Source organism: Urocampus carinirostris, chromosome 7 (genome assembly GCF_059441175.1).
Source record: "Urocampus carinirostris isolate Australia breed hairy pipefish chromosome 7, RoL_Ucar_1.0, whole genome shotgun sequence".
NCBI classification, from domain to species: Eukaryota; Metazoa; Chordata; class Actinopteri; order Syngnathiformes; family Syngnathidae; genus Urocampus; species Urocampus carinirostris.
Genome location: NC_142355.1, coordinates 34,885,727 through 35,138,480, shown reverse-complemented (window position 1 = coordinate 35,138,480; position 252,754 = coordinate 34,885,727). Strand labels below are relative to the sequence as shown.

Here is a 252,754-nt window from a genome sequence, read left to right as displayed (position 1 = left end):
TAAATGATAAAAAGGATCCGCCCCTTGACCTCCGAATAACTTTAGCCAATAGTGATCGATTCAGATGATGATTGACACATTGGTTAGCCAATGAAACGCCGGTAAATAAATCCCAGCATACACCGCGTACTACTTGGCGTTAGGGGGAAAATCTAGTCGGCGGGTGCAAGTTAGTTGGAAAACTTTGCAATTTTAAAATTGATCCATAAATAAGGCGCACTGTATTAAAAGGCGCATGGTCAGCTTTTGAAAAAATAAAGGCTTTTAGGTGCGCCTTATAGTGCGGAAAATACGGTAGTTTAAACTGAGACAAGTTATATCAATGTTTAATTCAAAATTTGGGGTGCTCATTATACATGAAGAAATATTGTCATGACCAGCACACAAGTTAGACCCAAATGCATTACGTTTCTCACAAGTTTTATTGAAGGAAAGAGGAAGGGCAGCGTCCACGATCCGGTGTTCGATGGGCGCAGGAAGCAAGTCGCTCTTGTACTCTGATTGTGATCCGAACACGGAAGTGGATCTTCCGTAGCGAGCGATGTTGGTGTTGGGTGCGGAAAAACTGGTCGGTAGCCGGGACTAGGAGAGCAAGGCGTGGTCGGGGTCGGAAACGAGTCGTAAGCCAAAACGGGAGAGTAGACATAGTCGGGGACAAAAAGCCATCGTAAGCCGTGACGGGAGAGCAGACGTGGGCGGGATCAAAACAGGTTGTAGCCGGAGACAGACGGGAGCAAAAACAGGACATGTGGGAGTCAGGGTCGAAAAAAGGCTTGCCTGGTATTCACTGAGGTTCGCAGACGGACTGACAAGAGGGGACGGACAGGACTGGGTTCAAATAGTGACAGGGAGCCAATCAGAACCCGCTGCAGTTAGCGCCAAATGAGCGGGCACAGGTGAGTCACTTCAGTAAACATGACAAATATGGTAAATTGATTGAAGTATTAAAAAAAATACTACAGGTCTTGATGCCCTGAACCTACAAAAAGGGAATCAAAGTGAACATATTTTTCTACGAATGTGACCAAAAATGGCACTTTTTATGCAACAGGAAGAATTTGTTTTTAAAGTGTATGCGTTTTCTTTTATTAAATGCACAATTGTCCCGGTATGAATCGTTTTGATGGCTGTGTGACAGACGGACATTTTGTGTGTTTCGCGTTTCTCCTCGACATTCCTAAAAGTTTGACTTCAGAAAGCAACGGTGGGTCGAAACCTTGCCGTCTACATGTGTTTTTGAAATATTCTTAGACCGAGTCCGTCTGGTTTTTCCCACAAGTCTGACTGTTCCGATTTTTTTTTTTACAGATCCGAGTTTTTTTCTTGTTGTCATCGGATCTTTCCGTACTTGTTTTAGAAAATTGTCGGGAAAAGCATGTGAAAATGGCCTTCTAGTTTTGAAACTTCGAAAGGAAAAGGTGTCGGTTTAAGGGAGGTCCAAAAATGCTGAGTTGTCCTCGTCTGATTTAAACGAAGGGGACGGAGACGTTTTTATTCCATTAAAAGGAAAAACGAAACAAAAAGTGCTGGTTTGGATTTATTGGCAGGTTTTAATATCACAAATCACAATTTTGTCATTTGAGTCATCCATCCATCCATCCATCCATCCATTATCTTCACCGCCTATCCTCAGTAGGCTATCTTCGGGCAGTGGGCAGGGGACACCCTGAACTGGTTGCCAGCCAGAGACGGACAACTCACTCACTCATTCGCACCTAAGGACAATTTGGTTAGGCCAATCAACCTGACATGCATGTTTTTGGAATGTGGGAGGAAACCGGAGTGCCCGGAGGAAACCCAGGCAAGCATGGGGAGAACATGCAAACTCCACACAGGAGGTTCGATTTCATGACCTCAGAACTGTGCCGCACACGCGCTAACCATTGCGTCACCGCGCTGCCCTCATTTGAGTCACGTCATATTTATTTGTGACGCCCTTTATCACAAAAAGTCTCAAAAGGCTCTACCAGGGCCGTAGCCCCCACAAATGCACATAACGCATCAAGTGCCTGGGAGGGCACCAAAAGAAATCAAGGTCGTGGAAAAAAGTGTTAATAATATACGCTAATGTGGTTAAACAATAGAAAAGCAGCAGAAACCAAATTTCCCGGGAAAAAGGTAGAATCTGCTTTGTGCCCAGGCCTCATGGTACCCCCCTCCCCTCCCAGTGGTATGTTCGATTATTCCTTATTCCTGAACACCTGAGCAAACATGGCCTCCAAACGACAACAAGAGTCAAGAAGAAAGGTGATGAAACTCATGCGTCGCTTGCCAGTAGTCAATGTTAAAATAAAAAAGCCCATTATTGTACCGTATTTCCACACCCATTTGGTGCACTGTTTTAAATGGCGCACTCTCCTTGGTTCGAATTCTTTATTTGTCATCTCTTATGGCGCACTAGCCAATTGAATGTGACCGCTCCTGCGCACTGGCCTATTAGATGCGCCTTTAATACCAAAAGAACTGCTTATTAAAAAAAAAATACAATAAAATAAAAACAACGCACCGGGAACAAAACTGAGTTTGATTGTAGTTTACTACAAATTAAAACACCAGAATACAACAAAATTGTTAAAAAGAAAAAGAAAAAAAGAATTTGTGCTAGGGCACCCAAATGGCTAGCAACGGCTAAATACTTAAATATAGCTTCAGTTGTATAAAATATTTTTGTAGGAACGAGAATATTTTATTAAAAATATGGAAAAAGTAAATATGTTACTTGGTTTACATGGAATCCAAATGCCAAATATGATTATATCCATGATAATACTATTTTAATGTTAAGTTCATACTCGGGTAAAAAAAAAAGGGGAGCTAGATAGCTAGCTAAAATAGTACAAGCCATCTAAATAGCCAGACCGAAAGCTAGATGGCTAGCCAGAAAGGAGTCCAAAATTTAGCTTGATAACTAGAAATAAAAGATGAAATGCCAGATTGATAGCATGCAAAAAAAGGAAAAAGCTAGGCAGATAGCTTGCTAAATAGCTAAAAATGTAAGATGATAGCTAGCTATAAAGCTAAAAATATAGCCAGACACCTAGCTAAAAGGGAGTTAGATAGCTAGCTCAAATACTACAAGCCATCTAAATAGCCAGACCGAAAGCTAGATAGCTAGCCAGAAAGGAGGCCAAAATTTAGCTTGATAACTAGCAATAAAAGATGAAATGCTAGCTTGATAGCATACAGAAAAAGGAAAATGCCAGGCAGATAGTTTCTAAATGTCTAAAAATGTAGAATGATAGCTAGCTACAAAGCTAAAAATATAACCAGAAACCTAGTTAAGAAAAACCTGTACACAGTGAAACAGAAATATTTCTTTCTTTTTTCTTTCTTCTCATGTTTCTTTTTGTCTTTTCTTCTTTGGTTTCTTCCTCTGGTTTTCTTTCTTCTTCAGTATTTCTTCTATTTTATTTCTTCCATTTTTTCATTCTGCAGTTTCTTACTTTTTTCTTCAGCTACTGGTTTCTCTTGCTTACTTTGAGCGACTTGTTTCCCCCTTTCTTTTCCTAACTTTGAGCTACCGGTTTCTTTTTTATTCACAATATTTCTTGCTTTTCTTTATTATCTCTCTCTTGCATTTTTCTTTCTTTTTATTACTTTCTTTCTTTTTTACTTTTTCTTATTTCCCCCTTTCCCTTTTATGTCTTTAATCCTTTTATTTTACTGTTTTTCCGATTTTTTTGTATCATCATTTTCTTTTATTTTTGATTCTTTTCTTTCTTTTTGTTTTTTACTTTTCATCTTTCTTTCTTCCTTTCTTTTTTCTTCCTTTCTTTTGTTTGTTTCTTTCACCAGCACTGAGATACTGGTTTCTTTCAGGTTGAGCTACTGGTTTAATTTTGTTTTGTTTACAGTGTGTTACTGGTTTCCTCCATTCGCTCACCGTTGAGCTACTGGTTTATTTCTTTTGCTTGCATCGTGCTACTGGTTTCTCTTGCTTACTTTGAGCGACTGGTTTCCTCCTTTCTTTTCCTAACATTGAGCTCCTGGTTTCCTTCTTTTGCCCGTGTCGAGCTACTGGTTTATTTTAGTTGCCTAGTTTTTTCTTGCCGTCTTTTTCTTACCAGTATTTTCATGAGGAAAACACAATTACAATTTGAGGACCGAATTCGAACGTTTTGATTTTCACGTCGTGAAATCGAGCCGGTATATTCGCAGCCACTTGTCCTCGATGCCAGCTACTCGTTTCAGGTTTTCTCACTTTACGGAATGTAACGCGAGGAGCGGCCATGACGCGCTTTTGCTAGCAGGAGGAAATGTCATCAAGTAAAGGAAATTCCGACTCGCACGTGCAATAGACTCGCGCATTTCCGACAAAACGAGCCGTTTCTTTTCGTTTATTATTATCGCCTGCAAAATCCACCACAAATGGCTTACACGGCATCCTTAAGGAATTCCTATACACAAAAATGGATCGTATAAACCGAAATTAAATTTAGTAGCAACTGGCAGTATTGCAGCATGAGACCAAACTCCAAAATATAATGCATTATTTTTACCTACCACAATGTTTTTTAACCAGTGTTCCATGAGACTGTCATGAAGCGGAAAAGGATCAGGACCCAAATGCGTGATGTTTCTCACATAAGCCTTTTATTTTATGGGAAAAGGCGAGTCATGCACTTTAGGCAGCGGTCTGGTGTGGAATGACAGGAAGCCAGAGGCTGACGAGATCGATACCGAATAGCACGTGCATAGAGCGCTCGTCTTGGGATCAAGAGATCGCATTTCGAATCCCGGCTCCTCCGTGTTACATGTCGAAGTGTCCTTGGGTAAGACACTGAACCCCTGATACCTCCAATAAGCAGGTTAGCGCCTTACATTGCTGCACGGCCGCTGTTGGGAAATGTGAAGCACACTGTAAAGCACTTTGGGAAGTCTTGAATTGAAAAGCGCTATATAAATGCAGCTCATTTCATTTCATATCGGAGAGATGGGGTCGGTACCGGACAGGACGGAATATCGGAATTAAACAGGACAAACTTGTCAAGAACCAGGACAGTAAACAGGAAGCAGAACCCACTCACGTAACGTTACTCACAGTTTATTGGGGAGACGAGGAATGACACACTCGATCCGAGGATCGTTGGTCGCGGAAGTAAATTGATCAAAACGAGGAAGTGGTCAAAATCAAACAAATCGGGGTGAGAACAAAACAGTAGCAAAACACAGGCAAAAACGGAGATTCACTGGGCTTGGCAAAACAAGAGCAAAAAACACAGGCAAAACGGGGATTCACAGGTTTGGCAAAACAAGAACACAAACACAGGCAAAAACGGGGATTCACAGGGCTTGACGTATCACAACAGAATTTAACAGGAGTTTCACAGATGCTCCGACACCAGGTGACTTACAAGACAGCGTTTAAGTAGTCAGGCAGCAATCTGTCAACGCGTTTCAGCTGGTGTCCACGGGAGGGGCCAATTGGGTGCCGTGGCAACCATGACAGCACCTGGCGCCACACGGCAGGTATCAGTTGGGCGCCATGGCAACCGTGACAAAACTAGACAGGAACGAAACTGGAGTTCGATATTAAACAGGACAAAAATAGACGGGAACAATACCGGACAGGAAACACAGGCAGTCAAAACCAACGTCTTGCGGGGCAGAGGTTCGTTGACGGACTGACAAAGGGAGAGTGAGAGCACTGAGCTTAGATAGAAGGGAAGCCAATCTGTCAACGAGCCTCAGCTGGCATCACAAGGGCGGGGCCAATTGGGCGCCATGGCAACCGTGACAGACCTTGGTTCGATTCTATTTGTGCATCTAACCATGCTATCTTTCACTATCCTTGCTTTCAGGTAACTGTCACTTTCATCCAAATCAGTAGGTGGCAGCACATAACTGTAATTTCAAAAATATATATACATATTACTTGCTCCTGAGCTAATACAATAGATTTAATAACTTATCTTGTTTCATAATACCGCACAAAATTAAGTAAGTGAAAATAAGTAAGTAAAAGTCTTGCAAATAAACAAGTACATTTATTAAAACTTGAATAACAGGTTAAAAATGTATTTTAATATTACAAATTCGAGAAAAATTATAAACTAAAATAATATAAACTGTATAACTTCCTGTGCCACACGGCCACAAATGAGAGGAAAAAAATTGAATTTTAGGCAACCTGTCAGAGAACAGACGGTAGACCCAAACGCGTAACATTTCACACAAAGCTTTATTGCTGAAGCGGAGAAGTCAGGCCACGGGAAAACATACGCCCACGATCCGGTGATCGCTGGGCAGGAGAAGCAGGAAGCCCACGAGATTGGAGTGTTGTCAGAGGACAGAAACAAGTCGGGTAGGCGGGACAGGAGATCGGAGCGTGGTCAGTGGACGGAAACAAGTCGGGCAGCCGGGACGGGAGATCGGACAGATGAGAGCCAGAGTCAAAAAGTGCTTGCCTTGCAAGTGCGGAGGATTGCTGACAGACTAACCAGGAGTGAATGAGAGTACTGAGTTTAAATAGGAGGGGAACAAGCAGCAGCTGGAGCCAAACGAGCGGACACAGGTGAGGGCAATGGGCAAATCATGATACAACGTGATTGTTTAAGTTGAAAAAAAAAAACACCTCAAAACTGGTGCTGGGAATTAATTTTCAAATATTTTTAATGGAGGGTAAGCCTTAAAGGGACAGTGCAAAATATTTAGCACCTGCTAGTGGTTAAAAATAACAACATTCATTACAAAAAACAATATGGATTGAAATGATATGTATTTATTTGACATGATATGAGGCTCACCTACAGGGAGCTGACATCTTTGTCTGCCATCTTGTTTCAACAGGTGCCTCATAAAACCTTTTTTTCTGGCTTCTTAAAAACGTTTTTTTCAACTCTTTTTTCGTTTATTTCTTCATCACTTTTGCTGCTGCTGGATCTTAGTGCTACTCACTTCTACTCCATTGCATATGAATAATAACCTACTCTTCTTGTCGGCTGAAAAATAGTCTGTGTAACATAGTGTACTAATCTGTGAAGCCCTTAGAGACTTATTGTGATTAAGGGCTATACAAATAAAAATGACTTGACTTGACTTGACTTCTATTTATTGTCCTTTCTTTTCCTTTTCCTATATTATTTGTTTTTTTTCTGTCCTTCATTCTTTCCTGTTTTTTTCTTATTATTTATTGCTTTTCTTTATTATATCTCTTTTGCATTTTTCTCTTTCTTTCTTTCTTTCTTTCTTTCTTTCTTTCTTTCTTTCTTTCTTTCTTTCTTTCTTTCTTTCTTTCTTTCTTTCTTTCTTTCTTTCTTTCTTTTTTTCTTTCTTTTCCCTTTCCCCTTTTCTTTAAATGTGAAAGACCATTAAAAATTGAAAAGAAAATGTTTGTAACTTTGAGTCTTTGTAGTCTGCAATTTTCCTTGTGCTTCTTAGCACTCGTTTTTGGTTGCATTCCACAATAAAATGACATCCAGTGGTCAAATATTATGTAATGTCTCTTTAAGACTTTTAAATTGAAACTTTGCCTTGGCTGAAAATGACTTGAGAAACACTGCCCTACAGTAATGTAGCATTATAAATAAATCCCAACAATATGACAACTATCAAAAATAATTGAGGCATTTTCAGTTTTACAAATCTAAAGAGTAGCACTTTATCTCTTCAAATACAACACAAAAAGCAAATATTTTTGTAACAGCGAAAAGAAAATGTTACAAGTTTCCACGATCGTTTCCCGTGAGTGCTGGCAATCACTTAGCTAGCATTACCCCTAATTAGACGTCAAGCTAGCTAGTGTACTAAAATCTGTTTTCAAATAATTTACTTTGGGTTTTTAAACATTGTACTCAAAGAGATGCAATGAGCGACTTTTATTAAATATGACAGTAAACTGACGAAATGGAGTTAGAAAATTTGGACCGTGGAGGATGTTAGACAGGAACGAGCTTAGCGTTAGTGTTAGCTAGTAGAATTAGCAAGGATGATGAAACAGGAAGTGGACGGGACATGGATTCAAAAAGTTCTTGGCCAGAGTGCTTTTGTTGCCTTAAAGTACGTTTTTTTAAAATTATGTTTTATTTTTGGAGAGCTATAGAAGCTGAATTAAGTTTTTTTTTAAGTGTTCCCTGCTCTGGTTCCATCAACTCCATTATATGTCTAAAATACATCAGATTTATTACATTAGGTTTGTCTAATGTTTAAAGAGCACTCCAATTATCCTATCAATGTTTTGATCCAATTGTTTATTTTTTTTTTAAATGTTGCACAATGAAACATGTTATGAAGAAAATAAGACCCTTTCACGATGAAAATAAAATAAGTAAGTAGATGGGTTAGGAGATACCCACCATGCGTTGCGACGGCCGCCATTTTGAAAGTGAATGGGAATTAAACAATGGTATTTTTTTCTTTTGTTGAGTTTGTCTCTGTTGCTTGTTTGCTTGATTCTTTTTTCCTTGATTTATTTATTTTTCTTTTTTTTTAATTACTTTTTTATTCTCTCTTTTTATCTTTCTATTATGTTTCCTTCTCATCTTTTTCCCCTTTCTTTCCCCTTTCTTTCTCTTCTCTCTTTTTTTCTTTTGTCTTTCTCTGTCTTTGTTTGTTTGTTTGTTTGTTTGTTTCTTTCTTTCTTTCTTTCTTTCCGTCTGTCTTTGTTTCTCTTTCTCTCTCTCTCTTTCTCTCTCTTTCTTTTTCTCTCTGTCACTCTTTCTCGGTCCTCCATTTTTCCTTTCTTTTTTGACGCTACTGTTTTTTTATTTGTTTCTCTCTTTATTGTTTTTCTTTCTCTTTCTCATTTTTTTCATCTTATTTTCCCTTCTTTCATGTTGAGCTACTGGTTTCTTTCTCCCAACATTTCTTTCTTTTGTGTGGAGCCATTTGTTTCTTTCTCTCCTTCGCGTTGCTTTACTAGTTTCTTAATTAGTTTCTCTCTTTTGCGTTGCGATACTGGTTCCTTCATTTCTTACTCTCCACTTGTTTGTTTCTCTCTCCTCCTCTCTTTCTCTCTTTCTCTTCTTTTGCGCTGAGCTACTGCTTTATTTCATATTCTTTTTCTTATTTTTCTTCCTTTGCATGGAATTAATGATGTCTTTCTTCCTCCATTTTTCCTTTTCCTTTATTTGTTTCCATCTTTGATTTCTTCATGTGCTTGTTTTTTTTGCTCACAAAAGAGGCAGTTTGTTTGTTTGTTTGTTTCTTTATTCTTCCTTTTTGTCTTTCTTCTGGGGTTTTGGGGTTTTTAAGGGTTATTGATCTATCTTCGTTATTCATTATCCATTATCCGTTATCGGTCAGTTCATAATACGCTACAAAGCCTAGGAGCCGGGACACTTACTCTCAGCCAAAAGGCCAAGCTAAGGTCCTAGCCCTAAAGCCTTGCTGCGATCATTGCGAATGCACCGTTCCCTTAGGTACTGCAATACCGGGCCGATGCGTGGAGTGGACAGAGCAAGCTCATATTCCATCTCCGAAATGCAAAAATCAAAGATAGTGACTTCATAGAAAGTACACAATGTCCTTCATTGAAGGACACAGTCCAGCAAGCTCATGTTGACACTTTTAAAAGCTGCGTTAAACCACTGGTTTCATTTTGCCTATATTCTTCCTTTGTTTTTTCTTTTGTTTCTCTGTTTCTTTGTTTATGGCACATGTTTAGCTACTGGTTTCTTTTTCGTCCTTTCTTCCTTTGCACTTGGTTTCTTTTGTCTTTTGCGTTAAGGTACTGGAACAAAGCCAACTGGATTTGACACTTTTTTTCGCAGTTATCCCAAGTGGATGTTGTCCTCTCAACAACCTCTGGGATGACTCGGCAGTCACGTGGACATTCTCTGCATTTCACAAGCAAGCACTTGTTGACAGAAACGTCGACGAGGACGAAAAAAATACACGAGTGCTCACACGCAACGCTCGAATTGTTTCTCCGATCTTTCGGCCATTGTTGATGATGTACTGTAACGCCCCTGTCCGAACTCTTGATTGTTTTGCTTCAGCATGTGCTGGCTCTGAACAGCAACCCAATGTCAGTCAAGTCAAGTCATGTTTATTTGTGACGCCCTTAATCACAAAAAGTCTCAAAGGGCTGCACGGACCATCATTACAATATCCTCTGATCTGAAACCTACGTGAGCGCAAGGGAAATCTCAAAAACCTCCTCAAAAGGAAGATGAAGAAACCTGGAAAGGAAACAGCACATGAGGTTATGTTATTTGAATTGAAGCATAAGGGAGTTTTTGTGCATCTCATGTTTGTTGGCTCCCTCTACCACTAGGAGCAACATTTCCTGTGGTGTCTCTTGGGCAAGTACAGCCTGGTGGCGCCCATCCCTCTCTTGGCCTACATATGTTTCCACCCGATATTGAACTGGGGACCTTTTGCATTTATGATTATAATTCTTAAACTGCCATCATTAGATTTGTAAATTATATACATTTAAAATAAAGACTTTAATTAGGGATACACCCAAATCAAAAATTGGGGCCGAAACCGACAACCGGAAATGTAAAGTCTCTAACCACTACGTTGTCATTTTTTGTACTTTTTATCCTTATAATCTTTTATTTTGATTTAAAGGCCACATATCATTTTTACCCTAGAGTGCCATGTCCAATCTCAGTGCATTAAGTGTTTACTACTTTGTTATCAATAACAACAAACACAATTAAGTTCAATAAGACACTTGGCCGAAAAACTAAAAATTGAACAAGAATAAACACATTTTTCACTTACTTGCGAAAAAAGATATAATGTAAAATTATCAATACCGGTAACTGACAGGCATAATACTTTTTGCTAATGATACATGTTACATTGATTATGTTTTGATAAAACACAAAAGCCATTTAGTTTCTTGTAAATATTTGTCAGACAATAGAGTGACAAAAAAGTAAAACTTTTGAGAGATCTAAAATGCAAATAACACAGGCACTTAGATTGTACTTTTATTTAAGTGGCTCGATAGAATGAAAGGTAAATAGATAAATAATGATATCACATAAATTAGTACATATCCATATTAAATTATGTTTGGGGCATCTTAGCTTTTCAATGGACAGGAGAGTGAATAATGACAATGAAACAGGAGTATGGGTGAATTGCCGATGATAAAGGTGCGGTATTTGGTAGTCGTAGTAAGTGAAGAATATAATAATAATGGTGAATTAGACTCCATGGTTTAGCGCCAGTTAAATCAACTTTGTGGACAAACTGATTGAATTTCTCATAAAGTATGAGTGGTTACAAATTAAAATGTTCAACTGTCAAAATCAGGTCTTTAATGTAAATATGAAAACATTAGTAAAAAAACAGCTAGCGGAAATCGAGAGACGGACGAACTTCTGAAAAAATGTCCTGTTGGCTTAGACTGCGTCTTCCATTTACTTTTTGAATGAAAAATAAACAGCCGCTTTGTGCACCGACTCGCCCCCGAGTGAGAGCTAGCTTGGCGGGGCTCTCCTCACCTTAGACGTGACCTCATCACAACATCTCTTTTAGGTTTTATTTCTTCTTTTGCCCGAAGCCGTAAAAGCACTTTTGCTCATTTCTGGCAAACACATTTTCGGTGCCAAACATTTGCTGCATCCCTACATATAGGTTTTAGTTATTTAAATATAAAAATGTTATAATAAAGTACAACATCATCAACATGCTTAAAATAGCTCAACTTCAACCAGAAACACAATTAGCCCGAAGTTTCGTTAGCAGGAGCAGCAGGGAACACACTTTGCCTTTGGGCTGAAACAATAAAAACAAGCAGCCATTTGGCAGCCCACAAGATTCCTCTACTTTGCTTTGAGGTCACTCTGAGTCTAAGCTGATCCACAAAGGCTGAATTGCTTTTTTTTTTTCTTTGTGCGAGTGCACATCTTGCTAGTTGGCTAACGCACGTACCGTGTCGAAAAAACTGCAAAGACGACAGCCAAACCAAACTTAGTGAAAGTGATGCGTTTTATGTCAGAATGACTTTGGAGTGACCTTTGAAAGGACACACACGTTAGAATCGGGTGAAGTAGTTAGACAATGAAAGCATACATTAAGAATATAGAATATAGAATAGAATATAGCTTTATTGTCATTGTTACAAAATGGGTTGAACATATTGTGACAACGAAATTGGACGTGGCACTCTAGTCTCACGGTGAGGATAAAAGAAAAAAAAGAAGATAAAGGTTATGATTTACACAATATAAAGGAACAAAGAAGACAAAGCTTATAATTTACACAATATCTACACAAGAAATGTGGGCATGTAGGATGTTACATACAGTTTTGGAATTGTATTAGTGCAATATGCATTGCAAAAATAGGCAACATTGTGCAAAGTGAGCATAGGCATGAGTACAATTTTACTTCTGTATGAGGTAGTTTTTTTTTGTGTTAAGGATGGTAATGGCTCTGGGGAAGAAACTATCTCTGAGTCTGTTTGTTTTTGTTTTGTGTGACCTGTAGCATCTGCTGGAAGGCAACAGGTCAAAGAGGTGGTGGCCGGTGTGAGAAAAGTCCTTGATGATGTTTTCTGCTCTGCTGAGGTAGCGAGAGCAGGCAATGTCCTCCAGACTGGGTAGAGAGCAACCAACGATTAAGGGATTAAACGAACATTATGATAATTGGTAAAAAATTGCCTACATTACCATAAGTAGAAACTAAATGTCACTACTTTTATCTTGTCTTTTAAGTAAAAAATTGGCTTAAAAAGAGTAACACCATCTGATATGGAAAACAGAAAAAATATTTTGTTTATTTCAAGAATTTTAATATTGTAAAAGCAAACACTTTTATAGGAATTATTTATTTCCTAAATTGATGACATATCAGACAATTTTGCCCGTTTGTAGTATTGTCAATCCATCCATCCATTATCTGCACCGCTTGTCTTCAGTAGGGTTGCGGGGGTGCTGGAGCCCATCCCAGTTGTCTTCGGGCAGAGGGCAGGGGACACCCTGAACTGGTTGCCAGCCAGTCGCAGGGCACACAGGGACAGACAATTCGCTCACTCATTCACACCTAGGGACAATTTGGACTGGCCAATTAACCTGACATGCATATTTTTGGAATGTGGGAGGAAACCGGAATGCCCGGAGTAAACCTACGCAAGCATGGGGAGAACATGCAAACTCCACACAGGAGGTTCGATCTCATGACTTCAGAACTTTGCCGCACACGTGCTAACCACTGCGCTACGGTGCTGCCCTTGTAGTATTGTATTTGTTTTATTATGTTTCTATATGAATAGATATGAATATATATATATATATATATATATATATATATATATATATATATGTGTGTAATATTAAATTGTTTTTTTTTCTTGTATTAACGATGACATGCATTCGGTACCTAAAATAGGCAAACTTGTAGCCATCTACCAATCAATCCAATTTTGTTGTCCCAGTAGTGTACATTTTCTTATTATGATATAGAAACGGAAACAAAAAGATTCAGATTCAGATCTACTTTATTGTCATTCTAGTACACGTGTATACAGAACGAAATGTCGATACATCTGACCCGCACAATTTCCTTGAATGTACAGATATAAACAAAAGTTGTATTGTATTATGGCTACGTATAGTATTTTACCATAGTGCCGATAGTGCAAGAGGAGTAGCTAAACAGATGTGCAAAATAGGCAGTCAGGTTAACAAGTCAGGTAAACAGTAACATTAACACTGTAACAATAACGCTGTAAGTACAATAGTGCAGAGAGCAAATGTGCAAGGAGTGGCAAGCTATAAAGAACTGCCAGTAGTGCAAAAAGTCAGATTAGCAGCCGTTTAGATTTAGGTTAACTATATGTTAGATTGACCATTTAACAGTCTAATGGCCAGGGGGACTAGACTACTGCGGAACCTGGTGGTCCTGCACCGCACACTGCAGTACCTCTTCCCAGAGTCTAGCAGAGTGAACAGTCCATGATGGGGGTGAGAGGGGTCCCCGATAATGTTCTTAGCATGGGATAGGCAGCGCTTCTGGCCAATGTCCTGAATGGAGGGAAGTGTAGTCCCGATTATTTTCTCTGCTGTCCTCGTTACCCTCCTCACACTACCCCAGTCGGTAGCGCTGCAGCCTCCACACCACACAGAGATACAGCTGGTCAGGATACTCTCTATGGTGCCCCTGTAGAATGCGATGAGGGAAGGTCGGGGCAGGTGGGCTCTCCTCATCCTCCGCAGGAAGTACAGGCGCTGCTGTGCCCTCTTAACCAGTGATGCAGTGTTCACGGACCAGGTGAGTTTGTTTAAATAGTCAAATATTTTTGCATTTACAATATCTTTAAAACCCCAATGTGTAATATTTGACCAATAAACTGTCTGGTATGAGCGAGGGCCAGTGATGCACGGCGCGGGTCCAGAAAAACATGGCGCCTCCCTAAGTGGGGATACATTGGTGTTAAAGTCAAGTCATGCTTCTTTGTATAGCCCTTAATCACAAAGAGTGTCAAATGGCTGCACAGACCATAGATTATTGCAAACCACTATTATTACACCATCCCCTGATCTAAAACCTACATGAGGGCAAGGAAAAACTGAAAAACCTCAACATGAGGAAAATGAAGAAACCTTGATTCGGGACCGCACATGAGGAAATCCCCTTCCAGGATGACCAGGCTGCAATGGATGTTGCAATAACAAATAATACACAAATATTGTCAACATAAAATATAGGTTATTCATATGCTGTAGAATAGAAGTGTGTTTTAAGCCTTGATTTAAACAGTTCCACTGAGGTTGCAGATCGAATCTCAGGGGGAAGAGCATTCCACAGCACTGGGGCCCGGATGGAGAACGCCCTCGAACCTGCGGATATCTTCTAGGCTCTTGGGATCACGACTAGACCAGCATTTTCAAAGCGAAGGCTCCGGACCGGAACATAGGGGGAAATTAAATCTGAAAGATATGTGGGAGCAGGTCCATGCATGATTTTGTATACTACCAACAGAACCTTTAAATCACATCTTAGGGAGCCAATGCAGGTTAGCTAAAATCTGGGTCATGTGATCAAACTTTCTTGTCTTATCTCCGCATCCGACTGAGACAGCATAAGGCAAATTTTAGCAATGTTGCGAAGATGTTAAAGAAACACAAATTTCTCGACCTATGATATTTTATAAAAATAACATTTGTATGCGAGGTAATGTATTTTTGTCTTTTTTTAATTCATTTTTTATGATCAAAAAAATAAAATCAAAACTATACATAAAATGGGCAAAATGATCTTCCATGCAAGATATTTTCCCCCACTTTACGTATTTTTTTCCTTATTTTATGAAAGAAAAACATAAAAAAAAAAGAAACAATAAACTATAAAATAGCTCAGGAGGTAGACCGCTCGTCTTGGGATCAAAAGGTTGCATGTTTGATTCCTGGCTCCATTATGTTATATGTTGAAGTGTACTTGGGCAAGACACTGAATCCCTAATGCTCCCAATTAGCAGGTAGGCGCCTTGCATGGCTGACTCCCTATTGGTGTGTCAGGGTGTGTGTGAATGGGTAAGTGTGAAGCACATTGTAAAGCGCTTTGGGAGGTCTTCATTGACTTGAAAATAATATATAAAATGCAGACCATTTACCATTTAAAATTTAAAATGCACTAATGTTGAAAATATATAATAAAATGTTTGTGCTTTGTGAAAAAGAATCAACTCCACCTACCCTGGGACAGTTAATACTCACATAAGTTTAAAATAGTGCGATTTCCCCTGTCAAAGTAATTAAATTGGGCTTCCTGAGTTGTCATGATTGTTGTCATTGGCATGCCCAGTACAAGAACAGTAGCTTGCATGAGAGAGGACCACCAGCTTAGTGGAGTTTGTCATATTTGAAGCTAAAAATTGTGCCCTTACTGCTGATCCAAGTGTTATTTAGTCATAATGTTTTATATTAAACTGATGTTTTGAAAAGGAAAACGACATGGACATTATGTCTCCCTGAACATTTTTGCTGATTGTCAACTTTTTGGCAAATTTGCCAATGTTTTTCCCCTCTCTCCACTCTATGACTTCATAACGGGAAATGAGTTGTGATGAAAAGCAGCCAATTCCTGAAAGCCCTGGAGCGAATATCCCCAAGGACTTTTACTCCCAAAATAATTTGCTGTGCGTGCATATAATGTGCTCGCTCTGCACAGTAAACATGGCAAAGAGCCACAAACGTTCTCTTTTTCTGCTGCAGGGAGAGATCCAACCCATCAACTGCACGCATAGGAAAGTGACAACCGATTTGAAAAATGTTCCGAGAGGGGTGACGGGGTCCACCCTGGTGATGTCAGATGTTCGGAACATGGAAATGCAAAATGTGAAGAAATCAGAGACGAGGTACATTTGTTGTTCTTGGACACGAGTCCTCGACCAGTGCGGGACGTCGCCCACTCAGTCTTGATTTAATTGTGTCTTTGAAAATTACTCTAGAGAGCAACACCAGAAATTATACAGCGCAATGTACAGAGACCCCTCGCTACTTAGCGCTTCGGTTATCGATGGTTCACTGCTTTTTGGATTTGAGTTCACCTGAAACAAACTTGGAAACATGGCGACAGTTATTTGGCAACTTGTTACATTGAAAATAAATTCATCAATTCAATCGGACTCTTAAGGAAAGTCAGAAGAGCGCAAAGAAATACTGATCACCAGAGGGTGCTCTGTGGATTGTTATCAGGTCCGGGAAGTAACTGAGGCAGGCAAAAAAAATATAACAACGAGGCTGCAGGTTTGGCCTACTGCTATGGCTGGGCTAACAATTCTCTTGTATCTCGCCAACGCTAGTTCCATTATCCATGAAACAAATGACCTGGAGCTACAAGTCGTGGGAAACCACTACATTCAGGACGGTTGTATTTTAATCATGGCAAAGACCTGGCCGAGGTAGAGGTTAGCTGATGTTACCAACAGCTAATCAGCCGCTCAGTAAATCACGTTCTTGCACTGAAAGAGCATCCATTCAACTGCAATTCTGTGTTCTGTTTTATTTGTAGATCAGTAGTTATTTTGTTACAATGGTATACTCTGAATAGGGCAGCACGGCGGCGCAGTGGTTAGCGCTTGTGCGGCACAGTTCATGTCATGGGAACCTGTCGTGGGTTCAAATCCAGCTCCAGACTTCCTGTGTGGAGTTTGTATGTTCTCCCCGTGCTTGCGTGGGTTTCCTCCGGGCACTCCGGTTTCCTCCCACGTTCCAAAAACATGCATTTCAGGTGAATTGGCCGGTCCAAATTGTCCCTAGGTGTGAATGAGCGAGTGAGTTGTCTGTCCCCGTGTGCCCTGCGATTGGCTGGCAACCAGTTCAGGGTGTCCCCTGCCCACTGCCCGGAGATGGCTGGGATGGGCTCCAGCCCCCCCGCGACCCTAATGAGGATAAGCGGTACGGCTGATGAGATGAGATGGTATACTCTCAGTCAGTAAGGACGTCATGTCGAGTTAAGTTTGACCCTTGGGGGCTTTTATGAAGAGGTGACGCTACTTTTCCCGGGGTTCTGGTCCTCATTAAGCACAATCACTGAGGGATTACTGTATAGACCACAGGTGGTAAAACATTTTGAGCCGCAAGCTGCATTGAATCAAAACGTTGAGCAGAAAGAAAAAGGTTGCTTAATAGAAATTTTGTGTATCCGTCAGTACTAAGTTGATCCTATACCTTGGCAATGCACGGAAACAAATATATATCTATCTAAAATGTATTTTCACATATCTTATAATTTGTATAAATATGCAAGGAGCCATCTATATGTATTTGTATTGTATTTTCTATTTCTTTATGAAATAGCCCATGTCATCAAATTGTTTTTGAAATACTCAGAATTGCCTTAATTTTCAGCAGTGAAATCTTTAATATGCATTAAAAAGTCAATGCAAACGTGTTTACTTCCAAAATTCAAAATACATATATTGCAAATTTACATGATTTGAATCTACACAGGGCATCACAAAATGTTTTATGAAAAATATATTTTTATGGAGGAGGGGGGGGCTACTAAAGGACACTGGGGAAAGAAGTTGCACAGTTACATCAACAATATTTTTTGGGGGATTTGTAGTACTTTTTGAAAAAGTTTATTAACTTTTTGTTCAGTGAGCCTGATCAAAAAGACTGGGGGACAGTATGGGGCCTACGGGCTGCCCACCCCCTCTTTACATATGAATGTCAAAATGTGTGTAAGATTCGCAGGAGCCACACAAAGTCCTTATGAGAAGTTTTCGGTAGGTGTGCCCTGACTGGCTTTATAACATTGCATAAGCCAGGAATTAAATTACTTTTTTTATGGAGTTAGGGACCACTAAGTTATACTGAGTACAAGAGAAACACCAAACAATTGGTTTTACTTTTTAGTACTTGATTTGTTCAGCGGATCGGGTTAAAAAGCCTGGTTGGTCATACTTGTATTTTCTTCACCTCTGAGTCATATTTTCCCTTGACCCATGCGATTTGATTGAATAAAAAAAACATTGTTTTCTAAAGTTTTTGTTTCTGGGTTTCAGCGTCTTTCCATTGATACCCGTTTGATGCCACCGTCTTCCAAAGACAGACTGGAGGACCTCGCACCTGACTCTAATCAGGAGAGAAGTTTTTAAGGACTGTGCCAACAGCAGAAGGTGTCTGATTGTTTCTTGCCTTTTTGATGTTCCGGTTTGCCTATGTTTCTTGACCCCTTTATAGCTGTCTTTGATTGATCCTGGACTTCCTGAATTTAGCCAGCCGTGGGGTTTTTTCAGACTCTGTTTTACGTTTATCGTCCTCTCCCTTGCATGTCCGGGCAACTTTTTGTTAATTACATCTGCCCCGATAACTTTTTGTCACTCAGGCTCAGCGTTTTGCAAATAGGATAAGTGTCTAAAATATCAACTGTTATTGTCTATGTATCCATTTTTGAATTGGTATTATAGTTTTGATTTTTGATACGGAACTTGGACTGACTTTAAACGATCCAGTGCCATACAAATCAAGGCTAGCATAGCGGCTGGTTAGCACGACAGTGTTATTTTTCGCCTTTTAAGACAAAACGACGGCCCCAATCAACCTTCTGCGGACGTAATCCAGATGTTGGCAGTTTTCGGCCGCCGGGCGTTCCTGTTGTCACGTTTATTATTTTTACCTTGCGGCTGGAAAAATCATGATTGGTCACACGAACAGCTAAAGTTACTGTATGAGAGAACATGTACAAATGTCTTATAAATCCTTCCATGTGAGTGGAGGGTAGCGTGTTAATGTTCACGTAACGATTTGTAGCATGCTGGGAGCGTACTTGAAGGGGAAATCATTAAAAATAAACTTTATGATTCTGTAACGATATATTTTATGGCTACAGAGGCTGTAAAATATCATATTGGTTAATAAATATGCTCCTTTGCAGATGGACACAATTCAATAAGAAAGAAATAAACAGTCAAAATAGGGAACAATTGCAAATAAATTAATGATTTGAATAGATTAATAATATATAGTTGGGGATAAGATCTTGCCCCAAGTGGAGGGGTTCAAGTATCTTGGGGTCTTGTTCACAAGTGAGGGTAAGATGGAACGAGAGATCGACAGACGGGTCGGTGCAGCGTCTGCCGTCATTCGGACATTGTGCCAGTCCGTCGTGGTGAAGAGGGAGCTGAGCAGAAAGGCAAAGCTCTCGATCTACCGGTCGATCTTTGTTCCTACCCTCACGTATGTTCACGAACTGTGGGTTATGACCGAAAGAACACGATCCCGGATTTAAGTGGCCGAAATGAGTTTCCCCCGCAGGGTGTCTGGATTCTCCCTTAGAGATAAGTTGAGAAGCTCAGTCATCCGGGGGGACTCTGTGTAGAGACACTGCTCCTCCGCATTGAGAGGAGCCAGTTGAGGTGGCTCTGATAAGGATGCCTCCTGGACGCCTCCCTCGGGAGGTGTTCTGGGCATGTCCCACCGGCGGGAGGCCCCGAGGGCGACCCAGGACACGCTGGAGAGACTATGTCTCTGGGCTGGCCTGGGAACGCCTCGGGATCCCCTCGGATGAGCTGAAGGAGGTGGCTGGGGATAGGGACGTCTGGGCTTCCCTTTTAAGACAGCTGCCCCCCGCGACCCGACCCCGGATAAGCGGAAGACAATGGATGGATGGATGGATGGATGTATCTTATATTCAACTATAGTCCTCTCCTCCTTCCTGATTATTTGCACATCAGTAAGACTGTCCACGCTAGGTGATGCGACGATAGTTCTACCCCTGATGCGTTGCAACACCTTTTGATTGGAGTCATGACATGAACCAACTCAGCAATTCCGACCCCTAATGATGAGTGTCAAGCTTAATCAATTTATTAAAATTTCTATTATTACATCTGTCACGGTCGCCATGGCTACCAGTCTGCCGCGCCCCCGAACTCAGCTGCAGCAGATCAGCTGATTGCTGGTCTGCTATTTAAGGCTGGATTTTGGGTTTGGCGGGCGCTGGCTCATTACACATTCCCCGGTCTGCTATGCCTTGTCCTGTTTTAGTTTTTTAAAACATTTTCCGTCTGTTAAGCCCTGTCCTGTACCGTTCTGTTCTGATTGTAAGAATGTTTTTGTTTGTCTTGTCCTTGACTTTTGGACAACTTTTATTTTGTTAAATAAAACTTATGGATCGTCACGCAATTGAGTTCTCCCTTCCTGCCTCCTGCCTCCGTTCCGGTCCGGTCACCCCTTCCCTCCACCTCGCCACGTGACAGAATGAGCCAGCCACGACAAGAACTCAGCGAACGATCCCAGCGCGATTTGGGTAGACCTGGAGAACGCAGCTTGGCAAGCGCCCACTGAGTCCGACTTCGACTCCCTGCCCGTTCGAACCACGGCCCCGCCCGTCGTGGCCATTGCTGTGCCTCGAATGGGGTCCCGGGAGGAATTGACGCCTGCCTGTTCGACTCTCATGCCTGCCTACCCGACTCCCGTGCCGATTGCCTGCTATTCAGTCTCCCCTGCGTGCCAGTCCGACTCCGACTCCCCTGCGTGCCAGTCCGACTCCGACTCCGCTGCCTGCCGGGCCGACTCCGACTCCGCTGCCTGCCGGGCCGACTCCGACTCCGCTGCCTGCCGGGCCGACTCCGCTGCCTGCCAGTCCGACTCCGCTGCCTGCCAGTCCGACTCCGCTGCCTGCCAGTCCGACTCTGCTGCTCCTGTTTTGCCGGTTCTGATTTTGACTCTCTCCTGTTTTGCCGGTCCTGATTTTGACTCTCTCCTGTTTTGCCGGTCCTGATTTTGACTCTCTCCTGTTTTTGCCAATTTTGTCTGTCCTCTGTGTTTGCCGGTTCTGAATCTCTGTCTGTCCTCTGTGTTTGCCGGTTCTGATTCCCTGTCTGTCCTCTGTGTTTGCCGGTTCTGATTCCCTGTCTGTCCTCTGTGTTTGCCGGTTCTGATTCCCTGTCTGTCCTCTGTGTTTGCCGGTTCTGATTCCCTGTCTGTCCTCTGTGTTTGCCGGTTCTGATTCCCTGTCTGTCCTCGTGTTCGCCGGTTCTGATTCTCTGTCTGTCCTCGTGTTTGCTGGTCCAGTTTGCCTGCCGGCCCCCCCCAACCCTGCCGAGCGTCGAACCATTCCGGGGCGTGAGGTAGTATTTTATTTTATTTTTCCTTTTTTGGGGACCTCAGGAGCTGTCCCTTAAAGGGGGGGGCTCTGTCACGGTCGCCATGGCTACCAGTCTGCCGCGCCCCCGAACTCAGCTGCAGCAGATCAGCTGATTGCTGGTCTGCTATTTAAGGCTGGATTTTGGGTTTGGCGGGCGCTGGCTCATTACACATTCCCCGGTCTGCTATGCCTTGTCCTGTTTTAGTTTTTTAAAACATTTTCCGTCTGTTAAGCCCTGTCCTGTTGAGTTCGTGCCGGAGAAACTCTGTACCGTTCTGTTCTGATTGTAAGAATGTTTTTGTTTGTCTTGTCCCTGACTTTTGGACAACTTTTATTTTGTTAAATAAAACTTATGGATCGTCACGCAATTGAGTTCTCCCTTCCTGCCTCCTGCCTCCGTTCTGGTCCGGTCACCCCACTCCACTCCACCACGCCTCGTGACAACACCATATTTTACGGACTATAAGGGGCACCTTTAAAAATGAAAATTGGCCAGAAATTTGAAAGTGCGCCTTATTAACCAATTCACATTATTTATAGGAAAATATGCAAATGAATTTGGAAATGCATAGTTACAAATAAATGACACTGCAACTGTTCTGCCTTTGACAAAGATATAGAGTCGTCTTTGAGTGACCTCCTGTGGTTAACAAGTTCATTGTTTGTTGCTAAAATTAATTTTAGTGGTGAAACCAGATGATGATATATGTCCTATGAATTAAAATAAATATATGAATGCATTTATTTGTTTTTTATGCAACCCTCGCTTTTACTGTGCTTTTAATTCCATGCGCCTTATAGTCCAGTGCGCCTTATATATGAAAAATATATCACAAACAACTATTTTAGGGAGATGCGCCTTATAATCCGATGCACCTTGCGGCAAATATGGTACATTTTTTGGGGTTAAAAAATAAATGTGGGCAAATAATAAGAATAATAATAAGAAAAATCATATGTACTCATCCATTATGTTTCAATTTTGAGTTTGTAGTAAGAATTATTTTCAGCTAGTGAGCGGGGACAATATTGTTCAGTAAAAACAAATACCCATTGAAGAGAGCCAAAAATAATCAGAAATAATTGATTAAAAAATAAAAGAAGGGAAAAATGCCAAATAAACTAATATTTATTATGAACCAATAAATTGCTAATCATAATTATATAATGAAATAAGATATGACTACTTATTGTTTAATATTATTACCTATACAAAATAAATATGGACAAATTAAACAAATACTTGATACGTAGTTATTAAAATATAAGTCTGTCATAGAGATTTTTTAAGGACTAATGAGTCTGAAAAACCTGATTCCCCTCCCAAAAATATTTTAGATTAAAAAAAAAAACGGGTCATAAAAATGAATGTTTCAAAAAGAATAATGATTGCCAATGATTTCATACTATACTATACTATGACTAATATTACACTAATTGATATTATACTAATGCTGTATGATATTAACCATATTCTAATGAATGAATAAGACTGTTTTCGATAAATACAGGTAAAAAAAATACAGGATATACTTAAATGAGAATTGACCTTTATTGAGCCTTTTTTGTTTAATTTTGAGTTAATTTAAGTCTAAGGCTTAGTGTGTAATATGCATTTTGAAACAATGACTACTATTTTTCCTTTTTGAATCCCCATGTTGCGACAGACTGACTCAAAAGTAATGTTAAAAATGCCACGAGGGTGCACATTTTTTACGGTTGATTTTTTTGCAGCAATGAACATTTTCTTCTTCTTATTATTACACAATGCACAGGCCATCCCTCAGCAAGTTGACAGCTGGAACAAGACACGAGGAAGTTATCATGAGTCCTCGCCTCGTTCATCACATGAAAGCTTAACCTAAACAGGCCTCCACAAAAACAAACAAGAGCATCTAATGTTTACGGTGCTCATCTTTCATCTCCAGAATAAACTGAACCGGACACAATGTTGTCCTTGTTGAGGAGGTTTATTGCCTAAATGTTACATTAGCCCTATTAGCATTTGTATTTATTATAGATAATAAGAATGAGTGATGTTTTTCTAAGTCAAGACATATATGCCATTCAGTATAGGACCACGTTTTTACTGTTTAGAAGTGACATATTTTCACGTAATCATATGCACTTTGAGACGCTGCATTTGTGTAACTGTTACATTAAAAGAGAGGATCACCGCCCGTGGATTAAAGAGCAGCAGATGAGCCAAACTAAATTTGTGTTTCTAGCTAATCAGGGTGGAGAATGGTCAACTGCAGCCAGTACCTCATCCATCTATTATCTGCACTGCTTATCCTCAGTGGGTTAACGCGAATGCTGGAGCCCATCCGAGCTATCTTCGAGCAGTGGGCAGGGGACATCCAAAACTGGTGGCCTGCCAGTCACAGGACACACAGAGACAGACCACACACTCGGTCATTCACACCTAGGGACAATTTGAACTGGCCAATTAAACTGACATGCATGTTTTTGGAATGTGGGAGGAAACCGGAGTGCTTGGGGGAAACCCACTTAAGCACGGGGAGAGCATGCATACTCTGCACGGGGAGGCTGCAGTAGCTGGAATTGAACTCTGGACCCAGATTAAGATACTAATTGCTAAGACCAATCATTGCAGTTCATGGACTCCCTTCATTGAGAACTACATCGCCAGCACACTATTGACTTATTTGGTGAGTTTGTACTTTCATCTTCTTGGAACGCAAATTGACATGAAAACGTTACAATAGCAACCTGACTGTGTTGCACTCAATTTAACCTGCTTTCTTGCAAGCGACTTGAGGCTAAACTCAGTCAAGAAAATAGACATGTCAATTTTTTCCACTTGGGCAGTGTACCAGAACATATCCCCTCCACACCCTTTACACCTTTAACCTAATTTCATGCCTACAAATAAAATATGGCGGGCCACATTTGTCCCGCAAACCTTGAGTTTGCTCTAACCTCCTCAACACACTTATTGTCATTGTAGATGTAGACAAAAACAGACTCGCATGAATACAATCGGATTTTGCATGATTTTTTATTTTATCTATCTATCTATCTATCTATCTATCTATCTATCTATCTATCTATCTATCTATCTATCTATCTATCTATCTATCTATCTATCTATCTATCTATCTATCTATCTATCTATCTATCTATCTATCTATCTATCTATCTATCTATCTATCTATCTATCTATCTATCTATCTATCTATCTATCTATCTATCTATTTATCTATCTTGGTCGTATCCCTCAAGAGGCGTGACCGACAGCAAGACGAACACATAAATTGACAAAGAAAATAAAATGGAAAAAAAATAGCAAAAAAAAAAAACACACAAAAATTTTTGGACCATGGCCAACCCAATTGCCCAAACACCCAAACAAGTTAGGCACCTCGGCACCCAAGTTGGTCATGCTTTCGTCCCTCCAGATGAAACGGGACACCAGAAAGCGGCCATGTCACTCGGGTCAGGGTGACACAACACACTCTATTGTTCAACAGCAGGGCCCGACAGCTTTCACTGGTTTACCCCTGCCACATCATACGGATGCCCAGCCCATCCTTAAGAACGCGTCCACAATTCCACTATCGTTTCACAACACCTCTCCACACCTTTCTATCACCAACAAGAGATCTAGCTTCCATTATATCTTTCCTGCAGTGCACTCATAACACCATCCATCCACATCAATCACGGCATTCCTGTTGGTCTCCTTCCATTGACTTCTGCTCTGTAGATCCTCTTCAACATTCGCTCCTCATCCATCATCTCCATGTGTCCAAACCAAACAAGTACTCTCTTATCCACACGCTTGCTCAGTTCCTCGACTACTCCAGTTCTGTCTCTCACAATTTCATTTCTCAATCTATCCAATCTTGTCACTCCCAACATAGTCCTCAAACACTTCATCTCAAAAACATTCAATTTCCTTCTTAAATCTGCGTTCAGGCTCCAAGTCTCTGCACCATACAACACAGTCGGCACAATCACACTCTCACACAGTCCCCTCTTAACATCCATACTCATACTCTTGTTGTTCATCACTCTCCTCAGAGCAAGTAAAACCTTGCTTCCTTGATTCACTATGTGCAATACCTCGCACTCCATTATTTATATATATTATTTATATAACAGCATGCAGTTAAATAAGTTATCATATCGGTTTCTAAGAAGCAGGGTTTTAAATGATTATCAATAGGAAAAATCAGTTCTCATGCATCCCTGCAAATCTGCACCGTCCCTCCTTACATAGATTCGGGACAATTAACAATGACTTATCTCACCTCCAGCTGCTGAGACAAGTGTGCGAGCTTGTGCGAGCATGTGAGAGCGTTGCTCTCTCTGAATAGGCTTTTCTTTGCCGGTTTGTGTGCGTCCTTATGTTGACCTCCTGACCACAACATATGGCCCTCTTAACAGCTGCATGTGAGAATGCTCACTTGGTTTCCTTAGTTTTGTTCATTTTTTTTCAAACTTGTAATAGATCAAAATGCAATTTATTTCATGAGCACAATTAATAAGCACAATTACTTTTTTTAGGCTATTTCTTCATTTAGATTTCTACCACTTGTCAGCAAACATAGCGAATATTATGTTTCCTTTTATATTTTTTGTAGTTGTATTATATATTTTTTGGTGTTTCCATAGTGCAGTGGTTAGCACGTTTGCCTGACATGTGAAAGTTCCCCCGTTCAAGACCAGGTGAAAAAATATGGTTGGCCTGGAGAGGGATGGGTGCCACCAGGCTGTACTTGTCCAAGACACACCACAAGAATAGGGTTAAGGGATCCAACCAAACAAAATAATAATAATAATAAATAAAAGTTCAAGGGAGAACAGTTTAATAATCATATTTTTTTCTCATTTTCAAGTTCTGCTAATTTTGATCGCAGTTTCTTATTGTTTTTTCTTACGATTTTATTTTTTTATTGTTTTATTTTACTTTTTATTTTGACAACAGGGACATCATACTTCAAAGTGATTTTTTAAGTTTTTATTATTTAAGTTCTCCGGGGTAATTTTCTTATTATTTTATATTCCATCTTTTATTTTACCTATTATTTTTTATATTAATATTATTATGTAAAGACGTTTATTCTAAAAAATGTAAAGTTATTCATTTATATGGTATTTATTATAATATCCCTCCATCAACTATCTGCACCGCTTATCCTCAGGAGGGTCGCGGGGGTGCTGGAGCCCATCCTAGCTATCTTCGGGCAGTGGGCAGGGGACACCCTCAACAGGTTGCCAGCCAGTCGCAGGGCTTATAATATGTTATTATGAAAACAAAAAGGAACAATATTTAAAGTGAAAGACTTTCTGATAACAAGGCAATAATATTTTAGAAATGTTTAATGTTTTTTAACATTTAAATTCTTTAGGTTATTTTATTTTTTACTATTTTACCTGCAATGTTTTTACTATTAAATGTATATTAAATATTATTGTTAGATTAAATAAAAATGAAATATATTACTTAAAAAGTAAAAAACAAAACAACATTTTTTTCATTTTTTACAAATTGAGAATTTCAGTGTAATTTTAAAACTGGCTAAGGGTTACAGTTCTGTAAGAAGAAAATGCTGTGTTCATATATACATACACACACATACATATATACATATATATATATATATATATATATATATATATATATATATATATATATATATATATTAGAAATATATATTTATATTTATATGAGAAATAGATATACTGTAGATATTTATATGAGAAATAGATATTTAATTATGACCTTTATTATTTTATTTTGGTTTTTGACACACCAAAAATGGCAGCATCATCAAGTGTTATCTTAAAGAAGGGCGCCACTTCCATTTCCTGCAGAGATAAAATAATGATAATAAAGTCCAACATAGGGTGCCCTCATTTTCTCATTTGAAACCTCACTGAAACCTGGCTTCAATCTTCTTTTAAGTAACAACCGGTTGCCTTTGTTATGAGCTGGCAACATGTTTTTTTGTTGAGATGAACTCACGCCTGTTGCTAATTTATAAACAACTTGTGATGGTTTTCCTAGTCCACTTTGAGGAAACGACTATTTATCCCGCTGGCATCTCAGGAATGGCTCCACCTCTTCCCGCTCTGGAGTTGTTTTCCCATTTATATTTTAAAAGACTCGAGAACATTTTGCATACTTGAAACTTGCATAAGACGACAGGTAATCATCCCTCTTTCCCCAAAACACATGTTGTCCATTATTTCATGACTTGTAGTTGTCCTTAGGAAAGAATGTGATCGCGAGTTGTTGTTTACACCCCAAAAAATTGTTAACACGTTTTCAAAGTCTTATTAAAGCTCAAACAAGTATGTAATATGAGGGGCTGAAAGGTCAGATGCCAGGAATTTGACAAATACAATTACCAAAACAAACATGGGAGTAAACAATCATGACAAGCACAAGTCCTGGATTTTGGATTCCTTCCCACTCTTAAAAAAGCATGCAGCAAGCGACATCACTTGCATAATCTCAGTGATGACGTAGGGCTCGCATCTGCCTGCTTGCACGCATTGTATATTGCTGCCACCTGGTGGTCATGTTAGCGAGTAGCATCCGTACGCATGTACTCTACGTTTTCAAATGACTGCATACTGTACTGAACTGTTTACTGCACTGTAACGCGCACCTAGTAACCCCAGAAATGATCTGACATTCAAACGTGCGCCTTACATTAGAGTGCGCTTTATATAAAATAAATTCAGTAAATACAATTGGAAACCGAACATTTAAAAGTTGTGATGAAGGTTTTTGTGTTCTCTAATGTAATTTAAGACAAAAATAAAGTCAAGCAATCTGGATTCATGTTAAGTTTAAACTTTGTAATGTATACTGTCAATCCATCAGTAAGACTTGAAGTACAGTACCTGATAGGATCCAATATTTAGCTTTGACTCGTTTGTTTTATCAATGTATTGTCTTGATAGCTCTCATAGCAGAGCTGTGATACGTTTATAGTAGACACTCAAAAATAAGGAGGGAAGACTTCAACGGATTTTGAAATTGCAAGGAGGACTGGGAGAGAAACCTTCAGATAAGATAATTCCATTTCTGTTCTGAGACATCTTTTTATTAAATCTTTAAGGTTACAATAAGCAGATCAGCCCTAAAGAATGTGGAATCAAAGAACAGCAATTGGCCGGGAGTGACAATGAGGCCAAGAGTGCACAACAGTCAAAATAACAAACAATAATAGTCTAAATAAGGAACTGGAAGCCTAAGGAATCTCATTTGCAGATGTCTAATATTAAAAAAAGGAATACACGTATCAATTCATTACTCATCAGCTAATATATTGCAAGTCGTTTATTGTTTAGCTATTGCTGATTATGGCAAAAACTCAAAGATGCCATTTTAAAACTTTACAATATCATGTAAAACATACCAATTAACAGTAAGCCATAATAAGCAATATTCAAATAATGAAACGCTTGGCTGTATTTTACTACATTTGTAATGAAAGACAGTAGGACATTTTTTGTTGCATTATCACAATGTTCTCATTTTATAAGGCAGTCCTGTAAATACTAAGTCAATCACTTCTAAATTAATCCTTTTTTTGTGTTGAAACCAGATTTTTTAATGTTTATGTTCCATGAAATAAGCATTTTTTTCTGCAGTTTTCTATGCAGCCCCAGCTCTTACAATAGTGTTATTTTAAAGTGCTTTATAGTCCAGTGTGGTTCATACATGACCATATTTCATAATCTACTATCTTTTAGAGTTAGCTTTAATCCAGTGCACCTTATAGTCTGAGAAATATGGTATATTTTATTTTTGTTATCTATTATTATTTCAACTTTTGATACCTGCTCGTACACATAATTCAAATAACGTAATGGAACAAATCATTAAACAGAGCCTTTGTTGCATCACGATTTTTATTTAAATGAGTGTAATGGAATCCTTTAGATAGACGCTTGTTCCGAAAGCTAAACGTAAGAGCACAGAATGATGAAGAGCAATGAAAGAAATAAATAATGAATACAGGATGTAAAGAAAAAGCAGCAGCAAGCTATCGAAGAGGGCGCTTCGTCCTCATTAAATGTCATTTAATTAGAATATAGCGAGACACAGAGACAGAACAGTTACACACTCGCTCACACACACATAACGGGAAAAATGAGGAGTAAAAGAACTTAAACATATCTCAGGAAATCAGAAGTGCCGGTGAGCACATCATTTCCTGAGCTCTGTGCCAAATGGAGAAAAAAATCGAATGTAACAATGATTTAGATGTCAAGACATTTCATCACATAGTCAAAAAAGTTTTCACGCGACAGAAAAAGTGACAAAAAGTGATGATTTTTGGTTAGTGGAGGGATGATTTAAAGTCTTGTTCAGACATGGGGAAGCTTTTACCCATTTATGAACTCATTTTTATGTTATACTACTTTTTAAGTGTCTTAAATATTTGGGGTATTTAATAACAGTTACAGTACACCCACGATTACGGCGTTCCCGTCTGATTACATGTTTACTTTAAATTGTGGAATAAGATGTTTTTTCAGCTTTTCTTCACGGCACTTCCCCCACTTTAAGACATTAACTGTGGAGTGTTTGTGCGTATGACAAGTTACCTCTCTAAGATGCCTGTCCACTATTGGTCAACGCCATTCAAAATGCTGGTCTGCTATTGGTTTGTGTCACGTCATCATGTAAATGCCGATATGCTAATCGCTGAACTACAACCCACAATGCCTTTTTCATTCAGTTCAGAATCTCTTGTGCTTTTTTAGGACTGAGTCGGCACTACAATACTGTATTTCTTTTTACTGTATCCCTGGGTTATGGGTCTAAAGGCTTGTAGTGATGATAAAGGGAAGGCAAAAACCATCAAAAAAGTAGTACTTTCTATTTTCTCTTTTGTTATTTTAGGGGTTATTTTACGGTTTGGAACACATTAGCTAATTACCATAGATTTATATCCCCCACTAAACTGCTATTTCACTCTGTGATTCCCACCTCAGCACGGATTCATGTCGTATCCCTGGGGTCTACTGTACTTCTTTATTAACCATCTAATCAAAACTTCCAGCTAGAACACATGTGGTCCAGAAAAACCCTAGGGACCCTTGGTCAAGTCCTGTGTCACCTTCTAATCTCTAGTCAACGACCACCAACCAGAGAGGAACAAGAAAGTAAAAAAAAACAAACAAAGACATTTTCTCAGTACAAGACTATATTTAGCTTACATGCAGAATGGAATGCTTCAAATGCGCAGAAAAACCCGACCAAACCGTCGTCCATTTTCGACAGCCTCCCCCCCAAACCGGGCAGCTCCTGTGGAATTTCAAACTGGGTCCGTCCATATCCGTCTGGTTAGTACCAGACTTTCTGTCTGCTTTGTGCCGCCAGTCCACCAGACTTGGGAAGGCTCACCAGAGCTTTGTAAGCAGAAGTGGTAAGTCCTTGGAGCTAAGTTCAAGTTCAAGTCTTTTGTTCCTGTGGTATTAAACTTTTTGCCATAAAACGACGAGCTGCTGAAATGATTGGAGAACTGATTTTAGTCCTGAGTCATAGTTGGGGGAGGAAAAACTAAATCAAGAAAGCAAAGAAGAGGCAAAAGGCAGTTTGATATCTTTTGGCCAACACAGCATATCATAACTCTTCAGTTAGTGTTTTCAAAGCTCTCAAATCCGGGTGCAGAAGGTAAAAACTCTGCTTTAGTTCTGCTTTTACACAACCGGAAGGTCACTATTGTGTTTAACTGCTGGGGTTGCTGCAACCTGATTCTAAACCACTTGTATTTGAGACATGAACACAACCACAATGTATATCAAATTTGAACTTGATCACATATACAGCAGACCCCCTGGAAAGGCTATGCCCACTTTACGATGTTTTCTCTTTACACCGTGAAGTACGATGTTTTACAACATTTTCACCACTTTACAATGTCAACAACAGTCCTGTACACGTTTATTACACACAGGTGGTTTTTTTTAAAGACTATTTTGTTATTTTTATGGGGTGTTTGTTTTATCCGCGGTACTAGGGATTCGGAACACATTAGCTACACATTACCAGAAGATTTCCATACCCTGCTGTACAACAATTACACTTTGCGATCCCACCTCAGAACTGATAAATGTCGCATCCTGAGGGTCTATTGTACTTTGCCAGATCACCCAATTCATTAGGGTTCAAGAAATCCTTAAAACACTTGTGAAAATAAAAGATTTCTGCAGAAACTTTACCCTACTTTATGAAAACTGAACAAGCGATGTGAGCCCTAGTCCTAAAAGTGGTGGGGCACACCAAAAATATTTTTTTTATTTGCAAACACAGAGTATGTTTATGTCGTTTGTGCCCTTTGAGAGAAAGGAATGATCAAATAAATATACAAAGCAGTCCAAGATAAGAAACTGCCTCTCGCCTTGAAAACAACTATTCAGTGTTTTGTTGCCTGAGAATAAATCCACAGTTGAGAATGCGACCGACAAAGAACCAAAATCCATCAAACTGCTGCGGCAGGAAGTCTTTAATACTGAGAAGACCTGGATGAAGCGATGCTCCAATTATTTGAGGATCCACCTCTTGCTCTGCTTTCAAAGTCTCAAACCCAGTACTGGTTCTTTTTCAAGGCGGGCGTTGTCCGACAGTCTTGCACCAGTTCGGGGTCTGCCTCTTTGGGATCCATGTTGGACATGGGGATGTTATTTGCCGGGTCGGTTTTCCGGAAGGTTTCCGTGCCAGCCACCTCACCGTTTTTGGGCTTGGCGGCGGCCGCCGTCTGGACGTTGTGCTTGCCTGTCTTGTTTTTACGGATAAGGTAGTATGCCAAGAGGGCTGCCAGGAGCAGGAGAATGAGAATGACGAGGATAGGGATAAGGATAGACCAGATGTTGTTGCGTCGAGAAACCACAGGGTTCCTGTGGGAGCCGCTATCAGAGGGTGAGGTTGTGAGGCCTTGATCGTGGTTGGCTTTCCATCGAGGGCTTTCGGAGGTTGGGTACGCACCCTTGTCCATCTTTTTCTTGTTTGGGACATCTGACGGGACCCTCAGCAGAGTGGCAGGGTAGACCCCAGAGGCATTATAACGTCCAGTTTGAAATGAAAGGACACACTCAGCTGGGGGAACCCCGTGGGCTTTGAGTAAGAAGTGAGCCTCGTCCTGAGTAATTCCACCTTGGGACCCAGAGGAACTTTCGGGGATTTCTACGGCAACCCGGCCTTCGTCCAGGTCCTGCTGGCTGAATGAGTCCACCGTCTGGCCTGCACCAGGGCCCCCAGACCTGACGAATCGAGCACTTCGTGGCTGTCTGATGACCGTGAATGTGGGAGAAGTCCTGGTCTTGTTTGCCAGCGCCGTTGCATCCAAAAGCTTCCTGTCGAGTTGAACGAGCGAGTCTTCGGGGAGAAGAGGATCCTGAGCGATCTTGGCCAAGGGCTGGACGGTGATGTTGAGGACGGATGACACGTTAGCCGCCCGACTCCGAGCGACAAAAGCGACGCTGTCACGAGGCGAGGTGGACTTGACAAAGCGAACGCTGACTCTACCTTCTTTGATCTGTTTCTGGGTAAATGCAGATGTGGGCTGCCGGTCCACCATGACTGCTGCATACTTGGGGACACTTGTGATCTTATAAAGGACGTCTTCCTCGACAGGACCTCCGGTTGTCGCTCTTAGCATCTCCTCTGTCACCAGGGTCTCGTCGTCACCCTGCTTCACCTTGATCTCTGGGGCTTTGTCCAAAATAAGGGTACGAGCTAGGACTCCAATGTGAAGAGTTTGTGGCTCCGTTTGATATTCCCCATCCGACACAATGAATTCTACAAAGCCGTCTGAGAGGCTGCCATCACTGTGAAAGCCCACCTGCTCACTGTTGATCATCTCTTGTGTGAACTCAGAGAGGATGTCCATCGTTTGGGCGTCAACTAAATTACCATTTCTCGGTGCCTTGGTGACCTTGAAATGAACTTCATCTGGTGGGCTGTCTTCATCATGCGTGTTGAGATGATTTTGGGTCACGATGGTCATAGATCCTTGCAGAACTTCCAGGAGCTGGTCAATAGTGACCAGCTCAGGCGGCTCGGATCCACGTCGTTTGACAGAGATGTTAAAGATTTCCTCCAGAACTACAGAATCAGACGTAACGCCATCAGCCCTTGGCCTCAGACGGGCCCTGAAGGAAAAACTATCAAAGGAAGCCACAGAATCGTCGTGAAGGTATTCCAGCTCTTTGCGAGTCACATCTCTCTGTGTGAAGTAGGGAGCATCTCTGGGAAGGTCCCGCCCGCCAAGGGTGATACGTCCATGGTCAGGTAAACGTTTGATCTCAAATACCACGTCCACACTCTCCGGCTCAGGAAGTTTGGCCTGGAGGTTGGAAGCGTCAAATATGGATTGGTCGATGGTTTTCCTCTGGCCTTGCACGATGTCCAGGCCTGAGTGGAAACAGTGAGGAGGGCATTATCAACGACATACAAGATCCAACAATGATTACAATTTTATTACAATTGGTTACTATCCCTTGCTATATATTAAACTTTGAGATCCCCACCTCAGAAAAGATTGTCTGGTCTTTGTAAAACAGTCTTTGAGTCATACTGGCACAACAACAGAAAACCTAGGGATTCACCTTTGTTCCTCCACATCTGGGAAGAGATGTTGCTATGAGTCGCATAGTAGGAGACCGTGATGGGTAGAACGTGTCGGACATCTGGGGCAGGCTGGGAAGAAAGGATGAGCTCCAAAGAATCCCTCACCACCCAGAAAGGCTTTTCAGGCATCTGGTGCTCATAGAAGACTGCTCCAGACTCCAGCTGAGGACAACAGGGGGCATGATTTTAAGACGAATATTGTGAAGGTAACTTAAAAATAATCTCTATGAGCTACATTAATTTTCTGTACTCTGTGTTTTGGTGATTCCAGTGAAATTTTACTCTTTGAGGTCACAAATAGATCTTAGGTGTACAGAGGGGCACCTGCAGCTTCCCCGCCTTTGTCCAATCATTGTTAGTACCTCTACATGGTTTCCTACTGCTCTCTATGTCTGTCCTGATTTTTCATTGCCTGGTAATTTCGGTATGTTCTGGTTTTGCCATCATGGCACTCCCGTTAGTTTCAATGTTTGGGTGTATGTACTATGTCGTCCTTTCTTCAGGTTGTGTTTCGTTTAAGTTAAAGTGTTTTACTCATGATTTTACAACTCTGTCATCTCCTAAGTTGAGCTTTGTTTAGTGACGAGATGTGTCATTGAGCAATATCAGATCAGTGCCAGTTGATACCTGCAAGAGTCGGTTAAGAGAGAAAACAATTGTTTTGTTTTGGCATCGGCACTGGCCTTTTAGTAGGAAAATGATTGTTAGCTTCTTGTGTCTATGCACTTTTGACCTGCTACATCCATTGTCTGTAATTCATCGATAGCAGGAGTATTATGTAAATAAAACCTTCCAAGAGACTGTTCCACATTTCCACCTCGTATTTTGGATAACCAACATTCATACTACCCGAAAACAAAACAACATGTGGAGGAAGTCCTTCCTCAACATTAGTGTCCAAACATGTTTTGCATTGTCTTGATTCTTGTTTTTGTTCAGATAGTTTGTTAGTGTTCCAACAAATCCTAAGTTTTTTTCTTTTATGGTTTTGTCAGTTACATTATATTTCATGTTTTCATCGTCATGGCACTCTCGATGTTCTGTCCACGTCTAGGGATGTTTCCAGTGCCTTTCATGTTTTGTTCTATTAGAGCTGTGTTGGAACATCATTTGTTGTTGTATCCACACATGAGTAGCTTCACTGCATTCTTTTATTTCATGTTTTGCCCAGTTAGAACCAGTTCCTCCATATCATTCATCTTCTTCTTTCATGTTTATTTCATTTCGATCTAGTTAGTGTTTCAACATGATGTAGCAGGGCTGTAAAATCAATCCCGTGTTAGTTATTTTCATGTATTTGAATTGTAAAGATGCTAGGAAGCTTTTCATTTTCTGTCAATAAATTATTTTATAAAATCTTATATAATGTGTCTTCATGCCAGAACCTGAGTTCTGTAAGCAGAGAATATTTTTCCGAGTTGTTTTGGAAAGCTCATCTGACATTTTTTCACCGATGCCTTCTTTTAACTGAAGGCTGAAAAGACTAAAATTGGCACCCCGCATCTTAACACTGAACATCGGAATGCGGCGGTTTTGGTTTATTTGTCCGAGGTCGACATATCCTGTCTCATGCTGACACACTTTCATGTAAAAATATTAGGTCAAACACGCTGGAGAACTCAAATAATCAAAAAGAGACCAGCAAATCAATATATTTTTCTATCTTCTTGCTTTCCTTTGTCTAGGCGTGGAGCTCCTAATCACCCACTGAGCTCAAAATCATAACAAAAAGATCATAAAACACAAAAATGAATTCCCCAATATTTGGATTTTGATTAGTTTCCCAACCAAATGGGATAACATTTTGATTTGCTTGGCTAGCTAAGAGCACTAATTCAATGGAGTCGTCCTTTGATTGCTGAAATAGACTTGTCTTTTAAAAGACGCTGTAAATGGACAAAATGGCCACTAGACAACACTTCAACGCTCTTAACAATTGGCAATTCTATCTGGTGATAGCTGTTTTTCTGTCTTTTGTTAATAGACTTTTGAACATAAGGCTCAAATCGTGTAATACAAATAAACGTTTTTCCTATTAACGACTAAAATCCAAAGTAGCAACTTCCTTTTTTTTTTTTTTGCACATCAGTTAAAAAGTGAAAATCTACCATGTCATGGACAGGGTCTTCTTCCACTGATTAAATAGGTTGTACCCGACATATCAGATATTAGTAATAAATCTGACATTGTAAACAATACTGTTTTTAGGAAAAGTGTAATAAAAATTAGTGATTACAAATAAAAATGCTGATGCTACAATTCCAGTTCCTTGAGTAAAGCCAAGCCTAATTATAGAAAATATATGAAATATATTTAATAAAATGCGTGCTTCACACGTAATCAGCCATTTATCTTTTTATCAGTAGGTTTTTTTACAATTGAATTAGCGTAGCATGCAAACAATGACAGAAGGGGAGGAATAAGTAACTGAACCCTCTAAGTTTTGAAGAGGAATTCAAATCAATTTTCACTTATAAACAAAATACTCGTATGTTATATTATTATGTATGAAATTAAAACGTTGGGGAATCTAATGTTTTTTACTTTGTTTCACACCTTTTTGCATAACTTTTTCAAATTATTATTATTTTTTTCATTTACAAATATACTTTTGAAAAAAGAAAACAAACAATAACAAAATTTAAAGTGAAGCAAAAAACACGCATGTTTTGATTCAATTCTTATGAAAAGGATATGCACCTGTTTTTCTTTCTATTTTTGAATTTTTCGAGGGGTTTAAGGGGCTGGATGAAATTTGGAACCTTTTTACTCACCGCCGCCATCTCCTGGCTCGTGTCATCATTGAGACTTCTGTCACTCTCTAGACTTACACTCCACCCCAGCCCCCAAATCTCCTACCTCATGTGTTCCACCCCAAACAGCTTTGCTAAAAGTAAAATAAAAGCATATAGGTGCCGTGGAAAATACAGCATAAGGGCTTTTTAAACTCCGACATTAGAGAAAATATTGAAATTTCAACTTTCTCCAAGGACACCTTAAACATTGCATGCCAGCTTTAACTTTTGAGGTATTTGAACATGGTCACCTGTGATTGGCTAAATCGTCTGATCTCCTCCATTTGGTTGTTGTCGTTGGCCAGAATGAGTCTCCCCAGACGAGGAGAATGGACCAGCGAATAGCTGATCTCGTTCCCGTCCTCATTGGTCATGGCACCCAGATTTTCGCTGGTGATTGGCTGCCTCGTTCCTGCAGATGCACAAATTAACTTTGGATGGTGTTGTTTTTGTGCAGGAGCAAATTACTTATTCCAAGCTGCGAGCTACTATGTTTATACTGACTAGTATAAAGGATTATATCGTGGTATGCATTCCCTAAACAACCTAGGTTATTACCATGTTGTTACTATGTTATTACTGTTTCATAACTAGGTTATTATTAGTAGGGGGGGGGGGGGGTGCTCAACCCAGGAAAAATGGGCAATTTTATATAATTGATTAGAATTTATTTTCACATCATCAACACATATTATGTAAGATTAATGAATAATAATCAAATGTGACTGAAACAGATATGCGATATACAGTTGTCAAAGTTAAACAACTATCATGATAAATGCTAATTATAGAGAAATATGCATTATATCATTCGAAATAGCCCTCGATCTGTGGTTCAATATAAACCAATCCCATTTTTTATGACATTAAAAAAACAAAATGGAAACACAATATTAATTGAACACTTAGAAAATTCAAATGCAAATACTAAAATAAGATAAGTAAACATAATAAATAAACAACAATTAAACATTATCCATAAATACCAATGGGAAAAATGCTAAATATGAAGTCAAGGTTCCGAGCATTTATGCTCCTTGTCAGAATCTCGTTTTGTTTTCTCTGGAAGTCCTAGCACAACTTGGTTGTGTCTCCTATTTACCTCTTCATAATGGGTGCGAGGCACCGGAGAGCCCAGCAATTACTGATCGCATGGCCAAAGATTTGAAGCATTTCTGTTCTGCTTTATAAAATATTTTGATTTTGAAAAGTATAGTAGCACAACTTGGTCACATCTCCTCTCTACCGTTTTATAATGTGCGCGAGGCACCAGAAAGCTAGGCAATAATCCGCCGCATGGCTCGGGATGCACACTGCCTGTTGTGATTCTGAGTTTTGCATTACTCTTGGAATGTGTTTTTTTGTCACCACCCCCTGCATGTATTTATTTGACAGCTGCCCAAACCAGTTCACAACAGTGTCTTAATGCATCATTATCTGTCTTTTTTGATTTATTATAGCTATTTATGTGTACAGCACAAATAAGAATACGTTATAGAGTCTACCTTTCTCAACCAAGGCATGTGTGCCATTCAGTATTAGAGCACTTCTATAATGTGGTGTAAAGTGACATATTTCCGCATACTGAACACACTCCTAATCTTATGCACCTTCTGCAACATCTTTCTGTCAGTGTTATGGTGCTGAAAAGTACAAGGACATGAACGCCTTACCTGGAAACACCATGAGCTCCTCTTGCGTTACCATGGTGATGGTGAGTGGCCTGGCTGTGACCACAAACCTATAGAGCGGAGTGGTATGTTCGCCGTCAGTCACCGTAAAACTGAAACCGCCGGACTCCTCCCCTGAAAATGCACAAAAGTAGAGTTTAGAATAGGGTTGAAGTGATGAGTCGACGATGTCGACAAAAATCAATGATAGCGATAGTTGACTATTGCTCCCAGACACATTTTTCCAACAGAGCGAGGCCTCTTTACATGAGGATAATCTCTGCTGACTGTTGCTCATGCGCAACAGCGTCTCTGTCTCAAACGTTAAATTACAAAAATAACATCTCAACATCAAATAGGTGTACCAAAAAGCTAAAACCTGGATGCATTAAACAAAAAGTATACTTGTCCGTGGTAATTGTAATTTGGCAAAGCAGATCTTGTGTATCATGGCAGTAACTCAGTGATGCATGAACTTTGAAAGAGGAAGAGTCAGATGGTTGAATGAGTCTAACTCGCCATGGTAAGATTCAAGTAACATTCAAGCCAATGATTTGCATTGTACATTTTATACGCACATATTTCACTATACAAGAGAAATTGAGCTTTATGAAAGACTGTGTCTGACAAATGTATTTGAAATTACCGTATTACCGTAATTACAGAAGAACAAACGTCAGTTGTTTTAAACATTGAAAACAACAAACGTCAGTTGATAAAACAATTATGTATGCATGTATGTATAGGCAGCACGGCGGCACAGTGGTTAGCGCGTGTGCGACACAGTTCTGAGGTTAGAGATCGAACCTCCTGTGTGGAGTTTGCATGTTCTCCCCGTGCTTGCGTGGGTTTCCTCTGGGCACTCCGGTTTCCTCCCACATTCAAAAGACTTGCATGTCAGGTTAATTGGCCGGTCAAAATTGTCCTCAGGGGTGAATGAGCGAGCGAATTGTCTGTCTCTCTGTGCCCTGCGACTGGCTGGCAATCAGTCCCCTGTCCACTGCCCAAAGATAGCTGGGATGGGCTCCAGCACCCCCGAAACCCTACTGAGGATAAGGGCTGCAGATAATGGATGGATGGATATATATGTATATACATAGTCAATATTAGGGGATCCCCGCATAACACATGAACTATAAATTGACATTTAAAATTTTTCCACACTGAATACATTAAAGTCAAACACCATCACAAAATCCCTGAAAATGCAAAAAATAGTATAAATTAATAATATGAACTCTTCAGTGTATAAATAAATGATAAAATGCAAAAAAAAACAACCCAAAAAACAAACAAAAAAACTTTTTACAATACTAAATTTAGGCACAAATCTTCTGAAGAACAAGCAAAAAAAGTAAAACAAAAACAAACAGTGAATGGACTCAAAGCAATCAATATCATTAAATTGAGTCCAAATTTGGACATTTTTCTGCTTTTTATTCATACAGTCCTTTTTTTGTTTTCCGTATTGAACTCCATTATTACCCAACACCTATAGAGCCGTTTCCGTGCTAGTAAACAAGTGCGACGTAGCCAAGCTTCGCTTGCATTGTTAAAGCAGAATGGCGGAATTCATGTCAGTTTATAGCAGCCTATGACACAAAAAGTCAAGTCAAGTCATTTTTATTTATATAGCCCTTAATCACAAAGAGTCTCAAAGGGCTCCACAGGTTATTGCACAGACTATTATTTCAGACAATTATTCCACCATCCCCTGATCTGGAAACAACATGAGGGCAAGAAAAAACTCAAAAACCTCAACATGAGGAAAATGAAGAAACCTTGAGAAGGGACCGCACATGTGGTATGCCCCTTTCAGGATTACCAGACAGATGTTGCAATCACAAATAATACAGAGATATTGTCCAAGAAAAGTATAGGTTATTCATATGCTATAGAGTAGAAAAGAAACATCCTAGATAGGAACATATGAAAGTGGCACAAAGTATGCCCTAGCAGCAAGATTGAGACTTTAGTCATGTAGTCAACAACAACAAAAAATTATTTTGATCGCTGATGGATTTCTTCCTTTGAAGGTACTGGACTAATTTAAAAAATTGGCCTTGAAAGTGCATGAAAAGTGCTTGGATTTGGCCATGAAAAAGTGTACGAATTTATTTGCCCGTCACAAAAAATAGATGGAGGTTTATTTATGGATGTATGTCTCTACTTTGCCTAATTTGTTTTAGCATTTTTATTTAATTTTTGTACAAATCCACAGTATGTTCAACAAACAATTTATTTTTCATTTGACCCACTTTTCTAGTGTTATCATTCTCCACATAATCAAATTAACTTCCTAATAAACGTATTCATTATCCAATTTTTTGACTCATTGTCGGTGACTAGTCGACAATTAAAATAGTCTGTAGTTTCAGCCCTACTTTTAGCACGGAATCACGTGGGAGGTCGCGAGGCTCAGCTGTGTGCGAGTAGGTACCCTCGTGAATGAAGATGATCTCTCCGTTGTCGATTTGAGCCTGCGTGAAATTGACGGCGGCCTCTTCGGGGAAGTCCTTGAAGGCGAGCATCCCCCCGGAGGGCGACTCCACCGTGTAGTGAACTTCCTCGGCTGGAGTGTCCGCATCTTCCGTTTTCAGCATGCTGGACGTGATGTCGGCCTCCTCGCCGTTGAGGACCTGCCGGGATAACCCAATTAAAATGATTTAAGTTCCACCCAAACGTTTCATGTTTGAACTGTTGCCCTCAGGTAGACTATTCAGGACATACAAGTCTAGAATGTACTGCATATACAGTATCGTGAAGAAATAATTGCCCCCTTCCGGAATTCAGTATTTTTTGCTTATTCACTCACAAAGGGTTCAGATCATCAGACCAATTTCAATCATCACACAGAGACAACCCAAGGAAATACCAAATGCTGTTTTGAAATGTTGACTAAGGCACAAAAAAATCTAGGCCTATCTGTCCCTATGTAAAAAAATGAATTGCACCCCTGTCTATCAGTCTGGAAAATCATTTCCTGTAGGCTGTAGGGCTCCAGTGAACCACTGTCAGAGCCATTATCCACAAATTGAGAACGCTGGGAACACTAGCAAACCTTCCCAGGAATTGTCAACTAACTAAGATTACTCTAAGAGTTCAGCGATGGCCGATCCAGGAGGTTACAAAAGAACCTAAAAAAAATCCAAGCAACTGGCTTCAGTTAAGGTCAGTGTTCATGACTCCGTGATTAGAAAGACATTGGCCAAAAACGGCATCCATGGAAGAGTCCCCAGGCGAAAACCACTGCTTTCACAAAAGAACACATTCGTCTCACACTTGCCAAAAAGCATCTTGATTATCCTCAAGACTTCTGTGGACTGATAAGTCAAAAATTGAACTTTTTGGAAGGTCAACAGCCTGCTACGTCTGGCGTAAAAAACGACCTCAGTATTTGACTAAAATAACATGATGTCTACAGTAAAGCATTGTGGTGGCAGTGTGATGGTCTGGGGCTGCTATGCTGCCTTAGGACCAGGCCCACTTGCTTTAGTTGACGGAATAATGAATTATGGTGTTTACCAGAAGATCCTATAGGAGAATGTCAGTTTGTGCCCTCAAACTTAGGCGCTCGTGGATCACGCAGCAGGACAACGATCCGAAACACACTTCTGAATGGCTCAAAAAACAAACAAAATTAAAGTTCTGGAGCAGCCAAGTCAAACTCCCAATTTAAATTGAATTGCTGGGGTGTGACCTTAAACGGCATTTACTGCTAGACAACCTTCCAATATGGCAGATTTAAAACAATTTGGCTGAGAAGAGTGGGCCTAAATTCCTCCGCAGTGTTTTTGATTTATGTTATTACCAATGTTGGCCCAACTCGCCATTAGGTTCAGGGGGCAGTTTTTCCCATATAAGGCCAGATAGGTTTAGATTTTATTTGCCTTAATAAATGGAATCAACATTTCAAAAATGCATTTTCTACTTCCTTGGGTTGTCTCTGTGTGATATTAAAATTAGTTTTGATGCTTTGAAATCTTTGTGAGTGACACATGTGCAAAAACACAGAATTCAGGGAAGAGGGCAAATACTTTTACATAGCACTGTATAATAAAAAACAGTTTCTACCGGAAGGCAATGTTTTCCATTTGATATTGCAAAATAAATCGCTAGTTACCATGTTTGGACGGAAATTTTCACATTATTACATTTTAATTTAAAGAGTAGTTTTTATTTTATTTTAACTATTTTTATCCTATTACCTTTAACTTATTATTTTCATCTCATCTCATTAGCTGCACCGCTTATCCTCAGTAGGGTCGCGGGGGTGCTGGAGCCCATCCCAGCAATCATTGGGCAGTGGGCAGGGGACACCCTGAACTGGTTGCCAGCCAATCGCAGGGCACACGGGGACAGACAATTTTATTTTATTTTATTTTGGAAATGCATCATAAGCAGGTTAGCGCCTTACATGGCTGCACGTCCGCTATTGGGAAATGTGAAGCACAATGTAAAGCGCTTTGGGAAGTCTTGACTTGAAAAACGGTATATAAATGCAGATCATTTCATTTAGTTTAATTTCCAATGTTGGACCACCAGGCTGATACCTTTCTATTTCATTGGGCATTCAACATGTAACGATGACAATAAATAATATTTTCATGTTTTATACAGGCTTATTTTTTTTCGGTTATGGTAACGATAAAAACTTTAAATGCAAACTTAAATACGTTTTCATTTTTTTATTCAATAAGAATTTTTTCTGCATTTTAAAATACAATACATCATCATTATTGTTATTTTATTGGTGATAAATGTATTTTACCCAATTGAAATGTTAACCTTTAATAACAAGAAAAACAATTCATTTGGTTGATCTGCACTGAATAAATATTAATTAATCGAACAAATACATCATTTTTATCATTAACAAATAAAATAAAAAAATAGACCGAATAAATGTGTTTCCAAAAATGACATAAACTTTTAAATTATATTATAAAAAGCGCAATTTGTCTGTTTTGAACTGAATACATATTGCATTTTTAAATAATTACATCACCATCTTTGTAATTTGTCCCAATATGAAAAGCCCAGGAGAATGTGTTTACAAAATCTAGATTTCAATGTTAGATTTAATCAATGTTATTACATTTTAAATAATTCAGTTTGATTTGTACTGAATAGATATTTGCAATTTTAAAATGGTACACTAATATTATTTCCAATATAAAATAAATCAAATCGACCAAGGAAATGTATTTTTCCTAGTGTTAAAAATGAATACATCCATTAGGTTGGTTTGCACTGTATTTTCCTAAGTTCAGATTTAAACTTGAACATTAAAAATGATTACAAAAAATACACCATGGGTCAGCATTCTTATTTTCAATATAAATCAGAAGCTTTGAATTTATAATATTTTTTAATACAAATAATACAAAAGTGACCAAAATGATGTATTTTCCTATTGTAGCTGTTACTTTTTTACTTTTTTGTTTTATGATAACAAAATCACTACTACTTCGAGTACAAATGAAAACATAACGGTATTATTTATATTTAAAATGTAATAATGGTTGAAAAATTAATTACAAAAATATAGTGCTACCGTTTTTGATAAGAACAATAAAATGTAATGTATTAAAACACAGTAAGTATAAATTGTAAAAGTTTATTAAAACCAGTCAAATGTAAACCAAAAGACCCCAATGTATATTTATGCTAACTCGTACATTCAGAGTCGACGCAAAGAAATAAGTAGTTTCGGATTTTGTCGCTAGATGGCGACAAAGAACCGCTCCAATTGTGACACAAGCACGCGGCGAGCAGGTGCTTTTTGCAAAAACGGATCAACGGCTTTTCAATGCAAACTTATAAACGGAATAAAAGCAATGAGTTGGCACAAAAAGGATATATTTCCTTCTTGCGTGGTGTTATTTTTGCAGCAGACTTTTAAGTCCCCCAAAACAACTCCAACATATTTGAAAATACGCCTTCTATTACTAATCGAACTGAGTGTTCGTCAAAATCGATTACAAGATTGAATAATTGAATAAATGCTTAATTAATGAATGACTTGATGCATAATTCATTCGATTGCCTGTAATTATTCATAAAATGCGTGTATTTAATTATTTCTATTCAATATATTTATTTTACCTGCTCAAGTTGGATGGGCAGGGACTAATGACCCATACTTGCCACGTTTAGTCCAATCAATTGCAGAAAAATAGATCGATGCACAATATAGGTATTCTTGAGAGCCAAGTATAGTGTATTATATATGAATGGTAGTCACTCCCTTTACATATCACTCTTATTTATTATTATTATTATTATTATGCAGACTGGAAACCAAAATTTAGCATGTTTTGTTTGCTTGTCTTAATGGACTAAAACCATTTCGGCACATATTATGTCAGAATTGTCTTATTCCATTTATACCACAGTGTATAGCTTGTGAGTAATTAATTAAAATACTCTGAACCGATTTATAAACCATAAAAATCTAGAAATGATGAGAAGCTCATATGTATATTTCTTGGTTCACAGTTATAATTACTGATAATTGATAATAATACTAATAACAATGCACATATGACAAGGTCCTATTCCCGTCTGCTATTGGTCGATTCACGCGATTACAGAGAATTCAGCCAATAGCCTAACTCCCACAAAGCCTTTCTGTCTCTTGATCAAGATTGGAATCTCATGTACTCCGTAAAGACTGAGTCAGCCATGCAACACAGTATTATTTGTACCATATACCAGATACAAAAATCGCTCGCTACCTTCTCTAAGTTGCATGGTCTTAACCAGTCAACGATTGAGACTATTATTTAAAATATGGAGGCGATTAATGTAGTAAAGTCGTCTAAGGGCATGGCTCTTTTAGCAAGTGAATGTTTTAAAAGCAGGTGTAATTTTATACCACTGTTTCCACCCACTAACTCCACTGTACCAGCTGAAGTCATCTCACACCAAAGGTAAACAAAATGTCCTTTTTCCTTTTCAGGTATAGGTATTTATAATGCAAATTTATCGTATACACATACATTACACATTAGTAGGACTTACAATTTTCCTATTTTAATGTTTTATCTTAGGTTTGGAACGCATTCGCCATGCATTACCATAGGTTTCCATCCCACGCTTTGTAGAAATGTCAACGTTTGATAGTCGTATCCAGGAGGGGGTTTACTGTTTATTTGATTTTGTTTTGCTGTCTCCAAATATGATCGAAGGAGGAAATTCCAATTTTGAAGCGGCAACAATCGGCCAGGTGACATTTTACCGCCAGATAGGTGAAAGTAGATAAAAGTCACTAGCTTGAACGCTTTTTGCAGAAGATTACCTCGAGGCCGGTGTTGCGCGTGACTTTTGGAGGCTCATCGTTGACGGGCCTGACGATCACGGAAACGGTGACAGGAAGACTTCGCCGGTCGATCTCGTAAGCCGAAGCGGAGACGGTGAAACTGTCCTCGACGCTCTCGCTGCTGTCGTGAACGTAGAAGACGTGGCCGAGTTTGATCTGGCGGAATGGAAATGCACTCAGACGTTGCGCCGCTGTCATTTTTATGATTATTTTCACAGTCAGGGAACAGGGGGGATTGCGGAGTGCTTCAAAGGTTTTTATTTGTACGGGAGTTTGATTTTTTTCTGTTCTTATGGGAAGGTGTCACCTCAGGTGACAGTGTCAGGATTTGCCACAACAGGGCACCAACCTGGAGGGAGTGGCTCAAGAGCGCCCACCGGCGCTTAATCAAACCTGCACTTCCTTTAAAGCTCTTTATATTTCCCGTTGTCAGGTTTAGTTTGGTTTTTGTTTTGTTTTCTGCACTGCAGCCTTGAGTTAAGCACGTGGGCCATAGGTTGCGACCATCCGGAGCATGAGACCAAGTCTCTCCGCAACAACAAGTAAGAGGACGGTTTTAGATTTAACACCATGTTTTCTGGTTCTTGGGAGTAAGCGTTTTTTTTCTGTACAAGGGAATCTCCCCAAATCAACTAGCATTATAGCGGAAACTTTCAGTAACTTTTAGCATTCGAAAACTCCCATAATCTCCGGCACTTTCCCCCCTCATTTTATTCTATCATTGATTCTCTGTGTAATGAATTGTGTGTACTATTTCAAATGGCATGGTTCATTGAATCCATTTTCTTGCGATTAGTAATTCATATCAGAACTTAAAGAACTCAAAGTAATAACTTATATATATATATATATATATATATATATATATATATATATATATATATATATATATATATATATATATATATATATATATATATATAAAATCAGTGTAGGAAATTTCTAGCATCCTTCAGAGAAAAAAAATACTTATAGTGGAGCACAAGCAGCACATAGAGGCAAATTAATTTACCTGTACTGATTGCAGTAAATAATATTTAAAGCTCGAAAAATCCCTACAACAGTTTTTAGGTCTACTGAACACAGAACATCTCTATAAAGGTATTCCCAAATAGGATAACCTAATTGTCTCTATACTTTGTTTTTCTTGCATCCAATGGGAATCACCAGTTGAAGTGTACGTAATGCACATTGGAAGCTACCACTTCTGATTTATTCATTCTATCTTACCATTGGCTCATATAACCTCAATGAACTGTTGTCAAGAACACAATCGCACAATCGCATGTGTCTACAGGCCGGCGTCCCAGAAAAGAGCTTGGAACTGTTCAACTTCTGGATAACAGTCAACAAATACAGTTGGCGCTGCAGCGGCTCAATGTGGAGTTCATTTGCGGCAATACAAGTAAAGAGGGAGAATAATGAGCTTCGTCTTTCAATGGTAACCGACTTGCTCCAACCTCCCGTTATTTTTTCATGTTGTGTGTGAGTTCTGTGAGCAATTCTCGCCTTTGTTCGAGCAGCAGCCGAATGGTTTCTGTGCGCTCTATTAAAAAATGCTCGCCGCCGGTTTATTTTGGCCACGGGCGCTCAAAAACCGGAGTCAGTTTTTCCAGAATGGAGCCACCAAAACGATGCAGAGAGGCTGGATGCGGAGGCGATCGAGATATCCGGCTGATGAGCGGAACCATGTGGGAACACTTTCCCGGGTTTTTTTTTCTCCATCGTGTTTCCTTAATACTTTCTGGAAAGTGGCGGGACACGCAACAAAACACAACTTGTGTTCACTGGTAACTGGGGTAAAGTTCTGTGACTCCATAAAGGGACTGTGTGTGACGATACGCCACTAGAGGTCATGGTAGTTAAGGATGGAGCTGTGCGAACAGAGAAGACAAACTACGGAAGCCCGGAGGATACCACCTGGCAAAATTAGGAAGCCTTCCAGATTCCCTCCTAGAAGCAAGGGTGAATTTCAACCAGTGAGAGAACATGAAAACTGCTGTTAATCCCCACCCGATGATGTCAAAAGACTGAGCCACCTGGATACAACCGCAGTGGCTGTAAAGAGGCAATTAATGGAGTTGGTCAGAGCCAGTTTAGGAGGCTAAGTTAAGCGTCGAGCAGGAGAAGCTGCTAAAATGATTAAACAGTTTTGGGAGGCAAGATACACTGAAGGAGGTAGCAAGCTTTAATTATAAGCAGAGTTCCAGTGGATCCTTGAAAAGTCTTAAAACTCATCAGAAATCCTTATTCTAACAAACATAAGTGGCTAGGGAAGGAAACTGCAAAAGAATAGTCTAATACAACCAAAATGCCTGAATCATGCAACTCAGCATTTGGTATCATGTGCAGTTGTAGATGGGGTTACTCTAACACAAGCTTTATTTCCATGGTTCAGCCAACAAAAACACATCAAGCCATACCCTGCAGCCACTTGGATAACATGAGTAGCTAGAGAAAGAAACAGTTAAACGAAAAGTGAAAAATGCCGGAATCACCTAACTTAGTAATGTTAGGTTGCATGAGTTACCGTAGAAGGTGAGTAACATTGAATGACAAAGCAGGACTAGCTAACAAAAACACATAGCCTGCAACCGAATTGCAAACATGATTGGCTAGAGAAAGAAACAATGAAAAAAAAAGCCTGAATGACAGGTCTTGGTGACAATCACTTGCAGGGCTCAGCTTTGAATTTTAAGTATCCGTTAAGTTATCAAAGTACTTCTGGGGAAAAGCTAGCTTTGTAAAATCGTAATTCAGGATTCCGTAGTAGTAAAATGGTGACCAAACAAGTCAGTTTCTTCAAGTTTTGAAGATCATTACACATTTTTAAACCTAAAATCAGGTTTATGAGAGAGTATGTGTGTTTTTGCTCATTATTCGGACTAGGGTTGCTATATAATACACACTGGAGCTTGAAGGACAAACACATTTGGATACATTGAGATGTTCTAAAAACCTAATGTGACTTTTCTTGGCATTGGAGCTCAGTATTGCCTTACCTCTTCCCACGTGAAATAAGTCAGCTCGTCTCCGTCCTGGAAACGGATCTCCCCGTGCTTGGGCGGCTCGTCCACCACAAATTCGATGTTGAAGGACTTGTAGAAAGGATGCGTGATGTTGATGACTTGGTCGTTTAGGACCCTGCTAAATCCTTCCTTGACTGTGAAATTCAGGGACTGGACCGGGATGATTCGGGGCACGATGTTGACGCTGAGGCGCAGGTCCTCTACTGTGGTGAAACCGTTGCTGACCTCTACGGTGAAGGTGTCGACTCCCTGTCAAGATAAAGTAACTTGTTTTTTGGAAAGAAAACCTCCATAAATTCCCGACTACAAGCCGCTACTTTTTGACTACATTTTGATAACTGCTGCTTTAGATATAAAGTGTCTCTTTTCCATATGCGTTTTAAATACAAAACACAGTGGTGTAGTCTGGAAATATTTATGATGCCCTTCAAGAGGAATTCGTCCATGTTTTTGCCAACATCATTCATATTAATTCATATTAAACATAACGGGCAAAAAATTCAATATTTACAACGTACGCACGATATTTCAACTTTCGCGCACAAACCGGTTGTCAAAATTAAACAGCAGTGGAAGTTATCAATCATAATCGCTACACTTCTTTTTCCGTATCATCAGAGTCATTTTTAGGTCACTTAAGTTTTATTTAATACTCGAGGAACAATGATAAGCAAATGTAATTTGGTTAATTGGCAACGGCCATATACAACAACACTTAAAGACTCATCTGCGTTGCAATCTGGCACTATTCTTTACAGTATGGTTGCTCTGGCACTGTCATTCTTGTATTTTTACCAAATTTTCAGGATTACACTTCAAACATAAAAAACATAAATTTGAATGTGCCCCTCATAATCTTGTGTGCCTTATAGAGCGGAAAATACAGTAAATATGTCTTTGTAATCGCCATCTTGAATGGTGACGTGAGCCGAAATCACGTGACATAAACAACTCCTGAGCAGAACTGCGTGAGGTGTGTGTTGGGCACAGCACGGTTGTTGTTCTGTATCCAAAAGCGTCAATGCCAAAATCTCCAAAATGGTTGGCACCAGGTGTGCCTCAGGTTTAAAATGTGAGAGAAGTACTTAAATGAGTTAATTTTTTGGGCTGTTAAAGCCTGCAGCTTCAAATCGGGTTAGGCTTGGGCAAAGAGAAAATTAAGTTTTGTTCTTAAATTTGTGCTTGCCGCTTCTAATCAGGTGTGCTCTGCAGTCTGAAATTTACAGTAAATCAGGAGGGTTGAAGACCACACCTGGATGGATGCGGACACGTAGAGGATGCGTCCGTGATCTATGTCTTCCTGCGTGAACGAGTGAATGTAGTCTAGGACTGGAGAGTCTGTTCCATCCGTGCTGTTGGACAGTTTGACCACATGACCAAGACGAGGTGGTTCTTTGATGGTGAACACCATTTCTGTCGGCAGGATATCTGCTTGCTCCACCTAAACAAAGACAAGATGGAATAAAACATTGTAATCCCTCGATTCACGTAGTTAATGGGCCAGGACCCACCAGGATATGTGAAATTCGGGCCCACAATCGCAGCAATAGTCTATTGGGGATAACGGATCGTGGCCAAAATAATGCAGTCCTTTTTACATACTACATACTAGCCTGCCTATGATTTTCCGAGTTGTGTTGAAGACTCAAATGATTATTTGGTTTGTTTATGTGTGTTTATTTAAGTCAGGCAAGCATGTGACAGAACTATCTTTATCTTGGATAATATATGAGCCTTTTTGATGGGATTCGGGCGGCTTTTATCAATCGGCTGACTCAAGCCATGCCTTGTCTAATCTGCATCGCTACCACATGAAAGCTAGACCATATGTGACGGGTTTATTTACTAATTTGCAGTCTATTAGTACTGGAAAACGAAGCATTGCCTGTCCCGTGGGGACTTTCCTGAAACTCACTGTAATTTGTAAGACGGGCCTGCTAATGGGATTCCAATCATCCGTCGAGTCTGAACACATTCCTTTTTTACAGTATGTAATTTGACTTTCAAACTGTAGTATTCCCTTGCAGGTTTTGCAGTGAATTTTGTGTCCTCTCTACCACGCAGTTTGTTTTCTATAAATAGCTTTCACAGATAGACAGATACCACGCAAATACACAGTGTAAAACTAAAAAGGAACACGGTAGTTTTACTATGACTTCCATGGTATGTCTGTGCTCAACCCCAAAACTGATTTGACTAGTCAGGATTCATTGTGACAATACTAACAAATAAAAAAATAAAACATTTCCAATGAAGCCTAAATGAAGCACAGTGCAATCAAAGCTCTCTTTTAAACACAATATAATAAATGTGACTCTGATTATAAAAACAAGTACTCTGTGAACAGTCCTCTCCTACTTCACAGAAATTCATTTTATATGAGTGGTTATAGAACACATTAACCTAAAACAAATCAATGGAATACTGTAAAACACAATTCCATCTCCAGTGGGAACAGAATACTGATAAAATTTGTCAAAAGAACCGCTTCCCTCAATGTTTATTCTTGCTAGAGGTAAACTATTGACTCAGTTTGTGGAAGAGTTTCCGACATCACTGTGAAATGCAAAGTAGTGCGATATGAAATATAGTGAAAGGGCGCCATGAATGCTAAACAGGCTCGGGGCTCCGGGGAGCCGATTAAAAACCCCACCAAGTCGGATGACCATAAATCTGTAAATGTGTGACATGACACGGGCTAAGTCCGTGTCCCAATTTCTCCCACAAGTGTTAATGAAGTGGAAACAGCTTTTTTTTCGCGACCTGTATGATTGTCAGAAAATGCTAACCCAACTCCAATTTGAATACAAAAGCTAAATGAATAATTGTAGTAATGAATAGGTTTTACTGTACTGGACCAGTAAAACTGGTCCAAGGTTAACTCAAGCTTGTGTTGGTTTATTTGTGGTACACATAACCCCGATCGTGGCATTTTTACCTTGACAAAATCTGAGTTGATGACAGTGTGCTCGCCTTCGTAGGAAATGATGAGTGCGTTGGTTACCACTTCAGGTTCCGATAGGTAGCCTTGTTTGAATATTTTGATTCTGAACGTGCCCTCCTCAGAAACTTCTCTTGCTTGCACCATGAAACTGAAAGCATCCTTAGACTTCAGGCTCTCGTAATTATGTTCATAGGAAACCACACCCTTTCGTAGGTCCTCTTGGGTGAACTCTCGAGCCTCGATCCCGCTTACGATAATCCGGCCGTCGCTGGGGGGTGATGTCACCTGAAACTTGATCTGGCTTTCGTCCCTGATGTCCATGTTGGACTCGGCGCTCAATAAAGTAGTGTTGAGAGTCTTGGTGCCTCCGTGGTCGATGACTATGACTGTATTATTGACCAATCTTAGGTAAGGTTCGCCAGCTTCAATCTGCAGTAGAGCGGTGGTCTTATGGAAGCCGTCAGAAACTTGTAGCGGGAAGCGTTCCTGGTCTGCTCCTTGGTGCACGAAGAGTACCCTTTTATCTCGCAGGTCATCTTGGGTAAAGCGGAAGAGGGATTGTGAAGGATTCTGTGCGGCGACAATATTGCCAGAGAGGATACCCTCGCGAGCGAAGACAATCTGGGAATCGTTGAAACCCAAATCATCATCCTCAAACCTTATATCATCAGTCGTTAGAAGGCGTTGTCCATTGCGGACGACGTTGAAAACCTTATCCACAACCTGTACCGGCGTGTGTTCATTCTGGCTTTGTATTGATATCCTGAAAACGTCTCGGATGGTTTCCTGAACTCCAAACCTATCCGCTGCCTGATCGAACACTGTGAAGTGTATCTCATCCTTATCCGTCCTGGATCCGTCATGCTGGTATATGAGTCTATCCAGTAGAAGGTCCTCATTGCTGAACACCCGTATTGCTCCGTCAAATCGAGGCTGCCCTGGAGGAGAGTCCCTTATGAGTCGCCCGTGGTTTGGTCCTTCATCGACTTGGTACATAAAATTGGAAGAGCCTACAGATTCCACCCAAAGATAGTTTTTGTTCAGAACCTTTTCACTGCCGTGTAGGACAGTTAGTACCTCGTTGGTCAGAACGGGAGCATCGGAATCGTCAAGGATGCTGATTGGGAATGTGTATAAAGGAGAATACTGATCTTCCGCAAAGACTCTAAACTGGAACTCATCCGTACTGGCAACAGTTCTTTGCATTAGAACCTTGTAGCTGATGTAATTGTCCAGGATATCTCTCTGGGTGAAGGTCTCACCTTCATTTAATTCTACGTCCAGTATCTGGAGACTTCCCAGTTTTGGAGGGTGAACGAGAATGTATATAATGCTTTCTGGGTCGGGGTTCCTTCCTTTTACTTCAGCTTGAAGCTCAGTGTGTCCAATAACTACCTCTTCATTAGCCCGCATCTCTATCGGCACCAGGGTAGAGAGTTTTACCGGAGAAGGCATTATTTGCACCAGGAACGTGAGGTTCTTGAGAGAGATTTTCCCTAAGTGTGTGTCAAACTGAATGCGTTCAACGACAACGTCCTCTTGGTCACTGGAGTCTGTGCTAAGGTATCTCAGGCGGTTTTGATCCAGATCGGACTGATGAAATGTCGTGATCGGTTTTAGTATCTCATCACTCGTCATGATGTTCAGTTCCCCGTATATGAGCGATCGCGTGACGTTATAGAGAACGTCTCCGTTGCGGGGATGAGTGAGGACCGCTAAGTTTTGGAAGCTGATAGAAGCGTTAGCGCCTTGGGTCAGGAGAAGGCCTGTATTTGTAACAATGGTCATATGCGGCTGTGTTAAAGCTAGCTTGAAAGTTGCAGAGTGGCTCACAGACCGGGCATCTGTTATCTCTAGGGTGATTGCATTTCCTTCGCCCCCTCTGTGCACGTAATAGATATGGCCTTCCTTTAGATCCCTGCACGTAAACTTTGTGATGCTTTGTCCTGGTTCCTGACTTTTTTCAAGATAACCGTTGTCAACTGACAGTTCTGTCTTCACCCTCACCACCAAACTGTCACAGCGGGTGTCGGAATCAGGCATGTTGATAAGATCAGGGCTCAAACTGGTCCTGCCGTTCTCTGTAATGCTGATTTCTCCTCCACTCAGTATTGGAATGTCTCCGACGGGAATGATTTCAACCGGTAGAACGTAACTTTGAGGGTTTTTAAGACATTCAGGTATGTAGGCGTTACTGCTCGCTACCACCTCCAGGTGAATCCGATCGGCGTGTCTTTCGTGTCCGTCGTGCATGTACTTGATTTTCTGGTTAATCACGTCCAAAAGAGTAAATTTCTGTGTTCGTTTTGTGTTGATATTCATGTCAAGCAGTCCGTACCAGGGGTCGGTCTTAAGGGAAAAGACGATCTGGGAGTGACGCATACCTGCCGCACTGAGGTCGAATGTAGGGCTCAGGTGGTTCAGGTCAAGAAAAACCTCGCCGCCTTCCGGAACGTGTATAGTTTTTACATCGAGGAGCTTGGTGACATTTTTGAATGGTGCTGGTGTGTCATCAGTTGGGTAGCAATGCTGTTGGGTAGTTTCAATATCGACGTACTGAGTGCGAGGCGGCGGGGATGTTGTCGTCTCCACATCATAATAACTGGAATAGTCGTAGTCCTCTCCCTCGCATTTGACGTGAACATCTTTGGTCACCAGTGCATCCTGCAAGCTTCTGTCTTTCTGATTGACTTTGATTTCTCCAAAGCAACCAATAAATGACTCCGCGGTCATTTCTTCCTCTGCTCGGTTTAAGGAGTTACTCTCACGAAAGACATCCTTCATTTTAGCCTGAATGCCTCCAAGATATAAATTCCCTACCAAGTCTAATTTGTGAGTAGAGTCGAGAGGGAGGGAAACAATTTGACTGTCTATGTTGATTTCAAATGAGTCCTGGCTGACTTGGACCTTAACTCTATGCCACTGATCATCATCTAGCTGCACTTCATTGTTCTCAAGCACCTCCATGCCCTTGCCATAGTCCAGCGCCCCTTTAAGGAAGCCTTTCACAACACCGATCGCAATAAAGTCCGTCTCTCTTCCGGGGTGGAATGCAAGAAGGGCATCCTCAATAGTAGTTTTCATGAGGAATTCTAAAACTCTTGGCGCTCCACTGGCTCCGCTCCAGGTAGGAAAGGAGACAAAAGAATCCGGAGTGCTGAAACTGGTGGCTTCTCCGTCACCTGCTTCAAACTCACTGCTACATGATTCCTTTGTGTCATGGCATTGTTTGAAGAGCGTGCCGAGGATGTCGAATTCGTGAGACTCAAATTTGACGTTGGTCATGCAGCCACGAAAAGGCGGGATGGCGTTGCTAAGGTAGGGGGTGTCAAGATCTCCGGTTCCACCCAGCCAAATGCCTTGGTCAATGTTTAGTTCCTCCCCGTCATCGTTAATAGGTAAGTATGTGGAGAACAGCTCGTCAATTGTCATGGTGAGCTTGGCGTCCTGCAGCTGGAGGGAAACTTTGTGTTCCAGAAGGTTGTTCAGCTGAAGACCTTGCGTCGATGACAGGATCACTTCGCCCGCGCCCATGTTCATCCGAGCCTATGGGAAAATAATAATCAAAATTTGTGTAAATAACAAGCAATGTCTAACACTACACAACCAGTACAGTAAACCCCAGGGTCACAGCCTTAAGGCCTTTTTAAATTCACAGTATGGAGTAAAAAATGTTTTGGTCCCCTTTTACGAGATCAGCAACAAAATATTTTGCATGCCCAAAAAACATTTTGCGATTTTTGTGCAGATGATGAGTTATGTTTTAAAGATATCCCTCTGCTATTGGTCCACAATATAGGTATTGCTGGTCTGTTATTAGTTTGTGTCATGGCATTAAAAAATGCATATATACCATTTTCTGAACTCCCTCCCACAATGCCTCTCTATTCATAAGGGTGTTACAATCCTGGAAAGTGGAAGTTTTAAAACCACTTTCATTTTTCATCGCCCTTCTTCTCCCCCTCTGCATTCACACCCTACTCCACTCGACCAGCTTAAGTTATGTCTTAAAATAAATCACAGGCATTTAATTCATTATTCTTAAAATAAGGCCTTAATTGGCATTAAGATGTCTTAAATCCAACTTTTGAAAGTCTTAAAAATGTGAACACATTAATGAGAATTATTTCTCTTTGAACTTTAAATATTTACTAAATAAAACGTCCTTGTTCATGTATCATGATATATATGATCATAAATGTAGCAGGAGAGGTGTTTGCCAGTTCTTAATGAGGATCCATTTTTTACTAGACTTTAATTTCGTTTCAAAAGGCATTTAAAAAGTCTTAAAAAGTCTTTCAATTCGCCTTAAGATGTAGGAACCCTATATACTATTTTAATCTGGGTTACTTGGTATTGGAAACCAATAATCCCAAGGTTTCTATCCCCAGCTACACGACAATTTAACTTTGCGATCGCCACCTCAGAACAAATTCATGTGGTATCCCTTGGGCCTACCGTACTCAGTGAAAGCAATACTTAAATTTGCATACAGCTTAAGAAAATTCCTTTCTCTGAGGCATCCAGTCACCTGTATTTTCCCGTTGAGAAGCTCTATGAACAAGTAGTCATCCATTCCGGCAGCCAGGAGCAGGAGGCCACTTCTCCGACTTGTCTTGATCTGCAGTGTCACATGGAAGCTGGATACATCTTGGAAGGTTTGGATACTGCAGAAGCTGTCCCCAAAGTAGGACTCTGTGAAGATGATAAAAAAGGTGTTCAGTGAAGTATGTGGCTACTTGTTTTCTCAACAGAAGCTTTAGTACTTCAAGTTTTTGATTAATCATAACCCTGTCTGAGGACAAACATTCTGGAAATGTTAACAACATTTTGCTCTAAGGGCCATCAGCAAATTCAGGAAGCCATGGAGGAAGTCAATTATTTCCTGTTACACGGCCAAGATTACCCCGAATCAATGCCAAAAACAACCAATTCCGCAAACTGGGTTTCCCCTACACTTTTGCAAGATAAATTGAGTGGGGGGCTTTCAACCAGGCACTCCCAGGGACATGCTCAAGATGATTTGGAAATAATGAAAAGTTAGCAACTGTCAGGATTCAGGATCTCATCTTCCCTGGGAGGAAGCCAACCTGGAGGGAGCTGTGAAACATCTGCAGGATCATTGCTTTGCCCTGGAATTTGTTTCTCCGTTCTTGCCATCACCCGCCTCTCTTATACTCTACTGTCTCCGGACTGCTGTATTACTTGTGTTTATGGACTCTTAATTATGTTTTTGTTGATTATCCCTCCCTCCAACTACTTAACACATTCTGTTGTCCCTGTTCGCTCAAGTCAATTGTTGTCTGCGCTTGGGTCTGCATTCACCAATTGCAACAGTCAACTTTCCTAATAGGCCAATTCCATAAAATCAGTACTTGCCAGACTCAGTGTAAACAAAGGGCTGGTGTGTGTAAATGTTTGCTTTTGTCCTAGCCTGCCCTCCTAGTATAAAAGTAATTGTCGGCTATTTTGAGAGCAGTTTTGTTCAATCATAAATCTTGGTTGTGTACCTCACACTTCCTGGAGTAATTCTCAGCAGAACTTCTTAACTCCAGTGTTAGTTTTACCTATCTGACAAACTGGAAGTTCAGCTAACATTCATAGGAAAAAAAAACTTTTTTTCAATTCATTGTCATTGATCACAAGATAGTGCACATTATGTATGAGATTAGACGTGGCACTCCAGGACCGAGAGGTCATCTCTTCAAGGTAGTGCATGTAGACTGGTCAAGTTTAGGGAGGTGAATGCTCTGGGTGTCACGATTGCCATTGCGCCCAATTGGCCCTGCCCGTGTGGCGCCAGCTGCAGCTGGTTGACAGATTGGCTCCCTGTCAGTATTTAAACTCTGTTCTATCAGTCCTCTTTTTCGGTCGGTGTGCGAATCTCTCTTTTTACACGGCAAGCCCTTTTTCGACTCCGACTCATTCCTGTTCCGTTTTTTGCTCCTGTTTGTCTCCCGCTACGACCGTTTTTGTTTTCGACCACGTCTGCTCCCCCCTCCCGTCTTACGACTCGTTTCCGACCCCGACCACGTCTTGCTCTCCCAGTCCCGGCTAACGACCAGTTTTCTGCCCTTGACACCGCCATTGCTCACCACAGAAGTCCCACTTCCGCGTTCGGAGCGACCTGCTTCCCGCGTTCAGCAATCCCAGGATCGTGGGCGCAACTCTTTCTCTTTCTTTTAATAAAACTTGTGAGAAACGTTAAGCGAGTGGGTCCTGTTTCTGTTCTGGTCCTGACACTGGCGTAGAAACTGTTTAAGGGTTAGGGTTAATAGAGTCCAAGTCCTTGTTTTAAGGGACTTGTAGCGTCAGTCAAAGAGGAGGTAGTGGCGGGGGTGAGAACGTTATTGATAATGGTGTCGGCAATGTCCCAAAGACTGAGCAGAGGACAGCAAATGATTGGGTGGGTGGGTGTACAGTCAGAGGTTTAGAGGGTGAAAAACACGGGATTTGTACACATCCTTGGGGGAAACATTGCCCATATTCTCAAAATAGAAAACCACGTAGCATATTCACAGTAACTCTATCTTTTTTAAGCAACCTGGTTTCTTACTGGTCGGATTCATCCATGCCAGCTCATTTCTTCCCGGGTTCTGTGGCCATCGAAGCCTTCCACAATCTAAAAATCCATGGCCAATTTGTTGGGTATGCAACATGAAAGGGTTTTACCATCTTGGTCAAGAAAGCAACAAACTCCCTCCAGAAACCTAAAGCTATAATTATGTTTCGTAACTTCTCTTCCAACCCTGGTGCCAACTATAACATCGGTCGCATTTGTACTTTTTGGTTCCTCCCCCTCGGAATGAACCCAACCTCAAACATAAACCGGGTCAGTCAGTCGCACTTGCTGTCAGCAAAGACGGAAGCGAAATCCTTCGCGGTCACGCCGCAGCTTGCCAGATTTGGCTAAGAAGCATCTGTTGGCGCTAGCGAGGCGGCGTGAAGCCGAGTCGGCATCGCGCTCAACGCGCCCTCCCTCATTGGTTGTCGCGCAGAAGCAAGCTCAAGTGCCCGAGGAAGATGAATAGTGTCGCCTCCTTAAAGTAAATACGGCAACATGTGTTGAAACTCCATTGACGGTTTCTTTTGATTGTTTTAGATCATCTCTGGGACTTTATCTATTGTGGTGACGTCCAAGACCTGGATTAAGTGCTCTTTTTTGTTCATGCATTAGAAAATATGAACACCATAGATATTGCAAACAGTGCATATGAATAAGGGGGTGTTCATTATGGAAAAATAGGTCACTTATGCATATTATGCAAGTTCTCAAGTACTGAATGGCATTAATGCAACTGCTAGCTGCATTAGCAAATATGCATAGCATAACGTTTGGCTCCCGATCAGTACTTGTACCCACTCCTGTCTGTCCCCTTTTGTCAGTCCGTCTGTGAACCTCAGTTAACAACGCAAGCCTTTTTCGACCTTGACTCCCATCTGTCCCGTTTTTTGCTCCTGTCTGTTCCCCGGTTTCAACACGTTTTTGATCCTGACCACGTCTACTCTCCCTTTGCGGCTTTCGACCTCATTTTGTCCTCGACCACGTCTACTCTCCTTTCCTGGCTTACGACTCGCTTCCGACCCCGACCACGTTTTTGCTCTCCTGTTTCTGCTACTAACCCGTTTTTTTCGTTCCCGACACCGCCATCGCTCGCCACAGAAGATTCACTTCCCCGTGCAGAGCGACCTGCTTTACGCGTGCAGCAATCACCAGATCGTGGGCGCAACCCTTAAAACCCTTAAAACCCAATAAAACTTGTGAGAAACGCAACACAAGTGGGTCCTATCTCCGTTCTGGTCATGACATAGAAGTGCTCCAATACTAAATGGCACTCACGTATTGGCTCTATCTCTCTCACTCTCTTTCTTTCTCTCTCTCTCCCTTTCTTTTCTCTCTCTCTCTTTCTCTTTCTTGCTTTCTTTCCCACTTTATTCCTCTCCCAGTTGCCTTCTCGCTTGCTCTCTTGCTTATTTTTTTGCTTTCTCTTTCTTTTTCTTCCTCGCTTCCTTTCCCACGTTCCTGCTTTCTTTCCTGCTTTCTCAAAATAAAAGATTATTTTGTCTGTTTTTCTTTCTCTCCTTTGTTTTTCTCTCCTCTCTCTCCCCCACTCTTTCTTTTTCTCATCTCTCTCTTGCTCTTGCTCTTTATTTCTCTTTTTCGCTCTTTCCCCTCTCTTCTCTCTCTCATTCTCCTCTCTCCCTTCCCTATTTCCCCCTCTTTCTCTTAGTTTCTTCCTCTTTTTCCTTTTTGATCTTTTTCTATCTTCCCCTTTCTATTGTGTACCTCTTGATCTATCTCTCTGCCTCTTTTGGACTCTTTTTCTTACTCCTTTTTTTCCTGTTTTGTCTTTCTCCACCTCTCTCTTACTATCTGTCTCTGTCTATTTGATCTACTAGTCCTGCCCCTGCTAGAGTGCTTTTCCTCCCACGTGGCCCCCGATCTCAAACGAGTTCGACACCCGCGATGTATACTATCGTCCTTGCCTCTGAAGGTGACGACACAAGACAAGCGATACCAGAGTCACCTGAGAAAAATCCAAACATCTGCAAATGCCAAAATGATAATAATTGTTCATCGACACGATCCACGCCGAGACAAGCCGCCTGAAAATTTCCTTCCCGTGACGCGAAAAAGGCGAAGGTCCTCCACAAGAGCGATGTCGGCTAATTGCACCGAAGCCCGAGGCTGACACCGCAACCAAGACAGAGCTTAGATTTTTTTCTCTTCCGGGCATCAAGATTCGAAAAAAAAAAACCTCGACGAGATTTTCTGGGATTGTTCGCCGAAGGTGCGAGCCACGCCGAGACAATTGCGCCCGGGGATTTTCCGGTTGAAATTCATCTCGCTCGCCTCCGCGAAGAAGCGCTCATTTCGCCGCCTTGGGCACAATAGATCCGTCCTGGAATTCATTAGCCGTCTCTCGCTAAGTCCAGGAAGAGCCGCGTTCGGCTTTGCCAACGCTATCCGGATAAATGACCCGCCTCCTTTGAGTCTCGGGCCTTCTGGAAGGGATTTTCATGCCAACGCTTCAGAGGATTTAGATCTGATCTGGCGTTTGATAGGAAATCTGGATGTCCATAAACTACTCAATCAGGGGTCACCAACATTTCTGAAGATGAGCCTTCCTTTTTAGTTACTGATTAGAAACAAGGCCTCCCAGTTCCATATACATTTCTAAAACTTATCATGTTATGATTATGCTATAACTATGTCATGACCAGTGTTGGTCATGTTACTTTAAAATGTAATCAATTAAAGTTACTTACCAGTAACCGAGTTAGTAACTTAACTAGGTCCCAGTGAAAGTAACTATTACCGTGACTCTAAAAATAACTTGTTGTATGTCAAAGGATGTGCGGCACAGTACTGAGGTCGTGAGATCAAACCTTCCTGTGTGGAGTTTGCATGTTCTCCCCGTGCTTGCGTGGGTTTCCTCCGGGCACTCCGGTTTCCTCCCAAATTCCAAAAACATGCATGTCAGGCTAATTGACCGGTCCAAATCTTCCCTAGGTATGAATGAGCGAGCGAAAATTGTGCGTCTCTGTGTGCCCTGCGACTGTCTGGCAACCAGTTCAGGGTGTCCTCTGCCCACTGCCCAAAGACGGCTGGGATGGGCTCCAGCACCCCCGTAACCCTACTGCGGATAAACGGTGCAGATAATGGATGGATGGATGTCAAAGGATTTGACTTTTTCTGAGCAGCATTCAAGTCATTTGAATAGAAAAGGACAGACAGGTAGTTGTGTTATAGAACCTTGTCATTTTTATTGCACCTGACCAACATCAGATTTATCCTACACTTGAACTGCAACAAAAATAGCCAGTAAACAATACAATAAAAAAATCACCAAACATTATAGTAAGTAAGTAAGTAAGTAAGTTTAATAATTAAATCTAACAACCTGAGGCAACTGGTCAAGTAGACATATGCAACTGAACTTCAAGTATTTGGTTTAGAACCAAAGTCAGCTGTAAAACAACAGGAAGGGAGTTTTACTCTATAGCAGCGGCGTCAAATTGGCGGCCTGCTGACCGGATCAGGCACACTAAGGGATTAAATCCGGCCCACGAGACAATGCTGAGGGAAACGCAAGAGAAAAACGAGCTGCAGGTTGAAATATGTCCACTTGATGTTGCCAAATCCAGGTGCCTCTCATAAAGACGGTGTAGTTGTATTTCTTTTCTCCCTCCCTCTTCCTATCCTTACTTTTTTCTTTCACTATCTCTCTCTTTTACTCTATGTCTCTCTTTTTCTCTTTCTATGTTCCTCTTTGTCTCTTTCTCTTTCTATGTCTTTTTACATTCTTTTGCTCTCTCCTCCTTTTTTCCTTTTCTCTCTCTCTCCCTTGCTTTCCCCTTGTCTCTTTCTCCCCTTTTCTGTTTCACTTCTTCTCTTTTCTCTCCTTCTCTTTTTCTATTTCTCTTTGAATTTCTTTCTTTCTTTCTCTCTCTGTCTTCCCCCCTCTCTCACTCTTTCTCTTTTTATCTATGTATTTGTTGTTTGTTTCTCTTTCTCCCTTTCTCTCTTTCTTTGTCCCACCCAGTATCTTTTTCTCTCCCTTTCTTTATCTTATTTCTTTCTCTCTCGTTTTATTTCCCTCTAATCTACTGGTCCGGCCCCCGAGCGAATGTTTGTTCTATCATGAGGCCCCCGAGTAAAAATGAGTTTGATACCCATGCTGGAGAGAATTAATATCAATCTCAAGTCAAGCAACTGCTCAAGTAGACCTATGGTACTGTACCTCAAGCATTTGGTTCAAAAACAAAATGTCTGTAAAACAATATGAATGGAGTTTCACTCAATAGTATAAATCTCAGTCTCAAGCCAGGTAACTGCTCAAGTAGACATATGCTACTGGACCTTGAGTTTCACACAACAAAAGCATACAGTTCAACAATATGAAGTTTGTTTAACACTGCAGTGTAAAAGAGCTACGTTTTTCGTGACTGATTAGCATAAAAAGCTACCTGTTTGGTATGCATTTCTTAAATAACACCTCATCGTGTTATTGTTGTGTGATTACAATTTGTCATTATTCAAATTAGAGTTAGAATAGTTTAACGATAGGCTCATTTGCTCCCCGAACCACTTCTTGTGGGTCAAGTGGACTTCTGGTCCGAGGCCAGCGCAGATGGCGTTAATTTGATGCACTGAGAGGAAACGGGGTCTTCCGATGTTTTTTTACGTGTCGGCTCATGAATGAGCCTTCTTGTTTTCTATCTTCCTCTTCCCCGACGCTCTCTTCTTTTTGTTGTCGCTGTCTTAACACGTGTCCGGAAAAAGGGAGATGAACTGGGGACTCGGACACTTGGAAATTCACATTTTTGCTGGGGACAGCAAACGGTTATATGTCTTCCTTTCATGTTTTGTTGTTGTTGTCATTTCTTCGGACTATGCATTATAAGTACTGCAAGGCTTCCCAATTATTGTCAAACAATTTCTCAAAACAAAAACATTTAAAATAGAAAAACAAATGAGGAAGCCACATAAACCAGAAAGAAAAGGAAGATAAAACAAAATATGTAAATGTCTTCCTTTCATGTTTTGTTTGGTAACAGCTAGTAAGTGTGCCGCATTATATTTTATGGTCTTGTCGTCATGGCACTTTTGTTGTTGTTCTGTTCTGTTAGAGTTGGTTGGCGTTGGAACATTATGTAGCAGTATCCACGCGTGAATATGTTCACTTTATTCTCTTGATTTTGTGTTTCGTTCAGTAAGAATCAGCTGGTGTTCCGACCTATCCTAAATAGTTATCCTTTCCTGTTCTGTTCAGTTACAGGTCGTCAGTGTGCCTTGAGCACACATTTGCCATGGTAACAATGTCCAGGATCCATACAACGCCCCACTCATACTTAATCTTATAAATAGTGGTGGTTATGTTTCTCATTTGTTTCCTTAGCCGGGTTTGTGGCAGAGGGCACAAGGGCTTCTGGGTAATTACACGAGGGATAGGGGGTTATTAAGAAAAATGTGCACGCAGGAGTCCTGACGAGTAGAATACTCAATCTCTAACAGGATTTGCAAACCCGGAGACAGATTTTGAAATGCGGTACATAGCGATCGATCGTCGGGAAGGGAATGCGTAAATCCAAGGTTTTACAAAGTTTTGAGTTGAAATCTGAATGACCAAATATTTGATTCTTTTATGTTTAGTGAGTTGTTTGAAACCGCTATTGTTATTGTTATCTGCTCTTTGTAAATAAAGTTTTGCTCAGTACTTTAGTGTCACTAGCCTTTTAAACCTGGACAATCTAGCGAACGTCGCTGTGTCCACTGATTCAGGCATCTGACACTTGTAATCAGTTTTTCACTGTTTCCTTCTCTAGCCACTCACATGTAGTCATTTGGCAGCTATTTCTGGCTGTTCTGTGTAAATATAGTTTGCTTGCCTTCTACATACGGACGTACAAGTTAAAGGCAAGCCCGTCATACACCATCTACCATATTTTCAACTCTTTCCTTCTCTAGCTACTCATGTATGCCACTTGGTCGCAGTTTATGGCTCACCGCTAGTCACGTTTGCTATTATTTACTGCTACCGCTTAGTCATTCAGTGTTTCTCACCTGTAACAGCTGGTCAAGCAAGCAAATAACACTCAAAAATGTGTCATTTGCTATATATATTTTCCACTGTTTCCTTCTTTATTCACTCCCATTAATCAATGCGAGCCACTCTTGTTGTTGTCAGCTGTTCTTACTTAGTCCCTCAGTATTGCTCGCCTTCCACAGCAAGCAAACACCGCTGAATCCCATCTTCCACTTCTTCCTCACTGTTTCTTTCTTGAGCCACTTGGCAAGGCACTTTGGTAACCATTAGCTTCTCTAGCTTCCTTTTTCAGTATCACTTGCCTTCCACAGCTGAAGGTCGCCGAGTTCCATGATTTGGGGTTCCTGCGCTTGACAGTCCTTTATTAACGCTTTTAGTAGCTTTGTCCACTAGGTGCTAAAGGTCATCTAACCACATACATCAGCTCTTACCAACTCTTGTAATTGACTCTCTTCAGCTGCTCCGGGTGTATCCAGATCGTTTTATTGGTCTTTTGTCATCATTTACCAGCTTTCGTATTAGGTTTCTGGCTTCTATCTATCCTTGCTGTAAGTAGGCTACATAATTTTGCTAACTGGTATCCTTCAGGTTACAGTAGTGTGTCTTCTTCCAATGCAAACAACCTCAACCGACAATTTTTTACTCACTCTCACATAAAAAGTTCAATTCTTTGAAATTGAGCAACAGGTCCGCACGCTCAAGCGGGTCGGAAAGTTCTGGCCGAAAGGACGGCCACAACTCTGCATATCATGACAGCGCTACTTAATATGGAGCAACTCATTCCGCCAGCAACTTTTTTACAAGTCGCCGGGGACGCCATTTTACGGGCTGGAAGAAGCCATTCCTCACAGCTGCCTGAAAGCCAACTCAGCATTGCTCGGGACACCTTTTCACAACCCCGAACCGCCTCGGCGTGCTCGTGTCACGCCACGGCAAAGACCGGGGGAGGCCCGATCTGAAAAGACGGCCACGCAACGGGGGAACTGCACTTAAGAGACCTCGGGCTTTCTGTCTTCTGAAAAACCGGGGGCGCATGACGGCACAAGCCAAAAATTATGGCCGCTCAGATTGAAAGGAAGGTTTAAAGAAATGAATGCGTTAAGACGGGAGGAGAGAGTGAGCGCAGAACATGGAGAAAGAATCCCTCCTGTTTAGGCTTTGTGCTCTTTGGAGGCTCACTCTCCACAGAGATGGAGAGGGGGGCGTTCCACTTACACCAAAGGAGGGGGGATTTTGTTTTCGCAACTGCCTTGATTTAAAAAAAAAATATTATACAGTGGAATCTTTTTCATCGGTGGAGCTCTGCGATGTTCCCTGCGAGTGACACTTAAGGACAAATCAGGAGAAGCTAGCAATAGCAGTCAGCGGTAAGCTTAGCCTACAGCCAACCGGTAAGCACGAATGGCTAGAGAAGAGAACTGTGAAAAAAATAGTGGATGATGCCAAAATCCCCGGACTCCATGACATTTCTTTGCTGAGGGACACTCGAAGAAGAAGCAGAAACAGCTAACAATAACAATGACCATAACCTGCAGTGGCTAACATAATAAACTAGAGAAAGAACTGTGGGAAAAAAGTGAAAGAAGTCTGAATCGCAGGATTCTGTGACATACACGACCAGGTGTAGAAAGCAAGTGGAGCAAGGACTAAGCAAGCTTTATTTACACGGAGCAGCATACAATAACAATAGCGGCTAACAGTGAGCCATAGCCTGCAGCAAAGGTGTTATAATGAGTGGCTAGAGAAGGAAATACTGAAAAAACAAAGTTAACGATACAAGCTCTAATCTACATGGATTAGCTAACAAGAGCAAAAGTACCTAGCGGCGAGCCATAGCTTGCAGCCAACTTGCTAACATGTGTGGCTAAAGAAGTAAACAGTGGAAGATGCAATGTTTTTCTACACAGAGTACCTAACAGTAATGGCGGCCAGTAGCGAGCCATTGCCTGCCACCAAGTGGCCAACATGAGTGGGTAGAGAAGGAAATATTAGAAAAAAAGTAAATGATTCAAGATTTAATCTACATGGATTAGGTAGCAAAAGTAGTTAGCAGTGAGCCACAGCTTGCAGCAAAGTGGCTAATATGAGTGGCTAAAGAAGTAAACAGTGAAATAAAAAAGTGGAAGATTCTATCTTTATTTACTCAGAGTAGCTAACAGTAATAGCGGCTAGTAGCGAGCCATAAGCTGCAGCAAAAGGGGCTATCATGAGTGGTTGGAGAAGGAAATTTTGAAAAAACAAAGTTAACGATACAAGCTTTAATCTCCATGGATTAGCTAGCAAAAGCATACGTAGCTAGCGGCGAGCCATAGCTTGCAACCAAGTGGCTAATATAAGTGGCTAAAGAAGTAAACAGTGGAAAAAAGGAGAAGGAGTAGCTGACAGTAATAGTGGTTAGTATCGGGCCATTGCCTGCAGCCAAGTGGCTAACATGAGTTAAGGTTAATGATGCAATTTCAAATCTACATGGATTAGCTAACAAGAGCAAAAGTACCTAGAGGTGAGCTATAGCTTGCATCCAAGTGGCTAATATAAGTGGCAGAGGAAATAAACTGTGGTATAAAAAAGTGCAAGATGCTATCTTTATTTACATGGAGTAGTACACAGTAATAGCGGCAAGTAGCAAGCCATAGGCTGCAGCAAAGGGGCAAAAATGAGTGGCTGGAGAAGAAAAAAGTGAAAAAATATGCCGTAAGAGGCCGTTATGTGCAAAATGCACCACCAGGACACCTTACCTTGGCAAAATGGTCGCTTGGGCTTAAAGTTGTGTAATATGATAACAAATAATCATGATTATGAGAGTATTTTTACACCACTAGGCGTCACTCTATGAAACACAATCGGGCTTTAGGATGGTTGAATCTTTGAGGACCATGTTATTTTTGTTGAGAAGTATTGAAGTTATATTTATTCAACTAAAAGCGTGTGCCTGGTTTTCGAAAGGAAGGTCAAATCAAAAGCTACGAATCAGAAATTTTCATGCTGTGTTAAAGGAAAATGATTTGCTACATACATTTATCTTGGGCAAATAAACCAAAATATATATACTTACAGTGGTTTGCGAAACGATTTGGCCTCTTTGAACTTTGTGACCTTTTGCCACATTTCAGACTTCAAACATAAAGATATAAAACTGTCATTTCTGGTGAAGCATCAACAATACGTGGGACACAATCATGAAGTGGAACACACTTTATTGGATATTTTAAACTTTTTTAACAAATAAAAAATGAAAAAGTGGGTGTGCAAAATGATTCAGCTCCAGTGAGTAAATACTTTATAGCGCCACCTTTTCCTGTAATTACAGCTGCAAGTCACTTGGGGTATGTTTCTATCAGTTTTGCACACGAGAAACTGAAAATTTAGGGGGACGGCCCGGTCTTGGTAGATTTGCAGTGGTTCCATTTCAATATTATTGCTTGCACAGTGCTCCTTGGGATGCTTAAAACTTGGGAAATCTTTTTGTATCCAAATCCAGCTTTAAACTTCTCCACAACAGTATCTCGGACCTGCCTGCCTGGTGTGCTCCTCGTTCTTCATGATGCTCTCTGCTCTTTAAACAGACCTCTGAGACTATCACAGTGGAGGTTCATTTTAACAGAGACTTGATTACACACAGGTAGATTCCATTTATCATCGTTAGTCATTTAGATCAACATTAAATCGTCACTGAACTTCTGGTCAGAGTTTGCTGCACTGAAAGTAAAGGGGCTGAATCATTTTGCACACCCACTTTTTCGTTTTTTTATTTGTTAAAAAAAGTTTCAAATATCCAATAAAGTGTGTTCCACTTCATGATTGTGTCCCACTTTTTGTTGATGCTTCACAAGAAATCAGGGCGGCAGTAGCTCAGGAGGTAGAGCGCACGTCTTGGGATCAAGGGATCCCAGTTCGAATCCCGGCTCCTCCGTGTTATATGTCGAAGTGTCCTTGGGTAAGACACTGAACCCCTAATACCCCCAATAAGCAGGTTAGCGCCTTACATGGCTGCTAGGCCGCTATTGGGAAATGTGGAGCACATTGTAAAGCGCTTTGGGAAGTCATTGACTTGAAAAGCGCTATATAAAATGCAGATCATTTCATTTCATTTTATATCTTTGTTTGAAATCTGAAATGTTGCAAAAGGTCAGAAAGTTCAAGGGGGCCAAATAGTTTCACAAGCCATTGTCTTTGTGGCTATATCACTCATATAAATGGTAAAAAAAAATATGAATTGTGATTTCTATATTTTCTTTTTAGTTTATCTCTCTCACAGTGGACCTGCAACTACTATTAAATTTTCAGACCCCTCCATGATTTCTAAATGGGAGAAAACAGCAAAATAGCAGGGTGTTCAAATACTTATTTTCTTCACTGTATATATATATATATATATATATATATATATATATATATATATATATATATATATATATATATATATATATATATATCTCATCTCATCTCATCAGCTACACCGCTCATCCTCATCAGGGTCGCGGGGGGCTGGAGCCCATCTCAGCCATCTCCGGGCATTGGGCAGGGGACACCCTGAACTGGTTGCCAGCCAATCGCAGGGCACACGGGGACAGACAACCCATTCGCTCATTCACACCTAGGGACAATTTGGACCGGCCAATTCACCTGAAATGTATGTTTTTGGAACGTGGGAGGAAACCGGAGTGCCCGGTGGAAACCCACGCAAGCACGGGGAGAACATACAAACTCCGCACAGGAAGTCTGGAGCTGGATTTGAACCCACGACAGGTTCCCATGACATGAACTGTGCCGCACAAGCGCTAACCACCAGTTTTTGTTCCTGTCTAGTTTGTCCTGTTTATTTTCAATAGCCTGTTTCATTATCTATCTATGTATATATATATATATATATATATATATATATATATATATATATATATATATATATATATATATATATATATATATATATATACTGTATATATAGACTGCTGAAGTGCCTTGATACAAATTCCGTGAAACAAAAATAAAGACAAATTCAAACTCCCCTGCAAAGAAGACGTCATGTCTCATCGATATCACGCAGCCAGCAAACACATTTCCGCTCGAGTGCCATGTTCACATGGTGCCACGACAAAGAAAACGCTGTGCGCGTACCAAAACTCACGACGCGTCCGCCTAAAAAAAAGCCCAAATAAGGCACGCGGTCCCGCTCGCATCACATTAGGTCATCGCGCTCTGCGCTAAAAAGACGGAGGGTGATCTCATTCGCCATAACGACATAGTAAAACAAACAAGTGTGAACAGAAGCATTGTGGCCGGTCCCTGGACTCTTTCACTTGATGACTAAGCAGTGCACACGGTAAGCCCGTGTAAACTGCAGAAACTGTGGAAACCGCCGCCGTCCCACTTGGGTGGGTCTCATTAGAAGACTCAACCTTGATCCCGCTCCAACGTTGCATAAGAATCGCTCTGACATATTGAGGTTGTTCCGAGTCTTTACCCAGATTTGGAGGACAACAAAACTTTGTGGAATCGTCTGAGGAAAATAAAGATCAAATACAGGGATGCACGGTATCAGGTTTTTTTTCATACCGATGCTTTTACCTGATGAAATCCTTCTTCTAAACACTCCCTGGCGAGAACATCTCCAAAACACACCCCCTCCCTCGCTGCTCCAACAAAATATTGGCAAGGCACGTAGTTAACACGAATACAAGTAAATATATTTGTCAATTACACAAATGCCCAAATAGATATATGAATACTACGAAGAGGATGAGAATGTTGTTTTCCATTTTTTTACGATTCTCAAGAGACGGAATAAAAAGAAGAGAAAAAGGACAGTTGATGTTTTGACTAAGATGAAAGTGAAAGAAGTAATAAAGAAAAACATGTGCTGACTGAACGGACTTAAAAGAAGGTGGAGGTCATAAAGTTTGAACAGGAAAGAGAAGCGATGTTTTTTGTTTTTTCAAGGGAGCTGTCGTTTATTTGATCTGCTAATGTTTGTTTCGTAACGCAAAAAAAAAAAAATAATAAAAAAAAAAAAGGGAGATAGACGCTCCCCTACTTACAACCATTCGACTTACGTAACACAGTAGATAGGAAAATCTTTTTCGGGATGTTTTCCCAGTACAGGACAGTACTGTAGTGCTTCTTTCCACCACTACTGCCGTGTGGCGCTGTGAGGGCTCACCCAGCGTCAAGAAGAAAAATCCGGCTTCCTCTTCCCAGTTTTTGTGTAAATATTCTATACTGTATCTCCAGCACGCTAAGAACTTTGACATTTTTATTGTGTAATATCTCGTGCATCCATTTAATGTCATGGTTGCCATGGCACCCAATTGGCACCGCCCTTGTGGCACTAGCTGAGGCTCATTGACAGATTTGCTTCCCGTCTATTTAAGCTCAGTGCTCTAATTTTTTCTTTATCGGTCCGTCAACAAATTTCTGCCCCGCAAGACGTGGGTTTTGACCCGGTCCTGTTCTTGTTGGTATTTTCTGTCCGGTATTGTTCCCGTTTATTTTGTCCTGTTTATTTCGGTTTCCAGTTTTGTTTCCGTCTATTTTTGTCCTGTTTATTATTTTCTCCAGTTTTTGTTCCTGTCTAGTTTGTCCTGTTTATTTTCAATAGCCTGTTTCATTATCTATCTTGTCCGTCCCGCCCTGTCCGTTATCGACCCCACCCGTCCGATATCAACTAGGGCAATTGGTATCAATCTCCTCGGCCTCTGGCTTCCTATCATTTCACGTCAGACTGCTGCCTAACGTGCATGATTCCCCATTTCCCGTAAAATAAAAGGCTTGTGTGAGTAAGGTCACGCGTTTGGGTCCTGATCCTGTTCTGGTTCTTGACATCTAATACAGTAAGACCTCGGTTATCGCGGTAAATGGGGACCAAAACCACCCGCAATAAGTGAAAATCCGCGAAGTAGTGGCGCACCTTCAAAAAGAAAAAAAAAATTTTTTTTCAACCATTACAGACCGCAAAGCTCTGAAGTCGCGAACGTCTAACCGTGAAGTAGCGAGGTCCCACTGTATATTTGTTGTAAAGTGTAAGGAAGAGGCGAGCCGTTTCTTTTGAAATGAAAGTAGAATAAGAAAGCTTGATGCGGTTGAGATAATAGTTGGATCGCCTTTTTTTGGCCACTTTCTACCACAGAGGAGGAAGTCGCCTAACTGTTGAAGCCCATCGTTCGTAAGTAGGGCGGCGTCTGTATACTGCATCTCCAGTGCTTAGAACTTTGACATTTTTATTGTTTAATATCTCGTGCAGCCATTCAATATGGTTGGTGTAAAGTGTAAAGAAATTAAAGTGGAATAAGAAAACTTGATGCGGTTGAGAAAACGGTTCGATGGCTGTTTTCGGCCACGTTTTAACACGGAGGAGGACCTCTTGAAGCGCATCTTCTAAGAGTAAGTTAAACCTTACTATATCTTTATAGAGCATATTTTTTATGAAATGTTATTTTTTATTTGGTACAAAACAATACAGGTTACTTATATAAACCTTAAAGATACAAAATATAGCACTGCAGCAACTTACGAGCAAATTCAACTTACGAACAATCGTCCGGAAGCCGTCTTGGCTTGATTAAGCTTTGGCCTCCGTCCATTTTTCACCTGAAGTGCACCCCTTCCACCTTGACAGAGCTTTGTAATTTAGTGTCATTAAAAAGGTTTTTATTATCCTTCGGGGTTTCGTTTAACAGCGGATAAAAAAAAAGAATGAAATAGTCTCTTGTTCTATTTCCGAGTTAATCGTTGCTTTGAGGAAATGAAATGGCGCTCCTTTGAGTTTCTTAGAAATGCAATGTCGACACTGAATTGCGGCGGGAAGTGGATTGTTGCCACGGGACTGATTGGTGGAGATAATGGTAAGGGTTTTTACCGCATTAATACTCGTCAAACTTGAGTGGCTTTAAAACATTTTTTTTTTTTCCTCCGGTGAAATCGAATTGGGGATATATGTGAAAATAATGCCCCTACCTTAAGTTATTCATTGTTGGCACCCACTGGAAATAAATACATTTAATCTTTTGCTTATAGTAGCTTCTCTCGCAAGTCACTTATACCAGCTCTTAGCAACTATAACTAGTTGCTCTTTCCAGTTCTCCTTCCTTTTTCTCTATTCATCTCTCCCTCTCTCTCTCTCTCTCTCTCTCTCTCTCTCTCTCTCTTTTATCTTCCCTATTTCCTTCTCTCTCTTTTCTTCTCTCTCTCTCCCTTCTCTTTCTCTTTCTCACTCTGTCCATCTCCCTCTCTCTTTCCCTATCTTTCTTTCTTTTTCTCTTCTCTCTCTCCTTCTCTTTATTCTTCTCTCTCTCTCACTCTCTCTCTCTCCCTCTCTCTCTCTCTCTTTTTCTCTCTTTCTTTATATCTGTCCTTGTCTTTAACCTATCTCTCTCTGTCCCCTTCTCTCCTTTCTTATTTCTCGTTCTTTCCTTCTCTCTCTCCCTCTCTGTCTCCTTCTCTCATATCTCTCTTTCTTTCCTTCTCTCTTATATCTTTCCTTCCTTCTCTCTCTCCTTCTTTCTCTCTCTCTCTTTCTCTCTCTCTTTCAGTCCCTCTCACTTTCTTTCCTTCTCTCCTCTCTATATAAAATATTTTTTCTCAGTTCATTTTTGTGTTTAAGATTTTATTTTTGTATTTTTTATATTTTCTATTAATTTTACTATATTTCTATTTTGTGATTTATTTTGCTAATTTTCAAAATTTGGAAAATATATATAAAAAAGATTTAAAATGAGAAAAATAATAGAAATATCAATAATACTAACTGTAAATATTAATAAATGAATATATTCTAATGAAATACTAAATATTTTTACTTATTGGAAACAGTTCAATATTTTTTTTGTGTTATTTTTTCTTATTTTTTTGTAAAATAAAAATGAGTAAAATATCCAGTGATAATAAGAATACAACAACAACAATAACAATTACAACAAAGTAAATTAATAAAATATCAATTATAACAAAATAATAATAATTATTATTATTCAAATATATCATTTATATAAATGAAACAATAAAAGTAAATAAACATATTAGTAAATAATTAAAAAATATAAGAGTAGCAATAAAATATAAATAAAAACAATATTGAGAACAATGATAACATAATGAATAAAAATAATAGTTAATATCAATAATGTCAATCCTAACAAAATAAATAATCTTAATTTTATTTCACAAAAGTTTTCCTTGGGGATTTTCGTCAGTGCTGTTAAAACACATGTTTGATCACTGTAGCCGTCAAAGAAGTCCAAATAAATCTTACAGCTCTGTGGTGCCAACATATGTTTCCACCCGGTTTCAGACTGGTGACCTTTTACGTGTGCAAATGTGCTAACCACTGCACTACAGAAACATTTGAGGTACCTGGAGTTTTGAGCTGATTACTGTAGCGTTTGTTCTAGCTTTAATATTGAAAATTATTGGGATTGAGACAAATTATTCTCTTCCGCAATCAGTAAACGAATTGCTCCACCATAAATCTTTTTTTTCTCTGAAGGATGCTATAATTTCCTACACTGATTAAAAAATATATGGTATTACTTTGAGTTCTTTGAGTTCTGATATGAATTAATAATCCCAAGAAAATGTATTCAATGAACCAGGCCGATTGAAATAGGACACACAATTTATCAACACAGATAATTAATGATAGGAAAAAAGGGGGGAAGAGGGAAAGCACCGGAGATTATGGGAGGTTTTGATTGGCGAAAGTCTGGTAGTTACTAGCGCAACAAGAAAGTTTCCTGCTATAATGCTCGTCGATTTGGGGAGATTACCTCGCACAGAAAAAAAAAACGCTCATCCCCACGAACCGGCAAATACAAAAAAATACAACAGATATTGAATATTATCAACACTACATCTCAGATTTCTTAAACAAAGTTTAGCAGATATATCATCTCTGTTCACACTCAGTAGCTAATTGAATGCCACCGTTGTTTTCCTTCTTTTTATATATTTTATTAAATATATTTTCGGTAGCTAATATTTGATTCCAAGTTATTGTCAATTCTGACAGATTTTCTAGAAGCGGTGTATGGATAAAGTCTCACTCGGCCAATACGGTAAAATTAACTGTGGCCTCTTTCTGTCAATCATTCTAATTAATTCAATTATCCTCAGCTATCATCCGACATATCTTTTTTTACGTGACTGGAATAGTTTGGATTGACAGGTCTAGCATTATCACGTATCTCCTGAAATGATTTCCTTTTTTTTCTTGCTTCTTTCTTTATTTCTTCCTGTATCAATAACTTTCTTTAACTTTGGATGCCGGAGTGGCATTCGGGAGTGCAGGAACACGTCACTCGACTGCTAATTGCCGTTGGGACATTGGAGAGGGGAAAAAGACTTGATGCTAAATCGGATGTAGCTGCCGTAAATTATTCGATCTGGATGTTAGCTCTGGGAAATTAGCAATGGGAAACTTCCATGTTATGTACAATGGAAAAAAATCATGCTTCAGATTGGGTTTTTCTTGGACTCGGGCGGAAAAAAAGGACCTGTTGCTGAATTACCCCTCTATGCTGTAAATTGTTCGATCTGAATGTCAGCTCTGGGAAAATTGTGTGAAACTTTCATGTTATGTACAGTACACAAATGCTCAAGCTTGGGTTTTACATAGAATCACAGCAGGAAGAAAATATCTGTTGCTAAATTGCATTTCCCTTCCATAAACCATTCGATGTGAAGGTTAGATCTGTGAATCAGAGTGGGAAACTTACATGTTATGTACAATAGACAGATGCAGACTCAGGAATGGGTTTTGCTTGGACAGGGAGGCCCTGTTACTAAATTTCACATCAGTGCCATAAATACTTATATCTTAATGTCAGCTATGGGAAAAGAAGAGTGGGAAGGTTTCATGTTATGTGCAGTATTTAAATGTGCACTCAAGATTAGGTTCTGCTTGGACTCTGAGACAGGAAAAAACTGCACATCACTGCCATAAATTGTTCATTCTGGATGTCAGTTCTGGGAATTGAAGAATGGGAAATTTTCATGTTATGTGCAGTACGCACATCCACTTTCAAGATTGAGTTTTGTTTGAACTTTGAGCTCTAAAAAAGGGCGTGTTCCTAAATTGCACATCCCTGTCGTAATCTATTTGATCTGGGGATCATGTCTTGGAATTGAAGAGTGGGGAACTTTCATGTCATGTACAGTATACAAATGCATGCACAAGATTGGGTTTACATGGACTAAGAACAAGGAGAAAAATCACATTGCTAAATTGCACGTCACTGCTGTAAATTCCTTTATCTGGATGTCAGCTCTGGAAAATGAAGAGTGGAAAACTTCTATGTTAAGTGCAGTAGACGAATGCATATTTAAGATTAGGTTCTGTTTGACTCTTAAGACAAGAAAAAACAGCATATCAGTGCCATAAATTGGTCAAACTGGATATAAGTTCTGGGAATTGTAGAATGGAAAACTTCCATGTTGCGTTCAGTAAGCTCAAGATTGGGTTTCGCTCGGACTGTTTTGTTGAAGGAACCCCAGGTTTTTCCCAGACAAACCTCATAAATTAACCGTTCCCGTTTACAGAATCTCCCGTCAGGATTCTCATCGTCTTTGTTGTTGTTGAAAATATTTGAAAGTCTTGCCTCGACTCCCGTGCCAAAACGGTGCCTCTTTCGGCCCTCCAGCACGCTCGATATATTTTTCTACTATACATTAAACTTTACGAGCTGGGGTGCTTCAAACTTTCTCTGAAAGTTTAGCCGAAGATTCCATAATCTCAAGAAAAACGGTCAGCGTCAGATGGACTATTGTTTTCTTTCTTTTGGAATGAGTTTCACCTGGGAACTTCAGAGCTTGTTTGTCTCTCATGCCAAGAAATGTGAACTGTTCATCTCCTTTTAGATTTCCAGCTGTGATTGGTTGAATATTGGGTCAGGGTTAGTGGTTTGAACAAGGTGCGAGGGTTAGGGGTTAACATTGGAATTATGAGTAAGGGTTAAGGGATGAGTGTTTGTGGGAGGCATCAAGTTCTAAAGAATATTTTATACTGCACAGTCCAGAGTGCTGTTCTACCCACCAAAAAGTGAACTGCACACTTGGGTCCGCGATCCATTATTCCCGATCGCATATCGCTACAAGCGAGGGATGGCAGAGCGCACTTTTATTGGGTGCGGCAGCTCTTTTTTGCCATTATTTCTGCCTAAAATGAACTACACTGGTGCGTCCGCGATCCATTATCCCCAATCTTGTAATGCTGTGGGCCGGGACTGGCAAAAGACACTTTTGTGTAGAGGCCTGACGTTTTCTCCTGGCTAAAATTTGATGTGTGGTTATTGCCGTAATCTATTATCCCCGGTCAACTATTGCTGCAATCACGGGCTTGCAGAGCGCATTATCTTTTTCTGTTCGGGCCGCTGAAGTGAGCCATTTCAGCCCACCTAGAATTTAGTACAATATTTTGACTACTTTCAAATGTATTTACATACAAAAGTTTCGGGTTACGAAGTACCTGAACGGGAATATATTGCCTCTAGTTATAAAGGCGTTTCAGGATACAAAGTACAAAAATAGAGAACAGTACGTTCTGCCATTGGCCACTGCCAGAATTCTACCTGGCACCTAGTTTATATCCTGGCATGCTCTTCGTGTCCCCCTCCCACTCCGATATGGTACCCAAACCAAGAGCTATCATTCACAATGGACCATACAAAAGACATGGAGGGAAGTGGACAAGAAGAAAAGAAGAGGAAGATACTTTTTCTGGCCATCGATACATAGGAAAAGATAACAAAATACGAAAACACACACCACCATCCAACAAGAATTCAGAGACGACAAGGAGGAGGATGCAGCCATCATTCCTTCGCCCAAATTAAATAAATGTTGACAAAATTCCATGAAATCTCAGAATTTGTGGAAAGGAATCACCCAGAAAAAGTTTTGACAGGTCGGCCTTTTTCTCATTAAAATGACGGATTGTCAAACGCTGGCAAAAGCCGACATCAATGGATCAGTCTTTCATGATATGCTTCTGGTTTTATGTTTATTGTACGGTAATCTAATTTTAATATGTATTTGTTCATGTTCTGATGCTTTTATTTATTTAAAAAACATATCATACTTTTGTTGGGCTTGGAACGGATCAGCGCATTTCCATTCAAAAGATGTCTCTACTTACAAATATTTTGGATTACTTCTCCCCTACTCCCAGAACAAATTAAATTTGTAAGTAGAGGTACCACTGTATGTCATGATTACCGATGTGAATCAGCTGTGCCCGCTCCTTTGGCGCCAAATGCCTCAGACTCTGATTGGCTCCCTGTCCCTATTTAAACCCACTCCTTTCTGTCCCCTTTTGTCAGTCCGTGTGCGAACCTCAGTTCACACTAGGCAAGCCTTTTTTCGAACCCTGACTGCAACCTGATTTTTGCTCCTGTCTTTCCCCCGGCTTCGACCCGTTTTTGATCATGATCACGTCTACTCTCCCGTCCTGGCATTTGACCTTTTTTGTTGACTGACGTCGACTCTCCTTTCCTGGCTAATACTTGCTTCCGACCCTGACCACGTTTTTGCTTTCCTGTCCCGGCTACTGACCCGTTTTCCGTTCCCGACACCGCCATCGCTCGCCATAGAAGTCCCACTTCCCCGTTCAGAGCGACCTTCTTCCGACACCCAGCGATTAGCGTGGGGGCAACCCCTTCTCTTCCTTCGATAAAACTTTTGAGAAACGTATGCAATTGGTCCCTGTTTCCGTTCTGGTCCTGACACTGTAACTGTCTATGACCTGGATGAGGGAAGGATTTAGAGAAAATACATGAAGCAACAGAGGAAAAAAAATAAAAAAACACACACACAGATTTGTTTGTTCTGAGTCAATTCCAATGGACTGTGTTTTCTTGACCTTTCATCTCCCTAACCACAAAGTTCCAAAATTTGAAAATGCTGCAAAGCATCCTGAACCGGAACGATACCGCCAACCGAACCACATCTTTCAAAGTAAAACCCCAATTCAAGTCAGCATATCATTTCCAGGGCGATCGGGCTCAACCCGGATTCCGACGTCATAGTTTCCAATGAGCTCACCCGACAGGGACCCCTTTTCTGTAAATCAGAAAGCTTTGCATTGACACAGAAGCCTCTGTGCCCCCCCACCCCCCAAAAACACACATCTGATTCCTAGCAGGAAAAGTCAACGTGTGTTCTAGATCAGAGCCTCGCGTTTGCCGCCCCCGTAACGAGAACCAGCCGACTGACCCGGTCCAGACGGATCCCCCATGTTCCCCCTTTGCCCTCCTCACATCCAAAACCTCACCCCTTTTCTCTAGAGACAGCTCATAGTTACTTTGACTTCTGAATTAAGGGCCAGACAAATGCGTTATCCAGATGCCGAGCTCATTCTTTTTTGCAAAACTGCGCTGGAATCCAGAAGCAAGAGCTACAGACGTGAACAATCAGACTCGGTTCTGCACAGAAAGGGGACCCCCAAGATACGGCATCCCTGCCCTACAACATATTCACGATATGATATTGACACTGTTTGATACAAATATCTAAAATAGCAACTTAGCTAGATGTCTTGCTAAATAGCTAAAATGTAGCTTAATAGGTAGCTAGAAAGGCAAACATGTAAAAAACAAATGGAAGCTAGATTCCTAGCTAAAACAGTAAAACACCATTTAAATAGCCTGATAGAAAGCTAAAATCAAAGCTAGATAGCTAGCTAGAAAGGAAGCCAAAATTTAGCTTGATAACTAGCAAAAAAGGGGGAAATGTCTGCTAAATAGAATGCAAAAATTGTAAAAAGCTAACTTGATAGCTTGCTAAAGAGCTAAAAAGGTAGCCTGATAGTTAGCTAGAAAGGTAAACAGGTAAAAAACTAAATAGGAGCTAGACGCTAGCTACAAGAGTAAAACACAATTTAAATAGCCGGATAGAAAGCTAATATCAAAGCTAGGTCGCTGGTTCGCACCTCGGCCGAGTCATACCTAAGACTTATAACATTGGTAAAATGGCGGCGCCCTCTGTTGGCTGCGGCTGCATCGGCTCGCTACAACGGGTCAGGTGTATCGACATTTCGTTCTGTGTACATTGTTACAAAGAATGACAATACAAAGGAAATTATTATTATTATTACTCGAAAGGAAGCCAAAATTTAGCTTGATAACTAGCAAAAAGGGGAAAATGCTAGATAGAAAGCAAAAAAATGTAAAAAGCCAACTCGATAGCTTGCTAAATAGCTTGGAAGGTAGGACCATAGCTAGTTACAAAATTTAAACAGAAGCCAGATGGCTTGCTAAAAAAAAAGCAATTATTTCTGCTAATTTACTTCATAAAACACATAAATTGGAAAATCAGTTTCTTGAAGTTCCTGTAAAATAAATCAATAAAAATATGAATGAATACATGTTTAATACATGAATATATTCTCATTCTATTCTCTTTGATTAATTACTTAAAAATAATTATCAGTACTTAAATATATTTAATATATCATGAACTTGAAATTTCTTTTTTTTAAATTTCAGAAATAACAACTTATCCTAATATTACTATGTTACAACCAACAAAAAATATTTTCCTTGAAATTCACAATGACCCAGCACAGGTGAGCTATTCATAACTGCCCTCAGGGGGCACCCTGGTGCCCGCTGGCACTGTGTTGGAGACCCCTGGTCTACACTATGGTCTGCTATTGGTTTGCTTCAGCGGATCATAAAAATACAGATATGCTTTGGCCGAACTCCCTCCCACTACGCCCTTTTCCTCTCTTCATTCAGTTCAGAATTACAAGATGTATGTTATTTGTCATTAACATAAAGTGCCTATGAAGATTGTGTAACAGTTTATGTGAGTTTACGATACAGAACTGTATTTCTTACTGTATTTATTTACTATGAATCCTAATGCTTGCAATGATGCTAAAGGAAGAAGCAAAAACATCATAACTATGGAAAGAAAAGCTTGAAATTATAAAAAATACAAAGAAGGCACATGAATGGCTGCCCTCGCTTAATTGCTATGCCGTAACCAAACAACAATTGTGAGAATTACAGAGATCAGGGTTAATTAAAATAACGAGAATAATCATATATGGAAGTTTTCCAATCAGTTTTAATTTGAAAAGCCCGTGCCCCCCCTGCATCCACCTGTTACTCCATTGTACCAGCTCAACTCATGTTACATCAAAGGTAAATACAACTTAATTGTTCCTTTTCATGTACATTTATAATGTAATTACACTTTTAGAATTATAGGTTTATTCTTTAGTAGACACTCAAAATGTGGAGAGAAGACTTCAATGTCTTCAGATCTTCCAAGGAGAACAGAAGAGAAATGTAAAAGAAGTCCTGCGAATGCTGAATTCCAAATCTGTTCTAAAAAACTTCCCCTTTCATCTGTATTTAATCTCCTAAAAATCGCCCTGAATAGTGTGGGGGGTCAAAGAACAGCAAAATTATTGGACGATGTTCACGTTGCTGTAAACTGCGCATAGCAGTCAAATTAACAAGCGACAATGAGGAATACTAGTCTCAATAATTAATTGGCATCTATGCAATTTCCTTCGCAGCTGTCCAATAGTAAAAACAGAAGTACATTGTAATTATTATATACTAGTTTGTTATTACTGTATGATATATATACCTAGGGTACCAGGAGGTTATGACTAGTTAACATAGGTTGCTATTCCCAGCTATACAGTAATTTCACCTTGCAGTCCATACATCGGAAGGGATTAATGTTGTATCCTGGGGGTGTACTGCAAAAACCTTTGCATCAAAGTCATATGGACTCCGGCTGGTGGCTGAGTCAGGGAAACCCTCACCCCGCCCCACCCAGATATGAGTCCAAGTTTCATTTTGGGACACCGTCCCAGTACCGACTGCCAACTCACATAGTGTACGCCAATAAACCGCATATAAAATACAACAAAATGGAAATATGTAGCGGGCATATTTTCCTTCATCTAGCTCAACCTACTTTTTAAGAGCTGTCTGTACTCAACGTTTGCGTTTGAATCTCTATAAAACTCAAAAGCGGGTTATTCTGTAAAATTGGCACCAACATTTTTCATGTACTTACTAAAATAATTCAACTGTGCTAAAAAGAATCAGTTATACTCCTCTCAGATTGAGGCAGTGTTGTGTAACAATTAGATTATTAGCGGGTCACAATGATTACAGACAAAAATGGCGTCATATTATTGGCTTAATTGGAAAGAAAAAACCCATAATTTGTCACTAGATTCTACATAGAAAAATTCAACCATTTGAAATTACTTGTTAGAGAAATTCTAAGCATTTATGTTCCTCATTAGAATATATTTAGATTTTCTATAAAATGAATAGCTGTCGAAACCGGGACAGACGGTGGACCCAGACGCGTAATGTTTTCAAGCCAGCTTTATTTTACGGGAACGGGGCAGTCATGCGCGGGCACACAAATGCCAGAGATTCGGCGATCACTGGGCAGAAGAGATCGAAACGGGATAGGACAGACGGGATCGATACTGGATACTGGATACAGCAGCAAGATACCGGACAGGGCGGGACAGACGGGATCGATACTGTATACTGGATACACGAGCAAGATACCGGACAGGACTGGACAGACCGGATCGATACTGGATACTGGATACAACAGCAAGATACCGGACAGGGTGGGACAGTCAGGATCAATACCGGATACTGGAGCAAGATACCAGACAGGACGGGACAGACGGGATCGATACCGGATACTGGAGACTAGGGCAAGATTCCGGACAGGATGAGACAGGTGGGATCAATACCGGACACACGAGCAAGATATCGGACGGGGCAAGACAGACCGGATCGATCCTGGATACTGGATACAACAGCAAGATACCGGACAGGACGGGACAGGCACGATCGATACCGGATACTGGAGCAAGATACCAGACAGGACGGGACAGACGGGATCGATACTGGATACATTAGCAAGATACCGGACAGGGCAAGACGGACAGAATCGATACCGCATACTGGAGCAAGATACCGGACAGGATGAGACGAGCGGGATCGATACTGGATACTGGATATATGAGCAGGATACCAGACAGAGTAAAAGTACAAGTCTTGCAAGAGCAGAGGTTTGTTGACGGACTGACAAGGGGTGAATGAGAGCACTGAGTTTAAATAGGAGGGAAGCCAATCAGGCAACGAGCAGCAGCTGGCGCCAAACGGGCGGGCCCAAGTGAGGGCAATGTGCAACCGTGACAATAGCTACACTTGGTCGTTTCTCTACCTCTGTTGTGTGAACGAGGCACCTGAGAGCTCTCCCATCACTAGGTTTTAAGCATTTATGTTCTTCACTAAAATATATTTTGATTTTCAATGGAAGAGGAAGCTCAATTTGGTTGCGTCTCTTCTTTGCCTTTTTATAATGTGTGCAAGGCACCGACCGGAGTGCTTGCTCATCACCACGTTATAAGTACTTATGTACCTCATTAGAATGTATTTCAATATCCTATTAAAGTAGTAACACAACTTGGTTGTGTCTCCTCTCTATCAATTTCGTATCTGTGCGAGGCATCAGACAGCTCACCCATCATTACATTTTAAGCATTTATGTTCCTCAATAAAATAGATTTGGATTTTTAATAGAATTAGTAGCACAACTTGGACGTGTCACGTCACTACCTCTCTGTCGTGCAAACGAGACACTGGATAGCACGCCCATAATCATGTTCCAAGCATTCATGTTCCTCAGTAGAAAATATTTTTATTTTCTGTAGAAAAAGTTGCACAACTTGGACGTGTCTGGTCTCTATCTCTTCATAATGTAGGTGAGGCACTGGAGAGCTTCTATGTCACGAGGCGTGGTGGCGTGGAAGAGGACCGGACCAGAACGGAGGCAGGAGGCATGAAGGGAGAACTCAAATGCGTTGACGATCCATAAGTTTTATTTTACAAAATAAAAGTCGCCCAATACTCCGGGGCAAAACAGAACAACACAGAGTTCCTCCGGCACGAACTCAACAGGACATGGCATAACAGACTAAAACATGACAAGGCATAACAGACTAAAACAGGACAAGCATAACAGACCGGGATTGTGTATAAGAGTAATGAACCCGCCACGGCAGAGCCCACAATGCAGCCTTAAATACAGACCCACAATTAGTGGAACTGCTTTCAGCTGTTGCCCAGAGGGCGGGGCAGACTGGTCACCAAGGCGACCGTGACATTCTAAGCATTTATGTTCCTTATTAGAATACATTTTGATTTTGTATAAAAAGTAATGACACAACTTGGCTGTGTCTCCTCTCTACCAATTTCTAATTTGCGCGAGGCATCGGACAGCTCACCCATCAGGAACCAAGGAGCGAGCCCATCATCAGGTTAAAAACATTGATGTTCCTTACTAGAATGTATTTTGATTTTCTTTAGACATACTAGAATTACTTAGTCTTGTCCCCTCTCTACCTCTTCATAATTTTGGCAAAGCACTGGAGAGCTTCTGAGCATTTATCTTCCTCATTGAAATGTATTTTGATAACACAACTTGGTCGTGTCTCCTCTCTACCTCTATACAGACACTGAGGATCTTGCCCATCATCAGGTTCTAAGCATTTATATTCCTTATTAAAATAAAATTTAATTTTCTTTAGACATACTGGCATAACTTGGTCTTTTCTCCTCTTTACCTCTTCATAATTCGGGCAAGGCACTGGAGAGCTTCTAAGCATTTATGTTCCTCATTAGAATATATTTTCTATAAAAAGTAATAACACACCTTAGTCTTGTCTCCTCTCTACCTCTTCATAATTTGGACGAGGCACTGGAGAGCTTCTAAGCATTTATGTTTCTAATTAGAATATATTTTCTATAAAAAGTAATAACACACTTGGTCCTGTCTCCTCTCTACCTATATACAGACACTGGAGAGGTTGGCCACGTGGTTGATTTGAACTGATTTTTTGGGGGTTGTTCTAAAAAAATGACCCAAACTGTGTGTATTATTATTATTTTTTCCAGAGTGTTCATGCACAGAAAAAAACTAAAAAATATTGAGTGTATTGGGTCAAATTAACCATTATTGAGCCGAACTTTAATTTTTTAACCCAACTGTTTTTAGAGTGTATTTTCACATAATGGACTTACCCATAATCACTAGTATTCGTCCTCGCCCATTCCTGGTATAAATAAACTCATACTCATTCTTGGTAACTGTGCAAAAGCTGTATGATATTTTCCGACACTGACACCGATTGGTTCCATTTTTCCTTATAAGGGAAACAAATTAAGCAGCCCAGATAAAAAGAGGAGCCTCTCGTAACGCCTACTGTTTCAGTTCCAGAGGTAATTATACGTTTACTGACTATTGAAGCTTCTTGCACACTCATGCGCACCAAGATTTTCCAAAAAGCAGCGCTCCTCGCTCATTTTTTCCACTCAACGGTGCCATCCGTTACGTGAAATTTTTCTATTCCTGTGCATGGATTTTAAAGTTCGGCCAACAATGGTCTTTCTCTCCTGGCCTGACAACCAATTTGACTTTCTTTCTAATAGCGAGCTTAATTCTAGGTGCACTCGGGACTGAACCCGGCCGCGGTCACGCCGGTTCTAAAATAGCTGCGGAACTGGGTGTGGGAGTCGAGCTTCAGCTACTGCGCCCACCTCTCCGTCCAAAGGTGCCATTTGAGACGGGGAAGAGCACTGGGGGGCAGGAATTTCATCACAGATGGGAAAAATTTGTTTCAGAGATACAGAGAAGAAAGAATCCCTGCAATTCAGATAAGTTATCGGAGATCACATAGCAGACCTTGGGATTTTTAAGACTGTCCCTACATTATTTTGATTAATACAGTAGACCTTAGATATACGTGTTTTACGGTGTGGAATCAAATGTTCTTACTGACCCACTATACGTCATCAATAATGTATTATTGATAGTTACCCAAAATATAAACTTTGTTTTTTCTGCTCATGAAAAGTGTCATGATCACTGATGTGCCCGCTCATTCTGCGCCACCTGCCGCGGGTTCTGATTGGCTCCCTGTCGCTATTTGAACTCAGTCCTGTCATTCCCCTGTTGTTAGTCCGTCTGCAAACCTCTGTTTTTACAAGGCAAGCCTTTTTTCGACCCTGACCCCCGCCTGTCCCGTTTTGGCTCCCGTTTGTCTACGGCTACGACCCGTTTTGATCCCGACAATGTCTGCTCTACCGTCCCGACTTACGACCCGTTTTTGATCCCGACCACGTCTGCTCTCACATCCCAGGTTACTACCCGTTTCTGACCCCGACCACGTTTTTGCTCCCCATGTCCCAGCTATGGACCTGTTTTTCCGTCTTTGACACCGCCATCGCTCGCTACGGAAGATCCACTTCCGTGTTTGGGTCACAATCCGAGTACGAGAGCGACTTGCTTCCCGCGCCTAGCGAACCCCGGATCGCAGCCCTTCCTCTTTCCTTTAATAAAACTTGTGGGAAACGTAACGTAATTGGGTCCTGTTTCTGTTCTGGTCTTGACAGAAAGTTCCGTCTCTAAAATTCCTGTCATCTATTGGGGGTTGGTCCGCAATTGGCTGAGCTCCCTCCCACCATGCCTTTCTCTTCATTTAGTACAGAATCTCACATATATATTCGCAAGTGGGCGATGCAAAACTGTATTATTGTACTTTTTAATTTGCTATGGGCCCATGCATTGCTTTGTTGCTAAAGGGAGAAGCAAAACATAACCATGGAAACAATCTAGTTCCCCAGTGAATAATGATGACATCATTGCACTCTAACATTCACCTATGCTGCTTTTTATGGTACAATGGTCCCTTTATTGTGTACTTTGGGTTATTTGTAGTTCTTGGGTTTTACGGTTACACAATACATATATTGTGAGGAGTTTGTATTGTCTTTCAATTACTGGATTACAAAGACTTATTGGTCTTTTTGAAAATGACATATCCTCTGAATCTAAAATACAAAAAAAAACACCTGAGCAAAATGACCGTAACAGACAATAATTGGGACTCGTAAAAATATAAGAAAGCAATTAAAGCCAGGAAATGTTTAAAGGCAGGACAATTTCCCGCTTATGGAAGTTTTAAAACCAGTTTTTGTTTTAATGCAGCTTCTCCTACCTCCTCTGCATCCGCCAGCTACTTCACTTGACCAGCTTAAGTCACATTTCACTAAAAATAAATCAAATGTTTTTTTTTTCATGTGTATTTATTAAATGATATATTCCTAGGCACGTATATTGCCCATAAGTAGTACTAGTTATATACTATTTTGTTATTTATATGTCTTACCTGACCAGTTCAGGATGTCCCCTGCCCATTGCCCGAAGACGGCTGGGATAGGCTCCAGCACCCCCGCGACCCTACTGAGAATAAGCGGTGCAGATAATGGGGTCAGGGGTTCAGAACCCTTTATCTAATTAGCATCAGTTTTTATTCCTGCTTTACGACAAATTCACTTTGCGATTCACACTTCAGAACAGATTACGGTCTTTTATTGCTGATTTGCTGTACAGGTTATATCAAATTTACTACCTGGTCGACTTAGGTCCACCTGTAATTAGAATCATGACCAGCAGGTGTTTTTTTTGTCAAGGGATTGGTCATTGTTTTTAATTCAATGTCTAAAATAGCTACATGTAGCACCCAGGCAACACATCCAGCCAGCACAATCATCAACCACTACTCTCACTAAGGAGATTTAGTCTGTGCAGCAAACTGCTGATTTCCCAGTCTGAAGATGGATCCATCCATTATCCGCACCCCTTATCCTCAGTAGGGTCGCGAAGGTGCTGGAGCTCATCCCAGATATCTTCGGGCAGTGGGCAGGGGACACCCTCAACTGGTTGCCAGCCAGTGGCAGGGCACATAGGCACAGACAATTCACTCGTTCATTCACACCTAGGCACAATTTGGTTAGGCCAATCAACCTGACATGCATGTTTTTGGAATGTGGGAGGAAACCCCACACAAGCACAGGGAGAACATGCAAACCCCACACAGGAGGTTTGACTGAAGATGGATATCGCTTTGTAATTTCCACAAAACATATAAGATCGACATTTCAAGAATCACGCTTGGATCATTTTGAAGGATTTTGGTGCAGCAGTTAGCGTCAATGAGCAGAGATCAGGACAAAGTAGGCCAAAGTACTTCAGACTCTGAAGCCGAAATCTTAGATAAACCAGAGCAACAGCGTTTCAACAAGTCCACCTAATTGGTTCTGCCATTTTCTCCGTCTTCTGTGAAGACTCTGCAATTTGGGACAAGAAGATTGAGGCTTTTTCATGAAATGCCATTGTCATTTACTCTCACGAAGCACCAGACAATACAAAGTTAGATCTAACCTACAAACTGTGAGAGAGCACTAACGTCCTTACCGCGAGAGTTCAAAGGTCTGTGTGAGGAAAGCCAAAACAAAGCCTCTGGAAGGAATTGGACGGATATCATCAATACTCGGGTAAGCGTGACCTTCAAAAAACTCCTGGGCACTGTAAGAGACCAAAGAAACTTTGGCCTTTTTATTTACAGCCTCTCCTCTCATACTACCTCACAAAACAGCAGATACCTCTGTTTATTACGATACACAACAAATCCGATCTCATATTTTTATTTTAATATACAGTGAAGACTGTATATATCCACAATGTTTTGCTAATATTGTATAAAGAGTCTTTTCTCACTACAGAATATGTACCTGTTATGCATGAGTGTGATCTTGCTATATCTCTCCTGATTGGTCATTGCCGTCATGCCTTACGTCAGGGAAATTCTGTATTTTGTGGTCTCAACATCATGGCACACATTTGTTGTCCTATAAGATTGTGAATATATGTGTCTTTCATGTTTGTGTTCCACCATTACGTCTCATGGTCTCATCATCTTAGCACTCATTATCGTTCTATCCACATATCTCCTGCGCCGTCCTCTTTTCACGTTTTGTTCTGTTAGTTAGCTAATGTCACAACATTTTCTTCATATAGAGCTAGTGTTGCAGCATATTCTGGGGTGTCTTCCTTTCATGTTTTGTTCAGTCAGAGCTAGTTAGTGTTCCACCATTACGTCTTGTGGTCTCATCATCTCAGCACTCTTATTATTGTTCTATCCACATGTGAGTATATGTCCTGCGCTGTCCTCCTTTCACGTTTTGTTCTGTTAATTAGCTAGTGTCACAACATTTTGTTGATATAGAGCCAGTTAGTGCCACAGCATATTCTTTGTTGTCTTCCTTTTATGTTTTGTTTAGTTAAACGTTAGTTAGTGTTCCACCTCTACGTCTCATGGTCTCATCATCTTAGCACTCTCATTATTGTTCTATCCACATGTGAGTATATGTCCTGCGCTGTCCTCCTTTCACGTTTGGTTCTGTTAGCTAATGACAGAACATTTTTTTGATATAGGGCTAATGTCGCAACATATTCTGGGTTGTCTTTATTTCTTGTTTTGTTTAGTTAAAGCTAGTTAGTGTTCCACCTTTAGGTCTCATGGTCTCATCATCTTAGCACTCTCATTGTTGTTCTATCCACTTGTGAGTATATGTCCTGCGCTGTCCTTCTTTCACGTTTTGTTCTGTTAATCAGCTAGTGTCACAACATTTTGTTGATATAGAGCCAGTTTGTGTCACAGCATATTCTTTGTTGTCTTCCTTTTATGTTTTGTTTAGTTAAACGTTAGTTAGTGTTCCACCTTTATGTCTCGTGATCTCGTCATCTTAGCACTCTCATTATTGTTCTATCCACATGTGAGTACCGGTATATGTCCTGCGCTGTCCTGCTTTTGCGTTTTGTTTTGTTAGTTAGCTAGTGTCACAACATTCTCTTGTTATAGAACTAGTGTCCCAACATATTCTGGGGTGTCTTCTTTTCATGTTTCGTACAGTTAGTTATTTAGTGTTTCATTACATCTCATGATTTCATCATCCTAGCACTTCTCATCGTTATTCTATCCACATGTGAGTACATATCCTGTGCTGTTCTCCTTTCACTTTTTGTCCTGTTAGTTAGCTAGTGTCATATTTTGTTGTTATAGAGCTCGTTGGCGTCGCAACATATTCTGTGTTGTCTTTCTTTCATGATTTTGTTCAGTTAGAGGTAGTGTTCCAATATATCCAGTGTTGCCTTAAATTCTCATTTTGTTCAGTGAGTTAGATAGTCTCCAAGCATATCATTTGTTGCTTTCTGTAATGTTGCGTTCACTTACCACTCGCGTATGCATTATATTTGATGGTGTTACTGTCATGGCACTCTCTTTTTGTTGTTTTCCTTTCATATTTTGTTCTTGTTAATATTTTTGGTGTTGTAACATGATGTTTTTTTTCTAACCATTCGTTAATATTTTCCCTGTATCATCTGCCGTTAATATTTGGTTCAGCTAGAGCCATTTGGTGTTCTAAACTATCTCGCATCTTCTCTCTTATAAGTTTTGTCCGGTTAGAGCAACTTTGAAGATACAACATTGTTTCAGGGTCTTTTCGTCTTGGCACTTCTGTTATTATTATATCCATATGTGAGTAGATACATATCCCTCATGTTACGTTTATGGTTCTTTTTTCAGTTAGAGTTATAGCTCCAACATATTCTGTGTTTCTGTTTTTGTTCAGTTACTGCTACTTATTGTGCTTGCATTATATTTCATGGTCTCATTGTCATGGCACTCTTGTTTTTCTCTCCACGCTTGAGAATGTTTTTGTGGCATCTTGTTTCATGTTTTGTTCTGTTAGACAATGTTGTTGTTGGCAGATTTGATCATTTTTCTATCCAGTAAGTTTTTTCCTTACTTCCTCTTTTTTTTGCATTTTGCTTGGTGAGGATCAGTTAGCGTTGCATTAGATCCTGCATCTTCTCCCTTTTATGTTTTGTTCATTTAGATCTAGTTAGTGTTTTAACATTATGTAGCAGAGACGAGTCGTCAAGCCCGTGTTAGAGTAGCTTTGATGCCTTCTGAAGATCAGGATAAACTTTGTTGTTCTGTTTCTGTCCATTAGCCAATACAGATTCCTTTTCTGTAAACAAAACCTTTCTTTAGGTCTACATATATACCGCCAGGTCGGAACCTGGCTCTATACTCGGCTATTGACAAGATCCAGCCCACAGAAGCCCTCATGCTGAAACTCAATGGGAGCTCATCAATAGAGCCCGGCAACCCGACATCGGCCTAAGGAAAAAGTAAAGGAACGTCTATTTCATTCAGCGCCGGAGGTGAGGGAACCACTCAGCCGTGCTCTCTACTATACTTAGGAATCAAACAAAGCCCGGCGCGAAAGTCGATGCTCCACCTCAGACAAGCCAACGGGGACAATCGCTGCTAACTTGTGGTCAACAAATAAATGAAAACAAAAACTCACGAGGCCAAACTTTTTCCCATCAAGGCCGAAAGTAAAAACGTTGGTCCTTCGCCCGTCACATAAGCTTAACTAAACACAACTTGCCATAAAGTGGACACACACTGTTCAGCCAACCCAGATAAATAATAAATAGGACAGGATAAATACTTTCATGGCAATAAATACATGAGAACAAACACACACTGTGTACTTTGTATGGAAATATGTAAATGCTACGCTATGTATATATTTTAAAGGCTGCCTCTGGTGGCTAAGTAAAAGTGTGTCACCAAATTGCTCTCGGACATCGAGTAATAAATAGAATAGAATCCCTGCAGGGCCAAACGTCCTTTTTCTCACCCTTGTCTTCTTCACTTTTTATTTACAGTTCGTGTCATACTTTTCGTGTTCCAGATTTTTCACGATTCCAGTTCATGATACTTTTTTCATTAGTTTTTTTTTTTTGGTTGATTTTTTATTTCAATTTCAACTGTTTCAAAACTGTTGCCAACTAAGTTTGCTTTAGAGCATCTTGAGGACTCTCAGAAGCCTGGGGAAGTAATAAAGCTAGGTAATTAGCAAGCTTTAGCGTCACAAATGTATACAAATGAATCAATCCTTAGCTTTCATTCCAAAACAATATGATTGCTCTATCATTTCAGCTGTTTTCTCTTTTGTGCCTAGTAATTCATGCTTTAACCAGTGTCTGAAACTTGTGACAAAAAAGTTAGCGGATACCAGGGCAGACAACTCTGAAAAGTTGCCTACCCAGCCATAAAGTTGCCTGCCCCATTTTTCACAACTTGAAACGCAATAAGACGACTTATCACAAAAAAAAACAAAAAACATTGTATGATTGATAATCAGAATAGAAAACAGAACAACATTTTGAAATTAAATTTATTATAAATCATTTTCATTCACGATGTTTGCATTGTGTCGTCTGCTACAAGCCACGTGAACTCCTATTTCAACGATGCTTCTAATGTACGTTTACGCTTTGTAGCGTCGTACATTTTGTCAGCTTCTTTTGAATATTTCTTCTGGGGCTGAGGTTTTGGCTTGATTCCTAACCACTTATCCATATTTCTCGTGTTCTCCTGTGCGTCTATATGCAAATGCACGACTTTATAACACTCGGGAAAGTCCAGAAGCACGAAGTTATATCAGGCTTCTGATTGGCTGCAAATTGCCAAACAAACCGAAATTCCGAAATTTCCAAACCAAACGGGTGTTTCTAAATCGGAATAAAGGAAACTTTTGATTTGATTTTTTTTTTTAATATTATTTTTTTGGGAAAAAGTTTTGTAATTTGTACGCCCGACATAAAAGATGCACGCCCCCGGCGTTCGGGCAGACGTTATTTCAGACACTGCTTTAACGCCGGTTTTAGCACTTTGAGGCAAGTTGCTTTTGCCAATTCCGGCAATTTTTTTGCAGGGGTGGGATGTCGAGCCTCTATAGAGGATCTTTGACAAATGAGGCCTTTGGTATACTGTACTTTGCCTGTGTTTTTCTGTAAAGGAACCTTTATTAAATCCTTTTGTTTTAATATAATCTTATTTCTACAATTTTCAGATCCATTTATTCGGTTAAACTGAAACTTGAAATAAATATAGTCAGCTCTCCTTTGTTCTGATGGTGTTTTATTTGCTATAGTTGTTTTCTATTAAGAAAAAAAACATTTTCAATATTACAAAAGACAAAATATTGGAAAAACAACCAAATGGGAAAAATAGAGGAAAAAAAAGGCAATTTTTAAAAATCTTTCTGTTGTCCATTGTAGACCACCAAGAAGACCGCAAAATATGTTTGTCACAACCAGAATAGAAGGAGGACCCAGATGCGTAACGTATCACAAGTTTATAGAGGAAAGGCAGTGCCCGCAATCTGGTGCTCGCTGGACGCAGGAAGCAAGCCGCTCACAGAATTGGAATGCGAATGCGGAAGTGAATCTTCCGGAGCGGGAGATCGTAGTTTAGTAGATGGAAAAACAGGTCGTTACCCGGGACGGGAGAGCAGAACGTGGTCGGGGTCAAAAAACAAGTCGTTAGTCGGGACGGGAGATCAAAACATGGTCAGGGTCAAAAAACGGGTCGTAGCCGGAGACAAACGGGGAAATCAGGAACGGACGAGTGAAAAACCGGACCGATGGGAGTCAGGGTAAAAAATGATCGCCTTGTGGAAACAGGTTCGCTGACGGACTGACAACAGCCGAGTGGAAGGACTAAGCTTTAAAAGGATGGGGAACCAATCAGCAGCTGGCGCCAAACGAGCGGGCACAGGTGAAAGGTAATCATTCATCATGACAATGTTTACATAGAGTATTCATAAATATAATAATTATAGCATGAATTAAAATATTATTAATGTTTTTTATTTATAGTAAACTAAATAATGTCATCTTCCCAGTAAAATAAAGAAACAGAAAAAAAAGTGGAATAAATGCCTGATAATCTACCCATTTTTTAGAAGTAAAGAAATATAGACAACCACAAAAAGGGGGGAAATTGCATAAATTAAACATTTTTGTTAAAGTAAAATAACGTAATGTATTTTTTGTAAAAAAATAAATTATAATGATAAAAATAATTAATAGATAAATCACAAACCAAAATTTAAGTATTCCAGAAAAAGTAAGCTAATGTTTATTTTTGCAGTTTTGTGGCATGAATTTTTTTCAGCTGCTCATTTGCACCAACTGCCGCGGTTTCTGATTGGCTCCCTGTCAGGATTTGAACCCAGTCCTGTCCGTTCCCTGTTGTCAGTCCGTCTGCAAACCTCGGGGAACACTAAGCAAGCCTTTTTCAACCTTGACTCCCACCTGTCCCGTTTTTTGCTCCCGTCTGTCTCCGGCTTCGACCTGTTTTGATACTCACCATGTCTGCTCTCCCGTCTGGGCTTACGACCTCTTTTTGTTTCCGACTACGTCTTCTCTCCCGTTCTGGCTTACGACATGCTTCTGACCCCGACCACGCCTTGCTCCCCCAGTCCCGGCTACCGACCCGTTTTTTCCGTACCTGACACCGCCATCGCTCGCTATGGAAGATCCACTTCCGCGTTCGGAGCACCATCCGAGTACAAGGGCGACTTGCTTCCCGCGTCCAGCGAACACCGGATCGTGGGCGCAGCCTTTTCTCTTTCCTCTAATAAAACTTGTGAGAAACGTAGCGCAATTGGGTCCTGTTTCTGTTCTGGTCCTGACATAATCTGTAATGAAACTACAAAATATTTCATACAATTTTTTTCTCCAAAGTGTGGCCCCCAGATGATCAAATTCTGTGTTCCTCTTTTAAAACAAGAATACGCCCCTCGAGATAAAACCCAACTTTTTCCAACTTTCCTCATTTACAAGAATCCAAAGCTTGTGGACAGAACATGTTCAAATAAACTTCAGCTACTTTAAATTCACTTTCACAGAGGAGGCTAGAGCAAAGGAGACACTTTAATCTTGTTGGGGGGGAAAAAAAGGAAACAACCTTGAGTCATGAAGCCAAGGTGATAATCCCATTTTGAGTGGAGGTTTTGGGTCGGGCGGAGATTTATTCAGGATTCTGAGAGGTTTTCTTCGCTCTTGGTTTGACCTCCTGGTGCCCACCTGCTTTTCTGAATGTTGACAGCCATTTGTCAGATCAAGTGAATCTGGGTTGCATTTCTTCATGAAAAATTGCTATCTATTATTCTGGGATTTGAAGAAGAAAGGGTTACTTAACGTGACAGTGTGTAATAATTCACCACAAGAGGTTGTAGTCTATAATGGAACTGAAGAGTGTGCATTGGAGGAAGACACACAACGAAAGCCGAATGGATACTGTTAATCAGAATTCATTGGTGTCTTCTCTCCTTATTTTTAGTGTCTGTTAAACTATAAACTTAATGGATACTACTTTTCTGAATCCTACTTCTAGATTTACCTGTGTGAGAAAGGAAGAATTTCAGCCAGTGACAGGAGATGAAAACAAAATTTAACATCACCAAAAAACGAAAGAGCTGGATACATCCGGTGCAGCTGAGAAGAGCCAATAGCTGGAGTTGGTCAAAGCTGGTGTAAGTGGCTAACTTCAGTATTTAGCGGGATGAGCTACTTAAAATGCCAGAAAATATATCAATAGCAAAGCATCAGGACCTCGAGTCAAGAAACTCAGCTTAAGAGATGGTCAGTGCTGGTGCAAGCCACTAAAAAGGCCAGTCATCAGAATTTGTCAATCGCAAAACTAAGCAATGTTCGCTCTGGAAGGTCATTGAAGGACAAAACAGGCTTTATTTACATAAAGCCACTACCCAACGCCTGTGGAACTCACCAACCTTCTTTTACATTAGCATCAGTGGAAAACGAGTGACAAACAATAACAATAGCAAAGCCCACAGCCAAGCAGCTAAAATGAGTGGGTAGAGAAGGAAACAGAAAAAAAAAACATTCCAAAATGCCCGAATCACAGAACTTAGCCAGGTCTGCTCGCTTGACCAGTTGAACGAGGCAAGTGCCACTGAAAAACTTAAGCAGTAGCAGCTAACAATAGCAACAGCTGCTTGCAGGGGAGAGTAGCAAGAGAAGGAAAATCTGGAATAAAAGGAAAGATGCCTGCATGACAGGACTTGGAGACAATCACATGAAGGGCTAAGTTGTGAGGGGTGTGTATCGGTTATGTGCTAAAACTAGAATAAAATACATTTGACAATTTTGGTCATTCAGGATTCCGTAATTGTAAGATGGTGACCAAACGTCAGTTTCTTCAAAGGATGTGCACAGTTTTGACATATCATTTCAAATTTCTAAACCTCGAATAAAGTTGATAAGATGTGTCTTTGCTCTTTATTTAAATCAAGTATTTTATTTATGTGATTAGGGTGTTTTCCACCACTAGAGGCCGCTGTATAACACATACTGGCACTTTAATTAATCGGTTTTGGGTTTTTTTCTATTCAGGTTCCGCCACAGTCATGTAAATTACATCAAGGTACTAAAACCCGCAAACTGCACTCGTTATACAATACATTTTTTGAAGACCTTTTAAGGTAAAAATGTATTCGCAGAAAAATCCCGGTATGACAAACTTGTATTTATTCATTTTGTTTTGGGTTTTGAGTGGTTTTAAGCAGTCTTATTAGACAAGATGATGACAAACAGGCACAGGGCCTGTCTTGTGTTAGACACAGCTGGAGGGAACATAATACAGACACAAGAGCTTCGGTAAACATAAAAAGTAGCACTGCAGAGACGAGAGCTTTACTTTATCAAAAGATCATTCCCTTTTTAAAAAAAATAATAATTATAATGACAAGATAACCCTTATGAGCACTATAACACTGACATATGCATATTGAAGGAAGGGCATACGATTCTGCGTGGGTTTATGTGAAAATATGTCACTTCTAAACATACAACTGCTCCAACAAATGTCACACATGCCTCGTCTGAGAGGATAAACGACCAAATTCTGCTACTACTTCTATGGAAAGTTAAAATGTTTTTTAATTACGTAGAGGTAGAAAGGAGGCACGACCAAATTGTTCTACCACTTCTGTAAAAAGTTAAAATATACTTAAATTACATAAAGGTAGAGAGGAGGCACGACCAAGTTGTGCTGTTACTTCCATAGAAAATCAAAATATATCGTAAGTATGGAGAGGTACAGAGGAGAAACGACCAAATTGTTCTACCAATTCTGTAGAAAGTCAAAATTTACTTAAATTACATAAAGGTAGAGAGGAGGCACGACCAATTTGTGCTGTTACTTCCATAGAAAATCAAAATCTATCGTAAGTATGGAGAGGTAGAGAGGAGAAACAACCAAAATGTGCTACCACTTCTGTAGAGAGTCAAAATATATTTAAATTACATAAAGGTAGAGAGGAGGCACGATCAAGTTGTGCTGCTACTTCCATAGAAAGTCAAAATATATTCTAAGTATGGAGAGGTAGAAAAGAGAAACGGCCAAATTGTTCTACCAATTCTGTAGAAAGTCAAAATTTACTTAAATTACATAAAGGTAGAGAGGAGGCACGACCAAGTTGTGCTGGTACTTTTATAGAAAATCAAAATATATCGTAAGTATGGAGAGGTAGAGAGGAGAAACGACCAAAGTATGCTACCAATTCTGTAGAAAGTCAAAATATATTTGAATTACACAAAGGTAGAGAGAAGGCACGACCAAGTTGTGCTGCTACTTCCTTAGAAAATCAAAATATATCGTAAGTAGGGAGAGGTACAGAAGATAAACGACCAAATTGTGCTCCCACTTTTGTAGAAAGTCAGAATCTATTGTAATTACGTAGAGATAGGGAGGAGGTACAACCAAGTCCTGCTGCTACTTCTGTAGAAAGTCAGAATGCATTCTAAAGTATGAATCAGCTAAGCGAACACAAGACTAAATTGCACTACTAATTATTTTTGAAAATCAAAATATTTTCTAATTACAGAGAGGTAAAAAAGAGATGTAAGCACACTGTGGTCCAACTTTCTTAGAAAATCAAAATCCATTCTAATTACATTGCGGTTAAGGGGAGATACGACCAAATTGTGGTCCAACTTTTTTAGATGATAAAAATATGTTCTAAAGACGGACAGGTAGAGAGGAGAAACAACTAAATTGGCCTACCACAACCAAGATGTGGAACTACTTCTATAGAAAATCCAAATATTCTTAAATTATGGGGAGATCGAGAGGAGACACAATCAAGTAGCGCTACTACTTCAATAGGATATTAAAGTCTTGTCTAATTTTGGAGAGTAAGTGAGGAGACACGACATAGTTGTGAGACTACTTCAATCAAAAAATCAAAACTTAGTCTATTTACATAGTGGTAGAGAGAGGACACGACCGTGTTGTGCTACTACTTCCATAAAAAAGGAAAATATGTTCTAAATATCAAGAGGTCGAGAGGACACACGACCAAAGGATATCTACTTCTATAGAAAAACATGTTTTTTTGAGGAACTTAAATCACCTTTCTAACAAGTAGTTCTGGCAGATTTAATAGTTTGAAGTAATATCAAGTGACTCATTATCTGGCTTTTCTTTGGTTATCTGTTTGATGAATATAATGTATTCTTCGTTTTTCAATTGAGAAAATCACCAAAGTTAAATGGTCAAAATGTAGAGTGTAATCCATCCATCCATTATCTGCACCGCTTATCCTCAGTAGGGTCGCGGGGGTGCTGGAGCCCCTCTCAGCTGTCCTCGGGCAGTGGGCAGGGGACAACCTTTAACTGGTTGCCAGCCAGTCGCAGGGCACACAGGGACACTCGCTCGCTCATTCACACCTAGGGACAATTTAGACCGGCTAATCAACCTGACTTGCATGTTTTTTGACTGTGGGAGAAAACCCATGCAAGCACGGGGAGAACATGCAAACTCCACACAGGAGGTTCGGTCTCATGACCTCAGAAATGTGCCGCATACATGCTAACCACTGCTCCGCCGTGCTACCCATGTAGAGTGTCATAAGTCTCAAATTGTTTTTCCATGGTCAATTGTGACGTATAGCACTCGGAGTTTCCATCGATGACGTGCGTGTCATTAAAGCTACAAATAGCCGCCGTTGTGTATGTATCCCAGACAAACAAGACTGTGCATTTGTTGCTCAGGTGGTCGTTTCAGCTCCGTCACATTTTTTCCTTCCGTCTGTGAGTCACGAGAAGCCAGGGTGTGGCCCCGGACACAAACGCTTCTCAGTTCCACTCTCGTTTTTCGCCGTTTTTTGTCAGATATGTTAACGTGGCGTGAAATGTTGCTAATGTGAATTGAGAATTGACGCAACATGACTCGCGTCGCGCCTCGTGCTTACTGTCGTTAAAAGTGAAGAGCGCGGAGCATGTGGCGCGAGACGGCATGCCAGCATTCGCCTGGTTTCAAGAAGAACAAATGACGCTATTGTCACTTCGAAATGCCTCTGACGATACTTTCTTAGCTGGCGTACAAAACGAAAAGTTTTGTAACTATCAGTCCTTGCTTTTGACTTTTGTTACACAGTATTCGCTCAATTCTTTTGCCATTAATTCGGTCCATAATTAATTATATGAAGTAAATATCCGTAGGAACTCCTAGCAATCTAGCTCTCTGTCTAGCCAGCTAACTCGCTAGCCTTATCCTAGTTGTAGTTTTATCGAGCCCCTTTTTGATATAGAGCTAGTTCTACCTAGTTTTAGGTCTATCAAGCCCTAGTTTTATTATTAACTAGCCCTAGTTTTTGTTTTCTCTAGTTGTAGCCCTAGATTTATGTCTATCTAAGCTAGTTCTTGCTACGTACAATATTGATGAGAAACAAGAATAAATGAATCAGAAATTCTGACAGTTAGTGCAAAAAAACCCTGACAAATAACTTCAAATTAAGGGTTCTAAAGATGTGTGATACGTTTTAACTGCTTCAATCAATGAAACATTTGTAAAAACCTTTCGCAACAAAAAAAAACTATACATTCACTGACTACCACAAGAGGGCACCCTAGTATTGCACATCAAGTTTTTGAAAATATTGTGCTATGTTATGTTTCGTAAGCACCAGAAATTTGACTTTTTTTTTTACACGGGTGATCAAAGTTTTAATAAGCGAGCATTCTTTATTTTAGCAACATTGTGTCACGGTTGCCATGGCGCCCAATTGGCCCCGCCCGTGTGGTGCCAGCAGCGGCTCGTTGACAGTTTGGCTTCCCTTCTATTTAAGCTCAGTGCTCTCACTCACCCTTTGTCAATCCGTCAACGAACCTCTGCACCCGCGAGACGTGGGTTTTGACTCGGTCCGGTTTCCTGCCTGCATTTCCGGTCCGGTATTGTTCCCGTCTATTTTTGTCCTGTTTACTATTATCTCCAGTTATCGGTCCGGTCTATTTTTGTCCTGTTTATTATTCCCGTCTAGTTTGTTCTGTTTAATTTCGATATCCTGTTTTGATATCAATCCTGTCCGTCACGTCCTGTCCCGTATCGACCCCATCTGTCCCATATCTGCTCGGACAATTAGTATCGATCTCGTCGGCCTCTGGCTTCCTGTCAATCCACGCCAGACCGCTGCCTAACGTGCATGACTCCCCAATTCCCGTGAAATAAAAGGCTTGTGTGAGGAACGTCATGCATTTGGGTCCTGATCCTGTTCCGGTTCTTGACACATTGTCTACTTCGATCCTCGCTAAAAACTAGCTGGTTTTCCAGTGCCAAAAACTAGCACTGTATTCTTTTACAATTTTGGCCAAGTATGGCTTCAACTCCGTAGCGATTTATCATCAGTTTGAACTGCATTTAAAAGAGGTTTTAACTCATCTGTTTTCTCCAGTATAAATATTTACTTCATTTATTTATTTCAGTCGTATTTGTTGCGCTGACCTAAAACTGCCTTTCATATTTTTTTGCATGGAAGTGCAGCTCTAACACCCTCCCCTCCCACGCGAAAGCCGCTTACTTTTTTGATGAATCTAATCCCGATTTAATTACTGAATATGAGCAGATTTGATGACATTGCTGTTTTCACCTTCTTGCGCGCTGTTGCGAGCTGAGAGCAACAACGGGAAAGTTTCTGTCTGATTTATTGAAATGAACTATGGATAATATTCTAAAATCCTTGCGAGAATTAGCAAGAACAATATTGTAAATACTGCAACTTTCATGGTTAGTAGTGACACAGTAGTAGGTTCAAACCTTGTGGATTTACTGTAAACATTGCTTTATAAATCGCAAATTTCTGACTCAAACGATGAATTTTACTATAAACTTGATGAATTCACGGTAGTAATAATATTTAAAAGTCGGAATTGTCAGGAAACGGAACAGAATCAGGACCCAAATGCGTGACGTTTCTTACACAAGCTTTTATTTGACGGGAAATGGGGAGTCATGCACGTTATGCAGCGGTCTAGCGTGGAAAGACAGGAAGCCAGACACCGCCGAGATCGATATTCATTGCCCGAACAGATATCGGACAGATCGGGTCGATAGCGGACAGGACGGGACAGGCAAGGTTCATAATGAACCAGGATATCGAAATCACCTTAAACTCCGGTTTTTACAGTCAAAACTCTTCGGTTTCTGTTTTGTGATAAACATGATGTCTTCCGGGGTGGCTTAGTGGTTATTGCGTTCGCGGCACAGTTCCGAGGTCATGGGATAAAATCCAGCGACCAGCCTTCCTGTATGGAGTTTGCATGTTCTCCCTGTGCTTGCGTGGGTTAGCACTCCGGTTTCCAAAATATGCATGGCAGGTTAATTGGCCGGTCAGATGGTAGGTAATCTACCTCATTTGGAGAATTTTTTTTTAACACCGTTAGGAAAAGATATAAAAAACAAAATAATTTTGATTATTTTATGTAGAAATTATCTTATTTTATTAGAAAAAAAAACAAACAATGTGTAATAACTAAATTTTTTTTGCCAATCAGTTAAGAAACATTATAAAATAGATGCCCAGATTTACACTAATAATAGATGGATAAAACTGTGGGATATACTAATTATAAATGAATAGAAGTGTTGCATTTTGGCCGTAGGGGTAGAAAATATAATACAAATATCCTGGACAAATCAAATGACACACAACCAGTCTGCATTGATCGTTCATCAATGTAGTACAAGTCCCACAGTGCTTTGGGACATAAAGCTATCTCATATGATGTAAAATGCACATGCAGATTACTCGAATGATTTTATAGTCAAACAAATTGGTATTTAATCCCAAAAATTCATTGTCAATCAAAGTTGAAAATATTTCAGACTCCAGATTTAGTCTAGACCAGTGTTTCTCAACTGGTAAGTCAAGACCCGAAAGTGGGTTGCGTCTCTTCTTTGGCAAAATAATGCTTGGAAGAAGAAAAAAAAAACGGTGGGTTAATTAAACTCCTCAACAGTAGATGGTGATAATTCCCTGATCAAACTATTGTACCTCGGTGCTTCTGAAGGACCACATCTCATTTAATTGTAATATTGTTGGTTTTATTTCCTTTTCCTATTCATAAAAATGGGTCCCAAAAAAGTTAGTGATAGGGGGAGGAAAAGTTGAAAAGGGCCGGTACAAATTGTCCCTAGGTGTAAATGGGCGAGTGAGTTGTCTGTCTCTGTGTCCCCTGCGACTGGCTGGCAACCGGTTCAGGGTGTCCCCTGCCCACTGCCTAACGTTGGCTGGGATGGGCTCCAGCACCCCCGCGACCCTACTGAGGATAAGCGGTAGACCATTGTGATACATACATAGCTTCTGTTTTACACAAAGTCTGGTCCCTGTAGAACCAGACCTACTTCAGTAACCCAAACAAACAGCAACACCGAGTTGCTATTTCAGCTGGCCACCGTCAAAGGAGCTTTTGTGTAGACACAGCTCTACCGCGCTTCGAGTACAGCGAAGAAAAAGGCGACGTAAATGCGTTTTCAGTCAAGTAAGTTCCTTGTGGAGGTCCTGGTCTACACTCAAGGATTGGGTTTGGTTTCCAGTGGCGTCACTCGCCCTCATGAGACCTTAATAACGCGTTTGACTTTCTTAAGGCTTGTGATGTGGCAACCATAACTGTCGGAAAGAAGCGGCGGTGCGGTAAAAGCACGTGTTGGCTTTTTTTCAGAGGGACGCGCCCACGGAAGCACACCCGCTTATTCGCTTTGGTTATTTGCGACGCTTCTGGATCGGCACAAATAGAATTGCCGTCATCTTCTTCGGATTTCGCGGTCTCGATCTACTTTTGATTATATTTACTTCAATGAGAGCTGCCGACGGGAGAGGTGCGGTCTGACGAGTACAGCAGACAACGGAGATGCAGCGGGTGTTATGGACAGACCAGTGTCTGAAATAACGTCTGCCCGGACGTGAATCTTTTACATCGGGCGTACAACTTACAAAACGTCTACGCTCGGGTGGCCAAAAATTATATAAAAAACAAAAAATCAAATGTTTGATTTATTCCGATTTCGAAATCTTCGTTTGGTTTGCAAATTTCTGTTCGTTTGGCAATTTGCAAACTCGGCAGCCAATCAGGAGCCCGCGTGCTTCCGGACTCTCCCGAGCGTTGTAAGGGTGTCCATTTGCATATCATTTTCCAAAGTAGACACACAGAGAACACAAGCGAAATGGAGAAGTGGTTAGGAATCAAGCCAAAACCTGAGCCCCAGAAGAAAGATTCAAAAGAAGCTAACAAAATTAATGACGCTACAAAACGTAAACATACATTTAAAGCATCTCGGAAAGAGGAGTTCTTGTGGCTTGTAACAGACGACCCAACAAGGTCAAACATTGCATGAATGAAGATGAGTCAATATAGGTACATACTGATGGCGGATGGAAAACAGCGATGTCATATACATGCAATGAATGTTATAAGTAGATTTCTAATAAACTAATTTTAAAGTCTTGTTCTGTTTTATATTCTGATTATCAATTCTTAACATTTTGCAACAATGTTTTTTGTTTTGTTTTTGCGATTAGTCGTTTTATTGTGTTTCAATTTGGGAATAACGGGGCAGGCAACTTTAAGGCTGTTGTCCGGTAACTTTTTGTCACGAGTTTCAGAGACTGGACAGACGCTTGATTCGTTTAAAATCCCGAAATTTGACCGAATGAATGAAAACTTAATTCGAACATCAAAATAAAAACAGAACAAAACAATAACTCAACAACAAAATAATGTTACATAATATGTTAGAAAATGGGTAGTAAGAAGCAAATGCTTATATTCCTTACCCCTTCATCTTCCCCATTAAATACACCAATGATATAACAACAATTGTAATAATATTAATAATAACAGTTATGATATAACAATAGCAACAATAACACAAAGTTAACAATAGTTCTAGACGCACTATTCCCAACCTCTCATATCACTCATAGTCCATTTTCTTCATCTCTGTATTCCTAGTAATGATTTTTTGTATGTAAATTAGAACAAGTGAATAGTTGGACATTGTTTGATCTCGTCTTGTAAATTGTTCCAAAGTTTGATTGCGCACACAGACACACACATACTTTTCCTGGTGGTTCTCACCTTTGGGATTATGAATTTACTACAGCCCCTTAAGTTATAATTTCCTTCTTTCCGAATGAATAATTTATGGATGTTTTCTGGCACTATGTTTTTGTTGACCTTAAATAGCAATTGTGCAGCGAAAACTTTACTAAATCATCTAATTTTAATAATTTGGATTGCAAGAATAACATATTAGTATGATCTCGATATCCTACCCTGTGTATGGTTCTACAGGGTAGGATATTGAGATCATTGAAATTTGTTATTTTCGGTGCCGATTATGTAACGTCCAATGCGTTTGATCTTTGTTTTTGTTTATTGGTATTTTGGGAGTTGATGCCAGGCGTCACATTAGTCCTTCTCGTGACTGCACTCAAAACATCAGCGTGTCATAAACTTATTTCATTTTATGCCCTAAAGCACAAGGAACATATTTGTATCTTTTGTTTTAATTTGAAAGATTAAGACCCTTTGGTTTTCCACACCGAATAAATCAAACATTTTCGGCACATTTTTATCCTCTTAAGATAATGTATTGAAAAAAAAAAACTGAAAAAACTTACGTAATATAAGGATCAATGTCTTATCCAACTGATGTTAGATAATCTAATTTATTTTCAGAAATATTTCCTATTTTCTATTTGAAAAAAGTGCTTAAAACACACAAAAAAACCAATATAATTTTGCTCATTCTAAATAAAAGTCTCCCATATCTAATATCAATCCTGTCTGTCCCGTCCTGTTTGGTATTGACCCCATCAGTCCGGTATCTGCTCGTGTATCTGGTATCGATCCTGTCTGTCCCGTCCTGTTTGGTATCTGCTCGGGTATCTGGTATAAATCCTGTCCGTCTCGTCTTGTCTGATATCTTTCTCCAGTCTCATGTATCTGATATCAATCCTGTATGTCCTGTCCTGTCCGGTATCGACCCCATCTGTCCGGTATCTGCTCGTCTAACTGGTATCGATCTCGTCAGCCTCTGGCTTCCTGTCGTTCCGCGCCAGACTTCTGCCTTACTTCTTCCGCCAAGCGATCGCCGAATCACTAGAGTTTGTGTTAACATGTATGAATGCCCCATTCCCTTAAAATAAAACGTATGTGAGAAACGTTATGCAACTAGGTCCTCCTCCTGTTCTGGTTCTGACAACATAATTAAATGTATAGCTAACTCCTTATTAGAATTTTGAATTTCTTTTGGTATGTTATATATTTAAGCTTTTATTGAGTTTCACTTTTATGCGACGTAGGCTTCTATGCGCGTATATACGGTACTTGAAGTCATTTCGGTTTTGTTGGTTAGTTTGTTTTTTGAAAAACAAAGATGAGGCTATTCCTCTGTCTCTGCTTTAGATGCACGAATTGAATAGAGAAGTGGAAATGTTTTCTTCTTTCCTGTCATTAGTGTGGAATAGCGGGTCCTGAAGTCAGACCAGTTGAGAAACAGTGGTCTAGACAACGTTAATATTGCCGGAGCATGATGATTGTTGGAAGGCAAAACCGAAAGAACACTGAGTTCTTTGAGAAGACCCCAACTATTTTCACGACCAATTGACCTCACACAACATTTTGGCAACGACATCTAAGACCCTCAATAACAATGCCCTTTTTTTTTTTAAATTCCCTGATTTTTTCTTTTTTTCTGGATTCGTGTCACCGCTAGCTTATCCAGATGATTTGATTTCCATCGGCCATTTTCTTGAAACATCTGAACGCCAGCTGGCTGGTACCAATCGCCTCGGGCCAGATTATGAAGAACCCCGCTACGTTTGGCAGCCTTCATTAGGCGCCGCAAATATTAGATACGTATACGAGTCGCTTGAGCTAGCCTGTGGAATTTGCCGGAGCTCATTGAAATTCTGAAAAACAAACGCAAATATATTCACAACTAAGGGCCGGGATGCATTTACATCCCATTCCCAAGGGGGAATTATAAGCAGTTTTTTTGAACGTGTGCTGCGTTAAATGGGTGTTATAAGCCCGTCATCGTATGCGGGATACGTTACGCATCACAACCGACACGTGTCTCGGTTACAACTGTCAGAAACTAAGCTTGTCTACGTTATGAACACGTGTGCCACACAACTCTCATTTGTTTTCACAATCCTGACCTCGTTGAGTTCTAAAATGACTGAAGTTTGGCTAACGCTACCGTTCCAAGCTTTGTTAGCTTTGTTGTTTTTACAAGCTCTCGTCAGCAAGGGTAGTAAAACGGGAATCAGAAGGACGGTTCCAGGTGTTAAGAACTGCAAATAATGTAGACTAGAATTTATCTTGGACATATCAAGCTATTCAATGTAGCTTAGCTAAATAGAACATTTGCATATATAATGGTTCATGGTAGCCTAACTTAATTGAATCTTTGACTTTTATAACTGTCTAATGTAGCCAAGTTAAAACAGAACTTAGACATTTATGTATTTTTATTGAAGCCCATATGAAAGGGATCTTTGATTACTATACCCATTTTTGTAGCCTAGCTAATTTGTATCTTAGGCATCTTTATCAGTCTATTGTAGCCTAGTTGAAATGTATATTTGACGTCTACAATTATCTATGGAGGCCTGGCTGTAATGGATCGATCATGTCAATGGCTGTCTATGTTTCCCTAGCTAAAAACATATTTGTCGTCCATGGCAGGCTAGTTAAAATGGAACTTATAGTTGTCTAATATTGCCTAGCTAAAATGGGTCTTTGACATATAGCTGTCTATGGCAGTGAATGAGTAATTCAATATATGAAAGTGTTGGTCTTAGATTCCAACCCAGTTTTTTTTAGGAACTACTTGTTGGAAAGACATCTAAAAAAGACGTCTTTTAGATGATTTGAAGACATTAGTTTCTGGTACCATGTTTTAACCAAATCAGATAATAAGAAGGGACAGCGATTTAGACTAAATATGGTCCACATTGGACATGCTTACACAACCCAATTATAGTAGTCGATTTTTGTACTAAATCCAGTGTAGACCCCACCAGACCCAATTCAACCCCAATTCTTAAGTTCCGAAAGATATCCAGTGCCGGAGGGATTGAAAACAGTCTGTTCTTTTTCCAACCAGGCTTTGCTTTTTTTTCTGCGTCACTCGCGGCAACGGCATTTGTGAGCAAGATCGGGCGTGGCAGGGTGTGGCGGTGCCGCACATGGTCCCTTCTCTTGCATTTGCCAATAAAAGCTTTGACTGTGCGCGGCTGCCATGTTCTTCACTCTGTTATTTATGGTATGTCCCTGTCACTCCTTCTCACTTTTTCCCATTGGTGCTGAGGATCTTCCCGTTTTTTATTTTTATTATTTTAACTTTGCAGTTCTTCCGCTCCTGCATGAACTCAATATCAGTTGTAGTAGTTATGGTTAGAGCCCTATACCTAGATACGGTTCAAAACAATAGTTTAACTTATAAACTGCTAGTTTTGAATAAATGAGGTATTTAACGGTCTATGCCAGTCTAGCAAAAATAGATCTATGACGTCTATGGCCATCTTAATTAGTCTAAAATGGATGTCTGAAGTGTATGGTAGACTAGCTAAAATCTCTCTTTGGCATCTATGGTAGCCTAAGTACAATTGATGTTTGACATCAATATGGCAGCCTATCTAAAATGGATCTTTGATGTCTATAGCCATCTTTTGTTTGGGTAGCAAATTGGATCTTTAACATCTATGGCAGGCTAGCTAAAATGAATCTTTGACATATATGGTAGCCTAGCTAGAATTGATGTTTGATGACAACAGCCTACCCACAAATCTAATGTAGTGTAGCTATAATGTATTTTCAACATCAATGGCAGGCTAATTAAAATGTACCTTTGACATCTAAAACAGTCTAATATAAACGAGCTAAAATTGATTCCTGACATCTACATCTGTCTATTGTAGCCTGACAATTATGGGTATTTGATGTCTATAACTGTCTATGACAGTGCAGCTAAACTGGATATTTGATGTATGTACAGCATCTGTCTATGTTTGCCTATCTTTGACATGTTCGGTAGCATAATTAATGGATCTTCGCTATCTATGGTAGACTTGCTAAAATGGATCTTTGAAGCCCATAGTTGAGTCTATTATAACCCAGCTAGAATGGCTTTATGACGTCTAAAACAGTTAAAGCCAGCAGTCTAGTCAAAACGGATGTTTGACGTCCACTGCGGTCAATGGTATCCTAGTTCAAATAAATCTTTGACGTCGATAGCCATTTATAGTAGCCGAACTAAAAGGGATTTTTGACGTGAAGCCTAACTACAATAGATCTTTGACGTCTATAGTCGTCTAATGTAGCTTGGCTAACATGGATCTTTCTGTCGGGAAAGCGTAGCTATAATGTATTTTTAACGTATATACAGTGGCTGTCTATAGCAGTGAATGAGTTACTAAGTGACTCAAACGAAAAATGCGACCGTTCTTTCTTGAGTATCCTTGAATGACTTTTCATTTCTCCTTTTTGTATGTCACTGAATCTTGAATTACTCAGATGAATTATTGCTGTTGGTCTCAGAGTTACAAAACAACTCTGACTCCCTCATCATAAACGTGAATCTATGTCATTTTTGCTAGAACTCAGAAAACTGTAGTCAAATATACCTCTTCCAAAATAGCAATGCTCAGGAAAAAGAAATTGTATATGTGCGACTGAAGCATACTAGCTTTATACATAGCAGCCTGAAAAATGCATGGACAATAACTCCGTTGTCATCGTTTCCAGTGCCAACATTTTTCCCCCCTTCTGGAGGTTTACATGCTCACAACGCACTAGCAAAACCAGATGACACATTTTTTTCCTCTTCTCACACAATGGACAGAAGGGAACTGTTCTCTCTCTTTTTTAAAATTTCTAAACGCATAGCTGGTCTGTCAAGTTATACACTAAAGGTTCTCTTAATATTATACAAAATCATACATGGGCTTGCTCCCTCATATCTTTCAGATCTGATTTCCCCCTATGTTCCGGTTTTGAAAAGTTTTGAAAGCGCTGATCTACTGGTGACCCCAAAAGCCAAGAAGTGTTCTGCTGGTTCGAGAGCGTTCTCCATCTGGGCACCGGTGCTGTGGAATGCTCTCCCCCCTGAGATCCGATCTGCAACCTCAGTGGAAATGTTTCAATCTAAGCTTAAAACACACTTTTACTCTATAGCATATGAATAACCTATACTTTTTGTGGACAATATCTCTGTATTATTTGTGATTGCAATATCCTTTGCTGTCTGGTAATCCTGAAAGGGGGATGCTACATGTGCAATCTCTTCTCAAGGTTTCTTCATTTTCCTCATGTTGAGGTTTTTGAGTTTTTCCTTGCCCTCATGTTGGTTCCAGATAAGGGGATGATGTAATAATAGTCTGAAAATAGTCTGTGTAATAACCTGTGCAGCCCTTTGAGACTCTTTGTGATTAAGGGCTATACAAATAAAAATGACTTGACTTGACACTCCCAAAAAGGTAAAATTGTCATGGTTGCCATGGCGCCCTATTGGCCCCGCTTGTGTGGCGCCAGCTGCAGCTTGTTGACTGATAGATAGATAGATAGATAGATAGATATATACTTTATTCATCCCCGTAGGGAAATTCACACTTCCAGCAGTCTACCCCGTTGTTTATTAACAGATTAACATGATGCCCGAGGGTGCTTGTAGCGGAGTGGATGACGTCACGCCAGTCCAAAAGTTCGACATTCCTGCGGCAGATGGAAATCTTTTCTTTGTGAAAATCCTGGGATACACCACCTCGTGCAAGTCCGCCTCCTCTCCGATTCCCCCCGGCTTTCATGTCTCTGTTTAGCGACGTTGAAGCCGGATTTCTCCAGGTGGCTCCGGGTGGCTACACGTTAGCGTCCGGAATGCTAAACGTGAGCCACGTTTCCGCAAAACACAGCAACTGCGCTCCCTGTGCGCTTCGATGTTTTCAAAAAGCACTCGATGATCTTATTTGGTCGTGAGTTCGCATTTACCATGATTACGGATGGTACCGAAGACTTATAACGCCGCTAGCCGCTTCGCTAGCTTCGGCTTTTCTTCCACCATGGGCCCCTTCATCACGCCGGCACGAGAATTCCTCAGGGCAAGGAGTTGAAATACACGCATTTCTTGTGCGTTAAAACCCATGTCCATAGGATAGAAGTAATCCATAGTGTAGTTGTCAAAACGGGAAGAAAAAACACCGAAGATAGGAGCAGACAATAAAACAATTGGGCAGCTGCTGGAAAAGGCAGCCGCTCTTGGCAGCGCCGCTTTGACTGATTGGCTTTCTCATTATTTAAAACCTGTCCTGTCAATTTCCGGTTGTCGGTCCGTCAGCGAATCTCTGTTTTTACACGTCAAGTCATTTTTCGCCTTTCCCGTTTTTTTGCTCCCGTTTGTCTCCCGCTACGATCTGTTTTGATCTTGACCACGTGTGCTCTCACGTCCCGAATAACAATCTCCTCTCCTGGGTTTCGACTTGTTTCCGATCCCGACCACGTTTTTGCTCTTCTATCTATCTATCTATAAAAGTAATCAGGTGCACCTTAAACTCCTGTTTTTACTGTCAAAAAACTGGGCTACTGACCCGTTTTTTTTCGTTCCCGACACCGCCATTGCTCGCCACGGAGGTCCCACTTCCGCGTTCAGAGCGACCTGCTTCCCGCGTCCAGCAACCCCCGGATTGTGGGCGCAACCCTTTCCCTTTCGTCTAATAAAACTGAGAAATGTTACGCGGGTGGATCCCGTGTCGTTCTGGTCCTGACAAAAATAACCCAATTTAGGTCAATATTTGACAGTAGTACACGGTTGTTTTTTGGTTGGAAAGTATTGCAGACTTTATTTATCTCGCTCCCTTTTTTTTCTCTTTCTCTCTTTTCTTCTCTCTTGCTCTCTCTCCCTCTTTTACTCTTTTGCTCTCTTTTTGCTCCCTCTTTGCTCTCTCTTTGCCCTCTCTTTGCTCTCTCTTTGCTCTTTCTTTGCTCTCTCTTTGCTCTCTCTCTCTTTTTCTATCTCTTGCTTTATTTATCTCGCTCCCTTTCTTTCTCTTTCTCTCTCTCCTTTTCTCTCTCTCATATGTTTGTATATATATATATATATATATATATATATATATATATATATATATATATATACATATACATAATCATATTGGTAATTGACCTACTTTGAAATTCTATGTTACTTTAAATTACATGGGTATATGAGCACAGAATTTAGTTTCATTGACAATAAGGCAATCTATTCTATTCTATTCTATTCTATTCTAATCTGTGTGGTCCCTTCTCAAGGTGTCTTCATTTTCCTCATGTTGTTTTGGAGATTTTCCTTGCCCTCATTTAGATTCCAGATCAGGGATGGTGTAATAGTAGTCTATACTCTGTTGAACCTGTTGTATTCCATTCTATTTTCACATAATTAATATATATATATATATATATATATATATATATATATATATATATATATATATATATATATATATATATATATATATATATATATATATATATATATATATATATATATATATATATATATATATGTGCAATATTTATGACATACCAGTAATTGGATTATACAATTTTTAAAATTTGTTTCTGAAAAAAACATGCCGTTCAAAAAAAGGTTATCAGTCTCCAGAAGCAGGATTTTATCGGTTATCGGTCGCAGCAGGAAAAAAAAACCCAAGTATGATCTTTGTATTCACACAGTATTCGAGCAGGAAGCGTCCCTACCACCTCGTCAGTGATCAAGAGTTCCGCAAAAACTCCTGAAATGAGTCTTAAATCTCTCATAAATCCTTTTAACGCCATCATTAAGAAGGAATTAAAATGGAAAAGAATCTCCGCAGTAACCACTAACATGCTGACCAGGCTTTCCTTCCACGCCTTTTTTTGTGGTTTCGCTCCTAAAAGACGACAGATAAACGAGAATGACTTGAACAGTTTTGCGTCGAGGGAAGTTTATGGACAAAGCGGATTTGGGGTGAAGTCACAATGCGGCAACGGCGGACGCTTTTGGGCAGCTGTTCTCCATTTTCCTTCCCACTGGAAGCGCCTGAGAAGATAATTCAGCTTTTTTGGCAGCGACTCGTCTTGGCCGCAAACTCAGGAATGTTGCGTCCATGTCCGGTCCCTAACTTTGGTTTTCGGCTTTTGTGTCCCTATGCCGATTTACATTGAGTCATGTTTGGTCCACGTGTGTCGAGGAGTAATAAAATATCGAAAGTCGACAATTTAGATCGGTATGATTTGGATGCTCAAAAACAAACGATCGAACCCACAAAATGGTAGAACCGGGACAGTTGTTACTTAAGCTTGACAGGATTTATGGTAGCCGAGCTAATATAGCTCTTTGACAAGTATAGGCCTCTATGGTAGGCTAGTTTAATTGGATTTCTGACATCTACAATAGCCTGGCTAATGGATCTTTGACATCGATAGCTGTGGCTATAATAGTCTAGTTAGAATGGAATTTTGATGTCAATAGTCAGCTATTGATGTCTAGCTAAAATGGATGCTTGAGATTCGTGGTAGCTTAGGTAAAATGGATATTTAATATCCATAGATGCGTCTATAATAGTTTAGTTAGAATGGAATTTTGACGCTTATAGTCAGCTATGGCAGTCTAGCCAAAATCGCTCTTTGACAGCTATAGGCATCTTTACAGCCTAGCTGAAATGGATTTCTAACATCTACAGTAGCCTAGTTATAATTGATCTTTGACATCTATAGCTGTGTCTCTAATAGCTTAGGTAGAATGGAATTTTGACATCTATAGTCAGCTATGGCAGTCTAGCTGAAATAGATCTATGGTAGTCTAGCAAAAGGTTTATAGCCATCTACGGTAGCCTAGATAAAAAAAAATTCTGTTGTCTGAAGCTATCTATGGCAGTCCAGCCTACATCGATTTCTGACATCTACAATAGCCTAGCTAAAATTGATCTTTGACGTCTATAGCTGGGTCCATGATAGTCAAGGTAGAATGGAATTTTGACGTCTGTAGTCGGCTATTGAAGTCTAGCTAAAAGGGATCATTTACATTTATGGTAGCATACTTAATGGATCTTTGACAACTATGGTAGCTTAGGCTAGAGACGTCGGCCAGGTTTCTTTCAATAGTCTATCAAAGTTGTCTATTTGGAACTAAATGTTAACCTTGTATTTGACTAATAGTTAAATCAAATAAAAATGTTTATCATTTCTAACAGATCTTTGCAATCTTTGGCATTATAGTTAATGGATCCTTAACCTTTATATAGCTTAACTAAATGGATATTTGATGTCTATTGCTGTGTCTATGATAATCTAATTAGAATGGAATTTTGACATCTAGTCGGTTACGACAGTCTCGCAAAAATTGATCTTTGACATTTATGGGAGAATCGTTAATCGATTTTTGACATTCATGGTAGCCTAGCCACAGCTGTGAATATAATTGTCTTTTTTGAATAGAATTATAACATCTATAGCCATCTATGGTAGCATTGCTAGGGAGCATCTTTTGCAGGTATGGTAGTTTAGCTAAAATGAATCACCGATGTCTATGGTAGCCTAGCTAGAACGCATCTTTTACAACTATAGGATTCTAATGTAGCCTAGTAAACATAAATATTTGGCATCTATAGCCATTAATGAAAGACTAGCTAAAACCAATCTTTGACGTTTTCTACAGCAGTCTAACGTAGCCTAGTTAAAATGTATTTTCGACATCAATCTATGGAAACCTAGCTAAATGGCAGTGAATTCGATTATAAGTGGTTCATGTTTATTCGCCAGCTGTTCTTATTTTCCCTACCCACAATACTAAACCATTAACCTGGCAAAAACATTCTCAAAAATTTCCAGCATCTTTACAACCATAACCAAAAAATGGATTAGGTGTCCTGTCCTTGTTCAGTTAGAGGTATTTTCCCAACATATTATGTGTTCTCTTCCTTTCATTTTCTGTTCGGTTAGAGCTAGATTGTGTCTCAGCATTATATTTAATGGTCTCATGACCATGGTGCTCTCGTTTTGTCCTGTTTTGTTCAGTTAGAGGTAGTTGGTGTTCCGACGTATCCTGTGTCTTTTTACTTTCAAGTTTTGTTCATATACACATAGTAGGTGTTTCAACACTGTGTAGAAGGGATATGTAATAGAGCCCGTGTTAGAATGGTTTTGATGTCTTTGAATTCTGAAGTGAACTTCGTTATTTGGTTTCTGTACATTATATGATACCTATTCCCTAGCAGTCAACAAGGGCTAACTATATGTCATCCAAACCGTTTTAAAGTAGTCAATTTGGACACTCAAGCATACAAAAATAACATTAAATTAGCACCGACGGTCCTTAATTACTTTGAAAGTCACTCCCATCATTTTTTATAGAACTCAGTGTCAGTCGTAAGTGTCACAACAGGAATGGAATCAGGACCCAAATGTATAGCGTTAACCACAAGTTTATTGATAGAAAGAGTAAAGGCGGCGCCCACGATCTGGTGCTCGCTGGACGCGGGGAAGCAAGCCGCTCAGACAATCGGATCGTGATCGAATATGGAAGTGGTTCTTCCTTAGCAGGAGATGGCGGTGTCAAGGACGGAAAAAACAGGTCGTAAGCCGGGACGGTAGAGCAGACGTGGTCGGAATGAAAAACAGGTCGGAGCCGGAGACAAACGGGGAGATCAGGAACGCATGGGTGAAAAACGGGTGCAAAAAACGGGACAGGCGGGAGTCAGGGTCAAAATGTTTGCCTTGTAACAACAGAGGTAGCTGACGGACTGACAACCGGTCAGTGACAGGACGGGGCTTAAAAAAGGACAGGGAACCAATCAGGTAGCCCGCAGCGGCTGGCGCTAATTGAGCGGGCACAGGTGAGGCTAATCAGTAATCATGACAGTAAGTGACTATAAAGAAAATAAGAGAAATTAAGGGACCAGCTTCAAAGGTAGAAAAGTGCAGCAGCGCTCTTGTTACTAGTGGTAGAAATGCAGTAGTGCATCCCTACCTAATTGGCTCAATTAAGATGCTTTTTTAGGGTAAGGGTTAACACTGCCTATTGTAGCGGATGTTCAATTACACTTTTCGCCTATCCAAGTTTCTCGTCAAAAAAAGAAGTAAATATTCATTGCACACGACTCAAATATTTATATTGCGACGCTTTAGCTCCATATCGAAGAAAATGGAGATTTCTCTCAGCAAAGTCATTCCAATACCACGAACCGAAACAGGATTTCAAGATCGCCGATTGCGCCGACGGAATTCGCCGTTATCTCCAGTCGTTTTCCTGGAGGGGAAAATGATTGTTTGTCTGAAGTTTGTAGGGACGCCTTTGATTGAATCTAATCCTAGATAATCCCGGTTTAGGCTAACGTTTGCTTCGCAATCCAGGTAGGGACGCTCACACCCGTCCTCCTTCTCGTTGGACATGCATAAAACATACGAAGAAGGACGTCACCGGCGAGAATTCTCGCCCGGGTCAATAAATGAAGACTATAGATTTGCGTTGATGTGACTCAAACGAGCAGCTCGCCGAGAAACACGGAGAAATATTCATACATTATGCAAACTCGCAGGAAGAAACAGGGAAGGTCAAACGTAATCGTGTTGAAAGGTTTGATTTTTGTACCGCACGGGAATCGAAATAACACGGCACGGTGATTCGATCGTCGTTAAATGTACAGTGGAAATTGTAAATCACCTTGTTAGATGTCAAGTGCATGAATAAATTATGCACGGTTATTGTTCTATTGGTAAGAGGGAGCCTATGCTAACTGAAGGACCTGCTAATTCATGGATTTCTCATAAAGGCTACACAAAAGGAATATGATAAACTATATTATTAACTCATCTGCAGGCATAGATTTCTCTAAACATCAGATCTTCTTTTCAGCGAGGCTGCCATAGACTGCTATGTACAGTGAAGAAAAATCCGTATTTGAAAACCCTGCTATTTTGCTATTTCTCCCACTTAGAAATCATGAAAGGGTCTGAAATTTTCATTGAAGGTGCATGTCCACAGTGAGAGAAATAAACTAAAAAGAAAAATCCAGAAATCATAATGCATGTTTTTTTAAAGATTAATTTGTGTGATATAGCTGCAAATAAGTATTTGAACACCAGAGAAAATGTTAATGTTTGGTACAATAGCCTTTGTTTGCGATTACAGAGGTCAAACGTTTCCTTTAGTTTTTCACCAGGTTTGCACACACTGCAGGAGATCTTCTCTAGATCACTCAGTTTTCTGGGCTGTCACTAAGAAACACACAGTTTGAGCTCCTTCCAAAGATTTTCGATTGGGTTCAGGTCTGGAGACTGGCTAGGCCATGCTACCTTGATATGCTTCTTACAAAGCCACTCCTTTAATGAAGTGCACTGGTCCTATCCCATGTGCAGAAAAACACCCCCAAAGAATGATGCTACCACCCCCATGCTTTACTGTGGGGGATGGTGTTCTTCGCATTCTGGCATCTGGTTTCCCCACTAAAATTACTGTTAGCAAAAAAAAAAAAAAACATGTTAAATACAAGTGGGCAATGGAAGACCATTCCATGTTTTTCAAAGGCAGAACAGTTACACGAGGCAGTGTTTTTTAATTTTAACGACGTATTTCCTATTTTATCTGCTGTGCATTACGATATACAGTATAAGGTGACCTGGATTACGTGCATGTTCCAATTCCCGGGCAATATGGGGTTTTTAGTAGTGCCTTATTATATGGATAATAGGTACATTTACATAAGTATATAGCTAGTTTTCTTTTTTTGTGTGAGTCAAAACTCTTTATGTCATCGAAGTGTGAAATATTCATTGTGTGTTGCACAAGGAGTTTGTTGTATGCAGCTAACCTTAGCTCCCCTGTGCAGCTGTTAGCTACCGAACATAATTTCCTTTACTCTATTTCAGGCCATGACGGCATTTGCCCGTTTTACGCAGGGAGAACTCAAACGGGACTACTGTACATTACCTACGTAATACCGGGCCCGTATCGCCTTTCCTAACCTTTGCAAATTGAACTCCGTTCTTAAATAGTTTTGGGTTCTCTTCCCGTCAAGGGAAGTCGAGTCACATTTATTGTATAGCCTTTAATCACAAAGAAAAGACAGTCCACGATTGCAACATCCCCTGATCAAAAACCGAGATCGGCAAGGAAACACTCAAAACCTCAGCACGAGGAAAATAAAAAACCTTGAGAAGGGTCCTTACAAGTGTTAACCCCGCTTCCAGGATGACCAGGCTGCAATACATTTAGCATTGGGTAACAGTACACAAAACCTAGTGCAATGTCAGGACCAGAACGGAGATAGGACGCACTTTCATTACATTTCTCTCAGTTTTATTGGAATAAAGGAAAGGGTTGCCCCCACGATCCGGTGATCGCTGGGCGCGGGAAGCAGGTCACTCTGAACGCGGAAGTGGGGCTTCCGTGGCGAGCAATGGCTGTGTTGGGAACGGAAAAACGGGTCAGTAGCCGGGACAGGAGAGCAAAAACTTGGTCGGGGTCGTAAGCAATTGTAAGCCGGGAGAGGAGAGTAGCCGTGGTCGGGGACAAAAAAGGTCGAAATCTGGGACGGGAGAGTAGACGTGGTCAGGATAAAAAAACGGGTCGAAGCCAGGGGACAGACAGGAGCAAAACACAGGTTGGAGTCAGGGTCAGAAAAAGGCTTGCCTAGTGTGAAGTGAGGTTCGCAGACGGTTTGACAACAGGGAACAGAAAAGAGTGGGCACAGGTGAAGCATATCGGTAATTATGACAATGAACATCAATAAAATAAAACAATAGGTAATATGTTAAATTTGTCCAGAAAGTGCATGAACCTTGGCCCATACTTACTGAGAGTACTTAATGATATAGTGTATTTTCTGGACTATAAGGCTCATCTAAAAGCCGAATTTTGGTAGATATTCGAAGTTCTAGTCGACTTCAATGAGTACGCATAGTACAAAAAAGAAAAATCAGAATAAGTCCCATTATTCCGTTTTATTCCAGCCATACTTTGTGAATCCCATGAAATTTGCTATACCACAACTCAGACTGACTTTGAAGGTGTCTAAAATGTAGTCAACTTCATAGAGTATTAAGAAGAACTACGCTAGTACCGACATCACAATGTCAAATATTTCACATTCTTTGATCCAGTAGACTGAATAATACGCTAAATACAATTGGTCAGGCATAATCACAATGGAATGCTACTACAATCAGTAACTGTTTACGATAGAATCCATCAAATTTAGTTGGTTTATGTTTTTTTTTTAATTTTCTGACCTTTTTTCATGCAACCCCAGCTCTTAAAGTAGTTTTATTATCATGGTCCTTATATACGAATACATATATTAACAACTTGCTTCATTATTATATAAGATATGTCAAAGATAAGCCATTTTTTTTCACTAGCTTCTTCTACAACAAAAACTAGTATTTTCTTCCTCTATTTGTAAAGTTAGTATATATATATATATATATATATATATATATATATATATATATATATATATATATATATATATATATATATATATATATATATATATATATATATATATATATATATATATATATATATATATGTTAGTATAATGTATATGACACAGAAAACTGGCAACAATTTTTACACTATTAAATAGTTCATTCTACAACGAAAACTAGCATTTTCCATTGGTAAAGCTAGTGTTATTATCTGGAAGCTAGCAATGTCCAAAAACTAGCTTTTCTTGTGCTAAAAACTAGCTTCATTGTCATGAATGATGCTTAAATTTATCCACAGCTTTTACAAAATTTTGGTACACTGTAAACTAGCGTAGTTGTCTTAGATTGGTAAGGATAGTAGCCTCATCGGCAAGCTAGCAATGTCCAAAAACTACCTTTACTTGTACTGAAGAACTACTTTTATTGTCATATATAATGCAGAAAACTAGCTGTCACATATACAGTAAAAACTAGCTTCTTCCACAATGAAATCTAGCATTGTCGTCCTCTATTGGTAAATTTAGTGTTATCTTATGAGAGCTAGCATTACTAGCTTCTCTGTCATATATGATACAGAAAGCTAGCGACCACTTTGACAGTAAACGAGCTTCTTCTACCAACAAAATTTGCATTGTCTTCTATTGGTAAAGCTAGTGCCATTATCCGCAAGCTACTGTTTCCAAAAACTAGCCCTTATTATACTGAAAACTAGTTTCCTTGCCATATATAAAACGCAAAAAAAACAAACTAGCCACCACTTTTACAGTGATAATTAGTTTCTTATTTGAAGAAAACTACCATAGGCTTCTTCCATGGTCTAGCTAGCGGTATATTCTGCAACCTAGCATTACTAGGGTCTCTGTCATACATGATACCGAAAACTAGCGACCACTTTGACAGTAAACGAGATTCTTCTACAAGAAAATCTAGCATTGACTTCTATTGGTAAAGCTAGTGCCATTTTTTGCAAGCTACCGTTTCCAAAAACTAGCATTTATTATACTAAATAACTATCTTCCTTGCTATATATGACACAAAAAACAAACTAGCCACCACTTTTACCGTCATAATTAGTTTCTTCTTCGTCCAGCGAGCACCAGATCGCGGGCGCCACCCTTCCTCTTTCTATCAATAAAACTACCATTGTCTTGTATTGGTAAAGCTAGCGTCATCAACTGCTAAGCATGAAATTAGTGCCATTGTCTTTCATAAATAAAATTAACATAGCTGTTTTTAAATGATCAAAACAAACTCAACAAAATGAGTTTTTCTCTTACTGCTCTGTCTTAGACGTAAATTTCCACTTTATTGAATAAATCGGAATCCAAATACTGTTCCTTTGTATATCGAGTACTTCCTGTACTTCTTTCAAGAAAAGACTTTATCCGATGAAATAGCTGGTAGTCCGTCGGGCTACCGTTAACGCTAACCTTTTCCACATGTCGTCGGACAAGACACGCCTGTTAGCCAGTTAGCATTTTATGACCGCGTGGAACAAAAAAACGAACAGTTGGCCGCCACGTGACAAAGCGGCCTAGGGACAAAAAGCTAACAGTCCGCCGCCACATGACGAAGCGGCCTAGCCTCATGTCGGTGACTCATCCAGCCCGAGGGTCTGGAGGGAGTCCCCGCGTTCTCAGACGGAATCCTGCAGTCTTTATTTTAAGACGTGACTCATTTTCACATGCGAGCATAGAAACCGGATGCAAACATGTTAAGTGGGACATGCTAACGATGTACATGTAGAATTTCACCGTACGATAGGCTTCTCTCGTGGCAATCTTATTCGTTTTGTATGTATTCTGCAGAGGAGCAGAAGGGAAAACAATCAAAAGTCAACTCCAGATGTCGGAGAAATTGTGTTCCAAAAATGGCCGACCGTGACTCTGTTTCCTGTGAGTCATGTCATATTTTTCCCTGCCTTTATTTAAAACTCAAGTTTAGGATTCGCAATTTAGAATTGTCTTTATTGTCATCGATATCAACATAGTGAATGTCATTTACAATGAGATTAGATGTGGCGCTCTAAGATAAACATAGAAGAAAAGACAAAACAGAAAGTTAAAAATATAGGCAAATATTTACAGGGTAGTCATGAAAATGCCCAAAATAAATTGGATGAAGCTTCGTAAAGACTTAACGAGTTAGTGTAATGTTTCCTTTACTTAATAATAATAATAATAATTTCCTTTGTATTGTCATTCTTTGTAACAATGTACACAGAACGAAATGTCGATACATCTGACCCGTTGTAGCGAGTCGATGCAGCCGCAGCCAGAGGGCGCCGCCATTATACCAATTAGGTATGTCTCGGTCGAGGCGCGAACCAGCGACCTCCCAGTCTCAAAGCGGGCACACTACCATCTAGGCTACTGAGCTGGTTGCAATAGAGTACTGTATTTTCTGTATCATATTTTTAGATACGGCTTTCAAGGTTTGCAGAGATGCTAAAAGGAGAAGTAAATATGTGAAAACGCCTTCCCCTCCCTCTGCATCCACCTGCTACTCCCTTCAACCAGCTCAAGTCACGTCACACCAACAATAAAGATTAATGTAATCTTTCCTTTACTTGCAATAGAATACTGTATTTTCTGTATCATATTTTTTCGATATGGCTTGCAGAGATGCTAAAAGTAGAAGTAAATATGTGATAACTATGGAAACCAAGCTTGCAATTATCAAGAAATGCGAAGAATGGGAATGGCTACCCTCGCAAATTTCCATGACAATACTGTATTTTTTTGTACCTTATTTATTATATATGGGTCCCAAGGATTGCAATAATGTTAATGGGAGAAGCAAAAATATGATAAAGATGGAAATGAAGCTAGATAATAAAGAATTGAGAAGAAGGCAAACAGTTCCCTCGCTAAGAATGGACAAAATCAATCAATGATACGAGCAATCCTTATAAAGGGTGTGAAAACAGATTTTTAATTTGAATCTGTTGTCTCATTCCCCCTCAGCATTCACCCTCTACTCCACTCGACCAGCTCAAGTCACGTAACCACAAACATGATCAAAGGTCATTTTTCATGTATATAGGATTTTAATGTTTTTCCCGGGGGTACTGAGGGATCAGTATGTCTTTATTTCCGCCGTTTCCTTCCCTCTTTGCATCCACCCGCTAAAGCTACTGTACCAGCTCAAGTCACATCTATGGGTATGAAAATCCTCGCAGTCAGTTTATTATTTGAATCCACTGTTTTCTCCCTCTGCATCCACCTGCTATTCCCTTCAACCACCTTAAGTCATGTCACTCCAACGATAAAAAAAAAATGTAATGTTTCCTTTACATGTTTATTTATTTATGATGTTATTTAATCATATGCTCTCATATTGCACCTAAGTAATACTTACTTTTTGTTATTTTAATATTTTATATAGGAAACCGGGGGTTTGTAATGTATTAGCTAAATAATGTAGGTTTCCTATTCCCCTCCACACGGCAATTTAACTTTACAACTCCCACCTCAGAACGCATTCATGTCTTATCGAGGGGGTCTACTGTTATTTACATAATTATGCACTTCCGCCTTGACTCATATAATTGAGAAGTGGAAATTCTGTCTGGAAGAGGTCCAGATGATATATTTTTACATTAATGTCCTTAAAGGTACAGTGTGTAATATTTTTATGGTGTTGTGCAACCAGTGCTAAATGCACAAGAAAGAAGACAAACTTCGGAGACTCAAAGTGATCAAAGCACTATTATTTTCCCTCAGTTTTTTGTCTAGCCTTTCACAAACGATTATAAAAGACAAATGGGAAAAAAGCAAATAATATGAAGAAGACACAAGGGGAAAGAGAGAAAAACATGAAACTTTTAAAGAAAATTAGAGGAAAAGAAAAGCGGGAAGAAAAAAAAGCTGAAAACCAGCACTAAAACGCACAAGCAAAAATGCAAACTACAGAGACTCAAAATGACCAAAACATAATATTATTCTTACCGTTATTTATTTGCCTACCTTTCACTAACAACAAAAAGTGAAAACTGAAAAAAAGAAAGGTAAATGAAGCGGAGATCGGGGAAAGAGAGAAAACATGAAAAAAAAATTAAAAAGAGGAAGAAAGGAAAAAAAGAAGAAAATCCAAAAATGAGTGCTAAAAACCACAAGGAAGAATACAAACTACGGAGACTCAAAGTGGGCAAAACAGCCTATTATTTCCCCTCACTTTTTGCCTCGCTTTAAGTGAACAAAGAAATAAAGGCAAACCACAATAGGAAAGATAGGGAAGAAGAAAAAAGCAAAAGGGAGAAAAACATGAAAAAAACAAAAAGAAGAAGAAAAAATAAATTTAAAAAAAGGAAAGAAAAAAAAGAGGAAAATAAAATAGGAAGAAAAAAGCTGAAAACGAGAACTAAAACGCACAAGCAAAACTACAAACTACAGAAACTCAAAGTGAGCAAAACTCAATATTATTTTCACCGTTAATTTTTTGCCTATGCTTCCACTAGCAACAATAAGTGAAAAATGAAAAAAAAGGGAAATAAATGAAGCGGAGATCGGGGAAAGTCACTTTTTGCCTAGCTTTACGTGAACAAAGAAATAAAGGCAAACGAAAAAAAAAGATAGGGAAGAAGAAAAAAAGCAAAAGAGAGAAAAACATGAAAAAAACTAAAAGAAGAAGAAAAAAATAAATTAAAAAAAAAGAAATAAAATAAATAAAATTAGGAAAAGGGAAAAAAGATACAAACATAAAAAAGGAGAAAAAGCGGGAAAAATTAGTAAAAGAAAGAAAAATAGGTAAATATAGAAAAAGAAGAGAAGAAATTAAAAATAACAAAGATAATACTTTAAATGAGACCAAATGATCTTATAGTAGACCATGTTTTTACTTCATTCTTTATAGGTTTTTTGTGTGTGTCAAAAAATAAACGAAATCAAATTAAGTTTTCTTTCACAAGCAGGAGGCAATTAGAAAACCTCACTGTTCCTTTAATTTAACCTTCAAATTCTAACCCAAGATGAGGTCCACAAATGACATTTCGATGACACAAAACGCCGATACCGGATTCACGGTCACGAGATGAGACAGTAGCGAGGTTGGCATTCCGAACATAATTCTTTTTTATTTTTTTCATTTTTATCATTTTCATTTATTTCCCGTGATAAAAACAACAGAACTGAATCCTCTTTGTTCATTTTTTGGGGAAAAAAATAAAGAAATAAATAAACGGAGAGGCGCAGAAGGCTGTATCGGAACATCTGGTCATGCATAATTCCTTCTTATTGAAAACTTGGCAGTTGTGTGATAATGAGAATGATATTTTTTTCTGGCGTTTCCATTTTGGATGCGGGGACCACGGAATCAAACGCACCCTCGGAAAAACAAAACAAAACAAAAAAACCTTATCTGAAATAAACACGCCAATTGACTTTGCTGCCGATGTGAGAGGCAAAAATAAAGGATTAAAATATCTGAAAATGAGATATTTGAACAATATAGGTTGTAACAAATACAACTAAAATAAAATATATAAACAATTATAAAATAGAAATATAAAAACGATAAAATATGACGACGTATACAATATAGAATATAAAACCTAAAATAAAAACAACAAAAGAGAGAAAAAAAAGACAATATAATAAAAACAAAACAAATGTATAAAAATTAAAACAACAAAACAGAATAAAACAAAAATACAGGTATTACAAATATATACTAAAATATAAAACGTAAAAACAGTCAAAAAAAGACAAAGAGAGAAATTTTTGTCACGGTTGCCATGACCCCCAATTGGCTCTGCTCGTGTGTCATGATTGCCATGGCGCCCAATTGGCCCCGCCCGTGTGGTGCCAGCTGGACCTTGTTGACGGATTGGCTACCTGTAAGTATTTAAACTCTGTCCTGTCTGTCCCTTTTGTCGGTCTGTCTGCAAGTCTCCGTTTTTACACGGTAAGCCCTTTTTTACCTGTCCTGTGTTCTTGCTCTTGTTTTTCTCTCGCTACGATCTGTTTTGATCTCAACCACGTCTGTCCTCCTCTCCTGGTTTTTGACTTGTTTCCGATCCCGACCACGTTTTTGCACTCTATCCCTGCTACTGACCCGTTTTTTTCCATTCCCGACACCGCCATCGCTCGCCACGGAAATCCCACTTACGCGTTCAGAGCGACCTGCTTCCCACGTCCAGCGATCACGGGCGTACCCACTACCTTTCTTCTAATAAAACTTACGCGAGTGGGTCCTGTCCTGGTCCAGACCATTTTTTTCAGTGTAAATACAAATTTGACGACAAAATCATTAAAAAAAAAATTAATTTTTTTTTTTAAAAAATGTTATAAATATACCAAAATATAAAAAATAAAAATATACTAAAGACAAAAAAAAACAAAATTAAAACAAAAAAGATGATTAAGATTAATAAAAAAACGAATAAAATTGAATAATCCACAAGTTGGCTGGCAACCAGTTCAGGGTGTCCCCTGCCCACTGCCCGGAGATGGCTGGGATGGGCTTCGGTTTCCAGTTTTGTTTCCGTCTAATTTTGTTCTGTTTATTATTTTCTCCAGTTTTCGTTCCCGTCTAGTGTCTCCTGTTAATTTTCGATATCCTGATTCTTTATCTATCCTGTCTGTCTCTTCCTGTCCAGTATCGACCCCATCTGTCCAATATCAACTCAGGCAATTAGAATAGGTCTCGTCGGTCTCTGACGCCAGACTGGCTGCCAAATGTGCATGACTCCCCATTTCCCGTAAAATAAAAGGCTTGTGTGAGAACGCTACGTGTTTGGGTCCTGATCCTGTTCTGGTTCCTGACAAATGTAACAATAGCTCAGGAGGTTAAGCGCTCGTCTTGGGATCAAGCTTTAGCAGGTTCAATTTTCGGCTACTCCGTGTTATATGTAGAGATGTCCTTGGTCAAGACACTGAATCCCTAATGCCCCCGATAAGCAGGTTAGCGCCTTGCATGGCTGACGCTGCTATCGGTGTGTGAGTGTGTGTGTGAATGGGTAGGTGTGAAGCTCATTGTAAAGCGCTTTGGGAGGTCTTCAGCGACTTGAAAAGCATTATAGAAATGCAGACCATTTACATTTATAGAAAAATACGAATCTTAAAAAAACATCAAAAAAGAAAATATATTTATATTTTTTTCCCAGCGTAAACTCGAGTTCGGAGTAGTTTGCTTACAACTGGATCGGTGCGAGTCGCTAAGCTCATTCCCTCGGAATTCCCCAGAAATGGCGACTATTCGCCAACTTCTCACCGTCCAGACGTTATAAACACCAGACACCTTATCTGATTGATACCAATTAGAACGTCCAGGGAAAGGCCTCGAAATTCACAGTACACGAGAAGAAAGCGGATTTCTTAGCAAGTCCGCTATCTGAAGGCGTCGGCCCGGTTACGCTATGTGCCCTATCAGTCTTTTATTTATTTGGTTGGTGTCTCGGCCGCCGGTATACCCCTTGTATTTCCGCCAAAAATGAATTCACTTGTGCGACCACAATCCATTATCCTCTGATGACTGTTTGCTGAGAGCGAGTGCAGCGAGAGCAAATCTGTTTCTTGCACTGTCTTGGCCACGATTCATTATCCCCACTCGACTATTGCTGACAGCAAGATCATCTTTAGACGACTTGAAGCGATCTAACAACAACAACAACAACAGCAGGAGCTGAGAGAGAATATTTGTGTCATGCCTGGCAGCACTTTCATATTATTTTGCTGCCTAAAATAATCAGCACTCATACAACCGCAATCCATTATCTCTTCTCCCATACTGCTGCGAGCAGGGACCGGCATAAGGCACTTTAATTAGGAGGCATGCGGCTCTGGCCCGCCTAAAATGAAACGCATGATTGTGGCTACGACCCATTATCCCCGGTTGACTATTGTTAAGAATAGGGGCTAAGAAAAAATGGTGGCCTTGATCCCGTGATCCGTTATTCCCAGTCGACTATTGCTGAGAGCTAGGGCTGAGAGAGTAAACTGAGCTGTGATTCATTATCCCCATGCAACTATTGCTGAGAGCTGGGGCTGAGAGAGTAAATTCAGCTGTGATCTGTTATCTCCAAGAAACTATTGCTGAGGGCAGCAACTGAGAGAGTACATTTAGTTGTGATCCATTATCCTCATGCGACTATTGCTGAGAGCTGGGGCTGAGAAAGTAAATTCAGCTCTGATCCATTATCCCCAGGCAACTATTGCTGAGGGCAGGGGCTGAGAGAGTAAACTCAGGCGAGTTCTGTTATCCCCAGGAGACTATTGCTGAGGGCAGGGGCTGAGAGAGTACATTTAGCTGTGATCAGTTTTCCCCATGCGACTATTGCTGAGAGCTGGGACTGAGAGAGTAAATTCAGCTCTGATCTATTATCCCCAGGAGACTATTGCTCAGGGCAGGAGCTGAGAGAATACCTTCAGCTGTGATCTGTTATCCCCAGGAGACTATTGCTGAGGGCAGGGGCTGAGAGAGCACATTTAGCTGTGATCTATTATCCCCATGCGACTATTGCTGAGAGCTGGGGCTGAGATAGTAAATTCAACTTTGATCCATTATCCCCGGGCAACTATTGCTGAGGGCAGGAGCTGAGAGAGTAAACTCAGGTGAGTTCTGTTATCCCAAGAAGACTATTGCTGAGGGCAGGAGCTGAGAGAGTAAACTCAGCTGTGATCTGTTAGCCCTGGGAGACTATTGATGAGTGCTGGGACTGAGAGAGTTAATTCAGCTGTGATCCATTATCCCCAGGCGACTCTTGCTGAGAGCGGGGACTGGCAGAGCCCATACTCAAAATTGGTTCGGTGTGGACCCCATTAATCTTAATAAACCAGGGATTTCAGCCCCTTTTTATTCATTTTCAAAAAAAGGCAAGTTAAAATACCTTCAAACTCAAAAAAAATATACAATAAAAAGCAACATTTCCTGCCAACGAGGTAACTGTAAATTTAGTTGCATTATACACAGTTAATTATTAGGTATTTTAGTGACCAAAGTGGGTGGAAGTGAAGGACGATCACCCAAAAAAATATAAAAAAATTCACATGCCGTTAAGGTCTTTGCCAAGGCTGTGGAGAAAAACAAGTCGGCCTTGCACCAGGCAATGACAAACATCTGCTTAGAATTTGGATGTCTGTCCCTTTAACCTCCACATATTTTTTTTATCATTGACATTTTGGGTGATAACATCAATAATTCTGCCGTCACACAAAAAAATAATTCAAATGAGGAGCGTGCATAATTAATATTGGTTTCCAGTTTTGTTCCTTTCTAATTTGCCCTGTTTAATTTCAATATCCTGTTTTGATATCAATCCTGTCTGTCACCTTGTTTAATATCAGTTTCCAGTTTTGTTCCCGTCTAGTTTGTCCTGTTTATTTTCGATCTCCTGATTTGATATCAATCCTGTCAATTTGTCCTGTCCTGTCCGGTATTGACTGCATCTGTCCAGTATCTGCTCGTGCAAATGGTATTGATCTCGTCGGCCTCTGGCTTCCGATCATTCCAACCCAGAGTGCTGCCTTACGTGCATTTCCCGTAAAATAATAGACTTGTGTGATAAACGTCACCCATTTGGGTCCTGGTACTGTTCCGGATCATAAGTTAACATTCCCTTATTTAACTACCAAAAATTACATAAAATATGGTTACAGTGGATTTCCGAGATAAGGCGACCTCGCATTATGACATTTTCACTTTAAAGTGTGAAATACAATTTTTTTGCACCTTTTTTTATGGCATTCACCCAACTATAGAACAAAAACGCATGTAATTCAAACTTATTGCATATGGCAAGTTATGCCTGTCTACTATCGGTCAACATAATTTTGGTTTGCACAACTATTTGCTGAACTACTTCTCACAATGGCTTTGTCCCCCACAATTCAAATATATGACTTTGTTGTTTTTATACAATCACTCTACAAAAGTAGATAATTTAACATATGTTTCTGAATATTATGAAAATGCTGATATTCTTTTGGCTAAAGTGCTTCCTGCAATGCCTTTCGCTTCATTCAGTCAATAATCTCATGTGATTCGTAAAGAATGTGCGACCGGGCGATACAATACTGTATTTTTGTTCTGTATTCATTCTCTACGAGTCCCAAGGCAATGCTAAAAGTAGAAGCAAAACATGATTATATGGAAATAAAGCTTGTGATTATCGAGAAATATCAAAGGCGGCTCACAAATCGTTACCATCGCTAAGTAATATGGCTGTATACAATAGAAAATCCTGGCTACAATTAAGAGGGCGATTAAAGTGTCAAGTTCTCATAAGGGCAGGACATCCACCTGCTACTCTACTCAACCAAGTCACACCAAAAGTAAATAAAATGTCATCTCTCCTCTACATGTATATTTATTTATAATATGATTTAATCTTATGTATATTACACATAAGTAGTACTTACTATTCACTATTTTGTTACTTTAATGTTTTTACCTGGGGTTTGTATGCTAGTGGTTTACTGTATTAAGGAAAAATGGGGTAAGATCCTATTTTTTTGCATTGCATTGGCATTTCTTCCAGAAATGTTGATGTAATTATCAAAACCGCTCAACAGAGGCTTCTTTTTTCCCCTCATCTTCCGTAATTATCTCCCGGACCCGATTCCTCCCGAGCCGCGCAAGCTAATGTCGTCCAGATGCACAGCGCTCCCCGATTAGATTTAACCTTTACTTGACAAAATCCGCCCGGCGACCGGCTGTCAGGACGGCGAGACGGAGAGTTCAATCGTTTCTCCGTGTTTACATCCCCCAAATGTCACGCCGGGTGACGTCCGAGCGCCTTAGCAAGACCACCGCATTCTGCGTCCCCCCTTCAATCGGTAGCAGATTTGAAGAAGAAGAAAAAAAAAACAGAACAGGAGCCCAGAGAGTGGTGTCATAACATTTTCCGTTCATTTTCTTGCAGCGCTGCCGCTACCCACAATTTTTTTCCACGGTTTGATGTCCTCGTGTTACTCGTATGTCAAAGGGGGTAAAAGTAGGAGCAGGGAAAAAAAGGGGGAACAGTCCATGTCGTATTCGACCGGCCGAGATCGGGACCCCGATACCGCAAGCACACGCTGCGGCAGTATAGCGGCATTGTGATTTCCTGGGCGGGACGCAACGAGTCAGGGCGCTTGGCAGCAGGCTGCGGTTTTTGTGACAATTACTGCTTTCCTTTAAGTTGGGCGCTAACAAGGTTTGCTGGAATGTGGTTTTACGGACTCAAAATAGAGGAGTGTCGCCGAAAAGGCTGTTCTTTTAAGGATCCAGTGAGAGAGTAAGAGGGTGAGAGAGTGAGAGAGTGAGTGAGTGAGTGAGTGAGTGAGTGAGTGAGTGAGTGAAAGAGTGAGAGAGTGAAAGAGTGAGTGAGAGAGTGAGAGAGCGAGAGAGTGAGAGGGTGAGAGAGTGGGAGAGTAAGAGAGTAAGAGAGTGAGAGAGTGAAAGAATGAGAGAATATGTGTGTGAGTGTGTGTGAGTGAGTGTGAGAGAGTGTGAGAGAGTGTGAAAGAGTGTGAGAGAGTGTGAGAGAGTGTGAAAGAGTGTGAAAGAGTGTGAAAGCGTGTGAAAGCGTGTGAAAGAGTGTGAGGGAAGTGATATATAAAATGAATGGAATAATTGTTTGATAATAGAAAAACATGATGGGATGTTGGATACTAAAAAGGCTTGACAGACTGATGGATGATATAAGCGTATTATGGATGTATAGATAAATGAATGAGTGGGTAACACAAGTATATTATTGATGGATAGAGGGATACCAGAAGGGCTCAATGGATGAATAGGTTAATGAAATATGGATGGATGGATGGATGGGTAATGCAAGATAATAGGTGTACTATTGATGGATGGATGAAGTCAAACAGGGCATTGTGTTGTGGATGGATGGATGGATGGAAGAATAGAAGGATAACAGAAGGGCATTGTGAATGGATGGGTAATGCAAGGTTTTTATGGCTGGATGGATAATAGGTGTACTACTGATGGATGGAAGACAATTAGAAGGGCACTGGGAATTTGTGGATGGATGGATGGATGGGTTGGTGGGCCGGGGTGTTGATGTATGGATGGGTTAGTGTGTGGTGGTGTTGGTGGGTGGATGAATGGGTAATGGATGAAGACAAACAGGACATTGGGGATGGGTGGATGGATGAATAGAAGGATAACAGAATGGCATTGTGAATGGATGGGTAATGCAAGGTTTTTATGGCTGGATGGATAATAGGTGTACTACTGATGGATGGATGGAAGACAAACAGAAGGGCATTGTGGATTTGTGAATGGATGGATGCATGGATAGATGGATGGATGGTCAACAAAAGGTCATTGTGAATGGAGGAATGGCCTAGTAATGCAAAGTTTTTATGGCGGGATGGATTATTGATGAATGGATTGATGGATGAAAGACAAACAGAAGGGCATTTTGCATTCAGGGATGGATGGATGCATGGAAGGATAACAAAAGGGCATTGTGAATGGATACATGGATGGGTAATGTACCGTTTTTATAGATGGTCGAACGGATAACGGAAGTGTAATGCGGACGAACGGAACGATAGCAGAAGGGCATCATGGATCAGAGGATGCATAATAGAAACGTATAATGGATCGTAGGTGGATAATAGATGTGTATAATGAGTGGATGAAATCTACAGATCAATGTCAGATTAAAGAAAGAGCGTGGACGGATGAACCTCTGACGGATACATCCCTCCTTCCGAAATTGGATGGAAGATTTACGGTTCCAAAAGACTGTTGATGACAATTTGACCTTTCTCCTAATAGAACCATAATTGTCCCTCTCTCCAGGTGAATTGTTAGATGGATGGATGATTGAAAGCAGCACCAAAACCTTTCAACTCATAACTGATGATGTCGCCTTAAATGACCCACTTCAAATCCGACAATACTTCAGGAATTGTGTTATTAGTCGTGAAACAACTATGTGCACGGGTTGCTTACAAGCACGTGCATTTCCCTGCGAGTTCCATGTCACCATGACAATGTGGGAATAACTGATAAATAGAGAATCTCCCACGGCTCCGTGGAGCGTCTCCCTGCTGTAGACTAATAAGTTCAATATTTGCTTTGTGATATTGATAAATGGCTGTTATTCTGAGGAAAAGGGGGTGCGTGGACCCCTTGTTCAAACAAACCCGTCTTTTTGAAATGGTTAACTTGTACGTTTATTCAAAAAGGAAAGACACGATTCTAGGCAAGTAAAGGAAATATTTTTGGATGTATTTTCACTTGTTTTTATCGATTTTCAACCCTCAACTCCGTTTATTGTATACAAGCATAATGGCGACTAAAGATATCTGTCTGTTACAGAAAAACAAATTGAAATATCATCGATCTAGAAGGAAAATTGCCAGCCAATGGTGTAGGATTTATGTTAGTAATGTCAGGATTACTCATTGCCCTCACCTGTGTCCGCTCGTTTGGCGCCAGCTGTTGCTTGTTGCCTGATTAATTCCCCACCTATTTATACCAAGTACACCAGTCTCTCCCTGTCAGTCAGTCAGCGAACCTCTGCATATGCAAGGCAAGCACTTTGACTGTGGCTCCCGTCTGTCCCGTTTTTCATCCATATACCACTCGTCCATCCCTGATTTCCCGTTTGTCTCCGGCTATCGACCCGTTTGGTCCTTTTGACCACGGTCTAATCTCCCGCTCTGGCTAATGACTCGCTTTTGACCACCGACCACGCATTTCGTGAGCAGCTTGCTTTCCTCGTCCAGCGTTGGTTTTCCTCTATTTCTCAATAAACTTGTGAGTAAACGTTTCACATCTGGGTCCTCCTCCTGTTCTGGTTCTGACAAATGCATAGGTAGTGAATTTTTTGCGGCGTCATGCTTTGATCCTGAAACATAATCTCTAAGGCAGGGATCACCAACGGTTATGAAACAAAGGGATGAGTGCAAAGTGCATTTCTAAAATAACGTATGCTATTATTATGCTATTACTATGCTATTACTATGTTATTACTGTGCATTGCTATGTTATCACCAGGTTGTAATTATGAGACGTTGGGTTAAATAGTCTCCACAAAAAAATCATACCAATTAGAAATTAAATTTTCAAGGAAATAACAATGACCCATCACTGGTGAGCTTTTTTATAACCAGGCCCACTGGCAGGCTACTCAGCTGTTTTTAGGGAGCTACCTGGTGCTCACGATCACCACTTTGATGATCCCTGCTCAAACTATAGAAAACAATGAATTTTTTTTTCAGAAATAAACCATGACCCATCCCTAGTGACCTATTTTCAGGACTGGTTTGTGGGCTACCCAGCTGTTCAAGGCAGGTCAGCTCTAATCCGGATCGTTTTGGTCACTGGTAGCGGATAAGAACGTCTAATATTGTCGCAATATTCTACAAAGTCTGTCTTGCCGTGAGTAAATAGGTTCCGCGTTGTGTTTCTAAGGTTTATTGATGCTTAATGAGGATAATTCGCAATCATTAATAAGGGGACTAATTGGTAGATATCGACAAGTATGAGGCTGAGACTGTTGATGATGCGCTTACTGTACACTTAAAATTAAAGTTACTGGGTTTTGAGTTATTCCTTGCCCGCATGTTGGTTTAAGATCAGGCGATGGTGTCATTGTAATCCTGCAGTCCTTTGAGACATCTTGTATCGCGGCAAGCACAGAGGGTAGACCTAATTGCGTAACGTTTTCTCACAATTTTATTAAAAGCAAGAGGAAGGGCAGCGCCCGCGATCCGATGCTTGCTGGAGGTGGGAAGCAAGTCGCTCTTGCAATCGGATTGTGATCCGAATACGGAAGTGGATCTTCTGTACCGGGCGATGACGGTGTCAGGGATGGATAAACAGGTCGATAGCCGGGACAGGAGAGCAAAAACGTGATCGGGGTCAGAAACGGGTCGTAAGCCAGGATGGGAGAGCAGACGTGGTCGGGATCCAAACAGGTCGTAGCCGGAGACAAACAAGAGCAAAAACAGGACAGGAGTCAGGGTCGAAAAAGGCTTGCCTTGTATAAACAGAGGTTCGCAGACGGAATGACAACAGGGGATTGACAGGACTGGGTTTAAATAGGGACAAGGAGCCAATCAGATCCTGCAGCAGTTGGGGCCAAATGAGCGGGCACAGGTGATTCACATCGGTAATTATGACATTTTGTAATTAAGGGTGTCACGAATAAATGTGACTTGACTATGACTTTAAATTAACGTACACACAAAAAGTGTTTACAGCACTTTTTGCATGATGGACCGGACGAGCTGATGCTGGTCACGAGCGGTCTCTACTGGTAACTTCTGGCACTGCTCGTAAAGTGGATTTTCTTTCATATAGCGAGCAAGGACTGAAATGTACATGTTTAGAGGCACACGTACAGAGAGGTACCACTACTTTTCAACGCTTAAATGGAGAAAAGATCATTTTTGAATACAAAGGGAATTTTAATGACAGTGAACCACCGCCCCACCCGGCCCCCAGGTGCCCTCCCCCTGCTATTTCCCGCCGTGCATCTTGCACAAACTGTACTTGCCCCGTGGAGGAAGTCGTGCAAAGTCACATTGAAAACAGAAAAAATAGGTACTGAGGCTGACTTGTGCCTGCACACTGTGGAGTCATTGTATAAACCCCCCAGCCCACCCTGTTAAAACTCACACTGCACTCTTACTTTCATCCCCCCCAACTGAACGTGGAAAAGTGGGGCCTGAGGCGTTGGCGCTCCCTCTGAAAGGCCGATTCATACTCTCTATAACACCCATCCAAAGCACAACACCCCCAGACAACACAACCTCATGGCGATTTATTGTCATGCGAGAATAAGACCAGAAAAGGAAGTCCTGCTCTTAGATAAAAATCACAATCTTGACATCTGGAGGGGATCACTGCCAAACCGTGTTGGGACTACTAATGCGTTACAAAAAAACCGCAACGTTTCTCGGTAAAAGAGCACTGCCATATTGCAACTCATCTGCCGTTACTGCCACTACTTTTTAAAAGTAGACCATGAAATGAAACACCCGAAGTTCTTTGACCATTCCTCTTTCGATTCTAAATGCAGTAACATCCAACGCTCAATTCGCTGCATGCAACAAAATAGAAAGGTGGGTGTGTTTGTATTCACCTATACACCTGAATACTGTTACTGTGGTGTATGAGGGCGTGTAATTTCTCCCTACTGCTATTCTGATATTCTCCCTACCATATATACTCTTATCTAAGTGGTATGTACTACTATAAAATACTTAAATCAGGCGATTAGTTTACAAGCACATATTTGGTTGTGTGTCACTAGTAGCTAATGGTAGGCAGAATGTGGGGAAGGGGCGTGGCTTTTACAGGAACGACAAAATCGTTAGTGAGCACAAAATTTATGGTAATAGAGTGCCAAATTTACATTTTTTTTCATAAAATAAGTGTCTTGGCTAAGTCTTAGTTTGTAAGTACTCAAGATTGCACAAGCACAAAGATATGAAAGGTTCACCATTTCCACAGGATGGTGTAAACATATTCTTTTCTTTCTTTTGTAAAAAAACACATCTTTTATGTGGGTATTTTAAGAAGATTTAGACCAGGGGTGTCAAACAGGCGGCCCGCAGATCGAATTAGGCCTTCCAAGGGATTTAATCCGGCCCGCAAGACGACGCTGAGAGAAGCCCAAGAGAAAAACGAGCTGGAGGTTGAAATATGTCCATATGATGTTGACAAAGTCAGGTGCCTCTCACAAATGCTGTACTTGTATTTTTCGCTCTCGCTCTTTCTTTCTCGGTTTCTCCCTTTTTCTTTCACTCTCTATCTCTCTGTCACTCTCTCTGTCTCTTTTTCTCTTTCTTTGTTCCTCTTTGTCTCTTTCTCTCTCTGTGTCTTTTTACCTTATTTTGCTCTCTCTTCCTTTTTTCCTTTTGTCTCTTTCTCTCTCTATCTCTTTTGCTTTCACCTTCTCTCTTTCTCCCCTTCTCTTTACTCTCCTTCTCTCTTTCTATTTCTCTTTCGATTTCTTTATTTCTCTCTTTCTTTCCCCCTCTCTCACTTTCTCTTTTTATCTCTTTTGTTTTTCACTCTCTCTCTCTCTCTTTTTCCCTTTCTCTCTTTTTTGTCCCACCTTCGAAGAATTCCCGCGAAAAAGAATGAATGGGAATCAAGATCTTGAGTAGGCTTTGATACGGAGACTGCATACCGATACAGACAGGAACGGGATCGAGGACATAAGAATACCGATACTGATCAGAATTAGACTACACATACCACCTGAAGATTTTGACATATTTAACATTAAAGGATTGCACATTTTTGGGAATTTATACCCAAATATTGAGTAATATTGACTGCCGATACCACATACCGATACTGTAAGTGAAAAGTAATTATGTTTGATACCACTTTTGTTCGGACCAGGATATAAATCTTGAGTATATACGGGTATTTGTAACTAGTCCATTTCAGAGTAACTTAATCTGGAGGGTAACTCAGTTACTTTTTAAATCTAGTAACTATAGATCCTTTTTTCCAGTAACACTGGTGCCAACGTGGAACGGATGCAGAAGAGGGAGAGGGTTTGGGGAGGGGGTAGTCATTAAGAAAGGTCCTTACCTCCATGGGTGGGGTGAATGAGGCTGAGAAGGGTGAGGATGGCCCCCACCAGGGCAGGTCGCGAGCGTCTCATGTTTTACGTCCTCTCTGCTTTTGCCGGGGCCCGAATGACTTTGGGGGCCCTACTCCAGGATACTGATCCGTGTGAGGGAGGGCGGCCGGGCAGGACTGGGCCGGGCCCTGGGCGGGACCAGAAAAGCGACGCCCTCCCTCCTCCCGGATCTCCAACTCACTCCAGCACATGTTCCGAGCCTGAAAAATGGCTTCCTGTCTCGCCGGCTCAGAGACGGACTTTGCCGAATAGTTTGTTTACGTTAGGATCGGAGGATTCCCGTGAGAAAGAATGAATGGGAATGGGGATTTTGAGTAGTCTTTGACACCGATACCGATACGGACGAGAACCGGGTTGAGGGTCTCGGACAGGGGATCCCTGAAGATTTTAACATTTTTAAAAGAAAAGGATTAAAAGTTGTAATTATTAAAAGCAAAGCTTTTAAGACAAATCTTGAGTAGACATACTGATTCTGATAAGAATTCTAATAGAAATCTTATTCATTTATTTACAGAGACCACAGACTGATACCCAGATTTTGAGTAGTCTTTATTACTGATACTGCAGTACTGATACTGATGAAGACAGGATTATGGATCCCATCCATGGAATATTTGACAATTTTAACATTTTTCATTTAAAAGTGTGAAAAGTAGGTATTTTTATAACAATATTGGTTCAGACTGAAACCCAAATCTTGAGTAGTCTTTAATAATGATGCTAAATGCAGTACTGATACTGATGAAGACAGGAATAGAGATCCCATCCATGGAATATTTGACAATTTTAACATTTTTCTATTAAAAGTAGCGATTTTGGAAACAATATTTGTCAGACCGATACTCAAATCTCGGGTAGTCTTTGATACCAATACAACTGATAAGAAGAGAATTAGAAATATCAGGGTAGAGACATCTTTAAAGATTTTTTAAATAAGTAAAAAAAAAGAAGTGATTTATTTTAAATCACGCTTTTTCAGAGCATTAATGAAATCTTAAGTCGACTTTGATACCAATACCACAGCCCGATACCGATAAAAATGGGAAAAGTTACTAGCCAGGGTATCTTTGAGGATTTTAACATTTTAACAGATCGTAATTTTTAAGATTGATACTTAAGTTTTGGTAGTCATTGATAATGGTAATAAGGTGAGCAGAGATGTAAGCCATGGAATCAGTTTGTTTTCATGGAAATCGTGAAAAGTAGATGATAAATTTAAGTAGTTTTAGATACCATTACCATAAACCAATACAGACAAGAATAGGAAGAGCGACCAGCCATGAATATTTGATTTTTTTTTAACAAATAAGTAAAAAGTAGGTACAGTATTTGTCACGACCAGAACGGAATCAGGACCCAATTGCGTAACGTTTACCACAAGTTTTATTGAAAGAGAGAGGAAGGGCTGCGTCCACGATCCGGTGTTCGCTGAACGCAGGAAGCAAGTCGCTCTAGCACTCGGATTGTGATCCTAATACGGAAGTGGATCTTCCGTAGCGAGCGTTAGCGGTGTCAGGGACGGAAAAACAGGTCGGTAGCTGGGACAGGGAGAGCAAAAACGTGGTCGGGGTCGGAAACAAGTCGTAAGCCAGGACGGGAGAGTAGACGTAGTCTGGATCAAAAATGGGTCGTAAGCTGGGACGGGGGAGCAGACGTGTTCGGGATCAAAACCGGACATAGCCGGAGACAAAAAGGAGCAAAAATGGGACAGGCGGGAGTCGGGGTCAAAAAAGGCTTGCCTCGCATCAACAGAGGTTCGCAGACGGACTGAAAACAGGAGAGTGACAGGACTGGGTTTAAATAGGGACAGGGAGCCAATCAGAGCCCGCAGCGGTTGGCGCCAAAGAGCGGGCACAGGTGATTCACATTGGCGTCTCTCTTGTCCTGCTTGTCATCGGACTCAAGTCTCCAGTGCCTGATATCTTGTCCTGTCTGGTGTAGACCCCATCTGTCCGATGTCTGCTCGTGCAATTGGTATCAATCTTGTCGGCCTGTGGCTTCCTGTCATTCCACGCCAGACTGCTGCCTTACGTCTTCAGCCCAACGATCGCCGAATCACTGGCGTTTGGGTTAAAAATTTCCATTTCCGTAAAATAAAGCTTGTGTGAGAAACGTCACGCATCTGGGTCCTCCTCCTGTTCCGGTTATTGACAGATAGTCCCTGCGATTTCTACGAATTTGTGGTTAAAAGTAGCGGCTGTACGGGAGCACTTGCTTTCTACTTTGGTTTCTCCCGTGCCATGCCTTAACACCTTTAACATAAGATATTGATTATTTTGGTAGCTTTTGTCGTGTCTGACAATAGAAATATCAAACAATGAAGCAACAAATATATTTGATGTGTGTGTGGGGGCGTGGAGGGGGGTTATAAGCAGGTCTCCCTCACCTTCTTTTGTCTTAGTGGGTAATTGAAGCGTCCTGCTGGGAGCGCCGCCCGCCTTCTGCAAGGATAAACCTTTTGCTTTGAATTAAAGAGCAATCAGGTTGCCCAACTCTTCCTTGATCAATGTCGGCTCCTTCATGTTTTTCTTTCTTCTTCTTCTACTAACTAACGTGGTCCCCGAGCTAATTAGGTGTGCTGGGGGGCGTCTAGCTTCACATGGCACATTTTTCCCAGGTAAAACAATCAAACGCGCTCCTTAAATCGAAACTGAAGAGACCCCCTGACGAGAATGACGACTGTACTTTTCACTCCGATGTCGAGATGACACATCCTTTTTTGCTCGTGGAGTGGAGAGGTTTTTCTATTCGGCAGTCAACCGCTCGGGAAATTATTCTCCATGATGATGATTGGCTCTGTGTGGGGCTCGCGGGCCTCAGGTGGCTCCTTAAGAACACCTGAGGACCTGTTATGAAAATTGCTCACCAGTGAAGGATCATGTGATTTCCTTGTGGGTGACTGAGTCTATTTTAAATCTCATTCTAATACATTTCAATCTTGTGATAACATTGTAACGACATAGTAATACTCGAGTTACTTTAGAAATGCTTTTCAAACTGTTAGCCCTTTGTGCTAAGCAGTAGTCTTATTGCTAACTGGCATGATGTTTTAGTGGTTGACTGGGCCTATTTAAACCCCACTTCTAATGACTACAACCTAATCATAATAATAACATAGTACTAAAATGTAATAACAGTGTCTGAAACTCGTGACACAAAGTTAGCGGACACCAGGGCAGACAACTCTGAAAAGTCGCCTGCCCAGCCATAAAGTTGCCTGCCCCATTTTTACCAACTTGAAACGCAATAAGATGACTCATCGAAAAAAAAACCCCATCGTTGCAAAGTATTAAGGATTGATCATCAGAATATATAACAGGACAACACTTTACATTTAAGTTGATTTTAAATGTACTTATAATATGCATTGCATGTATATGACATATCTGTTTTCCATCTGCCATCAGTATGTACCTGTATTGACTCATCTTCATTCATGCAATGTTTGGGTTGCGTCGTCTGCTACAAGCCACGTGAACTCCTCTTTCCACGATGCTTTTAATGTATATTTACGTTTTCTAGCGTCATCAATTTTGTTAGCTTCTTTTGAATCTTTCTTCTGGGGCTGATGTTTTGGCTTGACTCCTAACCACTTATCCATTATTATTGTGTACTCTGTGCATCTACTTCGGAAAATGATATGCAAATGCATGACCTAGGGCTCAGGAAAGTCCGGAAGTACGAAGTTATTCATTGCAGGCTTTAATGGGCTGCTGAGTATGCACATTGCCAAATGAACCGAAATTCCGAAATTTCTAAACCAAACAACATTTCAAAATCGGAATAAAGCAAACGTTTGTAACAAGCTACCATTCCATCCTGTCAAAAAAACCCCCGAAATATATATATTTTTTTCTTGAAAACGTTGTCGGCCACCCGGGTGGAGACGTTGTGAAAGTTGTACGCCCGACGTAAAAGATGCACGCCCCGGGTGTCCGGGCAGACGTTATTTCAGACACTGGTAATAACACATTAGATTAGAAATTAATATAAAAATTATAGCCCCTAGCACTAAAGAATCATTTTGATTTCTGACTGGCATTATTTTGATTTGTAGTCGATTTACCCTATTTTAACTTTATTCTAATAATTCTGACCCGGTAATAACACAGTAATAACAAAGCTGTATCACTTTATTTTCCAAAATTTGTTAAATTGGTAGCCCTTTGCGCTAATCAGAAATTGGATTTATAACTTGCATCACATTTTAGTTGTTTACTGACTAGTTTAACCTTATTTCTAATTAATAAAACCTGGTATTAAAATCCAGTAACTGACTTTCCTGTGCAGGGTTTGCATGTTCTCCTTGTGCTTGCGTGGGTTCCCTCCGGGCACTCCGGTTTCCTCCCACATTCCAAAAACATGCATGCGACTAGCTGGCAACCAGCTGAGGGTGTCCCCGCCCACTGCCTGAATATAGCTGAGATGGTCTCCAGCACCCCCGTGACCCTACTGAGGATATACTGCAGATAATGGATGGATGGATGGTATTGAAATGTTAATAACATAGAGGTAACTTGCTTTTCGAAAAACATCTCAAATTTATTGCCATTTTTCCTAATAGGTAATATAGAACTTCTTAAAATACTTATTTTTACTATTTAAAAACACATATACTGTCATGATTACCAATGTGAATCACCTGTGCCCGCTCCTTTGGCGCCAACTGCCTCGGACTCTGATTGGCTCCCTGTCCCTTTTTAAACCTGGTCCTGTCAATCCCCTGTTGCCTGTCCATCTGCGAACCTCAGTTGCTCACTAAGTAAGCCTTTTTTTACCCTGACTCCCACCTGTTTTTGCCGTCTGTCCCCCAGCTTCGACCCGTTTTTGATCCCGACCACGTCTACTGGGTTAGGGTTAGGGTCCTGGCTTGCGACTTGCTTCAGACCCCGACCACGTTATTCCTCTAGTGTCTCGGCTACTGACCCGTTTTCCATTCCCGACACCGCCATTGCTGACCACGGAAGATCCACTTCCGCGTTCAGAGCGACCTGCTTCCCGCGTCCAGCGATCACCTGATCGTGGGCGCAACCCTTTCTTTCTTCCAAAAAACCTTGTGAGAAACGCAACGCAAATGGGTCCTGTCTCAGTTCTGGTCCTGACACATACACATATCTGTCTGTCTGTCTGTCTGTCTGTCTGTCTGTCCGCCTGTCTACTGTATATATGTATGTATATAAAATTTTTCTCTGGTTATACCAAAGTTCGCCTTGGACAAAGTCAATTCACACATCTGGTATGCTATAGGAGAATCACTTTCTACCGTTTCTAAAAAAATCTCACCACTAAACTGTCCTCCAATTATGAAATGACCCCCCAGTGTAAAAATGCTAAGACGATCCACAGAGCAACACATGGCGGTTGTAATCCGATACTATTTATGGCCGAGCGTGTCTTCTTGATTGCTCCCGCATGGCGTGATGCACGACACGTTCCCACCTCCCCGTGAATTATGTAATATACTGATTCATGTCGAAAATAAGCAGTCATTTTTGTCAAATATGTACTTATACGATTCTTTAAAATCTATTATTAAAAAAAAAAAAAGATAATAATTTTCACAATTTCTATACTTTAAAACATCATACTTGCCCTCTCACAGAAGTATAAATTCTGCCGTCAATACTCGCTGAGGGGGCGGGGCTACGAGGCAGTCCAGGAAAAGCAATCGATCTTAAGGATCAAGCACAGGGCTGAACCATCTACTTTGAATGACTGCAGGAGTCGTCTCATCTCATCATCTCATTAGCTGCACCGCTTCTCAGTAGGGTCGCAGGGGTGCTGGAGCCCATCCCAGCAATCATCGGGCAGTGGGCAGGGGACACCCTGAACTGGTTGCCAGCCAATCCCAGTGCAGGAGTCGTATAATGTTGAATTTAAAACTGATTATGATGACATTTTTAAGTAATAGTTTTGAATATCGTACATACAGTGTTTTCACGACCATAAGGCACATATAAGTCTCAGATTTTCTTCAAACTGTGCGGCATGCCGTACCGTACGGTGCACCCTGTGTGTGATGTAAAGCGACGGACGTAGCTGAGGACACCATGAGGCTGCCGAACACACTGCGGAGCTTAAAGCTCAATTTTCTTTTTTTTGGGGTAAAATCCAATTTTTTGTTATCGTTCACATTTCCAACTAAATGTGACTTGTATGTGATCTCTTGTGACTTAAGTGTCTCTTGTTTGATTGCCATCATATCCCATACGTGACGTCACGCGCAATGCGTCTGTCTGCGGAAGTACTCATGGACGTTTCTCACACAAGCTTTCATTTTACGGGAAATGGACGTCATGCACGTTAACCCAAACGCCAGTGATTCAGCGATCGTTGCGCGGCAGTCTGGCGTGGAATGACAGGAAGCTAAAGGCCGACGAGATCGATACCAATTGCACGAGCAGATATCGGACAGATGGGGTCGATAACCGAATAGGACGGGACAGACAGGATTGATATAAAAAACTGGATATCGATATTAAACGGGACAAAATAGACGGGAACAATACCGGACAGGAAACACAAGCAGGAAGCCGGACAGAGTCAAAACCCACGTCCTGCGGGTGCATTGGTTTGTTGGTGGACTGACAAAGGGTAAGTGAGAGCACTGAGCTTAAATAGGTGGGACGAGCCGCAGCTGGCGCCACACGGGCAGGGCCAATTGGGAGCCATTTGCAACCGTGACAGAATGCTTCCGTGTTTTTGTCCGCGCTGGTGTGTTGATTTCTACGCTATTCGGAAGAACATGGATACCGGACAGCCGCAAGAGAATTGAAGATTCAAGATTCGATGGTTTGCAAGTGGAGGAAGCTGCAAAACGAACTCTGACAATGTTTTTTCCGTGTGTTTTACATTGTACAATACCTAAATAAATCACAACCAAATTCGGTTTTGTGTTAAATACTTCGCCCTTTAAGATGGTTTGCCCTTTGGTTGTGTAAATACGGTAAATAATATTCGATTTTCCTGATTAAATGTTCCTAAAAATGTCATACTTCTTATAAAAGTATCCTATAAGATGATTAAAAAACAAAAGTGTTTCTTATGTCAAATCATTTCATTTCGTAATGACTCCTGCTGTCAATCAAAGCTGAAGAGGCGGAGCCACATGACATTCCAGGAAAACTAATCGAAAGCCCAGACCCAACAAACTGACTTTCATTGACAGCTAGAGGCATTCCTCCCTAAAATAGCATCCTTTTATTAAATAACAATAATAATAATAATAATAAAAACAATGATAACAATAACAATAATAATAAGAATATGTTCTTTTCATTAAAAATATACAAAATATTTACCTCTCATTTAATCAAAGAATAGTATGTATGTAATTTGTAATAATGACGCCTTATGTTGCTCATTTTTTTTTCATTTTTATTATTATAAAATATTTGTATCCTATTTAAGATTTATGTAATTGAAGCTATTTTGTCTTTTTCTCTCATTATTCATTTCAAGTAAAATAATTTATCTGAATTAAGATAAGATTTGTCTCATCTCATTCTCATCTCATTAGCCGTACCGCTTATCCTCATTAGGGTCGCGGGATAAGATTTGTATTTTTTCTTATTTTAAGATTTTTTTTTTTTTTTTTAATTAAAATAACCAAAACTGTGTCAATAAAGATAATCTGTCTTGCTTTAATTTAGGATGGATCATTTTTATGTCACGGTTGCCCATGGCGCCCAATTGGCCCCGCCCGTGTGGCGCCAGCTGCGGCTCGTTGATTGATTGGCGTCCCTCCTATTTAAGCTCAGTGCTCTCACTCACCCTTTGTTAGTCCGCCAACGAACCTCTGCACCCGCAAGACGTGGGCTTTTACTCTGTCCGGTTTCCTGCTTGTGTTTCCTGTCCAGTACGTTCCTGTCTATTTTGACATGTTTAATATCGATCTCCAGTTCCGTTACGGGCTATTTCGTTCTGTTTGATATCGATCTCCATTGTCTGGTAGCGTTCCCGTCTAGTTTGTCCTGTTTAATTTTGATCTCCATTGTCTGCTATCGTTTCCGTCTATCTCGTCCTACTTGTTATTGGACTCCATTCTCCAGTGCCTGATATCAAACTTGTTTGTCCCGTCCTGTCCGGTATCGACCCCATCTGTCCGATATCTGATCGTGCAATTGGTATCGATCTCGTCGGCCTTTGGCTTCCTGTCATTTCACGCAGACTGCTGCCTTACGTCTTCAGCCCAACGATTGCCGAATCACTGGCGTTTGGGTAAACGTGCATGACTGCCCCATTTCCCGTAAAATAAAGCTTGTGTGAGAAACGTCACGCATCTGGGTCCTCCTCCTGTTCCAGTTAATGACATTTTATGTGGGTTAGGAATGTCTGATAAGAAATATTATACAATACAATTAATTAAAATAAATAAAATGTGTCTTACAAATTCTTCCCAAAATTAAAGTATAATTTAGCTTTTTTTAAGGAGTATTCTTGTCATTTTTAATATGTGTAAAATATCTTGAAAAATAAGAAAAATAAGCGTAAGATGTTTTTCCAGTTTATTTGTCACGGTTACTAAGGCGCCCAATTGGCCCCACCTGTGTGGCGCCAGCTGCGGCTCATTGACAGATTGGCTTTCTGTCTGTTTAAGCTCAGTGCTCTCGCTCTTCCTTTGTCAATCCGCAATGAACCTCTGCCCCACAAGACGTGGGTTTTGACTCTGTCCTGTTTTCTGTTGGTATTCCCTGTCCGGTACTGTTCCCTTTTATTTTTTTCCTGTTTGTCCCGTCCTGTCCGGTATCGACCCCGTCTGTCCGATATCTGCTCGGGCAATTGGTATCGATCTCGTCGGCCTCGGGCTTCCTATCATTTCACGCCAGATTGCTGCCTAACGTGCATGACTCCCCATTTCCCGTAAAATAAAAGGCTTGTGTGAGAAACGTTACGAGTTTGGGTCCTGATCCTGTTCTGGTTCTTGACAGTATTTTAATCTAAATTAAAATTATTGATATATAAATATATACTTTTTAATAATATATTGGCAGAAAAAGTTAATTATTCTTTTTCTAGTTTCAAATCATTATTTCTTAATTTTTATGAGTTTTTATGGGTATGAGTTAATTGTTTTTTTGCAGTGCATATTACATAATGTCTTGCCATCTAGCATATTGTTGGCTTTTTTATGACAGGCAGTTTTTATTGATTGCATTTTGGCACTCTGGGCTTCCGTAGTATCCTTGATCCCTGCAAGTGAGACGGCTCGGCTCCAAGTGTTTCATTAAAGCTCGCTAATAACGTCTAACGCGCACGCCGGGATTCCTGTGGAGTCTTTGATCCAAACGGGGAATTGTTTGCAAAGCCCCCCTTTTAAAAAAACACATTAAAGGTCCTTCTCAAAGCCCCCCGGCTTCAACATGTTGAAAACATTTGCCCGTTTTCCGCCGCGTTGCCGTTTTTTGTCCGCCACACCTCATCGGTTCGTCTTCTCTCGAACGGACGCATCTTTGAAGCTTTTTGCACACTTTCACATCTGTGTCGGCGGTGACGTTGCAATGTTTTTACAAAGGAAAGAAAATATCGAGGTAGGCGGGCCCGGTTAGCAAAAAAACGTAAACTTTAGCTCGAGGATTCCAGCTGTGAGACGAGCTGTCTGACAGATGCTGAATCGTCAGACCGTAACATTAACCAGGTCCCGGAAGATTTGGAAGAAATAAACATGACTCTGATCAAATTTTTATTTATCCTGAGGACTGTAATATGCGTTGCCCCCTAACGTACAGTATAATACCAAAATTAAAGTAACAGTGTGTATTGATTCACCACTAGTCAAATCAAGTCAAGTCATGTTTATTTGTGACGCCCTTAATCACAAAGAGTCTCAAAGAGCTGCACAGACCACAGATTATAGCAAAGCACAGACTATTATGACACCATCCCCTGATCTAAAACCTACATGAGGGCAAATAATACACAGATACTGTCAACATAAAACATAGGTCATTCATATGCTATAGAGTAGAAGTGTGTTTTAAGCTTCGATTGAAACACTTCCACTGAGGTTGATGATCGAATATCAGGGGAAGAGCGTTCCACAGCACCGGGGCCCGAATGGATAACGCTCTCGTACCTGCGAATCTCTTCTTGGCTCTTGGGATCATGAGGAGACCAGCGTTTTCAGAGCGAACGTTCCGGACCGGAACATAGGAGCAAGTCCATGCATGATTTTGTATAATACCAACAGAACCTTAAAATCACATGTTAAGCTAACAGGTAGCCAATGCAGGTTAGCTAAAATCGAGGTCATGTGATCAAACTTTCTTGTCTTAGTTAAAAGCCTCGCTGCAGCATTTTGTACCAGCTGAAGGCTCTTGATCTTGGACTTCGGGAGACCAGAGACTAGTGCATTACAGTTATCGAGACGGGAGGTAACAAACGCATGAATTATAATCTCTGCATCCAACTGAGACAGCATAGGGCGAATTTTAGCAATGTTGCGAAGATGGAAAAAAGCTGTTCTAGTAATATTCTTAACGTGTGTTTGAAAGGTCAGATCGGGGTCAAATATGACACCTAAATTTTTAACTGAGTCACTCTGTGTGATGTGACATTTGTCAATGTTCAGAGCAGTGTTTGAGAATAAGTCACGGCATTTAGATGGACCAATAACTAGCATTTCGGTCCTTTCAGAGTAAGGGCGCAAGAAGTTGACTGACATTCTTTTATCTCAGTGAGGCAGGCCTCCAAATTTCCACAATTTAGTGTGGCAGATTCTTCCATCGGAAGACATAGTTGAGTCTGCGTAGCAATGGAAACTGATATGATACATGCGAATTATATCACCTAATGGATGCATGTCAATGCTGAAAAGAAGGGGGCCAAGTACTGAACCCTGCGGAACACCACAGATAACACTAAAGGGCTCAGATGACATTTCACCATATTTAACACAGTGCGTCCTATCTGAGAGGTAGGATCTGAACCATAAGAGGACGGTTCCTAAGAGACCAAACTATTTTCCAACCCTTCTAGTAAGATATTATGGTCCACAGTGTCAAAAGCAGCACTAAGGTCCAGCTGCAGCAAGAGTGATGAAGCGCCGGAGTCCATTGCCAATAGAAGATCATTGGTTACCTTAATCAGTGCAGTCTCAGGAGAGTGGTTAGCCCTGAATCCTGATTGCATAGATTCAAAAAGATTGTTCTTGGATATGAAATCATTCAGCTGCTGTGCCACAACTTTTTCAAGTACTTTAGAAAGAAATGGTAGGTTTGACTAGAGGTCGATGTAATGTAGAATAAAGCTGTGAATTAATTTTGCCACACTAGCGCCATTTTGATTGGTCACGCTGGGTACAACCCTCCCTGGTGTACTATACTCTAAGTTTGGGGTTTCTTTAAAGTGACAGTGTGTCATAATTCCCTGCTAAGGTGTGATGTAGCTTAGAAAAGAGCTGAAGCGTGTGCGTTTGAAGAATACACACTACGGAAGCCTGAAGAATGGATACCACTTGGCAAAATTCAAAGGGCTACTTTGATATTTTCTTGCATGAGCAAGGATGAATTTCAGCTAGCGAAAAGAGATGAGCGGTTGTGTTGATCCCAGCCAGCTGTCATGAACTGAAACTGGATCAGGACCCAAACGCGTGACGTTTCTCACACAAGCCTTTTATTTTAGGGGAAATGGGGAGTCATGCACGTTAGGCAGCAGTTTGGCATGGAATGACAGGAAGGCAGAGACCATCGAAATAAATTCCAATTGCCCGAGCAGATATTGGACGGATGGGGTCAATACCGGACGGGACGGGACAGACAGGATTGATATCGAAATTAAACAGGACAAACTAGATGGGAACGAAACTGGATACCAATATGAAACAACAGGACGGACAGGTTTGACATCAAAACAGGATATGGAAATCAAGTGGACAAACTAGACGGGAACAAAACTGGAAACTGATATTAAACAGGACAAAAATAAACGGGAACAATACCGGACAGGAAATACCAACAGGAAACAGGACCGAGTCAAAACCCAGGTCTTGCGGGGAAGAGATTTGTTGACGAACTGACAAAGGAAGAGAGAGAGCAGCTAGCTTAAATAGACAGAAAGCCAATCTCTCAACGAGACGCAGCTGGCCCCACACGGGCGGGGCCAATTGGGCGCCATGGCAACTCTGCCACCAGCAATGATAGCTGGAGTTTGTAAGAGCAGGTGTTCATTTCTAGCTTTAGCAGCTAGTGGGAAGAACTAACAAATAGGACGTGAATGCTAAATGGCTAGTGGCAGGCCATAGCCACCAGGCTAAAGTGAGTGGCTAGAAAAGGAAACAGTGGACAGAGGGGTAGATAGCAAGTGTCTGAATCATGGTGCGAGGCTGGCTTGCATTAGTAGCAGTGGTATGACACTGAAGGGCAAAGGATAACCAAAGCGGCTTGCGGCAAGACATATCCTAAAGCCAAGTAGCCAACAAGAATGGCTAGAGAAGAAAATAGTGGAAAACAAGTCGAACATGCCTGAATCCTGAGACTTGCTGATGTCCTCTTGCAGGTTTGGAAGACGAGTGACACTAAATAACGAAGCAGAAGCAGCTAACGATAACAATAGTGACGACAAGCGAGCCATAGTCTGCTCTCAAGTTGCTAACATGACGGCCAGAGAAGGAAACGGCGGAGACAAAGTCAAAGAGGCCTGAATCAAGAGATGTTCGCTTGCATTAGCAGCTGTAGAAGGCAAGTCATATTGAAGGACGAAACAGTCGCAGTCACGATAACAAAAGTGGCCAGCATTGAGCCATAAGCTGCATCCAATTGGCTAATAGGAATGAAGAAGTTGATGACTGAACATCCTTTCATTCCCCCACCCCTGACACACTCCTGAATTTGGACATCTAAAATGTAGTCGTCCTTAGCCAATTCAAATTTAGTCCAAAAATAGTCACGGGTCTAAATGTCGCCCTCAAAAGCTCTTTTCAACACCTTTCAAAATACTTGCATCCGAAAATTGCAGGTTATCAAGTACATCAACAGGAAAATATTGTTTCTAGTTACAAAGACGTTTCAGGATACAAAGTCATAATTACAGTATGCGCTGTCATTTGCCGCCCCCCAGAGGTCTACCTTTCAATCCAGCGTGTACGCGTTATTTCAAGCATGTTCTTCGCGTCACCTTTCCGCTTTGTAAACACCTGGCAAACCAGTGCGTATGCATGAATCCCAGCATGCTCTTCATGTACTCTTCCCAGTATGTTCTTCGTGTCCACTTCCCATTCTGTAAACGATCAACTGTATGGTACCGCTACTAAGAGTTATCTTTTCGGTGGACCCCACAAAAGACATGCAGGAAAGTGGACAAGAAGAAAAGAAGAAGAAGAAGGGACTTTTTCTGGCCATCAAAACAAAGCAAGAGATAATAAAGAGGTATGAAAAGTGGAAGCGTTTGAGTGATCTGCAAAAGAATATATCTACGATACCCATGATAATCAAACAACAGCCATTGGATCTGTTTTTTAAGAAAAAAACTGCTGAGGACCTGTAAACAAAGAGGCCGGTTAAAAGGTAAAAAAATACTTTTATTATTTCCTTTATTCTTAGGTTTTTTTACATTATGTGGCCCTCGTTTTATTGTGCAGTAATCTAATTTGAACATGTATTTGTTTCATGTTCTGATGCTCTTTTATGATTCATCAAAAAAATATACTTTTGCGGGGCTTGGAACGATTTAACGCATTCACTTTCAAAAGGTGTCTCTACCTACAAATGTTTCAGGTTACAAAGCTACTCTCAGAAGTGGTACCGCTCTATTTGACAAATACGAAGCAGATTTCATAGGATGCCAGTGTCTTATTTTGCCTATTATTGTCCACTGTTATACGTTGTTTTGACTATTACATCACTGTCACCATTGGCCAATCATGTTATTGCTCTTTGAATCTACTGATCTGTATTTGTAACCCTGAAGATTTGATAAAAAGAGGGGCTCAGAGGATTGTTCTATGATGGGATTGAATCCTCTGAACTGTTGGCTTCTCTCCCTGTTTCCATTGCTGTCTTCTGTCTTTATTTTGAGTGTCTACTAAAGTTTGAACCTAACACTTCAACATATATAGGTTTCAACATATTTTTTTAAGTCTTTTGAGTTCAGTCAACTTGCATGTTCAGTTGCTCTCGTCTCATTGGACCACCAGAACTTTTGACAGACTCCTTGAAGCTGACGACTTGATTAGAACCCCTCAAGCGTGTCTTTGTTTTTCTAACCCTTGTTTTTTTTAGTTTGGGTGAAGTGCAAGCAGGGGTTCTACCCCCAGTTGTCAAGGCGTGAGATAATCACACCACTGTTTTGATAATCAAGCGTTGATGGAGAAGAAGCGCTGTGATAATTAATTAGGAACATTGAGCCATGCAGCGATATAGTCGGGGGTGTCTGCGAAAAAAAAAATAAAGGAGTCATTTCTCAGCACAGCGCCTCCCCTGTAGTACATTTGTCATTAGCATGATTGCACGGGCTGAAGTTCACCCTTCCTCCATTTCGTCTCGGCTGCTTTTTCTCGCCGAGACGAGACGTCAGCTTTGACCCGATTCCTGCTCGAAGGACTTAGGGGATTCCTTTCAAAACAGAAGAAAAAGAGCCAAGGTGATATAATTGGAAGCACATTTGAACGTGTTTGAGATGAATTGGAAGACTTGGACGGACGGTAGCGCTGTTACGTATTCAGGATAGTAAGAAAAAAGTGTTTTACGAGTGAGTTCATTGTAGTTTCTTGACTAAAACGCGATATTTCTTCCCAAACATTTGGACTATTCAGTCAAGTCATTTATTTGTATAGCCCTTAGTCACAGTAAGTCTTAAATGGCTGTACATGTCATGATTACTGATGTGAAGCACCTGTGCCCGCTCTTTTAGCGCCAACTGCCTCGGACTCTGATTGGCTCCATGTCCCTATTCAAACCCACTCCTTTCTGTCACCTGATGTCAGTCCGTCTGCAAACCTCAGTTCACGCTAGGCAAGCTTTTTGACCCTGACTCACTCCTGTTTTGGCTCCCGTCTGTTTTCCGGCTTTGACCCGTTTTCTGATCTCGACCACGTTTTTTGCTCTCCTGACACCGCCATCGCTCGCCACGAAAAGTACCACTTCCGCGTTCAGAGCAACCTGCTCCCCGCGACCAGCGATCACCGGATCGTGTGTGCAATCCTTTTCCTTCTTCCCAATAAAACTAAAAGAAACGTACGCAATTGGGTCCTGTCTCTGTTATGGTCCTGACAGTACAGACTATTAAAACACTATCCCCTGATCTAAAACCTACACGAAGGCATGGGAAAACTCAGAACCTCAGCATGAGGCAATTAGCAAAGTTATAGAAGGGGCCGCACATGGAATACAGCCTACTTACTTTTTTCCGATTATTACTATTCTTATAATATACTATTAATTTTACTAACATATTTACCGTGTCTCTAATAAATGATCAAATTTATTTTAAATGGCAATGGCTACTTACAACCATTCGAGTTCCGAACAACAGAAGATACGAACATTTTTTTTCAGGATGTCGAAACATATCCTGACATTACTGTAAGTTAGATTTTGTATTGTGTGCACCTTTTTCCCAGTAGAGGACAGTGCTGTAGTGCTTCTTTCCCCCGCTACCGGCGTGTGGTGGCGCTGCGAGAGGTCACCCAGCATCCACCCCGAAGAAGAAATCCGGCTTCCTCTTCCTACAAAAGTCAATTCCATTGAAGTTGGGAAAAAGTTTAAAATGTCAGTAAAATTAGAATAGAATGACTTGCAAACCTTTTCTAACCCATATTTAAATGAATACACCACAAAGACAAGATTATCCATGTTCAAACTCATAAACTTTATTTCCATAAGCAAATAATGATAAACTTAGAATTTTATAATTGCAACAAGTGCCAAAGTAGTTGGGAAAGGGGCTTCTTCACCATTGTGTTACATCACCTTTCCTTTTAATAACACTCAATAAACGTTTAGGAAGTGAGGAGACTAGTTGTTGAATCGTTGATAGTGGAATCCTTTCCCATTCTTGCTTTATGTACAGCTTCAGCTGTTCAACAGTCCGGGGTCTCCTTTGTCTTATTCTGCGCTTTATAATGCGCCACACATTTTCAATGGGAGACAGGTCAGGACTGCAGGCAGGCCAGTCAAGCACCCGCACCCTCTTACTACGAAGCCACGCTGTCGTGAGACGTGCAGTGTGTGGCTTGGCATTATCCTGCTGGAAGAAGCAAGGGCGCCCATGGTAAAGATTCTGTTTGGATGGCAACATACTTTGTTCCAAAACCTGAATGTACTTTTCTGCATTAATGGTGCCTTCACAGATGTGCAGGTTACCCATTCCTTGGCCACTCATGCACCCCCATACCATCACAGATGCTGGCTTTTGCACTTTGCGTGCATAACAGTCTGGGTGGTTCTGTTCTTCTTTGGACCGGAGGACACGACGTCCACAATTTCCAAACACAATTTGGAAAACTGACTCATCAGACCACAGAACACTTTTCCACTTTGTATCAGTCCATTTTAGATGGGCTCGGGCCCAGAGAACCCTGCGGCGTTTCTGGATGTTGTTGATGAATGGCTTACGCTTTGCAACATAAAGTTTTAACCCACACTTACGGATATAGCGTCGAACTGTATTGACTGACAGTGGTTTTCCAAAGTGTTCCTGAGCCCATGTGGTGATGTCCTTTACACATTGATGTCGGTTCTTAATGCAGTACCGCTTGAGGGCTCGGAGGTCACGGGCATTCAATAATGGTTTACGGCCATGCCGTTTACGCACAGTGATTTCTCCAGATTCCCTGAACCTTTTCACAATATTATGGACTGTAGATGATGATATCCCTAAATTCCTTGCAATTGTACTTTGAGGAATGTTGTTTTTAAACTGTTCAACAATTTGCTCACGCAGTTGTTCACAAAGAGGTGAACCTCGCCCCATCCTTGCATGTGAATGACTTAGCTTGTTCGGGTCTCCCTTTTTTATACCCAGTAACAACTCTCACCTGTTGCTAATTCATCTGTTCACCTGCAAATAGTTGGTTGATTTCCATTCATCCACTTTCTGAGTAGTTATTGACACCTGTCCCAACTATTTTGGCACGTGTTGCTGTCATCAAATTACAGAGTTGATGATTTTCTCCCAAAACAATAAAGTTTATGAGTGAAGACAATAAATATGTTGTCTTTGCTGTGCATTCATTTAAATATGGGTTGAAAAGAATTTGCAATTTACTTGGATCAATTTTTATTTGCAATTAACACACTTTCCCAACTTCATTGGAATTGAGTTTTGTAGTATCTCCAAAGCGCTAAGAAATTTGACGTTTTTACTGTTTAATGTCTCGTGCATCCATTCGATGTGGTTGGTGTAATAAGGAGGCGAGCCGTTTCTTTTGAAATGAAGGTGGAATAAGAAATCTTGATGCGGTTGAGAAAACGGTTATATCGCGTTTTTCCACCTAACTCTTGAATATGTGACTCAATGCTAAATCTATTCCACCCTGGTCATTCTGGAAGAGGATTACCACTTGTAAGGCACCTTCTCATGGTTTCTTTTTTCCTCACGCTGAGGTTTTGAGTTTTTCCTTGCCCGCATGTTGGTTTAAGATCAGGCGATGGTGTAGTTGTAATCCTGCGCAGTCGTTTAAGACATTTTTTTTGTTTATGGGCTATACAAATAAATGTAGCTTGAAATGTGACTTGAAGCCCATCTTCCAAAAGAGAGTTAAACTTCACTTTTTTTATCTTTATAGAGCATATTATTTTATGAAATGTTTATTTCTTAGTACAAAAAAGGCAGGTTATGTATACAAGCCTTAAACTTACTTATATAAACCTTAAACATACAAAATATAGCACTGAAGCGACTTCAGAACAAATTCAACTTACGAACGATCGTCCGGAAGGTATCTCGTTCGTAAGTAGGCCAGCGTCTGTATACATAGCTAGATAGATCCAGTATATTTTTAATACAGCGTACACAATTTGAAATGGTCAAAAAACGTATAAAATTCCACAAAAACGTAGTTGACAGGTATATACCATAAATTCCGGACTATAAGCCGCTACTTTTTTCCCAAATGTTCAACCCTGCGGCTTATTCAGTGATGCGGCCAGTTTATGTAATTTTTCTAACAGCCGCCAGCAGCGCTCGAGTACAAAAGGTAAGATTTAGACCGGTGGAATATATGCACCGAGGAAGACTGCAGCTTCTTAGCTTGTGCACAAATTAAATTAGTGTACACATATCCTCATCATGCAAATTGCAAATAGAAAGGCACATGACGCAGCTTTCAAGCTAAACGCAATCGAGCAGTCCGATAAAGAAGGAAACAGAGCTACTGCACGTAAACCTTACTTTGCGAGCGTGTTGCTAACGTGTTTTTGAATAAGGGAGCGTGGAATGACGTCTACATGACAAAGCCTCTTTCCCATACTGAAGTAAGATGATTTTGTTGACACCTAATATAAGGAGGAGGATGAGAACGGTTTACCGTGGTTTCTACACGTACGGTATGTTTTTCCTAACAGACCCGTTTACTGTGTTGCGAGCGTGTTGCTAGCAGCGTTTTGCTACCCTTCACAGGCACGGTTTGGGATGAAAGTTATAATATTATTATTAAAGCTTTGAAAACTCTCGGTGTACCGTCTTTCTTTGTAAATATGTGTAACCATGTATTTGCAACTGCATATTTTTGTCATGTATTTATTTTAGAGACTTATTCTGATATGTTTTCCACGGGCAAATCAAAAAGAAGAGGCGAATACAACGGGGGCTGACGGGAAGTGTAGTAAAGGTGAGACGTGTTTGTGGACGCAGCGGACAATAGTGGATATATATTTTTCCCACCCTTACCTTTGGAAATATACATGTTTTTTCCTTGGATTATTTTCAACGGGACCCGAACTCTGCAGGTCTGCACCAAACCTTAAGTACCGGTATCATTTTCCGTTCATTTTGCCGGCTGTGGTTTTTGGACTGTGTACTTCTTATTCAGATACAATCACGGGACTCAAAGTCGGGTTTGGGTTATCTTTGTGATTGTGTTACATGTTTCAATGTGGGCGCATGCGGCTTATATACAGGTGTGGCTTGTGTAAGTACTAAAGTGGTTTTCCTTTTAAAATGTGGTGGGTCCGGCTTATAATCAGGTGCACTCTATAGTTCGGAATTTACGGTACATATGTTTTTTGCTTATTATTGTAATCCATAGTGTTTTTTTAAACAATTTTATTTTGTTCTACGGATTCCCATGTAAAACCCACAGGCACTCTTAAAAGTGTGTAATATTTGAAATTGCTGTGTCGGGAACGGGCCAGTGGTTAGTGTGTGTGCGGCACAGTTCTGAGGTCATGAGTTGGAAGTTTGCATGTTCTCCCCGTGCTTGCGTGGGTGTCCTCCGACCACTCCGGTTTCCTTCCACATTCCAAAAACATGCATGTCAGGTTAATTGGCCGGTCCAAATTGTCCCTAGGTGTGAATGAGCAAACGAGTTGTCTGTCCCTGTGTGCCCTGCGACTGGCTGGCAACCAGTTCAGGGTGTCCCTTGCCCACTGCCCGAAGATGGCTGGGATGGGCTCCAGCACCCCCGCGACCCTACTGAGGATAAGCGCTGCAGATGATGGATGGATGGATGTATCGGGAACAGCAGATGTATATTATTTTAGGACAGCTACAAACCGTGATTTTACATCCTAGTCAAGATCCCGACAAAAACCAAGCCATGAGTCGAACCGGTTGGATCTCGGAGGGTTCGAGATCAATAAATCTTTTTGGAAATCGGTTCACGCGCAGGACAGAGTGTGGTCGCTCCCACAACCCGAATTGGAGAGATAATAAAAGAGCGTTGCGGATCGGCAGTTGTCATTTACTCCGGCTTCGCCTTTCCCGCGGTGTTTTTCTTCTTCCGGCGGTGATTTTTGAGGTGAATTGAATCGGGTTTCGATTTGGTGGCGAGGATAATCGTGGGCTTTTCAATTCGGCGGTCCTTCTCGTCGACGCGTTTGTTTCACGAGAAAAAGGCGGGATGAGTTTCGGGAGCGTTCCGAAAAGAGATTTGTTCGTTCCTAAACAAACGGGCCGCCGTTGCTAGCACTTCCTGTTTTTCCCACAGCAGATTCGGCGATAGGTATGCATGCTGCGATACTGAAAGAAAGCGTAGAGAAGGGGAATAAAAACATCAGAGTAGCTGGAGAAAGTTGGGAGGATTTGGAATGAATTGGAAAGGTTATAAGTGAAAATTTTGTTCTTCTTTGGGTTCTTTTTTTCTTCTAATTTTTCTTGTTTTTTTGGGGTTCTTCTTTAGGTTGATCATTTGATCATTTGATTCTTCTTCTCTTTCTTATTCTTCAGGTTTAGGCTGTTCTTCTTTTTCTCTAGATGATCTTGTTCCTTTTTGGGTTCTTCCTTTTCTTTTAATTCGTCTTTTAAGTTTGATCTTTCTTCTTTTGGGTTTCTTCATCAGGTTTATCATTTGTTTCTTCTTCCCTTTCTTATTCATCAGGTAATGCTGGGCTTCTTTTTCTCTAGGTTGATCTTGTTCCTTTTTGGGTTCTTCCTTTTCTTTTAATTCGTCTTTTAAGTTTGATCTTTCTTCTTTTGGGTTTCTTCATCAGGTTAATCATTTGTTTCTTCTTCCTTTTCTTATTCATCAGGTAATGCTGGGCTTCTTTTTCTCTAGGTTGATCTTGTTCCTTTGCGGGTTCTTCCTTTTCTTCTAATTATTCTTTTATGGTTGATCTTGTTTTTTGGGGTTATGCATTAGGTTAATCATTTGGTTCTTCTTTTTATTATTCATCAGGTTAATGCTGTTCTTCTTTTTCTCTTGGTTGATCTTGTTCCTCTTTGGGTTATTCTTTTCTTCTGATTCATCTATTAAGGTTGATCTTGTTTTTTTGGGGTTCTTCATCAGGTTAGTCATTTGGTTCTTCTTCTTTTTCTTATTCAACAGGTTAATGTTGTTATTCTTTTTCTCTCTGTTGATCATGTTCCTTTTTTGGGTTCTTATTTTTCTTCTGATTCATCTATTAAGTTTGATCTTGTTTTTTGGGGTTCTTCAACAGGTTCATCATTTGGTTCTTCTAATTTTTCATCAGGTTAATGCTGTTCTTCCTTTCGTCTAGGTTGATCTTGTTCTTTTTGGTTTCTTCCTTTTCTTCTAATTATTATTTTAAGGTTGATCTTGTTTTTTGGGGTGCTTCATCAGGTTAATAATGTGGATCTTCTTCATTTTCTTATTCATCAGGTAATGCTGTTCTTATTTTTCTCTAGGTTTATCTTGTTCCTTTGTGGGTCCTTCCTTTTCTTCCAATTATCTTTTTAAGGTTGATCTTGCATTCTGGGCTTCTTCATCAAGTTAATCATTTGGTTCTACTTTTTCTTATTCATCAGGTGCTCTTCTCAGGGTTGGGTAGGGTTACTTTAACTGGATTACTTTCAATTACTTTTGGATTACTCCAATACCAAATATGCTAATAAAAGACAAAATAAACTAAATATGAATAAAATGACTAAATTTTGTGCAGGCTTAAGGAGTAACGGAATACATGGAACGGCAAAAATGATGTTGGCAAGCTGTTTGGATTTTTTTTCATTTTGTTTCTGTCGCATTTTATGTTAGTTTTGCCGGAGATCAAAGAGATCAAAGCCAGGAGAGAAAGCTTACCACGTGTTGTGAGTCATAATTTTATTCATATTTATTTTCTTTTGTCTTTTATTAGCATATTTGGTATTGGAGTAATCCAAAAGTAATTGAAAGTAATCCAGTTAAAGTAACCCTACCCAACCCTGGCTCTTCTATAGGTGAATCTTGTTCTTTGGTATTCTTTTTTTCATATGAATCTTTTAAGGTCAATTTATTTTTCTACTTGATCAGATCAATGCTATTCTTCTCTAAGATCTTCTTTTTTTCCTGAGGTTTATCTTGTTCTTCTTTAAGCTCTTCTTTTTGACCTTGTTCTTTTTTAGTTCTTCCTCAGATAGATCATTTGGTTCTTCTTCCTTTTCTTATTCATCAGGTTAATGCTGTTCTTCCTTGTGCTTTGCTTTTTCTTCAAGTTAATCTTGTAATTCTTTGGGCTCTTCTTCTATTTCTGCAGATTTTTTTTTGAAGTTGATCTTGTTCTCTTTTCGTTCTCCACAATGTAAATTATTGGGTTTTTCATTGGGTTCATGCTGTTCTTCTTTAAATTCTTCTTTTTCTTTAAGTAAATCATGTTTTTGGGCTCCTCTTTTTCTTCAAGTAATATTTTAAGGTTGATTTTGTTCTTTTCGGGTTCTTCATTAGATTATTTATTCTTCCCTTTTCTACAGGTTAATGATATCATTTTTATTTAGGATAATCCTGATGTTCTTTGTGCTTTATTTTTAGATTTTTTTTAAGGTCAATCTTCATCAGTTTAATCTTTGGGTTCTTCTTCCTTTTCTTCTATATCAGGTTAACACTGTTCCTCTTATTCTCTTGTTTCTTCTTTTTCTCCTGGCTAATTTTGATCTTTTGGTTCTTCTTCATAAGGTTACTCTTCTTCTTTGTGCTCTTTTTTTTTTTTTACTTCAGATTGTTTTTTTTAACCAGTTTTTAGGGTTATTATTGTTCATATTCAGGTTTTCACACCGGATTAACCATTGGGTTCTTCTTCTTTTGCTTCTGATCAGGTTAACACGGTTCTTCTTCCAGGCGTTCTTTTTCTTTAGGTGAATTTTGTTCTTCTTCGAGCTCTTCTATTTCTTCAGATTATTTTTTTCGAGGTTAATCGTGTTTTTTTGGGGTTCTCCATCGGATTTATCAATGGGTACTTATTTTTCTTCTTCATCAGGTTAATGTTGTTCGAGATCCGTCCTTCCGCCTGTCTCGACGTCCGCCCGTTCGCCTGCCTTCCCACCGGTCTCGGGATACGCCCGTCCGCCTGTCTCGACGTCCGCCCGTCCGTCTGCCTTCCCACCGGTCTCGAGGTTCGTCCATCCGCCTTTTTTGACGTCCGCCCGTCCGCCTGTCCCGATGTCCGCCTGCCATGCCTGTTTGTCGACCTGTCTGCCTGCCTGATTCACCCGTCCGCACGTTTGATTCGTCTGCTCGCCACTCCGATTCGTCTGCCTGCATTCCGACTCTTCGACTCGCCCGTTCGACTCTCCTGCAACGCCCAATCTGTCTGAGGTTCCCACCTGCTTGCCTGATTCACCCGTCCGCCTGTCTGATTGTTCTACCTACCGGTTCGACTCGTCTGCTCGCCACTCCGATTCGTCTGCCTGCAATTCCGACTTTTCGACTCGCCCGATCGACTCTCCTGCAACGCCCGACCTGTCTGAGTCTGACTCGTCTGCTCGCCGCTCCGATTCGTCCGCTTGCCGCCCCTGCCTCTCACCCTTCCTGCATTTTGGGGGGAAGGAGTGGGGTTGCCCTTTTCGGGAGCGTCGACCCATTCTGGGGGGGCGAGGTATTTGGCTTTTTTTTTGGGACCTCAGGGGCTGTTCCTTGAAGGGGGGGTTCTGTCAGGTTCTGGACGGTTGCCATGGCACCCAGCTGGCATGGCCCCTTGATACCGGCTGACTCGCATTTTCTGATTACTCCTGTGGGTACTTAAACTTGCTCTTTTGCCAGATCGTTGTTGAAAACTTGTTTATGCATGGTTATACTTGTTGTGCTTGTTGGACTTTGTTGCACTTCGGTGTAACATTCTGAGAGATTCCTGCAAATTCTGTTTAATTCTGGAAATGCCTAGTTGTAGTTTTGCCTGTGTTTGACCCGTTTTGTTTTTCGGTCTGGTCCGTTTGTGTTTTGGACAACTTTTCTTTCTCAATTAAAGTGTAAGGAAATCTACGCAAATGAGTTCCTACTTCCTGCTTCCCGATCCGTTTCATGACAGTTGTTCTTTTTCAGGCTCCTATTTTTCTTTAAATTAAACATGTTCTTTGGGTTCTCTTTTATGAGGTTAAATTTTATCTTTGGGTTATTCTTTTTCTCTTTGTTAATCTTGATCTTTGGGTTCTTGTTCATAAGGTTACGTTTGTTCTTTGTGCTATTCCCTTTCTGCTTGAAATTAATAACTTTTGGCCTATTTCTTTGGTCTTACCTTGTTCTTTTTGGGGGTTTTCACCAGATCAATCATTGGGTTTTTCTTCCTTTTCTTCTACATCAGGTTCACACTGTTCTTTTTCAAATGAGAATAAAATCTTTCTGCTTCTCTGTGTTCTAACTCAGGCTACTCAATGTTAGTCGAACTCGCAGTGACCAAAACCGTCCATATTTTTCAAATGGTTCAAGAACAGCATTCAATTTACTTTGGGTGCCTCTTGGATTTAGATTGCAGGCTAAATTTACATGAACGTTAAGGGAGTAAATTAATCTTGTTCTTAGAGTTCTCCTTTATGAAGTTTATCTTATTCTTGGGGCTCTTCTTTTTCTTTAGATTAATTTTAAACTTTGGTTTCTCATTCAAAATGTTAATCGTCTTATTTTTTTTTCCTTTGAGAATAATCTTTATTTTCAATTTCTTGATTCCCATCCTCCTCTTATTCCCTCTTGTCCTTTTGATTCCTCCTTCTCATTCTTGCTGTCACAGTCTTGTACCACGGACAGACTGAGGAGATCATTTCTATCTATCCATCTATCCATCTCTCTATCTATCTATCTATCTATCTATCTATCTATCTATCTATCTATCTATCTATCTATCTATCTATCTATCTATCTATCTATCTATCTATCTATCTATCTATCTATCTATCTATCTATCTATCTATCTATCTATCTATCTATCTATCTATCTATCTATCTATCTATCTATCTATCTATCTATCTATCTATCTATCTATCTATCTATCTATCTATCTATCTATCTATCTATCTATCTATCTATCTATCTATCTATCTATCTATCTATCTATCTATCTATCTATCTATCTATCTATCTATCTATCTATCTATCTATCTATCTATCTATCAATTCCCTTTTCCCCCTCTGTCTTCTGCTTCTCGTTTCAGTGGCTTATCCTAGATGTGCTGCAACAGGTCTACCTGTAACTAGAGCTTTATTTGTGCATTGAATAGACTTTTGGAAACAATTTAGACAAACAATAAACCTGGCGTATTTCACATTATGTCAATAAAAATTATATTGTAGCAGTGGAACAAGAGCATAAAGCAGACAGGGAGGTACAATAAATCCCAGTAGCTCACTGAACAAAATAAAGCTGAACACAACATTGTGGGGTAAGTGGTACGAAGTGAGGTAATTACTGATTATTTTTTAAGAAGCAAAATGAAGTCAGTCTTTCAGAGACCTTGTTTATTGTTAAAATCTTTCAAAATGTCAGCTTCGAATAAAAAACAGATTCAGCTTTCTTCAAGTGAAAGCGGCTTGATTATCATTAATGAAGATTTGGCATTGTTGCTCATTTTGGTTTATTTTACAGATCAAATCAATAATGAAAAGGTGATCTACGTGTTCATCCATCATTTAAATCAATAATTAACTCATCATTTTTCTTTTATTTTGTAATTATTCCCAAGTGTAATCTATATTTGGATAAACAATTTAATACATCCTCGTTGAGCATATGTGGTTGGAAATTTCATGGCCTGGAGAGGAATAGGTGCCACTGCGTTCTACTTGCCCAAGACACACCGCAGAAAATGGTGCCCTTACAACCCTAGTGGTTAAGGGATCCAACCCGTTTTTCAGTTTAGTACTGGTTTATGAGGTTTGTTTTTGTTTGTTTGTTTTTTGTTTATATAGTGTTATGGTAGCAGCTTATCACTTCCAACTTTTTATGCTCTCTCAATCTCAAACACACACGCTTGATTGACGAACTAATGTTACGTTAAGAGCTAATGTTTCAGTCTCTACCTGAAGGTGCTTCCCTAAATAAAGCTATCTACACTTTTTACACTATTGCTAAATCCCAAACACGCTTTCTATCACGGATACAGGCACGTTAGGACAAGTTAGCTGAGCTGCTGCTTTTATGTTATTACCCCTGCTTATCCAATCAGAAGGCATGGGATGGGTAGCAAGGAGAAAGAAGGAGGTGAGGGATACGGGCAAGGGAGAGAGAGTCACGGTTCTTAAACCCAATAATCAACCTGTCGGAAAAAAATTACTTCTTCAACTGACATCCTTGGTATTTCAAAATATCGGTGCCGATTATCGGTCGACCTCCATTAAAAACTGCACATGTAAAACCCAGCTATATTTGTGGCTCTGCAAAATACATGATTCACACCGGATATCTAAAAATTGTCTTTGAAAGTCCTTAAAAAGTGCTTGAATTTCGCCATGAAAAAGACATATTCGAACCCTCAACAGTGATTTACGATGTCATTTTCATTATGATCCCCGACTTATTAGACAATCTGCTTATTTAATTTGGCTTTAAAATCGATTTTATTGCTAAAACCGCGATAGCGACGCTAAAAAATGGACAGTCCTGGAACGTTGTGGGAGCAGGCGGTGAAATCCAGCGATCAGTCAAGCCTGATCCCCCTTGAGCCTTTTGGGGGCTCGGCACTCGGGCCAGTCTTTCACAATGGCCTCAAAAGCCCTGAGGTTGAAGTGTTGCAAGATGGTGAAAGAAATAGAGGCAGAGGAAAAAAATGGAGACAATAGAGGGACTTGAGGTTTGCCGGAGAGAAATAACTCGATTGCAACAGAGTGCTTTATTGGGCAGGGAAGGAACAAACACACTGGCGCAACTGTGACTGGGTGGAAGTTTTTTGTATATAACCTCTTCAAAATACTAATCTTGGAGTCGGTTCTCGGCTTCTACAAATAGATATGAAATGTATAAAGAGAAAGTCAGTATCAGTATAATCAAAAGTTGCTCTAAAGTGCTCGATCCTTACGATCGATTGCTTTTCCTGGGCAGTCCTGTTGCCCCATCTCCTGTGGTTTGAATGACTATCCTTCCGTCAGACGGCATTTTGAAATAAAAACATATTTTCCTTCTCCAGCCACTTGGGTGCAGGCTAAGGCTCGCCGCTAGCCAGCGGCTCCTGCTTCGTGTTGCATTGTCACTCGATTTCCACATTGTCCATTGCAAGTTAATGGATTGTCCATGATTGACCGCAGCTTTTCCAGTGCCCGTCTCTCAGCTACTGTTGTTAGGCTGTCCAGCTCTTTGCCCACAACAGAGCTCGCATTCCTCGCCAGTTTATTGAGACGAGAGGCATCCTTCTTCTTGACGCTGCCTTCCCAACACACTGCCGCATAAAAGAGGGCGCTTGCCACAACTGTCTCATAGAATATTTTCAGGAGCTTTTTGCAGATTTTGAAGGAGGCCAGCCTTTTGAGGAAGTAAAGTCGGCTTTGGCCTTTCCTACATAGAGCTTCTGTGTTGGCAGTCAGGTCCAGTTTGTTGTCCAGCTGCACACCCAGGTAATTGTAGGTCTGGACAAATTCTACACATTCTCCTTTGATGGTTACTAGGTGAGTTTTAGTTCTCCTGAAGTCCACCACCATCTCCTTGGTCTTGGTGGTGTTCAGGTGCAGGTGGTTTGCGTCGTTGTATCGGACAAAGTCCTGAATCAATTTCCTGTACTCCTCCTCCTGCCCATTTCTGATACGTCCCACGATCGCAGTGTCATCGGCAAACTTTTGCACATGGCAGGACTCAGAGTTGTACTTAAAGTCTGATGTATACAGAGTGAATAGGAACGGAGAGAGCACGGTCCCCTGCGGAGATCCTGTGCTGCTAACCACAGTGTCCGATGTACAGCCCCCCTGTTTCACATTCTGGGGTCTGCCTGTCAGGTAGTCCGTAATCCATTCTACAAGGAGTGAGCTAACTCCCATCTCTGTCAGTTTCCTACTCAGTAGCAGAGGCTGTTGCTCATCGCTAACGTTATTGTCGGTTGCTACAGCTTTGACACTTACTGTGTCACTTACTTTTCATCGCTAGCCCTTCATGTGATGCTCGGCCAGCCCCGCTTTTAAGGCATTTTCCACATAGCCCACGGTTTCTTTCCCTAGCCACTCATGTTAGCCACTTGGCTGCAGGTTATGGCACACTGGTAACCGCTATTGTTATTTGGTAGGAAGAAGTATGTGATTGTGGCCCAGTGCTGGGGTTCATTAATCTTCCTTATTTGCCACTGTTTTTTTCTCGAGCCACTCAAGTTACACACTTGGCTGCAGGTATGGCTCAACACTCGCGGCTATTATTATTAATTGCTTCTTTTACTCTTGCAATCTGTTCCTGGTCTTTAAGTAGCCTCTCCCACTAGCTGTTAATGTTAGCCATTTCCACCAGCTCTGACCAACTCCAGATATTGGCTCTTTTCAACCGCTTCGGGTGTATCCCGCTCGCACGGTTTTACTACACACTAACAGTAAATACAAAAAAGATGAAACATTGACATTAGCTACTGTGAATATGCACATATTTTCACATATTATACATCCACCCATTATCTTCACCGCTTATCTTCAGTAGGGTCGCGGGGGTGCTGGAGCCCATCCCAGCCGTCTTTTGGCAGTGGGCAGGGGAACCTTGAACTGGTTTCCAGCTAATCACAGGGCCAATTACCCTGACATGCATGTTTTTGGAATGTGGGAGGAAACCGGAATGCCCAGAGGAAACTCATGCAAGCACAGGGAGAACATACAAACTCCACACAGGGAGGCTGCGGTAGCTGGACTCGGGGGCTAACCACTAAGCTGCCGTGCCACACTATATAGCATTAATTGTCACGGTTGCCATGGCGCCCAATTGGCCCCGCCCGTGTGGCACCAGCTGCGGTTCATTTACTGTCTATTTAAGCTCAGTGCTCTCATGAAATGAGATGAAATGATCTGCATTTATATAGCACTTTTCAAGTCAATGACTTCCCAAAGCGCTTTACAATGTGCTCCACATTTCCCAATAGCGGCCTTGTGTTGCAGCCATGTAAGACGCTAACCTGATTATTGGGGGTATTAGGGGTTCAGTGTCTTACCCAAGGACACTTCGACATGTATCACGGACGAGCCGGGATTCGAACTGGGATCCCTTGATCCCAAGACGAGCGCTCTACCTCCTGAGCTACTGCCCCACACATCATCATTTTTCCTTTCTCAGTCCGACAACGGACTCCTGCCCCGCAAGACGTGGGTTTCGACTCGGTCCTGTTCCTGTTGGTATTTCCTGTCCGGTATTGTTCCCGTTTTTTTGTCCTGTTTAATTTCGGTTTTCAGTTTTGATTTTTAGTTTTGTCCTGTTTATTATTTTCTCCAGGTTTCGTTCCCGATCTAGTTTCTTCTGTTTATTTTCAATACCCTGTTTCATTATCTTTCCTGTCTGTCCCGTCCTGTCCAATATCGACCCCATCTGCCTGGCAGCAACTCGGGCAATTGGTATCGATCTTGTTGGTCTCTGGCTTCCTGTCTTTCCACGCCAGACTGCTGCCTAACGTGCATGACTCCCCATATCCCGTAAAATAAAAGGTTTGTTTATGTAATGTCACACGTTTGGGTCCTGATCCGATTCTGGTTCATGACATTAATATATATGATACATATCATCAATTAATATGTATTATCCTGTGCACTTGATTATTTTTAAATTTTGTTTACTTACACTAAAAAGAGAAACCCTTCAATTTCATTCTACTTATGTAATGACACTAAAGGCCATTCAGCCGTTTATCCATTTCTAGAATGAATGGATTTGAAATCATTGTTATGACACATTTTCTGTTGAAGACATCCAATTTTAATATTGTTTCCATTACTTAGTGGAATATGTAAGTTTTAGCCTTCCATATTGTACAATGAAACATGAAATTCAGTTCAGTTCCCATATCTCAAGGATAACAGGGAGGTGGCACTTGTTCCTCTTACTGGGGGCCACAACGGGAATAATCAAAGAGAAAAAGGAAATGTGATTTGTGGCGTACGTCTTCCAAGCGGGGGAGCTGTTGCGTCGAGCTAGCCGGCCTCTAGCGGTGTAGCTAATGGGGGCGCACGAGGGGCCCTCATTTGCAATCAGGCCAAAGCACTTAACTTGACGGGGGACCCCGAAAGGCTTTTATGTCCTCCCCGAACTTTTTCCCTTTCGGACCGTATAGTCCAGGCTCACGGGCTGCAGCTTTAAGAGCCCAGAGAGCCACTTTTGCCCTTTATAATAATATTATGCTTCTTTATTGAGAGTTTCACTTCATAAAATGACGATTTTGTGGGGAAAAGGGTAGCTTAACCTTTTTTCACATTTCCGTTGATACTCATGAACACTAAAGGGCCCTTCATGCCATGTTTTTGCTAATCATTGAATATAATTTGTACTTAAAAATATAATAATGGTAAATTATAATTATTTTTGATAATAACACCAAATTATGGAGTAAAAAATATATATATTTTTAATTTTTCATCTTTTATCAGTTTAAAAAAAAATCAATGATTTTTAACTTTATACTTTTGTGTATTATTGGGTATATCTATTTCTATAAATGTTTTCCTTTTTTTGTATATAATGGTTGATATAGCGCTTTTCGAGTCACTGAACACGTCCTAAAGCACTTTACAATATGCTTCACACAAATCACACATTTTTGAGCCAACTCGAAATCTGATTGGCTAGGGCTAAACCAACTGATGTTATGCCTCAGGGCCTGCAGCACTGACTGTGAAGGCCTCCAGGCAGATTATTGGCTCTGACAACAAGTAATGGCTAAAAAGGGTTTACATTGAGAAATACATTGTTTTGTTTGCTTTGATAGAAAGAGAGAGAGGGAGAGAGAGAGAGAGAGAGAGAGAGAGAGAGAGAGAGAGAGAGAGAGAGGTAGAAAGAACAAGAAAATAAGGAAAAGAGAACAGGAGTCAAACAGTGAAAGAGAGAGACAGATATAAAGAGAGGGAAAGATGGAAAAAGGTAAAGAAATAAAGTGAAATAAAAAGAAAGAGGGTAAGAGAGTAAGAGAAAGAAAGAAATAGAAATAAGAAAGAAAGAAAGAAAGTCAGAAAGAAAGACACAGAGAGAGAGAAAATAGAGTGACAGAGATCAAGGAAGAAAGAAAATTAGAAAAAAAAGGAAAACAGGGTGAGAGTGAAAGAGACAGAGAGTGAAAGGAGAGGAGCAAGGGATAGTAAGAGATGGAAAATGCGCAAAATTGGCCAATCCGCTGTTCATCGGTGGTATGCCCGCAAAACAGACGCCGGCGACTGTTCCGCTTCCTCATCGCGTCATTTCTGCGTCATTTTCTCGTGTGGACCACAGGTATAAAAGCTCCCGAGCCGGTGTTGTGCCCAAATCCGACTCCTACGCAACACCCACACCGCCTCACCCCCTCGCGTGACTTTTTCATCCACGTTAACAAACGCATTTTGTAGAATACGATCGCACTTTATTGTTTAAATAAACGCGTTATATAGACTAGGATCTCCCAATTGTTATAATGAGCTCGCTTTATAGTTTTAATAGGCGTTTTATATAGAATACGATCGCTTTCGTTGGAAGCGCAGCAGAATGCGCGTTCACGCGAAGGGGGGAGGATTTACCGTTCGATTACGTTCACAACAAAAACAAAGACGGAATGGTTTAAGTTGTAATACATTTCCAACAAATGCAAGACGAAGTGGTTTTGGTTAAATGTTCGCCATTACATTCCCTACAAGTGAGATAAAACGAGGTAAAAATGGTTGTATTAGCGAGGGGATGAAAATCTCGGCACCGGGCTGTAGAAATCATAACCGCACAAAACACAGTCCCGTGAAGATCAAGATTTCAAGCTATGGCATCATTTTTATTTGATTATCTTGAAAAGTAATGTCAAGAAATAATAATGGATTAAGACGAGGTCACTACGCTGACGGGGGCGGGGGGAGTTTAAGTGTTATTGGTCTATCTCCTTTATTCATTATCCATTATCGAACAGTTCATAATACGCTACAAAGCTTAGAAGCCGGGACTCTTACTCTCAGCCAAAAGGCCAAGCTAAGGTCCTAGAATTTAAGCCTTGTTTCGACCATTGCGAATGCACCGAAAGATTTATTCGAAATGAAGAGAAACTACGCTGACGGGGATCCATGTTCACCCCCTTGACGTCACGAGCACAACTGACGTGTGCTCGGCATTCGCGCTGTTTATACGCGGAGAAAGGCGTTTGACTGTCACACGCGTAACACGCTAATTTCACGTAATAACACCGCGATACAGGCGCAGAACATGCTATTACCATGCTCCACCCACGATTACCCGCTGAAATTTCCCGTCCTACCCATGTGTAACCACGCCCTGGCCGCGGCCAGAGCACGTCGGTCCGCGTCATTTCCGCGTCATTCCCTCGTGTTGACCACGTGTGCGGCACGCGGTTTAACACGTGCTCAAACTTTTGAGCAGCTCAAAAGTTTTGAGCGCGGCCAACCACGTGAAAATTTCCGACCGCGAGTAAAGCACTGCTCTATCTCGTCTATATGGCGGTCTCAAAACGTCCTACAGCGTTCAACAGCATCTGCCTCACGTGGTTCAGCCTCAATACGCTCGTGAAAGGCTGTGTACCCGTGCTCTGAAGAATTGAGCAGCGCTAAACAGTTTCGCGCTGCCACCCGCGCGCGAATTTCCGACCTTGAGTTAAGCACCGCTGTATCTCGTCTGAATGGCGATCTCAATGCGCCCAATAGCGTCCGCCTCAAAGGCAGAAATTTCTGGCCGTGATTCAGCCGCAAATGTCTGTGTGACCGGCCCCTAAGGCCCGTTTTTTATCATTTAAAAAAAGAAGAGTGATATTATTATCTATCTATCTAATGCAGTACTGATACTGATGAAGACAGGACTAGAGATCCCATCCATGGAATATTGACAATTTTAACATCTTTCTATTAAAAGTAGCGATTTTTGAAACAATATTTGTCATACCGATACCCAAATCTCGGGTAGTCTTTGATACCAATACAACATACCGATACTGATAAGAAGGGAATTAGAAATATCAGGTAGAGACCTCTTTAAAGATTTTTAAAATAAGTCAAAAAAAAGAAGTGATTTTTTTTAAATAACGCTTTTTCATAGCATTAATGAAATCTTGAGTCGACTTTGATACCAATACCACAGCCCGATACCGATAAAAATGGGAAAAGTTACTAGCCAGGGTATCTTGATTCCTAGAGTATCTATCTATCTATCTATATATCTATATCTATCTATATCTATCTATCTATCTATCTATCTATCTATCTATCTATCTATCTATCTATCTATCTATCTATCTATCTATCTATCTATCTATCTATCTATCTATCTATCTATCTATCTATCTATCTATCTATCTATCTATCTATCTATCTATCTATCTATCTATCTATCTATCTATCTACCTACCTACCTACCTACCTACCTACCTACCTACCTACCTTGGTCATATCCCTCAAGAGGGGTGACTGACAGAAATACACACACATACAATATCAAAGAAAATAAAAGGGAAATAAATAGCAAAGAAAAAAAAACACACACAAAACAAACTCTTTTGTTCAACAGCAGGGCCCGACAGCTTTCACTGGTTAACCAATTATATTTACTTACTATACATAACAGTATGCATATGTTTAAACATAAAAACATATATTAAAATGAGAAAATGTCTTTACCAATTAGGAATATTTTATTGCTGTAATAATAAACAATTCTGAAAAAACTATTATTGTAAAAATGAGCAAAATATCTTAAAATATTGGATTATTTTTGCTATTTTGTGTGAGGACGAGAACGGAAACAGGACCCAATTGCGTTACGTTTCTTTCTTTAGTCTTTATTGGAGGAAAGAGGAAGGGCTGCGCCCACGATCCGGTGTTCGCTTGGCGCGGGAATCAAGTCCTTCTCGTACTCGAATTGTGATCCGAACACGGAAGTGGATCTTCTGTAACGAGCAATGGCGGTGTCAGGGACGGAAAAACGTGTATGTAGCCGGGACTGGGAGAGCAAGGTGTGGTCGGGGTCGGAAGCGAGTCGCAAGCCGGAACGGGAGAGCAGACGTGGTCAGGATCAAAACGGGTCGTAGCTGGAGACAGACAGGAGCAAAAATGGGACAGGTGGGAGTCAGGGTCAAAAAAGGCTTGCCTAGTATTCACTGAGGTTTGCAAACAGACTGACAAAAGGGGACAGACAGGACTAGGTTTAACTACTGACAGGGAGCCAATCAGAACCCGCGGCAGTTGGCGGCAAAAGAGTGGGCACAGCTGAGTCACATGAGTAATCATTGATGACACTTTTGTATTGAAACCTTTTTTATTTTGTTGAAAACTGTTTCTGATTGAACAGTTTGGAGTTTGAGATCTAATTGAGGATTAAAGGAATATTATTTTCCTATAAAAATAAAAAATGTATATATATTATGTCGTGATTACCTAACTGGAGCCACCTGAGGTAATCAGCTGGTGTGCTGGAACGCGATTTCCTGATTGGTGGAAGCTTTCTACATAAGCTGTCAGCGTCCAGAGATGGACGTTCGAGTGTACTCCTCGTTTCCCTGAGTGAGCCTCCAACATCCAAGGTACCACGATCCCTTTGTGTATTCCAAGTCTGATTCTCGTTGCCTGACCCTTGTCTGTTAAAAGTTTACGATCTACTCTTCCGTCCCGGCCACCGACTTACCTGCTACGTTACTCGTCACGCGTTTCACCACGGAGTTGCCATATCGTCCAAAGAGGCTGTCTGCTACCAAGAACCGACGTCCCAAGCCTGCTCCACCGAACCTTGTCCAAATAAATCCTTTAACTGACGCTATTGGATCCGAGTGCTTGTTCTGGTCCCTGACAGAACACTCGAACCAAAAAATGGATCCAGCGTCATTTTTTCCCACCTCCGAGAAATGCGGAAATACCGAGCAGGAATCCGCGCTACAGCGCCTACTACATACCGAAGGCGCGGTACAACAGATCGCCCATGACGTATCCACACTGGTCCGGCAAGTACAACGTCACCAACAATTTTTTGAGCAACAGTGCGAAGCTTCCCCGGCAACACGACCACAAGATCCGGTTCCGCCTCTTTCTGATCAGGTCGGCAGTGTTGAACCACGAGTAGGTTCGCCAGAGAGATTCAATGGAGAGCCCGCCCAGATCCGCCCCTTTCTCATAAATTGCCGATTAATTTTTGATCTACAACCGCGAGCCTTTGTGAACGAAAAGACGAAGGTGGCCTATGTAATAAATCATTTGACTGGCAGAGCCCGCCTTTGGGGAACGGCAGAATACGAACGAGGGGCGACAGCATGCACCTCTTTTAGTTTGCTAAGCCAGGAAATGATTAAAGTATTTGATTCTGGTTCCTCATCAGTCGATGCTGCTCGTTCAATCTTGAACATCCGCCAGGGGAGACGCTCCATTGCCGACTATGCCATTGACTTCCGCACTCTAGCAGCCCAGAGTCACTGGAACGAAGAGGCGCTGGTCGACGCCTACCTCCATAGCTTGTCCGGTTATCTCAAAGACGAATTGGTATCCCACGCTCCTCCGGTAACTCTTGACAACGCTATCGAACTGACCGCCCGGATCGACCGTAGGGTCCAGGCAAGACGCCGAGAGAGAGAAGATCCCAGCCAATCCATCACCAGGCAAAGTCAAGACATGAGTAGGATACCGAACCCCCCAACCACTTCTACCGCACCTCATGAGATGATGGAGGTGGACCGCACCTTTCTCTCCGTCGAAGAGCGCCAGCGAAGGCGTTCCGAACGGTTATGTTTTTACTGCGGCGGCCAGGGACATAGGGTGGTCAATTGCCCGTTAAAAGCCAACGCTCGTCGGATATAGGGGACGTCCGATTGAGCTCGGCTTTAGTATCGTCCCCCAAGACTGATAGACCTGTTCTCCGGGCAAATCTCATTATTTCCGGTTCATCTCAGCCCTTCCATGCCCTGATCGATTCTGGCGCCGAAACAAATATCCTGGATTTGTCACTCGCACACAAGATGGGGATACCTGTTAAAACCCTTCCTAACCCGGTATCAGCTCGGGCTTTGGATGGTCACCTATTAGGCACCGTATCCCAAATAACTGAACCCATAGAACTACAGTTGTCTGGAAATCACAGAGAGAAGATCCGATTTCATTTACTTCACTCCCCTAACCAACCCCTTGTTCTGGGTCATCCTTGGTTGGTGCAACACAACCCCCATTTCGACTGGCGCACTGGGTCGATACTTGAATGGGGCATGGACTGTCACCAAACCTGTCTGCGAGCCGCTCCTTACCCAAATCATCCTGTTTCCACGAGGGCCCCACCCAATTTGTCCAAGGTCCCAGCCTGTTACCACCACCTACGGGAGGTCTTCAGTAAAGCTAAGGCCTCTTCCTTGCCCCCTCATAGACCTTATGACTGCGCGATTGATCTCCTGCCTGGGTCCGCTCCTCCTCGGGGCCGCCTCTACTCCCTGTCCATTCCCGAGAGGAAGGCCATGGAGGAGTACATTTCCGATGCCGTGGCGGCTGGTATCATTCGACCCTCCTCTTCTCCTGCAGGGGCGGGGTTCTTTTTTGTGGGAAAGAAGGACGGGTCACTCCGGCCCTGTATAGATTATCGGGGCCTTAATGAAATCACAGTTAAAAATCGCTATCCCTTGCCTCTGCTTGCCTCTGCATTTGAGCTTCTACAGGGGGCCACGATCTTCACTAAACTTGATCTGCGCAACGCCTACCACTTAGTCCGTATCCGGGAGGGTGATGAGTGGAAGACAGCATTCAACACACCCACCGGTCACTACGAGTACCTGGTAATGCCGTTCGGATTAACCAATGCTCCAGCCGTTTTCCAATCCTTGATAAATGACATTTTACGAGATGTGCTTAATCGTTTTGTTTTTGTGTATCTGGACGATATCTTAATTTTCTCAAAGTCCCTCGATGAACACCGAAAACATGTCCAGCTGGTTCTCCGTCGTCTCCTAGAGAACTCTTTATTTGTCAAAGCAGAGAAGTGCGAGTTTCACGCCAAGACAGTCTCGTTCCTGGGCTACATCGTGGCGGAGGGGACCCTTCAGATGGATCCTGCGAAGGTATCAGCAGTCACCTCTTGGCCTGTCCCTGAGTCTCGGAAAAAACTCCAACAATTCCTTGGTTTTGCCAATTTCTACCGGAGGTTCATCAGGAACTACAGTTCGGTGGCAGCTCCTCTCACGCTTCTTACCAGCCCTAAAGAGCCATTTCGGTGGTCTTCCGAGGCTAATGCAGCTTTCAACCGTCTAAAGACTCATTTCTCTACGGCCCCCATACTCCAGGTGCCTGACCCTGCGCGCCAACTGGTGGTGGAGGTGGACGCCTCAGATGTGGGAGTGGGTGCTGTCCTGTCCCAGCGGTCTGACAAGGACCAGAAGATGCACCCGTGCGCCTTCTTTTCCCGGCGGTTGTCCCCGGCCGAACGCAACTACGACGTGGGGGATCGTGAGTTGTTGGCCGTCAAGCTAGCCCTGGAGGAATGGCGACATTGGTTGGAGGGGGTAACGGTGCCGTTCATAGTTTGGACTGACCACAAGAACTTAGAATATATTAGATCGGCCAAGCGGCTCAATCCTCGCCAGTCACGTTGGGCCCTGTTTTTCACCCGCTTTAACTTTACTCTGTCCTACAGACCCGGATCTCGTAATGTGAAGCCCGACGCGCTCTCCCGGCAATTCCAGAATTCCAATGAAACACCTCAGGATCCCGCAACGGTCCTTCCAGCTTCCCGTATGGTGGCAGCAGTTTCCTGGGATATCGAGTCCCGAGTCAGAGAGGCGTTACCCGATCAGGCGGGCCCCAGCTCCTGTCCCGAGGGTCGACTATTCGTCTCCGAACCCTTACGGTCCGAGGTCCTCCAATGGGGGCACAATTCTCACTTTTCTTGCCATCCGGGGTCGGCTCGGACTCACAGTTTCTTGTCCCGACGCTTCTGGTGGCCTACCATGGCCAAGGACGTTAGGGAATATGTCTCCGCCTGTCAAGTGTGCGCCCAGAACAAAGCATCCCACCAACGTCCGGCCGGTCTGTTACATCCACTTCCGGTTCCCCGCCGCCCATGGTCCCACATCTCCTTGGACTTTGTGACGGGGTTGCCAGTATCCGAGGGGATGACGACTGTACTAACTATCGTGGACCGGTTCAGTAAGATGGTCCATTTCGTGGCACTACCAAAGCTCCCCTCCGCCAAGGAAACTGCATTGATAGTCCAGCAACATGTGTTCCGCCTCCATGGCATTCCTCTGGACATTGTTTCTGACCGGGGTCCCCAATTCTCATCCGTGTTTTGGAAGGAGTTCTGTCGTCTGTTGGGTGCCTCAGTCAGCCTCTCATCGGGGTTCCACCCTCAATCCAATGGTCAGTCTGAGCGAGTGAACCAAGATTTGGAAACGGCACTTCGCTGTATGGTCTCTAGTGAACCGTTGTCTTGGGCTCGGCAATTGGCATGGGTGGAGTATGCTCACAATTCCTTGGTTAGCTCCTCCACTGGAATGTCCCCCTTCCAGTGCGTATATGGGTACCAACCCCCTATGTTCCCTAGTCAAGAAGAGGAAGTAAACTGCCCGTCAGCTACGGCGAACGCACGCCGTTGTCGGCGAACTTGGGCTCGTGCTCGGGCCACACTCCTTCGGGCAAGCAAGGCTCATTCCGTCGGGGCTAATCGACGGAGGAGTCCTGCTCCGAATTACCAGGTGGGCCAGAAGGTGTGGCTTGCATCAGCTGATCTTCCACTGAAGGCTGAGTCGAGGAAACTGGCTCCTCGGTATCTTGGTCCGTTTCCTATAGTAAGAATTATCAACTCCTCAGCAGTCCGTCTCCGTCTACCAAGATCTATGAGAGTGCACCCCACGTTTCATGTCTCCCGAATCAAACCCGTCAGCCAGAGCCCGTTGGCACCCATTCCACCTCCTCCCCCGGCTCCACGCTCCTTGGACGGGGAGCCTATCTATACAGTGCGCCGCCTGCTCCGCTCCCGACGCAGGGGTCGGGGCTTCCAGTACTTGGTCGATTGGGAGGGATATGGTCCGGAGGAGAGATCATGGATTCCCAGCAGGCAGATCCTGGACCGATCTCTTGTGGCAGAATTCCATCGACTGCATCCTGACCAACCAGCGCCACGCCGTGGTCGTCGTCGTAGGTCCGGTGCTGCTACCCTTCCACCGGCGGACCCACCCGCTACCGCCCCTTCAGATGCGGACGAAGGGGTGTCTATTCACTCGGAAGAATTCTGAGGTACTGTGCTGTTTGTTCTCAGTTTACCTGTGGATATTTTTTTTTTTTGTTTGTTTTGTGCGCTGCAAACGGATTTATTATCCGTCCCTGGGGATCGCTGGTGTGATGATGACCTTCTGGGGTTCATCGGACGACCTCTGGGCCCTCCATTTTGGATTATTGGTGATGTATTTTGGATTATTCGTAACTGGCCTGTGACTTTTGTTCCTTGGATTACCGGTGTTTCCATGTGACGTGTTTGGATTATTATTTTTTTTTTTCCCTGGGGGACTTCTGGAGCCGTCCCTTGAGGGGGGGGTTCTGTCGTGATTACCTAACTGGAGCCACCTGAGGTAATCAGCTGGTGTGCTGGAACGCGATTTCCTGATTGGTGGAAGCTTTCTACATAAGCTGTCAGCGTCCAGAGATGGACGTTCGAGTGTACTCCTCGTTTCCCTGAGTGAGCCTCCAACATCCAAGGTACCACGATCCCTTTGTGTATTCCAAGTCTGATTCTCGTTGCCTGACCCTTGTCTGTTAAAAGTTTACGATCTACTCTTCCGTCCCGGCCACCGACTTACCTGCTACGTTACTCGTCACGCGTTTCACCACGGAGTTGCCATATCGTCCAAAGAGGCTGTCTGCTACCAAGAACCGACGTCCCAAGCCTGCTACACCGAACCTTGTCCAAATAAATCCTTTAACTGACGCTATTGGATCCGAGTGCTTGTTCTGGTCCCTGACATATTAAGCCACCCAAATGTGAAAAAATCGTTTTATTTGTCTGATGTTATCTTGCACATGTATTATCATTTATTTCATGTTTTGAAAAAAAAAAAGGATAAATGAGCATACATCAAATTCTGAACAAAAAAAAGTGGAATGTTGCATAAAGCGACTATTTTAAATGAGATGCAAATGCGTTATGTAAAAGAAGTGGGCCGAATTGGCCTAAAGGTTAAATAAGCCAGTTTGGCATCATATGTGAAGAACAGAAGGCGCATGAAACCATTGAGGGTTTTACGTCCCCCCCACCGTAACCTCCGACACTTCCCCGGGCTACGAGCGTGTGGGTTAAGCTAACACTAACACTGGAGTTGGTCAGAGCTGGTGTAAGTGTTGGGATTTGGGGTGGACCCAAGCGCGGGGAAGCGGGAAGCAGGAAGCAAGGTATGGTGCTCAAAAATGATGGTATTTCATCACAAAATCTTAAACAGAGTGTAGCGAACATGGGTGGTAAATCAATTAGTCTGAAAAAAAAGGTTGACCAATTGAATCAAAGAGCTGTGTTTATTCCTTTCAAACACATACGTTTCTAGATCATCGATGAGGAATCCTGGTAGGCTTGAGACCAGGTTTGGAAGAGAGCCACAGGATGCAGAGTGTTGAAGGAGAGGGTGACTGCTGGTGGATTGAAGCTTCTCTGAGGTCACTGACTTTGTCCCACCGGTTTGGCTGCTAGCTTAATTGCCGACCTGGCAAGGTTCTCTGGCTGCTTGTTGAGCTGAGACCTAGTCAGGACCAGCCAAGGTTTTGGTCCAGTTCTGCTTGTCAGGATATGCCCTCTTACTGGCCAACTCAGACTGCCCTTTCTAGTTGTGACGTGTACCAGCTCTGGGTTCTGGTCTCCTGAGCGGGGCGAAACCCCCTGTGGTGGAGTTGTCACGGCAACCTTTGATGCACAAATGCGAGCTAACGCCCCCCCCTCCCCAACTTCACAATCCAGCAGTATCAGTCAGATAACATATATATGTGATTGACCTAAAACACAGTATTCAATTCACATGTCTTGACATTGTTTGATCATTGTCTGACACTGCAAAGCGGAAGTCTTACCAAATGTTTAATACTCTAGAATACAGTAATAACAAACAAATGGTCAAAAAACAACAATGAAACCGTAAGAAACCAAAACAAACCTCATAAACCAGGACTCGTCTGAAAAAACAGTGATGGCATTATGGTTGGTGGGATTTGTATGTGGTAGGGGCACTATTACCTGTGGTGTGTCTGGGGCAAGAACAGCCTGGTGGCGCTTGTTCCTCTCTTCCATTTTCTGAATTTAAAAACGGCAATGAATTCTGACCCAACCCTGAAATTCCAACCCTGTATTGATCCCTGAAGACAAAACCAATCCGAAAGCTCACTTTTTTTCTCCTGATGTGGTTCAGGATGTCCCTTTTCTCGCAACCGTATGAAACCCGCCGCCGGCAACATTGCATGAGGTGTCCTATCGATTGCGTTCACCGGCACGACAGCAACTTGCCTGCGCTTGGACGCACAGAATGCTCATAAAGAAGATGCAAAGCGCCAGATAAGAAAATAAACAGGGCTTTTAATTAGCTCCATCATCGATCTTGCCATTAATTAAAACCCTACCCCGTGACACGCTGCACACAAACAGCACAGAGAGCAATGAGAGAGATTCTGATACTGTTCTAAGATACTACCCTCTACGTGGAGGACTTTTTTTGTCGCCATGAATGAAATCAAATTGAAATAAAACAGGTACGGAATTTGGAACTTTGTTACTCTCTGCTGTCATTTCCTGGCTTGGTTGTCAGAACCAGAACAGGAGGTGGACCCAGATGCGTAACGTTTTCACGCAAGCTTTATTTTACAGGAATTGGGCAGTCATGCGCGTGAACACAAACGCCAGTAATTCGGCGATCGCTGGGCGGAAGTAGTAAGACAAAAGTGGAAGAGAGAGGGAGAGAGTGGAAAAACAAGAATCCAGGGATTGACGAGATCAATACCAGATGAACGAGCCAATGACGGACAGACGGGGTCGATACCGGACAGGATGGGACAGAGAGGATCGATACCAGATACACGAGCAGATACCGGACAGATGGGGTCGATGCCGGACAGGACGGGACAACCAGGATTGATACCAGATACACGAGCAGAGAGCGCACGGACGTGATCGACACCGGACAGGATGGGACAGACAGGATCGATACCAGATACCGGACGGACGGGACAGACAGGATCGATACCGGTTACTTGAGACTGGAGTCAGATATCAGACAGGATGAGACAGACTGGATCGATACCGGACACAGGAGACTGGAGTCAGATATCAAACAGGACGAGAGAGACGGAATCAATACCTGATACTGGAGACTGTAGCAAGATATCAGACAGGAGGAGACAGACGGAATCGATATCAGACACTCTGGACTGGAGTCAGATAGCAAACAGGACGACATAGACGGGACCGATACCTTACATGATAAACAAGCAGGATACCGGACAGAGTCAAAGCACACGTCTAGCGGGTGCAGAGGTTCGTTGACGGACTGACAAGGTGTGAGTGAGAGTACTGAGCTTAAACAGAAGGGAATGAGCTGCAGCTGGCGCCAAACGGGCGGGGCCAAGTGAGGGCAATGGGCAACCATGACATTGGTGCCATCGGTCGGCGCCTTCTTGATGCATGTGCAAGTACTTGCATTTCCTGAATAAACTCTCATTTTTTCATCTTTCTTATAGTCTGGGTTGGAGTTTGAACTCTAGGAATCAAACCTTTTCTTACTTTAACCATTTTCGTGCCACACTGACAAATATAGCTTTTTAAAAAATTTCACCATTCCTCGCACTAATGTGTTCCGCCCCGAACAGCTCTGATCATAGTAAGATGAAAGCATATGGGTGCGGTAGGGAAACAATAATCACATTGGCTCCTTGAACTCAAAAACCACATTTTAAAAGAAAACTGTGGGGTGCCAGCAGCTACCTGCTAGCTCCGTGTACGACTTGAGTAGCCAAAATGACACGTGTTTATTTCTTCATTTATTTCTATCTTTCTTTCTTTTGGCCTTCAGTCTGTTCATTTGTTCTTTTTATGTTTTGTCTCTCATTTTGTTCATTATTTTGATTTTATTTTCTTATTTTTTCTAAGTATTCTTTCTTTAGTTCTTTATTTTTTCTTTATTTGTTCTTTAGTTTTTTCTTTCTTTTATTTTTTGTCGTGATTACCTAACTGGAGCCACCTGAGGTAATCAGCTGGTGTGCTGGAACGCGATTTCCTGATTGGTGGAAGCTTTCTACATAAGCTGTCAGCGTCCAGAGATGGACGTTCGAGTGTACTCCTCGTTTCCCTGAGTGAGCCTCCAACATTCAAGGTACCACGATCCCTTTGTGTATTCCAAGTCTGATTCTCGTTGCCTGACCCTTGTCTGTTAAAAGTTTACGATCTACTCTTCCGTCCCGGCCACCGACTTACCTGCTACGTTACTCGTCACGCGTTTTCACCACGGAGTTGCCATATCGTCCAAAGAGGCTTTCTGCTACCAAGAGCCGACGTCCCAAGCCTGCTCCACCGAACCTTGTCCAAATAAATCCTTTAACTGACGCTATTGGATCCGAGTGCTTGTTCTGGTCCATGACAGAACACTCGAACCAAAAAAAATGGATCCAGCGTCATTTTTTCCCACCTCCGAGAAATGCGGAAATGCCGAGCAGGAATCCGCGCTACAGCGCCTACTACATACCGACGGCGCGGTACAACAGATCGCCCATGACGTATCCACACTGGTCCGGCAAGTACAACGTCACCAACAATTTTTTGAGCAACAGTGCGAAGCTTCCCCGGCAACACGACCACAAGATCCGGTTCCGCCTCTTTCTGATCAGGTCGGCAGTGTTGAACCACGAGTAGGTTCGCCAGAGAGATTCAGTGGAGAGCCCGCCCAGATCCGCCCCTTTCTCATAAATTGCCGATTAATTTTTGATCTACAACCGCGAGCCTTTGTGAACGAAAAGACGAAGGTGGCCTATGTAATAAATCATTTGACTGGCAGAGCCCGCCTTTGGGGAACGGCAGAATACGAACGAGGGGCGACAGCATGCACCTCTTTTAGTTTGCTAAGCCAGGAAATGATTAAAGTATTTGATTCTGGTTCCTCATCAGTCGATGCTGCTCGTTCAATCTTGAACATCCGCCAGGGGAGACGCTCCATTGCCGACTATGCCATTGACTTCCGCACTCTAGCAGCCCAGAGTCACTGGAACGAAGAGGCGCTGGTCGACGCCTACCTCCATAGCTTGTCCGGTTATCTCAAAGACGAATTGGTATCCCACGCTCCTCCGGTAACTCTTGACAACGCTATCGAACTGACCGCCCGGATCGACCGCAGGGTCCAGGCAAGACGCCGAGAGAGAGAAGATCCCAGCCAATCCATCACCAGGCAAAGTCAAGACATGAGTAAGATACCGAACTCCCCAACCACTTCTACCGCACCTCATGAGATGATGGAGGTGGACCGCACCTTTCTCTCCGTCGAAGAGCGCCAGCGAAGGCGTTCCGAACGGTTATGTTTTTACTGCGGCGGCCAGGGACATAGGGTGGTCAATTGCCCGTTAAAAGCCAACGCTCGTCGGATATAGGGGACGTCCGATTGAGCTCGGCTTTAGTATCGTCCCCCAAAACTGATAGACCTGTTCTCCGGGCAAATCTCATTATTTCCGGTTCATCTCAGCCCTTCCATGCCCTGATCGATTCTGGCGCCGAAACAAATATCCTGGATTTGTCACTCGCACACAAGATGGGGATACCTGTTAAAACCCTTCCTAACCCGGTATCAGCTCGGGCTTTGGATGGTCACCTATTAGGCACCGTATCCCAAATAACTGAACCCATAGAACTACAGTTGTCTGGAAATCACAGAGAGAAGATCCGATTTCATTTACTTCACTCCCCTAACCAACCCCTTGTTCTGGGTCATCCTTGGTTGGTGCAACACAACCCCCATTTCGACTGGCGCACTGGGTCGATACTTGAATGGGGCATGGACTGTCACCAAACCTGTCTGCGAGCCGCTCCTTACCCAAATCATCCTGTTTCCACGAGGGCCCCACCCAATCTGTCCAAGGTCCCAGCCTGTTACCACCACCTACGGGAGGTCTTCAGTAAAGCTAAGGCCTCTTCCTTGCCCCCTCATAGACCTTATGACTGCGCGATTGATCTCCTGCCAGGGTCCGCTCCTCCTCGGGGCCGCCTCTACTCCCTGTCCATTCCCGAGAGGAAGGCCATGGAGGAGTACATTTCCGATGCCTTGGCGGCTGGTATCATTCGACCCTCCTCTTCTCCTGCAGGGGCGGGGTTCTTTTTTGTGGGAAAGAAGGACGGGTCACTCCGGCCCTGTATAGATTATCGGGGCCTTAATGAAATCACGGTTAAAAATCGCTATCCCTTGCCTCTGCTTGCCTCTGCATTTGAGCTTCTACAGGGGGCCACGATCTTCACTAAACTTGATCTGCGCAACGCCTACCACTTAGTCCGTATCCGGGAGGGTGATGAGTGGAAGACAGCATTCAACACACCCACCGGTCACTACGAGTACCTGGTAATGCCGTTCGGATTGACCAATGCTCCAGCCGTTTTCCAATCCTTGATAAATGACATTTTACGAGATGTGCTTAATCGTTTTGTTTTTGTGTATCTGGACGATATCTTAATTTTCTCAAAGTCCCTCGATGAACACCGAAAACATGTCCAGCTGGTTCTCCGTCGTCTCCTAGAGAACTCTTTATTTGTTAAAGCAGAGAAGTGCGAGTTTCACGCCAAGACAGTCTCGTTCCTGGGCTACATCGTGGCGGAGGGGACCCTTCAGATGGATCCTGCGAAGGTATCAGCAGTCACCTCTTGGCCTGTCCCTGAGTCTCGGAAAAAACTCCAACAATTCCTTGGTTTTGCCAATTTCTACCGGAGGTTCATCAGGAACTACAGTTCGGTGGCAGCTCCTCTCACGCTTCTTACCAGCCCTAGAGAGCCATTTCGGTGGTCTTCCGAGGCTAATGCAGCTTTCAACCGTCTAAAAACTCATTTCTCTACGGCCCCCATACTCCAGGTGCCTGACCCTGCGCGCCAACTGGTGGTGGAGGTGGACGCCTCAGATGTGGGAGTGGGTGCTGTCCTGTCCCAGCGGTCTGACAAGGACCAGAAGATGCACCCGTGCGCCTTCTTTTCCCGGCGGTTGTCCCCGGCCGAACGCAACTACGACGTGGGGGATCGTGAGTTGTTGGCCGTCAGGCTAGCCCTGGAGGGATGGCGACATTGGTTGGAGGGGGTAACGGTGCCGTTCATAGTTTGGACTGACCACAAGAACTTAGAATATATTAGATCGGCCAAGCGGCTCAACCCTCGCCAGTCACGTTGGGCCCTGTTTTTCACCCGCTTTAACTTTACTCTGTCCTACAGACCCGGATCTCGTAATGTGAAGCCCGACGCGCTCACCCGGCAATTCCAGAATTCCAATGAAACACCTCAGGATCCCGCAACGGTCCTTCCAGCTTCTCGTATGGTGGCAGCAGTTTCCTGGGATATCGAGTCCCGAGTCAGAGAGGCGTTACCCGATCAGGCGGGCCCCAGCTCCTGTCCCGAGGGTCGACTATTCGTCTCCGAACCCCTACGGTCCGAGGTCCTCCAATGGGGGCACAATTCTCACTTTTCTTGCCATCCGGGGTCGGCTCGGACTCACAGTTTCTTGTCCCGACGCTTCTGGTGGCCTACCATGGCCAAGGACGTTAGGGAATATGTCTCCGCCTGTCAAGTGTGCGCCCAGAACAAAGCATCCCACCAACGTCCGGCCGGTCTGTTACATCCACTTCCGGTTCCCCGCCGCCCATGGTCCCACATCTCCTTGGACTTTGTGACGGGGTTGCCAGTATCTGAGGGAATGACGACTGTACTAACTATCGTGGACCGGTTCAGTAAGATGGTCCATTTCGTGGCACTACCAAAGCTCCCCTCCGCCAAGGAAACTGCATTGATAGTCCAGCAACATGTGTTCCGCCTCCATGGCATCCCTCTGGACATTGTTTCTGACCGGGGTCCCCAATTCTCATCCGCGTTTTGGAAGGAGTTCTGTCGTCTGTTGGGTGCCTCAGTCAGCCTCTCATCGGGGTTCCACCCTCAATCCAATGGTCAGTCTGAGCGAGTGAACCAAGATTTGGAAACGGCACTTCGCTGTATGGTCTCTAGTGAACCGTTGTCTTGGGCTCGGCAATTGGCATGGGTGGAGTATGCTCACAATTCCTTGGTTAGCTCCTCCACTGGAATGTCCCCCTTCCAGTGCGTATATGGGTACCAACCCCCTATGTTCCCTAGTCAAGAAGAGGAAGTAAACTGCCCATCAGCTACGGCGAACGCACGCCGCTGTCGGCGAACTTGGGCTCGTGCTCGGGCCACACTCCTTCGGGCAAGCAAGGCTCATTCCGTCGGGGCTAATCGACGGAGGAGTCCTGCTCCGAATTACCAGGTGGGCCAGAAGGTGTGGCTTGCATCAGCTGATCTTCCACTGAAGGCTGAGTCGAGGAAACTGGCTCCTCGGTATCTTGGTCCGTTTCCTATAGTAAGAATTATCAACTCCTCAGCAGTCCGTCTCCGTCTACCAAGATCTATTAGAGTGCACCCCACGTTTCATGTCTCCCGAATCAAGCCCGTCAGCCAGAGCCCGTTGGCACCCATTCCACCTCCTCCCCCGGCTCCACGCTCCTTGGACGGGGAGCCTATCTATACAGTGCGCCGCCTGCTCCGCTCCCGACGCAGGGGTCGGGGCTTCCAGTACTTGGTCGATTGGGAGGGATATGGTCCGGAGGAGAGATCATGGATTCCCAGCAGGCAGATCCTGGACCGATCTCTTGTGGCAGAATTCCATCGACTGCATCCTGACCAACCAGCGCCACGCAGTGGTCGTCGTAGGTCCGGCGCTGCTACCCTTCCACCGGCGGACCCACCCGCTACCGCCCCTTCAGATGCGGACGAAGGGGTGTCTATTCACTCGGAAGAATTCTGAGGTACTGTGCTGTTTGTTCTCAGTTTACCTGTGGATTTTTTTTTTTTTTGTTTTGTTTTGTGCGCTGCTAACGGATGTATTATCCGTCCCCGGGGATCGCTGGTGTGATGGTGACCTTCTGGGGTTCATCGGACGACCTCTGGGCCCTCCATTTTAGATTATTGGTGATGTATTTCGGGTTTTGGGGGATTATTCGTAACTGGCCTGTGACTTTTGTTCCTTGGATTACCGGTGTTTCCATGTGACGTGTTTGGATTATTTTTTTCGAGTGTACTCCTCGTTTCCCTGAGTGAGCCTCCAACATTCAAGGTACCACGATCCCTTTGTGTATTCCAAGTCTGATTCTCGTTGCCTGACCCTTGTCTGTTAAAAGTTTACGATCTACTCTTCCGTCCCGGCCACCGACTTACCTGCTACGTTACTCGTCACGCGTTTTCACCACGGAGTTGCCATATTGTCCAAAGAGGCTTTCTGCTACCAAGAGCCGACGTCCCAAGCCTGCTCCACCGAACCTTGTCCAAATAAATCCTTTAACTGACGCTATTGGATCCGAGTGCTTGTTCTGGTCCATGACATTTTTAAGGCGTTTGTTTCCTTAGGTTTTTACTTTGTTATTTCTTTGGCTCTCCAGTTCTTTCTTTTTTTGTCTTTCGGTTCAATACTTTTCTCTTCTTTAGTTTACTCTTTTTTATTCTTCTATTTTGATGTTTTTGGTCTTTACTTCATTCTTTTTTGTTAGTTTGTTCTTTCTTGTGTTTGTTCTTTTTTAGCCTTGTTTTCTTCCTCTTTGCTTTCATTAATCTCATTTTATGATTATTTTTGTCTTTGCTCCTTTCTTTCATACGCTCTTTAGTTCTTTCTTTATTATAATGTCTTTTTTTTGTTCTTTTTTTGTTAGGCGACTGCTGTTTCTCATTCTCTTTTTAAACATTATTTCATGTTCTTGTTTCTTCAACTTTTTTTCATGCCTTCATGTTAAATGTTAAATGTTGTTTAAATGTTCTTTCATTTGCTCACAGTTCGATGCCTATAATGTATTTCACGTTATTTGTTCTTTATTTTTCTTTTTCTTTCTCTCTCATTCTCTCTCTCTCACACTCTTTCTCTCTCTCTCTGTCTGCCTGTCTGCCTGTCTGTGTGTCTGTCTGTCTCTCTGTCTTTATCTCTCCTCCACTTTCTCTCTCTTTCTCACTTATTTTGGTAAAACTCTCCGTTTCTTTGTGTTTCTTCCTACTTTTCTTTATTTCCCCAATCTATCTCTCCCTTTTTCTCTGTAGCGCATTCTCTCTCCATCCCTCTTTTTCTCTCTTTTTGTCTCTCTTTCTCCATTTCTCTCTCTCTCACACACTTATCTTTCCTTTTATTTGCTCTCTCGTTCTTACTCATTTTTTGTTTTATTCTCTGTTTCTTTGAGTTTCTTTCTACTTTTCTTTTTTTCTTTCCCATCTCTCTCTCTATTTTCTTTATTTTTCTTCTTACATTCATTTCTTTTAATCTCTCTCACTCTCTCTCTCTCTTTCTCTCTCTCTCTCATTCTCCCTCTTTCTCTTTCTCTATCTCTCTTACACTTCTCTTCCTTTGTTTTGCTCTCTCTCTTTCTCACTCGTCTTTTGTTTAATTCGGTTTCTTTGTGTTTCTACTTTTCTTTCTCCTCCCCCCTCTCTCGCTCCCTATCCTCTCTATCTCTCTTTCTCGCTCTCGCTGTCTTATTTTTCCCTCAATTTTATTTTTCTCGTTCCTTTTTGGTCCAAAACATATCATACCAAAAGTTTTTTTTCAAAAGAAATCTATTTTTCAGTAGAAAAAAACTTTTTATATCAAATGGACATTTTAGAGTTAAGTATTTTATATTGTGGCATGTTTTTTTGCCACCTACGGAATCTAATATCAGCCAGGACCTGGTGGAACACAATTAAGGGGATCATAAACATGAGTAAAGATGGAATATTTTATGTCGGTCCACTCGCAATCGCTCGGTTCCGCTTGTCATGAACGGGAAGAATCTTCAAGATTGAAGACACCCCAATTTCATTCCAAGTTTTGATGGCGCGACGAGATGAGTTGGTGTGCGGGTCACGTCATTTAGAGCAATAGCAAAAGAGCTAGCGTCCGTCTCGTCCTTGGTTAACTATGATGCCGTCGGGTCCTGCAACGTCCTCATCCGTCCCGTCGCTGTTGCGCACTTTATGAACAGATGGCACCTAACGACACTCTCACGCTCCACTTCAAGTGAGCAACTTTGCCTTCTGGAAGTCACACGCAGATGGCCTTGCTTTGTTCCTTTGTCATTCCTTTCATAACTCGGTTATATTTTATATATTTTGTGTGTAGTAAAACAGACAGTTGTTTGTTTTTTCATAATTTTTCCTTCAAGGTACTCAACGGACAGACCATCCTGGAAGCCCAGTGACAGTCAAGTAATTGGTAAATAACTTAGTCAGTTACGCGATCCGTTTTTGAATTAACTGACCAATTAGAATACACCTTTATTCACTGATTTAGTTATGAAGTAAGACTTTTTGTCATGATGACTGATTAAGATCACCACTCGTTTGGCGCCAGCCGCTGCGGGCTACCTGATTGGTTCCCTGTCCTCTTTAAGCCCGGTCCTTTCACTCACCTGTTGTCAGTCCGTCAGCGAACCTCTGTTTCTACAAAGCAAGGACTTTGACTCTGACTCCCGTCGGTCCCGCTTTTTGCACCCGTTTTTCCACCCGTCCATTCTTGATCTCCCCGTTTGTCTCCGGCTATGACCTGTTTTTTGACCCAGACCACGTTTGCACTTGCATCCCGGCTTACGACACGTTTTTTTATTCCTACCACATTTTTGCTCCCCTGTCCCGGCTATCGACCTGTTTTTTTCCGGCCATTTCTCGCTCCGGAAGATCCAATTCCGCATTCAGAACACGATCCGATTGTGTGAGCGGCTTGCTTCCCGCGTCCAGCGAGCACCGGATCGCGGGCGCTGCCCTTGCTCTTTCTATCAATAAACTAGTGGTTAACGTTACGCATTTGGGTTCTGATTCTGTTCTGGTCGTGACACTTTTTTAGTATTCAATCAGTCAATAATTCCCATTGGTTAGATAACACATTTTGCAATTTGTCAACCAGCTGATTAGTTAATTTACCACTGACTTGGGTTCTTCGTCCTCCAGTCTGTAACTCAGTCGGTTAATTTGTTTGTTACTTTGTCTTTAGGTCAATCAATCAGTCAACCATCCTGCTGAACTGTTAGCCAACTGTTTAGTCACATTGTGAGTCAGTCCGTCAATCATCCTGTCAATCATATGTTTAGCCACATACTGAGTCAATTAGTCACCTTCTCAGTTTTTTATTTTTCTAGTCAGTCATTCAGCAATTCAGTCAGTTACTATGTTAGTATTTAGCCATTTAGTCATTGAGTAAGTCAACCATCCTTCTGAACTGTGAACTAACTATTTAGTCCTTTTGTGAGTTAGTCAGTAAGTCACCTTTTGAGTTTCTAAGTCCTCTAGTCAGTCCTTCAATCATCCAGTTGAACAGGTCATTGTTTAGTCACGTAGTGAGTCAGTTAATCACCTTCTCAGTTTCTTAATCTCCAGTCAGCCTCTCACTAGCTCAGTCAGTTATTTTCTTTAGTTACTTAATCATTTAGTCAATGAGTCAGTCAAACATCCAGCTGAACTTTTAACTAATTGTATAGTCTCTTAGTGGAGCAATCAGTCACTTAGCCACCTACTCAATTTTTCATCGAGTTAGTCAGTCAGTCCTACCTATTAGTTTAGTCCTGGTTTAGCTGTAACTGTAAATAATTGCTAAGTAACGTATGGAGTCAGTCACCCAGTCGGTCACCTACTCAGTATTTTAGCCCTGTAGTCAGTGACTCAGTAACTGAATCAATTAATTTTTTTAGTTACTTAGTTGTTCAGTCAACCGTCCAGCTAAAATGTTAACTAATTGTTTAATCGCTTAGTGAATCAGTCAGTCAGTTAATCACTTACTCACTCATAACCCCATCAGTAATTCAGTCCGTAATGTGTTATTTACTTACTCCTTAAGGCAATAAGTCACCATTAGTGGACTGTTAACTACTATTTTAGTCACTTAGCGAGTCGGTAAGTTTCTTCTCTCAATCATTAGTCAGTAACTCGGTCAGCAACTCAGTAAATTATTTTTTTAGTTACCTTGTCAATACATCAATGCACTCGATGGCATTGACCGCCAGACCTTCGCTGGAGCAATAATCAATTAATCAGTCAATGCATCGACCATTCAGCTGAACTGTTAACTAATTGTTTATTCAATTAGTGGGTCTGTCTTTCACCTAATCAGTTTCTTAGTCCTGTAGTCAGTTAGTCAGTCAGTCAGTAACTCAGTAGTAACTTAGTCAGTTAATTTATTTCAAACTTAGTCCTTTAGTCAAAGAGTAACCATCCAATTGGACTTTCCTGTACTTGTTTACTCACTCACTCACTCACTCACTCACTCAGTTTCTCAGTCAGTTACTCACTAACTCCGCAAACGAGTCAGTTAATGAAATGATCTGCATTTATATAGCGCTTTTCAAGTCAATGACTTCCCAAAGCGCTTTACAGTGTGCTTCACATTTCCCTATAGCGGCCTTGTATTGCAGCCATGTAAGACGCTAACCTGCTTATTGGGGGTATTAGGGGTTCAGTGTCTTACCCAAGGACACCTCGACATGTAACACGGACAAGCCGGGATTCGAACTGGGATCCCTTGATCCCAAGACGAGCGCTCTACCTCCTGAGCTACTGCCGCCCCAATTTGTAAGCATCCATCTGAACTGTTGAATAATTGTTTGGTCAATTAGTAAGCCAGAGAGTTAGTCACCTGGTCTGTTTTTAGGCCTCTAGTTAGTCAGTAAATTGGTTAGTTATTTTGTTATTCAGTCTATAAATAAGTCAACCATCCAATTTAACAGAAAGCTAATGCTTTAGTTACTTGGTGAGTCAGTTAATTTGTAAGTTACTTAGTCAATGCAACAAGCATCCATCTCAACTGTTGAATAACTGTTTGTCAATTAGTAAGCCTTGCTTTAGTTACTTGGTGAGTCAGTGAGTTAATAAGTCAATTGGTCATTAGGTTCGTAAATAAACATATAAATATTTGTTTGGATTATGTGCCAAATGATAAATCAGTCAGCCACTCAATGAGCCATTTAATTAGTTAAGCAGTATTTTATTGATTTAAATGACTTGGTTGTTAGGTATTTTCTCAACTAGCGAGAGGTTTTTTCTCTAACTGAATCGTTCTCGTAATTTCGTAAATGTATAACTACAGTCCACTTTTTCAACAAGTCAAAGGCAACGATTGCTTTCCGTGTCCATGTCTCAGTGACGGATCAACGGCGGAGCTGATGAATTTTCGTTATTCCTTCCTCACCTCGGGGGAAATATTCCCGCCTTTCATTAGCTTGACATATCAACAGTCTTAGCCTAGCGCCGCTCGCGCACAAACAACAAATCCATATCAATGGAAGCAAACTCGGCGGAGGAGGTAATAAAGTGACGAGACCGTAAAAGCCAGAAGATAATACGGAGGTTAGCATGCCCGAAAGAAGGACGCCCGGCCGCATAATCAATCGCCGGTAATTGAGCCGATCCATTCTCTGATAACGTCGCGTAGCGTTAGCAGATGACACGATGGCGGAGGAATCCCGCCAAAGATCCTTTATTGTCATCGTCAAGGTTACAGCTGCTGCTCGGCCGGATGACATGTTGGCGTTGATTTGGGTTCCAGGGCCAAATTTATGATTTTAATACCACCCGTGCGAAAAAAAACTCAGGGTAATATGTGATTTATTTTCGGCATCTAAAAGACCCCGGTATTTGTGTATAGAAGAAAAACCTGCCTTATTTTTTTTTTTTCAAAAGACCATTTCAAGTTTTGTGTCATATAATAAAAAAAGGGGTCAAATGCTTTAGCTCGATGCTAACAATAAAAACGAAACACCATAGCTAGAAATATCACGACCCGTTGCACGTTTTGAAACCAAATTGTGTCTATTATTACGAATATCTATCAGCCTATTTTCCTTTTCTTCTGCAAAGAAAGATTAGTGTCATCCAGGTTTAGTGCCATACACAATATAAAAGAAAGTAAATGAAATGTTTTAGCCGGATACTAACAGTAAAAACACTTTTTAGCTAATCATAAAACCATGAAACAACCCATAACACATTTTGAAACAGAATTTTGGTGTATTAATGCTTATACAACAATATAATTCATAAGCCTTTATTTATCCTTTGCAAAGAAAGACTTCTTTTAAAATACATTTGTATTTTTTTCATAATACTGCCCCCTGGAGGCCATGGCACGCATAGCAAATGAGCAGCATGATGTGGATTAAACAACGAAACCAAAGTGAATCCGATGTTGTAGCTCAATGCAACAATTCAAAACACTGTAGACGGGTTAAAAAATATAAATAACCACAACCACTAGGGGGCCTCCAGGAGTGGTTAGCTTTTTTGTTGCCAACATTGTGCCCATCGTCACTTTGCGTGTCCACTCAAAAATACTTCTACAGGAATACAACCAAAATACTATGCAATAACCACAAAACTAAATCTCAAATGTAGTGCTTACAAACAGGGACTTCATATATTATTTTGCTTTCATTCTGAAAATAATAAAAAAAATAGTATAGAATTACCACAAAAAATACTTCTATAGTAATACTAAATTACAAAATTCTACTAGAGAATCATTTACTCCAAAAATACTACAAAAAGACAACTACAGTAATATTACGAACATACTAAAGAAATACGACAAAATACTACTATGGAAATACTACAAAAATTCTACAAAAATACTAATAGAATACTGCTTTGGAAATACATCAATTCTACTTTGACTGAAATACTAAAAAAGACCTATAACATAAAAACTACTAGAGAAATATTGCTACGAAAATACTACTACAAGATATTTACAATATAAATACTGCAAATTACACCTATAGTAATACTACAAATAATCTCCTGTGAAAATATCCCCAAAATATTACAAAAATAAAACTACAGTAACCCTGTACTTCAAAAATACTACAGAAATACAACAAAAAATATGTATTATATGGAAATACTATAAAATACAACAGATATTGAAAAAAACCGCTATATAAATGCAGACCATTTACCATTTACCATATAGTACAAAAATACTAAAAAAAATATTACTACATTAATAGTACAAAAATACTATCGTCATTAATAATGTAAACATACGATAAAAATAGTACAGATATAACAAAAACATCTGCTTTCGAAATACACCAAAAGTACGACAGAAACACTAATTAAATACTACTATGGAAATACTACATAAACATTACCTCAGAAATACTACAAAAATAGTACAAAACTACAGTAAAACTACAAAATCTACAGAACTTCAATAAAAAATCAGACTTCAGAAATACTAAAGAGAAGTATACCATGTCACATGCGGCCCCCGACTCCAAAGAGGTGCCCACCTCTGGAGTAGAACATGGAATGAGTACTCGTATGGATGCAAATTAACAAGTACCAGGGGGACCCAAATCTCGTTTTGCTCAGGGCCACATGAAGTTGTGGGCCGGTCCTGTTCATGCTAATATTCGTTCATTATCCTCTGCACAGCACCATATGTGTAATACAAGTTTAGTTTCTTACACAAATAGAAAACCTAACTCGATGCTAATGAACAAAACAGAACACCCCAACAAATTATATCCTCATGTCACAACCCATTTCACAATTTGAAACCAAATTTTTGTGTATCATTCATAAGCCTCTATTATTTATCCTCTGCAAAAAATGATGAGTTATTAGTGCCATGCAACTTTAGTGTCATACACATTATGAAACAAAGTGAGTCAAATGTCTTAGCTGCTAACAAAAACAAAAAATGAAAATCATCTCAATAAATAATAACCAAATATTACAACTCATCTATAAATTAATGTCACAATGTTGCAAACCATGAAACATTTGTGTATTAATGATAGCATTCATATGCTTATATTCTTTGTCCTCTGCAAAGAGAGAGTAATTTTTTTGATAGTATATCCGATTATTTTGATTATTGTTCAGCATATGTCACGTTTCCGTCACTTTTCCGCTAATTGCCCTCACCTGCGCTCACTCTTTCAGCCCCAGCTACCACTCGTTTCTTAATTACGTCTCTCCCTATTCAAGCACTTGATTCTCGGTCACTCTGGGTCAGTACGTCAGCGAACCTCAGCGCATGCAAGGCAAGCACTTTTGACTGTGGTTCCGGTTTTGATCCCGACCTGATCAAATAGAATCACATGTTTTAGCCCAATGCTAATAAACAATACAAAACAAATATCAAAATGTTACAACTCATTACACACTTTAAAACGAAATGTTGAGGTATTGATTTTAATCATCATGGGCCTATATTCTTTATCCTCTGGATAGAAATATTAGTGTCGTACACCATATGAGAGATCAATTCAGTGTTTAGCTCGATGCTAACAAATATTACAGAACATCAAGGCAGGTAAATATCACAATGTTATAAGCTATTATACTGTTTTTTAATCAGATATTTCTATATAAATCTTAATAGTCTTATGTAACGATTCCTTACCTCTGCAAAGAAAGATTCCTGAGGAGCAATGTATCTGTATTTTTGAGCATAGACCCTCTGTTGGCCAAGGCATGCATAAGTCAAGGAGCAGCATAATGCACATTCAGTGTAGCACTAAACAATAATAAAAAAACAAATGTTTTAGCTTGATGCTATCAAGCAATACAACCATGATGTTACAAATTATTTCACATATGAAAAACACATTTTGCTGTCCTAATGCTAATATTCTTGAGATTCTGTTCTTTATTCCCTGCAAATAAAAATAACTTAATCTATTGTATATCTGTATATTTTATCATACTGCCCCCTGGAGGCTAATGCATGCAAAGAATTAAGAGCAGCACAATGCCAAATTAAGTGAAAACAAAAACAAAAAAAAACCAAGTCAATCAAATGCTTTAGCTCGATGCTAACAAACACTAAAAAACAGCGCAGACCGATTGACAAATTTCACAATGTCACAATTACACATTCGGAAACCAAATTTGCTGTATTGATGCTAATATTTGATTTATATTATGTATCCTCTACACACAAAAAATACAGATTTTATAGAATATCTGTATTTTTATATTATACTGTATCCTGGATGCCAGAGCAGGACAAGCACAATGCCAATTTAGTGCAGTAAAAAACAAAGGAAAGACATATTATACTCTCGTAGTTTATATTTGAAAGCATTAGAGAAAACTGTGTTTGATTTCTGTATGTATAACATTTTCAGGAAATAAGTATTCTATGGATGACATTCATTTCGATAAAACGGCTGCAGTTCAATAATACAAGTGTCACGATCAGAACGGAATCAGGACCCAAATGGGTAGCGTTAACCACAATTTTATTAAAATAAAAAGGAAGGGCAGCCCTCGCGATCCGGTGCTCACTGGACACGTGAAGCAAGCCGCTCACACAATCAGATCGTGATCCGAATACGGAAGTGGATCTTCCGGAGTAGGAGATGGCGCTGTCAAGGACGAATAAAACAGGTCGATAGCCTGGATAGGAGAGCAAAAATGTGGTCGGGATCAAAAACAGGTCGTAAGCCGGGATGGGAGAGCAATTGTGGTCGGGATCAAAAACAGGTCGTAGCTGGAGACAAACGGGGCGATCAGGAACGGACGGGTGGAAAAAACAGGTGGAAAAAGGGGGTCAAGGTGCTTGCTTTGTAGAAACAGAGGTTCGCTGACGGACTGACAACAGGAGAGTGACAGGACTGGGCTTAAAAAGGACAGGGAACCAATCAGGTAGCCCGCAGTGGCTGATGCCAACGAGAGGGCACAGGTGATCCAAATCAGTCTTCATGAAAAGAACAACATTGATTGACATACATACATGTATTTAATCCAACAGAATCGATTGTTTGAAATTGAGAGCTAATCATGGGAAGTAATATTGGCTCTTAATCAAAGACCACAGGAGTCACAAACAACAAATGAAAATTCTTTTTGTTTCAGCGGTGCGTTTTTTGTGTGTGGAGCTGAGAAAATGACTTTAGCGCACCGTGTTTTATAGTTATTGATTGACACCGAAAGTAATTGTAAGACCAAGCGGGAAAAAAAGAAAAAGTCACTCTGAATAAGCATCAACATGCTTTTAATTTTATTTTTGCTTTTGATATTTATTTGGAACTCGAACCAACCGCATCAATCGATTTCCTGCCAGAGTCCATAAAATTACATTTGGAACGATAAAACAGTCTCCAAGGATCGATAGAATGCAGGTGTTTGCCTGATTACCGACCTGTTTTTCATGAGAAACTCGTCCGAATCACAATTTTGAATAAATCCATCTTGGACTTCATCCAGACTCTGTTTGATGATGATATAAATAAGAATAAGGTGTTAGTCACAGTATGTCCCCAAAGTGGGTACACCCCTCATATTTCTGCAGAGATTTAATTATAATGTTTAACAGAAAAACACAGAAAAAACATCACTTTGACATAATGAAAGGTAGCCGCATGTGTGGAGTTTACTTTTTGGTGGACAGAATAGCAAAAAGGGCATCCAGGCCTGAAAATATGATGATCCCTGCTCGCAGCAATAGTCGACCAGAGATAATGGATTGTGACTGCCCGAGTGCAGTTCACTTTTTGTTGGACAGAATAGCAAAAGGGGCATCCAGGCCTGAAAATATGATGATCCCTGCTCGCAGCAATAGTCGACCAGAGATAATGGATTGTAACTGCACGAGTGCAGTTCACTTATTGGTGAACAGAACGGCCAAAAAAGTGCACCCAAACCTGAAAATATGCTGATGCATGCTTGCAGCAATAGTCGCCGGGGGATAATGAATTGTGGCCGCACGGGTGCAGTTCACTGTTTGGTGGACATAACGGCAAAAAAGAGCATCCAAGCCTGAAAAAATGCTGATCCCTGCTTCCAGCAATAGTTGACCAGGGATAATGAATTGTGGCCGCATGAGAGTGGTTCACTTTTTGGAGAACAGAACAGCCAAAAACAGCATCCAGGCCTAAAAATATGGTGATACCTGCTTGCAGCAATAGTCGAACGGGGATACTGAATTGTGGCCGCACGAGTGCAGTTCACTTTTTGGTGGACACAATCGCAAAAGGGGCATCTAGGCGTGAAAATATGATAACCCCTGCTCTCATAAATAGTTGAACAGGGATAATGGATTGTGACTGCACGAGTGCAGTTCACTTTTTGGTGAACAGAACGGCCGAAAACAGCATACAGTCCTAAAAATATGCTGATCCCTGCCTCCAGCAATAGTTGGCCAGGGATAGTGAATTGTGGCCGCACGAGTGCAGTTTACTTTTCGGTGAACAGAATCGCAAAAGGGGCATCCAGGCCTGAAAATATGATGACCCCTGCTCTCATAAATAGTCGACCAGGGATAATCGATTGTGACTGCACGAGTGCAGTTCACTTTTTGGTGAACAGAACGGCCCAAAACAGCATCCAGTCCTAAAAATATGGTGATCCCTGCTTTCAGCAATAGTTGAACAGGGATAATGGATTGTGACTGCACGAGTGCAGTTCACTTTTTGGTGAACAGAACGGCCCAAAACAGCATCCAGTCTTAAAAATATGGCGATCCCTGCTTTCAGCAATTGTCGACCGGGGATAATGAGTTGTGGCCACACAAGTGCAGTTCACTTTTTGGTGAACAGAATGGCCGAAAACAGCATGCAGTCCTAAAAATATGGTGATCCCTGCTTTTAGCAATAGTCGACCGGGGATAATGTATTGTGGCCACACGTGTGCAGTTGACTTTTTGGTGGACAAAACGGCAAAAAAGAGCATCCAGGCCTGAAAATATGATGATCCCTGCTCGCAGCAATAGTCGACCAGAAATAACGGATTGTGACTGCACGAGTGCAGTTCACTTTTTGGTGGAATGATCGGCCAATAAGAACCGACAGGCCCTACAAAAAAGTTTTTTGCTGTTTCCAGCTCACATCAGTTTTGCGATTGAGGATAATGGATTGCTGAATATTTTTCAATCTGCAATGCACCGGGGACACAAGGCACAAAGTGGCAAGGGATTACAGTGTACAATTTGTTATTTTATTGTTTTTATATGTGGTACCGGCAGGGCTAATGCACTTTCATTGTTTTTCAGACCTAGTGGAAAGAAATTGCACATAAAGCATAAATATATTTCGTAAGGTACGAGACAAAAAATCTAATGAGAGGAGTTGTAGCACATTTTGCTCTCTACTCCCCATTTCATGATCTTTTGTTCTAGTCCTCTTAAACTTTTTTCATAGTAACTTAATTTGTCTTTTACAAGTAGACATCAATAGTAGAGTGCTAAATAAATCCAAAACTCTGTGACAGTCTCTCAAACGGAGAGACACAGTGTGACAACCATACCCAGTACGGGGTACGGTTGTAAAACTGCTAGTTGACAGTTGTAACAAAAATATTCAGCATTAAAATAAGCTTAAAATAGTCTAATATTTGAATAAATCGTGTTCTAATAGAAAAATATATGACAAGAAGAGCATGGAATAGAAGAAAGTAATTGTTTCATATCTATGCTTTTATAAAGACGGCATTGCTATCACAGTCCGACCAGCAGTTATGGCAAATGTATGAACGAGTGCCTGAGATGCGGCTTTCGTAGGCAATCAAACTTGTATTTGGATTCTTTGCTTTTGCAATTGTCCGTACAGACTATACACTTGAAAACCTTGAAAATGCTCGAATGTCAATATTGTGTTTTCATGGTCAGGAAAATGCTTGCATTTTGTGTGAAGTGCTTGAAAAGTGCTTGATTTTGGCCATAAAAAGGTGGAGTGAATATGGGTGGTAAATAAATTATTCTGTCAGGAAAACTGTCGCGACCAGAACGGAATCAGGACCCAAATACGTAGCGTAAACCACAAGTTTATTGATAGAAAGAGGAAGGGCAGCGCCCGCGTTCCGGTGCTCGCTAGACACAGGAAACAAGCCGCTCAATTAATCGGATTGTGATCCGAATACGGAATTGGACCTTCCAGAGCGGTAGATGGCGGTGTTAAGGACGGTAAAGCAAGTCGATAGCCGGGATAGGAGAGCAAAAACGTGGTTGGGATTAAAAACGGGTCGTAAGCCGGGACGGGAGAGCACACGTGGTCGGGGTCAAACGAGGGGATCAGGAATGGATGAGTGGAAAAACGGGTGCAAAGAGCGGGACCGACAGGAGTCAGGGTCAAAATGCTTGCCTTTGTGACACATAGCGATGGAATGTTCACGCCCCATGATTAAGCCTCTGGCTGATTGGTCCGCGCTGTGTCGATGCAAATTTCCCAATAGTCCTTTGAAGCTTGGGAGAAGGGTGATAGGTCATCGCCCTCCGGACAGAATGGGGCACGACACATACATTTTAACCCCCCAGGCGAGGTGATATGTCATTGTTATCTGCACAGACTGAAAAGACACATTACAAAACACAAGCGGTTTCACTCAAGGCTGAGGTCAAACTTGGGACAAGTATTTTTGAGAATAAGTGGAATAAAATAGTATATAACTTCATCTACCAGATTGTGTGTGAATTGGTTAGTGTAAAATACATTGTAAAGCACTTTATGGGGGGTCTTTATTTCTTGAAAAGCGCTATATACATGCAATCCATTTACCATTAAACTTGAGTGTCGGATGGAAATAATGAAATATGTTTCTTTTACGATTCTCTTCACGCATCATCAAACCGATCGATTTTTGTACAGGTTACAAGCGAGAAATAAGCATTGGGACGGATGAGCGCCTTCACGGCAGCCGTTCGTTCGTCCGATCGTGTCGCCGTCCCGGAAAAAAACAAAAAACTATGGCATCTTTTATCGTACGTAGTTTCCTTTTGATGATGTCTTTGGAGTGGACACGAAGGAGGTCGATAGCAGATGGTAAACCCGCTTTCACGGTACTTCCCAGACGCGTTTTTTAAGGGGCCCGATAAAGTAAAGATCATATGTCAGGTCCGGCCGGGTAAAGCACCAGGTTTGTCCTGACCTGTCCTCCATTACACCCCTAGTCCAGAACTTCTTTTCGCCATTAAAAAAAAAAAAAAAAAAAAAAGAGCTGATAGTTTGTCCCCACTTCTTGTTCGCACAACGGCCAATAAAGAGCTAAGTGCCAAGACCGTTTTAGCTCTTTTGCTAACCCCTTAGCCTGGTGGTATCAAACTCATATGAGCACAGGGGCCACATGGTAGACAAATCACTCTCGTAGGGGCTGGACTAGTAAAAAGAAAAAAAAAGATAAAAAGAAAAGGGGGGAGATATAATTGTAAGAGTGAGATGGATGGAAAGAGAGAGGGGGAGAAATATAAAAGAGACAGAGATGGAAAGAGAGAGAGAGCAAGCCAGAGTGTAAAAAAAGGAAGATAGATAAAAGAGAGAAAATGAGAGAATAAAAAAAGAGAGACAGAAATAGATAGATACAAGAGAAATGGTGAGAAAGGGAAAGAGTGAAAGATAGAGGGGTAAGATAAAAGAAAAAGAGTAAGCGAAAGCATGAGAAAGATAGAAAGAGTGGGGGAGACAGAAAGAGAAAGATAGAGAGAAATTAGACAGAAATAGAGATAAAGAAAGAGCGAAAGAAAGAGGGAAATGAAAAACGAAAAAGCCAAATGAAAGAAAAAGAGAATGTGTAAGAGAAAGGGCGACAGAGATAGAAAGAGAGATTGAATAAGAGAGAGAAACAGTGAGATAAAGAGAATAAAAGAAAAAGTGAAAGTTAGAAATAAAAACTTAGAGAAAGAGAGATGAAGAAGAGAGGACGAAAGAGAGAGGGAAGGAAAAATAAGGTTATCAAATAAAAAAGAAAGAGAAACAGTGAAAGAAAGGGATATATATATATATATATATATATATATATATATATATATATATATATATATATATATATATATATATATACAGAGAAAGAGAGGGAAAGAGAGGGTAAAAGAAAGAAAATAGGAAGAAACACAAATAATCAGAATTTAACAAAACATTAGTGAGAGAGAGAAAAAAATCAAAGGAAAAATGAGAGAGAAGAAAGAGAGAGAGACAGAGAGACAAATGCACCTACAGCGGTAGCAGCACCTGGCTTTGGCAACATCAAGTGGACATATTTAAAACTACAGGTTGTTCTTTGGACCTTTTTTCCTGTGCTTCTCTGAGCGTTGTCTCACGGGCCGGATCGAACCTGTTGGCGGGCCTGACGCGGCCCGCGGGCTATATGATTCACACCCCTTACAAAGTGGTTTCCTTCAGCGGTCCCTCCGTACCCGATTTAGCCGAAACTCCAATGTCTAACTGTCCGGGGAGACCGATCCTTTGCGTGTTTTCAAATACCAGTTCAAATACAGACTTACATACTCAAGTATCATGATTACTGATGTGACTCAGCTGTGCCTGCTCATTTGGTGCCAACTGCTGCTGATTCTGATTGGCTCCCTGTCACTATTTGAACCCAGTCCTATCCGTCCCCTGATGTCAGTCCGTCTGCGAACCTCAGTGTACACTAGACAAGCCTTTTTCGACCCTGACTCCCCCCTGTCCCGTTTTTGCTCCTGTCTGTCTCCGGCTACGACCTGTTTTGATCCTGACTACGTTTACTCTCCCATCCTGGCTTACGACTCGTTTCCGACCCCGACCACACCTTGCTCTCCCAGTCCCGGCTACCGACCCGTTTTTTTCCATCCCAGACACCACCATCGCTCGCGACGGAAGATCCACCTCCAAGTTCGGATCCCAGTCCGAATCTGAGAGTGACTTGCTTCCCGCGTCCAGCGAACACCAGATCGTGGGCGCAGCCCTTCCTCTTTCTTTCAATAAAACTTGTGGTAAATGTCACGCAATCGGGACCTGTTTCCGTTCTGGTCCTGACATAAACCCCTGTATGCTTTTTTTTTTTCACCTAACACTTTTGGGTTAATGTGATTTATTTTCTGAAAAACATGGTTTCTTATGTAAAACAGGTATTTCAAACCCAGTTTGATCGGATCTAGAATTTGTTTTCTGGTGGTTCGGATCCCTAAAATAGATGTCAATTCCAAATACAGTATTTAGCTTTGCAGTACTCTGCTTTATCATTCAGCCTACATTTGCAGCCTACCCTTCAAATATAATGATAAAGGATCTTTTCCAAGCACAACACATTTATTATTGAACAATAGAAAACAAATGATTTTCATGTTTGGCATTGAATGTGTTTATTTTACTGTTGAGTAAATGCAATTTTACACCTGAATTATCTCACCACAAACATAAACATGTCATGATTACTGATGTGACACATCTGTGCCAACTCCTTTGGTGCCAACTGCCTCGGACTCTGATTGGCTGCCTGTGCCTATTCAAACCCACTCCTATCTGTCTCCTTTGGTCAGTCCGTCTGCGAACCTCAGTGTACACTAGGCAATCCTTTTTCGACCATGACACCCACCTGCCCCGTTTTTGCTCCTGTCTCTCCCCGGTTACGACCCGTTTTTTATCCCAACCATGTCTACTCTCCCATCCCGGCTTACAACCCGTTTCTGACCCCGACCACATTTTTGCTCTCCTGTCCCGGGCCTATCGACCCGTTTTTCCGTCCTTGACACCGCAGTCACTCGCTACAGAAGATCCACTTCCGTGTTCGGATCCCGATCCGAGTACGAGAGCGACTTGTTTCCCGCGCCTAGCGAACGCTGGATCGTGGGCGCAGCCCTTTCTCTTTCCTTTAATAGAACTTGTGAGAAACATAAGGCAATTGGGTCCTTCTTTCCGTTCTGGTCCTGACAAAACAAACTCAAGTGAGACCTGTTCATAAAATATACTTGCCTCAATTGTCATTCAGCTTTGAAATAAAAAAAAAAAAGGAACTAGGAGTTTTAGCAGCGAACAGGCAAAAACGTCAGCTCAGTCCACTAGGCTGGGCCTACTTAAAAGTGAGAAAGTACTGCACAATATTATCTTTAACATGGAACCAGACTGGACATAAGCTTTTTTACACATTTACTGCTCTCTAGTGGAGGGACGGAGCATTTGGTTTGTATTTATTTAAAAAAATCACAACTTTTGATAGAAATAAGACTTTACGGTGACCTGGGTAATATCATCCATCGGGCCATACGTTTAATATGCATGATGAAAATATTTGATCACAACAATTCTAAATGACCTTTTTTCAGCAAAGTCAGGCTAACACGTACAAAGTAACCAACAATATTTTGTGGTCTGCCTTGATATTTACTATGTGCTTCACACTAACCCATTCACACACATTCACATACCGATAGTGGCATCAGCCATGTAAGGCAACTCCCTGCCTATCGGGGGTATTAGGGATTCAGTGTCTTGTCCAAGGACACATAAGGCGGAGGAGCTGGGAATCGAACTTGCGACCTCTTGATCCCAAGACGAGCACTTTCCCTCCGTAGTTACTGCCGCCCCATTTTACATTGTTTCGTGTCATTTTCTTCTATTTTCAACGTAAGGGTGTTTCTCTTTAACAATGGAAGCTTGAATTTTGTTTGGCAAAATTAGGGTTATTTTAGGCAAAAAATTAGCTTCCACCCCATATTGCCTCGTCTTCTACTCGGATAATCTGCATTGTCTTTTCCTGCAGTGAACTATAACATATGCTTCTTTGATTTATCAGCGTTTTTGTAATAAGCCTCGACAGACCCGACTTATACTCATCTGCGTTTTATATATATATTTTTTTTTCTGCGTGATTGAGTATTTTGGGATTTGTTTGGTTTATATTCCGGAGTGATTAGTAATGGAGAAAATACTCCATATTATGTATACGTTTGAGCACAAACAATAAAACATTGGGGCGTCTAAGGCAATGGTTTTTATGGCCTTCAGCCCCCTTGCACCATTCGACTTTGCGGGAAAATTACATTTTGGAACAGGGTGACGCGAACAGCGCGATTCGTTTGATCGGACGAACCTCGAGATGGAAAGATTGAGCGGCGAGGAACAATTCGGGATAATCGACATCACGGCTCAATTATTTGGGCGGGTTTTGAGGAGCGACGGTCTTCGCGTATTTCTATTGAGAAAAAAAATTGAGTTCACGCGGTGACGGCGAGGGGAATGGAAGTCAAGGAAACGGAATGAATGGAAAAACGTAGCCTTGAGCTTTTACAATAACGTTGGAGGAGAATGAATGTAGGTCGCGAGAAGTGACTGAGGCGAACCCAAAAACTGTGGATTCTTTTAGACGTGCTAAAAAAACAAAAACGCTAGCACTCCTTTACCCTATGCAGTGCCTTGCAAAAGTATTGCCCCCCTTCATAACTTTTTGTCGTATTGCCATATTTTAAGCTTAAAACTTCTAGATTTAAAAGAAAAACACATTTTCCCAATTCATTCAACATTTTATATTGTGCTAATAAATAAAATAATGGAAAATTAGGTGTTGCAAAAATATTCGCCCCGTTTGAGTTAATACTTTTTACCTTCTCCTTTTGCTGCGTTCGAGGTTTGATCGTTCATCTACAGCATTTTTCTGATCTTTCCATTCATCTTCCCGTCAACTCTAACCACCTACCCGGTCCTTGCTGAAGAACACCAAACACAGACCATGTTTGACAGTGGGGTTGGTGTTTTCAGGGTGATGTGCAGTGTTACTCTTACGCCAAACCTAATGCTTTGCATTCAGCGCAAAAAAAACAATTATGGTCTTATCTGACCCGAGCACCTTGTTTTACATGTTATTTGTTGTTTCTTGCAAAGGCCAAATTGGCCTTTTTCTGTTTTTTTTTTCGAAAGGTCCTTTTTTTTGCCACTCTTCCATAAAGGTCGTATTTATGCAGAGTACTACTAATAGTTCTCTTATGCACAGATTTTCCCACCTCAGCTCTGCAGCTCATCCAATGTGACAATGGGCCCCTTGGTTGCTTATCTGATTATTTCTCTCGTTGTTTGTGCCAAAGGTTTAGAGCGACGGGCAGGTCTTGCTCGTTTTGCAGGGGTTTTATGTTCTCCCCATTTTGGTATTATTGCTTACAGAGTGCACCGGGAGATGTGTAAATGTTGTGAAATCCTCTTGTATCCCTTTCTTGCTCTGAACTTTTCCACAACTTTATCCCGAACATGCCTGGTGTGTTCTTTGATCTTCATAATACTGTCTGTTCTCCAGTGTCTCTTTTCACGGATCACTGAGCCAATCACAGAGCATATGCATTTCAACTGAGACTTAATAACACACAGGTGCACTGTTAGTCATTTAGGTTGTTATTGGATCATTCAGAAGTCATCAGTTGGCTTATCAGAGAGAACAGAGGACCCATGATTCTTAGAAAATATTTTAATTTTTTTAGCTTTAATTTTGAAGCCTAACACGTGTCAATAGGACTAAAGTTCTTGGGGGGGGGGCAATATTTTTGCTAGGCACTTTAACCAATCGAGGTTTGATTTCTCTGTGGCGGCCGACGTCACATTCTTTATTTGGCAGCAGCCTTGTCGCTATAAAACTAGCATACAGCGTCTTCTTCCATTCGAGGCCTGTAAAATTGCCCTACAGCTCAGTCCCGCATCGCTAACATTCAGTTACACTCTGCTTTTATAGCACGTAGGACTTCCACAACAGTTGTTATTGCCTATAAACCACAGTACAATCCCTACACGGCAGAACGTACCACGTTGTGTACATTTCCGGTACGACGTATGACTAGGGGCTAATGCACTTTCCTCGTTGTTTCAGAGCTAGCGTAAAAACATATTGCAAGTAATATATAAACGTATTGGGTACGGGACAAGAAAATACAAAAAGGTGAGATATAACAAAAGATATAGTCGATTAGAAAAGAAATTGATTAAAACAAGTCTATGTTTTGGCCAGGCTCTTGCTAGTAGTCATAACGTTAGCCACTAGCGAATGTGTTTGTGATGCTCACTAGAGGGTTAATTCTCACGACTGGGTTAGAGCTCATGTTATAAATGAATTAAAGGATTTATAGACTTAGATATATTGAATTTTATTGGCATTAGTTACATTTATGCTAACAGCTTTAACATTATCCTCCAGCGGTTGTGTTTTTAATGCTAACTGTTGAATTAAGCCCTCTCGTAAGACAGCTAAAAGCGGCATTTGTGCCACTTAGCCTGTTACTTATGTTGTAAAAAAATGGATTTGCTGAAATAATTTAACTGCTACCTTTTTTACTAGAGGGCTAATAGTAATAGCTGCGTTTCTGCCGCTAACCCGTTACTCATGTTATGAATTAATTGCATTGCATGAATGATTTATCTCTTGCTTGTATATATTCTTATTGGCAGTAGCCATATTTATGCTAGCACCCATAGCATTAGCCAATAGCAGTTGTGCCTGTGACATTAGCTGTTGTAGCATTGGCCAATAGCAGTTGTGTTTGTGACGCTAATTTCCATCTTTGAATAGAGGGCTAATACAAATGGTGGCGTTTGAGGCGGTAGCCTGTTGCTCAAGTTGTAAACAAATTACCTAATTTATTTATTATTAATTTTATTTTATATTTATATTAACCAGTAATAGTGGTGTTTGTGACGCTAACTTCTGTTTTTCTGAATGGAGGGCTAATGCTAACAGCGCCGCTAGCCTATTACTAATATTGTAAACAAATTACTTAAAGTATTTACTTTTTATTGTACTATTTACTTGTGTTCATTTTTGTATTGGCATTAGCCACGTTTATGGTAGCAGCCACAGCATTAGCCATTATTGCTATCTGCTAGCTTGCTGACTAGAGGTCTGATGTTGACAGCTGCTGTGTTTGTGCCACTAGCCTATTACCCCTGTTATAATTAGACTAACTCAATATGTTACTTACTTGCTTTTATTTTTATTGGAATTAGCCACCTTAATGCTAGCAGCCACAGAATTAGCCAAAAGCACTTGTGTTTGGGACGTTAGCTGCTAGCTTTTTGATAAGAGAACCGAAATTAATTACTTTACATGAATTATCTATTGACTTGCTTTTGTTTATTGTCAGTGTTATTAGCCACGTTTATGCTCGCAGCCATTACATTAGCCAATAGCAGGCGTGTTTTTGAGATTAAAAGCTATTGCATTAGCCAATAAAACTTGCGTTTATGATGCTAGCTGCTAGCTAATACTAATAGCTGTGTTTGTGCCACTATCCTATTACTTATATTGTAAATCAATTACTTTGAAGCAATATTATACCAACTTGCTTGTATTTTTATTAAATTTCTGCTAGCAGTCATAGATTACCCTAAAGCAGTTGTGTTTGTGACGTCAACTGCTAGCTTTGTGACTAGAGGGTTAATATCAACAGTTTGTACCGCCAGCCTGTTACTCACGTTATAAATTATTTATGAACTTTCTTTTGTTTATGTTTATTAACATTAGCCAGGTTTATGCTAGCAGCCATAACATTACCCAGATGGTGGTTGTGTTTGCGACTCTAACCTCTAGCATTGTGACTGTAGTGTTAATACCAACAGCTGCATTTGTGCCGCTAGCTTGTTGCTCATGTTATACATTAATTCATTTAAATTATTTACGGATGTGCTCGTATTAAATTTTGATGGCATTAGCCACGCTTATGCTAGTAGCCATAACATTATTCCTTTATGGCTGTGTTCATAATGCTAGCGACTGTTTTGTGACTAGACCACTGATACATGCTGCTGTCTTGGAGCTGCTGGCTTAAAAAATGGAGCGCTAACGGTTGGGGCTACTTGAGTATGCTATTTGTAGGATTAGCATTAGTATTAGCTAACCTTCATCCGTGCTTTAATACTTCCAAGAGCCATAATAAGTAGTTTTTTTTTTATTCTCTTTTCTTCTACTTTATTTGAAACATTGATTGACCTTGTGTGTAATATTAATCATTATAGCCATGCTTATGCTAGTGTGCTAGTTACCATGATGTTAGCAATTTGCGGACTTGCTTGTAATGCTAACTGCTAGCATAGTAATACTGGCTGACGCTGTATTAGGTAGTTATATTTCTTTTATTCTATTTTATTGTTTTATACTTGAATTGTTTAGTGATTTTGTAGTATTTTTTATAATTATTGACTGACCTGTTTGTATTTAATATTAAGGGTGTTAGTCATCCTAGTGCTAGCGGCGATAAGCAAGCTAATTCTGATGCTAATTGCTAGCACAGTGATATTGGCAGAAGTCATTTTAAGTAGGGTTTTTTTAATTCTTTATTGTACCACTTTGTTTTATTTTATTACTGACCTGCTCGTATTTCAAAATATATCGTATATCAAAAGCAATAGCCACGCGAGTGCTTGCAGCAATGCCGGCTAGTTTTTCATGCTAATTGCTAGTATAGTGGTACTGGCAGTAGCCATATTCATTTTTTTTTCCATTCTCTTTCATTCTTCTTTATTTAAGTTATTTACTGACCTGCTTGTATTTAATATTTACGGTATTAGCCACACTCGTGCCAGTGTTAGACATTAGCAGACTAGTTTGTGATGCTAACTGCTACCTATTTTATATGGACAGAAGCCCTTGAAAGAAGTTATACTATGTTTTATACTTCTTTATTTTGATTATTGACTGACCTGTTTGTATTTAAGATTAAGGGTTTTAGTCATACTGGTGCTAACGGCGGTGACATTAGCAAGCTTTTTCTGTTGCTAAATGCTAGCATAATAATACTGGCAGAAGCCATTTTAAGTATTTTTTTTTCATTCTTTATTATTTTTAACTATTATCCTGACCTGCTTGTATTTAATATAAAGAACGTTAGCCACGCTAGTGCTAGCAGTGATGACATTAGCAGGCTTGTTTTTCAGGCTAACTGCTAGTATAGTGATACTGGCAGTAGCCATATCAAGTTGTTCTATTCATTTTTTTCATAGTACTTTATTTCAATTCTTTATTGACCTGCTTGTATTTATTATCAAATACATTAGCCACACTAGTGCTAGTGGCCATGATATTAGCTATTAGCAGGCTGTTTTTAATGCTAACTGCCAATATAGTGATACTGGCAGTAACAATATTAAGTTGTTTATTTTCCATTCTTTTTCAAAATAATGTATTAAGATTCTTTACTGACCTGCTTGTATTTAATATGAAATATATCAGCTACGCTAGTGCTAGTGGCCTTGATATTTGCCATTAGCAGGCTGTTTTATGCTAACTTTCGGTATGCTGATAAAATAAGTTATATTATGTTGTTTTCGTTTTCATTCTTTTTCATACTACTTTATATCAATTCTTTATTGACCTTCTTGTATTTAATATCAATGGTATTAGCCTCACTTGTTCATCATTAGCATGCTAATCTGCCAACTGCTAGTATATCACCAGTGCTCACATTTGTAGTGTCACCGCCCGGTTACAAACAGTTGTTTGTCTCATCTCATTAGCTACACCGCTTATCCTCAGTAGGGTTGCGGGGGTGCTGAAGCCCATCCCAGCAATCATCGGGCAGTGGGCAGGGGACACCCTGAACTGGTTGCCAGCCAATCGCAGGGCACACGGGGACAGACAACTCACTCGCTCATTTATACCTAGGGACAATTTGGACCGACCAATTTACCTGAAATGCATGTTTTTGGAATGTAGGAGAAAACCGGAGTGCCCGGAGGAAACCCACACAAGCACGGGGAGAACATACAAACTCCGCACAGGAAGTCTGGAGCTGGATTTGAACCCACGCAGGAGGTTCCCAAGACATGAACTGTGCCGCACATGCCCTAACCACTGCGCTGCCTTGCTGCCCTATGGTTGTTTGTTTATTTTTTTATGGTTTTATGTTTTTCTCGTTTATTTTCCTCCTCATTGAATCCAAGTATATTGATGGATGGGATCTAGGAAACGCTCTCCAATTTTGGGGCCCCGCTGAAAGCTAACTGCCTGCTATCTTAATGGTGTCAGCGCTAGCCGACGGCGCCCGGATGCATCCAAAAAGCTCAGGGAGTAATCACCGATTACCTCTCCCGGAGAAGGATTAAATATTATTTCTGGTGCAAGGACAGAGACGAGAAATTTGAAGGTCTGGTTTGCAGCAAGAACGTCGGTGAAAAGAGCAATTGTATGAGCCCGACTGAGAAATTGATTACAGCGATCAGAAGCTGTTTTCAGGTTCCGGATTGTATGCAGATTATTATTAAAATGTTTCGTAATTGACGTGACAAACTGACTGGAAATAACAGGGTTCGGATAAGGGCTTGAAATCCTTAAAAATGCTCACATTTTAATGTTGTGTTTTCTAGGTCAGGAAAATGCTCACAACTTTGCTCACAACTTTGATAAACTGCCTCTAAGCCACCTGTTCCAAGCAGGCGGCCCGCGGGCCGGATTAGGCCTGCTAAGGGGTTGAATCCGGCCCGCGAGACAACGCTGAGGGAAGCGCAAGAGAAAAATGAGCTACAGGTTGAAATATGTCCACTTGATGTTGCCAAAGCCAGGTGCCTCTCACAATGACGCTGTTGTTGTATTGTATTGTTGTTGTACAGTGGAACCTCGGTTTTCGAACGCCTCTCAGTTCGAACAAATCGGTTCTCGACCAAAAATTTCGAGAAATTCTTGCTTCGCTTTTCGTTCAAAACATCGGAGTTCGATCGCCGGTACGCTAGGGGCGATGCTGAGCGGCGTACAAGTGTAGATTGCCCCCGCCCCTTGTGAAAAACTGTTGTCATGGCAACGCGCACTCCTTCTCTGCTTTCGTTTTTCAAAAGCGGTGAAGAGAGTGTTTTAACTCCTAATTATGCCTTGGAAGAAGCTTGGTGCAAGCAGCAAAGTTGCTACAGGTGAAAAAAGAGGAGTAGTGCCTACAACTATTGCATTTAAAAAAGAAATAATAGCAAAATATGAAGAAGGTGTGCGAGTTTCCCTTCTTTCAGGAATACAGCATGGCTTCTGCAGACAACCGCCAAGGTAAGAAATCCTACTCATAATTCTTTTCTTTGTCCTTTAACCGCTCACCACTTGTTGTGGAGACCCGGGTGCTAAATGACGTGTAAACGACCTGATTTTTTTATTTTTACACGTTCATGTTAGCGTAATATTTCGTACGGAAGATTACGCTAACGCGAACGTACGATTAGCCTGGGTTAGCTTCATGTTTACGTTCTTGCTAATCATTCAGGGTGTTGGAACGGATTAAAACAATTTTACATGACTTTTAATGGGAAAAAAGGACTTCGGTGATCGTACAAATCGGTTTTGGTACAAAGAAATGGAACGGATTATGGTTGAGAACCAAGGTTCCACTGTATTTCTAGTTGTATTTCTCTCTCTCTCTCTCTCTCTCTCTCTCTCTCTCTCTCTCTGTCTCTCTCTCTCTCTCTCTCTCTCTCTCTCTCTCTCTGTTTTTCTCTCTCCCTCTCGCTGTTTCTCTCTTTCTCTCTCTGTTTTTCTCTCTCCCTCTCTCTGTTTCTCTCTTTCTCTCTCTCTCTCTCTCTTCCTACCTTTTTCTCTCACTCTCTATCTCTTTTTATTTGTTACTATTTATCTCTTTCTCTTTCTTTTTACTCTCTTTTGCTCTCTCTTCCTTTTTTCCTTTTCCCCTTTCTTTCTCTCTGTCTCCCTCTCTCTCTCTTGCTTTCCCCTTCTCTCTTGCTACCCTTCCCTCTTTCTCTCCTCTTTTCTCCCCTTCTTTCTGTCTGTCTTTCTATTTCTTTTTGGATTTCTTCATTTCTCACTCTTTGTTCTCTTTCTCTCCCTCTCTCTCTACCCTCCCATTCTCTTTCTCCCTTTCTCTCTTTCCTTGTCCCACACTCTGTTTTAATCTCCCTCTCTTTCTCTTATTTCTTTCTCTCTTTTTTTCTTTCTCCTCAATCTACTAGTCCGGCACCCGAGAAAATGTTTGTTCTATCGTGTGACCCCCGAGTTAAAATGAGTTTGACACCCCTGCTCTAGGCCCTACTTCTGTCCCTAGCCTGCATTTACTTACAGGGACAGTATCTAGTATATAGTGCCTCTTCGTGATTCAAAATATTTGATTCAGTAAAAAAAAAAAAAAACTCAAAAACATTGATTTGGATACTAAACAAAAGTACATGAACTATCACACCCTTGTTGATTTTTATAAAATAAAAAAATAGGTCAACGCCATGTTTGTCTGTCATCTTGCGAACGAAAACCAGTGCCACAGAGCATGGCATAGCAGCATTAGATAACAGAGCCATTGCCATCTAGTGGTCAAACATAACACACTGGGGCTTTGATGTTCACTAACGTAGCCACTAGCCGTAATAGTCAATAGTCGTTTTGGTGGCTAGCTTCGCTTGAACTGCTAGCATCACTGTATCATGTCGATGCTAAACAATGCAGCGGCTAAGGACAGTATCAAAGACTTTAAAATCGAATGCTAACGTTAGCATTCTGGACAAAGCCGTTAGCCGCTAATGCTACTGTCTTCCCTGTACTGCCTGGATTCGACACTAAATAACAGAAGCTCAGACGTCAAGGACATAGTTTCTTCAACCCCGTTTGATTTGTAGAAGAAAGAACATCACGGCTATTAATTTTAACTCACTTAGTTCGAGGTTTATTCCCCCAAGGACTAATATTTTCATCCCGGTGGAGTGGGAGTTGGGAGTCGGGGGCGCTGATGTGTGGCCATAATAAGATGATAGCGCGTTTAAAAAGATAACACTTTCATTAAGCTTAAATAAATCGATTTAGGAAGGCGAAATTAAAGTTATTAGACTATGAACGACGAGAGGCGCTAGCGTATTAGCGCTTTGTAATTAAAAAGAAATGTAAAACTTAGTTAGTCGCGCTTCATGAACTGCCAGGAAAATAACGTGCGTACTGTAGATAAAGTCGCGTTTCGAAGAAACCTAGATCAATAAACGCACTAGCTTGGTTTTGTAAGAATGGATATGATTACAGTTGTACAACATAATTTTATTGCTAGATTGATCGGTTTAAGTATGGGGGAGGGTTATGAAACGATCAGACTTAACGGGTTGATGACCCTATTTGCAAAAGCTGAATGGTATATCTCTTTCTACCATTAAATGGATATCAGGAACTTAAGGACAGCCGAGAATGAATTTCCTCATATGCATCTGTCACGACCAGAACGGAATCAGGACCCAAATGCGTAGCGTTAACCACAAGTTTATTGATAGAAAGAGGAGAGCAGCGCCCGCGATCCGGTGCTCGCTGGACGCGGGAAGCAAGCCGCTCACACAATCGGATCGTGTTCTGAATACGGAAGTGAATCTTCTGAAGTGGGAGATGGCGGTGTGACGGAAAAACATGTCGATAGCCGGAACAGGAGAGCAAAAACGTGGTCGGGATCAAAAACGAGTCGTAAGTCGGGACGGGAGAGCAAACAAGGTCGGGTTCAAAAAACAGGTTGTAACCTGAGACAAACGGGGATATCAGGAACGGACGGGTGGGAAAACGGGTGCAAAAAGCGGGACCGACGGGAGTCACAGTCAAAGTGCTTGCCTTGTAGAAACAGAGGTTCGCTGACGGACTGACAACAGACGACTAAAAGGAATGGGCTTAAAAAGGACAGGGAACTAATCAGGTAGCCCGCAGCGGCTGGCGCCTACGAGCGGGCACAGGTGATACTAATCAGTCATCATGACAGCCTCACCTTCTTGAAACTTCTTTTCAAATAATCATCACATAAATCAATCATAATTTAGATAGGAATGTTAGGAATGATGAGAATGCACGTAACAGCCGTCATAAATCATAAATGTATTGCTTTTTGACACATTTGTGACATGGTTTCACTGACAAATCTATATCTCGTTGCTCTTTTGGTGGTTTTGTGACAAGTCAAATTCAACAGTAAAAAGCATACAAATTTATGACTGTTTTGACAAAAGATGTATTTAATACTGCTCTTTATTCATAAAGGAAAGTTCAGAAATGTTAGAAAAGTTAGAAATTTCAGGAATACCTACTATTACAGTCACATATCATATCTTTTTTTCTATACTGACAATTTTAAATGGATGGAGGGTTATTAAACCATCAAATCGGACATGTCTATTCCCCTTTTGACAGAAGCCAAATTGTACATCTCATTCTATTATTAAATGGAATTTCAGGAATGTTAGGAATGTCAAGAATGAAATTCCTGGTGTGCCTGACTTCTTTTAAATTCCTTTACAAATTATTATGTCCTAAATCAAAATTTATATACGAATGTTAGGAATGCCAAGAATGCACATAACTGCAGTCATAAATCATAATTGCATTACTGTTTGACACATTTGTGACATGGTTGCACTGACATATCGATATTTAATTGCTTTTTCAATTGTTTTTATGACAAGTGAGGGTTTTAAAACAGTAAAGAATTCACACTTTTATGACCATTTTGTCAAGTGATAATTTATATACAGCTTTTTATACATAAAGAAACGTTCAGAAATGTTAGAAAAGTTAGGAATGTCAAGAATGCATATAATAACAATCATAAATCATCTTTTTTTCAAACTAAATTGACGGTGGATGGAAGGTTATTAAACAATCAAACTCGATGTGTTTATGACCCTATTGGTTGAAGGTGAACTGCATATCTCTTTCTTTTATCAAAGGAATTTCGGGAATGCTAGGAATGCCAAGAATGCATATATTACTGTCATAAATCTTAATTGTAAGTCTCTTTTTAGAGTTAAAGAAAGGTTGAATGTTAAAAACAATCAAATTTGGCAGGTTTTTGGCTCTTGTTGAAAGCTGAATGGTATCTCTGTCTACCTAAGGGCATTTTAGGAATGTTAATGCCTAGAATGCATATATTGCAGTCAAAAATCTTAATTCTATTGCACTTAATGACATTACTATTTTGCTATTTTGACTGATTTATGACATGTGTTTTACCTCAATAAAACTTCACAGGCTTGTGACCCCTTTGACAAAAAACCCTTTCAGGAATGTTAGGGATGCAAAGACTTCTAATAATAGCTTTCATAAATCATAATTGTATTACTATTTTTACTGTTTTTATGACTTGATTGCACTCATAAAGTAGAACATAATTGCTCTTTTGAAAGTTTTCTGAGAGGTAGAGTGTTATCAAACAATCCATCCTGACATGTTTATGACCCTTTTGATGAAAGGAACGTAAATAATGCCAAAAATGCATATAATGACAGTCACAAATTTCCCCACTCTTTTAGCAGTTTTATGGCAAGTGAAGGTTTATACATCAATCATACTTCACAGGCTTTTGAGGCTTACAAAACAAAAATGTGAAATGTTTATGACTTTTTGATTTGACGAAAACAATTCCAGTAATGTTAGGAATGCCAAGAAAGCAAGTAATTACTGTCTCAAATTGAAATGTTTTTGGTCCTTTGAGAGTTTTATGACACGATTGCACTCCAAAATCATGATTTCATTCTTTGGAAAGTCAATTGGAGGTGGAGGATTTAATGACAATCAAACTTGACAGGTTTATGACTCTTTTGACGAAACTTCAATCGATAAACGCGGGAGCTCGGTTTCGTAAGCGAGCCGTTGTCGAGTTGCTACGGTAGCGCCAAGATCCATTGATTCAGCCGGTGGTGTAATCAAAGGCTGTCATTCCCTAAGGCGCCGCTAGCTTGGTCGCTAACTCAGAAAAATCATATTTGCTCTTGATCGTGATCCCAATGCACTTGTCCCCCCACCACTTCAACATGTACTCGCCTCCACAACCTCGCACCATCAATAGACTTAACTCCTGGACTCAGGTAATATCAAAAAATAAGTGATTGAAATTGGAGAAAGGACTATAAAATTTAAAAAGGTTTATTTTCACCAAATACGATTTTTTTATAGAGTGGATACTGGGGATAAGTAGGATACTTAAGAATGACTGGTATCCACGCATATGATGCGGAGGGGGTAAACCAGGGTGTGCTGTTGGGGCTCTTCGCTGATGAAGGGTTGCATGGCATAGCAACGCACCCCTTGTTGTGCTCTGGGCTTAATGTTTGGTGTCAGGTTGGGAAGAGCGAAGTGGAATGAATGTTTGGTGAATGTGAGTGTGTTCTTGACCAGCTACCAACAACTAGGAGAATATGGCTTCAATATATAGAAAAATAGATATTTATATTTGCCCCAGTCATAAAATTGTCAAAAGAATGATAGAATGATCGTTACTTTAATTGTTTTTACTGCTATTGAGAACAACGTAATGAGTACAAACATGTCAAAATGATGTTTAAAAACCTTAATCATATTCATCCCTGAAATTCCTGACATAGTCACTTTCCCGATATTCCCTTGTGAATTAAGATTGATATATGACCCTCCGAATGAATGCAAATTGTGCTATTTATTTGTGGAATGTATGATTCATGACTGTATCTATAAGCATTCTTGTATATTCCTAACATTCTTAAAATTGTTTTAGTCAAAAGGGTCATAAACCTGTTCAATTTTGTTTTATAACGATATGGAGTGATAAATTCAGGATATGAGCCTACTCATGTCATAAAACAGTCAAAAGAGCAAAACAATGATGTTGAATGATTGTAACAATATGAATTCCTAAAATTCCAAACATTAGTGACTTTCCTGATATTCTTTCATAAATTATGATTGATATGTGAATCCACATTTATGCCGATTTTGCTAATTGGTTGTTGAAATTATAATTCATGACTGCAATTATTTGCATTCTTGACCTTCCCTAAATGACTAACATTCCTGAAATTATTTTACGATTGATGATGTCATAACTACATCTCAATTAATAAAGGGATGTAGGAATGCCAGGAACACACGTCATCACAGAAATAAATTATCATTTTGATCACTTTTATTGCAAATATAATACATAATTTTATTGTCAAGGTAGAGGGTCATAAAACAATCAAACTTGACAGATTTCTGGCCCTATATACAAAAGCTGAATTGCATATCTCTTTCTAGTCATAAAGGAATTTCAGGAATGTTAGGGATGCAGAGAATAAGTATATTGTGGTCATAAATCTTAATTGCATGTCTATTTTTACAGTTTCAAGCAAGGTTAAAGGCTATAAAACAATCACACTTGGCAGTTTTTTGACATAAGCTGAACTGTATTCCTCTGTCTTCATTAAGGCATTTTGGGAATGTTAAGAATGCCAAGAATGCATGTTTTGCAGTCAAAATCTTGATTTTATTGCACTTAATGACATGACTGCACCCTCAAAACAACTATATTGCTCTTTTGACTGTTTTATGACATGTGTATGATTTTACATCAACGAAACTTGACAGTTTATGACCCCTTCGACAAAAATACTTTCAGGAATGTTAGGAATGCCAAGTCTGCATATAATTAATTTCCTAAATCAAAATATTATTGCTCTTTTAAATGTTTTTTGACAGGAGACGGATTATAAAACAATCCAACGTTTATGACTCTTTTAATGAAATCCAAACTGTATATCTCACTGTGTTCATGAAGACATTTTAGGAATGCCAAGAATGCAAATATTACAGTCAAAAATTTTAATTGAATTGCACTTAATGACTTGACTGCACTCTTAAAACATAATTTTATTGATCTTTTGACAGTTTTATGACATGTGGAGGGTTATACAACAATGAAACTTGACAGATTTACGATACTTTTGAAAAAAAAAAAAAGAAGGTATTTCAGGAATGTTAGAATTATGTCACAAATCATAATTTGTTTGCAGTTTATGACATAATTGCACTCAAAGTATAAATTAATTGCTCTTTTTACAGTTTTATGACATGTGGAGGGTTATACAACAAGGAAACTTGGCAGATTAACAACAGATTTGACAAAAGTACTTTCAGCAGCATTTGGAATGCCAGGAATGCGTGTAATTTCAGTCACAAATCATAATTTGTTTGCTCTTTTAACAGTTTTAAGACTTAATTATACTGATAAAGTATGAACCAATTGGTCTTTTGACAGTTTTATTACAGGTGGGGGGCTATTCAAATATCCAACTTGATACCTTTATGACCCTCTTGACAAAAGGAATGTTAGGAATTCCAAAAATGTCTATCATTCCAGTCACAAATCATAATTTCATTGCATTTTTTGCTAATTTTGTGACATGCTTGCACCCAAAACGCTTAATTTTATCACTCTTTCATTTTTTTGGACCATTGAAGGTTTATTAAACAATCAAACTCGATAACTTTATGACCATTTTGACAAAAACTGAATGGTGTCCCTCTCTCCGACACAGTTCTGAGTATCTTCTCAGCATTTAAGCCCGTCCAACCCACACGATTAATTATTCACGAGAGTTTACGGTCAGATCCGTTATATTAAAACATTCAATTGCGAATGTTTACTGCAACTTTGCAATATCGGGCCAGGAGGTTTATAAAACAATCAAACTCGAAAACTTTATGACCATTTTGACCAAAACTGGATGGTGTCCCTCTCTCCGACACAGTTCAGAGTAACTTCTCAGCATTTAAGTCCGTCTAACCCAGACGATTAATTATTCACGAGAGTTTACGGTCAGATCCGTGATATTAAAACATTCAATTGCGAATGTTTACTGCAACTTTGCATTATCGGGCCAGACTGCCGCCATTTACGATTCTGGCGTTTACGATTCCGCGTCTCGCTCTCTCTCTGCGGCCGACTGTAAACATTGTCCGGAGAGAATTACCTTCGGGGGGAAGGAAACAAGATTTGTTGAGGAGTTAGCCGAAGCTGTCTGCGAGCGTTCAGCCTCGGTGAGTTTCACCGGACAGAAACTCCTCGGAGACCGCGCAGTAGCTCTAGCTTGTCTACTCGCTTATTGAAACGCCGGTCACTAAGTTGGTCCCGCCTGGTTCTTTAAACTCACAAGGTGCCGGCGTGGGAATAAATCACAACAGGCACGTTACACGTTTGACAAGACTGCAGCGAGGTGAAGTATCTCTCGTCCGTGTTGACCCTGGAATTGGAGCTGATTGATTGCCGGTCAAAGGGATTCACGGCGGACCGCATTCCGCCAGTCTTCCTGAAAGACACAACTAATAAATTCCGTAGGCGTTCTAACCAGCATGCCCCTTCCCGTTATCCCGAGTCTGGTTGACGGAGCGGGTGATTGATGGATACTGTCGGGTGGGGTGTTGCTCCAGTTCGTTAGGTAGCTTCTGATGTTACTTCTGAACAGGTAGAGGACTGGATGGAGTCACAGTGAATACCCTGTTAGTAGAAACTTAAATATGACCCCTTAGGTACACCTTTGAAAATTGTCTTGGCTCTTGATTCAAGTGCCTTTTACTTGGTTCTTAACTCGAATATTGACGTCTCAATATGTCCCTTATCTTGACTTAAGAAACTGTCACTTGGTATTGTCATGAAAACCTATCAATTAAGACTTAAATCAAATCCTGAAGACTCTGCATGTCCAAGGACTTGACCTAAGAACTTGTCACCTGGGTCTTCACTCGAACACTTAAGACTCGCCATTTCCTAGTTCTTGACTTGAGAACCTGTCACTTGGGTCTTTAATCAACTTGAGCTTTTGTGAGTCGACATGTCATAGGAATTGACTTTCCGACCCATCACTCGGGTCTTTACAGAAACACTTAAGACTCAAATGTCCAAGGTTTTGACCTAAGTACCTGTCATTTTGTTTTAGACTCGACCTTTGAGACTAGACACTGACTTGAAAACCTTTCAATCGTGTCTTAACTCAAATCCTGAAGACTCAACATGTCAAAAGTCTTGACCAAAGAACTTGTCATTTGGGTCTTTACTCGAACACTTACGACTCAACATTTTGAGAAGCTGTCACTTGGGACATGACTCAGCTTGAAGCCTTGATACTCAACATTTCTTAGATATTGACTTCACAACCCCAAACTAGGTGTTTACTTGAACGCTTAAGACTAAGCATTTCCTAAGTCTTGACTTATGAACCTGCCACTTGGTTTCGGCTCAACCAACACAAGACTTGACATTTTATAGGAATTGACTTAATAATCTGTCACTTGGTTCCTAACCCGAATCCTGAAACGTCAACATTTCCCAGGTCTTCACTTGAGGTCTTGGCTCAACTTAAACACTTGAGACTCAACATTACATAGGTCTGAACTTAGGTCGCTTGGGTCTCAACTTAAGTATTGAAGACTAAATATGCCCAAGGTCTTGACTCAAGAACCCATCACTTGGGTCTTGACCTACCGCAAATACTTTAGGCTCAATGTTTAATACTTATTGACTTAAGAACATGTCACATGGTTCTTAACAAAACTCCAATATTTGAGACTCAACATATCCTAAGTCCTTGACCTAACATCCTGTAATTTGTTTAGTGACTCCACTCAATCTCTTGACATTTCATAGGTCTTGACTTAGGAATCTCCCACTTGGATCTTAACTGAAACATTTAAGACCCAACATTTTCCAAGTCTTGACTTAATAACCTGTCAATTGGGTCCAAACTCTTACACTGAAGACTCAATATTTCCTAGGTCACACCAGATATGCTAATGCAACTAGCAGCCGCGTTACAAAATATGGTCTCAATCCAGGGACTGGTATAGACCGTAGAGATGATGTCATAATTGATAATTATATAACTACCGTAGCACTGCTAGGTCGCCATTACCAATGGCCCTTTTCCAACAATAATTGAAAATATCCTGAAGCAAAGAGGCCTTTTGTATCGTTTGTCAAAAGAGATTACACTCACATTAGATACACCGTAGTCATAGTTGGCTGAAAATAACAGAAACATATACAGTACAATAGCATTAGCGGCTAGCAGCTGTGTCACCAATGCTAGTGTTACAATAGTATTTAATTTACGTGAAACTGTCATCAGCTGCTAACGTATTTAGCATTATTTCATTGAAGTGATGCCGGCAGCTAAAGCAAAGTTCGCCGCCAGCGCTATGTTATTCGCTAATGCAGCTAGTAGCTGCGTTAGCTAAAATAAGGGCTAAATCCAGGTCAGGCACTGGAATAGTCTCCATAGACAAGCATGGCGGCATTATATAACGTTTGTAAGGAGAGATTGCGTTTGTGTTAGTTCCACCGTAGTCGTCGTCGGCTTATTTGATATTTTTATAATTCCACACAGTCATTATTGCGGCGTGCGATTAAAGCGTGCCGGAATTAAAGATGTCCTCTTACGCAACTGGTGCGGCGTGGGAGCAGCTAACTGCTTTATTACCGTTTGACTCATTAAGATTGTTTGCAAAGTTGACTGAAATGTGCTCAGCTATTTGCTCGAGTGCTAGACGCTTAACGAAAAGTCATTATCGTATTGTTTTTTTTTCAGTGTTTGTTGTTCGTTTCGAGCAGGGATTGTCATGGAGAGGTTATGTTTGGGAAATAAGAATCAAGGCAGACACGCTCAAAAAAGGATGTTTTTTAATAGCAAAACCTAGGTATAAAGTAGCAAACAAATGGTCTCAATACAAACAAGTGTCGAAAACATAAAAAAAAGCGGCATAACAAAGGAAATTACCTGACGACTTCTGCTGTCAGGCACAGTCGATATAAAGGTCTGGAATAGTATTGAAGTGGTGGTGTAGAAACACATTAGCTGCAGGAGGGTGCTCTCCAGCCACTCCCCTCAGGATTGGAAATAGTGTGCCAAACGAGAGGGGTTTCCTTTTTAACATTTTCAACGAATGTATTTTTTTTTTACGTTCCGTTCGGAATTTTTATTTTTGGGAAAATATTTTCATTAATAAAAAATATATATGTCGTTCAAAAAGAAAAGAAAAAAAAATATATATAATATATATAATGAAGTTATGACACTTCATATAAATATGTATATATATATATATATATATATATATATATATATATATATATATATATATATATACATATACCTTCCTCTTGATCTCCTTCCATTTACTTCTGCTCGTTAGATCCTCAATATTCGCTTCTTTTTCATCCTCTCCATGTGTCCAAACCAACCGAGTACTCTCTTATCCACATGCATGCTCAGTTCCACTACTACTCCAGTTCTATCCAATCATGTCACTCCTTACATACTTCTCAAACACTTCATCTCAAAAACATTTAATTTCTTTCTCAAATCTGCGTTCAGGCTCCAAGTCTCTGCACCATACAACACCCAAGCACCCAAAACCTTGCTTCCTTGATTCACTATGTGCAACACCTCGCACTCCATTCCACCAACTGCAGCCACATCACAACCCAAGTACCTACAGCTTTCAACTTCTTCCAGCACCTATCCATGCAACCTTATTTCTAACGACATGCCCACTCCATCACGTGAACACTTCATCACCTTACTCTTCCCAACATTGACACATAACTTACGCCTATCACACACTCTTCCAAACTCCATGACCAACCTTCTTAATGTTTCCTCAGAATCAGCCACAAGCGCTGTCATCTGCAAACAACAACTGACTTACCTGCCACACCGTTCCACTGTTATCCGTCATCTCTACACCTCTACCAAATACTCTTGCATTCACCTCTCCCACCACACCATTCATGTACAGATTAAACAGCCATGGTGACATCACACACCCCTGTCTCACACCAGTCAACACAGGGAACCACTCACTTGTCTCACTCCCTACTCTTACACATGCTCTGCTGTTCACACAAAAACTCTTTAATACTTCCAACAACTTTCCACCCACTCCATACATTACCATCACCTGCCACAACGCCTCTCTATCAACTCTGTCATACGCCTTTTCCAAGTCCATGAAAGCCAAATAAACATCCTTACCTTTTGCAAAATATTTCTGACACACCTGTCGTACTGCAAACACCTGATCCACACATCCTCTTCCTTTCCTGAAACCACTACGCTCCTCCATCACCACCTAATTTGTTTTTCCTCTCACTATCTTCATCAAAACTCTTCCATACAGTTTACACACACAGACAACAAACTGATACCTCTCGAATTGCTATATTCATTTTTATCACCTTTACTCTTATACAATGGCACCACACATGGACTACACCAATCAATCAGAACTACACCACTTAAAAAGCATACATTCAACAAGCGTACTAACCAGTCAATCATAGCCGTGCCACCTTTCTTTGAGCATTCAGCAGTACAACCATCTATCCTAACCCGAATCCTTAGGGCCCGGTCACACAGCCGTTTGCGGCTGAATCACGGCCAGAAATTTCTGCCTGTGAGGCGGACGCTATTGGACGCTTCGAGGTCGCCATACAGACGAGATACAGCAGTGCTTAACACGCGGTCGGAAATTCACGCGCGGTTGGCAGCGCGAAAATGTTTTGCGCTGCTCAATACTTTAGAGCACGGGTACACAGCCTTTCACGGGCGTATCGAGGCTGAATCACGCCCAGAAATTTCTGACCGTGACGCAGACGCTGTTAGGCGCTGTTGGACGCTTTGAGACCGCCATATAGACGAGATACAGCAGTGCTTTACTCGCGGTCGGAAATTCACACGCGGTCTGCCGCGCGAAAAAGTTTTGAGCTGCTCAAAACTTTGAGCACGTGTTAACCGCGGGCGGCACACGAGGTAATGACGCGGAAATGACACGGAACGACGTGCTCTGGCCGCGGCCAGGGCGTGGTTACACATGGGTAGGACGGGAAATTTCAGCGGGTAATCGTGGGTGGAGCACGGTCATAGCATGTTCTGCGCCTGTATCGCGGTGTTATTACGTGAAATTAGTGTGTTACGCGTGTGACGGTCAAACGCCTTTCTCCGCGTATATACAGCGCGATTTGCGTCAAGGGGTGGACATGGATCCCCGTCACCGTAGTGACCTCGTATTAATCCATTTTTATTTCTTGACATTTATTTTCATTTCATAACAAGATAATAAAATCAAAATGAAAAACTACTACAATAATAACATATTGGCTTCTTTGGTGCCATTGCTTAAAATCTTGATCTTCACGAGACTGTGTCTTGAGCGGTTATGATTTCTACAGCCCGGTGTTATGCCGAGAAATGCATCCCTGCCGAGATTTGCATCCCCTCGCTACTACAACCACTTTTACCTCGTTTTATCTCACTTTTAGGGAATTTAATGGCGAACATATAACCAAAACCACTTCGTCTTGCATTTGTTGGGAATGTAATACAACTTAAACCATTCCGTCTTTGTTTTTGTTGTGAACGTAATCGAACGGTAATGCACACTGTATATAAAATCCTCCCCCCCTCGCGTGAACGCGCATTCTGCTGCGCTTCCAACAAAAGCGATCGTATTCTATATAAAACGCTTATTAAAACAATAAAGCGAGCTAATTATAACAATTGGGAGATCCTAGTCTATATAACGCGTTTATTTAAACAATAAAGTGCGATCGTATTCTACAAAATGCGTTTGTTGACGCGGATGAAAAAGTCACCAACGTCAATGCACGCTTCCAACAAAAGCGATCGCAGCAGAATGCGCGTTAACGCGAGGGGGGGGGTGATTTTGCGTAGGAGTCGGATTTGGGCACAACACCGGCTCGGGAGCTTTTATACCCGTGGTCCACACGAGAAAATGACGCGAAAATGACGCGATGAGGAAGCGGAACAGTCGCCGGCGTCTGTTTTGCGGGCATACCACCGATGAACAGCGGGTTGGCCAATTTTGCGCATTTTCCATCGCGGGCAACCACGGGCAAAAAAAAAACCCGCAAAATTTTACCCGCGATACAGACGCAAACGGCTGTGTGACCGGGCCCTTAAACGTCAACGTTTCCCAGGTCTTCACGTAAGACCTGTCGTAGGGTCTTGACTCAACTTTGACGTTCAAGACTTGACACTTCATCAGTATTGACTTCAAACCCTGTCACTTGGTTTCCTAACCTGAACACTTAAGACTCCAATGTCCTAGATCCTTACTAAAGTACCCGTCATTGAGTTTTTGATTAAAACCCTTAAGACTAGATGACTTGAGAACCTGTCAATTGCGTCTCAACTCAAATCCTGAAGGCTTAACATGTCTCCAATGACTTGACCTAAGACCTTGTCACTTAGGTCTTGACTCAAGCACTTAAGACTCAACTCAAGCACTTGTGACTCAACATTTTACAGGTATTGACTTCACAACCCATCTCATTTTGAGAACCTGTCACTTGAGATTTGACTCAACTACAATGTTTAGGACTTAGCATTTCCCAGGTCTTGATTCAAGAACCTGCTACTTGGTTTTCGCTCAACAAACACAAGACTTCACTTTTTATAGGAATTGATTTGATAATCTGGCACTTGGTTCTTCACCTGAATCCTTAAGAGTTCACATTTCCCAGGTCTTCACTTGAGACCTGTCGTTAGGGTCTAGACTCAACTCTAACTTTCAAGACTGGACATTTCACAGTTGTTCAGTTGAGAACCTGTCACTTGGTTCTTAACTCGAATCCTTAAAACTCAACGGTTCAATCTATGAAATTCAGACATTTTTTCTTTTCACGTCGAGTCGTCAAAATTTAAAGGTGACGCTATAACGGACCAATCGATGGCCGCAGTTATAAAACCGGCTTTGCCCGGGCGGCCATTTTATATTTATGACATTTGTTACAATGTTATTGACGCTCCCAATCTTTAACTGTAATTTTAACGTTTTATTCTTTGTTGATAACAATTGGGATGTCTCGTATGACGGCGGTCGTTATTTGCTAGCGCTCTCATTAGCGCTCGGACTGATAATTGACATAGTTGGCCTCCTCTGCGGTATCGGGAGGTGTTAACCGGCATCCGGGAAACTTAACAGATAACAAAAGGCCTCAGTTGTTATTGTTATTATTTATATCGAAAAATGATTCCCTCGCTTCTTTTTGCAGAGACTAAAACACTTTTGATAGATAGATAGATAGATAGATAGATAGATAGATAGATAGATAGATAGATAGATAGATAGATAGATAGATAGATAGATAGATAGATAGATAGATAGATAGATAGATAGATAGATAGATAGATAGATAGATAGATAGATAGATAGATAGATAGATAGATAGATAGATAGATAGATAGATAGATAGATAGATAGATAGATAGATAGATAGATAGATAGATAGATAGATAGATAGATAGATAGATAGATAGATAGATAGATAGATAGATAGATAGATACTTTATTCATCCCCATAGGGAAATTCACACTTCCAGCAGTATCTTGTGTTGAAAATAAAATAAATAAAGCTGTGATCAATTATTTTGTCTTTTCCAGAAAGAAATGTTTCATAAATAAATAAAAATACTAATAAATTTAAATGTAAATGGTCTGCATTTATATAGCGCTTTTCAAGTCAATGAAGACCTCCCAAAGCGCTTTACAATGTGCTTCACACTTTCCCCTTTCACACTATCACTAACCGATAGCACTGTCAGCCATGCAAGGCGGATTTAGTGTCTTGCCCTAGGACACTTCGACATACAACACGGAGGAGCTGGTAATTGAACCTGCGAACTCTTGATCCCAAGCTCTACCTTCTGAGCCCATGCTTCTTGCGCTGTTCCTATTTACGATCTACGATCTTTTTGTGTCAATGGGCTGCTCTAAACTGAGATTGGTAAATGGTAAATATTCTGCATTTATATAGCGCTTTTCAAGTCAATGAAGACCTCCCAAAGCGCTTTACAATGTGCTCCACACTTACCCATTCACACACACACTCACATACCAATAGCAGCCATGCAAGGGGGCCGACCTGCTTATTGGGGGCTCTAGGGATTCAGTGTCTTGAGCAAGGACACTACGACATTTATCACGAAGGAGCGAGATGAATTCTGCCATCCTGCTTTAACAATGCACGCGCAGCTTCAACATGTCACACTTGTTTACAAACACGGAAAGGCCTCAATGGGTACTGGGTAATAATGGAGTTCAATACTGAGGAAAGAAAAAGAAAGAAAGTACTATTTGACTATAAAGCTGAAAAAATTAGCCAAATTTGGACTCATTTTAACAATATTGATTGCTTTAAAGCGGAGTTCATTCAATTTTAGAGACTTATAAACTTTTGCTTTCGTTTTATTCATTCTAATTTTATTTTTTTGCGTGTTTTCAGAAAATCTGTCCAAATGCGTTAATTTTATTTTGATTTTTATCATTTATTTAGGGCAGCACGGCGGCGCAGTGGTTAGCGCTTGTGCGGCACAGTTCATGTCATGGGAACCTGTCGTGGGTTCAAATCCAGCTCCAGACTTCCTGTGCGGAGTTTGTATGTTCTCCCCGTGCTTGCGTGGGTTTCCTCCGGGCACTCCGGTTTCCTCCCACGTTCCAAAAACATGCATTTCAGGTGAATTGGCCGGTCCAAATTGTCCCTAGGTGTGAATGAGCGAATGAGTTGTCTGTCCCTGTGTGCCCTGCGATTGGCTGGCAACCAGTTCAGGGTGTCCCCTGCCCACTGCCCGGAGATGGCTGGGATGGGCTCCAGCCCCCCCGCGACCCTAATGAGGATAAGCGGTACGGCTGATGAGATGAGATGAGATCATTTATTTATAGCACTCAAGAGTTAATATTACAGTACGTTAAGTTAGCTAAATCATGCTTCCCCTATACAATAATATTTATTTCTATTTATCTTTTGTTGATGATAGAAGTTACAATCATTAAATAAAAAATGTGTAAAAACAGATTAATTTCTGCTAATACAACTTTATATTTACAATGCATTAATAAAACGCGTAAAATCAAATAACTATTATACATATATTATTTACTGTTTTGAGAGAGAGAGAGAGAGAGATAGAGAGAGAGAGAGAAAGAAAACAGTTACTACGCATAGAACATTTATCTCCTGTTCCTACCAAAATAAAATTGTGGTTAATAAAATCTAATCCATTACAGAAAAAATATTTACTAATTCGATTAAAAAAAAAATTGTACTTAGAACACGGAATAATGCCTCTGCGATATATTAATTTCCACCAAAAATAAAAAATACAGTAAAATAATGATGACATTGTTCAATTAGCGATTTAAACCCATATGTATGGATTAATAATGTAATTTCACATTTAAAATACCTTGAAATAATATTTTCTGTCGCTTGCATCGCAATTTAAAGTATTTAAAGTGTTTAAAAACAATGGAAGACTTGATTAAAACAAACAAAAAAAACTGTGAATTAAGTAAGTACCACCTTTTCACGCCAGGGGGCGACATTGAGCCTTTTGTTTGTTTCCCATCGTTCTTCGATTATCTCCATGTTACTCTCCGCATCCACTGATCACCCAGGCGCGGAGGGGGCACGTGTATTCTTTAAAAGTGGGGGGCTTTTCTGTCATCGGGGAATAAACTGTCGCTAGTGTGAGATGAGAGGAGACTCGAGGGCTGCTCAAAGGGATGAGAAAAGAATGAGGAGGGGGGCGGGGGTCATTCTAATCACATCCCATCCACATAATCGATACTGTAGCATCATGGCAGGAAAGCCCCCCCGCCCACCTCCCAACAAATGGTGACAAGGAGAGACCTCTGCTAAGGTCACAAGCAACAATCAAGAACAGGAAAATCTTGAAAAAAATCTGTTCTTGTTTTGGTATTGGTATTTAGAAGTAATGATATCACTATCCGTGCAGATACCAGCTGTAATATGAGAAAATTATACGAATATTATCTGGTTTTGTTTTGGTATTGGTATTTAAGAGTAATGATATCACCATCAGTGCTGATACCAGCTCTAATATGAATCTATCATATTAATAATATCTGTTCTTGTTTTAGTATCGGTACTTTGTATTAATGATATCAGTATCGGTGCAGATACCAGCTCTGATATGAAAAAAATTGAATCAGTAAAATCTGTTCTTGTTTTGGTATCGGTATTTTGGAGTAATCATATCATCATCGGTGCAGATCCCAGCTCTAAAGTGAGAAAATTATACAAATAATATCTGTTCTTGTTTTGGTATCGGCTATTTTGGAGTAGTGATATCATCATCAGTGCAGATAACAGCTCTAATATGAGAATATTATAACAATAAATCTGTTTTTGTTTTGGTATCAGTATTTTGCAGTAATGATATCATCAACAGTGCAGATACCTGCTCTAATATGAGAAAATTATACTAATAATATCTCTTCTTGTTTTGGTATCGGTACTTTGTATTAATGATATCACTATGCGTGCAGATCCCAGCTCTGATATGAGAAACTTATATCAACAAAATCTGTTCCTATGTTGGTATCAGTATTTTGCAGTAATGATATAATCACCAGTGCAGATACCAGCTCTAATATGAGAACATTATACTAATAATATCTGTTCTTGTTTAGGTATCAATATTTTGTCGTAATAATATCACTTGTCGTGCAGATACCGGCTCTAATATGAGAAAATTATACTAATACTATCTGTTCTTGTTTTGGTATCAGTATTTTGCAGTAATGACATCATCACCAGTGTAGATACCAGCTCTAATATGAGAACATTATACTAATAATATCTGTTCTTGTTTTGGTATTGATATTTTGGAGTAATAATATCACTTGTCGTGCAGATACCAGCTCTTATATGAGAAAATTATACTAATAATATCTGTTCTTGTTTTGGTATCAATATTTTGTCTTAATAATATCACTTTTCGTGCAGATACCAGCTTTAATATGAGAAAATTATACTAATAATATCTCTTCTGGTTTTGGTATCAGTATTTTGTAGGAATGATCTCAACATCAGTGCAGATAACAGCTCTAATATGAGAAAATTATAGTAATAATATCCCTTCTTGTATTGGTATTGATTTTTTGGAGTAATAATATCACAATTCGTGCAGATACCGGCTCTAATATGAGAAAATTATATTAACAATATCAGTTCTTGTTTTGGTATCGGTATTTAGGAGTAATGATATCACCATCAGTGCAGATGCCAGCTCTAATATGAAATATCATCCTGATAATATCTGTTATTCTTTTGGTACTGATATTAAATGGGATGATAACACTTATCTATTGTAATCTTTTGTTTGTGTTTGTATCTGGATTGAGTTGGGATGATATCACTATTCGTTTTGATACCGACCTTACTTTGAGGATATCAATACCTAATAAGAACGAGTCCTAGCTAGGCTAATTTTTGGCAGTATTCATGTATTCTTTCTTTTTCTTACCGTTTTGGTATTGATATTATATCAGGATGATGAAACTATCTGGGCCGATACTACCCTCATTTTGAGGATATCATACTCTCATTTTTGCGGATCTCATACCCAGTGGACGCTAGGCTAACTTTTCGCATCCCCATGTTTTCTTTCTTTAAAATAATCTGTTGTATTGGTAATTAGCTGGGCTGATATCCATATCGGTATTGATACCAACCTAATTTATTTGAAATCAAACTTGTGAAAGTGAATGATACCAATAAAGACAAATCTTTGCCAGGCTAATTTGAGGCAGCCTTGTGTTTTCTTTCAATAGTTTAATATGTTATTGTATTGGTATTCGGTTGGGATGATATCACTGTCGTTACCGATACAAACATCATTTGTTTGATATCATACTCGTGAAAGTGAATGATACCAATAAGACAAATCTTTGCTAGGCTAATTCGTGGCAGCCTTGTGTTTTCATTTCTCTATTGTAATATTTTATTTTTTTTGGTATCTTTAGTGAGTCAGGATGATATCAATATTGGTTGTGATATCAAACTTCCTCTGAGGATATCCATACCTAATAAAGACGAGTCTAGCTGCGCTAATTTTTGGCAGCTGTGTGCTTTCTTTATTCCATACCTGTTATAGTTTTAGTATTGATAATAAATAGGGATGATAACATTATCCGTGCCGATACTACCCTAATTTTGAGGATATCATACTGTGTGCCGATATCAATCTTATTTCAAAGAAACCTTACTCGTAAAAGGGGACGATACCAGTGAAGGACAAATCCTAGCTAGGCAAATGCTTGAATATATTAGTGTATTGGTATCTAGTGCGGGTGATAGCATTATCTCTGCCGATACTAGACTGATATTGAAACCTACTCCAAAAGTACTTTTACATTTGAATAGTGCATTTATTTAAGGGTAGATTAGCATTAGCTTAGAATTTCAGATTTTTAAATGGCCACTAGAAGCCCATACTGGTATCGGTTACCATCATGAGTACCGATACCTTAAAGAAAATGATATTGGTTTCCTTACCGATACAATTTTCTTTTTTTTGCAGGTCGACATTTTTACCCACTGAATTTCAAGCTTGACTAAAGTAGTCAAAACTATATTAGTCACGGTCTTTGGTCTCAGTATCGGTGCTCGGTGGGGGAACATCTGTTTGTCCCTGGACTTTGACCTGGCGTCAGCATTTGTTTTTGTTCGTTCCTCCCCCTCATCTTACATATCTGGCTACCTTTGTCATGCTAGCTCCCCCCTAGTGCTAGCTTGTCAGCTCGTCCTCAGTTCCGCCGACGTCGGCATTCGAGCCTGTCCCTGGGCTGACTCGTCCAATGTCACTTTTGCGCTTCATTTTTACTCGTTCTTCCCCCTCTGACTTGTCTATCACACCGGAAGCTCGACAAACACATCTGGTGCTAGCTAAAATGCAGGGTTCTTCCGTATTTTCCGCACTATAAGGCGCACCTAAAAGCCTTTATTTTTTTTCGAAACCTGACAATGCGCCTTATAATACAGTGCGCCTTATTTATGGATCAACATTAAGTCGCAAAGTCTTCCAACTAACTTGCAGCCGCCGACTAGATTTTCCCCCAAACGCCAAGTAGTCCGCGGTGTATGCTGGGATTTATTTACCGGCGTTTCATTGGCTAACCAATGTGTCAATCATCATTTTAATCGATCACTATTGGCTAAAGTTATTCGGAGGTCAAGGGGCGGATCCTTTTTATCATTTACAGGCTGGCATTGGCTTGAACGGCAAAACAAAGCCTGCAATTGGCCGAAAAAGATGAATGTGTATAGCACGTGGTTGACGGCATATAGAAAGCATTTTTTACTATACTGTATTTGTAAATATTTTATTCTCCTGGATTTACTACACTCATGGATATAAGAGGACATTGGCTGCATATTATTACTATGAACACAACGACCTCGGTGAGCTACTCCGGCTATATATTATCCTTGTATCTGGTTTTAGACTGAACTTGATGTTTCTGTGATAAGCGGTGCAGATAATGGATGGAATGGAGTGTCTATTTTTAAATTAAACTCAATTCCAAGTGTTTATTGTCATATGCACAGTAAAGTTGCGAGCGAAAAAGAAAATAGAAACTAAGGAATGGTTGGCATTTCTTGAATCCCAAGACTTTAACCTTTCGAATGATGGAACGATGCATTTGAGTGACATCGTATGGACACCGCATTCGCACGTGTTCTTGACACGTATTTGCGTCTTTGCAAGCTTTGGGAATGTTAAGGGGGTAAGAAGTTTGACTGAACTATTTGACTGTTTTGTCGACGTTCCCATTGTAGCGTCTTATAATCCGGTGTGCCTTATGTATGTCAAAAATAGGACCAAAAACCATTTTTTCGGGGTGCGCCCTATAACCCGGTGCGCCTTATATAGTGCGGAAAATACGGTAATTTGATTTTACTTTATCTCGAATTGGATTGTTTTGACAGTTATCTAGGACTTCTTTCTACTACATATGCGATAGTGGGGTCGTCATTTTTCAGGTTTTTGAGGGAATTATGATAAAATATCGGAAACAGTAGCCTTACCGTGCTAGTTTTTCAATTTCTAATGTTGAGTATGATTTGTCAGTCCTTCCTTACGGCATTTTCCCCACTATCTATCTATCAACTAATAATTATTTGACATCTTTATATGTCTTGCATTTCCATAATTACATTTTTTGCTTCTCCCTTTAGCATCACTGACCCATAGTGAGTTAACAAAGTACAAAAATGCAATATTGTATCACACGAGATTCTGAAGTGAATGAACAGAAAGGCATTGTGGGAAATGATGGAAAGAGGGCCTGAAAAACAATGTATTTCATACCATAAAGTAAGCATGTCTTAAGGCGGGGTTGCTGTATCCCAGGGGTCTCCTGTAGTTATGTATTTGATGGAATTAAAGAAAACAATATAAAATGAAACAGCAGAGAGAGCCAATGTAATAGAGCCGTGGGTAGAGTGAGAATTTTGTAAAGACAAATATGATGTCATTATCTGTGTTTTGGTGCTTTCAAGAGAATTTTGGATACATTGTATGCTATGCTTTATTGCCTTCCATGTTTTGTTCAGAGCTAGTTATTGTCTCACAGTGTCCATTTTCATGTTTTGTTCAGTTCAAGTTAGTTTCCCGATATATTCCGTGTTGTCCCCCTTTGATGTTTAGTTCAGGTTGAGTTTCTCTTCTAACATATTATGCGTTGTCCTACTTTCATGTTTTTTACGAGTAAGCTAGTGATCCAACATGGCATATATTTTCCACTGTTCAAACATATTCTGTGTTGTCTGTCTTACAAGTGTTTTGTTTGCGCTGGTCGCTGCTGTCTTTCATGTTTCTTTCCAGTTCGACTTAGTTTTGCAACATACAGTATCAATGTCTTCCTTTCAAGTTTGAGCTAGCTAGTGTTTCAACATCCCCTATGTTGTCCTCCTTTTGTTCTTTTTGTTCAGTAAGAGGTGGTTGGTGTTGTTTTTCATGTTTTCTTCAGTTTGAGAAACTTATCATAACCTGCGTTGTATACCTTTTATGTTTTGATTCGTAAAAATCTTTTTGTACCAACATAGCCTGTGTTGTCTTCCTTTCATGTTATTTCTTCAGTTACAGCTGGTTGGTGTTGGAATATTGTGTCATAGGTTTATTGACACATATGTGCCCTGGGTCTTTGTCCTTTTATGTTTTGTTTCTTTAGAAGCAGTTTGCATTGCACTATATCCCCGTCGTCTTTCTTCCATGTTTTTGTTCAGTTACAGCTTGTGAGTGTGCTCGCATTATATTTCATGATCTCGTCGTCATGTCACTTTTGTTGTACTCTTCACGTGTGTAAGGTTTTTTTTTGGTGTCACCTACTTTCATGTTTTGTTTCTGTTAGAGCTGGTTGGTATTAGAACAGTTTTCTTGGTCTGTCCATGCGTGTGTATGCCTCCTGCCCGCTTTTTGTTAGTGTTGTGTTCTGTTGGTTTCTCAACACATCCTGTGTCTTTTACCTTTCAGGTTTTGTTTATTTAGATCTAGTTTGTGTGTCAGCATGATAAAGCAGGGATGCATAGGCGAGCTTGTGTCAGAGTAACATTAATATTCTTAAAATTCTGAGGATCAATTGGATGATTTGACCTGGAGAGGGATAAGCACCAACAGGCTGTACTTGCCCAAGACACACCACCGGAAATGGTGCCCCTATGACCCGTGCAGTTAAGGGATCCCCATAGCCCCCATCCCCACACTATCCAATATGGATTTCTTTTCTGTAATATAAAAAAAAAATGATATCTTTACATGTATTGTTTTTGTACTTCCTCTCTGGCCTCGGCGGAGGTAAGGTTTCTCCGACTAGAATAAGAGACAGTATTGGAAACATCGATGCGATACCTGATATGGTAGTCAAGGTCGACTTCTCACAAACCGTTAACATGAAAACCTCCAACAACCGAGTTCAACGCGGAGCGTCTTTTTGGTGTCTCCCGCACAATATATCCTTTTTTTTGAAGACGCCCTTTTACTACGGCACAATAACACCATTTCGCCGCTCTCGTCAAATCAAATCAAAATCAATAGATGAGCGAGACGTAGGTGAACGAGACCCGAGGGACGGCGAGGGAAATGAGTTTTTTATTTGGACGGGAGATTGGATTGTTTCGGCGACTGACGGACCGAGAATTTCCAACATTTAGAGCAGAGAAATCTACCGGGCTTCAAAACGGGGTGGAGGGGCAAAATTTGAGCCCAGAAATTGTAAGTTGGGGGTCTCGGGTGTCAAGCATGAGTCTGGAATAAGATCAGAGGTTTAAGGTGACGAGATTGGGTGCCAGTATCCATTTGAGTGTTTTTTTAACTTAATCTTTTGAGACAAGTAGCCTTTGAAGGTGATGTCCGACTGTTCGAAATATCCTACTATCCTACTTGATTCTGGCCGAAATCTTCATTGCTGCCTCCGTCAAGCCACTTGTTTTGCGAGTATAAGACTCTCCTAGATGTGCTTAAAATAAACCCATCGTTGTTCATGTTTGGGGATCGATTCGGTCGGACTGTATTTGTATCAGTTCTTTTCTTACTTTCACCATTTTTATCCTAGGATAAAAAAAAAATGCGAGCACACCCGTGAAATCACTAGCCTCACATTTTACCCGCCTCCTCTCCTCCATATTAATGCGCTGCATGACAGGAAGACTGATGATAAAAGCAAATAGGCACAGTGAAAATAACTGCATGTATAAAGGCTATTTGAACTCAGTTGGGCATTGTTAACACATACTTAATAGAGAATTAAAAAAAAAAGTTTTTAAAGACACATCCCACTTTTAAGGACCACTTCACTGAGGATGTTTGAATTTGTGTTGTAAAAAATAAACATAATAACATTAAGCAATAAATTGTCAGAATTGAGACAACGTGTCTGTCAGGACCAGAACGGAAACAGGACCCAATTGCGTTACGTTTCTCACAAGTTTGATTAAAGGAAAGAGGAAGGGCTGCGCCCACGATGCGGCATTTGCTAGGTACGGGAAGCAAGTCGCTCTCGTACTCGGAGTGTGATGCGAACACGGAAGTGGATCTTCCGTAATGAGCAATGGCGGTGTCAAGGACGGAAAAACAGGCCGATAGCCGGGACAGGAGAACAAAAATTTGGTCGGGGTCAGAAACGGGTCGTAAGCCAGGATGGGAGAGCAGACGTGGTCGGGATCAAAAACGGGTTTTGAGTCAGGACGGGAGAGTAGACGTGGTCGGGATCAAAACAGGTCGTAGCCGGTGACAGACTGGAGCGAAAACGGGACAGGCGGGAGTCAGGGTCGGAAAGTGCTTGCCTAGTATACACAGAGGTTCACCGACGGACTGACACTAGTGGACAGACAGGACTGAGTTCAAATAGTAACAGGGAGCCAATAAGAGTCCGAGGCAGTTGGCGCCAAAAGAGCGGGCACAGTTGAGTCACATCAGTAATCATAACAGTTTCTCATTTACAGGTTTATTTTTATTTTTTACTTTAAAAAAATACTTGCTTTGAATGGAAAATGGTAAATAGTCAAGTCAAGTGAAGTTATTTTTATTCGTATAGCCCTTAATCACAAAGAGTCTCAAAGGGCTTCACAGGATTACGCAGACTATTTTTTCAGACTATTATTACAACATCCCCTGATCTGGAACCAACATGAGGGCAAGTAAAAACACAAAAAACCTCAACATGATAAAAAAGAAGAAACCTTGAGAAGGGACCGCACATGAGGTATCCCCAGGATTACCAGACAGCAGAGGATGTTGCAATCGCAAATAATATTGAGATATTGTCCACGAAAAGTTTAGGTTATTCATATGCTATAGTAGAAGTAAGTTTTAAGCTTAGATTGAAACATTTCCACTGAGGTTGCAGATCGGATCTCAGGGGGAAGGGCATTCCACAGCACCGGTGCCCGGAAGGAGAACGCTCTCGAGCCAGCGGAACACTTTTTGGCTTTTGGGATCACCAGAAGACCGGCGCTCTCAGAACGAAGGCTTCGGATCAGAACATAGGGGGGAATCAGATCTGAAAGATATGAGGGGGCAAGTCCATGTAGGATTTTGTATAATACTAAGAGAACCTTGAAATCACATCTCAGGCTAACAGGCTAACAGGCTAAATAATATACTTAGTTCTTACACCGATATATTTATTTTTGTTTGCTAGAATTTTTTTTTACATTTTGTAATTTTAATCATTTTATTAAAACACATAAAATAAGGAAAATTACATTATTTCTTTTTGAATTAAATTATGAATGTTTCATTTTGGTCAGTTCAAGTATTTTTCTCATTGTACTGTGTGTATATATATATATATATATATATATATATATATATATATATATATATATATATATATATATATATATATATATATATATATATATATATATATATATATATATATATATATATATTTTTTTTTTTTTTTTTTTAATAATTCTTAGGCAAATGACAGGTATTTTTTTTCAAATTTTATGTTTGCTGTATATTATTTTTATTTTACAATCATCCTGTTACCGTATTGATACATATTCAATAACTTTAATATTTTTTTATATATAAAAATACATAAAATAATATGAATTAATTTATTTATCATTGAATGATACATTTAAAATGTTGCACATTCAAATTATTTGTTTTCTCATATTTTGCCATATTTTAAGATTTTAAAAACATTGTTTTCAATGGCAGTTAGGTTTGCTTACCCCTTTAGCATCAGTCCAATCTCGGGACCATTGCAGAATAAAAGCAAGGGAAAAAAATACAGCATTTTAAAATGCAATGGAATAAGAAAAAATATATTTAATTGGTTGAAAAGAACTTTTAGAGTTGATCTTCACAGCAGGTTTCTTTGATAAGCTCAAGATTCATTTCCATGGTTAGCATTTTATTTGCTTTTTCCTTTAGCATCTAGTGAATAATTACAGTACAATGTGATTTCAATTCTACTTTTTGACTGATATTTGAAAAGAAAAATGTCAGAACTTTTAGGAAGAGTAAACATGTTTGTGCCATCTTCATGTTCCTTTGTCACGGTTGCCACTGCGCCCAATTGGCCCCGCCCGTGTGGCGCCAGCTGTGGCTCGTTGACAGATTGGCTTTTTGTCTATTTAAGGTCAGTGCTCTCACTTTTTGTCAGTCCGTCAACGAACCTCTGCCCCGCAAGACGTGAGTTTTGACTCGGTCCTGTTTCCTGTTGGTATTTCCTGTCCGGTATTGTTCATGTTTATTCTGTCCTGTTTAATATCCGTTTCCAGTTTTGTTCCCGTCTAGTTTGTTCTGTTTAATTTCGATATCCTGTTTTGATATAAATCCTGTCTGTCCCGTTGTTTAATAAATAAATACAGTACAAAGAGATTTAATGGCTACTTTTTGATTGATATTTGAGAAGAAAAATGTCAGAACTTTTAGGACGAGTAAACATGTTTGTGCCATCTTCATATTCCTTGATAATCGCAAGCTTTGTTTCAATGGTTGTCATTTTATTTGCTTCTCCATTTAGCATCACTTCAGCTTTGGCATTTCAAGGCTCCTTTTTGACTGATATTCGACAAAACAAAAATCACTACTATTAGCGAGAGTAACGCTACGTGAGCCTTCTTTCAATTTCTTGACAATTGCAAACTTTGTTTCCATGGTCATCATGTTTTAGCTTTTCCTTTTAGCATCAATTGAGCCTTGGGGCCCTCAGTAAGGTATAACGTGATTTCAAGGCTTCCTTTTTCACTGATATTGGAGAAAAATGTCAGAACTTTTAAAGCTCTGCTTGTATGATTCTATCCGCAATCGATAAAAATCTGGTTTGACACTGAGATACTTCAAAAAAAATTGTGACTGTCCAATCGAGGGACCCCAATTTCCCCTGGGGACCACGAGGCTGTCCGCCGCCGCTCAATAAAAGGACCAATAAGCGAAGACACGTGTTATCCCGTGCCGGGACAAACGACGGAATCGAAATATCTTCAGCCGAGATGATAAGATTCATAAAGGGAGTGAGTCATCTCCCCGGCGAGTCCTCGCGAAGCTTCGACTAAGAACTCGGTTTGGGTCAGCGCAGTGCGTTTTCTGAAAAAAAAAAAAAAACGAAATTGCACACTACCCTCATTATGTCAGTTCCACTCCCGCCGGAGAGTCATTTCTTTTTTCTGCTTGTTGGGTTTTCCTACTCGGAACAACACCTACGTGACTTTTATCTGCGAGGCGAGGATTCGGTGAACCGGGACGTCTTTTTGGGGGCATCAAAACAAGCCCGCAGATAAAAATAGAGCTCCCCGATCCGCGTGTCGGAACGGCTTTCTATTGTTTGGGGTTTGCTCAACACGGAGTTTGTGCTCGGCGGGTTTAAAATGCCATCGGCGGTCTTTTTAGCCCCTAAATATCGACCTGTTCTTTAACCTTTCGAAAGGGCATTTCCAGAGAATCTATCTCTAAGAACAGGACTGTTTATACATCCATCCATCCATTATCAGCACCGCTTGTCCTCAGTCAGGTCAAGTCAAGTCATGTTTATTTGTGACGCCCTTACTCACAGACGCTCAAAGGGCTGCACAGATCAAAAACGTATGAAAACTATTATTACAGACTATTATGACACCATCCCCTGATATTGTCAACATAAAATATAGGTTATTGATATGCTATAGAATAGAAATGTGTTTTAAGCTTGGATTTAAACATTTCCACTGAGGATGCGTAATGAATCTCTGGGGGAAGAGCATTCCACAGCACTGGGGCCCAAATGGAGAACGCTCCCAAACCTGCGGATCTCTTCTTGGCTCTTGTGATCACTAGTAGACCAGTCTTTTCAGAGCGAAGGCTCCGGACCGGATCATAGGGGGAAATTAAATCTGAAAGATATGAGGGAGCGAGTCCATGCATGATTTTGTATAATACCAACAGAACCTTGAAATCACATCAGAGCGAGAGTTTATAGCGTATTTAGACGTAAAAACAGGTCGTTAGCCGAGACGGGAGATCAGACCGTGGTCGGGGTCAAAAAACGGGTCGAAGCCAGAGACATACAGAGAAATAAGGAACAGACGAGTGTGATACGGGTGACAAAACGGGACCGATGGAAGTCGGAGTCAAAAATGCTTGCCTTGTGAAAACAGAGGTTCGCTGACAGACTGACAAAAGGCGAGTGAAAGCACTGAGCTTAAATAGGACGAGGTACCAATCAGGTAACCAGCAGGAGCTGGCTCTAAACGAGCGGGCACAGGTGAGTGCAATGAATAATCATGACAAGGGGCACCATTTCCTATGTTGTGTCTTGGGCAACTACAGCCTGGTAGCGCTCAGTCCTCTCCAGGCCAAATTTTATATGACATTATAAGGAAAAGAAACTATTTCGACAAAATCATCCAGCAAATTGTGAGCAAGTTTGATAATTTTAAGAAAATATGTTTTGCAGTGTATTTAGCAATATTTTCGCTCACCACACGGGGAAGGACTTCTCCATTTAAGAGTCACAGTTCACAATGTATTTTGAATAAATGTTGTTTTTTTTTCACTTTTTCCTGTTAAAAGTCCCGATGCACCCAACATCAAGACTCGGGTTAGATTTTCTTATCATCAGCGTTCAACCTTCATCCCACCTGATGATGACGATCGCTGTTCCCTTTGGACCGACTGAAGACAAATGGCGGTCGCTCACGTTGTCAATGTTAGCCTCTCTCTCTCTCTCAGCGTGATGCATGTCCTTGTCACGGAACAAGTGGAGGCGGGGCTTAATCCGATTAGCCGTTGCCGCGCTGCACCTGCTAGCTTCCGGGAAATAAATTGTTGTCATTCAGTCTATTTCCTCTCCATATTTATTCATGGCTTCATGTCGTTGCTGAAGCATCCATTTCTACGTTCTTTTATGGCCTAATGAAGAAGGATGAAGGGTGAAAAGTGGATTTGGTAAACAGTCTGGGACAGAACATGCTGCCAAAAATAATTTGGTAAGTTTTTTTGGCTCCCTGTCAGTATTTAAACTCTGTCCTGTCAATCCCTGGTTGTCGGTCTGTCTGCGAATCTGTTGTTACACGGCAAACCCTTTTTCGCTTGTCCTGTGTTTTTGCTCCTGTTTTTCTCCCGCTACGATCTGTTTTAAGCTAGACCGCGTCTGCTCTCATGCCCCGAAATATGACTGCTTATGATCTCGACCACGTCTACTCTCCTCTCCTGGCTTTTGACTTTTTTCTTCGCTTATCCTGTGTTTTTTGTGACACGTCAGCTCCAATCTCAATCTCAATTCCATAAAAAGCTCTCAGAAAACTGCAAGATGTGTGGTGGATCTCAAAAGCCAATGAAATCCAGTCTCACGCTGAAAGAAGCGATATGCACAGTTTCTATGATGCAGTAAAAACCACCTATGGCCCCAGAAACTGCTCCCTGGCACCTGTGAGATCTGCTGATGGAACATCTCTAATCAAGGATCAGGCTATGATAGTGGAGCGGTGGGCTGAGCATTTCAACACCCTGCTCAACCAGCCCACCCCAGTGGACCCAACTGTCCTTGCAGAGCTCCCTGAACATCCTACATTGCCATACCTTGACCTCCCGCCAACTTTCAATGAAATCCTGCGTGCAGTCAAAACCCTGAAAAACAATAAATCCCCTGGACCTGACAACATCCCAGCTGAACTTCTCAAGGTAGGAGGCTACCTCTGTACACGGACGCTGCTTCACTACATTTCAGAGGTGTGGAGACGAGAGTGTGTCCCACAACTGTGGAAAGATGTCAACATTGTGACCATCTTCAAGAATAAAGGAGATAAATCTATCTGCTCCAACAGTAGGTGAATCTCTTTGTTGGCCACAGCTGGAGAGGTTCTTGCCAAGGTCATGCTCCGCAGACTCATCTCCACAATATCGGAACGTGTCATCCCAGAGTCACAGTGTGGTTTTCGAAAGGACAGGGGAACAGTCGACATGATCTTTGTGACACGTCAGCTCCAAGAGAAATGCCGAGAGCAGCACAATGACTTGTTCATCGCCTTTGTCGATCTCTCAGAGGCAATTGACACAGTGAACAGGGACCTACTGTTGCAAGTCCTGAAGAGATTTGGGTGTCTACCCAAGTTTCTCACCATTCTTGCACAGTTCCATTCAGGGATGACGGCCAGAGTGGTAGTTGGAAGACACAGCTCAGAGCCCTTTGGCGTGGAAACTGGAGTGAGGCAAGGCTGTGTGCTGGCTCCAGTTCTCTTCAACATCTTCCTTGTCTGTGTTACAACACTGCTACGTAGAAAGATGGAGAAGCAGGCTGGAGCTACCATCTACTTCAGGGTTGATGGTAACCTGTTTAACATCAAGAGGCTACAGGCAACTACCAAGCTGACCTCAGAGACCATCATTGAGCTACAGTACGCTGATGACTGTGCCCTGGTTGCCCATACACCAGAGGCTCTGCAAAACATTCTCTCGGCAGCTGTAACTGCATACACCAGAATGGGACTGACGATCAACACCCAGAAGACAGAGGTACTCTGTCAGTCCAGTGCTGACCTCCCACCAAACCCAATAATCCTCACAGCAGCAGGGCAACACCTGCTCATGGTGCCCACCTTCAAATATCTGGGGAGCATAGTGTCTGACACCTGCTCATTGGATGATGAGATCCAGAGCCGTCTCAAGCAAGCATCAGCATCTTTCGGTCGACTAAGGAGAAGGGTCTTTCAAATCAACAACCTTTGACTCCACACCAAAATGCTGGTCTACAGAGCTGTATGCATCACTACATTACTGTATGGATGTGAGGCATGGACTATCTACAGCCGCCATCTGAAGAGCATGAAGACCTTCCATGTAAGATGTCTTCAGAAGATCCTTGGCATCACATGGAGGGACAGAGTGCCGCACACAGAGGTGTTGGAGAGGGCAGGCATCTGCAGCATGGAGTCCATTATGGCCAAACGCCAACTCAGGTGGCTGGGGCATGTTGTTCGAATGCCCAGGCACAGACTGCCACGCCGTATCCTCTATTGTCAGTTACATCTAGGCCAACGCAGTGCTGGTGGCCAGAAGAAGCGGTTCAAAGACCAAATGAAGAACATCCTGAAGAGATGTCGGATAAACCCCTCCTCACTGGAGGAACTTGCTTCCTGCCAAGACCTCTGGCGCACCCGCTGCTCACAGAGGGTGAATTGCATGGAGGAACAGAGCATGCAACACCGTGCAGCAATGCGTGCAAAGAAACATGCGCGCCAGGCCACCCCTGCTCCCCCCAGCACTCCCTTCACATGCTCTGACTGTAACCGCATCTGTGGATCCAGGATCGGACTGTTCAAACATCAGCAGACTCACAAAAAAAAGAAGATGGTCATCATCGAATCGATGGACAACCCCAACTCAACAACTGTTACACGGCAAACCCTTTTTCGCTTGTCCTGTGTTTTTGCCTCTGTTTTTCTCCCGCTACGATCTGTTTTAAGCTAGACCACGTCTGCTCTCACGTCCCGAATTATGACCGCTTTTGGTCTCGACCACGTCTACTCTCCTCTCCTGGCTTTTGACTTTTTTCCGTTCCTAACACCGCCATCGCTCGCCACGGAAGTGCCACTTCCGCGTCTGAGCAACCTACTCCCCGAGACCAGCGATCCCCGGATCGTGTGTGCGTTCCTTTTCCTTCTTCCCAATAAAACTGTGAGTAACGTTACACGAGTGGGTCCTGTCTCCGTTCTGGTCCTGATATGTATGGGGAGTTACGTCTCCAAGACGCCAGTGTGCTATTGGTTTGGGTCACAATTGAGTTCTTACCCACAATGCCTTTCTCTCTCTGTTTAGGTAAGAAATATTGTTCGTAAAGACTTTGCGATTTAGTGCTATACAATAGTTCATTTTTTGTGGTTGTTCTGTGTTTATTTTTAGTTCTGCTATAGGTTCCACGGCTTGCCGTGATGCTAAGAAAATAATTAATACCAGAGTAACCATGGAAATTAAGCTTAGTGACCACTATCCTCACTAAGTAACATTTCGATTGCTGATTGGTTCTTCTGAGGGCATGACGATTCTGGTTGGTGCAAATTAATATTATACAGTAAGTGCAAAGGAGAATGCTTACAGACCGGGTTTCGTTTATTGTGACTATCAAATGCTTGCAAAGACTAATGCCTCTCTACCGAGGTTAGCTTATTTTGACTATATCGAAGCTTAAAACACACTTCTATTCTATAGCATATGAATAACTTATATTTTATGTCGACAATATCTGTGTATTATTTGTTATCGCAACATCCTGGAAGGGGCATTCCCTCATGTGCAGTCCCTTCTTAAGGTTTCTTCATTTTACTCAAGTTGAGGTTTTTGAGTTTTTCCTTGCTATCTTGTAGGTTTTAGATCAGGGGATGGTGTAATCATAGTCTGTGATTTGCATCAGTTTGTGATCTATGCAGCCCTTTGAGACTTTTTGTGATTAAGGGCTATACAAATAAAATTGACCGACTGACTTGCAAAGCCAAATGCTTATGAGGCATGGTTGTTTTATTTTGACTGTTTCATGCTTGTACAGGAAAATGCTTATAATGCCACATTCGTTCTTTTTTTCTTATTATTAAACACTTGCAAAGAAAACATGCTTGTAATGCCATGCTTGCAAAGAAGTATACTTATAAATCTAGGGTTTGTCTATTTTGTGCGTTGGATACCTACAGAATGCTTATAAGTCCTTGGTTGGGTTTTGTCCATTGAACTCTTATGCACAATGCTTTAATGCCATGATTTGTGAATTTTGACTGTTGAACACTTGCATCAAAGAATTCTTCTAACACCAGGGTTAGTTTATTAAATGATGGAACACTTGAGAAGCAGAATGCTTATAATGATGGGGTTGGTTTATTGTACCGTTGAACGCTTGCAAAGACGAATGCTTATATCACCATGGTTGTTTATTTTGACTTCTGAACAATTGAAAAAAACAAATGCCTATAACGCCAGGGTTGGTTTATTTTGTCTTTTGAACACTTGCAAGGAAGAATGTTTATACTGCCATGGTTGTTTATTTTGCTGTTTAAACAATTTCAAAATACAAGAGTCGGTTTATTTTCACGATTGAATGCTTGCAATGCTAAATGCTAACAATGCCATGGCTGATTCATTTTAACGATCAAACACTTGCAAATAAGGATGCTTATACAGCCATGACTGGTTTATTTGACTGTTGAAGGCTTGTACTGAGTAAAATTATTATACATCTGTCGAGAACCAGAACACGATCAGGACCCAAAAACGTGACATTTCTCACACACGCCTTTTATTTTATGGGAAATGGATGTTAGGCAGCAGTCTGGCGTAAAATGATAGGAAGCAATAGGCCGACAAAATCAATACCAATTGCCCGAGTAGATATCGGACAGATGGGGTGGATACCGGACAGGACGGGACAGACAGGATTGATAATGAAACAGGATATCGACAATAAACAGGACAAACTAGACGGGAATTAAAACTTGAGAGAATAATAAACAGGACAAAAATAGACTGGAACGAAACTGGAAACCGACATTAAAAAGGACAAAAATAAACTGGAACAATACCGGACAGGGAATACCAACAGAAGACAGGACTGAGTCAAAACCCACGTCTAGCGGGGCAGAGGTTCGTTGATGGACTGAAAAGAAGAATAAGAGCACCGAGCTTAAATAGACAGAAAGCCAATCTGTCAATGAGCCACAGCTGGCGCCACACAGGCAGGGCCAATTGGGCGCCATGGCAACCGTGACAACATCGTTCTATTATGATTATTAAACACTTGCAAAAACAAATCTTTTCATGCCAGGTTCAGTTTATTTTGATTATCAAATCCTTGCAAATAAGTACTGTAATTGTAAATTTGGCCACGGCAGCCCCTGGCAGCCCCTGGCAGCCCCTGGCGGCCGCTGGCGGCCCCTGGTGGCTCCCGGCGGCCCTCGTACCACATTTCCATGAATGCTCAACGCGGCCCAAGTGCAGCAAAGTGTTGTGAGACAAAGAATCCAAATATGTTACACTACGGCGCCCAGCTTTAATAGAAGCAAACCAACCCCTACCCCTTCCCAAAGCACACAATATTGTTTGTTTTAGAAAGAGCATGTAAACGGAACATTTGGAATCCAGTCAAGAAAAGGGCAATGCACCAAATGATGTCCTCTCTTTCATTTGGCATCACGCAGACTGAAAAAAAAGCAACTTACTGAGTGCCATAGACATTTTTTCACGTCATTGTGAAAGGATAATCGATTAGTTGGTCGGTCAGCCCTTTTGGAGCAGAGAGCTACTTATTTGTAACTGATTAGTGAAAAGGACTTCCAGTTTGAAATGGATTTCTAGAATAGATGAATACTATGTAATGATGATGCTATTATTAATGTTACTATCAGGTAATAATCATTAGAATTTGGGTTAAATATGCAAACACATCTGGCAATTACCTCAAAGGTGTAAATCATGCCTTCATGAGAAGCAACAAAAAAAAACCCATCCTAACCAATTGTCAAGAACCAGAACAAGATCAGGACCCAAATGGGTGACGTTTCGCACACAAGCCTTTATTTTACGGGAAATGGGGAGTCATGCGCGTTAGGTAACACTATGGCGTGGAATGACAGGAAGCCAGAGACCAACGAGATCGATACCAATTGGCCAAGAAGATATCGGACAGATGGGGTTGATACCGGACAGGACGGGATAGACAGGATTGATATCGAAACAGGATATCGAAAATAAACAGGACAAACTGGACGGGAACAAAACTGGAAACCAATATCAAACAACGGGACCGACAGGATTGATATCAAAACTGGATATCGAAATTAAACTCTCAAGTAGCGTTACTCTCGCGTAAAGTAGTGAATTTTGTTTTTTCGATTATCAGGCAAAAAGGAGCCTTCAAATTACCAAGGGTCCCAAAGCTATAGTGATGCTAAATAGAGAAGCAGATAAAATGATAACCATGGAAACAAAGCTTGTGATTGGCAAGGAGGATGGCACAAACATGTTTACTCGTCCTAAAAGTTCTTCTCAAATATCAATCAAAAAGTAGCCATTAAGTCCCCTTGTACTGTATTTTTCCACCAAGGGTCCCAGAGTTGAAGGAATGCTAAATGAAGAAGTAGATAAGAAGAACCATGTAAATCAAGCTTGTGATTATCAAGGATGTCATGAACCGGGACAGGATCAGTACCCAAATGCGTAATGTTCCTCACAAAAGCCTTTTATTTTAAGGGAAAAGGGGAGTCATGCACGTTAGGCAGCAGTCAGGCGTGAAATGATAGGAAGCCAGAGGCTGACAAGATCGATACCAATTGTCCGAGCAGATATCGGACAGAGGGGGTCGATACCGGACAAGACGGGACAGACAGGATTGATATTGAACTTAAAAAGGACAAACTAGACGGGAACGAAAACCGAAGGGAATAATAAACAATAAACGATACTGGACAGGAAACGCTGGCAGGAAACCGGACAGGGTCAAAACCCACGTCTTGCAGGGCAGAGGTTCATTGACAGACTGACAAAGGAAGAACGAAAACAATCACACAAACTCTTTATGTTGCATACGTGTACATTATTAACCCTACACATTGTTTGTGTGTACTGTTTACCTTTTTAGAAAAAAAAAAAAAGAAAACATAATTTTACTCTTATCGGCAGGAAATAATATCTCACTTTTAGTAAAACTTTCTTTTTCAAATCTATAATTTATCTTGTTTCGTGAAAAAAAGCTAACTCAATTATTATTATCTGAAGTTTATATTTTCCTTTTTTGTAAGATATTTTCTTATGTTTTGTAAAAATAAAAATAAAATATAAATAAAGATTTGAAAAAAGCAAATGAAATAGTTAAATTGGCTTAACGAGCAGAATGTAGATTATTTTCCTCATTTTAAGTAAAAGTGTACATATAATATATATATTTTAAAACACACGATTCTGAACTGAATGAAGAGACATAAAGGCATTGTAGGAAGTACTTCAGATAATAGCATTGGCATTTTCCTGATGTCTTGACACAAACCCACCGCGGAGTAGCATCTTATATTACGGCACAGCGTGTCAGCTCTATAATGTTAAGGTCCAGGGTTCTATTCCAGCTACCTGTTTGAATGTTCTCCCCTTGTTTGCATGGGTATGCTACAGGCACTCCAGTTTCCTCCAACATTCCAAACACATGCGTGTCAGGTTGATTGGCGGTTCCAGATTCTCCCTGGGTCTGGGTGAGTGTGGGAATGGTTGTCTGTCTCTGTGTGCCCTGCGACTGCAACCAGTTCAGGGTGTCCCCTACCCACTGCCCGAATATAGCTGGGATGGGCTCCAGCACCCCCGCGACCCTACTGTGGTGAAGCGGTTGCAGAAAATGGATGGATGGATATCTCAAACGATATCAAATATGTAAATACTGCAGGACGTAGGTGCCGATACAGTTGAAATTACACAATAAAAGCCGACGAAATCAAGAATCATCAAGACAGTCGGCCTTTTACGACGATCCATTACGTACGAGGGCGATTTCGTGACAAATCGACGTGTTGACGTTTTCCTCCTCGTCCGATCTGGCGGAGCATCGCAAACATGGCCGCCGACCAACTCCTGGCAGCCGACACGGCCAAATAAATAAATAAGCCCGGCTGCAAAATAAATAAATAAGCGCCATCGCGTGTCGTCAGATAAATCCGAGGGCGGCGTTAGTGGGACGATTACGAAACGCTGCTGCTGACGCAGGGAATTCATATTCAAGGAGGCCGATTTTTTTAAACAATCTTAATCATCATTGTAGCAAATATGGGCGGTCAAAAAATGATTCTAATAATTCATCTACCATTTGAATTAAAGAGCCGAGTTAATTTTTTTCAAAACTCGTCTCGCTTTTTTGGAGCACCACATATGTTTTTAGATCATGTCAGGAAAACAGATGAAAAACATTTTTAGTTATTCTGAAGGGTGGCTGCACAATTATGAATTATTTTTACAATTTTTATACTTTGTATGTACTTTAATCAAGACACACACACTCTTTGTCATGATGACTGATTAGTTTTACTTGTGCCCGCTCGTTTGGCGCCAGCCGCTGCTGGCTTCCTGATTGGTTCCCCGTCCTAATTAAGCTCGGCCCTTTCACTTACCGGTTGTAAGTCCATCAGCGAACCTCTGTTCTCACAAGGCAAGCTTTGACTCTGACTCCCGTCAGTCCCGTTTTGTCACCCGTTTTCCACCCGTCTGTTCCTGATTTCCCCGTTTTTTTCCTGCTTCTGTTTTTTGATCTCCGATTCCGGCTAACGACTAATTTTTTGACCCCATGTTCTGCTCTCCCGTTCCGGCGAACGACCTGTTTTTTCTTCTACTACACTATGATCTCCCGCTCCAGAAGATCAACTTTCTCATTCGGAACACGTTCAGATTTTGTAAGCGGCTTGCTTCCCACGTCCAGCGAGCACCGGATCGCGGGCGCGGCCTTTCCTCTATATCTCAATCAACTTGTGATTAACGTTACGCATCTGGGTCCTACTTCCGTTCTGGTCTTGACACTCTTGGATTTATGGACTACTCCTTTACTTATCATCTGAAGAAGCATGAATAGAACACAAACCAATAATAAAAAAATAAAACAAAACAAAACTAAAACTTGAGACCTTTTAGGATAGACAACAACATTGGCTTAATTATTACGTTATTGTATTTGGATAGAGTCCCCCCTTTGACGTCACACCAATACCAACATCTAGCAACAATGAGATGTTCTGTGAAGTTCTGAGTCGATGAAAATGACGGCACAGTCTTCATGTCCTAGGATATAGAGCAGACCTGGGCACTCCGGTCCTGGAGGGCCGTATGTTCTGCATGATTTTTCTCTGATCCAATACAGGTGATTCCAATCACCAGTATCGTTAACGAGCACTTGCTAGCTTGCTAACGAGGTTATAATTTGTATCACCTGAGTTAAAGAAGAGCAAACTTCAAAATCTGGCAGGACGTATGGCCCTCCAGGACCAGAGTGCCCAGGTCTGCTATAGAGCGATGAGGAATCCTGGTAGGCTCGAGAGCCGGATGGGACGAGGACCACCGAATGTTGAAGGAGAGGTGGACTGCTGGTGGCTTAAGGCTTCTCTGAGGTTGCTGGCTTTGTCCCTCTGGTTTGGTTGCTAGCTTGATCAATGTTGACCGCTGACTTGGCAAGGCTCTCTGGCTGCTTGTTGAGCTGAGACATGGTCAGGACCGGCTACGGTTTTGGTCCAGTTCTTCTTATTAGGATATGCCCTCTTGCCTTCTTGGTGGCCAATTTCAGTCTGTACTTGCAAGGTGAGACATGTACCACCTAAGGTTTCCAGTCTGCTGGGAGGGGCGGACCCCCTGTGGTGGAATTGTCATGGCAACCTTTGATGCCGAAATGCAAGCTAACGTCCCCCTCCCCAACCTCAAATTTTAGCAGTATCAGTCAGATAACATCTATTTAATTGACTTAAAACACAGTATTCACCACCCATGTTTTGACATTGTTTGATCATTTTTTCTTGCAATTGCCTGAGCAGATTGTGACCAAACGTTGAATACTCTACATCATCCATCCACAGTCAGCAAACACTTATCGCCTTCTTTTGTTGTCGCAGTCAAAAACTGTAGGTGGAGGAACAGTATATGAGAGAGTTAGCAGGCTTTTTTATGCTTTGCTAATTTTGTTACAGTAAAAACCCGACATACAACATGAATCCGTTCTGAGATTTGGGATCACAAAGTAAAATAGTGTTATCACAAAGGATAGACACCTATAGTATGTATTAACTAATGAGTTCTGAAACCCTGGTACCCCAGGTAAAAACGTGGTTAGCGCTTGTGCGGCAAAGTTCTATGGTCTTGGGAACCTCCTGTGTGGGTTCAAATCCGGCTACCGGACTTACTGTGCGGAGTTTGTATGTTCTCCCCCTGCTTGCGTGGGTTTCCTCTGGGCACTCCAGTTTCCTCCCACATTCCTAAGACATGCATTTCAGGTGGATTGGCCGGTCCAAATTGTCCCTAGGTGTGAATTTGCGAGCGAGTTTTCTGTCCCTGTGTGCCCTGCAATTGGCTGGCAACCAGTTTAGGGTGTCCCCTACCCACTGCCCAATGATTGCTGGGATGGGCTCCAGCACCCCCGCGACCCTACTGAGGATAAGCGGTGCAGCTAATGAGATGAGATGAGATGAGATACAAATAAGTGATTAAATAATATTCTTAAGAAAAATAAAATTTGATTTACCTTTGTTGTGACAGTGAATCAAAAGAGAAACTGAATTTTAAATGTCCACTTTCGGGATTACTTTCAAGAACCGGAACCGGATTAGGACCCAAACGTGTGACGTTCTCACACAAACCTTTTATTTTACAGGAAATGGGGAGTCATGCACTTTAGGCAGCGGTCTGGTGTGGAAAGACAGGAAGCCAGAGACCGACGATATCAATTCCAATTTACCGAGCAGATATCGGACAGATGGGGTCGATACCGGACAGGACGGGACAGACAGGATTGAAAATGAATCAGGATATCGAAATAAACAGGAACCAAAACTGGAGAGAATAATAAGCAGGACAAAAACAGACGGGAATGAATCTGGAAACCGATATTTTACAGGAAAAAATGAACGTCAACGATACAGGAAATACCAACAGGAAAACAGGACCAGGTCAGAACCCACGTCTCGCGGGGCTGAGGTTTGTTGACGGACTGACAAAGGAAAACGGGAGCACTGAGCTTAAAAAGACGGAAAGCCAATCTGTCAATGAGCCGCAGCTGGCGCCACACGGGCGGGGCCGATTGGGCGCCATGGCAACCGTGACAATTACCATACCCTTAGAAGACGTTGTTGCCTGAATTCCTTCCTTGTTCTTATTAATTACCCAGTTTTTACGGCCATGTATCGATGCGTGTGCCTCCTTCCTATATCTTGACAATTGCAATGGTTATCGTGTTTTGCTGTTACTTATTATTGTGGTCGTTGTGGTGTTTCCCTTAACCACTGGGGTCGTAGGGGCATTTCCTGTAGTGTGTCTTGGGCAAGTGCAGCCTGGTGGCGCCCATCCCTCTACAGGCCAGATCTGTTACGTACAAAACAAAAAATAGACCCAATCACGTAACGTTTCTCACAAGTTTATTGAGATAAAGAGGAAAGGCAGCGCCCTCGATCCGGTGCTCGCTGGACGCGGGAAGCAAGCCGCTTACAGAATAGGAACGTGTTCCGAATGCGGAAGTGGATCTTCTGGAGCGGGAGATTGTGGTGTCGCAGACGAAAAAAAAACAGGTCGATAGCCGGGACAGGAGAGCAACGTGGTCGGGGTCAAAAACAGGTCATAGCCGGAGACAAACAAGGAGATCGGGAACTGACGAGAGGAAAAAACAGGTGCAAAAAGCGGGACAGACGGGAGTCAGAGTCAAAGTGCTTGCCTTGTAGAAACAGAGGTTTGCTGACGGACTGACAACAGGCGAGTAAAAGGACTGCACCAAACGAGCGGGCACAGGTGAAATTAATTAGTCATCATGACAAGATTAACCCCATGATTGTTCAATAGCAACAATGATGTGATACAACAGTGCACTATAAAAGTCAAAATAAGGAACTTGCATCCTGGGAAATCTCCTTTACATGGGCCCAATATTAAAAACAGAATTAACTTATCATGTACGATGACAGAGATGATAGATCACTACAGTACAAGGTTTTGTACTCCAGTTATTCTTTCCGAGTTTTTGACCATCAGTTCTCCGGATTCCGATTTTTCCGTCTCTGTTCTATTACCACAAAGTTTCAGTACGTCCCGAAAAAATAAAAGTGCAGCCGGGAGGGAGAAAGCCGGGGATGCATGAAATGTATCCGCTGGTGTCATTTGTCCACTTTCACTCGGACAGTTCCGAAGTGACACATGCCGCTTCCCATCTTATCTGGTGCCTCAACTAACTGGACCCGTCGAGGCGCTTGGTGCTGTTGAGTGACCTCGGGAAATCACAGAACCTTTCCGTGACAATGGCGTCGTTTTGGTGGCTTCAATTGAAAAAGGGACCTCCGGCTGATCGTTCACCAATCCGTCCATGATTTTGCAGATTCGTGTAATTCAACTTGATTTTGGCCTTCAATTAGGGCTCAGAATATTGGTTGTTGTTTTGTAGGACCGCTATATTATTATTATTGGTTTGCAACATAGCTTCATTATCTATGCAGATTTGCTATTCGCCAAACTACCTCCCACTATGCTTTCCTCTCTCTTTGCTCGGTTCAAAATCTCATGTAGTAAACTCCATCCATCTATCCATGCACCGCTTATCCTCAGTAAGGTCGCGGGGGTGCTGGAGCCCATCCCAGCTATCTTTGGGCAGTGGGCAGGGGACACCCTGAACTGGTTGCCAGCCAGTCGCAGGCCACACAGGGACAGACAATTCGCTCACTCATTCACACCTAGGGACAATTTGGATACAATTAACCTAATATGTATGTTTTTAGAATGTGGGAGGAAAACGGAGTGCCCGGAGGAAACCCATGCAAGCACGCGGAGAACATGCAAACTCCACACAGGAGGTTCGATCTCATGACCTCAGAACCGCACATGCGCTAACCACTGCGCCACCGTGCTATGTAGTAAACTCAATAATTCTAAATAAGGGTGCCAAGACTCGTTGTGATGCTAAAGGTAGAAGTAATAACAACATAGCCATGGAAAAAAAGGCTGAAATGCACCCCCCCTCCAAAAAAAATTGCCGATTAAGCATAAGAAGGTGGTCTTCATGTGTTCGATAAAAAAGGTCTCTGAAATGCCTGTCTGCTATAGGTCAAGATCATATAAGAGCTTGTTCTGCTTTTAGTTTGGGTCAAATCATCATTAGGATACTGATATGCTTTTAGCTAAACCACCTCCTGCGATGCTTTTTTCTTTCTTTGTTCAGTTCAGAATTTCAGTTGAATTTGTTTAGCTATGGGCCCAAAGACTTGTTTTGCCAAATGGAAAAGTAAAAACATAACAACCAAGCTTGAAATGATTAAAGAATCACAAATACATAACCGTCATTACCCTAAGGAATATGGCTATAGCCAATCAAAAATGGGGAACATTATTAAGAATAAAAAGCAGTTTTCATGTGTATAACACCTCTCTACTATTGGTTATGATCATATAAGAGCCTGCCCTGTTATTGGTTATCATCACAGCATTATGAAATTGCTGATATGCTATTGGCTGAAACACCTTCCGCAATGCCTTTCTCTCTATTTGCTTTGTTCAGAATCTTGTGTCATATACCTAATTTTTTAGCTATGGCCCCTTAGTGTTGCAGTGATGCTAAAGTTAGAAGCAAAAACATGGACATGGGAACAAAGCTTGAGATAATGAAAACATTGTTACCCTTGCTAGGGAATATAGCCTTAATAAATTGGGACAATTAAGAACTAGGAAGTGCTTAACACAACACAGTGTACTAAGGGCCTGACAATCCTCGCACTAACAAATGTTTCAATCAGTTGTAATTTCGAACCACCACCTCTTCTTCCTCTGCATCCACCCAATAACTCAACTGTGCCACTTCAAGTTACCTAACACTGAAGGTAAATCCAACTTTTCCTTTATGTGTATATTTATTTATGATATGATTGATTGATATATTACATATAAGAAGTGAATTTTACTCTTTTGTTTCTCTCAATTTCACTTCCACCTCAGAACGGACCAATGGGTCTGAATCTACTCTCTTGTTTTTCTTTACCTCCTTTCGTACACAACAAAACAGAGACAATCGGCACAACGGCGGCTACCATGTTCCCATAATCCAAAATCAATGTTCAGTAAATGATTATCTTCAAGGGACTAGAATGGGTGGGCTGAGAGCCGATGAAGCTAGCGGCAGCCGAGTGACGGATGAGCCGCGAGGTATCCGACCGGGAACGAGCAAGGAGCCGGCGGTAAATGGAAAGTGAAAAGTGAATAAAGACGGCGGCGCTACAAATGTGGGTCAGGCAGTTTGTAGTCTGTCGGGCATCCCTCCGGCTAGCGCCCCGACGGAAAACTTTAAAGAACTTAAAAGATGGATGTCGCAACCAACACGGCGGTCTTGGCTTACACACAAACGGCGAGGAATGGATGGTAGGACGCTTATGATCACCGTGGCGGTCCATTTCAAACCAAGATGGCAGTCAGTGATGTAGTTTGGGCCAGACATGTCGTCCTTTGAAAGAGAGATCTGAGCAGCAGGCTGTTTTAGGCCGCCAGGCTAGCGCTAATATTAGCGCGGAATAACACGAGGCTTACAAATAATGAAGTCAGTCCTACTTGTTAGGAAAATTCCCATCCGACAGACTACACAACATGAGGAAAGGACGGTATTCAATATTGAAAGCATATAACAATCAAATAAATTGTGATCTGAGCGCCAGGCTAGTGCTAATATTAGCTCGGAATAGCATGGAGGATAGAATCCATTCTAGTAAGAACCTTCCCACCCAATGCCAGGCACAGAATACAGAAAGAACGGTATTTACTAACGACAGTAAATGGCATTCAATGAGCTAAAAATCAGAGCAACCTGTTGTCTGTATACCTCCGCCAGGCTAGCACTAATATTAGTTCGGAATAGAATAGAATAGATAGAATAGAATATACCTTTATTGTCATTGTTACAAAATGGGTTAACATATTGTGACAACGAAATTGGGCATGACACTCCAGTTTTACACATTCACAGTTTGGTATGAGCCAAGAAGATAAAGGAACAGAGAAGATAAGGTTATAAAACAAGGGAGGGGTAGGCTATAGTTATAATTTACATGGTATTTACACAATAAGACAGAAGATAAGAAAAAGTCCCACCTAATGGGCATACCAAACACAGAGAGTAAGGTTTTCACAAACAACAGAAAATGGCATTCAAAAAACCCAAATTTCAATGA

The 252,754-nt window shown here is 41.0% G+C and overlaps 1 protein-coding gene and 1 pseudogene across 1 annotated transcript; both read right to left on the bottom strand.

Annotated features, from left to right (window-relative positions):
- Positions 1–9,337: 9,337 nt before the first annotated feature.
- On the bottom strand, positions 9,338–9,483 carry LOC148363132 (U2 spliceosomal RNA; annotated as a pseudogene).
- A 19,171-nt stretch (positions 9,484–28,654) lies between these two features.
- Positions 28,655–135,585, bottom strand: cspg4 (chondroitin sulfate proteoglycan 4). The gene is made up of 11 exons (XM_088340602.1): positions 135,513–135,585; positions 56,420–56,583; positions 51,883–55,434; positions 50,197–50,385; positions 48,918–49,193; positions 45,895–46,071; positions 41,032–41,230; positions 38,595–38,726; positions 37,173–37,333; positions 34,105–34,288; positions 28,655–33,910 (listed from the first exon to the last, which is right to left on the bottom strand). The coding sequence occupies exons 1-11, from the start codon at positions 135,583–135,585 to the stop codon at positions 32,079–32,081; spliced, it is 6,939 nt and encodes a 2,312-aa protein (XP_088196728.1). The 3' UTR covers positions 28,655–32,078.
- Between the last annotated feature and the right edge of the window lie 117,169 nt (positions 135,586–252,754).

Bases quoted from the DNA above. Each gene is read 5' to 3' on its own strand.
- cspg4 (XM_088340602.1), bottom strand. From the start codon at position 135,585: ATGAGACGCTCGCGACCTGCCCTGGTGGGGGCCATCCTCACCCTTCTC. The intron at 38,727-41,031 runs GTACCTACTCGC...GTGCATTTTCAG, and splicing joins GATCATCTTCATTCACGAGG to GGGAGGAGTCCGGCGGTTTC. The intron at 37,334-38,594 runs GTAAGGCGTTCA...GTGCATCTGCAG, and splicing joins GGAGCTCATGGTGTTTCCAG to GAACGAGGCAGCCAATCACC.